This window comes from Rhinoderma darwinii, chromosome 2 (genome assembly GCF_050947455.1).
Source record: "Rhinoderma darwinii isolate aRhiDar2 chromosome 2, aRhiDar2.hap1, whole genome shotgun sequence".
Classification (NCBI taxonomy): Eukaryota; Metazoa; Chordata; class Amphibia; order Anura; family Rhinodermatidae; genus Rhinoderma; species Rhinoderma darwinii.
The window spans coordinates 407,393,512-407,681,869 of NC_134688.1; positions in this window are offsets into that span (position 1 = coordinate 407,393,512).

The following is a 288,358-nucleotide window of genomic DNA, read 5'->3' on the forward strand; positions in this document are numbered from 1 at the left end:
ACAACTTTCGGTCTGCAAAACCCTGATGTGCCTTTCAGCCTTGTTAGTGGTTCTGTGGAAAACAGCAGCAAAGACTGACACGTTTAGGTTACGTGCACACAGCGGAATTTGTACGTGGATTCCGCACCCAAACCGGCTTAAATTATGATATTCATTGTCGTCATTTAATTTTTCCACCGCGGATTAAAAAGAAGTGGCATGTCGGAAACCGTGAAACACGTCAGACAGAAACTGTGCCTGGTAGCCACAAGCGGAGTTGCAGCAGATGAAACTGCAAATCTGTGGCAGAAGTCCCAGAATCAGCCTTGGATTTTTGCAGTGGATTCTCAGCCAAATCTGCAGCAGAATTTTGAGACAGAAAAATCAGTCGCCTGAACATATGGTGGAAATGGGAAATAGTTTTGCCTTCCCTAACCAAGTATCTTTAAATACGTCATTCAACAAATCTGCAAAGTATGGAATGCTTTACCTGGATCCACGCATGGCTTCTTTGAGGTAGAAGTAGGCGTTTACTGGGAGTAGAAACATTTAAGGGTGGATTTATACGCGCAAGATTTTGTTGGCAAAATCAGTACCGTTCATCTGAATGGGCTTGTTTCTGCAGCAAACACATGGATTTCTGCAAGTTACATTCATAGGATCTGAACGGATTTTCAGTTCCAAAAATTTCTGCTTCAAAATCTATTGAATGTGAATCCACCCTGAGACCAGGATCACACACATACAGTTTTGGTGCAGTTTTTGGATCAGTTTTTGTTTTTTTAGCCAAATACAGAAGTGGACACAAAAGAAAGGAGATTAATTAGTCATTTCTTTATACTTTTTTTGGATCCACATTTGGCTTTGTCTAAAAACACAGAGCCAAAAACTGTCACAAAAACAGCATCACAACTGTGTGTGTTGTCCTGGTCTTACAAGAACAACTTCATGGTTAAAAAGGTTGAGGGTATGTTCACACGGCCTATATACGGACGTAAATCGGGCGTTTTTGCCCCGAAATACGCCCAAAAATAGCGCCTCAATAGCGCTGACAAACATCTGCCCATTGAAAGCAATGGGCAGACGTTTGTCTGTTCACACGAGGCGTATATTTACGCGCCGCTGTCAAAAACGGCGCGTAAATTGACGCCCGCGTAGAAGAAGTGACCTGTCACTTCTTTGGCCGTAATTGGAGCCGCTATTCATTGACTCCAATGAATAGCAGCGCTAATTACGGCCGTAATTGATGCGGCGTTCAAGCGCCTGCCGGTACGGCTGAAATTACGGGGATGTTTTCAGGCTGAAACATCCCCGTAATTTCAGCCGTTACGGACCCCCGCCGTGTGAACATACCCTGAGAATCACTGAAACTTCTCAGACTTGTGTGTGAATAAATTACCATCCTCCTATAGCTGCCATCTTCAAGAACAAATTAAAGACAAGCAATTGTGAGCACTACAGATGCTGTGATATTTCAACCTTGTGTATATGAAACCATAGAGCCACTATAATGGGATACTGCCATGCAATGCCTGTTTTTATGTCATGTGCTGCTCATTTCTCTATTTTTTGGGCATACAAAAAATAAAAATGAAGGGACATAAGATCAAGATATACGAACTGTAAATATTACTGCATTGCTATCATTAAATTAGCCTATTGACGTGTAAGCATCTTTTTGGCTTGGGAAATATACTGGATCATAGGCCAGACTTGGATCTTAGGATACAATTTGAGAAAGTGATAAATGGGCCTTGATTTAAATCATTCTTACAGTCCCTCCTGACTGAGAACTTTATTGCTGTTCTTTTCTTATATAACAATAGAAGTCAAGAAATCAAGAAATGGGTAACAGCAAAACAAGGTAAAATAATAAAGTTAAATATACTGTATAATATTATTGTGTATTTGCCTTTCAGAAATTCACATGCTATATGACTTATAAGCCACCATGCCCAATTTATTCCTTTGTTACTGAAACAGAAAGCTAATACTGACCATAGATATTACACACCTTTGTATAGATCTGCTGGCACCTTATTTTCCATGGGGACTATTAGTCATTACTCAAAATATTTTGGAATGGTTGTACTTGATAATGCAAGGCAATTCATTCCCAATGCATGTAAACAAATGTAATATCACTGAATGCGTGTATATACAAAAATGCCTGTAAATACGTATATCCAGGCCTCCTATATCACATGCATTGAATTATATAAACCTTTTAGTTACGTCTGTGCATACAGAAACTAAATCCAATATAAATTCATGCCACAATTTTAGACTGTAAAAGCCCCCTCCTGAAAATCTGATATGAGTTCTATGAAAACCTAAAGGTCAATTACAGCAGCGCCCAAATAAATACAGAGGATAAACTGGTCAGAGTTTTATCTCCTAATAGAGAATTATGAACATAAGCTTTGATATTTTTATTAATTTCTAGAGATTGCATCACCTATAATTGAGGGTTGGGACAAAGGTCTTAGCTGGGCCGATATCTGAATTTTGTGACATGTGTGACTCACATGCAATAGAAGTGTTTTCTTTGGTACAACCCTTTAAAGTGAAATAAGGGTTGGATCCTACAAAATATTGCTTACCTTGGTTTCCATTATGCACGGACTTCTGGTGGTTTTCTGGTCCGCTTCTGCAAGGAGTGGTGTCAATACTCTGTATAAATACTTTTTTTGCTGGTTTGGAGGAAAATTTTACTTAAAATTGGTAATACACAGACCTCTGAAGGTGTGTTGTGGTATCTGATACGAAGACATTGGCAGCAGATCCTTTAAATCCTGGAAGTTGCAAGATAAGGCCTCCATGGATTGGACTTGTTTTTCCAGCACATCCTTCAGATGCTCGATCATATTGAGATCTAGGGAATTTGGAAGCCAAGTTAACACAACGTGAACTCTTTGTCATGTACCTCAAATGTGTGGCAGGGCATATTATCCTGCTGAAAGAGATCACTGCCATGATGAAATGTATTTGGTCTACAACAATGTTTAGGTAGGTGGTATGTGTCAAACTCACATCCACATGAATGCCAAGACACAAGGTTTCCCAGCAGAACATCACACAGCCTCTGCCAGTTTGCCTTTTTCCCATAGTGCATCCTAGAGCTATCTCTTCCCAAGGTAAGCGATGCACCCGCACCTGGCTTTCCACATGATGTAAAAGAAAATGTGATTCATCAGACCAGACCACCTTCTTCCATTGCTCCATGGTCCAGATCTAATGATCATTTGTCTATCGCTGGTGCTTTTACAGTTGAAAGGGGTCAACATGGGCACTCTGACCAGTATGCAGCTACACAGCCCAAAACGCAGCATCACAATGCACTGTTTGTTCTGACACCTTTTTAACAAAGCTAACATTAACTTTTTCAGCAATTTGCGCTACAGTAGCTCTCCTGTCGGATCAGACGAGACGGGCTAGTCTTCCCTCCACACTTGCATCAATGAGCCTTGGACGCCCATGATGCTGTCGCCAGTTCACTGGTTGTCCTTCCTTGGAACACTAACCACTCCATACTGGGAACATTCACAACACTTGCCGTTTTGGAGATGCTCTGACCACGTCAGCTATCCATTACAAATTGGCCCTTGTCAAAATCACTCAGATTGTAAAACTTGCCAATTTTTCCTGATTTCAACACGACAACCTCAATAACTGATTGTTCACTTGCTGTCTAAGATATCTGTCAGTGGTTTTAAAGTTATAGCTGGTACTCACGCACACACAGCCGATTCTAGCTTTTCTGTTGCCTGAAGCGAAAATTGAAATGGCAACCACCAGTTCTTGATTGACATCCCCCTGGCTGTTCTACATCCCTACCACCCTCCTCCAATTTTTGCAGATGTGCCGTTGCCTTGTACTCCCCTGGCATGCACGATGCAGCGATGAAGTCGGGCAAAGTACACCTCGCTGCATGGTGCGTGCCCTTGGAGTACAATGCAATGGTGCATCCGAGAAATTTGGAGGAGACTGGTAGTGATGTAGAACAGCCAGAAGGATGTCAATCAAGCATGGAAAGGTGGGGTTGGAGTCAGGGCTGTGCGACTCTTCAGGATAGCAAAAACACATAAATATCGCCAAAGGCAAAAAGATTAGCCCTTGTTTCCCAGATATCTATTGAATGCTTACTAGTGTCACGGCATACAGCTTTATTACGGATAACTAGAAGCATACAAATGAGAATTAAAACCACAATGTGAACTGAAAAGTCTCCATACAGTGATACTATTGATATTCAATAGTCAGTACTGTCTGAGTGTAGTAAAACCACCCTCTCAGATGTCCGCACTGCCTATGTGAAATACCTAAGATTTGCGGCTGCAGTCCGCTTGAGTAGGGACTTAAATTTGTCAGAACACATGGCGGCGAACTCGGCTGAGTTTCCTATTTATGACCTCATTTCTGACGTCATTGGGACTAATGCTGCCAATAGCAATGATCCTCATAAGAACATCCCCTAAACGAAAAGATAATCAAGTACAACCAACATTCAACAAATAAGAGACTCGCTATCGGTCCTGTGGTGAAGATGATGGACAGCAAAATGCTCCAATCACATAGTGTTACTAACCGGCCAATAAAAAGATGGTCCTTGCGCCTGCGCACATGAAAGGAATAACACCAAATATACAAGTATGAAAAACAATTCACTGCACATGTCAGTGAGCTTTAAATCGAGAAGTACGATCGTCTTAGGAGTGTAACAGAGATATCCATCACAGGAGCGCCTTATAAAATAAAGAGAAAGTCACTGTGAGTATCGATGGATTTACATGACAAGGGACATATCAATATCCATCTCATGATAGAATATTTAACAATCTTTATTATAAGGTTATTGGAACTCAAATAGTCTGAGGATTTATCTTCGTAACAATACCAATATCTGCAATAGATTATAATATATAGATAGGGAAAGACTTCCTGTAGAAGTATTATTTAAAGTGTTATAGAGGATCAGAGAACCATCTCAAAATTGTTGAAACACCAGCAGTATATAGATAGATTTCAGGATAAGATATCAGTAATATTTTTATGTGCGACCGCAACCATATTAAAAATGTCTTTAAAGTTAAATCAGTATTACCAATATTTGAAAAGACAAATACGCCGTGACACTAGTAAGCATTCAATAGGTGTCTGGGAAACAAGGGCTAATCTTTTTGCCTTTGGCGATATCGATGTGTTTTTGTATGTACTTCAGCCCACCAAACACCTGGGTCTTCTTTTTGTTTTTTGTATCTTCAGGATAGCGGCACCGCCCCATGAACCTTTATAGAGTAATTAGCATACAGCGTGAGACCCTTTAAAAGTTGATTTTTTTAATTTTGCTGCATCTGAAAAACACATACAGGGGAATATTTAGAAATATTGTCAGGTCATGTATTACCGCATTGTGGTGGTTCTAGGGGTTTAAACTACCTGACAGGTCCCCGTTAAATATACAATTAATTGCAACAATTCCATCTGCCCTGCAATTTTGTTATTATAAATATATCCTATATAATTACAGCACCAGAAACAAGCTCTGACATATATACGGCACCAGATCAAAGCTCAGTACATAAACACAGTGCAAGAACCAAGATCAGAACATATATACAGTACCAGAACAAAGCTCAGTACATATATACAGCACCAGAACAAAGCTCAGTACATAAACACAGTGCAAGAACCAAGATCAGAACATATATACAGCACCGTAACAAAGCTCAATACATATATACAGCACCAGAACAAAGCTCAGTGCATATATACAGCACCAGAACAGAGCTCAGCACATGTATACAGCAACTGAACAAAGCTCAGTACATAAATACAGCACCAAAACCAAGCTCAGTACATATATACAGTACCAGCAGAAATACAGAGTATAGAGATAATTTGCAAATTATTATAAAACTACAGCTCCCTGCATGGCCCGAACAATGGTAAGGATATGCTGGGAGTTGCTGTTTCACAACAATTTAAATCATACCACCCATCATCTCGCTACAGATCATGCAGTGACTATAGTACTGATTAGAGGCAGAATAAACATTCACATCTGGTCCAGACCTCTATGATGACTTCTCCCGGCCACGGATCATTACTGCAGTTTTCTGTCCAGATGTCTTCAGCTTCTCACTATTCAAACATTTTCGCACCTATAAACGAAGATAAAATTCTCATGCCACACACTACGCCCTTAAATATTATAGCACCATACACTTCACCCTTGAATATAATTGCACCATACACTGTGTCCTTGATTATAATAGCACCATACACTGTGTCCCACACACACACACACACACACACACACACACACACACACAGTGCCCCCTGTAGATAGTGACCCATAGAGCCCCCTTTAGATAGTGCCCTCATAGAGCCCCTGTAGATAGTGCCACCCCATAGCGCACCCTGTAGATAGTGCCCCTCAGAGCCCCCTGTAGATAGTGCCCCTCAAAGAGCCTCCTGTAGATAGTGATCCTCATATAGCCCCATGTAGATAGGGCCCCCTATAGAGCCTCCTGTAGATACTACTCCCCATAGAGACCCCTGAAGATACTGCTCCCCATAGAGTCTCCTGTAGATACTGCTCCCTATAGATCCTCCTGTAGGTAGTAACCCCCATAGAGCCCCCCAGAGATAGTGCCGCCCATAGAGCCCCCCAGAGATAGTGCCCTAAATACGTAAATCACCCTGTAAATAGTGGCCCTCATAGATCCCCCTTTAGATAGTGCCCCACAAACAGCCCCCTGTAGATAGTGCCTCCCATGGAGCCTCCTGTAGATACTGCCCCCAGAGTCCCCAGTAGATAGTGCCCCGATAAAGCCCCCCTTCAGATAATGACACACACACTGTTAACTAAAAAAATAAATAAACTTTACATACTCAATCCCGTTCCCGTGCCGTCCCCTAGCAACGCAGGTCTGCTTTCTTCTGTTCCTTGCCCTGCCATTCAGCGCCTTTCAATGACACAGGCGGTGCAATGAAGTCATCGTGCTGCTTGCGTCATGGCAGGGTAGTAATATGCCCTGCGCACACAAACTTGCAAACGTACACACACACACACACACACACACACACACACACACACACACAGACACACCTTTTATTTACATTGCTACACCCAGAAAATTGTGTGGTCAGTTGATCCATGTAGTAGGAAATACATTTTTCATAGATGTACTTTTCCTATTTTATAACTATCTCATCTATATAAGAACTGTATATAAGAATATACAGTGCAGGACATTGCTTTTTCATGCATTTTATTAATGACATAATCCTATAATTGTGTATTTGCACTTGTTTATTATTGTCCCCCTTCAGGTACATCAGCTGTCACAAATATCACTGACAGCAAAATCCTAAATTCAATAATGGTGCGTCAAAACAAAAACATATCACTGAACTGCAACACATTGTTTAAAACGTAACCTTTAATGATAATCATATAATAAAGTTAAAAAGCAGTTTAATGAAAAATATTTACTATAGGTCCACTTCATACAAGAAATAAGTAACAAAGAAGTAGTGCAACAGTAAGTGGTACAGGAGTAAAGAATTGGGATATAAATATGAAACACTAACTCCCTTTCCCTAAGCCTGTTAACCCTATAGTGATTGACAGAGCAGCTGCACCAAAAAGGGCAACCCCGTACTGAAACCTATCCGTATTACATCTTGGAAATTCCCTATATTCACTAGTTCCAACGTGTTTCCCCATACAATACATGGTTCATCAGGGGACAATAGGACAATATGAGAGAACAAATAAATAATTGATTCAATATCAAAATGTGCCAATATAAGGCAATACAATACCAATAATACCAATAATAAAATAATGCAATACACTATAATGTTGGCTAGGCTTCCAATCGAGCCACTGACATGACCCGTGCACCGTTGATATATCAGACAAAACAGATAAAAACAAGGACATTTATGCAAAAACACCGAAAAAGGCCATACTTACAAATGGACACAGCCAGGTCAGAAAGGCTGATGAAGGCGAGTGAGCAGGTGCTTTAAATAATAATAGCCACTCCCACTGGTCTTGAGGGGAGTGGTATGTGGTGCATGGGATGTGTAGTAAGAAATAATAAATGAATAGTGTATGTGCAAGTGTAATAATGTAAGTGAAATATAGGGGGCAGTAATGAGTAAAGTGCCTAAAAAATAAATGAATAATGGGATGCAAGTGTGTGAAACATGGAGGGATAGTGTGTAAGTCATGAGGCGCAACGTGTCTAGCCAGGTAGAAGCCTATTTGTGACGCCTTGATAATTCATAGAGCGGGCTACCCTGCTTGCTAGGCCAAACAACAACACACCATGCTCTCCCAGCATCAAAGACCTGGCTGTGTCCAAAAGAAGCGAATATAAGTAATAATGAAAAATACATGGGGTATTAGTGATCATTTTGGCCAAAAGGACGCAAGCTCGCAATCCACGACAAGGATCCCCAGACTTGCGAGTCCCTAACTGGAGCGAAAAGCTCCTGATGTACAGACAAAACAGATAAAAACAAGGACATTTATGCAAAAACACCGAAAAAGGCCATACTTACAAATGGACACAGCCAGGTCAGAAAGGCTGATGAAGGCGAGTGAGCAGGTGCTTTAAATAATAATAGCCACTCCCACTGGTCTTGAGGGGAGTGGTATGTGGTGCATGGGATGTGTAGTAAGAAATAATAAATGAATAGTGTATGTGCAAGTGTAATAATGTAAGTGAAATATAGGGGGCAGTAATGAGTAAAGTGCCTAAAAAATAAATGAATAATGGGATGCAAGTGTGTGAAACATGGAGGGATAGTGTGTAAGTCATGAGGCGCAACGTGTCTAGCCAGGTAGAAGCCTATTTGTGACGCCTTGATAATTCATAGAGCGGGCTACCCTGCTTGCTAGGCCAAACAACAACACACCATGCTCTCCCAGCATCAAAGACCTGGCTGTGTCCAAAAGAAGCGAATATAAGTAATAATGAAAAATACATGGGGTATTAGTGATCATTTTGGCCAAAAGGACGCAAGCTCGCAATCCACGACAAGGATCCCCAGACTTGCGAGTCCCTAACTGGAGCGAAAAGCTCCTGATGTACAGACAAAACAGATAAAAACAAGGACATTTATGCAAAAACACCGAAAAAGGCCATACTTACAAATGGACACAGCCAGGTCAGAAAGGCTGATGAAGGCGAGTGAGCAGGTGCTTTAAATAATAATAGCCACTCCCACTGGTCTTGAGGGGAGTGGTATGTGGTGCATGGGATGTGTAGTAAGAAATAATAAATGAATAGTGTATGTGCAAGTGTAATAATGTAAGTGAAATATAGGGGGCAGTAATGAGTAAAGTGCCTAAAAAATAAATGAATAATGGGATGCAAGTGTGTGAAACATGGAGGGATAGTGTGTAAGTCATGAGGCGCAACGTGTCTAGCCAGGTAGAAGCCTATTTGTGACGCCTTGATAATTCATAGAGCGGGCTACCCTGCTTGCTAGGCCAAACAACAACACACCATGCTCTCCCAGCATCAAAGACCTGGCTGTGTCCAAAAGAAGCGAATATAAGTAATAATGAAAAATACATGGGGTATTAGTGATCATTTTGGCCAAAAGGACGCAAGCTCGCAATCCACGACAAGGATCCCCAGACTTGCGAGTCCCTAACTGGAGCGAAAAGCTCCTGATGTACAGACAAAACAGATAAAAACAAGGACATTTATGCAAAAACACCGAAAAAGGCCATACTTACAAATGGACACAGCCAGGTCAGAAAGGCTGATGAAGGCGAGTGAGCAGGTGCTTTAAATAATAATAGCCACTCCCACTGGTCTTGAGGGGAGTGGTATGTGGTGCATGGGATGTGTAGTAAGAAATAATAAATGAATAGTGTATGTGCAAGTGTAATAATGTAAGTGAAATATAGGGGGCAGTAATGAGTAAAGTGCCTAAAAAATAAATGAATAATGGGATGCAAGTGTGTGAAACATGGAGGGATAGTGTGTAAGTCATGAGGCGCAACGTGTCTAGCCAGGTAGAAGCCTATTTGTGACGCCTTGATAATTCATAGAGCGGGCTACCCTGCTTGCTAGGCCAAACAACAACACACCATGCTCTCCCAGCATCAAAGACCTGGCTGTGTCCAAAAGAAGCGAATATAAGTAATAATGAAAAATACATGGGGTATTAGTGATCATTTTGGCCAAAAGGACGCAAGCTCGCAATCCACGACAAGGATCCCCAGACTTGCGAGTCCCTAACTGGAGCGAAAAGCTCCTGATGTACAGACAAAACAGATAAAAACAAGGACATTTATGCAAAAACACCGAAAAAGGCCATACTTACAAATGGACACAGCCAGGTCAGAAAGGCTGATGAAGGCGAGTGAGCAGGTGCTTTAAATAATAATAGCCACTCCCACTGGTCTTGAGGGGAGTGGTATGTGGTGCATGGGATGTGTAGTAAGAAATAATAAATGAATAGTGTATGTGCAAGTGTAATAATGTAAGTGAAATATAGGGGGCAGTAATGAGTAAAGTGCCTAAAAAAATAAATGAATAATGGGATGCAAGTGTGTGAAACATGGAGGGATAGTGTGTAAGTCATGAGGCGCAACGTGTCTAGCCAGGTAGAAGCCTATTTGTGACGCCTTGATAATTCATAGAGCGGGCTACCCTGCTTGCTAGGCCAAACAACAACACACCATGCTCTCCCAGCATCAAAGACCTGGCTGTGTCCAAAAGAAGCGAATATAAGTAATAATGAAAAATACATGGGGTATTAGTGATCATTTTGGCCAAAAGGACGCAAGCTCGCAATCCACGACAAGGATCCCCAGACTTGCGAGTCCCTAACTGGAGCGAAAAGCTCCTGATGTACAGACAAAACAGATAAAAACAAGGACATTTATGCAAAAACACCGAAAAAGGCCATACTTACAAATGGACACAGCCAGGTCAGAAAGGCTGATGAAGGCGAGTGAGCAGGTGCTTTAAATAATAATAGCCACTCCCACTGGTCTTGAGGGGAGTGGTATGTGGTGCATGGGATGTGTAGTAAGAAATAATAAATGAATAGTGTATGTGCAAGTGTAATAATGTAAGTGAAATATAGGGGGCAGTAATGAGTAAAGTGCCTAAAAAATAAATGAATAATGGGATGCAAGTGTGTGAAACATGGAGGGATAGTGTGTAAGTCATGAGGCGCAACGTGTCTAGCCAGGTAGAAGCCTATTTGTGACGCCTTGATAATTCATAGAGCGGGCTACCCTGCTTGCTAGGCCAAACAACAACACACCATGCTCTCCCAGCATCAAAGACCTGGCTGTGTCCAAAAGAAGCGAATATAAGTAATAATGAAAAATACATGGGGTATTAGTGATCATTTTGGCCAAAAGGACGCAAGCTCGCAATCCACGACAAGGATCCCCAGACTTGCGAGTCCCTAACTGGAGCGAAAAGCTCCTGATGTACAGACAAAACAGATAAAAACAAGGACATTTATGCAAAAACACCGAAAAAGGCCATACTTACAAATGGACACAGCCAGGTCAGAAAGGCTGATGAAGGCGAGTGAGTAGGTGCTTTAAATAATAATAGCCACTCCCACTGGTCTTGAGGGGAGTGGTATGTGGTGCATGGGATGTGTAGTAAGAAATAATAAATGAATAGTGTATGTGCAAGTGTAATAATGTAAGTGAAATATAGGGGGCAGTAATGAGTAAAGTGCCTAAAAAATAAATGAATAATGGGATGCAAGTGTGTGAAACATGGAGGGATAGTGTGTAAGTCATGAGGCGCAACGTGTCTAGCCAGGTAGAAGCCTATTTGTGACGCCTTGATAATTCATAGAGCGGGCTACCCTGCTTGCTAGGCCAAACAACAACACACCATGCTCTCCCAGCATCAAAGACCTGGCTGTGTCCAAAAGAAGCGAATATAAGTAATAATGAAAAATACATGGGGTATTAGTGATCATTTTGGCCAAAAGGACGCAAGCTCGCAATCCACGACAAGGATCCCCAGACTTGCGAGTCCCTAACTGGAGCGAAAAGCTCCTGATGTACAGACAAAACAGATAAAAACAAGGACATTTATGCAAAAACACCGAAAAAGGCCATACTTACAAATGGACACAGCCAGGTCAGAAAGGCTGATGAAGGCGAGTGAGCAGGTGCTTTAAATAATAATAGCCACTCCCACTGGTCTTGAGGGGAGTGGTATGTGGTGCATGGGATGTGTAGTAAGAAATAATAAATGAATAGTGTATGTGCAAGTGTAATAATGTAAGTGAAATATAGGGGGCAGTAATGAGTAAAGTGCCTAAAAAATAAATGAATAATGGGATGCAAGTGTGTGAAACATGGAGGGATAGTGTGTAAGTCATGAGGCGCAACGTGTCTAGCCAGGTAGAAGCCTATTTGTGACGCCTTGATAATTCATAGAGCGGGCTACCCTGCTTGCTAGGCCAAACAACAACACACCATGCTCTCCCAGCATCAAAGACCTGGCTGTGTCCAAAAGAAGCGAATATAAGTAATAATGAAAAATACATGGGGTATTAGTGATCATTTTGGCCAAAAGGACGCAAGCTCGCAATCCACGACAAGGATCCCCAGACTTGCGAGTCCCTAACTGGAGCGAAAAGCTCCTGATGTACAGACAAAACAGATAAAAACAAGGACATTTATGCAAAAACACTGAAAAAGGCCATACTTACAAATGGACACAGCCAGGTCAGAAAGGCTGATGAAGGCGAGTGAGCAGGTGCTTTAAATAATAATAGCCACTCCCACTGGTCTTGAGGGGAGTGGTATGTGGTGCATGGGATGTGTAGTAAGAAATAATAAATGAATAGTGTATGTGCAAGTGTAATAATGTAAGTGAAATATAGGGGGCAGTAATGAGTAAAGTGCCTAAAAAATAAATGAATAATGGGATGCAAGTGTGTGAAACATGGAGGGATAGTGTGTAAGTCATGAGGCGCAACGTGTCTAGCCAGGTAGAAGCCTATTTGTGACGCCTTGATAATTCATAGAGCGGGCTACCCTGCTTGCTAGGCCAAACAACAACACACCATGCTCTCCCAGCATCAAAGACCTGGCTGTGTCCAAAAGAAGCGAATATAAGTAATAATGAAAAATACATGGGGTATTAGTGATCATTTTGGCCAAAAGGACGCAAGCTCGCAATCCACGACAAGGATCCCCAGACTTGCGAGTCCCTAACTGGAGCGAAAAGCTCCTGATGTACAGACAAAACAGATAAAAACAAGGACATTTATGCAAAAACACCGAAAAAGGCCATACTTACAAATGGACACAGCCAGGTCAGAAAGGCTGATGAAGGCGTCACCCATATATCAGCTGTCACCCATCTTTCCAAAATTTCAGTAACTGCTTCTCATGATTGCCTTAATTCGTACGGTGGAGAATGGCAAATGCGTTGCACAGAGACGTGACCATTCTACAGAGTGGAACAGCTGGATGACTCATACAGGCATTTAAATGCAATGTTTAGTTAAAGGACATCTCTTTCAATGTTCAGTAAAACACAGGTTTGAATCAAATGGATTTAATAGTGCTCCTGCACGAAGGGAAAATATATAAATTTAATTAAACGTTATATGATAAAATCTATCTATCTATCTATCTATCTATCTATCTATCTATCTATCTATCTATCTATCTATCTATCTATCTATCTATCTATCTATCTATCTATCTATCTATCTATCTATCTATCTATCTATCTATCTATCTATCTATCTATCTATCTATCTATCAACCAGAGCACAGAATTTAAGTTTTACTACAAAAAAACATAAAAGAGCAAAAAATAAAAAAGCAATAAAAATAATTATTGTCTTTCCTCTATAGTACAGGATTGTAAGTGTTACTGGAATGGTTCCGCTTCAAGGCCCCATGCACACGGCCGTGCCCGTAATCATGGCCCGCGATTGCGGGCACGGCCGGCCGCCAAATGCCACCTGTATTTTCGTGCCGTGCTCCCATACAAAGTATGGGAGCACGGCCCGCAAAATGCAAAAGAATGGACATGTTCCATAATTTTCTGAACATTTCTACGGCACGGATCCCAGCTGTAGTGATACGGAAAGGTGTCTGCGGCCAATAGAATTGAATGGGTACGTAATTGCGGACCGTATTACGGTCCGCAATTACGGATAATTTTTACGGTTGTGTACATGGGACCTTAGAAAAATATAATCGCACACACCAAGTGAATGCTGAACAAGATGTTTTACCGAACACCACTGTTATTACAGTGTCCCACAATCATATGGTTACTTCCTCTTTATGAGACACAGCAAGCTTAATAGTTACAACACTATACTGTAACTGTACTATAGTAATTAAACAGATAAACATTTGATCAGGTGCAGACTATAATGAGGGCAATCTGGGCAAGTGCCCACGGCCCTAGGCTGAAGCGTTGGGGCAATATCTACCGGGTGGCGCTATCTACAAGGGGAAATATCTATCTACACTGGACAATATGTACAGGGGGCATTATGACTGGCGCTATCTACATTGGGCATTGTGACTGGCACTATCTACATTGGGCATTGTGACTGGCACTATCTACAGGGGGCATTGTGACTGGCACTATCTACAGGGGGCAATGTGAGTGTGTGTGGTCTGTTACTTTACAGTGTTTGACACAATTTAAATAATGGGGACAGAGTATGGTGCTATTATATTCAGGGGCACAGTGTATAGTGTATTCAGGGGCACAGTTTGTGATACTATTATATTAAAGAGCATAGTGTGTGGCACCATGAGAATTTTATCTTCGTTTATAGGTGCAGAAATGTTGGAAAAGTGAGGAGTCGAAGAAATATGAGCCGCAAACTCTGCAGAAATGGGCCGTGTCCGGGAGAAGTCATCATAGGGTCTGGACCAGATGGAGAATAAAAGAGAAAAAAAACTAAAAAGAATCTGAGATGTCACCTGTGAGTTACTCAATGTAAATGTTTATTCTCCCTTTAACTAATCAGTACTATAGTCAATGTATGGTCTGCAGCGAGATGACGGATGGTAGCATTCTTTTTTGGAAACAACAACCCCAAGCATATGCTTACCATTGTTCAGGCTATACTGGGAGCTGTAGTTTTATGTCGCACAAACTTATATGGCAGGGGTTAAACTGAATTTGCAAATGATCTGTGTACTGAGTTTTATTTGTGCTGGTGTTGTATATATGTAATGAGCTTTGTTCTGGTGCTGTATATATGTACTGAGCTTTGTTCTGGTGCTGTATTTATGTACTGAGCTTGGTTTTGGTGCTGCATATATGTACTGAGCTTGGTTCTGGTGCTGTATTTATGTACCGAGCTTGGTTCTGGAACTGAATATATGCACTAAGCTTGGTTCTGGGGCTGTATTTATGTACTGAGTGGAGCGTCCATGGATCTGTGAGCGATGGTCCCCATGTCCTTCCTAGGAGATGCCAGCGCTCACTTCCGCTCCGGTTCGCTCGTGCCCGCTCTTAAAGGGCCAGCGCGCGCACATGAAGACAATCATCCTCATCAACTCACATGATTTCCTAGACTATAAGAAGGCTCCAGCCCTTCTGATCCTTGCCTGAGCATTGTTAGTATATCTCAAGTCTGTCTTGCAAATGGTGCCTTAGTGTTTCCCGTTCCAGTTGTTACCCGTGCCCTGTTACCTGTTCCTGTATCCCGTGCTGTGTTCTTTTTCCTGAGCCTACTAGTTGGAGTCGTGTCTACTGCAACTGCTGTTGTTCGCCACGTCCGGAGTCATCTGCCAGTGGGATTCGCCACATCTGGCGCAACCTGCGGCACCTGCTGTCATCCGCCACGTCTGGCGTTACCTGCTGCACCCACCTCCATCCGTGCCAGAGCTGCGGCCACTGTCTGGACTATCCAGGTACCCTTGTGCGGGATATTGCTGGGGTTGCCTGTTGTTTGGCCAGCTGCCTCCCTGCTACGGCGGTGCGGCCTAGTGGGTCCAGATACCCACATACCATGACACTGAGCTTGGTTCTGGTGTTGTATATATGTACTGAGCTTTGTTCTGGTGCTAAATTTATGTACTGAACTTGGTTCTGGGGCTGTATATTTATGTACTGAGCTTGGTTCTGGGACTATATATATATATATATATATATATATATATATATAAATATATATATACTAAGCTTTTTTCTGGTGCTGTATATATGTACTGAGTTTGGTTCTGCTGCTGTATTTATGTGCCGAGCTTTGTTCTGGTGCTGTATTTATGTACTGAACTTGGTTTTGGTGCTGTATATATGTACTGAGCTTTGCTCTGGTGCTGTCTTTATGTACTGAGGTTGGTTCTGGCACAGTATATATGTACTGAGCTTTGTTCTGGTGTTGTATATATGTACTGATGTTGGTTCTGGTGTTGTTGTATTTATGTATGAGCTTGGTTCTGGGGCTGTATTTATGTACTGAGCTTTGTTCTGGCACTGTATTTATGTACTGAGCTTGGTTCTGGCTGTTTTTATATGTACTGAGCTTGGTCCTGGCACTGTATTTATATACTGAGCTTTGTTCTGGCACTGTATATATGTACTGAGCTTGGTTCTGGGGCTGTAGATATTTACCTTATCGTAAAGTAAAATTAGATGTTAAATCTACTTTACTGTACTGTAAATATATAAATACAGTAAAAACTAAACCCAAAAACCATGGAGGAACCATAGTTTTTTTCCAATTCACCCATTATATGGCACTTTAAATGGTGCGAATAAATACAGGGTGAGGCATTTATATGGATACACCTAAATAAAATGGGAATGGTTGGTGATATTAACTTCCTGTTTGTGGCACATTAGTATATGGGAGGGGGGAAACTTTTCAAGCTGGGTGTTGATCATGGCGGCCATTTTGTATCCAACTTTAGTTTTTTCAATGGGAAGAGGGTCATGTGACACATCAAACTTATCGAGAATTTCACAAGAAAAACAATGGTGTGCTTGGTTTTAACGTTACTTTATTCTTTCATGAGTTATTTAAAAGTTTCTGACCACTTATAAAATGTGTTCAAAGTGCTGCCCATTGTGTTGGATTGTCAATGCAACCCTCTTCTCCCACTCTTCACACACTGATAGCAACACCGCAGAAAAAATGCTAGCACAGGCTTCCAGTATCCGTAGTTTCAGTTGCTGCACATCTCGTATCTTCACAGCATAGACAATTGCCTTGAGATGACCCCAAACTGGTCAGAAACTTGTAAATAACTCATGAAAGAATAAAGTAACGTTAAAACCAAGCACACCATTGTTTTTCTTGTTAAATTCTCGATAAGTTTGATGTGTCACATGACCCTCTTCCCATTGAAAAAACTAAAGTTGGATACAAAATGGCCGACTTCAAAATGGCCACCATTGTCAACACCCAGCTTGAAAAGTTTCCCCCCTCCCATATACTAATGTGCCACAAACAGGAAGTTAATATCACCAACCATTCCCATTTTATTTAGGTCTATCCATATAAATGGCCCACCCTGTACTACAATAATCCTTCACACACCACTCTATTGACGTAAAAATGACAAAGTTATGGCTCTAGGAAGGCGGCAAGTCAAAATGAAAAAACACAAAAAAATGGCTTGGACTTTAAGGGGTTAAACAACAGAGACTGGTTCTTTATATTTACGCACAGTAACAGTAGATTATTTTTTTCCGGAAACCACTAACAAATTAAAGCTCCGTCCTGACCTCTCAAAGTATTCAGCTTTTTCTCCTCTGCATGGCTCACTCTGCTTTTACAGGGAACTCAAAACTGTGCCAGATTGTGGCTGCCTAAACGGAAATCTGCAAATATACGGTACAGCATCTTCAGAGTTCAGGGGGGGGGGGCACACTGAACTGCCCGTGGCCTATGGTACCTATAATCCACCCCTGCATTTTGTCACCAAACTATTCCCTGTTGCAGGTCTCTGTTCATCTTCCAGAGTCCACACCCAGGCTGAGTTACTTCACCAAACCTTTTGCTTCTTTCACAGCATTCCTGCCTTTTTCTCAGACGTCCCTCTCATACTATTTGTTCCCTCTAGACTCCAATTTACATCTTCCGGCCTTAATCTTCGAGACCACTTGTTACCCAGTAGCTCCGACCCCACACTTCTAGGGTATATTTGTTACAGCAGACCGCCGTCCAATGTTTTATTAAACACGCCTGACAGGCACTTGTACCAGGTGGTCTGCAGACCCTTTTCAAATCTCCTCCCATACTTCCAGTCAATCTAGGATCTAAGTAGCCTATCCACTAGGGTCCTGACCTCAAGGGTCACATACCGCTACCTACTCCAATGACTATTACAGTTCTCCAGCCTTTCCAAGAACTACAATTACTGAGCCATGCTTCAGGCCTACAGGGCAACCACTCCCCCACTGTAGTGTTCTCCACAGGCCCACCAATCCAGAAATCTCTCTATTCCCATCAGGCCCCACTATAATCTTCCCCAGGGTTTGAGCACAGTACTGCTCATCCCCTTCCTGGTCCTCATACCCTGGGCTGAGTTTCACCACATCCCCAGCAGACTTACAAGAGGTTCCACTCCAGCTGGCAAATACTTTGTCACCGGCACCACTTCAGCGATGGCCCACTTGTACCCCGCCAGGCCACATTCCTTCACGTTAACTAATGATCGGCCTAACAGAAGTCATGCAAACCCCGAATACTCAGACAGCAAATTGTATGATATTAAGATATACATTTTATTTGATACATTTAAAATTTGCAGAACAGATAAAGATATAGAAACAACTCTGAGCCGATATACACTTCTAAATCAGAGCACTAAAAATTAGCAAAAGTATGGACAAATAAGATATGGACACAGTCTATATGGAGAATTTATACTTCACCCGTCTTACTGGATGACTACTTGCATATCTAAGTAATAAGATGTCTGTCCAACTTTTGGGAAGCTAAACATTATATTAAAGTTATTATTTAGTAAATCTATAATCTTTCCTGGGTGCTGTATACTCAACCACCTTGTATTAGAAAAATCCAAACTGATTCCAATGTAATTCTTATAGTGTAAAGAACTCCACTCTAGCTTGTTATACAGATAAATAAATAGTTTGTGTTGGTTCATCAAGTGACATGAGTAGTTTACTTTAGGTGGTACCCTTTTCTGACTTTGGCAGATATGATGTTAAGGATCTGCCAGGCACAGCTTCTGTATCTACGCCCATAGGTAATCAGTCTGCACCTGCTTCTATGTCTGTGAGACTGACTCCATCTTCCACCACTCAGGATGGCAGGCTTAGGAGTGGGAGAGCCTATCACAGCCTGGCCAGACGGAGCTAGCTCCCGCCCTCTGTCTATTTATACCTGCCTTTGCTGTTCCTCCTTGCTTGTGATTCTTCTCATTTTGTTTCCTTGCCCTGCTGCAGCTTCTTGAACTATTTGACCCTGCTTCATATTGACCCTGGCTTACTGACTACTCTCCTGCTCTGCGTTTGGTACCTCGTACACTCCTGGTTTGACTCGGCTTGTTCACTACTCTCCTGCTCTGCGTTTGGTACCTCGTACACTCCTGGTTTGACTCGGCTCGTTCACCACTCTTGTTGCTCACGGTGTTGCCGTGGGCAACTGCCCCTTTCCCCTTGCTTCTGTGTACCCTTGTCTGTTTGTCTGTCGTGCACTTATTGAGCGTAGGGACCGTCGCTCAGTTGTACCCCGTCGCCTAGGGCGGGTCGTTGCAAGTAGGCAGGGACTGAGTGGCGGGTAGATTAGGGCTCACTTGTCTGTTTCCTTACCCCCATCGTTACATATGACCTTAATTTAATTTAATCAATAAGCCCTGTACTGTTCTTACAAGACTGATCCGTAATGGAGGGCTTCTGTTGCACAGGACGTTACATGCAACAGCTGGCAGAAGGGCTGTTGGCACAATTAGGCACCAGGACTTTGGTGTCACTGCAACCTCTGCTGTCTTCTCCCTTTAAGCCACAATCAGATATGGCCTATTTGCTGTAAATTTAGCAAAGGGTGAGTCTTCAACATAATAAACATGTGCACCGATAGACAATTTACAGTAGAGAATACAGAAGCAGAATTGGGCTAAGCTGGATGACCTCATGATTGAGGGTCCATATGTTTCATTACAGATTTCCACGTGTCAGACTCCTTCCTACCTGTGTTTTTTTCTGCTTCTATCACTAGATATCAGATGCACCACACTGGGTCGTTGCATAGCAACAGTCTGAATCGGGCTTCAGTGACTTGCTATTTCTTCTTGAGACAATGGGGATAAATCTATGTCACTCATACAGCGACCAGAACTACCTTTATGATGTAATTCCATGGACTGTTCTACACACACTCTCTATTGGAAAGGGGCACAAACTCAATTCATATCACAAATACTGTTGATGATTAGACAGATTCCTCTCAGTTATAATGAAGAAGATAACAGTTCAGTTTCCCTGACTCTATACTGGGCCTCATTTATCGAAACTATCTAACTGTAAAACTGTATTAGTTTCCCATATCAACCAATCATAGCTTTCATTTTTTCAGAGCAGTTTAAAAAATGAAAGCTGAGCTTTGATTGGGTAACAAGTAAAGTTTTACTGTTAGTTTTGAAAAATGAGGTCAAATTGTCTTTCAGCTTATTTGTGAGAATACTGAGGGAATAAAAATCACCCTGTCCTCCCCAGCAGGCACAGATCGTCCTGGCTTCTCCTGCCTATCTGGTGTTGTACTGATGCATCATGGGATTGGTAGCATAGAACAGATAAAGAAAAAGCAGGATAAAATCTGAAAACCAAGATGGCATGTTACCTAAAGCAAACAGGAGACTGGACTGAAGACAGTAATTAAATATACGCTTTATACTACCTGACCATCACACCTATATGAGCTTGTTGGACATCCCATTCCAAAACCATGACTGTTAATATGGAGCTGGGCCTCCTTTTTGTGGCTATAACAGACCCCACTCTACTGTTCATGCTTTCCACAAGATTTTGGAGTGTGTATGTTGGAATTTGTGAATATTTAGCCAAAAGAGCATTTGTGAGGTTGCTAGGAAACCTTGAGTCCTGTCATTCAAGTGGATTTTACTTTGACTTGTACCACCTACCTAAACATTGTCGAAGACCAAGTCAGGGGCAGAATTATCGCCGGTTCGCCTGTACTGGTGGCCAAGAGTGTCGGGGCCTGCTCAGCTGCCCAAAACGCTGTGTGCACGGATCGGCACAGAGATCGGTACGGCCGTGCAGCAGAAGGAGGGGGCCCCCTTCCCTCCCTGTGCACTTTCGGCAACTCACAGATCGGGCCCCTTTCCTTCACATATGTTTTTGATGGCATCAATAACATATGTTAAGAAAGGGGGATCGATCTGTGAGTTGCCGAAAGTGCACAGGGTGGGAGGGGGGCCCCCTCCATCTGCCGCGCCGATCTATTAATTAGAAAACTTATTAGGAGGGGAGGGGCCTGGTGAGGTTTGCTCTGTCTCTGTCTGGTGGTCTTTGTCACCTTGTAACCAACGTCACTGTCAGATGCAGTGCAACATCTGACAGTGATACTCACTAGGTGACCAAGACCACCAGATAGAGCGCGCCGCACCTAGCAAGCAGCATCGCTATCTTAGGACCAGTTATTGATTCAGGATAGCGGTGCTGCTGAAATTAAGCCTAATACTGGTTGGCTGAGCCTTTCAGCCAATCAGTGTTAGGGTTCTTTTTGCTCCGCCCCTGGGCCTGCTGGTGCTTTTACTGTGTGGTGGGTGTGCTGAGCGTCGAGAAGGGGACTGACTGAAAATAAAAAGAACTAGGAGGTAGTGGTTGCTCCCCTGTCTGTGGAAAATGTTTGGAGTGGAGCTCAGTGGACAGTTAAAGTGGTTTGCACTACTTTAACATTTATGACATAGCCACAGGATATGCCATGAATGTCCGATAGATGCGGGTCCCACCCCTGGGACCTGCACCTGTCTCTAGAATGGGGCCCCCTAAACCCTGTTCTGCCTTTCTCGGCTCCTGCTGCTTCCCGGCCACTTCCTGATTAGATGGTCAGGAGTTACTAAATGTAACGGCCGCGGTCGCAGACCCCTTTCATCCTGCCGACGTCTTCCTCCCCGGAGATGTCAGCACATGCAGGCGTCCTGTATTGCTGGTCACTGGACTTTCTACAAATCTGGCAACAGACTCGGTCCTCTATTCTGCTGGCATTCGATCGCATGAAGCGAAAAGCGGATAGTAGATGTTAGGGATCTGCCAGGTACTACGTCCAGGTATACTCCTGGGATTAATCAATCCACACCTGAGGCCACACCTGTTCGACTGACATCGTCTCCCACCAACCAGGGTGGCAGGCTCAGGAGTGGGAGAGCCTATCGTGGCCTGGTCAGTCGGAGTTAGCTCCGCCCCCTGTCCTTTATTACCTGCCCTGTTCTCTTCCTCTTTGCTTGTAATTCTTCTGGATTCTTGGCCTCACTGCTGCTCGCTCCAGCCTGCTTCTGCCGTGCTTCTGCCTTGCTGCAGTTCCGCTTAACCTGCTCTGCTTTGCCCCTGGCTTGCTTCTGTCTCCGTGCCCACGTTGGTATACTCACTTCCTCCTGGTCCTGACTCCAATTCACGGCTCCGTTTCCTCGTGGTGTTCCGTGGCTACTGCCCCTTCCCTTGCGTGTTCGCTGTTTGTTCTCCCGTGCACTTAGACAGCGTAGGGACCGCCGCCCAGTTGTACCCCGTCGCCTAGGGCGGGTCGTTGCAAGTAGGTAGGGACAGGGCGGTGGGTAGATTAGGGCTCACTTTCCCATCACCTCCTTCCTGTCATTACCTAGGCTTGTAATTAGGTAATGACAGGAAGGAGGTGATGGGAAAGTGAGCCCTAATCTACCCACCGCCCTGTCCCTACCTACTTGCAACGACCCGCCCTAGGCGACGGGGTACAACTGGGCGGCGGTCCCTACGCTGTCTAAGTGCACGGGAGAACAAACAGGGAACACGCAAGGGAAGGGGCAGTAGCCACGGAACGCCATGAGGAACGGAGCGGTGAATGGGAGTCAGGACCAGGAGGAAGTGAGTATACCAACGTGGGCACGGAGACAGAAGCAAGCCAGGGGCAAAGCAGAGCAGGTTAAGCGGAACTGCAGCAAGGCAGAAGCACGGCAGAAGCAGGCTGGAGCGAGCAGCAGTGAGGCCAGGAATCCAGAAGAATTACAAGCAAAGAGGAAGAGAACAGGGCAGGTAATAAAGGACAGGGGGCGGAGCTAACTCAGACTGACCAGGCCACGATAGGCTCTCCCACTCCTGAGCCTGCCACCCTGGTTGGTGGGAGACGATGTCAGTCGAACAGGTGTGGCCTCAGGTGTGGATTGATTAATCCCAGGAGTATACCTGGACGTAGTACCTGGCAGATCCCTAACAGTAGAATAAGAGAGCCGCCTCAGTATCTTCCAGGTACCAAAGTCTGGCTGTCCTCAAGGAATATCCGTCTGAAGGTGCCTTCATACAAATTTGCTCCCAGGTTCCTCGGACCGTTTGAGATCATGCAAGAAATTAACCCTGTCTCTTATAAGCTTCGGCTGCCTCCTACCCTCAAAATCCCCATCTGCTTTCATGTGTCCCTCCTGAAACCCGCGGTGCTGAAGTAAAGGAGATCCTGGACTGCAAGAGGGTAGGAGGAAGGACTTTCTATTTAGAGGATTTGAGAGGGTTTGGTTCTGAGGAGAGGTCCTGGGAGCCAGAAGAAAATCTTAATGCCCCTACCCTCATTAAGAAATTCCTCTCTCGCACTGGACCCAAGAAGAGTGGGCGTAAGGGGGGGTACTGTAACGGCCGCGGTCGCAGACCCCTTTCATCCAGCCGACATCTTCCTCCCCGGAGATGCCAGGACATGCGGCCGTCCTGTCCTGCAGTGACTACTAGGGTGCGCGCGCGAGCTCATTCCCGGCCTTAAAGGGCTAGCGAGCGCACATGTTAAGAATAACTAATTACTCCCTGATCACCCTAGACTATAAAAAGGGCCCGCGCCCTTTCACTCCTTGCCTGAGCGTTTGTATTCCTCTGTTAGTCTTGCAAATGGTTAGTCGTATCCTGTTCCCTATGTTCCAGTGCCCTGCTAGCTTTATCTTGTATCCCGTGCTGTATTCGTTCCTGTGCCCTCTCTTGTGTTGGAGTCATGTTGTGCCATTTGCTACACCTGCTGCCTTACACCACTTCCGGTGTCATCTGCCACGCCTGGTACCTCCTGCCACGTTTTGCATCACCTGCGGTCAAAGTACCATCTGTTCCCAAGCCGCTGCTACTATCTGGACTATTACAGGTACCCTTGTGCTTGGACTTTGTATAGACTTGGTGCACTGTTGCTTGGCCAGCTGCTACCCTGCTACGGCGGTGCGGCCTAGTCGGTCCACATACCCACAGATCGTGAGATTATAACAGCAAAGCTTGCTGAACTACGCTGTTTCCGTAACACCCATAGAAGTGAATGGCAGTTACGGAAGTAGCGTGGCACGGCGAACTTTGCTGTTTTCGTAACTACCGACCGTTTAATCAGGAAGTGGCCAGAAAGCAGCGGGGGCTGACAAAGGCAGACCAGGGTTTAGGAGGCCTCGTTCTAGAGATAGGTGCAGGTCCCAGAGATGGGACCCGCATCTATCAGACGTTTATCCGTGATTCTGATTCTAGCATCAGCATGGACTGTGAATGCATCTTCAGGCAGTCTATTAGGCCATGCCTCTGGCACCCCGCCAATGAGTGATAGAGGGAGCCTGGTTTCTCCAATCAAAGCCGTTGCAGCGGGAGCCTGGCTGTCACAGTCGAGCTTCCTGCAGAAGCTGTGCCCACACAACCACCATCACGTATATACACGTCGGAATGCGGGAAGGTGACCCTTTCCATTATGTGCATCTACGTGATAATGCGGGAAGGGGTTAAAGGATCTGCGCCTATAGTCTTGGGGCCAGACAGAGGAGTAACTACCACAGGACGCCTCCAGAGGCTTTGAAGAGTCCATGTCTCGACGAGCCAGAGCTGTTTTGGTGGCATGTGGGGGACGTACATAATATTAGGCAGGTGGTTTTAATGTTATGGCTGATTGGTGTATATTTTTCTGTTTGTCAAATTTTCCACAATAAAAGCACTTTTTATTGAAAGAGAAAATTGTTTTAGTGTCACCACGTTCCGAGAGCACTTATTTATTTTTCCGTTTATGTAACTGCACCAGAGCTTGGTTATTGCGGGATGAATTTTAGTTTTTAATTTTGGGATACACACAACTTTTTGCTTAACTATTATTTATTCTTGGTCAGTGGGAGTTTGTTTTTGTTTTTTTCGGTTTTTATACATAAATAAATAAACATATTAATTTTACTGTATGTGTCGTTATAATTGCAGCCATACCTAATAGATATTGTTGTTTACAATTTTTATTACTTTTATAGACTAAAATATTTTTTATTGGGAAAAAGGGCTTATCATTTTTTATTTATAAACCTTAGTATACTTTTATCTAGTCCCACTAAGAGACCTGAACTTTTGATCCTCAGATAATTTCCATAATCATTGCAATACACCTGTATTTAAATGTCTGTATTATGTCTGTCAGTATGTATTATGCTTCAGAGGCCTTTATTAGGCCCACAGTTGCTACTAGGACTACTTTGATGACGGCTTTTTTTATTTTAAATAAAATGGTTAATGACGGTTGGGTGTTTTTTTTAAATTTCAATAAAATACACTACCGTTCAAAAGTTTAGGGTCACTTAGAAATTTCCTTATTTTTGCTAGAAAAGCACAGTTTTTTTCAATGAAGATAACATTAAATTAATCAGAAATACACTCTATACATTGTTAATGTGCTAAATGACTATTCTAGCTGCAAACGTCTAGTTTTTAATGCAATATCTACATAGGTGTATAGAGGCCCATTTCCAGCAACCATCAATCCAGTGTTCTAATGGTACATTGTGTTTGCTAACTATGGTAGAAGGCTAATGGATGATTAGAAAACACTTGAAAACCCTTGTGCAATTATGTTAGCACCGCTGTAAACAGTTTTGCTGTTTAGAGGAGCTATAAAACTGACCTTCCTTTGAGCTAGTTGAAAATTTGGAGCATTACATTTGTGGGTTCGATTAAACTCTCAAAATGGCTAGAAAAAGAGAGCTTTTATGTGAAACTCGACAGTCTATTCTTGTTCTTAGAAATGAGGGCTATTCCATGCGAGAAATTGCCAAGAAACTGAAGATTTCCTACAACGGTGTGTACTACTCCCTTCAGAGGACAGCACAAACAGGCTCTAACCAGAGTAGAAAGAGAAGTGGGAGGCCCCGATGCACAACTGAGCAACAAGACAAGTACATTAGAGTCTCTAGTTTGAGAAAAGACGCCTCACAGGTCCTCAACTGGCAGCTTCATTAAATAGTACCCGCAAAACGCCAGTGTCAACGTCTACAGTGAAGAGGCGACTCCGGGATGCTGGCCTTCAGGGCAGAGTGGCAAAGAAAAAGCCATATCTGAGACTGGCTAATAAAAGGAAAAGATTAATATGGGCAAAAGCACACAGACATTGGACAGAGGAAGATTGGAAAAAGTGTTATGGACAGACGAATCGAAGTTTGAGGTGTTTGGATCACACAGAAGAACATTTGTGAAACGCAGAACAACTGAAAAGATGCTGGAAGAGTGCCTGACGCCATCTGTCAAGCATGGTGGAGGTAATGTGATGGTCTGGGGTTGCTTTGGTGCTGGTAAAGTGGGAGATTTGTACAAGGTAAAAGGGATTTTGAATAAGGAAGGCTATCACTCCATTTTGCAACGCCATGCCATACCCTGTGGACAGCGCTTGATTGGAGCCAATTTCATCCTACAACAGGACAATGACCCAAAGCACACCTCCAAATTATGTAAGAACTATTTAGGGAAGAAGCAGGCAGCTGGTATTCTATCTGTAATGGAGTGGCCAGCGCAGTCACCAGATCTCAACCCCATAGAGCTGTTGTGGGAACAGTTTGACCGTATGGTACGCAAGAAGTGCCCATCAAGCCAATCCAACTTGTGGGAGGGGCTTCTGGAAGCATGGGGTGAAATTTCTCCCGATTAGCTCAGCAAATTAACAGCTAGAATGCCAAAGGTCTGCAATGCTGTAATTGCTGCAAATGGGGCATTCTTTGACGAAAGCAAAGTTTGAAGGAGAAAATTATTATTTGAAATAAAAATCATTATTTCTTACCTTGTCAATATCTTGACTATATTTTCTAGTCATTTTGCAACTCATTTGATAAATATAAGTGTGAGTTTTCATAGAAAACACAAAATTGTCTGGGTGACCCCAAACTTTTGAACGGTAGTGTATATTTTTACTATATCATGACCCCACATCGTTTTTTTTTATTTTAAATAGAATAAACGTGCGGTCGTTGTCCCCATTTTTCATAACTAGCCAGATACAACACAGCAGCAGCAGCCTAGCATTACCAGGGTGGGAAGGACAACTGCCCCAGTACCTGATGTACACTACAGATGGTCGCGTACTGGATCGTACCCAGCTCTTCCCAGTACCCCTGGTGGCGGTGGGTACTGGGGTAATAATGGGGGTTAGTGTTAGCCTCTGCATCGGCTAACACTAAGCCTCACCTTAGTAATGGACGCTGTCAATCAGCTAGCAGCTATTAATAAGGCAGTAGTAATAACGTTTTTAAAAAAAATTACAAGTACATAGAAAAAACATTTTATTGAAATGAAAAACCCACACATCCCTCATTAACCCTTTTATTGAGAATAAAAAAGCCGTCGTTGAAGTGGTCCTCGAATCCAACGTAGTCCAACAACCAAACCTGTAAAAAAACACAAACACACCAAAAAAACATAGTAACACATAAAAAGGCAAAACAATTATTATTTTTACCTTTCCTGTGTGCAGCGCTGGAGCCGCAATGTCAGCGAGCTGGGCCCTATATCTAATCCAATCATGTTTGATACTGTCTGCTGAGCCACTGTATCTAACCCTATCCATAGCTATAGGGTTGTAGTGCTATAGATATGCTGTCTTATATATATATATATATATATATATATATATATATATATACACACACACACACACACATACATATACACACATATACATACACACACACACACACATTTTGCCATCCGTGCTTTGCGTGGGTTTTCTCGCACCCAGTGACTTTAATGGGCGCGTAGGTGCGTGAAATACACCAATATAGGACATGCAGTGAGTTTCACGCAACGGACACTCGCTGAGTGAAAGCTCACGCATGTGTAAATAGCCCCATTGAAATCAATGGGGCCGTCTGCTATGCGTTGTTTCAACGCACAGCACACGGATGAGAATCACGCTCGTCTGAATGAGCTGAATGAGCCCTATGTCTATCATGTGTGATACGGTCTGCTGGGGCCATGTATCTAAGCCTATCATGTATGATACTGTCTGCTGAGACAATGCATCCAATTCTATCCAGTGGTGTAGCTATAGGAGCCTTAGTTTTATAGATATGCTATCTCCGATATGTATGTAAAAATGTGTTTATTTTTTTATTTTTTTAGGGGGGGGGGTGGTAAATATATGTCTCAGGGCTTGTGCCCCTGATCTTTTAAGACCCTAGCAACGCCCCTGCTGTCATCCAAACGATAAAATTATCACATTTTTCACTGACACAGTATTCCGTAAAAATAAAATGAAAACCAATGTCAAAGTTGTTGTTTCGTTCATCCTGCCTTCCTAAAAAGCATTCAAATAGTTGTATGTACCGAAAAATGGTATTAACGAAGATGTTAACTAATTCCGCACAAAAACAAGCCTTCAGACAGCATCATTAACGGAAAAATAAAACAGATATGGCTCTTTAAATATGGCAACACAAAAACAAGATTTTTTTTAAAATGCGTTTTTATTGTGCAAATGTAGTAAAGCATAAAAAAACCTAATATAAATTTGGGATCTCCGTAATCGTACCGCCCCGCAAAATAAAGTTAACATGTCATTTATATCACACGGTGAACGCTGTAAAAATGAAAACAAAAATAATTACAGAATTTACGTTTTAAAAAGTTTTTCAATACATTATATGTACTTAAAATTGGTGCCATTAATAATACAATTCATCCTGCCAAAATCAAACCCTCATATGGCTACGTCGATGGAAAAGGTAAAACATTATGGCTTTCGGAATACAGAGATGAGAAAACTATAAAAGTCGCCAATATCTCAAGTCTAACTTAGGCCGCTTTCTTAAGGGGTTAATTATTATAATTAAACATTTATATTTTGTAATATTGTAATGACATTGGAACACTTACTGTTAATATATAACAATATAACTCCAGTTACAATTTGATTTATTTCTCCTTTCCTACTGTGACATTACCATGAACAGAACTGATCAGAGATAATTGATCTTTAAGCGAGGCGCACTAACTGCATTCACTGACATTTTATTTTATGCACTGGTTGGTCCAAGGTATCAAAACAAGCAGCATTTAGTTCTAGCCAAGCCAGTTAGAAAATATTAATTACTTTAGACTATGCATTTTTCAGATATCAATGATCTATACAATCAGCTCCATCATAAGAAACTAGACACCTAACACAGGTTGTATGCACATAGAGATTTCTACAGTGTGTTGCTCACATGTGTCACGATCCGTGGGTATGTGGACCCACAAGGCCGTAACGCCATAGCGGAGTAGCAGCTGGCCAAACAACAGAATATACAGTCTATGCAAAGTCCTAGTACAAGAGTACCTGTAATGGTCCAGACAGTTGCAGAGGTTTGGTCACTGCAGGACAGGATGGCTGCATGTCCTGGCATCTCCGGGGAGGAAGATGTCGGCTGGATGAAAGGGGTCTGCGACCGCGGCCGTTACAGTACCCCCCCTTACGCCCCCTCTTCTTGGGTCCAGTGCGTGAGAGGAATATCTTAATGAGGGTAGGGGCATTAAGGTTCTCTTCTGGCTCCCAGGACCTCTCCTCAAGACCAAACCCTCTGCAATCCACTGAATAAAAACTTCTTCCTCCTACTTTCTCCTTTACTTTGAACACATCGAAAAAAACGCTGTGGGCAACTGCAGGACTAGGAGTTTTACTGTAGCAGTTCAGGACCACAGGTTAAGGAGGTTCACATGAAAGGAATTGGGGATTTTGAGGGTAGGAGGCAGCCGAAGCTTATAGGAGACACGGTTAATCTGTTGCAGGATCTCAAAAGGTCCGAGGAACCTGGGAGCAAATTTGTATGAGGGCACCTTCAGGCGAATATTCCTCGAGGATAGCCAGACTTTGGTAACTGAAAGAAACTGAGGTGGCTCTCTTCTTCATGTATATGCTTTTCGCTTCATGCAATCGACTGCCAGCAGAATAGAGGACTAGGTCTGCTGCCAGATTTGTAGAGAGTCCCCAAATGCAGAGTCAGCTGTGGGTACCTGAGATGTAGTCGGAACAGGAATTTGTGGATGTTGGCCGTAGACAATGTAGAACGGTATGGAAGCAGTGGACTCACTTGTGTGGTTGTTATGTGAGAACTCGGCCCATAGAAGAAGCTGTACCCAGTCATCATGTTGCATGGAGATGAAGTGATGAAGATAATTCTCCATGATTTGGTTAATCCTCTTAACTTGACCATTGGACTCTGGATGGTAGGCTGAAGAAAAGTCCAATTTCACATCCAGTAGTTTACAGAGGGCTCTTCAGAATTTTGAGGTGAACCGATCAGACATGATATGAAGTGGCAAGCCATGCAAGCGGAAGATGTTCAGAATAAAGACATTTTCCAGTCGAGGAGTAAAAGGTAGGCCGGCCGGCGGGATAAAATGTGCCATCTTCGAGAACCGGTCCACTACCACCCAGAAAGTATTGCATCCTGCTGAGGGAGGAAGATATGTGACAAAGTCCATTGCAATATGCTGCCAGGGAGCGTTGGGCACAGGCAGAGGTTGGAGCAGACCGGCAGGCTTGGAGTGAGCAACCTTGTTAGAAGCACAGACAGTGCAGGAAGAGACAATGTGCACAATATCTTTGGCCAGTGTGGGCCACCAGAAATGACGAGCTATCAGATCTCGAGTCTTACGAACACCCACGTGCCCAGCCAGTTTGGAGCTGTGCTCCCAGTGAAGGATTCTCCTCCTCCTCTTCACATTTTTGTCAGCGGGACGATAGTGGAGCTGAAACTGAAAAAAAAAGAATTACTCTATTGGGGATCGGGAGTTACTGGCCATCAAGTTGGCACTAGAGGAATGGAGACATCTGCTAGAGGACGTGGTTCATCCCATTCTGATATACACAGACCACAAGAATCTCACCTATCTCCAGTCGGTAATTCAATAGAGTAATTGCGCTCTGTGGGAGAGGAAAGTCTAGAATAATAGCCACATACTACGGCCTTTCCTTTGAAGCTTCTCTGGAACAGAAGTGCACATGCACCAACAGGGGAAGCGTCCACCTCCAACGAGAGCTGTCGAGACACGTCCGGATGATGGAAGATCGAGGCAGAAGTGAAGGTACTCTTAAGACTATTAAACGCTGATTCTGCCTCTGGAGTCCACACTTTGGGGTTCATTCCTTTCCTGTAAGGGTAGAGATGGGAGCCGTCAGAGACGAGAAGTTTGGGATAAACTGCCGGTAGAAGTTGGCGAATCCCAAAAAACGCTGTATGGACCGCAACCCCTGAGGACGTGGCCATTCCAGGACGGACTTTACTTTTTCAGGATGCATCTTGAGGCATTGGTTCGAGATGATGTAGCCCAAGAAGGGCAGGGAGTTTTTTCAAAAATGCACTTCTCCAGCTGGGCATACAAACGATTCTCCCTAAAAAGGAACAGAACTTGACGGACATGCCTTTGATGTGTCGTCAGATCTGGGGAGAAAATCAATATATTATCGAGATAGACCACTACACAGACATAGAGGACATCTCAGAAGATATAATTTGACACATTTCTGGAAGACCGCCGGAGCGTTACAGAGACCGAAGGGCATCACCAGGTATTCGTAGTGCCTATCTCGAGTGTTGAATGCCGTCTCCCACTCATCACCACGACGGATTCGTATCAGGTTGTAGGCCCCCCGCAGGTCCAGTTTAGAGAAGATCCTGGCTCCTCGTATTCAGTCAAATAATTCGGATATCAGCAGCAATGGGTATTTATTCTTGACCGTGATCTGGTTGAGACCACGGTAGTCAATGCAGGGTCGAAGAGATCCGTCTTTTTTTTTACGAAGAAGAACCCGGCCCTGGCCAGGGAGGAGGATTTTCGTATGAAACCCCTCTCGAGATTCTCCTTGACATAGGTTGACATGGACTGAGTCTCTGGCAAGGAGAGAGGATATACCCGACTGCGGGGAGGTGAAGCATTAGGAACCAGTTCAATTGGACTGTCGTACGCCCGGTGTGGGGGAAGCATCTCAGACTCCTTCTTGCTGAAGACAAACTGAGAAAAATGAGATGGCAATCCTGCCATTGACTGAGGCAGAGGAGGCTAGACAGGACGGATCTGTAACAGACAGCGGTGGAGTAATTTGGAGCCCCATTGGAGATCTTCTCCAGAATTCCATGAAGCCGGAGCCAAGGCAGAACAGGATTGATGGCTTTAGGCAAGAAGAGAAATGTAATTAGTTCCATGTGAAGGACTCCCACTTGGAGCTTCAGTGGCTTGGTCTCAGACACGTTCGGATCAGGCAGAGAAAGTCCGTTCACCGAGGCAACGGCCAGAGGCATCTCCAGAGGGACTTTGGGCAACTGGAGGTGATCCACTAAGTCTTGTTGGATAAAGTTTGCCGCAGAACCTGAGTCCAGGTAGGCAGAAACCCGGTGCGTCTTATCGCCGGACACTTTAGTCACGGGAATGGACAGTTTGGAAGTGAATTTTTTATTTAGCACTGTTCTGCCTAGGGTTGTCTCTCCAACCAATCCTAGGCACTGGAGTTTTTTGGCTTCTGGGGACACAAATGAACAAAATGGCCTCCGAGCCGGCAATACAGACAGAGTCCCGAAGTGCGTCTGCGTTGTTTCTCCTGGACTGACAGCTTGAGACGGTCCACTTGCATAGGTTCCTCTGGTGGAACAACTGATGGGAGCAGCAGGCGTTGCTGGAATGTAGGAGCCAGCCTAGGGAGTCTTCTGTTTCGTCAAACCTCTTGGGATCCTCATATTAATCCGGGTGGCCAGAAAAATGAGATAATCCAGGGTAGATGGCAGATCTTGAGCAGCAAGCTCGTCTTTAATATCGAAAGACAGTCCCTGCCAGAAGGTAGCCACCAAGGCCTCATTGTTCCAGGACAGCTCTGCCGCCAGGGTACGGAACCGAATTGCGTACTCGCCCACAAAGGTGTCTCCTCGGCAAAGGGTTTACAGAGATGCAGCTGCAGAATAGACTCTCCCAGGTTCCTCAAATACTGTGTGGAAAATCTGCAGGAAACACTTTAAATCATGGGTCACTGGTTGCTGACGTTCCCAGATGGGGTTTGCCCATGCCAGGGCCTTACCTATAAGGAGAGAGACTATGAAGGCGATCCTTGCATCATCGGACTGAAGTGGATCTGACATTGGTTTAGAAATCCCCTGCAGGTCCTCGCGTCTCCGTCGTAGCGAGGAGGTAGTGGCAGGGAGAATCAGGGATCGGTACTGCCTGGAAAGGTAGCAGGAGGAACAGCAGGAGCGGCAGGAGCAGGTTGCCATGAAGGCTGCAGCTTGCGTATCCTGCCGATGTGGAATGGCGATCACTGCCTGAAGGAGTTGGTCCTGTCGTGACCGGAGGTCTCACATATCAGCCTGTATGATGTACTATGTCATCAAGGTCTTGAGTTGACCAGCGGGCTCCATGGCCTGAGCCTACTGTCACAATCCGTGGGTATGTGGACTCACCAGGCCGTACCGCCGTAGCGGAGTAGCAGCTGGCCAAACAACAGTACACACAGTCTATGCAAAGTCCTAGTACAAGAGTACCTGTAATAGTCCAAACAGTAGAGGAGGCCTAGGCACAGATGGAACTTTACGGTAGATAACACCAAACGTGGCAGATGATACCAGGCGTGGCAGATGACACCAAACGTGGTGTATGACAGCAGGTGTGGCAGATGGCACAACATGAGTGTAACACTAGAAAGGGCACAGGAACAAACGCAGCACTGGATACAGGTAGCTGGGCACGGGGACACTGGGAACAGGATAAGACTAAGGGGACATTTGCAAGACAAACATGGGAATACATAACTATGCTCAGGCAAGGCGTGAAAGGGCAGAGCCTTTTTATAGTCCAGTGTGAACTGAGGATCATTAATTAATTAAATACATATGTGCGCGCTAGCCCTTTAAGGCTGGGAACGAGCGAACGCGCACCTTAGGGACCAGTGCAGAGCTGGGCGGATATAAGCGCTGGCATCTCCTAGGAGGGAGGCGCCGGCCGGGACATGGAAGTCTGCGCTCGGGGGGTGAGTGAGAGTGACGGTCCGCCGACGTTGCAACATGGCTATGCTGTAGATCCACCAGAATTGTTATCAATATACAGTAGTACCCAACCAGATAGCTTCAGAAGATAGTCCCAGGGATTAAAATATTCTTTAAATCTAGGGATTTCTATTTTACTGTATGTGGTCTAAACCAGTCAGATGATATACAGGATTAATAGTGACATGTAAAGTATATACAGATGTGTGAAGTAAATATATACAAAGTACTGTGCAAAAGTTTTAGGCAGTTGTAGAAAAATGCTGCAAAGTAAAAATGCTTTCAAAAATAGAAGTGTTAATAGTTTTTTTTTAATCAATAAACAATCACTGATGGTATTGCATGATAGATAAGTATCTGCCTATATTTCTCAGCATTGAGCACTCCATTAATCCTGACTATATCCCCAACTCCATTTGCTGAAATCCTGCCCCAGACTTGCAAGGAACCTCCACCATGTTTCAATGTTTCCTGCAGTCATTCATTATTGTACCGCTCTCCAGCCCCTCTGCAAACAAAATGGCTTCTGTTACAGCCAAATATTTACATTTTGACTCATCAGTCCAGAGCACCTGCTGCCATTTTTCTGCACCCCAGTTGCTATGTTTTCATGCATAGTTGAGTCACTTGGCCTTGCTTCCACATTGAAGTTATGGCTTTTTGACTGCAGTTCTTCCACGAAGACCACTTCTGGCCAGACTTTTCCGAACAGTAGATGGGTTTACCTGGGTCCCACTAGACATCTTCCGATTTCAAAGGGAAGAAAGCATTATGTGTCTTTGATTTGCTGCACTAGATTTCCTTGGTCGACCACAGCTTCTATGGTCCTTAACGTTGCCTGTTTCTTTGTGCTTTTTCAAACAGCACATCTTGAAACCCCAGTCTGTTTTGAAATCTTTGCCTGGGAGAGACTTTGCTAATGCAGCATAATTACCTTGTGTCTACTTGCTGTGCTCACTCTTCAGCTTTGAAGATCAGTCTTCTGCCGAACTGGCAAGGGGGCGTGTCACTGCTACGGACAGTGTAAGAGCTGGGGAGCGCTTGCACTGTCCGTAGCAGAGACACGCCACCTTGCCAGTTCGGCAGACAAACTACAAGACTGATCTTTCGCAAGAGCTGAAGAGATGAGAGCGCGCATGCGAGCTCTCCTCTCCACAGCTCTTACACTGTCCGTAGCAGTGACACGCCCCCTTGCCAGTTTGGCAGAAGACTGATCTTGAAAGCTGAAGAGTGAGAGTGTGCGCGCGCGCTCGCGCACACTCTCTCCTCTAACCTCGCGCTTGCTGTAACACTGTCCGTATCTGATTGGACAGTGTCACAGCCATAGTAACATGCCCCCTTGCCAGTACACGCCGCATTGACAGTCCAGGGGGTTATTTAAATATCGGGCACCAAATATAACGGCACCGATATCTAAATAACGGAGGAGGGTAGAATTTTTTTTAACGTGCCTCAGGGTTTGTGCAGCCCTGCCCATTACATGCTGTACTCAGCTGCACATGTATGGGGAGGTGAAAGGTTCTCTTTAAGCAAATTGTATAATAACGGCCATAGTGCCATTGAATATCTAGATTAGGTATGGCATAGCGCAGAGACTCCACGAGGAGGAAAGTCAGCATCTTGCCACGCAATTTGCTTGATGCCTAGGTTGAAAGGGCTTGGCAGTTCCTTATAGGACTGTACCCTGGAAGTTACAACCATAATAATGTGAAGAGGAGTGTCTCTCTTTCTCCATCTGTTCTGTGCAGGCAGACAGGAGATAGGTGTCTTCTCCACTTGACTACTCTCAAGACTACCGGAGACTTTGTTATTGAGCTCTGGCTGCTCTGATCATTGCTCGATATCTCTCCTGTCAATGAAGACATCTGTACTGATATATACCTATCAACCACCTGCGATCGTACACTGTCAGCCTTAACATGACCATGGGATTACAGAGCTCGCCCCATCTCGAACCCTTTTGCTTAACCTTCCCTCCATACTGTCCACCCCCTTTCTTGCTTCCAGGCCTTTTTTCCCTCCTCCCATGTCACTCTCCTATCCCCAGTGAGACACACGAGACAGTGGGTTGGAAAATTTCGGCCACAGCAGCCATTTTATTAACAAATTTACATGAACATAAAACATAACTTTATAAATAACATTACTAGGAAAGGGGAAGTCCTTGGAGCTCCAAAACTTTGGCGCCTAACTGCCCCCTGTATAGCTACTTACCCCCAGCCGTCTCCCTACAGGCTCAGAGGCACCTTTCTGCTCCGCAGTTGGCTTGCCAAGTATGTAAAACCACTCCCCGGGACACCACCCAGCAGGAGTCCAAAATACGCCCATATCCATGAGCAATTATGTATTTGTTAGGGACCATACCTCTCATGAATCCCCCACTTCAAATTACCACCAACTCCAAGGACCCCCCAATCCGCCACACGAGCATAAAAGCCCAAAGGTCAATGCCCACAGCATTCAGATGCACTCCATCACCTAGCCAATACTTCCCTTGGCCATCCTCGAAATCGTAGTGCCGCACAAAAAACCCCCCGTTTTTCACCACAAAGCTGGAAACCGCCCGATTAACTTTCACCCAGGCCTTGTTTAAGCGCTCTACCGAACGCGCATTTCGCCATACTCTCCGCGGCACAATTTCTGACCAAATCACCTTCACCCTCGGAAAACAGGACCAAAGCCGGAGAAGGTCGTACTTAACATTCCGAATTAGTTCTCTAAACGGACGAGTACCTAAGTCGTTTCCCCCCACATGAAGGACCAACAAATCAGGAACCCGATCCAACTGCGCATACCGATGGAAATCCGGCAAAACTCGACTCCACACCATGCCGCGCGTGCCCAGCCACCGTATCACCACCGACAACCTTTGGAACCCCAGTTGCCGCCCATCTGGCCGCACATCAGCCCTTAACGCCCGCCAGTGCACATATGAGTGCCCAAGAATCCACACCAGTGCGGGTGAACCATCTGAAATAGGAGAATAACAACGATGACACCAACCGGAAACAGCATGCTGAGACGGGATAAACAAATCACATAAAGTGGAGACGCACGTAGGACTTATACCTCCCAGAATCCCAACGACCTATGCGCTTCACCACATCAGGCCCCAAACCCCATGGCGCAGCCTCCGTGGCTGCCCCAATACGAAAGGAGTGTGGTGAATAAATACCCTTATCCAAACCCAACACCTCCAAACACCTACGGAAGACAGCTGTAAACTGGCATCTTGACAAGAAGGCACCATCCTTATGACATAACAGCGGCCCCCCCCTACACCCTCGTAGCGCGGCGTATCGCTCGTAGCATCTTACCGGGCACATCCCCGCCCTCGCCACAGCCCCCAGAACCAGCCGTTTACCTTTTCCACTTTGATCCGATTTCGACCGCCTTACCCAGAATTCCACTCTCCCCCCCCTCCTATTACATCTTCCGCTTGCAAACCCCCCGCCCTCTTTTTGCTAGGGGAAATTAACTCACCCACTCTTAAAGCTCCAAAAAACGCCCATGAAAAGGCCAACCGAAACAATGCTACCTCATAGCCCGAGAAACACACCCTACCCAATACTTCCCCTAACTGCTTTAGAAGCGCGAAAGAAACCGGGCGACGGTCGTCCGGCCGCCCCGCCCCCTTTTTCCGAAACTCCTTCAACGCCTGGACAATCAAGAAATCCTTAGTCACGTCCCCCAACCCCCTTTAAAACCAAAGGCCAAAGCTGACACGAAACGATTCACTTTAGACACCGACCAGCCTTCCACTGATACCCATCCCAAGAACCCCAGCAAAGCTACCACCTGTTCCTCCATCGACCCTACTTCGGGCGAACCTGCTAACCGCGACACCCAGTCCCTCCACGCCGCGTCGTACGCCAACCATGTACCAGGCGTTAGAGAGGACTTGATCAAACCTCCTGCTGCTCGCAAACCACGTCCCAAAGCTATCCCGGGAATGCGACCCCTTCCAGCTCCGCCTCCGGTGCCAACAGACGAAACCGCTCCCACTGTAGGCGAGAGAGAGAATCCGCGATGTCATTCTGTACCCCCGGAACGTGAACCGCAACAATCCACGCATTGAGAGACAAACAACGCAACACCAGACGCCGTAACAACCTCACCACCGGGGGGGAAGAAGCCGTTACATTATTGATTGCCAACACCACCCCCATATTATCACAGTGGAACCGCACCTTGCTATTACGAAAACGCTCCCCCCAAATCTCCACCGCCACCACAATCAGGAAGAGTTCCAGAAGTACAAGATTACGAACCAGTCCCAAAGATACCCATTCCTCCGGCCATTGCCCCACGCACCACTGGCCTTTACAATAAATACCGAAACCCACACTACCTGCAGCATCCGTAAACAATTCCCATCGCACATTATCCACCACCGGCGAGATCAGTAACGATTTCCCATTATACAAACTCAAAAACTCTCTCCATACTGCCAAGTCATCCCGATGCTCCCGTGTCAACCGCACAAAATGGTGTGGGGCTCTAACCCCCGACGTTGCTGCCGCCAACCTCCTGCAAAAAACTCTGCCCATGGGCATTATCCAACAAGCAAAATTAAGTTTCCCTAACAACGACTGCAAATCCCGCAGCTGAATCTTATGAAGCTGACCCGTCCTGCTCACTTCTAATCGCAGCACATCCAGCTTGTCCCTAGGAAGTCGACACTCCATCGCCACCGAATCCAGGGTAATGCCAAGAAAAACTATACAAGTACTGGGACCAACAGTCTTCTCCGGGGATAACGGAACCCCAAACCCCTGAGCGACCCACTGTATTGCCCCCAGCAAATTGGCGCACACCTCCGAACCCGCTGGGCCCACACACAGGAAGTCATCCAGATAATGTATGACCGACTCTAACCCTGCCACTTCACGGATTACCCACTCTAGGAACGAACTGAACGCCTCGAAGTACGCGCAAGACACCGGACAACCCATCGGGAGACACCGATCCATATAATAAGCCCCCTCCCAGTAACACCCCAACAGCCGCTGGCTGTCCGGATGAACCGGGAGAAGCCGGAAAGCCGATTCCACATCGGTCTTTGCCATAAGGGCCCCCGCCCCGTACCTTCGCACCCACTCAACCGCCGCGTCAAACTACGTATATACCACTGAGCACAGCTCAGGAGCAATGCCATCATTTACAGACAACCCCCGCGGATGCGACAAATGATGGATAAGCCGGAATTTATTTGGCTCCTTTTTTGGAACAACCCCTAACGGTGACACAACCATGTCCTGAACGGGCCGAAACGGGAACGGCCCCGCCATGCGCCCTAACCCCACCTCTTTACGCAACTTGTCAGACACTACCTCCGGATACTCCATTGCCGACTTTAAATTCCGTAGGGAAAGGGGGACCCCATGAACCGGGGAAGGGATCACAAAACCAAACTGAAAACCACGCAACAATAACTCGCCTTTCTCCCTATCCGGGAACCTATTTAGGTACGGCTCCATCTCTTCCCACCTCACCGGAGTCAGCCCCATGACCCCCACCACTTCCCCCTTTTCCTTTTTTGAAACACTTGGCGGACCCGTGCGAAGTCCCGCCGCAAGAGGAGCAAGAGTGCTTAAACTTACATCCCGCCCCAAACTTGCATTGACCGTCGTTAAACTGGCAGCACAAGCCCGCCTTTCCTCCTGTCCCTCCCCCCGATTGCCCCGATTGTCCTGAGGGGCCGGCAACCGCAGCCCCCCCCTTGAAAGGACTGCCCGAACTTAGCCGGGGCCATTACTTTTCTTTTCAACAAATTTTATTGAACATTTTTACATTTAGGTAAAAGACATATATCAAAAACAGATTAAAATAAAATTAAATATAAACCATTTCACTCAATGAATTATAATGTTGTTATAAAAAACAAAATGACAAGCATTCGTGAATGCAATGACAGTAAATGCAGGATCAATATATGAAAAGGAAACATCCTATACAACAAGAGACAGAGAAGGGGGGAATAGAAGGGTTGGGAAGAATATAGCGGAAAACTGGGATTGGTAAGGGGGGAGGAGCCGGTCAGAAATCTAGAATGAAAAGAAAAGTCACTGGACTTAATAAGCAGTGATCATATTGGCAGGTAAGTGAGGGTATGCGTAGCTAATCCAGGGCGACCAAAGCGACTCAAACCCGGCAACCCTATCTAGTAAGATTCCTGTGAGTTTTTCGTTCACAAACATCTGGTCCATTCTAGTTTTAACCCCTGCAAAAGTTACTGTATGTTTTTTCCAAGAGTGGGCTATAGTTATTTTTGCAGCCAAAAGGATATAAGAGAATAACCGAAATTGTGCGTTCGTAAGCTCTGGGGGTTTGTGATGGAGAAGGCCTATCTTCGGATCTCTTCTTATAATAATGCCAAACAGACTTTGGGCGAGACCAAATACCCTACTCCAGAATCGGATAAGCTTAGGGCAGGACCACCAAATATGGAGCATGTCACCGGGAGAGTGGCAACCACGAAAGCAAGAGGCAGGGTAGGTGGGAAAGGCACGTGCAAGTCTGCTAGGAACCAAATACCACCTCATCATGACTTTATAAGCCGATTCTAAAATATTTGTGTTAATGGAGCAGTGTGATACTATACTCCAGATATTATGCCAATCTGCTGGTTCGAGCGTCACCCCCAGATCCCGGTGCCATCTATCCACGTATGTGTGGGGAACAGGTGTGGGGTTGTTAAGGAGCCATTTATACAAGACTGATATGATCCCTTTAGTGTTAGGGTTGTTTTCGCAGATTCGCTCGAACTGTGAGTAAGAGTCTGAAGCAGTCTTGTTGTGGAGAAGAGAAGTAATCCAATTCTTAAGTTGTAGATATCGGAACACTTCGCCGTTGGGAATCTGCTGAGAGGTCTGAAGCTCACAAAACGAGAGAATCCGGGAATGGGTGGGCGTTAGAAGATGATGGACTCTGAGTATACCACTAGTCCACCACCATTTAAAGGCTTGGTAATTGTCTGCACCTGGGGAGAATAAAGGGTTATGCCACAGGGAAAGGAGGGGAAGATGCGGCGAGATCAATCTGCTAGAATATTTAACTGAGTCCCATACCGATAAAATGTGCATGAGTGGGGGTGATAGGTGGGAGGAGCGGAAAGAGGGAGGTAACCAGGGCACTGATTGGATCGGGGTTGGCGACATCTCCGGAATATCCAGGTACACCCATAGAGGCATATTTGCAGAAGCATGCAATTTAGTTAAGGGTGCTATCATAGCTGCATGGTAATATTTGGAGACATTCGGAACCCCCAGTCCCCCATCTGCCTTTGGTGAACAGAGGGTGGACCTGGATACTCTAGGGCGTGCTCCCTTCCAAATAAAAGATGAGATCCGATTCTGGATGAGGCGCAGAATGTGTGCTGGGACTTTGATTGGCAGGGTTTGAAACAAATAAAGAAGCTTTGGAAGGATGGTCATTTTGACTGCAGAAATACGGCCTATCCAAGATAAATAGGTGGATTGCCAGGATGTCATCAAAGATGTTATTGAGCGAATAAGGGAGGGGTAATTAGCGGAATACAGCTGCTCATAGGAGGGAGTCAACTGGATACCCAGGTAGTTCAATGAGTGTCCGGCCCACTGGAAGGGGAAATGGCTTTGTAGTGAGTGCAGGGTTTGTTGTGATAGATTAACATTTAAAGCGATAGATTTTGCGGGGTTTATAGTAAGTCCAGAAATAGCAGCGAAATCTGATAGAGTTTGCATTAAGTTAGGAAGGGAAATAAGGGGTTGGGAGAGCATGAGTAGCATATCATCTGCAAAGAGGGACAATTTATGTTGCACTCCCCCTAACTCCAGTCCCCTAATGTTCTGATTCTGGCGAATCATCATGGCTAGGGGTTCAAGTGCTAGGATAAATAGAATAGGGGATAGAGGGCATCCTTGTCTGGTGCCCCGTTCAATAGGAAAAGAAGCAGACTGGTAGCCCGCGTAACAGACTTTAGCAGTAGGGTTGGAGTAGAGGGCGTGCACCCATGACATAAAGTGGCTACCAAAACCCCACTTCCCCAAGGCAAAATCCATGTAAGACCAAGATACTGTATCGAAGGCTTTTTGAATGTCGAGCGAGAGAAGCATTGACGCCACATTTCTCTTGCGTGCTAGGTGAACCAAGGATATAACTCTCTTGGTACAGTCGCTTGTTTGTCTTCCAGGGACAAAGCCTGCTTGGTCTCCATGTATAATCCCGTCAAGGAAGCGGTTTACTCTACCCGCCAGGATTTTAGCTAAAATTTTTATGTCAGTGTTCAGGAGGGATATTGGCCTATAATTGGTAATTTGAAGAGCATCCTTTTGAGGTTTGGGGATCATTGCAATATGGGCTGTCAGGGTTGGTGTCCGAAGGGTTGTGCCAGTTCTGATAGTGTTAAAGAGTTGGGTCAAATATGGGCTTAGGAGCGGAGAAAGTTTTTTGTAATATAATGGGGAGAAACCGTCTGGGCCAGGAGATTTGGAAGGTTTTAATTCCTTGATAGCTGCCTGAACTTCAGTCTCAGATATCTCAGCTTCCAATGCTTCGAGATTAGAGGAGGTAATATCTGGAAAAACCAAATTAGCTAACAAGCCTTCAGCCTTCAAGGGATCAAAAGGTGGGGGGGATGAGTATAATTTGGAAAGGAAAGTTTGAAATTGGGAAACAATCTTATTAGGGTCTGCTGTTATTGTGCCGGAGGCTGTCCGCAATCTAATTGGTTCTTTTGGCGCAGCGGGAACTCGCAGCTGACGTGCTAAAAGTTTACCCGGTTTATTGCTTTGCGAGTAATAGCGCTGCTTGGACCATCGTAGCTTACGTTCAGCCTGTTCCGTCAATAAAAGGTCAAGCTCTAATCTGGTAGCCTCAACTGACGCTTTATTAGCATGCGAAGGCGTCTGTTTCCAAGCATTTTCTTTTTGTGCTAGTGTTTGGTATAAATCTGTTATCTTCTTTTCTCTGTTTTTTTTTTTAATAGACCCCAACCTAATGAGAGTCCCCCGCAGGGTGGCTTTATGGGCTTCCCATAGTATGATCGGCGAAGACGTGGAACCTACATTTAAGTTAAAGTATTCCTTAACCGCTTCTTCAATCTGTGCGAATGAGTCTTTGGATGTCAAAAGGGAGTCGTTTAGTCGCCAATTAAAGGATAGCCCCCGTGGGATTAGAGAAGAGAAGGAGACCTCAACCGGGTTGTGGTCAGACCAGGGTGTGCTAAGTATCTTTGCGGCGGAGCATAGTGGTAATGAACGCTGAGACGTGAATATGTGATCAATGCGACTAAAAGAGGAGTGGGGGTTGGAGTAAAACGTAAAATCTTTTGTATTGGGATGTAATTCCCTCCACAGGTCATGTAGATCGTGAGCCTGTAGCATGTCACTAAACATAGACGAGGAAGTTTGAGGTGTGGATGATGTCAGGGTCGGGGATTTATCTAAAGCTGGATTAATTACCAGGTTTGAGTCGCCCATGACCACTAGCAAGCCCTTTCGATTGGCATCTATCTGTTTAAATAAGTGAGAAAAAAACTCTGTTTGAAACTCATTTGGTCCGTAATATCCCACTAGGGTCACCTCTACATCAAATAGAGTACCGACCAGAATCACATATCGACCAGTAGGGTCAAGAATTTCCTTGTTACAAAGAAAAGGGAGATTCTTTCTGAAGGCAATAACTACCCCGCGTCGCTTTTCATGGGCATAAGAACAATGGAAAACAGGAAAGTGTGCACTAAGATGTTGTGGTTTGGAGGCAACAGAGAACCTGGTTTCCTGGAGGCAGACAATGTCCGCATGACAGGCTTTGTAGAAATGAAATGCCTTCGATCGTTTATGTGGCAAATTGAAGCCTTGGACATTATGAGAGATTATTTTCAAGGCAGAAGTAGCCATATGTATGATCTGATGATTTTATAATGAGTTCTGACCGGCAGGGGGAAAGGGAAAGAAGGGCTGGAAAGAGAGGGGAGGGAGAAACAGAATAGGTAAAAAGGGGTGTAGAGACAAATATGCATTTGGAAAACTGAAGAGGGAAATTCGTCCGAAAATCGACCGAAAAGGGTGGACAGTAGCACAGGGGATACTACTGATAGAGTTCGGGTTCGCCAACACCTGGGCACAAAGGTGTGGTAACGGCAATCTGTTGAGGTGAACCTAAACACCATGTCATGACATATAGGGGAAAGCAATGACAGAGAGGGGAAAACTAGCAAGGGAGTATGGGCCAGGGGGAGAGAACATTAATTTCCAGAACATTCTGCCCCAAGTAAGATGGCGGACCAGGCACGCCGAGTCGCGTTCAATCATATAACCAAAATTAAACATTGCCATCAATCAAGGCAACAATTACTTGGAATTATCTTGCCGGTTGACCTCCTGCAGGCCATACACACAGTGCCGCCTAAAGGCAAGGCAAAGTATGTCTAGCCGGCAGGACAGCAAAGCGACAACCACGTTAATAGAAAAAAAAAATAAAAAAATAAATGGTTAGTGCCAAGTTAATAAGCATTGCATCTAGTTAAACAGCAAACTTATTCCAGATACAGAATTTCCAGAACATTCTGCCCCAAGTAAGATGGCGGACCAGGCACGCCGAGTCGCGTTCAGTCATATAACCAAAATTAAACATAGCCATCAATCAAGGCAACAATTACTTGGAATTATCTTGCCGGTTGACCCCCTGCAGGCCATACACACAGTGCCGCCAAAAGGCAAGGCAAAGTATGTCTAGCCGGCAGGACAGCAAAACGACAACCACATTAATAGAAAAAATAAAAATAAATGGTTAGTGCCAAGTTAATAAACCTTGCATCTAGTTAAACAGCAAACTTATTCCAGATACAGCAAAACATGGCCTCCACTACCGCCCGCCACTCAGCAAATAGATCAGTCCCCGCCGCAAGAGAACCAATATACAGGGTGGAAACATGTTAAAAGTACTCATCCATCAGTCGGGGTCATCTCGGATATCATAAACGGATCCAGATCTCCCGGGTGGTCTGCGGGGGGGGACCTTGTTCCAAATAGGACGTAGCGGCGGCCCATCACGACGTTCCTGAGAAAGTTGACTTGATCGGGCGGCGTCTGTCGGTAGAAGCTGTAGGGTGACCAAAATTTGCCGAAGCTCATCTGCCGTGCTGGCCGAATAATATTTGTTGGCTAGAGAGAATTGGAGCTTGAAAGGATATCCCCATCGATATTTGATATGGCGGCTTTGTAGAACAGCCAGTAGGTTTCTCATATTTCGCCTTTTCTGTATAGTTATCGGAGAAAGGTCCGCAAATATTTGGTACTCGTGGCCCTGAAACTTTAGGGACGATGTGGCTCTAGCCTTTTGAGACAGGGTTTCTTTGGTGGCATAATAAGTGAGCTTCACCACTATGTCTCGTGGCTTGCCATCTTGTCGTTTAGGGCCTAGCGACCTATTAACCCGGTCCATCTCCAGCCTATCCACCGGGAGATCCGGTGCCAGCTCTTGGAATAGGGCCGTAATGGAGGAGTTAAGGTCCTCGTATGTCTCGGGCAGACCTCTTATCCGGAGATTCCCCCGTCGTGCACGGTTCTCGAAGTCCTCCAGGCGTAGCATCGTTGAATCCAGGTCTGCTCTCAGTGAATCAAATTCGGCATCGTGCGCATTCAAAACTTCAATGGTGTCGTCCATCTTAGTTTCCAAGACGTTTGTCCTGGCTCCCAGTTCACGTATCTCTTTGGTAAGATCTCTCGACAGCTTAGAAGCGGTGAGCTGCAATTCTTGCTGCAGGAGCTGTTTAAATTTCTGCAGCAAAGAAGCGTCCCTGGTGGTGAACTGGGGTTCAGGTATCTGCGAGCCGTCTTCTTGGGAGCCTGCAATAAGTTCAGGCGAGGCCTGTATATCGTCGTCCGAAACAGCCGACATGGCGGGCGAAGTTGCAGTCTCAGGCTGGGGGGCAGGGACGGAGGACTCCGGTTTCGAGTCCTTTCGGCCCACTGCGCTCTTCCGAACCATGAACAATCCGGGCAGAAGATCTTCCGGAGGAAGAAGAAGGGTAAAAGGGCGAGTGAATTCACCTCAAATGTTTGCTTTATATAGCTGTTGTGCCCAGGAGTCGCGGAGCTACCTCAGCATGCGGCCATCTTGGTTAGCAGCTCGCGAGCGCCCCCGGGGCCATTACTTTTAACCAAAGCCCAATGTCTTTATTATCCCATCTAATGTTGGGACGAACCGCTTTTCTCTGACGAAACTGTTCGTCATACCGCAGCCAAGTCTGACCCCCATACGACCGATGCGCCTCACCTATCGCATCCATATACCCGAAAAGGGCGGAACAATTTTCCGGCGCCTTTTCCCCTATAACACTGGCCAGAATGGCAAACGCCTGTAACCAATTCACAAACGTCTGCGGGATTAAACGATATTGACGCTTCTCCTCCTCCTCCTTTTTACTTTCCCACCTTTTACCTTTGTCTAAATTTAATTTTTCCAGAGGAAGAAGCGAGAAGATTTCTACGTACTCATCCCTCCAAATTATTTCTTTCACTTCGGTCTTCAAATGTGACCCCAACAACCCCTCAAAACAAACGTACACTTCGCCCTTAGCTTTATCATCTAACCTCACCCTATCCACATACTTATCCGTCTGAACCGCAACCGTCACTCCCCGACCTCCACCTTGGGGACCGTCCTCAGGGGTTGCACCGATTCTCCGCCCCCCCCGCTGCCGGGACCCACGCCGCAACCGGGGATGTAACAGGCAACCTACCCCCCTCACAACGCGCTAGCAACGCCTTTACACAGCCAAGCAATTCCTGAACATCTCCCCCCCCTAACAGTAGACATCAACCCACTATTTTCAACATTCCTAACTGCCTCCCCTTGGGAACCCTCCCCAATCCCTGGGGATCTAAATATCGCTGGAAATGTATGTAATGGTGATATTGACTCACCAGACTGCATGGGCGCTGAGTTCCCACCAGCCGGGGCGACGGGACCTCCACGACGACCATCCTCCATCGGCACACCTCCGTTTTCACCCGCCTCCGGACATCTGGGGCCTGAAGCCGCGCCGCAGGCTCTGCAGCTGTATGCACCGTCCTGGACCTCAGAAGTATCGCATGACGTCAGGGGCCGTTCCGGCCTCCGCTCTCCCTCCACCGCTGCCCCCTCCCTCCGTCTCTGCAGCACCACCGATTGTGGCCTGCGTGACCGTCCGGGGACATCATCCTGCTGACAGGCGGGCCGCCCGACTGGTGCATCGCCAGATCGGCCCGCCGCAAATCCACGTGGTGCTGACCTGGAGACGGGAGACTGTCCCTCTGACCTGGGACCCTGCCCTCCACTCTCCGGAGGGCCCGACCGGCGACCGTGATTCCTCCCGGACCGGGACCTCCACCCCGCCGCGACCGCCGGAGGGGGGATGTCATCACCTCTGGCGCTGCCTGCGTCCCGGCCGCACTTGTACCCGCTGCCTCCTCCAGCCCTGCCGACAACTCCGGCACTGATGCCGCTGGACCCGTCCTCCCGAGCTCCTCCTCAAGCCAGGCCATGCCCCGTTCCGCCACAGCCTGCCGCACTTGCTCCATCAGGGCCTGCATCATGCCTCAGGTCAGTACAAGGTCTAAACTGTTTTCCTGGGGCGTGAATGGTGCGAACCTGTCCCTCACCCTTCCTATATGCCCTCTGTTAACCTCGCCCCCTTCTCCTCCACCTTCCTCCCCCTCCTCCATTTGAACTTTTCACCTCATTCCTTCTCTCCTGCAACCCTGGTCATGTCTGCCTCCCCCAATCACTTCCTGATGTGTCCGGCTGTTTCTTTCTGCTTTGTCTGAATATGATTCCTATTAACATATACTCCTCTTCTGTTATCCCAATCGGTCCTCTGGGCAGCTGTAGCTTGTGAAGACTATTCAGCATATTGGAATCTGGTTAATCCTTTCCAAAAAGACCATATCTTCTTGAAGGGATTAAGGGTGCAGGATAGATGATCCGTTTGACTCTGCATCCCAGGGGCTTCACCTCCTGGGCTGTGACATAAAGTCGAACAAATTCATAAATATACAGTAGAAGTATAATTTAAAAATGGGAGAACTAGAAAACACGTAGGAGTCGCCAATAGCAACCATTTAGATTCCGCCTCTCCTTTTATAGAGATACGCTAAAAAATAAAAGCAGAAACCGGATTGGTTGTTATGGATAAATCCACTTTTTTTTTTTTACTAGTCTTGATAAATATCCCCAAATGCTGCTTTAATGTTAAAGCTGTTATCCAGGTTTCTAAAATTGATGTCCTATTCATAGACCATTGGCCATTAATATTAGATCGACGGGGGTCCGACTCCTGGCACCTCCTCGATCAGCTGTTTGAAGAGGCTGCGGCATTCATACGAGCGCTGCAGCCACTTCATTGTTTACATGGTTCTCTTCCTCGTTCGTACTTGCACGCGCCATTACATTTGTAGGGGGTGTGCAAGGTATTCCACCACCATCACATTCACTTGAATCTAATATTAGGGCATATATAGACCTTCAATTTTAGAAACCTGGATAACCCCTTTAAGCATTAAAGACTTCCCTCTAAAGTGAAACTCTGGGTATGGATGGCGTAACAAGCAATCATGGGGCCCAATGGTAAAATTGTACTTATGTGTTCTACAATGGCTGAAGATCAAAATAGATATAAATGGTATAAAATGATGTTCTCATAAGAATACTGGCCAGATATTGCATCATCTTTTGGAACAAGCAGCATAAATTAGTATAATGTTTATAAACAATGTCTCATGATACCTTTATCTCTTAATCTTGCCAAATAATATTATATAATGTAGAGATAGTGCAGGGCAATAGAAGACACCTTGGTCAGGCCACAAGAGCAAAAGAGCTTTCTTCTATTGTCTCAATATGGCTGCCAGGAGTGGTAAGAAAATATTGTAAATGTAAAAACAAGCGTCAATCACGATGACAGCACATGACCTCATAGGGCAAATTACCTGCACCAATTGTGATGTAATGACCACACACTGAAACCTCTTGTGTCCCTTGAGTTTGATAGCTTGAACAGGAGGTCCTGGTAGGTACCGTAGATATGCCTTTATTCACTCCCAAAAATCTGCACAAAAAATTCTATGTGTGAACTCATCTTTAAAGGTAGACTCTATATTTGGTCAGTTTTGCCCATAATATTGAAAAATGCATAACACTTCTCCATTATCATTATCATTGGAATCGTCCCCTCTACAAGTGGGAGTGATCAATAAATACTTTGCAAAGCTATAGGAATTCACATTCCCTTTTGCTGCCCAGTTGGTGCCATTCAAAGCTGCTGTTAGAAGAACACTGATAAAAAACAGGCCACCATAAATGGCACCCTACTCTTCCACTTGTAATTTGCTCTAACAGATTAGTAAAGGATGCATAGATATATGTTTGGTTATTCTTTGATATTTTTGTGTAATACGTTGTCTTGGATGGAAGCATTGAGGGATGCTTTCATTATACTATTGGAAAGCAGGAGCTAGTACTAAAGGCTTGGCACAGGCAAGAAAGATTACAAGCCCCCAACTGTACTTTACATTACATTTATGCTTTAACACTGAGCACTATACTTGTTACCTTTCCAGTATAGATATTTCCCATTTTAAGTCTGAAATTAATGACAGTGCATGCTGGAACTGCCGCATGTATCTTTGTAGAGTTTCTCCCTCTCCCTCATCTTCAAAGATTTTATAAATTGTATTCAATTGAATTAGTTCACAAAATGTATAGAGAAGGCAGGAATATTTTATACACACCGTCTAAAACCTAGCATAGGAACAAACATCAGATGAAGCGCCCCCTACCTGCAACACACAGCGCTTTGAATAATAGACAATTATTTGATAAAATCACCACAGGTTAGGAGAGCATATAAAACAGATTAGATATAGCCACAAAACAGTACAGCGAATGTAAAAGACATGACAAACATTTCAATTCGTCTATAATTTGCCAAAAGATCAGTAAATACTGGATAAATGGGCTGATGTGGTTAAATGTTACGCTAATACCATGTATATAACCTTAAGGTAGTGTAATACATAGTCTAATACATAGCAATAGTTTATATTTCACATTGTATTTGTTGCATCTAAACAAATGTGCTTGTAAAGGATGAGCCATACAATACTTTTATTACATCTATAAATCTGCTTGAGTAACACATTGTCAGCAATGTGGCCATTCAGGGGCGTAACTAGGAAAGACTGGGCCCCATAGCAAACTTTTGACTGGGGCCCCCCTCCCCTGGGTGCCACACAACCCCCCCCCTTGTAGATAGTGCCTTTATTACAGCCCCCCCTGTAGATAACGCCATACAGCCCCTCTGTAGATAACGCCATACAGCCCCCCCTGTAGACTGTATGGCGTTATCTACAGGGGGGACTGTATGGCGTTATCTACAGAGGGGGACTGTATGGCGTTATCTACAGGGGGGACTGTGTGGCGTTATCTACAGGGGGGACAGTGTGGCGTTATCTACAGGGGGGACTGTATGGCGTTACCTACAGGGGGGGCGCTGTGTGGCATTCCCTACAGGGGGGGCTGTGTGGCATTATCTACAGGGGGGACAGTGTGGCGTTATCTACAGGGGGGACTGTGTGGCGTTATCTACAGGGGGGACTGTGTGGCGTTATCTACAGGGGGGACTGCAGGGAACACCATACAGCGCCCCCCCTGCAGGGAACGCCATTCAGCACCCCCCCTGCAGGGAACGCCATACAGCCCCCCCCTGCAGGGAACGCCATACAGCCCCCCCTGCAGGGAACGCCATACAGCCCCCCTGCAGGGAACGCCATACAGCGCCCGCTGTAGGGAACGCCATACAGCCCCCCCTGCAGGGAACGCCATACAGCCCCCCCTGCAGGGAACGCCATACAGTGCGCCCCCCTGTAGGGAACGCCATACAGCCCCCCCTGCAGGGAACGCCATACAGCGCCCCCCCCCCTGTAGGGAACGCCATACAGCCCCCCCCCCAAAAAAAATCGACCTACAAATAACATGCATCCCCTATCCACAGGATAGGGGATACACGTGTGATCGCTGGCAGCGATAAGGAGAACGGGGGACTGAAAGTCCCCTGAAGTTCTCCATGACTAACCTCTGACTTCCGGCGTCTGTGTCGGCAACTCAATAAAAATTAAAGGAGCGCTGGTCACGCATGCGCACAAGCGTGACCGGTGCTCCATTCATTTGTACGGAGCTGCCGACACAGACCCCGGAATTCCGAGGTTTGTGATGGAGAACTTCAGGGGACTTTCAGTCCCCCGTTCTCCCTATCGCTGCCTATCCTGTGGATAGGGGATACATGTATTTTGTTTAATGGCAGAGCGGGGAGATACCTCCCTGCTCTGCCGTAGTGTTCAGTGGCGTCCCACTGTAGCAGCCATAGCGGCTGCTAGCGGAGCCTGCGGCCATGGTGGGGGCCCGTGCCGGCGGGCGACACGGGCCCCCTCATGCCGCGGGCCCCGTAGCAGTCACTACGGCTGCTACGGCGGTAGTTACGCCACTGTGGCCATTCATGCATTTCCCTATTTTGACCTCCAGCCGCTGCAGATTCGGATAAATGTCCTGGCATAGCTGGAGGCAGTATCTGTTCAGTCTTCTGTCGCTCCGGTGAAGCATCTGTGGTAGAAAGTGACGTCACAGCGTGATCTTGCGATTCCAGCTGAGATCACACTGGTCCGTGAATCAAGCTGGGCTAGAATGAATAGAAGTGTATGATGCTGATTGGTCAGCGTCATACACTTTTCTATACAACGCCACTTGGTGGATAGAAAAAAACACCCAGTTGGGCATTTAGAAAAAATTAGCAGAAATCGAAAAATTTTCATAATTTGGTCAATAATATACGTTTTTTTTAAAACAAACAAACAAACAAACAAACAAACAAACAAACTAAAAATACAGTAGTTATCTACATCAAATCGCCTATTAGATTAGGTAGGAGATAGGGAAGTTAAAGAGGCTCTGTCACCAGTTTATGCATTGCTGTGGATCAAGCTGGGCTGGAATGAAGAGAAGTGTATGACTGATTGGTCAGCTTCATACACTTCTCTTTACAACGCCCACTTGGTAAAAAGTAAAAAAAACGCCCAGTTGGGCATTAAGAAACTAATTAGCATAAATCTAAAATTGTTCATAACTTACTCCAAAATTATAGTTTTTGAAAATAAAAACCACTGTTATCTACATTACAGCGCCTATCAGATTAGGTAGGAGATAGGGCACTTATAAACTGGTGACAGAGATTCTTTAACCCCTTCAGGGCCAGACCCATTTTTTCAAATCTGACGTGTCAATTTATGTGGTAATAATTTCGGAATGCTTTTATCTATCCAATCGATTATGAGATTGTTTTCTCATGACATATTGTACTTTATGGCAGTGAAAAAATTTGGTCGATAAATTCATAGCTTATTTGTGAAAAACCCCAAAATTTATGGAAAATTTGAAGAAATTATGATTTTTCTAATTTTAAATGTATCTGCTTGTAAAACAGATAGTTATACCACACAAAATAGTTACTAATTAACATTTCCCACATGTCTACTTTATGTTTGCATCATTAGCAGCAATTTCTCACATTTCTAAGAAAATTTCAAAAGGCTATTTTTTTCAGGGACGAGTTCAGTTCTGAAGTCGTTTTGAGGTCCCTATATATTAGAAACCCCCATAAAACACCCCATTTTGAAAACGGCACCCCTCAAAGTATTCAAAACAGCATTTAGAATGTGTTTCAACCCTTTAGGGGTTTTACAGGAATTGAAGGAACGTAGAGGTGAAATTTTCAAATTTCATTTTTTTTTTACAATATTAATTTGTAATACATTTTTTTCTGTAACACAGAAGGTTTTACCCAAGAAACGCATCTCAATATTTATTGCCCAGATTCTACAGTTTTTAGAAATATCCCACTAGTGTGCTAATGGACTGAAGCACAGGCCTCAGAAGCACAATAGCATCTAGTGTAAAAAGCACCACAACATTTGTAAAGCAATTTCTACCGATTATGGAAATACCCCATATGTGGTAATAAACTGCTGTTTGGACCCACGGCAGTGCTCAGAAGGGAAGGAGCGCCATTTGGATTTTGGAGCGCTGATTTGACTGAAATGGTTTTCGGTGCCTTGTCTCGTTTGCAACACACTGGAGTGACCTAAACAGTGGAAACCCCCCAAAAGTAACCCCATTTTGGAAACTATACCTCTCAAGGAATTTTTCTAGTGGTATAGTTAGCATTTTGACCCCACAGGTTTTTTTCTGAATTTATTGGAATTAGTTTGTGAAGATGAAAATATACTTTTTTTTCTGAAAAAATAGAATTTTCTAATTTTTATAAGGACTAAAGGAGAAAATGCACCTCAACGTTCGTAAAGCAATTTCTCCTGATTATGTCTATACCCCATATGTGGTAATAAACGGCTGTTTGGACCCACGGCAGAGCTCAGAAGGGACGGAGCACCATTTGGATTTTACAGCTCAGATTTTGCTGAATTGGTTTCTGGGGGCCATGTCGCATTTACAGAGCCCCTGAAGTACCAGTATAGTAGAAATTCCCCAGGTGTGTTCCCATTTTGGAGACTATACCCCTCAAAGAATTAAATTAGAGGTGTAGTTAGCATTTTGATCCCTTAGGTGTTTTATAGATTTTATTAGAATTGGGTCGTGAAAATGTTGTTTTTTTTTTCTTCCAATAACATGTAGATTTAGCTCATAATTTTTAATTTCCACAAGGAATACAGGAGAAAAGACACCCCAAAATGTGTTACACAATTTCTCCAGAGTAGGGAAATACCCCATATGTGGTTGTAAACTGCTATTTTGACACACGGCAAGGGTCTAAACGGAAAAAGCGCAATTTAGTTTTTGGAGTGGAAATTTTACAAAATTTGTTTTTGGCGCCATGTTGCATTGCGCTGAGGTACCAGAACAGTGAAAACCCCCGAGAAGTGACCCCATTTGGGAAACTACACACCTCAAGGAATTCATCTAGAAGTGTAGTGAGCATTTTGACATTTGCAGAAATGAGTGCACAGTGGATGTTGCAGATTGAAAATTGCCATTTATACACAGTTATGCTATTTCAGTGCCCAATGTGTTGTGCCCAGCTTGTACCACTGGAGACACAAACCCCATAAATTGTTAAGCGGTTCTACAGAGTACAGTAATACCCCATATGTGGTCATAAACTGCTGTTTGGGCACACTGCCAGGCCCAGAAGGAGCACCATTTGGCTTTTGGAGCGCAGATTTTGCTTGGTAGTAGTCTTGTTTAGTGTTTTACTGGTGTTTCAGTTTATAATGTGGGGGCTGTGCGGAGTACATCAGGGTATATGTAAGCTGGGCGGAGTGTATCAGGGTATATGTAAGCTGGGCGGAGTACATCAGGGTATATGTAATATGTGTGGGTACATCAGTATATGTAAGCTGGGCGGAGTACATCAGGTTATAATAGGATGATGTAATAATGTGGTAAATTAATAATAAAATTAATTATCCATGGATAGTGACATGCACAGGCCGGATTTTTGGGTGCAGGAGTCGCACTTCCAAAGGGTGTCCGTGGTATTGTACAAAATATCCGCACTCCAGCATAGTCTAATCTTTGACTTCACTATCCCCATATGTAGCAGAGACCTCAAAATGTCATAGTTTCCGCTGCATTTACAGGATCTATCAGTGGGAGCTGCAAATGATGACGTGGGGTTTTAGGTGAAGAACTGCTGCACATATGAATTAGTCTGGGCCGTCGTTTTGCATTATTGCGTTCCAAGTGTCATAACTTTTTATTTTTCCGTTGACGAGCTATGTGAGTGCTTGATTTTCATGGTATGAGCTGTCGTTTTTATTAGTATCATTTTGGGGTACATGTGATAATTTGTTCAGCTTTTATTCAATTTTTTGTGAGGTGAGGAGACCAAAAAACAGAAATTCTCTCGTTGTTTTTTTTAAAATACATTTTTACCGGCGTTCTCTGTGCAGTATAAACAACATGTTTACTTTATTCTGCGGTTCGATACGATTATGGCAATACCACATTTATATAGTTTTTATGTTTTACTACATTTACACAATAAAAACACTTTTTTCTAAATAAAATGTTTTAGTGTCACCATATCCTGAGAGCCATAACTTTTTTATTTTTTGTTGACGGAGCTGTGTTAGGGCTTGTTTTTTTGCGTGACAAACTGTAGTTTTTAATGATATCATGTTTGGGTACGTGCGACTTTTTGATCACTTTTTATTCACTTTTTTTGGAAACAACGTGACGAAAAAAGGAAATTCTGCCATAGTTTTTTATTGTATTTTTGTTACGGTGTTTACCGTGCGGGATAAATAATATGATATTTTTTTAGGTCACGCCGATACGAACGCGGCGATACCTATTATGTCTAGTTTTTGCCTTTTTTTCTAGTTATAAAGGGCTTGATCAGGGAAACAAGGCAATTATTGGTTTTATTACGTAAAACTTTTATTTATTTATTTATCTAAAACTTTTTTTTCACTTTTTATTTTACACTTACTAGGGGACATGAAGATCTGATCTTCTGATTCCCTGTACAATACACTGCACTACTTGTGTATGTACTTGTGTAGTGCAGTGTATTATAACTGTCATTTTACAACTGACAGTTGAGCCTATTACGTCCTGCCTCGGGCAGGACCTAATAGGCTTCCGTACCTGGCAACCAGGAAGCCGTTGCTAGGCTTCCTGGTTGCCATTGCAACTATCAGCACCCTACGATTTTTCCCGGGGGGCCAACTGGGTACAGAGGGAGCCCCCTTCATCTGTGTCAATCACTTAAATGCCTCTGTCGCTATTGACAGCGGCATTTGAGGGGTTAAACGGCGGCGATCGGAGAGAACTGTGATCGCCGCCGTTGCAGCGGGATGTCAGCTGTATACTATAGTCGACACCCGCTGAAGATGAAGCGCGCACAGCTCCTGTGCCCTCTTCATCCTCAGGGCGTTACTGTACGCTCATTTGCGGGAACGACCTGCTAAAAAGGACGTACAGTAATGCCCATTTGCGGGAAGGGGTTAAAAACTGGTGTCAGAGCCTCTTTAAGACATTTTACTAGAAACAGTAATATAATGTGTGGTTAACTTCTTGCAAGAAATTAAAAAGCTCTTATTTGGTGGCAAAACATAAAAAAATATATACAATATACTTCCCTATCCAATACCTCTCTTTCCCCCACTATCAGTGTCTTCTGTCCCCCAGGATTAACCAATACCTGTTTATCATTTTTGTAGGACGCTGTCTGGCCTTGTGATATTGGGAGACAATGGGGATTCAGCATTTTGTGTCATGCAGTCCATCTGATCTAATAGCATAGGTCTGACCAATAGGTTGCTGGTCAGGGTGGTGCACTACAAGTAACCTTATTTCTGTGTGCAATTCTGAGGGTATGTTCACACGCAGAGTCAAAATACGGAGCTGTTTTCAAGGGAAAACAGCCCCTGATTTTCAGACGTTTTTTGAGCAACTCGCGTATTTCGCGCCGTTTTTTAAGTCCGTTTTTGGAGCTGTTTTCAATAGTCTATGAGAAAACGGCTCCAAAAACGTCCCAAGAAGTGTCCTGCACTTCTTTTGATGAGCCGTCATTTTACGCGCCGTATTTTGACAGCGACGCGTAAAATGACAGCTCGTCTGCACAGAACATCGTAAGACGCATTGCAAGCAATGGGCAGATGTTTGCCGACGTAATGGAGCTGTCTTTTCAGGCGTAATTCGAGGCGTAAAACGCCTCCATTACGTCTGAAAAGAGGTCGTGTGCACATATCCTAATACTAAGCAGCCACCCGCTCCTGAATTGTAGGTGTATGAGTGGATGTTTTTCAGTATTTTGCACCTGTGTGACCTACCCCATATAACATTGAGGCTTGTCTGCCTCCTGGAATTTTAACCTGCCCTTGTATCAGTATGTTCTTTTTTCAGTGATATGTTGTATGTGAGTGACAGATAAGAACCTAAGCTTAAGAAGAAGACATAAAAGAGAACGTTTGACCTCCCGTATGCAAGAGATACTAGTGGAAGGATATTAATGCTACATAGATGTCTGAGAAAATGTGAAGTGATTCTCAAACAATATAAAAGTTTTAACCCCTATCCGCACGAGTAAGTAACTGTATGTCGTTGCGGGAGGTTACTTCCCGCACGAGGACGTACAGTTACTGAGTTTTTTCCGGTGCACACTGTCGGCGACAGTGTGGACCGGTAACCGGGAGGTCAGCTGTCGCCGACAACTGACACTCCACTCTTGCCGGCCAGCGGTCCTTTGCTGCTGATTTCAGCGAATTAACCCCTTAAATTCGGCGATCGGTTGCAATCGCCGAATTTTAGGGGTTTCTAGCATATCGGAAGACCCCGGTCCAAAATCGCGGGGTTTGCCGATAGTTAGTATGGCAAACCGAAGCCAAACAATGGCTTCCGGATCTGCCATGGACGGAAGCCCATGAGGACCAACCTTCGGCTGGTCCTGATAGGCTTCCTCTCAGAGTGACAGGAAGTCACTGTGTCGTTCCTGATGCACACTGTCGGCGACAAGGTGTGCACCGGGAACTGGGAGATCAGCTGTCACCGACAGGTGACACTCCAGTGTTGCCGATCAGCGGCTCATCGCCGCTGATTTAGGCAATTAACCCGTTACATGCGGGGCTCGATTGCGATCTCCGCATGTAGGGGGTTTGTAGCACATCAGCAGCGCCCATGCAATCGTGGGGGCTGCTGATGCTTGTGATGGCATCCGGAGGCCAGGCAACGGCCTCCAGGTCTGCCATGTATGGAAGCCTATGAGGACCAGCCTCTGGCTGATCCTCGTAGACTAACTGTCAGAGTGACTGTGACGTCACACTGACAGTTGGAATACGTTACACTACCTAGGTAGTGTAATGTATTCTAGCAGCGATCAGAGCTGCAGGTCAAAAAACTAAAGTGTTTAAAGTAAAAAAGAAAGTTAATAAACAAAAAAATAAAGTGTAAAAAGTAAAAAAAAAGTTAATAAAAATGTTTTATAAAAGTGAAAAAATATAAGTTTTTGTTTTCCTATAATAAGTTATTTATTATAGGGAAAAAATGAAACCGTACACGTACACGTATTTAGTATCACCGTGTTCGTAACGCCCCAAACTATGAAACTATAATGTTAATTTTTCCGCACGGTGAACGCCGCAAACAAAATAAATGTAAAACTATGTCAGCATCTCTATTTTTTGGTCACCACCCCATCCAAGATATAGAATAAAAAGTGATCAAAAGTCCCATTTACCCCAAAATAGTACCAATAAAAACTACAACATGTCCCGCAAAAAACAAGACCTCCCACAGCTTTTTTGACAAAAAAATAAAAAAGTTACGGCTCAGAATATGGTGTTTCAAAAAATAAATTATTTTATAGAAACGTAATTTTATTGTGCAAACGCTGCAAAACTAAAAAAAAACTATACACATATGGTATCGCTGTAATCGTACCGACCCACAGAATACAGAATTAAGTAAAATTTAATTTATTGCGCACGGTGAACGCTGTAAGAAATAAAGAATTTAAAGCGCCAAAATCGATGTTTTTTGGTCACCTTAGCTCTAAAAAAGATCCTGTGGGGTCAAAATGCTCACTATAACCCTAGAAAAATTCCTTGAGGGGTGTAGATTCCAAAATGGGGTCACTTTTGGGTGGGTTTCTACTGTTTTGGTCACTCTGGGTCGTTGCAAACCCGACATGGCACTGAAAACCAATCCAGCAAAATCTGCGCTCCAAAATCCAAAAGGCGCCCCTTCCCTCCTAAGCCCTGCTGTGGGTCCAAACATCAGTTTATGACCACATATGGGGTATTGCCGTAATCGGGAGAAATTGCTTTATAAATGTTGGGGTGCTTTTTCTCCTTTATTCCTTGTAAAAATGAAAAAATTCTGTTTCCACAGAAAAAAAGGTGTTTTTCATCTTCACAGGCTAATTCCACTAAATTATGCAAAAAAACTGTGGGGTGAAAATGCTAACTATACCTCTAGAAAAATGCCTTGAGGGGTGTAGTTTCCAAGATGGGGGTCACTTTTGGTGGGTTTCGACTGTTTAGGTACCACAAGACCTCTTCAAACCTGACATGGTGCCTAAAATATATTCCTAAAAAAGGAGGCCCCAAAATCCACTAGGTGCTCCTTTGCTTCTGAGGCCTGTGTTTCAGTCCATTAGGACACTAGGGCCACATGTGGGATATTTCTAAAATCTGCAGAATCAAGGCAATAAATATTGAGTTGCGTTTCCCTGGTAAAACCTCCAGATTTTCTTTTATTACAAATGAATTTCTGCAAAAAAAATTAAATTTGTAAATTTCACTTCTACTTTGCCTTAATTCCTGTGAAACGCCTAAAGGGTTAAAATACTTTCTGAATGCTGTTTTGAATAGCTTGAGGGGTGCAGTTTTCAAAATGGGGTGATTTATGGGGACTTTCTAATATATAAGACTCTCAAAGGGCCTATTGAAATTTTCTTGAAAATCAGAGAAATTGCTGCTAAAGTTCTAAGCCTTGTAAAGTTCTAGAAAAATAAAAGGACGTAAAAAAAAACGATGCAAATATAAAGTAGACATATGGGGAATGTTAACTAGTAACTATTTTGTGTGGTATTACTATCTGTTTTACAAGCAAATACATTTAAATTTAGAAAAATGCAAATTTTTGCAAATTTTTGCTAAAATGTGACGTTTTTCACAAATAAATATTACATTTATCGACCAAATTTTTTCACTAACATAAAGTACAATATGTCATGAGAAAACAATCTCAGAATCGCTTGGATAGGTAAAAGTATTCCAGAGTTATTACCACATAAAGTGACACATGTCAGATTTGAAAAAATCATCTGTGTCCACAAGGCCAAAACAGGCTGTGTCCTAAAGGGGTTAATATGTGTCAGAAGAAGTGATGCTTTTACTTATATTTTTATCTAGGGGTCAGAGCTCCATTCTCCTGCCTGAACTGCTAACTAGAAGAAATATTGTGGTCGAGTGTGCATGTTCATTGCTATAGGAAAAACGAAGAGCTTTTAAGGAGTGCCTGCGAAAACTAACATACATTAAATTTATTTCACACCCTTATTAATACACAGCGAGGGAAAGCCTAACCTCATTGTACTTCTGGAACTAGGACATGCCTGCCCCCGGCTATCCACCTTTCACTCTGGCCAAGTACATCTAATTTGGCTGTCCACCTTCAAGGTCCTCACATGAAAGCACCCCCTAAGCAGCCCTTGGTCCTCCGACTGACCTTTGTGACTTGGGAATCTTCTGTACAGCTTGTTAACCCCCCACATGCAAGGTCCCCAACCATGTAAGGCTTCGTTCACATCTGCGTCAGGGCTCCGTTCCAACATTCCGTCTGAGCTTTCCGTCGGAACGGAGCCCTGACTGACACAAACGGAAACCATAGGTTTCCGTTTCCATCACCATTGATTTCAATGGTGACGGTTCCGGTGCCAATGGTTTCCGTTTGTCTCCGATGTGTAAGGGATACCGTAGTCGACAAAGGGCGGGTCCTTAAGGCAAGTGAAGCCAGGAGAAAAGAGTGTTAAGTAAATGCCTATTTTTTTAAATGTTTAATCTTTGGCCTGATCTAGCACTCCGATGCTGGGAGGTTCCAAGCTTGGGAAGGTCTATTCAAATGTGTGCCATGGGGTCCAGCACTCTCTACGCCCCTGACAGCATCTCTGCCGATTACATTTTTTACACTGAAATTTTAATTTTTCCTTTCAGCAATTGATAGTAAATTAATACAAATATCAGTAACATTTATTTGGTTGTAACTTCAGTAAAGTATTTGACAATAACTTTGTTAGATTTTGTAATACAGGGATTTTCCCTCATAAAGAGTTTTACAAAATGGCAATGTGACTAATGGGACAAAAATTGACCAATTTGTAATATTTTGGCGGACCCCAGTGGCTAGAACGCCACCATTCACAGTTTTATTACATATTGTATTGTCAATTTTAATATTCACTTTTGTAGAAAAAAATATTTAAAGGGAACCTGTCACCAGCATTTCACCTATTAAACTTTACATATCCCTCACTGGCCGCTGCTATCAAAAGTTCACTGCTGTTATCCCCTCTGCTAAACTCCTCCTCCTGTAAATAACGGTCTGCAAAAATTTTGCGCTTTTTATCGTAATAATCCAGTGTCCCTTTGTGCGCACACACCAGAAGAGGTCATCAATTCACAAGCGCAGGATTTTGTGTGCTGGGGGAAGGCGAGGAGCTGTCAATCAAAAGTAAGGAGGCGGGGTGAACTCGGAAAGACTGGAGGAATGAAGATTTGACTCTTTTCAAATGAAGATTTGACTCTTTTCAAACAAAGATTTGACTTTTCTGCTCATTAGCATACAGTGTGGGAACACTAAAAAACTGAATACTAAAGCTACAGAGCCGACTAAGAAGACAATTATAGGTTATATAGAAATTGTTTTTCACCCACTACCACCTGGTATTGCTGGTTTAATAGGTGAAATGCTGGTGACATGTTCCCTTTAAATAACACAACCTATACGGCACTCAAAGTATTAAAGGTTGGGATTTTGATTGCGTCTGCAATTTTGCGAGTATTTTAGTTTTGCTCTGCAACCCCTTTAGTTATGTCACGGCGTATATTATATAAATAGTTTTTGTAATCGCTCATTTAAAATGTTATATATTATTATTATTATTATTATTATTATTATTATAGAATATTGTTTTACAACTAATATACAATATAATAATGATAGGATATGCATGTTCTGTAAAAAAAAAATAATATATGTATTTATTTCTTCTTGCCACAAGATGGCAGCACAAGTATTGATCTTGGCAAAGCGCAAGCTTCCAATAACTTTACCATTATGCCTCTTGCAACTTTACTTACAGATTATAGTATCGGATCTTGTTTATTGTTATAGCATTGCTCCCATGGATAGCCGGATTTTAAAAAGGCTCTGTCACCACATTATAAGTGGCCTATATTGTACATGATGTGATCGGCGCTGTAATGTAGATTACAGCAATGTTTTTTATTTAGAAAAACGATCATTTTCGACTGAGTTATGACCTATATTATCTTTATGCTAATGAGTTTCTCAATGGACAACTGGGTGTGTTTTAATATATGGCCAAGTGGGCGTTGTACAGAGGAGTGTATGACGCTGACCAATCAGTGACCAATCAGCGTCATACACTTCTTTCCATATATCGCTATGTGCAGCCACATAAACACACTATAACGCTACTCATGTGTCATGACTATGAATATACATTACCTCCAGCCAGGACGTGATGTGTATTCATTCACCTGACCACTTCTGTAGCGTCTCTGTGATATACAGCACAGCACAACGAGATCTCGCTGTGAATGACAGATCACAGCGTAATCTCGCGAGACTACGCCTGCTATGCTGTAAATCACAGAGACGCTACAGAAGTATGTAGCACAGTGTCGTGCTACATACAGGGTAACATGAATAATTATCTTCTGAAAAATAATTTTTTTTTAAAAACAACTAATTGTCATAAACAAAATCAAAGTTTGTTTATTGTCATTAATAAAATCCAACACAATTTAGAATGAGCAGAATATAAAATAGATAGAGAATTAAAAGATGGCTGAGATATTATTGCTCTGGGTAATAACAGGTCTTAAAGAGGCTCTGTCATGACGTCCTGGCTGGGGGTAATGTATATTCATTGTCAGGACACTGCAGTAGCGTTATAGTGTGTTTATGTGACTGCACATAGCGATATAGCTATATCGCTATTTGCAGTGTAAATGAATGAAGAGAAGTGTATGACGCTGATTGGTCACTGATTGGTCAGCGTCATACACTCCTCTGTACAACGCCCACTTGGTCAAAAAGTAAAACACGCCCAGTTGTCCATTGAGAAACTCATTGGCATAAAGCTAATATAGGTCATAACTCCGTAAAATATTATCGTTTTTCTAAATAAAAAACACTGCTGTAATCTACATTACAGCGCCGATCACATCATGTACAAGATAGGGCACTTATAATGTGGTGACAGAGGCTCTTTAAGACCTGTTATTACCCAGAGCAATAATATCTCAGCCATCTTTTAATTCTCTATCTATTTTATATTCTGCTCATTCTAAATTGTGTTGGATTTTATTAATGACAATAAACAAACTTTGATTTTGTTTATGACAATTAGTTGTTTTTAAAAAATATATATTTTTCAGAAGATAATTATTCATGTTACCCTGTATGTAGCACAACACTGTGTAGATATTGGAATTATAAGCAAAGGAATCCCAAGATTGAGACTAATTACCAATATAATCTATTAAAAGGATATTTTTAATAGAATTAATTAGGGAACCTGCTATAATTTGGTTGCATTTGAATAAATTTAGGGTGTGCAGAAGAAGCTGTCACAACCAGCCCGAGTCCCTCAGATGGCCCCAAGGTCCACCAACCATAGAGGCAAGCTGTGCTATAAATGGGATGTAATGGGTGGGGGGACCAGGTATACAATGGCGGATCATCATAGGGCGTTTTTGGTGGCCGCTTGGGGCCTGAGGCTCCCGGGGGGCCCATGGCCGTCCAAAGTACAATGTAGTTTTGTTGTGTTTTTGCCACGAATCGCTGCAAAAGCCGCGACGAAACGGCATTGTATATGTCCTGCAAAAGGACCTTTAGACATAAGGTCACATGACCCCATCTCTGAAGTTCTTACTACTGTTTAGAGACCTGCTGGTCACATGACCGCAGGTCCATGAGCAGCAGCAAAATCCCACAGAGAAGACTGAGGTGAGCTGCTATGTAAGTATAAGGGATGGATTTGTTTAAGAGGTCTGTATTTGGGGCGGAGCCTGACCGCTGAACGTGATGGAAGCATAAGACAGTGCTCCTCACAAGCCGGCTCAGATCCAGAACGAATAAGAGGCACATTTATACTAAAAATGGTGAAGACGGGAAAGGACAAACTCAGGGACACATTGAGCACCCCGGGAGCGCAAAAACAGCAAGCTGACCTGGATAAATTCCTGCAGAAACGGGATTTGCAAACGGCGGCTGGAGTTTCCAAAATGGCGCCGTATCCTGCATCTGAGGACTCAGATGCTGACAGCATGTGCGGAGCTGCTGCAGCGATCTCAGACACAGGAGGAATAACTAAATCGTTCCTGAAGAAAACCCTACAACAAGCCATAATGCCGGTTATGAAGGAGATCACAGAATTCAGGTCAGATTTTAAGCGTATGGGGCACAGATTAGAAGTGCTTGAATCGGCATTATCAGACACAGTTAACCATGCAGACTCAGTGGGACACAAGCTGCAAGTTCAGGAGTCGCAAATGAACAGGGCACTGACTATGATTGAGGACATGGAGAATAGAAGCCGTAGGAAAAATATCAGGCTGAAAGGCCTGGCTGAATCGTACGCAGCTGAGGCATTACCTGCAATTGCGCGGCAAATATTTGCAGACTTGCTGGGAGAAGAGAGGGCGGAAAAGGTGGTGATCGAACGGATCCATAGGGCCCTTAGACCTAAGCCTAAGCCGACAGAAACACCAAGAGATGTCATCTGTGGTCTGCTAAGCTACGTGGATACGGCAGCTATATTAACGGCTAACAGAGAACAGCAAAGGGTTACATTTGAAGGCTCTACACTACAGCTATATCAAGATATAGCGGCATCTACACTGGCAAAGAGGCGCATCATGAGACCATTGCTGGCGAAACTCCGGGAAATTAATTTACCTTACATATGGCTTTTTCCCTTCGGGTTGGCGATCATCAAGGAGGGGAAGAGGATCTTGATCCATACTCCGAACGATCTAGAAGAAGTATGGGAAAGATTGGGTATACGCCCGGTTCCGATACAGAACTGGTTACCAGCTCAGACCGACATCACGCTACCAGACCTGCCAAAGATGGAACCTTGGTCTGTGTACTCCAAACACAGAACGCCACGCGGAAAGAAGCAAAGGGCAGAAGTCATGGAGGAGGATGTACCTTGAACTGTCCAGTCTTGTTCGTGAGCTATGCTGTTTTTGTTTCAATTATTGATGTCTCTAACTGCTAATCTTAAAATTCTACTGTTTGGAATGTTTTATAGGGTACATTATTGTGACTAATAGATAATATGATAATTTGAGGTTTTTGGCTATGTGGATAGGGGCCTACGTGTTTTACGGTACTAGATGATGTAAATCACATGGGTGAAGAGGATATGTAGACCTCTATATATATACTATGATAAGGAGCTACCCAGAATAACACCTTGAAGCAGCTAGGCCACCTGATACATACGATATGCAACTCCAGCTAGTGGAATATAGTTAGGTATGTGGTTTAGTACTTATGTTCTGAGATAATACTACTTGGACAAAAGAGCCAAGTATGTTAATGGTTAATATATCATCTCAGAAGTAATGTGGGTAGTGACCGGCAGTTATTCACATAAGACAGACATTCTATGATAAGTGCCTGCAAGGGAAGGTTATTTCCTTCCAATGCTATTGTTATAGATAATATGCTATTTTTTACTATTTGATCTCTCTTAAAGTGAGAATAAACTATGGATCTGAGCCTGGCCTCGGCTCAGGAATTTTTCCCTCCCCTATCCCCGTATGCAACGATGCTATGGTGATAGAAGTAGGTGGGTAGTGGGATTTCTACTACACCTATTAGGTGGTGTTTTGTATATGCAGCCCAGTTGGCCATATATGAGTGGAAGTTACATAGTGCCTGGACACTTATTGTTTGTTTGTATGTCTGTTTTGTGGTATGTCTTCCTCCCCCTCTTTCCTTTTGTCCTGCTCCTACCCTGTCGATTGTTTTTATCTACCCAAATATATGCCAAACAATACCTTAGCAAACTGAATAGCTTAATACATACTCTACAAAAATGGCGACAATAAAGCTAGCGACTTATAACACTAATGGGCTGAACTCGCCTCAGAAAAGGAACCAGATAATAACGCTGTTAAAAAGGGAGCAAGTATCTGTAGCCTTTATACAGGAAACACATTTTAAGGCTGAAAAAATACCTAAATTACCTACTAACTATTTTTCTTCATGGTTCCATAGCTGCAGTTCGGGCTCTGCAGTTCGGGGAGTCTCCATAGCGCTACATAGAGACCTACCGTTTGTACTCCTGGCGAGGCACGATGCGAAGGATGGCAGAGCTTTATTTATCAAAGGTAAATTGGGGGCACTCACATGCACCTTAGCGAATGTGTATGTTCCCAACAAATCTCAGGTTCCATGGTTACTTCACACTTTGGAAGAATTGAGAGCTTTTGCAGAAGGCCCTATTATTATTGGGGGAGATCTAAATTTAACTATTAATCCAGAGCTAGACTCTTCAACACAAAAGTCAACCATCCCACAGATTGGTAGACGGAAGCTTTTAAATAAGTTACAAGAATTTAACTTACATGACTCATGGAGAATTCTGCATACTACACAAAAAGATTATACTTTTTTTTCTCACCCTCACCGTTCCCATCAGAGACTGGATTACCTGCTTATACATGCACATTTTATATCATCACTGGAGTCGGCCAGTATTGGACAGATTACGGTCTCAGATCATGCACCAACGTTTATCACGTTGAAGGTAGCTGAGCTATCTCCTAGAGAGTGGACATGGAGGCTAAATGAAGCCCTATTGGATTTACCGGATTTGTCCAAGACATTGACCGAGTCATTACAAACCTACTTTGAAATTAATGCCACAGACGATGTGTCGGGCACTATAGTATGGGAAGCGCATAAGACATACATCAGGGGCATATTAATCTCACTAGGAACTAAAGTAAAGAGAGAGAGGGAGAAAGGAATATTATTGTTGCTATCGCAAATTGCAGAGACGGAAAAGATACACAAAAATACCCCAACCAAAAAGTTACAATTGGAATTGCAAATTCTTCGGAATAATTTAAAAGATTCCTTGAACAAAAAGCTGGCAGCTAATATGGTGCACTATCACCAGAAGTTATACGCGCACGGAGATAAGGGGGGAAAGTTAATGACGGCACTGATCAAAAAGAAAAAAGAAAAGGCCTTTATTCATAGGATTAAAACATCAGAAGGAAATACATACACGAATACTGAGGACATTGCAGGAGTTTTTAGTGAATACTACTCGAGTTTATACAATATCCCGGCCCCTTCCTTGAACTCAGATATCTCCAGATCTACGCAGATTGAAGATTTTTTGAGGCCATTAACACTACCTACAATCTCGGCCGCAGATGCGGAGGAACTTATGACTCCGGTTACTTTGGCGGAGGTGTCAAAAGTGTTATATTCATTTCCCTCAGGGAAGAGCCCAGGGCCAGACGGGCTAACTATCAAATATTATAAAAAATTTAAAGATATATTATTACCTCCTTTGGTCAAAGCTTATAATGAGTTGCTAAGAGGAAATAAATTAACGGCACAGTCACTTGAAGCGTATATCACGATACTGCCTAAGGAAGGAAAAGACCCCCTCTTATGTTCTAGCTATAGGCCTATATCTCTTTTAAACCTGGACCTTAAAATATGGGCTAAATTACTCTCCACGCGAGTAAGAAAGTTCCTAAATACTTTAGTGCATTTGGATCAGAAAGGTTTTGTGCCAGGTAGGGAGGGTAGACATAACTCCATTCGCCTGATGAATTGCATACAGAAAGCGCACGATTCAAAAACACCCCTGGTGCTCATAGGTACAGATGCAGAGAAGGCATTTGATAGAGTGGCATGGGACTTTATGACAGCTACACTAGCTAAATTTGGATTCCCAGAACCATTTATCAAAGCGATCTTTACGCTATATAGCAAGCCATCGGCGAAGATACGGGTGAATGGGGTTCTGTCTCCCTCCTTCTCAATTGGGAATGGTACAAGACAGGGATGCCCCCTCTCACCGTCTTTATTCATTCTGACCCTGGAGACTCTTTTGCAGGCCTTGAGGCAGGATACACGAATTGAGGGCTTAAATATAAACTCAAAAATGCACTTGGTTCACGCATTTGCTGATGATATGCTACTTACCATCACAAATCCAGAGAGCGCTATCCCAGTTATTTTGGAAACCTTTCACAGCTATGGAATGGTGTCTAATTTCAAACTATACTAAGTCGGAAATTCTTAATGTAACCCTATCGCAGAGACAGGTGAGGGGATTGGCTTCAGCTTCTGAATTCCAATGACCCTCGGAATCTGTGAAATACTTAGGTATTCAACTACCCGCAGATCTAAATGCACTATACAAATTAAATTATCAACCGCTCCTTCGGAAGATAAAAGAACTTCTTTCTGCCTATAATATTCCATACATATCGTGGATGGGCAGAAGGAATCTGCTACAGACCTATATCCTACCTGTGGTGCTTTACATTATGAATATGGTTCCAATTCTCTTACCAAGAACTTTCTTCAGGACAGTACAACAAATGTTTTCAAAATATTTGTGGAAACAAAGAAGGCCGCGGATATCATACCGCAATCTCACAAGGAGCAAACGTCAAGGAGGAATGGGACTTCCAGATATAGAGGGTTACTACAAAGCTATACATCTACAAAGATGGTTAGATCTGGCAGCAGAGTCGGAGGAGCAGGGAGGGCTATCTAGGGACGCAGTAGGCGGAGTAGATAATCCATTAGGAGTTCTTTGGGTGCCGAGCCAACAATACATAGGAGCTATGAGGAATCCTTTAATGAAAGGCACTTTGGCGGTCTGGGCTAAGGTGGGCTTGACAGAGAAGGTGTTGCCTCAACCGTCACCAATACTTCCAGTAGCGGCATTACCTAAACTTCTTAAATTGGGGAACGGATATAGCTCAGACCTATGGAAATGTTTTGCAGGAATTCAGATTAGAGACTTTATGTTAGACAATAGAGTACCTACAGCAGAGGAGATCCAGTCTATGATGCATGGTGAGGCTTTGAAGCTTAATTTTCTTCAGATCCATCACATACAAATGGCATGTACTAAATTTTTAAAAGATCACAAGACAACTAGAGAGCTCACATGGTTTGAGAAGCTTCTAGCTACTCATAGAGGGAATAAACATAAAATGTCTAAGATCTATTACCAACTTTCAGCAATGGAGGGGAGGGATTTGCCATCCTTCATAGCATCGTGGGAAGCGGAGCTCGGACTGCGGCTGTCGGATCAGGAGAGGAATATGGTAATGTGCAACTCACATGGATTCTCTAGGTGTGTAAAACTACAGGAGAACCATTATAAATTGCTCACCAGATGGTACAAAACTCCGCAAAATCTTTATCGTATGGGTTTTGCCCCAGATGCTCTATGCTGGAGATGTAAGTCACAGGAGGGATCTTTGTCACATATCTGGTGGACTTGCCTTCAGGTTAGATCATTTTGGTCACAAATAGAAAGAAACATTAACTTGATATGTAATACAGATGTAGCTCTGTCGTTAGAGAACATAGCGTTGGGGCTCCCTTCAAATTCTATGACTATGTCCAAAAAGTACTTACATACGCATTTGTTAGCGGCAGCAAAAATGTTAATTCCTTTGTACTGGCTACAACCTACTGCTCCTTCTGTAAGTCAATGGATAGACAAAGTTAATCAAATATGTCGCATGGAAGAACTTTCTAACAGAGTGGAAGATACTTACGAGAAGTTTGTGAAAATATGGTCTCCTTGGTTGCAACATAGAGATGATCTAATGAGAACAATTTCCTAAGTTTATGATTTTTTTATTTTTTTTATTGTGAGGTATTGCTGTAATCCTATCCACATCCTCACCCATAACTATCCCCTTGTACTACCCTTCCCTACCGTTCCATTCTGTCTTTCCTCATGTTACCCAAAAATCATATGTTATGTGGTCTTAACCGAAATTACTACAGTCGTATGGATTTATCACTAAAGATATGTGAAATGTGTTAATACATTGAGTAAATCGAAACACATCGTTGATGTTTTTTAGAAATTCATGTTAGCCATGTGTTAGATACAAGTGGATGCCATTGCTCACATTAGAAAAGTATTTTTTCTTTCTTCTTTTTATTTACCTTTTCCTTTCGTCTAGCACATGTTAAATAAGTCCAACTGAATGACAATAATCCAATGTTTTTGCATGACACAGGTAACTGTAGTGTCAGTTTTGTATTGTAATTTGTACTTTTATACTAATAAAAACAGATTTGATAAAAAAAAAAAAAAAAGAGGTCTGTATTTATTGGGTCTTGTGTGGGGACTGTATTTAGGGGGTCTGGTTTGGGGACTGTATTTAGGGGGTCTGGTTTGGGGACTGGATTTAAGGGGTCTTGTCTGTATTTAGGAAGTTTTGTGTCTGTATTAGTTTAAGGGGTCTGGGGTCTGTATCAGTTTAAGGGGTTTAGGGTCTGTATATTTAGTGGTCTGTGTTAGTTTAAGGGGTCTGTATTTAGGTGGTCTGAGGTCTGTATCAGTTTATGGGGTTTAGGGTCTGTATATTTAGGGGTCTGTTAGTTTAAGGGGTCTGGGGTCTGTATTTAGGGGGTCTGTATTAGTTTGACATCTGGGGTCTGTATTAGTTTATGGGACCTATTTAGGGGACCTGTTCTAGGGTCTATATTACTTTAGGGGTCTGGTCTGGGGTCTGTATTAGTTTAGGGGGTCTGGTCTGGGGTCTGTATTTAGGGGGTCTGTTTTAGTTTGAGTTCTGGGGTTTGTATTTAGGGGGTCTGTATTAGTTTATGGGGTCTGTATTTAGGGGGCCTGGTCTAGGGTCTGTATTAGTTTAGGGGTCTTTATTTAGGGGTCTGCATTAGTTTAGGGGGTCTGGTATCTGTATTAAGGGAGTCAGGTTTTGGTTCATTATTAGTGTAGAGGGTTGGGTCTGTATTTAGGGGTCCTATCTGAGGTATTTATTTAGGGTGCTTGTTCTGGGGTCTGTATTTGTTTAGGGGGATCTGGTCTGGGGACTGTTTAGAAGGTCTGGGTCTGTATGCATTCTATGATCTAGTCTGGGGTCCAAATTTATTAGTCTGAGTAAAAGGAGTTGTCCGGGCACATCGATAGGTCATCAGTATAAAAAACGATCTGTGTCCGGACAACCCCTTTAATGTATGGTCCTGGGCCTTGGTGTCTAAATTTATGTGTTTCTATAGAGGCTGGAAATGGATGCAGAAGTGATGGGCAAAGATGTCTCATCAGGAGAAGTCACCATAATGGTCTGCGTCAGATGGAGAAGAAAAGAGAACGACTCCCATCAGAGAAGACATCACCTGTGAGTCACTGGATCTATAGGGGATTCTGACATGTCTGTTGTAGGAAATCCTTGTATTCTACATATGTTTGTGTACCCAGGACTAATAGACAAATGCATGTTACCATTCCCATTGTCAAAAGGAAGTGTGATACTGTCCGCGATGGTTGGAGACTGTCAGTATGTAGGAACACAGCCCTTTGACAAGGGGAATCGTAACACCCATTTGTCAATGCTTGCACAAAAAGGTGGTGTTCACTATAGACACGGCAGAGCGGCGGTGGGGATGGGGGGCCCAAGTTTGGGGAACAGCCCAGGGCCTATTGTCTACTTAATCCGCCACTACAGGTATACATTTACATCAGGACACAGAAGTTACGCATCTGCGAGGCAGTAATAAATCAAGATTTTTTTCCGCTGAAAGACAATCAAGACAGCACCTCTTCATCTACGTTTCCACAAGTACAGATGGCATAATTTCAGAGTTACAGCTTATATTTTAGCCCTCTGTCTGTTTATCCATCTGAGCCCCTTGGCTGTTGGATAAATACACAGAGACATACAATGCATTTGTTAAGAATCCTGCTTACTGTTGATGGTCACATGCAGACTCTATAATGAAGCCATACGTCCCCTGCTGGTATGTCGCACTATATCAGTTTCCCAATTGCACTAAGTCATTAGCCTCCTTTACCAGTCAGTCACTGTAAGGCCGGGTTCCCATGGGACGGATACGCTGCGTAAAAACCACACAGCGAATCCGACCTGGAACCCGCAGTACATTCCGTCCGAAAAACGCACCACATTTTGGTGCGTTTTTTCGGACGGAATTTCCGCTGCGGAGAGCAGAGGTAAGAACCACTTATACTTACACAAGTCGTTGTTATGGTGACGCGTCCCTCCTGTGTAATCCGGTCCAGCCTCCTTGGATTACTCTGGAGCCTATGTGACCGCTGCAGCCTGTTATTGGCTTCAGCGGTGGTCACATGGGCTGCAACATCATCCCAGGAGACTGGACCTCTGACGTCATCCAGGCTGGCCTCCTGGGATGACGTATCATCCCATGTGACCGTCGCTACAACCTGTGATTGGCTGCAGCGGTCAAATGGGAGGCAATGTCATCCCAGGATGCCGGACTACAGGAAGAAGGAGGGCGTTCTGGGTAGGTAAGATTTTTTTTCCGTAGTTGCGATTTTTGCGGCGTAATTGCTGAGAACACCCCACAAAAGTCTTAACACTTGGATTTCTGTTGCGGGTTTTGCATTCCCATTGAATTCAATGGAGAAAACCTGCAATGGAAAATCAACAAAAATGCAGCATAGATTGACAAGCTGCGGAATTCCGCGCCGCAGGTCAATTTATTAACGTCTAAGCTCAGTTTTTTCCGCAGCGCGGGCATGAGACTTTCTACATCTCATTGACTTTGCTGCTACTGCAAATGCTGCTGAATTTCCGCACAGAATTCCGTTACATGAAAATAGTGAAAATTATAAATGATTCCTTATTTATGTATGACCTAGTATGTTTTCAAGAAATGTATGGGCATTTTATTTCAATCTACCCCAATTATTTCTTGCAGTAAAAGTGGTTGACTGACAAAGCTGGTAGGGATCATTGTCGTGTAGAGCAGTGACGCTCATGCAGGAGGAGTTCTTCTGGCTGTTACTGGGTAGTCTAGGCAGAGAGATGCAGCTCAGCTGGTCGCCACACACTCATGTACGGCTTGTATAAGATGTGTGACAGGCTGCTGCACTATCACGGTGGCTGCAGGCTTTCCTCCTCAGAGAGACAAGCGGCGGTGACTAATAATATAGAAATGATTTCAGCCCCTGCAGAGAAACGACTATTAACATCCATGAGTCACAGCTTTGAAGATACAGCGGAGGGAAATGAGAGAGAATAAGGGAGGGAGAAGGGGTATAGGTAGAGACAAAGGATAAAGAAACGGTAGGGAAAACAAGGCAATAGTGATGGTGAAAAATGACAGGATAGAAGGACAGAATGAATTGAGGTGGAGAGAAAGAGCGTTAACAATTAGCAAGGAATAGGACAACCATATGTAGTTGTACAGCTCACATCAGAACTACATGAATAGCATGCTTTATCAGTTATTGATAGGCAGAGCGTACTAAAGCATGCTTTCATTTAACTCACTAGTTAATTTCAAGATTTATACTATATACAGGGCTGGACTAGGACTTAAAATCAGTGCTGACATTTTTAAGCACACAGGCCCACCGCAGGCCATATGCAGCCGCCAGTTGGGCTGGAGTACATGGGACGACCTTTCAGCTATACAAGACATGGGGAGATTTATTAAAACAGCTCTTCCACGAGAATAATGAATATGCTCATTATTCTAGAGGATTTTTTTTGTGGAGCGGAAAAAAATTCAAGCAGACTTATTTCCGCTGCAGGTGAATGGGGTATAAAATAGCCCATTCACTTGTAATGGATGCAGAATGTTAGTGGAATTGAAAGGGATTTAGGTGTGGAATCACGGACTTAGTCCTAATCAAATCCTGATTGCGTGATCATGGCCTAATACTGACTGCAAATTATACCATTAGTCAATGCTAAAATATCACCATACTATAACTAAATAGTATGATTTCAACTTTATATTCAGCCATATACACACACACACACACACACACACACACACACACACATGCTGGACTCATGACGCACAGATGCAACCTACAAGCTGGACACATGCAGCATTCGTGCCACTTACACTTAGGACACATGCGCACGCACACCACTCACACCACTCACACCTAGGACACATGCGCACACACACACCACTCACACTTATGACTCATTCGCATCGCACATAACTCACACTTATGACTCATGCGCACGCACACCACGCACACCTAAAGACACATGCGCAAACACACCACTTACACCATGAACACATCCCCCACTCACACCTAGGACATATGTTGCACATGCACCACTCACACCTAGGATATATCCTCCACTCTCTCCACTCACACCTAAGACATATGCTGCATGTTGTCCACCCACACCAAGGACACATGGTGAAGACGTGCTACTCACACCTGGCACAGACACACTAGACACATACCACTCACACACTAGACACGTACCACACACTAGACACTTCCCGCCCACATTACTTGCACTAGACACATACCGCACACACCACACAAATGCTAAACACATACCTCACATAACACTTACACACTAGACCTATACCACACATGCCAGTCACACTCACATTGAAAACAACATGCACACAAATGCCACTAATACATTAGAAGAAGACACAAAACTCACACAAATTGCATATTTCACTCATACGATTGACATACACTGTTAACACTACATCAACCAGTCACACTACAAAAATCAATCCAACACTTCACTCACATTGCAATATTTACCTGCTTTCTTTCGTAGACTGCTGATTCTTTGGCACTGGCATGCAGGATGCTGGAAGTCCATAGGCATCTATACCTGATATGCCCCCTCCACCACTAAGCCCAGTCCATAGGCCCACGAAGCCATGCCCCTTTTACAAAGCTCCTCCCTTCTGTGGCTCAAATTAACCATAACCTGATGCATACCCTTTTAACCCTATAGCTCTTCATTGCAGAGTACACAGCAATAAATCTCAGAAAGATGTGTTTTTAAACACCAGGAGGCAGCAGTTATTGTAATGTTGGTGCTTGTGTTCACCGCTGTCTGTAGGGACGAATTCTAGCTTTTCTGCTGCCTGAGGCAAAAATAGAATGGTGCCCCACCAGATTTTGCTTGACATCCCCCTGACTGTTCTACATCACTACCAGCCTCCTCCATTGCCTTGTACTCCCCTGGCATGCGCGGTGCAGCGATGAAGCTAGGCGGAGTACACCTCGCTGCATTGTGCGTGCCAATGGAGTACAAGGCAACGGCGCATCCGAGAAAGTTGTAGGGGACTGGTAGTGATGTAGAACAGCCACGAGGATGTCAATCAAGCATGGAACGGTAAGTTTGGAGTCAAGACTGTGTGACTCTTCAGGAAAGCATCATTGCCCCATGATCCTTTATAGAGTGATTAGCATAGCACTCCTCCAACTCTTGCAGATGCGCCGCTGCCTAGTACTGGCATGTGCGGTGCAGCCGGGCAGTGTACAAGTCGCTGCACGGTGTGTCCCCAAGTAGTACAAGGCAATGGCACATCCGAGAAAATTGGAGGAGACTGGTAGTGATGTATAACAGCTAGAGGGTTGTCAATCAAGCATGGTAGGTTGGGTTTGGAGGCAGGACTATGTGACTCTTCAGGATAGCGGCACAGCCCCATGACCCTTTAATGAGTAATTAGCATATAGTGTGCGCCGGTTTAAAAGTTGATTTTATCGATTTTTCTGCATCTGAAAGAAAACATACAGGGGAATGTTTGGAAATATTGTCAGCTCATGTATTACTGCATGGTGGCGGTTCAAAGGGTTAAAACTGCCTGACAGCTTCCTATTAAATATACAATGCATTGAAAACAATTCCATCTGCCCTGTAATTTTGGTATTAGAAATATATTCTATATAATTACAGCTCCAAAACCAAGCTCTGTCATATACGGCTCCAGAACCAAGCTCAATACATATATATAGCTCCAAAACCAAGCTCATTACAAATATACAGTACCAGAACAAAGCTCAGTACATATATACAGCACCAGAACAAAGCTCAGTGCATAAATACAGCACCAGAACAAAGCTCAGTACATATAAACATCACCAGAACTAAGCTCAGTACATATATATAGCACCAGAACAAAGCTTAGCACATAAATACAACATCAGAACCAAGCTTAACACATAAATACAGCACCAGCACAAATATAGCTCAATTTATTGCAACCCCTGTCGTATAGGTTTGTACGGCATAAAACTACAGCTCCAAACATGGACCGAACAAAGGTAAGGATATGCTGGGAGTTGCTGTTTCACAAAAAAAAAAAATCATACCACCCATCATCTCGCTGCAGATCATACAGTGACTACAGTACTGATTAGAGGCAGAATAAACTTTTATATTAAGTGACTCACCGGTGACTATCACGGATTCTAGTTCTTTTTCTCTTTTCTTCTCCATCCGGTCCAGGTCTCTATAAAGACGTCTCCCGGCCACAGCCCATTTCTGCAGTTTGCCGCTCAGGTGTCTTCAGCTTCTCACTATTCAAACATTTCTGCACCTATAAACAAAGATGAAATTCTCATGGTGCCACACACTGTACCCCTAAATATGATAGTTCCATACACGGCACCTCCAGTTATAATAGCACCATACACTGTGTCCCTGATTATAATAGCATCATACACTGAGTCCCTGATTATAATAGCACCATACACTGTGTCCCTGATTATAATACCAATATACATTGTGTCCCGCACACACACACACACACACACACACACACACACACACACACACACACACACACACACACACACACACACACACACACACACACACACAGTGCTCCCCATAGATAGTGCCCCCATAGGGCCCCCTGTATATAGTGCCACACATATAGCCCCCCCTGTAGGTGGTGCCCCACATATAGCCCCCTGTATATGGCATCCCACATATAGCCCCTCTGTAGATAGTGACTCACATATACCCCCACATGTGCCCCACATATAGCCCTCCATGTAGATAGAGTCCCACATATAGCCTCTATTAAATGGAAGAAGTTAATAGCATGTGGTTCTGCGACCCCAAAACGCAAATGCAAAATAAAAATAAAAACTTTATTAACATATAAATATGCAACAATTATTAAAAGATTGTCCAATGCAGATCAGTGTAATTTTAAGTGCAGAAGACCCCCTTATACTGCACTAGTAAAGGGCAAAATTAACCTATAGAAATGTTTAATTCTACCAGAGCTAGAGACAGTGGTCACCGCCAATGTCTACGTCCACTTCTTATGATTGTCCTTCGATTGTTCTTACTATATTAGTACTATAGGGAATGGCAACTAAATAAGACACGGTAAATGTCGCTATCAATATGACCCCTAAATAGTATTGGGAGTTGCCTGCAGTGATAAAGGCCAAGGGGCTGGAGGTTCCCTGATCAGGAGAACTAAGCCAGCAGGGTCACCATTGAATGACTGTGTGTAGGACTAGAATAGGAGGTGCCGTTGTAGCGACACACTCCACATCAATTGCAAGGCAGTGAACCTCAATATACCCCCTCTCACCTGCACCGCTTATCGCAGCGGAGGAAGTGACAGGCGGCAGGACTATTGAGCTCCGGAGCTTGTCTCACTGACGTGAGCCGCTCATGTGACAGTGAGCTACTCGTAGCGTGTAACTGATTGTGTTGCTCTGTCAGTGATGTTTAATCACCTGACAGTGAGCGCCGCCAAGTTACTTCTCACTCGCCCCGCTGAAGCAAATAGCGGAGGTGGCAAGGGAGCACTATGCAGGGGGGTGAGCAAGGAAGGATGTTGATTGCTGGCTCTGTAGATTACTAGATAGACCCTAACATGTGGAACATTAAAACTAAACACCCGACGCAAGTTTTGCCGGCATTTACGGCTTCTTCTAGGGGTGGTGACCGCCAGTTTGACAGCCCTTAAGTAACTCAATTTGTGATTGACAGCCTCAAGGGCCAATATGGCTATTATTGCCAAATTCCAATGTTTCAGTGTATGAAAACAAGGACAGTTTGTTACAATGCCATGTAAAGGGTTCAATATTGAAGCCACTAATCACAAATACAGTGAAGTATCTTTGAGTTCACTGTTTATAAATCAAGCAAGAATAATAATATGAGCATAGGGAATATAATGTAATAAATATAGACAAAAATATTTATGATCAATTGGTGAAAAAAGGGGAAAAGAGAAGATTCCTAAAATACCAATACATAATGGTATCCATTTTAACATTGAGCTTAATGCGGTCCAGATATATCTATGTCTAAATGGTTAGACTTAGTTTCAGAAAAGGCAAGCATACAGGTGGTGAATCCTGAAACAGACATTCACTATCATCTGTACATTGTGTCCCTGCTGTTATCAATTGTCAATGACTAATAGATCCTGATCTACAGGGACAGGGCCAAAATAATTTATAGGAGATAATTTGATATTATAAATGAGGTATATCAACTGGTAAATTCTTTTACAGGAAGCAGCCAAAATTAAAGCTCTCATTGAGACCATGGGGATTGATGGAATTCATCTGGAAGATCCATTGACACTCCCTCTTCAGGAGGGCTTAATCCAAGTTTCCTCCCCTAATGCCCAATTTTAGTTGGCAAATTACCCAGCCTCCCAGACTTGTCCAATCCAAGCCATGGCTTCGTTTTTGTAATGTCTGGCAATCTGAGTCGGAGTGAAAGGCTTGTTTTGGGCCTGGCATTCTCTCTCATTCTTATCATAGTTTGTAATGGAGCGGATATGCTCTCTAATTCTAATCTTCATTTCCCTTGTGGTTTTACCCACATATCTAAGGCCACATGGGCAGTCAAGGCAATAAATTACCGCCTCAGATGTACATCTAATATGCTCCCTAATAGTGTATGTCTTGCCAAAGCCGTTTGAGAACACCTTGGTGGTTCTGAGGATCTTACAGGCCTTACATAACTTACATGGGAAAAATCCTGGGGTAGAAATAGTTGACCTGATGTTTGCGCTGGAAAAATGACTAGAAACAAGAAGATTAGAAATGCTCCTTCCTTTGCGATACCCCGATGGAACCTTGCCACCCAAGATTTTATTGAGATCCAAGTCTGTGTTCAAAACATGCCAATGTTTATTCATGATGTCTAGCATTTTGTTCCAATCATCATGGTAGTCTGTGATAAATCTTGGTTGGCAAGGAGAGTCTGTGTTCTTTTTCTTTGGGGTTAAGAGATCCTCCATGTTAGTTCTGATGGCTATATTGTCTGCCTTTTTAATGCTCTTATTTGAATAGTTTCTCATCTGTAGTCTTGATTTAAGTTCTGCAGCTCTTTGTTTAAAGATCGAGAATGGGGAGCAATTACGTCTTAAACATAGGAATTCCCCTTTGGGGATCTCCTTTATAGTATTAAACTAATGTGCACTCTCAGCATCCAACAGACTATTGGTGGAAGTCTTTACTACACAGATCGGTATTGAGCTCTCCTTTTATATTCCGATATATTCTGATGTCCAGAAAAGGTATTGAATTATGATCAAAATCTAATGTCAGTTTGTGATTGAAGTCATTATTATTAAGCAGGAAGATGAAATCCTGTGGGTTGGAAAGAGTACCACTCCAAACCACTAGAATGTCATCTATATAACGCCTCCAAAGACTGACATGGTCGGTGAAATTCCTCATCTGGTCATTGAACACCTGTCACGGGCTGTGGGTATGTGGACCCACTGGGCCGCACCGCCGTAGCGGGGAGGCAGCTGGCCAAACAACAGAGCACCCCAGCTATACAAAGTCCCGCACCAGGGTACCTGAATAGTCCAGACAGTGGCCGAGGCTTTGGCACGGATGGAGGTGGGTGCAGCAGGTTACGCCAGACGTGGCAGATGACCGCTGGTGCAGCACGTTGCGCCAGACGTGGCAGATCACACTGGACGTGAAAGATGGCACTGGACCTGGCAGATGACACAGGATGTGGCAAACAACAGAAGGTGCAGTAGACACGACTCCAACACTAGTAGGCACATGAACAAGAACACAGCACGGGATACAGGAACAGGTAACATGGCATGGGTAACAACTGGAACAGGAAACACTAAGGGACCATTTTCAAAACAGACTTGGGATACACTAACAACGCTCAGGCAAGGGTCAGAAGGGCAGGGCCTTTCTTATAGTTCAGAAAATCATTGTAGTTGATAATGATGATTGTCCACATGTGCACGCGCTGGCCCTTTTTTTTTAACATTCTTTTTTATTTGCCTTTTATCAGATTTTTTTTTTTAACATCAAGTCAAAACAACACAGAAAAACAAATAAACATTTGCCATAATGTATCGACTTTACAATAAGAAATCAGGTAGTATGACATTACAGAGAAACAGTTACAGATGCTGCAGTTCATTACAAGCAATGCCATTCCACCTTGGTTTGTCCAAAACATTACAAACCTGGGTCGCAGCCCGAGGTTACTTGTTTCCACCAACCTAAAAGACCTTAGAAGCTGTGAACTCAGACATGACCCTTACTTAACAGATTACATCTCAAGCCAGTTCCCCAGCCGTCCCACATACCAGAAAGCCCCTTTTTAGGCATCCTGGTTATACCCATCAATCCCCCCCTGAAATATCTAAAGCTCTCAAGGAACCACTAAGGTGCTCTGTCGCGTACCATGCTGTATGTCTAAACGAAGACATCAGCTCCTCTATCTCTTGGCTATTAAATTGAGTAAGAATAAATATTTTCCAATTGTCAAAAGAGTGAGCTGTTGCCTTGTCTTTACGTCTTTCCGTGTCAAGGTGGTGTATATTCAAGAGCTTTCTCAGCTGTACAACTACCTCCATTACTGTTGGAACTGCCCTATTCAACCAATTTTGTAATAAGCACCTCTTTGCTACCAAGAGAATAATATGTATAATGGAAGGCACCCGACCAGAATGCAGTGTCCTCCCCCTCCGGTGGCCTCACCTGGTGGAATAATAAGCATTGTGGTGACATTGGCAAAGACGCTGCCCAAAATGTTGTTGCAAACCTACATACTTCCGCTCAAAATTCTTGGGTAGCCGGACATACCCAGATACCATGGTACAGATCAGATTTGGACAGTTGGCATTTGGGACATGCAGTTATCCTATCGGGATTAGAGGCAGGAACCGGGATATTGAAGCCATAAATAGCATTATGCATCAATTTAAAATATGACTCCCTCCATCTTTCATTTATGATCTCCTTACGTATTATCTTCCACCCTTTTAGTATAACTTCAGCTATGTCCGAATCGCCTGTCACTTTCTCCCATGTTTTATAACAATCTATCGGATTCTGCTCAATGACTCTATTTCTAATAATGTTATAGAGTGACGATATCGTGACTTTTTCCATTCTAGGGCCTAGAATTTCATCAAAGGTATGTGTAAGAGCTTCCTTGTGCAGCGAGTGCAACCTTTCCTTGCCATGATCTGCATTATGGGAAAATTATGCTTATCCCACAGGTTATATCTCTCTTTAATTTCTAACATCGCAAGCCATCTAGGATGTTCAGGGTGCATGAGGTGGTGTGCCAGCAGAATATTTTTTTCCCTCCATTCCCTTAAAAGGACATTATGTTTCCCCTGCGGAAATTCTGGATGATCCCATAGCGGCATCCTCTTTGACAATAAAAACAAGACTTCAAATAATTTTCTCCAAATCTTCCATGTTACAATGGTATCTCTGAGCACAATTTAGTGTTTCACATAAATATCTGGTATGCAGTAATGTCAATGGGTGCCATGGTGCCGCCAATTGTTGTTCCAGTTCCGAATTTGAGAATTGGCTAGTACCATTTATCCAATCCATCAAGTGAAGAAACAGACACTCTTCCTTCCGGTACATGAGTTTACATAGAGCAATTCTGGGGCGTTTCCCACTCCAAATAAAGCACGAGAAAGCAGTATGGAATCTTTTAATATCTGCGTGCTTCAGCAAGATTGCCAAAGTTTGTAAGGGGTAAAGGAGCTTCGGGAAGCTCATCATTTTCACTAAATGACATCTCCCCAAAAATGTGAGCGGGGGGGGGGGGAGGGGGGTGATGCCACTTTGTAGCTCTTGTGAGATCTTGGATATTAATGGGTTATAATTCAGCGTATATAAGGTGTCCGGCGTACTCCCAATTTTAATTCCCAAGTATGTGATATGATGAGTAGCTGACTGGATCGGAACTCCCAATCCAGACCAGTAATCATTTGAATGTGTACGATCTAATTCCAACAGTTCACTCTTTGAGACATTTATTTTATATCCCGAAAACTTTCCGAACTCAGTAATTCTATCCAGCAGACCTCTTAATTGCCCTTCAGGATTTGACATGAAAAGTAGGATATCGTCCGCAAACAAAGTAAGTCGTATCTCCTGCCCCCCTACTTGAATTGCCTGAAAAACATTTCCCCCTCCAAATATCTAGCTAGTGGTTCTAGGGCCACATCAAAGAGTAAGGGAGACAATGGACATCCCTTTCTTGTACCCTTTTCCAATATAAATGCTTCCGATATAAAGCCAGGAGTGTGTATCCTAGCTTTCGGGGAGTCATAAAGGCCCCCTAATAGCGTCCTAATATTTCCCATAATGTTCATTTTGTCCATCACCATCTGCCACTGCACGTTATAAAATACCTTTTCTGCATCAAGCGTCAGTAAAGCCGGAGACTCTCCTGACTGAGGACGCTAAAACCGTTAAGACCTTACGTAAATTTGCTACTGCCGATCTCCCTTTTATAAATCCTACCTGTGACGACCCAATAAAATTAGGCATCAGGATTGCCAGCTTCTCTGCCATAATTTTTGTAAGTATTTTGAGATCTTGGTCTATAAGCGATATGGGCCGATATGATCCTGGATTCAATAGATCTTTCCCCGGTTTGGGCAAGACTTTTATGTAAGCAACATTAGTCCCTGCCGGCACTGAGCCAGATTGCAGTACCCCATTGTAGTATTCCACCAATGTAGGTAGAATTTTGTCTACCATCACCTTGTAATAATCCCCCGTGAACCCATCCGGACCCGGGGACTTGCCATTTTGTAAATGCTTTACAACCCCACTAACTTCCTTCAGCGAAATATCTCTATTGAGGTAATCCATCTGATCCTGTGTCTGAATCTCTCTCTCTATATAGCTCCTTGTAAAAGTCACATAAAATTGAATTTATCTCTCATGGCCCCCTCTGAATTATCCCCTCCCTATCTTTTATAGCTAAAATCTGAGAGAAAGGAAACCCCCCCTTTGCCAATCTTGCCAGAAGTTTCCCCGACTATTGCCATAGCGATCCGTTTCAAAATGTACTCTATGTATTCTTTCCTTCATGTCCAACCACAACTCATATGTTTTCCTTGCTGCATTCCATTTCATCCTATCTGAATCTAAATGAGAGGACAAATAGTTGGTGAACGTAGATCTAAGTTGTGCGCTAGCCTCCGCATAATGTCTAGTCACCTTCTTCCTATATGTGCTCACATATGCTATCAATCTACCTCTCATAACCACTTTATCAGTAGCCCAATATAATGCCGACGTCTCCCTATGTGACTCGTTGTCACGAGCAAACTCCATCCACCACCCCTTCATAGTTTCCACAAAGGTCTCGTCCTTGAGCAAAAAGGATGGAAATCTCCATAGAAAGTCGCTACCCCTCGGGTGAGTATCTATGATGGAGTTTGCTATCGGGGCATGATCTGAAGTAAGTATGTCTCCTATCTCCGAATCTACCACCCTTCCCCGCAATCTGGGCTGTACAAAATAAATAATCAATGCGTGACCAGGAGAGGTGGACATGTGAGAAATGAGTATATTCTCTACTATCCGGATGAGTTTCTCTCCAAACATCTCTGAGATTTGCTAATTCTAAAAATAACAGCAGGACCGTATCCTATGTTCTCTGGGAAATCCCGTCTCTTACTGTTCTTTGTCTATCCTCCTCCACATGTAACACGGAATTAAAATCGCCACCCACTATTTTGGTAGGCTGGGAATCCTGCTGTAGTGTCAGACCTAAGTTTTGATAAAACACCTTATTATACCCATTGGGGCCATATACATTATACAAGCTATAGATTTCCCCACTGACCTCAGCCTGAACTCGTATCCACCTACCCTCTGAGTCCGTTTCTTGGAAGAGAAGTTTGTATGCAAAATTTCTATGGAATAAAATTAGAACCCCTGCTTTACCATCTGTCGCCGGGGATCCGCAGACACATCCCACCCATAATTTTTTCATGCGGTCAACGTCTGTAATAGCCAAGTGGGTCTCTTCCGAAGAAAAACCACATCTGGCTTTAATCGCTTCAGGTGCCTCAGAATCTTAATCCTTTTATTGGGGGATTTAAGTCCCTTTACATTCCATGAAATAACTTTCATAAAGGATGAATTGTAAGAGATAGGTACCAACTGAATTAAAACCAGTCCAATGACTAGACAGGCCAGCAAGAATGGTAGTATAACGATGGGCGTGTCTGCAAGATCCCCAAGACAATACAAAAGAATTAAGATCATAATACCAGAATTAACAAAAGAACTTGAAAAAACATCACCCTGTGTGGGCTTACACATTAAGGAATGTAATCAACAGATCAATTCTTATACACCCCCTCTAGTGCTTGGACTTCACTTTTTTCCTGCATGGAAAGAAGAGCTCCTCCCCACCCCCCTAAATATCACATCTGAAGTACAACCATGCAAGTAAATGAAATGAATTGACCGACAACCATCTTTCCCCCTCCTAGTATTACCATCCCGAAAGTCCCCATAAAGCACTCTGAGGGTTCAACCCCCTTACCCGACCATCATGTATATTGCTGATCCAAGTCAGTCCGGGCCCTTAGCTACCCGAGAAGGACGCGGTGATCGTCGGTCTCTAGGTCCCGAATCCGAAAGCAATCCTTCTTTGCGACTCCCTACTTCACCCTCCTCTCCGCCACCTTCTCGTCATCTGGTAATTGAAGATCCAGTTTGATTTACGTCTCTAGCATGATGTAAAGCCAGAGCCACTTCTGCTTCCTCCGGGGAGGTAAATTATTTAGAGCGACCATCCCGACCGAAAATCCGCAAAGTAGCTGGGTATTGCAGTTGGAAGCGCTGTTGTTGATGATATAATGTGGAGCAAATATTGCTAAATGCCCTCCGCTGTTTCGCCACTTCGGCTGAGTAGTCTTCAAAAAGGAGAAGTTTAAAACCTTTTATTTCCAACGGATGCGATTTTTTCCGATAAGCTCGCAGTAGGTACACCTTGTCATTGAAATCCAGCAGTTTCATAATGACTTGTCTGGGCCGTTGTTGACGCTGTGCATTGTCCTCACCCCCTCTAACCTGGGGATCTGGCCCCATACGATGGGCCCTTTCCACCCGGCAAAAGAAATTCAGTCCCAATGCCTTAGGCAGATATTTCTCAAAAATCTCTTGCCGTTCAGAAGATTTCAATTTTTCAGGTAAGCACACCATTCTGAGGTTGTTCCGGCGGGATCTGTTCTCTAGGTCTTCCATCTTATCTCCCAATCATTTATTTTCCACTAATGATTTCCGAAGAGTAGAATGTATGGTTGTATTTTCATCTTCCAGCAAAGCAATTCTCTGTTCCAATTCCCCTAATTGCATACCTTGCTGAGCGACTTCATTTTGGAGTCTGTTAAAGGAGGCCTGAATCGTGGTCTCCAGAGTCCTTTGAATATCTGGAGCTATGCGCAGAGCCACTTCAATGTTTTTTTTATAATCAATCAAGGTAGGTCCCTCTTGAGACAAACCTCTCTCCTCCATATCCATCTCCAAGCGGTATCAGAAATGTGTGGTCCCGTTGTAGCTGGTACTTCCTCTGTTATTGCAGCTTTGTTGCCAATAGGAGACACTTTTTGCCCGCTGCGAAGTAGGTACTGATCCATAAAAGCTTTCCTCTCCTTGACCCACCGGTCTAAGCGTAGTGCAGTTGAGAGCAAATCAGCCCAATATAGTGAAAGTTAAAACTTCTCAGGCACAGCACAGACCTCGTGGTTCGCCGATGTAATGGCGTCCAACCGGAAGTGAAGCTCTCCCACGTGGTCCACACAGTCTTGGCTGCATACCTCTGAGGAATCGTGGGTTCCCCCTCCACCGACCTTGCAGGTAGTAGAAATGTTACCTCTGTCCGTCAGTCGTCTATCTCCGCCACTTTATGCAAGACCCGGAACCTCTCTTTGTGCTATGTCCGCCCGCAGTGCCTCGCTGCTATGATCGTCGGTTCTCCGGCTTCTCCTACCGATCTGACAGGTAGTATCCATTTGTACCGTCATATCCCCCAGCTTCTTTTGCAGGTCTGTGCTGCTTATAGTGGCTGTTTTGGCAGGTTTGTCCGGTGCGAGGACGGAGCTCTCCCGCCCTGCGACTCTACATGCAGGCGCCGGAACCGCAAGTCGCGCTGGCCCTTTAAGACCAGGCACGAGCGTGCACGCACACCCTACGGGACACAGCAGACCGGAGCAGAAGGGAGCGATGGTGTCTCCTAGGGAGGAGATGCGAGCTAGCGCTCACTGATCCATGGCTGCGGGCGTCGGGAGGTAAGTAAACCCGACAGCCCGCAACCATGGACACTACAGTATCCCCCCTCTTACGCCCCCTCTTCTTGGTGCCAGAGCGACAGAGGAATTTCTTAATGAGAGCAGGGGCACTGAGGTTCTCTTCCGGCTCTCAGGACCTCTACTCAGGACCAAACCCTCTCCAGTCCACCAAATAGAAAGTCTTTCCCCCTACCCTTTTTCAGTCCAGGATCTCCCTCACCTCAAACACATCAGAAGAACCGCTGACAGCAACTGTGAAACTGGAAGTCTTACTGTAGCGGTTCAAGACCATTGGCTTCAGGAGGGACACATGAAAGGAGTTGGGGATTCTGAGGGTAGGAGGAAGCCGCAGCTTATAGGAGACAGGGTTTATCTGTTGGAAAATCTCAAAAGGGCCGAGGAACCTGGGAGCAAACTTGTATGAAGGCACCTTAAATGGATGTTACGTGAGGACAGCCAGACTTTGGTACCTAGAAGATACTGAGGCGGCTCTCTTCTTTTTGTTTCTGCTTTTCGCTTCATGCGATCGACTGCCAGCAAAATAGAGGATCGGGTCTGTTTCCAGATTTGCAGAAAGTCCCCAAATACAGAGTCAGCAGCGGGTACCTGAGATGTAATCAACAGAGGAAGAGGGACTCTAGGATGTTGACTGTACACAATGTAAAACGATGTGGAAGTGGTGGACTCACTTGTGGTGTTGTTATACGAGAACTCTGCCCATGAAAGAACCTGTACCCAGTTATTATGCTGCAAGGAGATGAAGTGGCGGAGATAATTCTCCATGATCTGGTTGTTCATCTCGACTTGCCCATTAGACTGGGGGTGATAGGCTGAGGAAAAGTCCAATCTCACATCCAGGAGTTTACAGAGGGCTCTCTAATATTTTGAGGTAAATTGAACCCCCCGATCGTACACAATGTGAAGGGGCAAGCCATGCAAGTGGAAGATGTGCTGAATGAAGAAACTCACCAGTTGGGGAGCAGAAGGTAGGGCGGTCAGCGAGATAAAATGTGCAATCTTCGAGAACCAGTCCACCACTACCCACACAGTGTTGCATCCTGCCAAGGGAGGAAGATCTGTGACAAAGTCCATTGCTGTAGTGAGTAACCTTGTTAGAAGCACACACCGTGCAGGAAGAGGCAAAGTCCACAATATCTTTGGGTTGCATGGGACACCAGAAGTGACGAGCAATCAGGTCTCGGGTCTTACGAACACCAGCGGGCCCAGCCAGTTTAGAGCTGTGTCCCCAGCGGAGAATTCTTCTCCTGTCTGCCAACCGAACAAAAGTCCTCCCCGGAGGGATGTCACTAACCTGCAAAGGATTGGCAGTGACAATGCAGGACGGGTCTATGATACTTTTAAGGGACTCCACCGTTTCATCGGTCTCAAATGACCTGGACAGGGCATAGGCCCTCACATTCTTATCAGCGGGACGGTAGTGGAGCACAAATTGGAAATGGGTGAAGAACAGCGACCACCTGGCTTGACGGGGATTTAGTCGTTGAGCGGACTGAAGATAAGTGAGGTTCTTGTGGTCAGTGTAGATCAGGATGGAGTGAGCTGCGTCCTCTAGAAGATGTCTCCATTCCTCCAGAGCCAATTTGATGGCCAGTAGCTCCCGATCCCCAATAGAGTAATTGCGCTCTATCGAGGCTGAAGTGAAGGCTTTCTTGAGGCTAATAAATACGGATTCTGCCTCTGGAGTCCACACCTTGGCGTTCACACCCTTCTTGGTAAGGGTAGAGATGGGAGCTGTCAGTGATGAGAAGTTTGGGATAAACTGCCGGTAGAATTTGGCGAATCCCAGGAAACGCTGTATGGCCCTCAGGCCTTGAGGACGTGGCCATTCCAGGACAGCTTTTACTTTCTCAGGATCCATATTGAGACCTTGATCCGAGATGATGTAGCCCAGGAAGGGCAGGGAATTATTTTCTAAGACGCACTTCTCCAGCTTGGCATATAAACGATTCTCCCTTAAACGCAGTAGAACTTGATGGATATGCCTCCGATGAGTCGTTGGATCTGGGGTGAAAATCAAAATGTCATCGAGATAAACTACAACACAGACATAGAGGAGATCTCGAAAGATATCATTGACAAATTCCTGGAAGACCGCGGGAGTGTTACAAAGTCCGAATGGCATCACCAGGTATTCGTAGTGCCTGTCTCGAGTGTTGAACGCCGTCTTCCACTCGTCCCCTTGACGGGTTCGGACCAAATTATAAGCCCCACGCAAGTCTAGTTTTGAAAAAATTCTGGCTCCTCATATATGGTCAAACAGTTCGGATATAAGTGGCAACGGGTATTTGGTCTTGACTGTGATCTGGTTGAGACCACAGTAGTCAATGCAGGGTCGAAGTGATCCGTTTTTTTTTAACGGAGAAGAACCCAGTCCCGGCCAGCGAGGAAGACTTACGTATGAAACCCCTCTCCAAATTCTCCTTGATATAGGCCAACATGGATAGAGACTCTAGCAAGGAGAGAGGATATACCCGTCCACGGGGGAGAGAGGCATTAGGAAGCATTTCAATGGGGCAGTCATAAGTCCGATGTGGAGGCAGCGTCTCAGCCTCCCTCTTGCGGAAGACATCTGAGCGAAATGAGGAGGCAGTCCCGCCAATGACTGAGGCAGAGAAGGCTGGACAGGATGGATCTGCAACAGACGACCGAGGCACTTGGAGCCCCATCTCTCCAGAATTCCAGTCCAGGACTGGGGCATGCAGTCGAAGTCACGGCAGGCCCAGCAGAACAGGATTGATGGCCTTGGGCAAAACAAGAAATTAAATTAGTTCAGAATGAAGGGCTCCAACCTGGAGCTTCAACAGCTAGATATGATCGTATCAGGCAGAGGCAGTCCATTCACCGAGGCAACAGCCACAGGTGTCTCCAGAGGAACTGTGGGCAACTGGAGATGATCCACTAGCTCCTTTTGAATGAAGTTTGCCGCGGACCCGGAGTCCAGATAGGCAGAAACCCGATGCGTCCTCTTGCCGGATACTATGGTCACAGGAATAGTTAACTTGGAACCAAATGCTTTATTTGGTACCGTTCCACCTAGGGTTGTCTCTCCAACCAATCCTAGGCACTGGGGTCTCTCTGGCCTCTGGGGACACAAACGCACAATATGGCATCCGAGGCCGCAATACAGACAAAGTCCCGAAGTGCGTCTGCGTTGTCTCTCCTGGGTAGACAATTTGGCTCGGTTCATCTGCACAGGATCCTCTGCTGGGAAGGAGGATAGTAAGGATTGCCGGAAAGTAGAATCCAGCCTAGGAAGTTCTAACTCCCGGAGAACCTCGTGGGAACGCTCCCGGATCCTCATGTCAACCCGGGTGGCAAGTAGGATGAGATTCGTCCAGGGTAGATGGCAGATCGCTAGTGGCCAGCTCGTCTTTAATCCCAGAAGACAGTCCCTGCCAGAATATGGCCACCAAAACTTTGTTGTTCCAAGTTAATTCAGCAGCCAGGGTACGGAACTGGATGGAATACTCGCCCATGGAGTTGTCTCCCTGGTGTACTGTCAGCAGGGATGCAGCAGCTGAAGAAACTTTCCCAGGTTCCTAAAAAATGGAGCGGAAAGTCCGTATGAAGCACTGCAAGTCATGGGACTCTGGTCCATGATGTTTCCACAGAGGATTTGCCCATGCCAGAGCTTTGCCAGTAAGGAGAGAGATGATGAAGGCGATCCTGACGTCATCAGAAGAGAAGGCTGGCATGTAGTCTGAAGTAGATCTGGCACTGATTCAGAAATCCCCTGCAGGTCCTCTTGTCTCCGTCATAACGAGGACATAGCGGCAAGAAGCACAGGGGATCGGCACTGGTACTGACAGGAAATGTAGCAGGAGAAACAGCAAAAATGGGTGCGGTGACGACTGTGGTTGGAGCAACCAGCCAATGAGCAATGGCGTTCACCGACAGGAGGAGTTGGTCTTGCTGTGACTGGAGGTCTTGCATCTCAGCCAGCATGGCTTGTGTCGTCAAAGTCTCAGGTTGACCAGCGGGGTCCATGGCCTAAGTGTACTGTCACTTGCTGTGGGTATGTGGACCCACTAGGCCGCACCACCGTAGCGGGAGGCTGCTGGTCAAACAACAGATCACCCCAGCAATACAAAGTCCCACACTAGGGTACCTGAATGTCCAGGCAGTAGCCGAGGCTTTGGCACGGATGCAGGTGGGTGCAGAAGGTTACGCCAGACGTGGCAGATGACCGCTGGTGCAACAAGTTGCGCCAGACATGGCGGATCACACTAGACGTGAAAGATGGCACTGGACCTGGCAGATGACACAGGATATAGCAGACGACACAGGACGTGGCAAACAAGAGTAGGTGCAGTAGACACGACTCCAACACGAGTAGGCACAGGAACAAGAACACAGCACGGGATACAGGAACAGGTAACAGGGCACGGGTAACAACTGGAACAGGAAACACTAAGGGACCATTTGCAAGACAGACTTGGGATACACTAACAACGCTCAGGCAAGGATCAGAAGGGCAGGGCCCTCCTTATAGTCCAGGAAATCATTGTAGTCGATAATGATGATTGTCCAAATGTGCGTGCTGGCCCTTTAAGACAGAGCAAGAGCATGCGCACACACCCTATGGGACACAGCGGACCAGAGCGGAAGTGAGCGCTGGTGTGTCCTAAGAAGGAGATGCGAGCCAGCACTCACTGATCCATGGCTACGGGCGTTGGGACGTGAGTAAACCTGTGGACGCTACAACAACATGACTTTTTCCCACCATGTTAAATAGATGTTGGCAAAAGTTGGAGCAAATGCCGCACCCATGGCAGTTCCACACATTTGTAAGAAATATCGACTGTCAAAAAGAAAATAGTTGCATGTCAAAATTAATCTTAGAGCTCGAAGGACAAAGTTTTTTCAAACCGGGTTATAGTTTCTATCTGTAGTGAGGAAAAAATCCACTGATGCACATCCTCTAGCATGATCAATGCTAGTGTAAAGACTTTAGATAGTGCCCCACATATAGCCCCCTGTAGATAGCTCCCCACAAATAGCGCCCCCTGTATATAGTGCCTCACATATAGCCCCCCCAGTAGATGGTGCCCCACAAATAGCCCCAACTGTATATAATGTCCCACATATAGACTTCCCTGTAGATTGTGCCCAAACATATAGCTCCCCCTGTATATAGTGCCCCACATATAGCCCCCCTTAGTGTCCCACATATAGCCTCCTTTGTAGACTGTGCCCCACATATACCCTCCGCTTTAGATAGTGTCACACTTATAGCTCCCCCCCTGTAGATAATGCTACTCACACTTTTAAGTGAAGAAAAAAACAACTTTACATACTCACCCTGATCCCATTCCCACGCCGTCCTGTGTCAATGCAGGCCTACTCTCTTCTGAGCAGGTCTGCTGGGGCTGAACTACGGCGCTGATTGGCAGGGCAGAATCAATTAGCGCCTTTCCACAATGGAAGCGGTGCGATGACGTCATCGCGCCGCTAGCATAGTTGAAAGGTGCTGATTGGCGGGGCAAGTCATTCTGCCCTGCCAATCAGCGTCATTGTAAGGTAGGTACAATTAGTGCAAGAGGGGGTGGCGGCAGCTGGTTTCAGTGTCGCCGCCGCCCCCTCAGAGAGGCAGCAGGCCACCGACACTGTCCGGCACTGATTGTTTAGGAAGCCAGCAGGCGGCCCACTGTTCACTGGCACATCTGCCAGATGGATGTATATGTATATATGGAGATTATAGAAACGATTTCTGATGTAGTTAATGAAATAAAAATGATTAATTTCTAGTAATACTATCAAGGTAGAGACAAATTGAAGAAAGGCAAGAGCTATTCTGGGGTAGAAAGAAAATACAGATAGACTATTAACGAGCCAATAAACTCTTTATCATGATCATTTAAAGCGACATGTATCTTACCTGGTGCCCTTCTCTGGAACGATCCTGCCGCTGTTCCGGTCCCCCATTGTCATCTTTCCAAACAGTCTGAGACTTCCCTATGTCGAGCATTCTAAGTCTGAGACACTCCACTGCCCACAAATGGACCAGGGCCGATGACATCATCGGCGCTCTGAGTCATGAGCGATTTGAGTCATTGGCGCTGGCCTGTTGGAGGGCAATGGAGAGGGAGGTGTGTCTCAGACTTTCCAAGAGCACTCTACATAAAGAAGTCTCAGACTACGTTCGCCATTTTGGAAAGGTGACATTGGGGGACCGGAACGCTGGAAGGATCTTTCAGGAGGAGGGCACCAGGTGCAATTACTATACATTTGCAATGTATAGTCAAATTTGTACTATTGACTGGAGGTTCGGTTTAAAGGAGCTATTTTTAAGACCTATCCTTTGAATATATTACAGAAAGTTGGCATTTGCTAATTGAAATAACCACAGCAGCAATTTTGTGGAACTGTCTGATTGTGTAGTTATGCTAGATGAGAGGAAATATAGACATCTCCAAAACGTTCTAGAATTTTGCAAAGACACCTACAAAGTACAAATACACTTGTCTTTTGCACTCTAATACAAAATCTGTGACTCGGCCCCCAACTATGACACATCATTTATAGTTTTGCTCTCTTCATATGTGGAAGAGGGAACGTTTTGTGTCCCCTCGGACTCAAGGGCCTGGGTGTAAGTGCAAGCTCTGCCACATCTATAGTTACACGCCTAGGTTATATCTAAGGTAAGGTGGTACCGCTATTGTTTATCAGAACTACTGTCTTACTGCTACTGCTACTGTATGACAAGGAACCCTTATGGCCATTCTTATCTAATACAGAAACTATTTCATATCTTGCTCCTTTTGGCGCTAGGACAGAGTAGGATGCTAGTGAAAATTCTGTGCTTTTTCTACCCTTGGATAATGGGATGTGAAATAGTATCATTAAAAATGCTGCTTTAAAGTGCTGATCCAAAGTAAGGCCAGTATAAATCTAGCTTAGCTGTATAGAGCACGGATCTATAGCTTCCAGAATAAATAAAGCACAGTGTTAATACAAAGATAAATGAGGCCCCGGTTGACACAGGCCATGAATTGGCAGCGCCAGGACTTCCGCTCTGTGACTGTAAAGCATGTCTGTTCATTTACAAACTCCTAGGCAGTGTTGCCATGGAGAAGATTACGTTGTATTTATTCAAAGAGATCAGTAAGCCGCCAGAAGCAGACCTCTCTTTGGGATTCCTAGAGAGTCACGAACTAGATAGTAAGTCTTCTTTAAAGGTTTGAATTTTTATGCTACAGGCATCACAAAGTGTATATGGATAGCAGCGTATAAAATAATCATACCCATTAATTGAATATTTTACGTCTCTATGTTTGGGTTTCACCTTTTTTGCGTACTAATTATTTCTAAGAACTGTTATAATATATTTAGCTGTTGCTTTTCATGTCTACTGTGAAATGTTAATTAAAATAATTTTGCAATATATAGAATGGTAGGTTTATGGTTACCTAGGTAAACTTTAGTCATTGCTCATTTACTCATAGGTTTCTTTATCAAGTGCTTAGTTCTGTGCATATTAATATGGGAATAAATAAGAAGGGCTGCAAAATAACTCACTACATAGAGGGACAGGGAAGTAGCACTATCTTTGCCTACATAATTGACAGGAAGGTACTACTTTATGTGCCAACATCATTGACAGGGAGAGGTAGGGAGGAAATACAGTGGATATAAAAAGTCTACACACCCCTGTTAAAATGCGAGGTTTTTGTCATGTCAAAAAATCAGTACAAGATGTATAATTTCAGAACTTTTTCCACCTTTAACCCCTTAAAGAGGCTCTGTCACCAGATTTTGCAACCCCTATCTGCTATTGCAGCAGATCGGCGCTGCAATGTAGATTACAGTAACGTTTTTATTTTTAAAAAACGAGCATTTTTGGCCAAGTTATGACCATTTTCGTATTTATGCAAATGAGGCTTGCAAAAGTACAACTGGGCGTGTTGAAAAGTAAAAGTACAACTGGGCGTGTATTATGTGTGTTACATCTGGGCGTGTTTACTACTTTTACTAGCTGGGCGTTGTGTATAGAAGTATCATCCACTTCTCTTCAGAACGCCCAGCTTCTGTTGTACTTTTACTTTTCAACACGCCCAGTTGTACTTTTGCAAGCCACATTTGCATAAATACGAAAATGGTCATAACTTGGCCAAAAATGCTCGTTTTTTTAAAATAAAAACGTTACTGTAATCTACATTGCAGCGCCGATCTGCTGCAATAGCAGATAGGGGTTGCAAAATCTGGTGACAGAGCCTCTTTAAAGACGCAGCCTAATTTTGGCCTTAAGGCTCAGAGCTCATTTTTCAAATCTGACATATTTCAATTTATGTAGTAATAACTTCGGAATACTTATACCTATCCAAGCGATTCTGAGATTGTTTTCTCTTGAGACATTGGACTTTATGATAGTGGTCAAATTTGGTCAATATATTCAGTGTTTATTTGTGAAAAATAGCAACATGTAGAGACATTTTTTTAAAAATTGCATTTTTCTGAATTTAAATGTATCTGCTTGTAAGATAGATGGTTATACCACCTAAAATAGTTACTAGTTCACATTTCCCATATGTCTACTATATGTTGGCATCATTTTTTAAACATGCTTTTATTTTTCTAGGACGTTACAAGGCCTAGAACATAAGCAGCAATTTCTCATATTTAGAATAAAACATTTTTTTAGGTACCAGTTCAGTTCTGAAGTGGATTTGAGGGGCCTATGAATTAGAAACCCACATAAAACACCCCATTTTAGAAACTAGACCCCTCAAAGTATTCAAAACAGCATTTAGAAAGTGTATTAACCCTTTAGGTGTTTCACAGGAACTTAAAGCACAGTAGAGGTGAAATTTACAAATTATTATTTTTTGTCAGAAAAGCATTTTTATTCCATTTTTTTTCTGTAAAATAGATGGGTTTACCAGAGAAACCCAACTCAATACTTATTGCCCAGATTCTGCAGATTTTAGAAATATCCCACATTTGGCCCTAGTGTGGTAATGGACTGAAGCACAGGCCTCCGTAGCAAAGGAGCACCTAGTGGATTTTGAAGCCTCCTTTTTATTAGGCACCATGTCCGGAATGAAGAGGTCTTGTGGTGCCAAAACAGTGGAAACCTTCCAAAAGTGACCCTATTTGGCAAACTACACCACTGAAGGAACTTATCGAGGGTTATAGTGGGCATTTAGACCCCACAGTTTTTTTGCTGCATTTTGTGGAATTTGGCTGTGCAATTGAAAATCACATTTTTCCCATAAAAGGTAAAAATTTTAAAATTTTGACAAGGAATAAAGGAGAAAAAGCACCCCAACATTTGTAAAGCAATTTCTCCCGACGGCAATACCCCATATGTGGTCATAAACTGCTGGTTGGACAAACGGCAGGGCTCAGAAAGGCAGGAGTGCTATTTGACATGTAGATTTTGCTGGATTGGTTTCTGGGCGCCATGTTGCATTTGCAGAGTTTCTGAAGTACCAGTACAGGGTAAGTGACCACATTTTAGAAACTAGACCCCTTGAGGAATTCATTGTAGTTTTCATGGGTTGCATGCCACTTCTTGATCAGTTTTTATTCTATTTTTTAAGAGGCGTGGTGACTAAAAAACTGCAGTTCTACTATTGTTTTTTATTAAAAAATGTTACAGCGTTCACCGTGCACTATAAATGACAATTCACTTTATTCTGCGTGGCGATACGATTATGGCGATACTATATGTTTATAGTTGTTTTATGACTTATCGCATTTTGCACAATAAAATACTTTTTATAAAAAATAATTTACTTATTGTGTTGCCATATTCTAAGAGCCATAACTTTTTTATTTTTACATCAAGAAAGCAGTGTGAGGGCTTGTTTTTTGTGTAACGAACTGCGGTTTTCAATCAGTACCATTTTTAGGTACATGTGACTTTTTGATCTCTTTCTTATTCCATTTTTTGGGAGGTGAAGTGACCAAAAAATTGTGACTTTGGTATGGTTTATTATTATTTTCTTTTATTGCGTTCACCGCGCGGGATAAATAACAAAATACTTTTGTAGTTCAGGCCGTTACGGATGCGGCAATACCAATTATGTACAGTTTATTTGTTTCTTTTTTTATTTTATAAGGGAAAAAGGGGGAGTTTTACTTTTATTACTTTTAAACTTTTTATACTTACACAACTTTTTTTGACTTTTTTGTTTTGTCCCACTAGGGGACTTGAAGGCAGAGGGCCCTGATCGCAATTCTAATACACTGCACTACATGCGTAGTGCAGTGTATGAGAGCTGTTAGCTATTCGCTGACAGGAAGCATAGTGGGTCCTGACTTTGTTGGGACCCACTAGGCTTCCGGGGATGGCATAGCTGGAGGCCATTGTTAGGCCTCCGGTTGCCATATCAAACAAGCGTGACGATGGTAGTATAACCCCTAAGAAGCCGCGATCGCTATTGAACGCGGCTTCTAAGGGGTTAATCAGCGGGGACATCCGCGATTGGTCCCCGCTGAAGGAGCTACGGCAACTGCTGTACAAGATAGCAATTGTCACAGCTCCTGTATGTGCCGGGAGGACAGCCGAAATAGCCGATCCTCCCATGACGTACTATTAGGTCATGGAGCGCGAACGATGCACATACCATGACCTAATAGTACGTCAAGGAGTGGGAAGGGGTTAATGTCACATATAATCCATACAATTGTATTGAAAAACAAACTGAATTCTTTTAGGGTGGAAATATAAAAATAAAGAACAAAAATAATGTGTTTGCATAAATATGCACACCCTTAAACTAATACTTTGTTGAATTACCATTTGACTTTATGACATCATTCAGTCTTTTTGGGTATTAGTCTATCAGAATGGCACATCTTGACTTGGCAATTGTTGCCCACTCTTGCTTGCAAAAGCGCTCCAAATCTGTCCGATTGCGAGGGCATCTCCTGTGTACAGTCCTCTTCAGGTCAACCCACAGATTTTCAATGGGATTGAGGTCTGGGCTCTGGCTGGGCCATTCCAAAACTTTGATCTTCTTCTGGTGAAGCCATTCTTTTGTTGATTTGGAGGTATGCTTTGGGTCGTTGTCGTGCTGAAAGGTGAAATTCCTCTTCATCTTCTTAGCAGAGGCCTGCAGGTTTTGTGCCAATATTGCCTGATATTAGGAACTGTTCATAATTCCCTCCACCTTGACTAAAGCCCCAGTTCCAGCTGCAGAAAACTGCCCCAAAGCATAATGCTGCCTCCACCATGCATTACTGTGGTTATGTTGATCTTTTGGTGATGTGCAGTTTTGGCTTTGCGTCAAACATACCTTTTGGAATTATGGCAGAAAGTTCAACCTTGGTCTCATCAAACCATAACACGTTTTCCTACATGCTTTTGGCAGACTTGATGTAGGTCTTTGCAAAACATAGCCGGGCTTGGATTTTTTTTCTTTGTTAAAAAAGGCTTCCATCTTGCCACCCTACCCCACAGCCCAGTAATATGAAGAATATGGGAGATTGTTGTCACATGCACTACACAACCAGTACCTGGCAGAAAGTCCTGCAGCTCTTTTAATGTTACTGTAGGCCTCTTGGTAGCCTCCCGGACCAATTTTAATATTGTCTTTTCATCAAGTTTTGAGGAACGTCCAGTTCTTGGTAATGTCACTGTTGTGCCAAATGTAATCCGCTTCTTGATGACCGTCTTCACTGTGTTCCTTGGTATATCTAATGCCTTGGAAATTCTTTGGTGCCCTTCTCCTGACTGATGCCTTTCAACAATCAGATCCCTTTGATGTGTTGTAAGCTCTTTACGGACCATGGCTTTTGCTGTCACATGCAACAAAGCAAATGTCAGGAAAATCCTAATAGAACAGCTAAACTTTATATGGGGTTACTCAGAATCACTTTAAATAATCGCAGCTGTGTACTGACTACTATTTAACATGAGTTTAAATGTGATTGGCTAATTTTGAACACAACCATATCCCCAATTATAAGAGGATGTTCACACTTATGCAACCACACTATTGTAGTTTTGTTATTTTTATGGAATTGGACAGATTATGGGTCACATTAAAAAGGGTGGCAAAAGTTCAGAAATTATTCATCTTGGACTGATTTTTTGACATGACAAAAACCTGGCATTTTAACAGGGGTGTGTAGACTTTTTATATCCACTGTAGTACTATATTGCCTTTCTTTGATACAAATAGCTGTCTGTGTAAGGTTAAACTTAATGGACATATTTGTTTATTTTACCCTATGTAATAGCTTGTGTATGGTATAGATAACACAAACACACACAGTGGAACAGATTTCTAAATGCATTTAGACCGGTTTCTGTGCCATGCTGATGAATTTGATACGTACTGAGAAATAGAGAAATAGAGGTTGCACAAGTATTAATATATATGTGTAGAAGATCGCCCCATCACATAAGTGTCATTATCCAAAATATAACTCCATATTGTTGCATTTCATTTATCAGTTTCTGTCTTACTTCTAGTGCACCAAGTTTAAAAGCAGCAGCATATTACTAGATATACTAGGTCACTGAGTTGCCTCGTAAATAGAAAAGGCTTTGAGCTGGTTGGCATTATGTGAGTTGTTTTTTTTAAATTACAACACATATTGAATGCTTGTGTCACTAGAGATGAATGTAGTTGAAAGATAACTGTATCTTTGTAAAGTAATCACTTATAAATATTTTAATTTAAGCATGGAGGTGAGGGTTACATCCAAAATTGTTGTTGCCCTAAGCATTGTATGACAATAAACGGTAAAGTAGCTATTGTACCTCCAACATGGTTCTCTCCTGTTACCTATAAGTGTTTGTTGCATTATTATGGTAAAAGGCACCAGTACTTCTACTGTATGGTGAGAGACACTGACAGTAGAGATCTGGTGAAATTACTTAGCCGGTACCAGGGGCGTTGCTAGGATCTTAAAAGACCAGGGGCATAAAACCCAAGACATGTTTACCCCCTTCACCTGAAAAAAAAAGCAAAAAGTTATATATACACAGTGGAGTCACATTATTATGACCACCAGCTAATCTCCAGAGTAACCGCCGTGCAGCACGGACAGCAGCTAGACCGGCTGGGAGTGACTCAATAAGGTGCTGGTAGGTTGTCTCAGGTATCTGGAGCCATGCTGACTGCAGTGCATCCCACATTTGCTGGAGGGTGCATGGGGGGGGGGGGCGGGATCCATAGAGCAAACAAGACAATCGAGGTGGTCCCACAGAGGCTGAATTGGGTTCAAGTCAGATGAATTAGGGGGCAAGGGAAGGACTTGGAAGTCTTGGTCGTGCTCTTCCAACCACTGTCAGACATTTCTAGCCGTGTGACATGTCGCATTGTCTTGCTGGAAGATTCCATCTGCCCCAGGGAAGACAAACAGCATTTATGGGTTGATGTGATCTGCAAAGATGGATTCATACACAAATCGGTTCAGAGTTCCTTCCACATGGATGAGTGGGCCCAGAGAATGCCATGAATATTCCCCAGACAATAACGCTGCCGCCACCAGCTTGTGTTCTTCCAGCAATGGTTGCAGGGTGTTTGTTCTCTGATGTTTCTCGCCTGACACGCCAACGTCCATCCGTTCGATGAAGCAGAAAACACGACTCATCGCAGAGGCAACCCTTTGCCAATCATCGGTGGTATAATTCCGATACTGCTGTGCAAATTGAAGCCTTGTTTTTTTCTGATGCACCTTTGTTAGAATAGGAGCAGTGAGCAACCGTCTGTTTCAGATCCCCATACGCAGTAGGATTCGCTGAACTGTTGTTTTAGACACACGTCTGGCAGACCCCTGGTTGATTTTCACGGTGAGCTGCTCCACTGTAGCGTGTCGGTCAGCCCTCACGCACCTTCGTAGCTGACGTTCATCTCTCACATCAATGGCATGTGGTGCGCTGCAGTTTGCACATGTCCACTCACGATACACTTTCACCACAGCAGAACACGAACAGTTCATGAACTGCGTTGCTTAAGAAATACAGCTACCCTTGTTCCGAAAAGCCAATAATCATCCCTTTTTGCAACTCTGATAAATCGCCCCTTTTACCCATGGCAAAAACGAGTGATATGTGTTCAGACAGCCTATCGCACACCTTATATACCCACCAAACCAGCCCACGACACATCACTTCCTTCATGGGCTATGCGCTGCTGATGTCGAAAGTAGGAGGTGGTCATAATAATGTGACTCGACTTTGTATATATATCGGAGACAGCATATCTATAACACTACGACCCCTATAGCTTCACCACTGGATAGAATTGGATACATTGTCTCAGCAGACAGTAAGACATGATAGGCTAAGATACAGGGCCCCAGCAGTCAGTATCACACATAATAGTCTTAGATACAGGGCCCCAGCTATCCGTATCATACATGATAGGCTTAGACACATAGCACATAGCCCCAGCAGACAATACCATGCATAATAGGCTTAGATACAGGGTCCCGGCAGAAAGTATACTTGTACTTACCCTCAAGGGCAAATTTGGCATTTCTGGGGCCCCATAGTTATGTCTGGGGGCTCTAATTAACCCCTTCCCGCTATTGTGCTTGACTGTACATCCAGATTCAAAGTGAGTTCCCGCACAAGGGCATACAGTCACGCCCTGTAGATAAGGCCGGCACAGGAGCTGTGCGCGCTTCATCTTCAGCGGCTGTCAGCTGTCATACACAGCTGACATCCCGCTGCAAAGGAGGTGATGGCAGTTACCGCCGATCTACCTCATTTAACCCCTTCAATGTGGCTGTCAATGGCTCCCTCTGTACCCCCCGCGCGATGGATCGTGGGTGGTGATGGTTGCTATGGCAACCAGGAAGCTGTAGCTTGGCTTCCTGGTTGGCCAGGTACGGAAGCCTATTAGGTCCTGCCCGAGGCAGGACCTAATACGCTAACTGTCAGATGAAGAATGACAGTTACAATACACTGCACTACATAAGTAGTGCAGTGTATTGTACCGGGGATCAGAAGACCAGATCTTCAAGTCCTCAGGTAAGTGTAAAAAAAAAGTAAAATAGTTAAAAAAAAAGTTAAAGAAAAATAAATAAATAAAAGTTTTAACTAATAAAAACAACAATCGCCCTGTTTCCCTGATCAACTCCTTTATTATTAGAAAAAAAATGAAAACATGAAAAAAAATATATACATAATAGGTATTGCCGCGTTCAGAACGGCCTAATTTATAAAAATATCACATTACATTGCACCGTAAAAAATGTTCATAAAAAACAATGACAGCATTTTATTTTTTGGTCATCTTGTCTCAAAAAAATTGTAATAAAAAGTGATCAAAAAGTTGCAAATAACGTAAAATGGTACCAATGAAAACTACTGTTCGTCACGCATAAAATAAGCTCTCCCGCAGCGATATCAACGATAAAAATAAATGTTATGGCTGTCAGAAATTGCGACACTAAACATGATTTTTTTAGAAAAGAGTATTTTTATTGAAAAATCGCATGTACCCCAAAATAGAACCAATAAAAATTACAGCTCGTTCCACAAAAAACAAGCCCTCACACAGCTCCGTCAATGGAAAAATAACACGTTATGACTCTCAAAACGCAATGATGCAAAATGATGCTAAATGATGGCCCAGACTAATTGTTTAGGTCCAGTAGAATTTCACTAAATACCCCACATCATCATTTGCTGGACCCTACAGGTGGACCCTGTTGATGCAGCGGAGATGAGGATACTTTAGGGCCTTGTGCTGCTTATAGGGCTAGTGAAGAAGTCAAACATTAGGCAGGGGCGTAGCTAGGGGGGGGGCAGGCGGGGCATGTGCCCCGGGCTCAGCTTAGAGGGGGCACCAGCGCCACCTCCTCCTGCACTATAATTGTACCTGTGTCTATAAGACACAGGTACAATTAGAAGCAATGAATGGCCGGGTACGTTCCGTGCCCGGTTATTCAGCACTTTTGCACCAGTGAAGCGACTGGTACCTTTTGTACCAGTGAAGCTTCCGTCGATGAAAGGCGCTGATTGACAGGGAAAGTCATCCTGCCCAGCCAATCAGCGCCTTTCAAAGACGCTGCGTTCAACCCCCAGGAGACCTGCGCAGAAGAGAGCAGGTCTCCACGGCTGCCGGCGTGGGAGCGGGATTAAGGTGAGTTTAAATAGTTTTTTTTTTTTTTTATTGTAATAAAAGTGTGTGGCATTATCTACAAGGGGGACTTTATCCATGGGGGGGACTTTATCTATGGGGGGACTTTATCTAAGGGGGGACTTTATCTAAGGGGGGGACTTTATCTACGGAGAGGGACTTTATCTACGGAGGGGGGACTTTGTCTGCACGGGGGGACTTTGTCTGCACGGGGGGGCCTTTATCTACGGGGGGACGACTTTGTCTACATGGGGGGGCCTTTATCTACGGGGGGACTTTATCTACGGGGGACTTTATCTACGGGGGGACTTTATCTACGGAGGGGGGACTTTGTCTACACGGGGGGCCTTTATCTATGGGGGGGACCTTTATCTACCCCTATAGTGCTCCACAGAAAGCACACCCCTGTATATAGCCCCCCTGTACATATAGTCCACCCCTGTATATAGTGCTCCACAGATAGCCCACCCCTGTATATAGTATATACAGGGGTGGGCTATCTGTGGAGCACTATATACAGGGGTGGGCTATCTAGTGGAGCACTATATACAGGGGTGGACTATATGTACAGGGGGGCTATATACAGGGGTGGGCTATCTGTGAAACACTATATACAGGGGTGGACTATATGTGGAGCACTATATACAGGGGTGGAGCTATATTTATAGGGGGGCTACATACAGGGGTGGGCTATCTGTGGAGCACTATATACAGGGGTGGGCTATATCTACAGGGGGGCTATATAAAGGGTTGGGCTATATGTGTAGCACTATATACAGGGCTGGGCTATGACTACAGGGGGCTATATACAGGGTGGGCTATCTGTAGAGCACTATAGGGGGAGTTATTTGTGGGACACTATATACAGGGGTGGGCTATATGGGGGCACTATCTACAGGGGTCTCTATGGCAGACACTATCTACAGGGGGCACAGTGTGTGTGTGTGGGACACGGTGTATGGTGCTATTATAATTAGAGGTGCAGTGTATGGCGCTATTATATTTAGGGGCGTAGTGTGTGGTATAATGAGAACTTTATATTTATTTATAGGTGTAGAAATGTTGGAAAAGTGAGAAGCTGAAGACAAGCGGCAAACTGCAGAAATGGGCTGTGACCGGGAGAAGCCACCATATGGACTAGAGGTCTGGACCAGATGGAGAAAAAGAGCTAGAATCTGAGACGTCACCGGTGAGTCACTTAATGTAAAAGTTTATTCTGCCTCCAATCAGTAATGTAGTCACTGTATGATCTGTATGATCTGCAGCGAGATGATGGTGGTATGATTATGATAGGATTTATTTTTTGTGAAACAGCAACTCCCAGCATATCCTTATCATTGTTCCGGCCATGCTGGGAGCTGTAGTTTTACGCCGTACAAACCTGTACAGCAGGGGTTGCACTAAATTGAGCTGTATTTGTGCTGGGGCAGTATATATGTATTGAGCTTGGTTCTGGGGCTGTATATATGTGCTGAGCTTGGTTCTGGGGCTGTATTTATGTACTGAGCTTGGTTCTGGTGTTGTGTATAGAACCATATTGCTTGTAAAATGTACAAATGTTTTTATGCTCGCGTTACATAAAAAGAAATGTTGAAAAGAAATGACACGCCATTGGTACTCAAAACAAACACGGTGTGGGGGAAGAAGATGTCGGGAAAGAGGTTGGGGGCGCCAAACTGAATCTTTGCCCCGGGTGCTGGAGAACCTAGCTACGCCTCTGGATTAGGCAATACTGGTGCGCAGATATTTTGTATAATATCCAATAAACCCGGCCTGTGTATAAAGGATAGGTTCAAAGCGTGCCACACCAATCCATGGATTATTCATTCACCCCATTATTACATCATCCTAACATGCCCTGATGCACTCCACACAGCTTACATATACCCTGATGTACTCCGCCCAGCTTACATATACCCTGATGCACTCCGCCCAGTTTACATATGCCATGATGTACTCCGCCCAGCTTACATATGCCCCCACATTATAAGCTGAAATACCAGTAAGACACCAAGCAAAATCTGCACTTCAAAAGGCAAATGGTGGTCCAACTGAGCCTGGCAGTGTGCCCAAACGGCAATTTATGACCACATATGTGGTTTTACTGTAATTTGGAGAACCCACTTAACAATTTACGGGATGTGTTTCTACGGTGGTACAAGCTGGGCACAACACATTGGGCACTGAAATGGCATATCTGGAAAACGGCAATTTTCAATCTGCAACATCTATTGTTTACTAATTTTTGAAAAACACTTGTGCGGTCAAAATGCTCACTACACTTCTAGATGAATTCCTTGAGGGATCTAGTTTCCAAAACTGGGTACCACTGTACTGATACTATAGCTCAATACAACATGGTGTCAAAAAACGAATCTTGTAAAATCTCCACTCCAAATACTAAATGGCGCTCCTTCCATTTAGAGCCTTGCTGTGTGTCCAAATAGCAGTTTATGACCACGTGTGGGGTATTGCCTTACTCTGAAAAAGTTGCTTTACAAATGTTATGGTGCTTTTTCTCCTTTATTTGTTGAAAAAAATGAAAATTTTTGAACTAACGCTATGTCTTATTGGAAAATAATGTCATTTTTCATTTTCACTGCCCATTTCTAATAAAATCTATGAGACACCTGTGGGGTCAAAATGCTCACTATCCCCTAGATGAATTCCTCAATAGGTGTAGTTTGCCAAATGGAGTCACTTTTGGGTAGTTTCCACTGTACTGGTACCTAAGGGGCTTTGCAAAAGCGACATGGTGTCAAGAAACCAATCCAGCAAAATCTGTGCTCCAAAAGCCAAATGGCGCTCCTTCCCTTCTGAGCCCTAATGTTTATTCATACAGTAGTTTATTACCACATATGGGGTATTTCCGTACTCTGGAGAAGTTGCTTTACAAATGTTACAGTGCTTTTTATCCTTTATTTGATGGGAAAATGAAACATTTTGACCTAAAGCTACGTCTTAGTGGAAAAAAATTAAATTTTTCATTTTTACTGCCCAATTGTAATGAAATCTATGAAACACCTGGGGGTCAAAATGCTCACTACACCCCTAGTTGAATTCCCCTAGAGGTGTAGTTTCCCAAATGGAGTCACTTTTTGGGGGTTTCCACTGTAATGGTACCTTAGGAGCTTTACAAATGCGACATGGCGCCAAGAAATCAATCCAACAAAATTTGTACTCCAAAAGCTAAATGGCGTGCCTTCCCTTCTGAGTCCTGCCGCTTGCCCAAACAGTAGTTTATGACCACATGTTGGGTATTTCCATACTCTTGAGAAGTTGCTTTACAAATGTTGGGGTGCTTTTCCTCATTTATGTGTTGAAAAAATTAAAAATTCTGAGGTAAAGCTACATCTTATTGGAAAATAATCACATTTTTCATTTTCACTGCCCAATTCTAATGAAATCTATTAAATACCTGTGTGGTCAAAATGCTCACTACACCCCTAGTTGAATTCCTCTAGGGATGTAGTTTCCCAAATGGAGTCACTTTTGGGGCGTTTCCTTTTTTTTTTGCACCACAATACCTCTTCTAACCTGACATGGTGCCTGAAATATAATTTAAGAAAAGGAAGGTCGAAAAATCCACTAGGTGCTCCTTTGCATCTGGGGCCATTGTTTCAGGCCCGTAGCCCACTAGGGCCACATGTGGGATATTTCTAAAAACTGCAGAATCGGCGCAATAAATAATCAGTTGTGTTTCTCTGGTAAAAAACATTCAGTATTCCAGGAAAAATGGATTAAAATAGAATTTCTGCAAAAAAAATTACATTTGCAAATTTCCCTTCCACTTTGCTTTAATTACTGTGAAACGCATAAAGGGTTAAGAAACTTTCTAAATGCTGTTTTGAATACTTTAAGGGGTGCCGTTTTTAAAATGGGGTGATTTGTGGGGGTTCCTAATATATAAGGCTCTCAAAGCTACTTCAGGTCTGAACTGTTCCCTAAAAAATAGCCTTTTGAAATTTTCTTGAAAATGTGAGAAATTGCTGCTAAACTTAAAAGCCTTGTAACGTCCTAGAAAAATAAAAGGATGTTCAAAAAATTATGCAAACATAAAGTAGACAAATGACAAATGTTAGTACCACAGTCTTTCCTATAGATAGTGCCACACCCCCCCTTATAAACAGTGCTACACCCACCTAATGTAGATAGTGACAGACAGCCCCCTGAAGATAGTGCCACACACAGCCACCTATAGATAGTGCCACACAGCTCCCTGTAGATAGTGCCATGCAGCCCCCTGTAGATAGTGCTACACAGCCCCCTGTGGATAGTATCACACCCCCTGTAGATAATACCACACACCGAACATGTCGATAGTGCCTCACAGCCCCCTGGTAGATAGTGCCACACCCGCTGTAGGTAGTGCCACACACTTCATGTAGACAGTGTCACACATAGCGTCCTGTAGATGCCACAACCCCTGCAGATAGTGCCACACACCCTTGTGGACAGTGCCCCATACACCCCCTTGTACATAGTGCTACACACTCCCTTGTAGACAGTGCCCCTTGTAGATAGTGCCACACCCCTATTATAGATAGTGCCACACCGCCCCCTGTAGATAGTGCCATCCTTGTAGATAGTGGCACACCCCCCACCCTGTAGTGTCTGGGTGTCCCCAAACAAATAAAAAAACGTATACTCACCTTCCCCCGTTCCTGCCATAAACGGAGCTCCAAAGCCTCCTCAGCCCTGCAGTCTATGACACGCCGAGACGGGTCCCTTGTGTAGGCAGGTGCGATAAAGTGACGTTATCGCGTTGGCCTGCGCAGGGATCCTGTCCTATAGGCTGCAGGCTTAATGTTGCCTGTCGCCTAGTGAATGGCAGAACAAGGAGCTGATAGTTCCCTGCTCTGCCATAGTATTCAATTGTGACAAAATGATAGTTTTTTTTACCGCTCAGACGGTTGTAGATGTAAAGTCTGAAGTGTCCATCAAGGGTATGACCTTCCCCCAGCTAGCATGCAGAAAGAACGATCCAAATTTCTACTGGTGTGTATATCTCGCTGGTACTTGTGGTTCCACACAGAAATGAAACTGCAGAAATAAAACTGCTTGCTGTGTATAGCCTCGTACTTGATGTTCTAAATCTCCAACAAGGGAGAAAAATGAGATAGTGCACTACCTTTTGGAAACTACAAATTCCACGAGTTTATTCCATACTTACAAAAATAGACCCCTGGACGAAGGCGTTCCTCGCCGAAACGCGCGTCGGGTGTGATGCCAGACAACAGTGTGTTATAATATGGGTAAGCTGCTCCCACTCAACTGCATGTGCCCCGACCACAAACAAGGGGTTAGCAGAACGTCTTCTATCTGCCTGAGTCTTTTGTATGCTCTGGGACGCCTCTAGGTTCTTCTGAACCTGGGCCCAGACTGTGCACAGTTCCTGATGAACGACATCTACCTCGGGATTGTTGGAACTACCAGGTGAAACAGAGGAGAACTGTGGATTAAACCCAAAATTACAGAAAAAGGGGGAGGCCCCTGACGAGTTACTGACCCGGTTATTAAGGGAAAATCGGCGAGGGGAATGAATGAGACCCAATCATGTTGACAATCAGAGATAAAACACCTTAAATATTGTTCTAGAGACTGATTAGTCCTCTCCGTTTGGCCATTAGTTTCAGGATGGAAAGCCGAGGGGAAGGACAGATCAATCTCCAACTTTTTACAGAAGGCTCTCCAAAACAATGAAACAAATTGTACCCCTCTGTCAGAAACAATATTGACAGGAACCCCATGGAGACGCAGGATGTGTTTGATAAACAAGGTAGCTAACGTCTTAGCATTGGGTAGTTTCTTGAGGGGCACAAAGTGGCACATCTTACTGAAGCGGTCTACTACAACCCACACCACCGACTTGCCTTGAGATGGAGGCAAATCGGTGATAAAATCCATGGAGATATGGGTCCAAGGTCTCTGGGGAATGGGCAAAGAACATAGTAAGCCCGCTGGTCGGGTCCTGGGAGTCTTGGACCTAGCACAAACCTCACAAGCGGCGACGTAGGCCTTAACGTCTTTAAGCAACCCAGGCCACCAGTAGTTTCTGGCAATGAGGTGCTTGGTACCCAGGATGCCTGGATGGCCAGATAGTGCAGAGTCATGATTTTCCCTAAGTACCCTTAGCCGGAGTTGCAGGGGAACAAACAGCTTGTTCTCAGGAAGGTTCCAGGGAGCTGAACCTTGATCAGCCGCAATTTCGGAGAATAAATCAGAATCAATAGAGGAAATGATTATACCTGGAGGCAAAACACAAGCAGGATCCTCCTCCGAAGGAGGGCTGGCCATGAACCTACGCGACAGTGCGTCAGCCTTAATATTTTTAGACCCAGCCCTATAGGTGACCAAAAAGTTGAATCTGGTAAAAAATAACGCCCATCGAGCTTGTCTCGGGTTTAGCCTCCGGGCAGATTCTAAGAAAACTAGATTCTTGTGGTCGGTAAGGACCGTTACCTGGTGCCTAGCCCCCTCCAGGAAGTGGCGCCACTCTTCAAATGCCCATTTAATGGCTAAGAGTTCGCGGTTGCCAATATCATAGTTACTCTCAGTGGGCGAAATCTTCCTGGAGAAGTAGGCACAGGGACGGAGATGGGTGAGGGACCTGGTACCCTGGGACAAGACAGCACCCACTCCCACCTCGGAAGGGGTCAACCTCCACGATGAATGGCTCCATTTGGTTGCGCTGAACCAGCACTGGGGCCGAGATAAAGCACTTCTTAAGGACCTCAAAAGCCTGGACAGCTTCAGGAGGCCAGTGGAGGAGATCAGCACCTTTGCGAGTGAGATCCGTAAGAGGCTTAGCGATGACCGAGAAGTTAACAATAAATCTCCTGTAATAATTAGCGAATCCCAGGAAGCACTGTAACGCCTTCAGGGAGGCAGGTTGGACCCATTCCGCCACAGCCTGGACCTTGGCGGGGTCCATGCGGAATTCATGAGGAGTGAGGATTTGACCCAAAAATGGTATCTCTTGCACCCCAAACACACATTTTTCGGTCTTAGCAAACAGTTTGTTTTCCTGAAGGACCTGGAGCACCTTCCTGACATGCTCAATGTGGGAGGACAAGTCCTTGGAAAACACAAGTATGTCATCAAGGTACACTACAAGAAATAACCCCAGATAGTCTCTTAAAATCTCATTTATGAAATTCTGGAAGACCGCGGGAGCATTACACAACCCAAAGGGCATGACGAGGTATTCGAAATGACCTTCGGGCGTGTTAAACGCAGTCTTCCACTCATCCCCCTCTTTGATGCGGATAAGGTTATAAGCCCCCAGTAGATCAAACTTAGAGAACCATTGGGCCCCCTGAACCTGATTGAAGAGATCAGGAATCAAAGGAAGGGGGTACTGGTTCCTTACAGTGAACTTATTCAAGTTCCGGTAGTCGATGCACGGCCTAAGACCACCATCCTTTTTCCCTACGAAGAAGAAGCCAGCACCTACCGGAGAAGTAGAGGGGCGAATGTAACCCTTGGCCAGGCACTCCTGGATATACTCTCTCATGGCTTCACGTTCAGGACAAGAGAGATTGAATATCCTACCCTTAGGGAGCTTAGCTCCTGGTACCAAATCGATTGCGCAATCGTATTCTCTATGAGGAGGTAACACTTCGGAGGCCTCTTTAGAGAAAACATCAGCGAAGTCCTGAACAAACTCAGGTAGAGTGTTCACCTCCTCAGGGAGAGAAATAGAATTAACAGAAAAACATGACGTCATGCATTCATTACCCCATTTGGTAAGATCCCCAGTATTCCAGTTAAACGTGGGACTATGCAACTGCAACCAGGGAAGGCCTAAAACAAAATCGGACGATAATCCCTGCATCACCAGTACAGAGCACTGCTCCAAATGCATGGAGCCAACAAGGAGTTCAAAAACAGGGGTATGCTGTGTAAAATAACCATTAGCAAGAGGAGTGGAATCGATACCCACCACCGGGACAGGTTTAGGCAAATTAATCAATGGCATAGCTAGAGACATAGCAAATTCCACAGACATAATATTAGCAGAAGACCCTGAATCCACGAAGGCACTGCCGGTAGCAGACCTACCACCAAAAGAGACCTGAAAGGGAAGCAAGATTTTATTAGGTTTCATCTTTATGGGAAATACCTGTGTGCCCAAGTGACCTCCCCGATGATCACTTAGGCGCGGAAGTTCTTCCGGCTGCTTATTCTTACGCCCAGGACAGTTGTTCACTTGATGCTTGTCATCCCCACAGTAGAAGCAGAGACCATTCTTCCTGTGGAACTTTCTACGTTGTTGGGGGGAGACGGAGGCCCCGAGTTGAATAGGTTCATCCGAGTTTTCCGTGGAAGAATGAAGTAACGGAACCTCGGGAGCCATCATGGGGGAGTCAGAGGAGAAGGCACAAAAACGTTCAAGTCGTCGTTCCCTGAGACGTCGGTCAAGTCGTACTGCTAAAGCCATAACCTGATCTAGGGAGTCAGCAGAGGGATAGCTAACTAGCAGGTCTCTCAGGGCGTTCGACAGACCCAATCTAAACTGGCACGTCAAGGCAGGGTCATTCCACCGAGAAGCTACACACCACTTCCTAAAGTCAGAACAATACTCCTCTACAGGTCTCTTACCCTGACGTAAGGTCACCAGCTGACTCTCAGCAAAGGCAGTCTTGTCAGTCTCGTCATAAATGAGCCCGAGAGCAGAAAAGAAAAGATCAACGGAGGAAAGTTCAGGGGCGTCAGGAGCCAAGGAGAAGGCCCATTCTTGGGGCCCGTCCTGGAGCAGGGACATAATTATACCCACCCGCTGGCTCTCAGAACCTGAGGAGTGGGGCTTTAAGCGAAAATAGAGTCTACAACTCTCCCGAAAGGAGAAAAAAGTCTTCCGGTCCCCTGAGAACCGGTCAGGCAACTTGAGGTGGGGTTCAAGAGGTGAGGTGGGGGGCACTACCAGGGAAGCATCACGCAGATTGTCCCTCTAAGCCAGGGCCTGGACCTATAGGGAGAGGCCCTGCATCTGCTGAGCCAGGGTCTCAAGGGGTTCCATAGATGAGTCAGGGACAAGGGAGACTAGGTATATGGGCCTGTGATTATGTAATGACAGGGTAGGGAGACAGACAGGTGAGCCCTAATCTACCCGCCACTCAGTCCCTGCCTACTTGCAACGACCCGTCCTAAGCGACGGGGTACAACTGGGCGACGGTCCCTACGCTCAGTAAGTGCAAGACAGACAAAACAGACAGGGGTACACAGAAGCTAGGGAAACGGGGCAGTTGCCCACGGAACACCGTGAGCAACAAGAGTGGTGAACGAGCCGAGTCAAACCAGGAGAGAGCGAGGTACAAAACGCTGAGCAGGAGAGTGGTCTGAAAGCCAAGGTCAATAACAAGCAGAGGATCAGTAGTACAAGCAGCAGCAGCAAGCCAGGAAACAAGCATAGAAGAATCACAGGCAAAGGAGGAACAGGAAAGGCAGGTATAAATAGACAGTGGGCGGGAACTAGCTCCGTCTGGCTAGGCTGTGATAGGCTCTCCCACTCCTAAGCCTGCCATCCTGAGTGGTGGAAGATGGAGTCAGTCTCACAGACATAGGAGCAGGTGCAGACTGATTGCCCACGGGCGTCGACACAGAACCTGTGTCTGGCAAATCCTTTACACACAGAGTAATCTCCCAATTTAGCAGCGCAAAATACTCAAATACTACATCAGCAGGGAGTAAGACATTTCAGATAGCTGTTGGCCGAACGATTGTTCGGCCCACTATTATTTCTCCAGACACCCCATGCGCATGCATGCTATTAGGGCGTAATGGTCCGCCCGTTTGCACAAACGGGTCAAGATATGACTTGAGGACTGGATTGTTTTATAGCTTGTAACTGGTACGCAGAACTTTTGTAAACCATCTATGACATACTAGTGTAAGAGGTGGTCCCGAATCAATCACAGAATTAATCACAGATTGTTGCAGCTTAATTAAAGTAGATTCTCAGGTATGTATTTATATTGTGTATTTGGAATAATGTAATTGTTTTACCTGACTATTAGTTGTAATAATTCCCCCCCCCCCCCCCCGGGAACGTATATCTTTGTCGGGAAATTAGAGAACCTGTTGTTAACAATTTGAATCCCATTCCTGGTGACCACCACCACAGTCTCAGTCCAAGTCCTTTCTACAAAATGGTTCTGTCTCTTTAAGGACCACTCAACTAATGCCCCATGCATACGACTGTGCTCGTAATCACGATTCGTGATTATGGGCATGGCCGGCTGCGGGTAGTCATCAGCATTTGCGGACCGTGCTCCTATTCTAAAGTATGGGAGCACGGTCCGTAAAATAAAAAAATAGGACATGTCCTATTTTTTACGGAAGGTTTCTACGGCACGGAAACCGTCCCGAAAATATACAGGAAGGTGTCCATTGGCCATAGAAATTAATGGGTCCATAATTACGGACTAAATCTACGGTCGTGTGCATCATGTAACAGCATTATAGCATCAGCAACTCCACACAGGTTAGCTATAAATTGCAGCAAACAGTGCAATACATCCATTTTCTCTTTACTCAGGAGGAGCTGTACTCCATTGATATTTGTTATGGTACCTATTGCCTACAGTCCGTCCACTTTGCACACTCAGAGGAATAGGCCCCTGCCCCCTTCAGTAGGCCTCAGGGCAACCAGAATCTCTCTCAGTCCTATTACGACCCAACTCAGTCCACTTTTCCTGAAGCAATGGCTCCCAAAGTCTCTGAGGTACTGCTCACTGGTCTAGCGGAACGTCTCACGGTGCCTACACACAGTCTATTGCACAGCACCACACAGGCTCCCACAGTCTGCACCTCTCAGTCACTCCCACACGGTCACTATCCCCAAGCCCGCTGGCTTGTCTCTCCACGCTTTCAGGTTTTGCCTCTCGCTCACCGGCCATATCCTTCAGCGCTGCACGCAGGCCTCATGCCCAGCACACATGCAACAGGACTTCCAGGCACCACACATGATGCCACACACACTTTGCACTTCCTGCCATGTCTCCCTCATATAGCCCTTTTTGTGTGGCAATGCCATCTAGTGGTGATAGTTAATAGTGCAATATAAACTCAGAATCAATGAACAACCAATAACAAGAGTATTTACTCCCCCCCCCCCAACACTTCCTTGCTTGCCCAGCTCTATTGTTAGACCAACTCTGTAGTTGCCAAATATATATGAAAAGAGAGAGGAGGGGGGGGGGGAGGGGTATGATAAGAAGAAAACAGCTCCATGGTATATGCATAGCACAGTTGAATATCAGAACAGGGATAACAGCCTAGGCTGTGGTTGGTATCTCTCCTATGTCATCATGTTGCTATATTATCCCTGTTCTGATATGCACCTGTGCTAAGCATATACCATGCAGCTGTTTACTTGTTATCAGTAGGGGTGGTGAGCACGCGTATATATGGGAAAACTTCTGTTCCCTAACACATATGTATTTGAATTATCTGTATATCATCCCAGTCCTACCACCTTTCCTTATGGCCAATGCCTTCTCCAATTTTTATCCTAATTGCATGTTCTTACTGAGGTATTTGTACCATAATTCATGGAAGTTGTTTATTATTTATATATACATTTCTGTCCTGTGTATTTATCGAGGATATAAATGGCTACAGACAGTTATTTAAAAAATATCTCTCACTGGCAATGACATATTGCACATTCTTAAGCTGATTTTCTGAGCTTGCTTAGATTTCAGCACTATCCCTTTAAACGGTGAAGCCTGGGGATTGGCTCTGCACCGATATTCAGCAAGCGGAAAGCTGCACCATAGCAGGTGTGAGTAGGAGGAGTGGGAGGAAGGAGGAGGAGGAGAGCAGAGAGAAGCTACACACAGATGTCCCAGGGTTCTCTCACTATGTCTGCCTTTTCGCTTATCCATACTTGCTCTCTTCCCCCTGCCTTCCCTGCCATGCAGCATATTCATAGTACGTGATGCAGGCTGTGTAAGCAGGTCTGTATGCTTGAGATATGACTGTTGTCAGGCAGATATGAAATATGTGTGGACGTGAGTAGGTGTGGCTGCAGGGGGGACAGACGCTGAATGGGGGAAAAAAACCTTTAGATTTTCAGAAATGTCAGGGTGGAATTGAGAATTCAGTCGTCAGTGTCCTTAAAGATTGTTCAGCTGGGGAGAGACCCCACAAGCATATACAAGACTATGGAATTATTCTGAGCACACAAAAGGTACAGATGTCTTGTCCATGGTCATTTCATGACCCAATGACTTATGAAGGGTTAACCCTCTTCTCTATGCACTAAAAAAATGCTTCATGGATGATAATTATTAGTAAAATCACAAAAACATTTTCTCTTCCCTGCCCATAGGTTATTAGACGCTTGACTTGAATAATGTAACACATATTCTATCAACAATTGCTTTTACTTCCTTTGTGTACATGAAAAGTGTCACTTCCAACAAGCGAATGCATGTTCACTCTCTACATGGAGATAGTGTGAATATTACGCTATTAGTACAAGGCAATTCGAGTTACAGAGTTGCAAGAGTAATGAGAAAGTGCTTCTTTGAAAAGAGTCTGTAAGATGCCCAGAAAGGGTTAAAGGGGCATGTCACAGACCTGGGGTTTGATGGTGCTGAACACTGCTTCTTTAGTCCTTCTGAAGGGGACAAACAGGCATCGCCTGTTTCAGGAGGAGACAATGCAATATTTGAAAAGATTGTAGAAGTGGCATTCAGCAACCCCAATATCCAGTCCAGAGAGCTGGGGTTTTGGAAATGTATACGGCTCTAAAGTATTAAATATCTGTAAGTAAATACTGGTAATGACCATAAAATCACAATTCTGGAGCATCTATTCTTATTCTGCATTGTGACATTCTTCTGTTATTCCTCCTAGAAATTTATGAATAAACTGACAACTGGGGGTTATTGTACCGCTTATCAAAAGGGCATGCCCCAACACAGTCTGAGACTGTGAGCACTGATTGGACAGTGTCAGACTGTGTAGGGACACACCCCCAACTAGTAATACCCAGTTGTCAATTAATTCATAAATTTGTTGGAGGAATTACAGAGTGACTGTACAATGTAGAGTTCTGAGAAAAGATGCCCCAGAATCGTTGTTTTATAGGCATTTACTAAAACACACATCAAGAGAGCCGACAGATTCTCTTTAATGTATCAGCAAATAAAACATATTTAATGTATGTACAGATATTTTATCGTTTTCAAGACCTCTACTTGCAGGCATTCGATGGGTACCTTTTGGCCAGGTTCCCACCGGTTGGATACGATGAATAAAACTATGCAGCGTATCCGACCTAGAACCCACAGCACATTCCGTCTGAAAAATTGCACCACATTGTAATGCAGTTTTTCAGGCGTAATTTCCACTCCAGGAAGCAGCGCTAGGAAAAAAACAAAAAAACTTTCATGCTTAGCCCGGTCGTAGTCATAGCTTCGCGTCCCTCCATTGACGTGCAGTCCGGCCTCCCGAGTTGACGTTACAGCCCATGTGACCGCTGCAGCCTGTGATTGACTGTAGCAGTCACATGGGATGAAATATCATTCCAGGAGGCTGGCCTGGAAGAAGAACAGAAGATAGCGTCGCTATGACAACACCTGGGTGATGAGTATAAGGATTTTATACAAAATGCAGAACAGTTCCTGGTTTAGCGGACACTTGACGGCAACAGTTCCTGGTTTAGCGGACACTTGACGGCTCACTTGCATAAGGTGCGTGGGAGATTAAAACTCCTTTTTACCAGTTATGCAAGAACTAATATCGGCAATGTAGATACGTTTACACTGCTTTCCACGTTAGCTAGCAAGCGGTATTAGCGGTTTGATGGGGGGATAAAAAGTGCTGACAGACGAGGCACCTCTATTTGATGAGAGTGGAAAATGTTTTAGTATTCTTGCATCACAACAATTACAAGTGCAAGCAGTTTGGGTAATAGTGAGGGCGGCTGTGGAGAAATCAGAATTTATAACTCAGCACTGTTTACATATTATGATTTGGTTAATAAAATATATGTGGGAATTGCCGATACTACAATTTTTTATTAAAAGCAAATATTTACATTTCGTATTAAAGGGGACCTGTCGCCTCCCCTGACATGTCTGTTTTAGTAAATAATTGTATTTTTCTTGAACTAACAATTCTAGAGCAGCTTTACTTAGAACTCTGCATTGTGCTGTTTATTATTCCTTCTAGGAAATTATGAATAAATTGACAACTGGGTGTTACCAATTGCGGGTGTGACTGATAATGACAATGTCCAATCAGTGCTGACATTTCCAGACTGTGTAAGAACACGCCCCTTTGACAAGGGGAATCGTGACACCCAGTTCTCAATTTATTCAAATATTGCCAGGAGGAATAACACAGAAACTTTTATTTCATGAGGGATGCAAGTGTATACTAAAATAGACATGCCCGGAGAGTTGACAGGTCCTCTTTAAAGGGGTTGTCCCAACAGGACAAAATTACTCCCGCGGTCAGCTAAGAATGCCATGGAAAGCTGTGAGCATAGAAAACGTAGTGTTACATAGTAGTCATTCAATTAAGTAATCCAAAGTGAAGGATGCTTTTCCTAGCGGCTCTACACTCTGGCTAATAGATGGGGGATGAATTAGAAGGGGGTGCCTGAATAGGGCGTATGGAAAGGGGTTACTCTGTTGGGACAACATTTTTATGGGTCACTGATGCTGTGAAACATAACAGATTGAAACTGAGCTTGGTAGAACTACTGCTAAAACCAAACCTAAATAATATCCTAAGGCTATGTTCACACAGAGTTTTTTTGACACGGAAACCGCGCCGCAAAACTCGTCAAAAATGGCCCGAAAATGCCTCCTATTGAGTTCAATAGGAGGCGTCTTTCTCCCGCGAGCGGTAAAACCGTCTCGCAGGAGAAAGAAGGGACATGCCCTATCTTCGGCCGTTTACACCTCTGACCCCCCATTGACATCAATGGGAGGCAGAGAAAGCGTATTTCAATGGCCGCGGGCGAAAAACGCCGCGAAAATCGGCGTGCAGGGAGAGGAAAATCTGCCTCAAACTTCCAAACGGAATTTTGAGGCAGAATTTCCACCTGCAAAAAAACTCTGTGTGAACATAGCCTTAAGTTGCTCCAATTACATCATGTTTTTACAACATCTATGGGCCTCATTTAACAGAGAAATTGGACGTGTTCCTCATAGCAACCAATAAGTGCTCAACTTTTCTTAAACTGCTCTGAAAAAATGAAAGCTGAGCTCTGATTGGTTGCTACGGACGTCAAGACCTGTTAGTATTTCAGACAGTTGTGATAAATGAGACACAATCGATCATCATGTTACAACACCTGTAAACATCTTCTAACGTCACTGAGATCAATGGGATTATAATGCCTCATGAGATTGACTCTTAAAAATTCCAGTGATGGAAACCAAAAAGTCATGGTACTCACTAGAGCTCCATAGCCTGTTTATTCTAGTGATCATATGGGTCTCGGTCCATAGATCCTTTCATAAAACATAACAATTGTGTTACATTCTTTGTCTCTATGACAGATGCACATGCTCTTGATGAGTCTTGTATAACTCAAAATGTCTCAATCACCACAACTCAATCTGCTCATCACTTTAATCATGTACTGGACCTTTTCGGACCAATAGATACTTTTATTTCAACGCATTAAAATTTTATGTTATCCCTGGAAGGAGCAGATCCTAAAGGCTGCAGCTTCAAAAATAAAACGACAATTCCAAAAGAGATGTAAAATTATAACACAACATTCGGTATTGGGTAATCTTAATCCATTGTAAATAAAAAAATAATAAATTATTCTTGAAAGATTAACGAAGACAACCTGCAACGAAATAAATGGATACAATCATAGAAATCATGAGTGTGTCACTGCAAAGACAGAAGACCCCAACAGAAGTCAGGACATTGTTGAGGAACATTAGTCATATGGTCTTCAAGAGTAGAAATCAGCATGACAGCCAATAATAATAATAATAATAATAATAATAATAATAATAATAACAATGATACTAATAATAATAATAATTATTATTATTATTATTTTTCTTATTATTATAATATCTCCCCTTTGAGCTTATTTAATTAAATTCTATACTTTTATGACCTGATTACCTGTTTTTCCTCACCCTTTTTTTGTAATTCAGTACTCACAGTAAGGCCTCATTTACACGAGCGTATTATACGCGCGTGCGACGCGCGTGCTTTTCACGCGTGTCGTACGCACCTATAATAGTCTATGGGGCTGTTTAGACGATGCGTGAATTTTGCGCTGCGTGAGTGCGTTGCGTAAAACTCACGACATGTTCTATATTCTTGCGTTTTTCACGCAACACGCACCCATTGACTTCAATGGGTGCGTGAAAACAACGCATGCCACACTGACGGTCCTGCGTTGCATGCGCGAAAATCACGCAAGAGCTGTCAAAAGGATGAATGTAAACAGAAAAGCACCACGTGCTTTTCTGGTTACAAACATCCAAACGGAGTGTCAAATTAGAGATGAGCGCACCGAACTTCACCGGGTTCGGCCGAACTCGTTTTAACCGAACCCGGCAAAAAATGTTCGGGTACGCGACGTCAGGAGACAGTCACTGCCCACGGTGCTCAAAGACTTAAACTGTGTCAGCACCATGGACAGTGACTTTCGATCACAATATACATATACGTGTAAAAAAAAACAGAAGTTCTGACTTACCGATAAGTCCCGGCTCCTTCCTCCAGTCCGACCTCCCGGGATGACAATTCAGGCCAAGTGACAGCTGCAGCCAATCACAGGCCAAGCACAGGCTGCAGCCAATCACAGGCTGCAGCGGTCTCATGGCCTGCCGCGTCATCCTGGGAGGTGGGGCCGGATGACAAGAGAGGGACGCGTCACCAAGGCAACGGCCGGGAGACCGGACTGGAGGAAGCAGGCAGTTCATGGTAAGTGTGAACGTCTTTTTTTATTCACAGGTTGGTGTATATTGTGATCGGCATTCACTGTCGAGGGTGCTGAAAGAGTTACTGCCGATCAGTTAGCTCTTTCAGCACCTTGGACAGTGACGGGCGTCGACTACCTCATCTCTATGATGGCGGCTGCGCGAAAATCACGCAGCCGCGCATCATACACGGATGACACACGGAGCTGTCAATTGCCTTTTGCGCACGCAAAACGCAGCGTTTTTTTGCGCGCGCAAAACGCACACGCTCGTGTAAATGAGGCCTAAAACTTTTTTAGTTAGGCAGAATGCTGTCTTATACAGATCATAGTCCCAACTTAGGGAAGAAATATAATACCAAAACTGAGTGCCCATGATTTCTTTATTAATACATATTAATATTTTAAATTTTTATATGACTAGTAATTTATGCCTTGTTCACATATGCGTTGGAGGCTCCTTAGGGGCCTCCATCGCATATCTGTCTGAGAATACCGTAAATAATAGCGCAGCATGATGCGCTATTGTTTACTGTAAAATCTGGAAAAATGACAACATCATGACACCCTGACGGAAACCCGATGGAAACTAATAAAGTTAATTGGTTCCGTTGGCCGCTGGAGCCTCCGGTTTTTCCGTTGTTCTGCTCTTCTGACGAAGCAGAATAACAAAAAGAGCAAGGCAGGTGTGAACCCAGCCTCATTCATTCTTTGCACAAAGATTGTAAAATTTGTGCACTCCAGAAGCATTTTTTAATACTTTTTTTTTTGCATATGTATACTGACACATGCATGTTTGCTATTCAGATCTTAGAAGTTTGATATTTTCGATTACACATCCAGTTAGCAAACAACCCCTTCCTTTCTACTGCTCCCACAAACAATAGAGGTAAAACACCTAAAAACACCCTACTCCAGCGCTGAAAACCCTCAGACCTACCTACAAAGCGCTGGAGTGGAAATGTTATTAACTGTAAAAGGTGAGTATGGTGGATCAATAGAAGAGTGTGCAAATCCTTTGTGGTTACCTTCCCTGGTCAGGCACTACCTTTAAAGGGGTTATCCAACATCTAAACATTTTTAAAAAATAGCTGTAAGTGTATTAAAACAAAAAAATAATCTGTATTCATCTCTTCTTTCCCCCGGCGATCCATCGCTGATGCTCCGCGGTCCTCCCGGTTTTTGTTTAAAGAGCACAGCCCATGATCGCTGCAGCCAATAAGAGGCCTCAGCGGTCAAGTGCCATAAGTGTGGCATCATGGCTCCCATCGCTGAGCACTCTGAAATTTCACTAAGGAATACTTAACAAAAATAGACAAAAAGGGCAAGGTTTGTCCATATACTCTATTAGTATATATGGATGTCATAAAGGTGGGTCCCCTGCTGCTGCTCTGGTGGACTCAACGAAGTATTACATAGTCAACCATTCATTTTATTAGCTGAGGTGTAATACTACAGGGTGGGCCATTTATATGGATACACTTAAATAAAATGGGAATGGTTGGTGATATTAACTTCCTGTTTGTGGCACATTAATATATGGGAGGGGGCAAACTTTTCAAGCTGGGTGTTGACCATGGCGGCCATTTTGAAGGCAGCCATTTTGTATCCAACTTTACTTTAGTTTTTTCAATGGGAAGAGGGTCATGTGACACATCAAACTTATCGAGAATTTCACAAGAAAAACAATGGTGTGCTTGGTTTTAACATTACTTTATTCTTTCATGAGTTATTTACAAGTTTCTGACCACTTATAAAATGTGTTCAAAGTGCTGCCCATTGTTTTGGCTTGTCAATGCAACCCTCTTCTCCCACTCTTCACACACTGATAGCAACACCGCAGAAGAAATGCTAGCACAGGCTTCCAGTATCCGTAGTTTCAGTTGCTGCACATCTCGTATCTTCACAGCATAGACAATTGCCTTCAGATGACCCCAAAGATAAAAGTCTAAGGTGGTCAGATCGGGAGACCTAGGGGGCCATTCAACTGGCCCACGACGACCAATCCACTTTCCAGGAAACTGTTCATCTAGGAATGCTCGGACCTGACACCCATAATGTGGTGGTGCACCATCTTTCTGGAAAAACTCAGGGAAAGTGCCAGCTTCAGTGCATAAAGAGGGAAACACATCATCATGTAGCAATTTCAGATATCCCGTGGCCTTGAGGTTTCCATTGATGAAGAATGGCCCCACTATCTTTGTACCCCATATACCACACCATACCATCAATTTTTGTGTTCCAACAGTCTTGGAGGGATCTATCCAATGTGGGTTAGTGTCAGACCAATAGCAGTGGTTTTATTTGTTAACTTCACCATTCACATAAAAGTTTGCCTCATCACTGAACAAAATGTTCTGTGTAAACTGAGGGTTCTGTTCAAATTTTTGTTTTGCCCATTCTGCAAATTCAGTGCGCCGATCTAGGTCATCCTCGTTGAGATGCTGCAGCAGCTGGAGTTTGTAAGGGTGCCATTTGTGAGTAGCTAATATCCGCCGAAGGGATGTTCGACTGATGCCACTCTCCAGTGACATGCGGCGAGTGCTACGCTGTGGGCTCTTGCTGAATGAAGCTAGGACAGCCACTGATGTTTCTTCATTAGTGACAGTTTTCATGCATCCACATTTGGGCAAATCCAACACTGAACCAGTTTCACGAAACTTGGCAAGCAGTTTGCAAACTGTAGCATGGGAGATGGGTGGTCTCGTAGGGTGTCTTGCATTGAAATCTGCTGCAATGACCCGGGTACTGCGTTCACCAGACATCAACACAATTTCTATCCGCTCCTCACGTATTAACCTCTGTGACATGTCAATGGCTGTAAACAAAGAGAAGCTTGTAAATAACTCATGAAAGAATAAAGTAACGTTAAAACCAAGCACACCATTGTTTTTCTTGTGAAATTCTCGATAAGTTTGATGTGTCACATGACCCTCTTCCCATTGAAAAAACTAAAGTAAAGTTGGATACAAAATGGCTGACTTCAAAATGGCCGCCATGGTCAACACCCAGTTTGAAAAGTTTCCCCCCTCCCATATACTAATGTGCCACAAACAGGAAGTTAATATCACCAACTATTCCCATTTTATTTAGGTGTATCCATATAAATGGCCCACCCTGTACATTTTTCCTGCAGTGTCCACTGCTGCAATGAGCCAGGAACAGTAGGCAATGTTGAATTTAAGGAGTTGTACAAAATTTTAAAAAACATAGCTGCTTTCTTATAAAAGCAGTGTGACACCTGTCCACATATCGTGTGTGGTATTGCAGCTCCGTCCCATTTACTTCAATGGTGCTAAATGCTGCAATACCACACACAAGCCATGGACAGGTGTGGCTATTTCTGGAGGAATTTTTTTTTCATTTTACAGGACAAACCCTTCAAAAGCTGTCCTTATAGAAGCAGCACAGTCTTACTATGATGAACCCCATCGTCTGGAAGAAATATGTAATTAAACTGTAAACTGAATTAAAACCCATTCATTCTGGGTGAAATATCCTTATTATGAAAATATCAATAATACAATAAAAAAATTTCAATAATGAAACATTTACTACCTTAGTAATAACTCATTACCTGCTAAGTTATTACTAGTGGTTCATTTTATAGGAAGATGCTTAGTAACCTGCATTACAGATGGATCACACACACTGCTGATGGTTATAAACCTACAGGCATTTGTTTCTTGTGCTCAAACTAACTCCTCAACACATTTTAGGCTTCGTTCACATCTGTGCCAGGGTCCCGTTCTGACGTTCCATCGGAGCTTTCCGTCGGAACGGGACCCTGACAGACACAATGGTGATTTCAATTGTTAGGGATCTGCCAGGTACTACGTCTAGGTATACTCCTGGGATTAATCAATCCACACCTGAGGCCAGACCTGTTAGACTGACACCGTCTCCCACCAACCAGGGTGGCAGGCTCAGGAGTGGGAGAGCCTATCGCGGCCTGGTCAGTCGAAGTTAGCTCCGCCCCCTGTCCTTTATTACCTGCCGTGTTCTCTTCCTCAGTGCTTGTAATTCTTCTGGATTCCTGGCCCCACTGCTGCTTGCTCCAGCCTGCTTCTGCCGTGCTTCTGCCTTGCTGCAGTTCCGCTTAACCTGCTTCGCTTGCTTCTTTCTCCGTGCTCACGTTGGTATACTCCACTTCATCCTGGTCCTGACTATTCATTCATCGCTCCGTTTCCTCGCGGCGTTCCGTGGGCTACTGCCCCTTCCCTTGCGTGTTCCCTGTTTGTTCTCCCGTGCACTTAGACAGCATAGGGACCGCCGCCCAGTTGTACCCCGTCGCCTAGGGCGGGTCGTTGCAAGTAGGCAGGGACAGGGCGGTGGGTCGATTAGGGCTCACTTTCCCTTCACCTCCTTCCGGCCATTACATCAATGGTGACGGATGCGGTGCCAATGGTTTCCGTTTGTCTTCGTTGTTCAAGGGTTCCGTCGACTACTATATATAGGTGTATTTTGAACTCATGGGTGTAATGAAGTCTATAGCATCCCCCATAGAGGCCACAGAAAAAGTAACCTGTAATAAGAAAAACAACATAAGATCTAGAACTTTAGCGTATAAACATATGATGATGAACATCTTGAACCAGGTACAAAGAAGAGCAAGGGTAGGCAACCTTTTTTTTATGGCATGCCGATATATATTTTTTTTATTAAAGATGAAGTACTCAGTGTGCCACGTAAACATAAAAATCATATAAGACCACGTATGTGACATAAATTAATTAATCAGTTAATTAATTTTACATCTCAGTGTAACCCTTTTTCCAAACTTTCTTTGCAAAGATGATTCACCTGTGGTGCATGCAAGGCTACTGAACACCAACTGGGGGAAGTCACATAGGAGAGACCGCGGCTACTGAACACCAGCTTGGGGGTGCTGCACACAGGAGAGAGAGTGACTACTGAACACCAGCTTAGGGGGGGGGGTTGCACATAGAACAGACCGCGGAAACTGTACACCAGATTTGGGGGTGCACATAGGAGAGAGAGAGCTGTAAATTTTTGCTAACTTTTTATTTTAGAGAGCGATTACTGAACTCCATCCTTGTGGCGCTGATCACTAGGAGAGAGCAGTGCTTCATTATGCGATTGGTGATGCTGAACACCAGTAGAGAGAGCAGTGCTGCATTGTGTGCTTGCCAAGTTTTCAACAGCAACAAACACAATGACACACTACTTTCTCTCCCTGTGTTCAGAGCCCAGCACACAACAGTGCTGGACACCAGGAGAGGGAAGTGTGCCAGCAAACCATGCTCCACGTGCTGGCTGTGGCACTGGTGCCACAGGTTGCTGACCCCTGTACTAGAGTAAGGCATTCTGGAACTATGTGTCCCAGATAATTGAAGCGATTCCTACACAAATGTGGAATATATCTTTACCCAATCCTAACTATTAAAGTGTGCTTCTATTCTATACTGAACCATTGAAAGTGCATTTTAGCTGAACAACATATAGTGTCAGACTGGTGGATAAAGTGCTACTATGTATATTTATTTTGCAGCCAAATGAAAAAAGTGCTCAACTTTCAGTAACTGCTTCTAAGTGGTGTAAAACATGAGAGAGCTCCCTCATTCACAGTATTCCAGGCTTCAAAAACGGAGTCATCAAAGTTTATTCATCAAACCTTTTCATTCTCAATGATTCTGGGTCCATGAACATTTCCTCTTTTCTTTACTCACTCACTCACTCACTCACTCACTCACTCACTCACTCACTCACTCACTCACTCACTCACTCACTCACTCACTCACTCACCCACATCGCTCTACTACCTTTAAAATGAAATCTCTGCCCATTTCCAACCTTCGGAATAGAGTGAACAGTAAAACCATCTCTGCATTTACCTCTGCTTTATGCTACTTTTTACATTTGTTGGGATGAGACGAAATCCTCACATTTATGACCCCGACATTAATATCAGTTGTTAACTGCAAAATTCTTGAGACTTTCTTCTTACATCAAATGTTATTGCTATGTGTTCTGCAGACGCAAGCCATAGACTTAGACTTGGGGTTGTATTTTTGCTTTATCAGTTGTACTATATATAATATGTAGGCATATACTGGAACTAAACTATAGATCAGCAAAATTAACCAGTGCCAAAGAATGAGATGTATTATGTACAGTGTTTAGGAATCCAGAAAAGAAATAGTTTAAATCTTGATACAATAAAAGCATCCCTCAAACTGCATATATACGGGAATAGTAGCAGTGTGTTCAGCTCAACTATGTTGGGATTCATTGGAGAGTCATCATGAGGAAGCCATACATTTACAGGGAATATATGAGGATACTATAGGGGGTTTCTGCATCTACATAGTGGACATTGGTCTCAGATAAGCACTGCTAGAACTACATGTGTTCTTCCTTCTGTGGTAATCTGTCCTCATGAGATCAGTCAAGAAAGGGTTACCATATGGTATACATTTTAATATCTTCTTACCACAATACAATAGGCCAAAATGCTTTAAAAACAATGGTGAATGACAGTGGGGGGAACAGGGGTATAGAGGGCTGAAATAATAAATATACTAAGTGCAGCCTTTCCCTAACTATCAGACATTCAGTATGATCTTCTTTGAATGGTACCTAATGCTATAAAGCTTTAGAAGTAAGCGAGATAATTGCTTAGATCAATGGTGGGTAACTGGTGGCCTGCCCTCTGTGCCCCCTGGCTCCCCTATTTCATCTGTATGTGCAAAGTACAAAGCTCTTAACATGCACACTACTGTCCTGCGTACATACACTACTCTGCTTTGTGCCATAAATGTTTGATAAGTGAAGTCCAACAGCTGGGAGCCCCATCAATTGTAGCCCCCCTCTCATTTACATTTATTAGAGTAAATAAGCAATACAAAAACAACTGATTGTATTTACACTGCTGTTCCCATGTCTCTCCTAGACTATAATGGAGAGTGACCTCGCATGTGCAACCAATTCTCTGCTTGCAATAGCGGACACTGGAAATTGATTGTAAAGTGCTACCCTCAGGTGGAATCAAGCGCCACATCTGACACCCCCTTAAAATTAAAGTGTAACTAAACTTTTATAAAACTTTTGACATGTCTTCTGCTTTCCTCAGTAAGCCGAACGACCAGTGTGAAAGTCTACGTCTGTACACCGATATCCGAGGAAAGCCGAGCAGAGCAAATCAGAAACGAAGTGGCACAACGCTTCTGCTGATCTCAGCACTCGAACCCCCACTGATTAAAACTTCTGATGTGAAAAGTTTTATGAAGATTTAGTTACACTTTAAACTGATGCTGAATTCTCTTGCAGGCATGTGTAATAAAAACAACCATTTAATGGTGAACAATTGTGCTGTTAAAGTGCTCAGAACCAAGTATCAGCAATTATTATGGAGCAGTTTATAAGTCTAGCTATTGTCCTTGCCTGTAGGAATTTTATATCCATATTAACATTTTTCAGTGTGTTTTTCACTCTAAGTGATAAAATTAAGGCAAGGATAGACATTATTAAAAATGACCTTTCAGTTCGCCTAAAATGTTTGTTTTTTAAAAAAATAAAAAATTTAAATCCCAAAATTAGAACAATTCTGAAGCATCTTTTCTTAGAACTCAGCAACGTACCGTTCCTCTGTTATTTTTCCTAGAAAGTTTATGAATAAATTGACAACTCGATGTTACCAGTTGTGGTACACAGTTTGACATTTTCCAATCAGAACCGTCCAGCCAGACTGTGTAGGGACACACCCCTTTGACAAGGGGAATAGTAACACCCAGTTGTCAGTTTATTCATAAATATCCAGGAGGAATAACAGAAGGACGGCACAATGTAGAGTTCTAAGATAAGGTTCTTCAGCATTGTTATTTAATGGGGAATACAAGTATTTACTTAAATGTGTTAGGAAAGGTGACAGGTCCTGTTTAAACTGCTAGAAGACATGTGTGTTAAATTATGTATGCCTTAATAATGTTCTTTTATGTTCATTATGATCCTATACACAAAGGTTCTCCTGAGCTTACAGACACTTTATTAATACCATGTTTTCTCATATTTTACACAGCCCCCATATTAGTTGTACATACGTTTCTAACCATCTTCAGTGACTTCTGAAGAATGATTGTGCGAAGGTGTACATGCAGTCCAGACCTGAAGTGACATCCCTGACCCTTTGAGTAATTTATTTAAAATAAAATACAGGTACAAAGCATAAAACAAGAGCATCTATAGGACAATGATAAAGTATTCATCTAGTGTGTGCTAAGAACTTCTACATACAGCCCTCATATCTAGAGTTTGGAGGGCTGTATACTGTGCCTGTGACCCAACTGGAAAGAATATTTGGGATGTGTGTCATGAGCCCTGTCTATCAGGGGCTCGATATCAAACAACATTTTTCTAAAAAATGCTCCTGGTAATGCTGGTTGGCAGAGAACAGCTGATGTACAGACAGCAGTTTACAATACTCTTCCCAAATATCCTGTTTAGCTGGATGCCAAAAACTTTGCGGGGAAAAAAAAAGTGTGATGCTCTTTCTTCCCGCGTTTCCGTCTCTGATCTCCTATTGACATCAATGGGAGGCAGAGAAAGCGGTTTTCACTACGTTTCTTGCTTGCAGTGCTCAATAGATCAATGGTGAAAAACGCCGCAAAAAACTGTGTGTAAACTAGGCCTGTGGCCCTGAGTTTTTTGCAGGCAGAAAAATCTGCCTCAAAATTCCATCTGGAATTCTGAAGCAGATTGTGACCTACCTGCACGCCATTTGCCTTGTTTTTCACGGCATTTCACGGCCATGGACATTAATGCTTTCTCTGCCTCCCATTGATGTCAATGGGAGGTCAGAGAACAAAGACGGAAACGCCAGAAGAAAGGGCATGTCGCTTCTTTTTCCCGCAAGTGTTCTATTCCGCTCGTGGGAAAAAAAAGCCTCCGACTACCTTTAAAATCAATAGAAAGTTTTTTGCCGTGGTTTTTGCCGTGGTTTCCGTGGTGAAAATCGCGGCAAAAAACTAGACAAAAAAGTAAAATGAGCTTTGTCCCCTGTGTGGAGGTGACAATATTTAACTCCAACAGAACTTCTGAACCCAGATATATTGCAAGACAGCCCTTTGAACATTTTTGTTAGAATAAAAAATTTGGCATCAAATCATTATTTCGAGCGGTATGTTTTGAGACTGCTAATCCTTTAGTGAATAACAAGTTCTCTTTGAATGATACTCTGATATGAAAACTTAGTTCCCAGATCTTCTTCCTTATCCTCCCACCTTGCTTTTAATTCTTAGCTATTCTTATCTGTCCTCAGAGCCAGTCAGTTGAATGCGTAGAGCTCACAAGGCTTGGAATTCATTGGATGAACCAAAAATGTCTGCTTACACTGATACATCACTACCAATGTTTCAGGAAGTTATCACATTAGTTAATGTGTGAGATTGATCATTTCACAACTTTAATACTAATTTACATACAGCATGTTACACAAGGAATTCCTTGATTTGGTTAATTATTTTAGCCATTTGTATATGACTTATAAAATAAAAACATACTATTTCTGTTATATTTTTTATTTGTAATGATATTATTTTATTTTTTTTAGCTTTTAAATTATTGGACTTTTTTCCACTTGGCATTTTTTTTTCATTGTATGGGACAATGCTTGCAAGGTTTTCCCAGCCCTCCCCATTCTCTTGCATCTTTAGCCTTGGTCTACCATTTTTACTGTGTGTATCGCCCATATGTCTGTCCTTCATTGGGTGCCATATTGACTAGTAATGTTAAGTTCTGTGGCCTTTCCGCACTTGAGACAGCAACACAGTTCAAATTTGCCAGGTGGACGGGAGCAACATCTTTTCGAAGTTTATATGATTTTCCTCCAGTTGCCTTAAAACTTTTTCAATCTACAGGATGATTCAAAGTCTCCAAACTGAGGAAATAGTGGGCTTCATAAACGGAATCATCAAATGTTAACCTTCAAACTATAAAATATTGGGCCTTCAGGTACCTGGATAGGTTGCTAATCTCCCATAAAGAGTCTTCCAATTTTTACTTGCGGATCCAAGGATAAGATACAAAACATGAATCACAGAGGGGTATGTATTGGAAATGCAATTACACGTATAACCAAAAAAAATGTTAAAGGGGTTGTCTAGTTTTAACAAATTATTGTTATTTTTTTTAACTATAAGTTATACAATTTTCAAATATACTTTCTGCATTAATTTCTCGGGTTTTCAAGCTCTCTACTCGTTGTTATTTAGTAGTTACATTCATTATTTACAGCTAGTGGATACAATTTTTGTCCATGGTCATTTGATGGACACACAGGTGCTGGGATCATTAGAAGACAGAGCTCACATACACATACTGGAACTATAATGAGCCATGCACCTGTTTTTCCATCACATGACCATAGACAGTATTTTATCCACTGGAAGCAGATATATTAAAAACCGTGAGAGATTAACAGAGAAGTAAATTGGAAAATTGTCTAACTTAGCAATCGCCTTTCCGCCCGGGTGCTTCTTCACTCAGTGCTGTCGCTACCGCTGTAGCAGCCATAGTGGCTGCTAGCGGCGACATCGGGCATTAGGGTGGTGGCGTTGCTAGCAGCCGCTGCGGCTGCTACAGCGGTAGCGACGGCACTATAGCAGAGCAGGGAGGTATCTCCCTGCTCTGCAATCTACTAGCGCCACTGTAGCTCCCTGAAGGAGCGGAATCCCCGTGTGGCCAGGGATTCTGCTCCTGGAGCACTCCGCTTGATCTCTCTGTCCATATATGAACAGTGACATCATGGCAAACTCCTGAAGCAGAATCCCCGTCCACAGTGTTGCAGATGCTGTGACTTGGGATTCCACTCCAGGAGAAGCCAATGACGTCACTATCCATAAATGGACACAGACGACAGGAGCTTCTCCTGGAGTGGAATCCCCGGTCACAGCGTCGGCAACGCTGTGAACGGGGATTCAGCTTCAGGAGTTTACCCTGATGTCACTGTCAATATATGGACAGGGAAATCAAGTGGAGTGCTCCAGGAGTGGAATCCCCGGCCACACTGGGATTCCGCTCCTTCAGGGAGCCACAGTGGCACTAGTAGATTGCAGAGCAGGGAGGTACCTCCCTGCTCTGCTATAGTGCCATCGCTACCGCTGTAGCAGCCGCAGCGGTGGCTAGCGACGCCACCTCCCTCATGCCTGGTGTCGCCGCTAGCAGCCGCTTTGGCTGCTACAGCGGTAGTGACGGCACTAAGTTAAGAAGCGCCCGGGCAGAAAGATGACTGCTGAGTCGCCGGGCCTGGGCGCTTCTGAAACAAGCAGGGGAAGGGAGCCAGCGCAGTGGTGCTATCTACAGGAAGGGGGGTGCTATCTACAAGGGGGCTGTGGGCATTGTAGCACTAGCTACAAGGGGGCTGTGGGCTTTGTGGCACTACCTGCAAGGGGGCTGTGGGTTGTGTGGCACTACCAACAAGGGGGCTGTGGGCTGTGCGGCACTACCAACAAGAGGGCTGTGTGGCACTCTGTACCAGGGGGCAGGGTGGCACTCTGTACCAGGGGGCTGTGTGGCACTCCCTACCAGGGGGCTGTGTGGCACTCTCTACAGGGAACTGTGTGGCACTCTCTACAGGAGAGTGTGTGGCGCTCTCTACAGGGGCCTGTGTGGCGCTCTCTACAAGGGGGCTGTGTGGCGCTATCTACAAGGGGGCTGTGTGGTGCTATCTACAAGGGGGCTGTGTGGTGCTATCTACAAGGGGGCTGTGTGGCGCTATCTACAAGGGGCTGTGTGGCACTACCTACAGAGGGAATCTGTGAGTGGTGGGCTGATGGTCATTTTACTGTGAGTGGGGAGCTGATGGTAATTTTACTGTGAGTGGCAGGCTATCTACAAGGGGGCTGTGGGCTTGTGGCACTACCTACAAGGGGGCTGTGGGCTTTGTGGCACTACCCGCAAGGGGGCTGTGGGCTGTGTGCCACTACCAACAAGGGGGCTGTGGGCTGTGTGGCACTACCTACCAGGGGGCTGTGTGGCACTCCCTACCAGGGGGCTGTGTGGCACTCCCTACCAGGTGGCTGTGCGGCACTCCCTACAAGGTGGCTGTGTGGCACTCCCTACAAGGGGGGCTGTGTGGCACTTCCTACCAGGGGACTGTGTGGCACTCCCTACCATGGGGCTGTGTGGCACTCCCTATCAGGGGCTGTGTGGCACTCCCTACCAGGGGGCTGTGTGGCACTCCCTACCAGGGGGCTGTGTGGCACTCTCTACAGGGGGGTTTGTGGCACTCTCTACAGGAGGCTGTGTGGCGCTCTCTACAAGGGGGCTGTGTGGCGCTCTCTACAAGGGGGCTGTGTGGCACTATCTACAAGGGGGCGGTGTGGCGCTATCTACAAGGGGGCTGTGTGGCGCTACCTACAAGGGAGTTGTGTGGCACTACCTACAAGAGGCTGTGTGGCGCTACCTACAGGGGACTGTGTGGCGCTACCTACAAGGGGGCTGTGTGGCGCTACCTACAAGGGAGTTGTGTAGCACTACCTACAAGAGGCTGTGTGGCGCTACCTACAGGGGGCTGTGTGGCGCTACCTACAAGGGGCTGTGTGGCACTACCTACAAGGGGAATCTGTGAGTGGTGGGCTGATGGTCATTTTACTGTGAGTGGCGGGCTGATGGTCATTTTACTGTGAGTGGGGGGCAGATGGTCTTCAAGTGGTTTCCGCCTCTGACTTCCAATTGAAATTAATAGGCGGCAGAAAATACCTGCGGCGCTGGTTTGGAGCTTTTTTTGCCTGCGTCTCCTGCATTAGCTTCAACGGCTTAAGAAGAAACGCAAAAAAAATGTCAAACAACACAGTCAATACAAAATCTGCTCCAAAATTCCTGAAGGAATTTTGAGCCAGATTTTTTTTGCCTTACAAAAAACATGTGTGAACTACGGGTGTAGTGCTTGCTTTTAACCATTTTTTTTTCTCGAAACAATTCTTGGTAAGGGTGCCCGTAGTAAATTTTATTTTTCCAGTGCTGCCTTGAGTCCAAAAAGGTTGGGAAACTCTGTAGTAGGCTACAGGATCACGCCGGCCTACGCAAGGATCCCGTCATGGAGCAGCTCAGTTCGTTGTGGGAACAGAGCCTAGGTGAGTACAATTTTTGTTTTTGTTTGGGGGCACTGTCTACAAGGGGAAGGTGGGGGACTGTATGGCACTGTCTACAAGGGGGAGATGGGGGGGGGGCTGTAGGGCACGATCTACAAGGAGGAGTTGGGGGATTATGGCACTTTCTTCAGGGAGGCTGGCTGTATGGCAAAATCTACAGGGGGGGCACTATACTGTGTGGGGGCCACTAAGCGGACATTATACTGTGTAAGGGTACTAAAGGGGGCATAATTTTGTGGGCACAATTAGAGGACAAAATACTGTGTCCTTGAAGGGGTTGTAATATATTATATTATTAAATATTATTTTAATACTGTATGGGGGCACCAAAGGGGCATTATCATATTTTTATGGGGCATTTTTTTTTAATGATGGGGTGGGGCGCCGAAAGATCATTTCGCACGGGGCGCCATCTATCCTAAGGCCAGCCCTGGGTGCGGGTCACAGAGGTGGGACCCGCATCTATCGGACATTAATGGTATATCCTGTGGATATGTCATAAATGTCCCTTATGGACAAACACCTTAAATTCCTTTTGGTGACTTCCTTAAGAAGAACACCTGGTCTATGCATATTTTTATATTGGTTACAGCATACACATTGCAGGTAAACCACTGTCCCACACTTCTACATATGCTTATAGAATGCCTATAATAGGCCCCCTTTGATTATTGGACAGTTGTATAAAATCAAGCATACAGCCATGAAATCATTAGATGCCACCTTTCTAGTTAATCAAAATTTTGCTACAGATTTTGAAACAGTAACATTTAGGAGTTGCAACATCTTAGCTGTAAATGGTAGGCCACCCAACGGCAACCTGCAAGTACTGAAGCCTCTAACAGTTAAAATGTGACCGCACGTGACCGTAAATTTGCATGATTTAAGTTTATATATAGAATTATGCTTTATAAAATTTTGTGATAACTATAAATGCAAAACATTACTTATCTTGTACTAATCCTGATTTACAGCCTATATTTTAGACCAGAGCTGCATTCACAATTCTGTTGGCTGTCAATAGAAACAGCCGAGAAGCTTGTTGACAGACGACACACCTAACATCTTAGCTGAGCTCCTATAATGCACTGGGACAGTTGTTCCTACATCATATTACTGTACAGTGCCTAGTGTAAAGACAACGCTTCCCAGAATGCAAATCACCAGCATTGAACCAGCAAGGAGTGCTGGGAGATTTCTGCTCTTATGCAGGCTATAACTCAGGATCAATAATGCAATGTATTTACAAAATGAGTCTACTTTTTATGCAGATCATTTCTATATGCAAACTGTAAAATTGTGTCTGAAGGTAAACATACACTTTAAGGCAATGAGATGCAGAATGGTTAATCTGGTCAAGTGCACATGCAATTTCAACTTTAACCACTGGACCCCAGGTACTCAACTGACCCCTTCACTGTTCACCGCAGAGATCGTAAAATTAACTATTTCTCTGCCCTAGGCCACCAGGGGTCATGACGTTTATCCATTCACTGCCCTAGACCACCAGGGATACAGAAATTAATCCCTTCACTGCCCTAGAACACTAGGAATATTTTCATTAATCCTTTCACTGGTCTAGACCAGCAAGTATACTGTCATTAACACTTTCACTGCCCTAGACCGCCAAGGGTGCTGACACTAACCCTTTTACTGCAATAGTCCACCAGGGATGCTGGTGTTAACATCTTCACTACCATAGACAACCAGGCATGCAGACTGTAACCCCTTCCCCCCCAGCTGCTGTACCAGAGATGAATCATCTTTGCAAAGACAGTCAGGGGCAAGTATTACACTGAAATGTAAAATTAATTAACTGATTAATTGCTTTATGTCACATACGTGGTCTTATAGGACTTTCATGTTTGCGTGGTACACTGAGTACTTCATCATTGATTTTTTTTATGTGACACGACATACAAAAAAGGTTGCCTACCCCTGCACTAGGGGGAGATCAGTGCATACAGACTTTTACAGCTTCCATTGAGTTCAATACAAGGTGTATAAATCCAGATGAAGTGAGCTCTCCCTGGTGGCCACTACAGAATTGTGTTTAATACATGGAACTCTATGTATAAAAAGTGCAGCTCCGATCCCATATTCTGAAATTATTTGACAGAGCTCTTAGTGGGGGTAGAGCTCATTCTAGATTTTGCTATAGAGCTCTATTCCTGTTTATGTCCCTGACTTTTCAGATCAGGTACCAGATATGCTTCCATGACATGAGTTTTTACTTTTCTGGAAATATAGATCTACTAGGTCTTGTTGCAGAATGTGCTGTTTAGTCTCTGCTAATGAGAAAACTATTTGTGGTAGTATTAGGCACAGCTGAATTCCAGAACTATTCAGAATAGAGAGCCATATGGAGACAGCAGTGCCTGTATGTTGTCAGTCAGCCGGGGACAGTTTTCTTTTCCCCCAAACACCAAGTGATTATAATGGACTGTGTAGGAAGAAGCAGTATAGAGCTCAGCCTGAGGGACTGCTCATCACTTTCTACGGGTCCACTGAGAGTGACCCACTCTCCTCTACACGTCATATCCAACATTAATGACAGTATGTGTCTGCACATAGCACATCACTTCTCATGTACTCCGGATCCCTAATGTAAGACATACACAAACATGAATCTTCAGTATGTTAACAGCATGGACCCAGTGGTATATGGTTATAGATGTCCTATGCTGACACACATGCTATGCCCTATTAAAATGAATGATCCAAGATGATAGCATCATATTTTCAAGGTGTGCTTTTTTTTTTTGTATATGATCTCAGTAAAGATCCTTTATCTCCAATTTTAACCCTTTACATTTTATTTACTTAAATATCTGGCTTCCAAAAACTCCAGCGAAGTTCTAATGCATACAGCTTTTTCTTTCAGGACTCTCCACCCCCCACCAACTCTACTAAATCATCCTCCCTCTTTCACCTCCTGATGCCTCCCTCATTTGAACACCAACAACTTGCACACCCAACGATCCCAGGCTGCATTATACTGCAATATGCAGGAGGTGGGTGACTCTGCTTAAACCTTATAACATTGAACTCATCCTACTCTGTATGTATGCCCTTCCTCCACATGCCCCTCACCTGTCATATCTTGTCATCCATGCCCTCACCTCTGTGTTGTTTTTGGTCTTGTACATAGATTCTTCTCCATCTCACCCTGTACCCCCTGATTTGGGGTACTTCTTCCTCCCTTATAGAGTATGCACAGTCTCCTATAGTCATAGCTCATGTATATATGCCTGTATATTTAGCATGATCACTTTGACTGCTCCTCTCTTGGCATTATTGGAGGGAGACACCAAATCTGGCAGCAAATTCTTCTTGACTAAACAGGATCTTTATTTTTGGAGTGGCTATAATTGTCAGCAGGATATTCTGGTGACTTAACCCTTTCTATGACCCTGTCCCGGGCAGGACAGTGACTTTAGGTGCATCATTTCTTTCCACGCCCCTGATCACCTTTAATGTTACTCTTCTTCTGGCAATCCTTCTTCCGCTGCCCTCTCCCCCTCTTCTCTCCCTCTCTCTTTCCCCCTCTCTCCAGAGCCTGCTCCCTGCTGATATAAATAGTAACATCTTCCCATTTCCTACATGGTGTCCGGATGACGTCGGAGACACGTAAATGTGTAGGTGCTGCTTGTGAATGAATGAGGAGCCTCGTTTGCTAGTACTACAGGCTGTGTATAAAAGCAGAGCGGGGCACTGACTGTATGGAGCTCGGAGTTGGGGCAGGGGAGATGCTGGGAGCTGTCCAGTGCTGAAACTGACTGACGATCATGACACGGATCCCGCGCAGGTAAGTTCTGATCCGCATCCTTCTTACCCCTAGAAGGGCTATTTATTACGGGGTGGTAAGATTAGACATGTAAAGTAGTTTAGACTAGTGCGCCTTGTATTGGAAGAATTACGGTAGATCCAGTAACACGTGCGGAGCTGCTCAGATCAAACTGCAACTAGAATCCCGCAGTTCCTTCTCTGTGCGTTCCCCTATGTGTCCCAATACTTCCCCATTTTTAGTGGACTTTTCCTAAACTGTTACCTTTATAAGAACCTTAAAGTCTGTACTCATGTAAGCCCGTACTTATAATGAAAATTTACCTAAATTACTATTTCCCTTTTTTTTATTTTTTTTAGCATATTCTCTCGGGATCTAGTTCCTAAGATCTTATAAAACGTAAGCCGATCTTAAAGCATTGAGAACAGTGTTGTATGTGTCAGTACATTGGCTATTTTATTAGATAGATAGATAGATAGATAGATAGATAGATAGATAGATAGATAGATAGATAGATAGATAGATAGATAGATAGATAGATAGATAGATAGATAGATAGACAGATTATTCTACATAATAATGGGAACATTTTCAGATATGATATGAATACCAGAAAATGTTCCCATTGTTATGTAGAATAATCCGTCTATCTATCTATCTATCTATCTATCTATCTATCTATCTATCTATCTATCTATCTATCTATCTATCTATCTATCTATCTATCTATCTATCTATCTATCTATCTATCTATCTATCTATCTATCATCTATCTATCTATCTATCTATCTATCTATCTATCTATCTATCTATCTATCTATCTATCTATCTATCTATCTATCTATCTATCTATCTATCTATCTATCTATCATCTATCCATCTATCTAAACACACATTTTTAAAAGCTACAATTATCCATATATCTGCAATAGCCAGATGTCTTAATTTACCCTTACATTCTGCATCAGCATTTATGTTCTATTAATGTTAGCCTGTAAGCAGCATACTGTGTTATTCAGAAGGGTGGCTATTTCTAATGCCAATTGCATATGCCCAGTGCTCAGCAATCAGTGCCCCCACACGCTGGCTTGCAGAGTGCACAGAATAACAATCAGAGCTCCAATGCAAACCCATCACCCCACAATCTGCACCAGTACTCTGTACCCTTATCACAGTCACCCACTCACTGGATCATTTTGTTCTCTTGAATTCCACCCACTTCTGATCCACGCATTATTTTTCTTGCTCCTCTGTCTGTGTACCCACTCTATTGCCATCCTGAAATCCTGAGCTAAACCACTTATACTTCCCATGCACTATATTTTTGTATATATATCTCAGACTGAAGCATTGAAGTGTAAAGTTGTCTTGTGCCTGTGCATGCATGCTGGCAGTATGTAGGCATATGGGCATCTACCCGGTGACTAACCCAGTTGTTTTTGCCTCTCTGCTGCTGTTGCTGTGTTGGATGTGTATGGTGGGAGGTCTTTCTGTGTGACTCATAATACAGCAGATCCATTCCACTCTCATTCCTCCCAATTCATCTTTCTGCCCCCTCCCTCCAGTGTTCCCTCTCCTTCTCATGCCAGTCATTTCTCTCCCCATTTGTTTGCACTTTCCCATTCAGATCGCAGCTCTTCTCCTCCCTATAGATTTCTTCTCTGACGTGTTTGTGGGGATGAGAAATTCATCTCTGCGTCAATGCAGCCCTTCCATTCACCTGCTGCAACCTGTTCTTAAAGGGGCAGGCAGCTTCACATTATTCCTGATCCCTCTCTCATACACCCTTCACGGTCTGTAAGTAACAACCATTGCACTGTGTGTGTATGTTAAACACCAGTTTCAACAATTGTTGTCACTACAGGTTTCTATAGTGTCCCAGGATATCTGCATTGCTGGAAAAATCAGTTTAAGTTCTATTTTTAACATGTCTAGAGATACAGCACTGCAGTTAGAGCAATGTAAGTGATCAATGTAGAAGTAGTAAGGTATCTCTTAAAATCTTCATTATTTGGTGTTATACATATAGGCACTGTGAAGATACAAACCTATAATCTATAGATAATGTGCTATAATTATCAATGGAACCTATTTTAGAAATACAAATGAAATTCTCCCAATGGGATGATTATTCTTTACTGAATATCTATAGTGTCCCTTGCTAATTTATTTTACTATCGTAAAGTTAGATACTGAAGCAAGAAAGTAAGCAATGTATCTTCAGTAACAGCTTTATCTTTAGCTGTATCTTTAGTGCTTCTTTATTTTTTTCCTGTACAGAGGATAGGCATCCATATAGAATGAAGGATGGAACTTATGTGCAACACTGTGCTTAAATAGAGGTGTAAGGTAAATGTTAGGAGTTCAAGACCACAGTATATGTGACTACATTTCTCTGGAAGGCTCCCACGCTCATCTAAGTCATATCTACTGCAGAGCCAGTGCTCTATCCACCCACGTTCTGCCCATGTGAACGCCTCCTTGCTGTTGTCATGCGCTTTATCCAGGAGGCTGGAGGTTCCCCTGCACCAGTGATGCTGCTCATTCATCGGTCATTGCATCGGCACCTTGGCTCTAGACTGCTTACTGTGAAACTGTGCTATAGGAACAGTAACAGTCTACAGTCATGGCTACTGACGTATGACTGTCACTTCTCTGCCACGGCCCCTGGGGGCGTAAAATCAGCAATGCCAATGGATCAGACTATGACAATTCAGAATGACAATTGTAATTTGATCTGGAAATTGTACACACTGAAAATGACTGTAGTCTGTATAAATCAAAATGTAAATAGCAGGGAGCTAATAAATAAAGTAACATCAAAGAGTATTAGACTAGAGAGAAATGGCCATAGTGCTAAATATACGTGCAATAGCTAAACAGCTGTGAAGGTGTTCACAATAGCTGAGAGTAAGTATAATAATGCTATACTGTCCATGGTGCTGAATATGAGTGCTAGGGGTGAAGAGCTGTGATGGTGTTTTTTTTTTGGGGGGGGGGGGGATGTTCATGAGAGTATAGCAATGCTATACTGTCCATGGTGCTGAATATGGGTGTAAGAGGCAAACAGCTGTGTAGGTGTTATTGAAGGTTATGTTCACAAGAGTTGAGAGTATAGTAGTGCTATACTGTCCATGGTGCTGAATATGAGTACTAGGGGTAAAGAGCTGTCAAGGTGTTATTTGAGGGTATGTTCACAAGAATTGAGAGTATAGTAGTGCTTTACTGTCCATGGTGCTGAAAATGAGTGCTAGGGGTAAAGAGCTGTGAAGGTGTTATTGGAGGGTATTTTGACAAGAGCTAAGAGTATAGTAATGCTATATTGTCTATGGTGCTAAATATGAGTGCTAGGGGTAAAGAGCTGTAAATATGTTATTGGAGGGTATGTTTACAAGAGTTGAGAGTATAGTAATGCTATACTGTCCATGGTGCTGAATATGAGTGCTGGTGGTAAAGAGCTGTAAAGATTTTTATTGGAGGGTATGTTTACAAGAGTTGAGAGTATAGTAATGCTATACTGTCCATGATGCTGAATATGGAAAGGGGCAAACAGCTGTGTAGGTGTTATTGGAGGGTATGTTCACAAGAGCTGACAGTATGTAAGAGGCAAACAGCTGTGCAAGTGTTATTGAAGGGTATGGTCACAAGAGTTGAGAGTATAGTAGTGCTATACTGTCCATGGTGCTGAATATGAGTACTAGGGGTAAAGAGCTGTCAAGGTGTTATTGGAGGGTATGTTGACAAGAGCTAAGAGTCTAGTAATGCTATATTGTTTATGGTGCTGAATATGAGTGCTAGGGGTAAAGAGCTGTAAAGATGTTATTGGAGGGTATGTTTACAAGAGTTGAGAGTATAGTAATGCTATACTGTCCATGGTGCTGAATATGAGTGCTGGTGGTAAAGAGCTGTAAAGATTTTTATTGGAGGGTATGTTTACCAGAGTTGAGAGTATAGTAATGCTATACTGTCCATGATGCTGAATATGGAAAGGGGCAAACAGCTGTGTAGGTGTTATTGGAGGGTATGTTCACAAGAGCTGACAGTATAGTTGTGTTATATTGTCTATGGTGCTGAATATAACTGCTAGGGGTAAAGAGCTGTAAAGATGCTATTGGAGGGTATGTTCACAAGAGCTTAAAGTGTACAAATGCTATACTGTCTATGATGCTGAATTTTGTATAGAATCACTGAATCATTAATGTATTACTAGATAGTATGCTGTCAGTTACTGTCATTACAACTGTAGAGAGTTCTCCATGGGGCTGAAACCTAATGCAGCACAAACATAATTTGGCAATCTATTCCTAATCCCTTAGTTATATGTCAGAGACAAGTTGCACAATGTTTTTTAAATAATCTATTCAGTTTACAATCTAAGTACCATTTATTTGGCTTGTAGATATTGGACTGTATGTTTTCAGATTGTGGGTGGTAGTGTAGTGTATTGGTTGAGAATGAAATTTAGGACCAAATGGCACCATGTTGTCCATTGAGTATTGATAAGGATGATCATTTCATAGGAATTTCTTCTCTTGGAGGTATTTGATAAATTACAGTTTATAAAATGACATTTATAACTGCAAGTAATCTAAATATTTTGTGTTCTTTGTAATAAAAATGTATCAGAGCTGAGTTTGTCATTTAGTGTAACAGATTATTATATCATGTTGTGTTATCTCTGGTTTTATATAGGATTGCATGTAAAGTTTATACAGCTATCAGCCAGTTTTTACAATGCACACAAATCAAGCCCCAAAAAGTAAAATGACATGTTCAACTCTTCTCCATCTGTACAGATGTATCGATCTTTAACTTGACTTCTACTGTGTTAAACACATAGTGGCAAGAAACTTTAACTTGACTTTTTTAATGGTTTTGAATGGCTTAAGTGATAAGCTATCACGCTGCAGCAAGTTATCAGTCAAGATGAGGATTACTACATCTGCATATTGGTGGCAATAAATGACTGTGCAGACATTCACCTTTATCACAATGAAAGTACTTGAGAATAGGTTGTGATCACGAGTGAGGAATTTATTTTTATTCTGTTTGGCATAGCTACTGCCTCTAAGTTTATTTCACACACAGACATCTGTCAAACATCTTAATTTCTGATAGCAGTAAAGGTCATTACTTACATCGTGCAATTTACAAATTACTCCCACAATTTACCTTTGATATTCTTTCTATCACCTATTATAATAATGGAATCACATATCTTAATTATTATTTTAATATTATGCTTTATCAATTATTTTTTCTTACCATTGTTGTCTGGCTTAGAAAAGTCTAGTAGTGAATTCTGAGTTAATGGAGAGGGTCCCCCAATCAGGACCTAATCAATTAGCCATAGTGGAATATTGCTACAAATAGCATCTCTTGCTCTTGAGGACCTTGTATGTCCATACATTACACATACAGTCTATAGATTTCAATGGGAACTGTGTAATTCCTCATCTCCCCTGTGGTGGTGCTGCAGGGGAGATGAACACTTATTGCTGGATTTCCATAACAGATTACAGCTAATTGAGTCCCAATAGTAGGTAACCTTGGGATCAGCCTATCGTGGGGACATCGATCTAATAAAAAGGGAGTGTCCAAAGCTGACACCCTTTAAGTGGTTTTCAATTAAAAGACAAATTAAAACATATAACTTTTTTGAAGGTGAGCCATCCGTGGTTAGTCAGGTAAAAGTTCATAAAAACGTAGCAATCTAGTTATGATATAATTTGTATTGAAAGCACATTTCTATAGTTATATAATAAATTGGGTACATCAATTCAGTGATAGTGTCACTGGGAGAAGATTAAAGCCTAACGCACACGACCGTGATTTTTTGGCCTTGTGCTATCGGCAATTTTGCGGGTAGTACATGGAGTCAATTATTTATATGGCTCCATGCACACGACCGTGATATTCACGGATCCATGAGGGGGCCGCAAGTCCGGACCGCAAAAATTCAGGACATTTAATTTTATTGTTCGTATTTGCGGATCATGGGAGTTGGGACACACTGGTGACATCAATTCCAGCCTTCCTTTTTTTTTTGCGGATCGGTGAATACTGATGACACACGGATGCACTACTGAAGGTATTTTGTGGACAAATGGACTGAAAATATTCGTTGTTTTGCGGACTGCAAAAAACCACAGTCGTGTGCATTAGACCATAGAAAGAAGTAGTAATAAAATAATCAGCTTGTGATCCGCATCACGTTCCTTGACTTACAAGAGATCAGATTTCACCCTTTTAAGTACCAAATGTAGCGATTTTCTAATGCTTTAAAGAGAATCTTTCACCTGCCCATACATGTGCTGCTGAGTGGACAATGTAATAGACAGTGCTGCACAAACCTTGTCACAGTTTAAAAAAAAATTTCGTCATGGGGTCGTTACTTCTCGCTCTGACACTATCCAATCTGTTACTCCCACCGCCATGGAATAGAAGACGAGGAGAAGAAGATCTACTCACATTCAGGTTTATATAGATCTTCTTCTCCTCGTCTGCTGTTCTGTGGCGGCGGAGTATCGTTGAAAGATGTGCACGCGAACGGGCAAGCGTGAGGGCACGCGCGAGCACGCTCTCTGCAGAACGTCTCCATTTAGCTCATTGTAAGACTTTGTGCTTCATTTTTATAATGCTGTAGGCCTGCCGTCATACATATACCACAACTGAGTCTTAGAATTCATGAAAAAGGAAAGCTCTATTCCTTACTATTATATAATCCAGAGAAATATGACAAATATGACAAATATCTATTAATTATTTAGCAGTGTTTTTAAGTGTAATGATGGCTTGATGGTCATGTCTGTCTATGCCGAAAATAATTCAGCCATTATTTACCCCTAAATGGGCATTTTTAGCCTATTAGGGCATTTGCCCCCACAGTAGTCAGCTGGTCGCCAATATTAAATTGGTCTTTACTTAGACAATTCCATTTAGTTTTCTCTTTACTGTGAAAATTTCTTGATAATTGATTTTAGGTTATTAGATGCAATTTCTTTATTATGTTACATGTGTATATTTGAAGATAGGATACAAGCCTTCTATACAAAATTGATGAGGAAATGTAAGATAAAATAGTGATAGACTGTCCCTTTTCGTGTTAATTTTTGATTCTAACATACAAGGTTAAATCCTCCTGATATTATGTGAACACTTTAAATAGGGCATTTCAGAAGGCATCAGTTCCATGCTACATGTTTTCTATTAGATAAAATGAAGGAAACAGATGGGACATATGGATGGGAGGGGAAAACTTCCCAAGCATGAATGTAATGACAGAAGGCAATAAAAAGTGAAAAGACAACACATCAGGCATAGAGTATACCACCAACATTACATAACAAGTAAAAGTAATAGACAGATATTCCAAATAGATTTATCATATAAATTAAAAATAATAAAAAAACTATTATTGGAAAGATGTTACAAACACTAATATATATATATATATATATATGTGTGTGTGTATATATATATATATATATATACCTATATATATATATATATATATATATATATATATATATATATATATATATATTTATATAGACTTCATATAGACACTGAATTATAAGTACAGGAGGGATAATAACATTTGAGACTGTCCACCTAATACTCAAGGACATAACTACCAGGGTAGTAGACCAAACTCCACTCAAAGAGGAGTACTAGTTAGTGATAACTGCGTTTATATCGCAGGAAAGCGGGAGGAATCTGGATAATAGAAGAGAAGGGGGAAAGGTTGTAGATACTGGAACAGAGAGGCCAAGAAAGGGAGAAAGATAAGAACTTTCTAATAATAACATTTCTAAACTAACATGCCACTGATGCCTTTCCAAGTGATGGAAACTAACTGCTATCACTATATCACTACATATCACTAAAAAGGCCATACTCACTCATACGAGGGCAGGTTAAAGTACCAGTGCCCATTCAGATTCAGAGAAGCCACAAAGTTGTAGGAGGGAAGTCGCACAGATACAATAAACTGCTGAACAACAACTCACACATCTATTATTTAGTAGACGGGTGGATGTTTAGTATTATTATTGTATGCAGATAAGGTTTTTATAAGGTGCCAGTCACATAGTTACATGTAGTCTACCATACTGGATGCAGCCAATTGGTCATGGCCATATTATTAGATGTATTGTAATTCACCCACAGTCTACAATACATTGTGTATTTGAACTAATATTGAGTCTACCCACTATAATATTGCAATTTTTAGCCTTTATTACTGTCTTCTACATTCACTGTTATCTGGGTAACAAGAAAACTTTAAACCTAAAGTGTAGACAAACCCTTAATGATCCATATATTAAAGGGTTATTTTCAGCACACAATGTGATGGCAAAACCCTAGGAAATGTTATCACTTTGTGATCATTGGGAATCTGACTGTCAGGTCCCTTATGATCCTGTGATTCAAGCAGTGCCCATCGCCACCCACTGTAGAGGGTACTGCTACACATCTCCATTCAAGTGAATGGGCACATGCTGTGGTTCCCTGCACAGCTGATGGTCAGGACCGTTGTGAAGGGAAAAAGTGAGAAGGTCGCAGTGCTAAACCAATACTGCGGCCCCTTCAATATAAGCAAGAAAAAGGTAATAAAAAACAATAAGGTATAAGAGTAAGGTACACACTAATACAATTAATTAATAGGGCTTATCAAATAAAAATTATATCAAATTAATCAGAAATCTCACTCAATTGCAATCTTAATATAAGTTTATGAACTCTCATTACAGATTTTGTGGCCAGAATAGCAATGTCTTTATTAGGAAACAGTAATACTATATATTACACACAGATAAGACCTAATAAATAGCATACCATGCCATTACTTTTGGGCCTAATGGTAAAATGAACACTACTCCTTGGAATCATAATATGTTTAATGTTCCTGCCAATCTGAATATGTAATGATTTCCTAAAAACCAAGAAGATTTTATTTATAAGGTTAATAATAAGAAGTTTGGAGTACAATGTTGTTTGACTTTGAATGCACAGTGATAAGTTAAAGGCCAAAATATTTCCAGCTACATACTGTATATCCAAGCTTTTGGAGTGAATGTCCACCTTTGAACATCATGCTGTTTTTTAATCTAAATAGGTCCACATCCATTGCTGATGTATTACTTAAAGAGGCTCTGTCACCAGATTTTGCAACCCCTATCTCCTATTGCAGCAGATCGGCGCTGCAATGTAGATTACAGTAACGTTTTTTGTTTTTTTTAAAACGAGCATTTTTGGCCAAGTTATGACCATTTTTATATTTATGCAAATGAGGCTTTCTAAAGTACAACTGGGCGTGTTTAACGTTAAAGTACAACTGGGCGTGTATTGTGTATGTACATCGGGGCGTTTTTACTTCTTTTACTAGCTGGGCGTTGTGACTAGAAGTGTATGATGCTGACGAATCGGCATCATCCAATTCTCTTCACAACGCCCAGCTTCTGGCAGTGCACAGACACACAGCGTGTTCTCCAGAGATCATGCTGTGACGTCACTCACTTCCTGCCCCAGGTGCTGCATCGTGTCGGACGAGCGAGGACACATCGGCACCAGAGGCTACAGTTGATTCTGCAGCAGCATCAGCGTTTGCAGGTAAGTAGCTACATCGACTTACCTGAAAACGCCGATGCTACTGCAGAATCAAATGTAGCCTCTGGTGCCGATGTGTCCTCGCTCGTCCGACACGATGCAGGACCTGGGGAAGTGACGTCACAGCGTGATCTCTCGAGAACACGCTGTGTGTCTGTGCACTGCCAGAAGCTGGGCGTTGTGAAGAGAAGTGGATGATGCTGATTCGTCAGCATCATACACTTCTATTCACAACGCCCAGCTAGTAAAACAAGTAAAAACGCCCAGATGTACATACACAATACACGCCCAGTTGTACTTTAACGTTAAACACGCCCAGTTGTACTTTAGAAAGCCTCATTTGCATAAATATAAAAATGGTCATAACTTGGCCAAAAATGCTCGTTTTTTTAAAAAAAAAACGTAACTCTTATCTACATTGCAGCGCCGATCTGCTGCAATACGAGATAGGAGTTGCAAAATCTGGTGACAGAGCCTCTTTAATATACATTTACAGCAGTCTGTGCCCTATTTTTGTGGCACAGAGATCCAAATCCATTGCAAACACATATTGTTATTTATTAACACTCGCGTTTCAGATGCCAGTCTTAATCTAAGGAGCAATGGTGTGAGAATATTAAAAGGCGCTATGAGCTGTAGTAGATTTGCTCTATAATTTAAGCCAGTTTCTGTTATAAATTCTAGTAAATGTGTTGGACGACAGAACGCCACACTCCTTCTACTAAGCCCCGCTGGGTGTTAACAAGGCCCTTGTCAAAGGGGTTTTTATCTACACAGTCTCACTGTGTCAGCACTGATTGAACATTGTCAGTCTGTATAGGCACCCCTCTCCACCAATAAAGTAACACCAGTTGTCAATTTTTTTTAATAATCTCAATTTTAATTATTTTTCACCAAGTACAAAAAGAAAAACATTACAATAACAAGTAAGCAGGAGATCCTCTCGGGAAGTAACAAGCAATACCAATATAAACCATATTGATCGCATAATGAATTACAAAAAATAATACAGATAGGAGAACAATGAAAGTGCCAAGCATATATACATTATGAACAAAGAAAAATTGTCTTCACTTTGAAATATAAAACTTCTCAAGAGGCTCCCAGTATAAGAAGGACAAGACTTATAGAAGAAATAGAAAAAAGGGGGAAGAGAAGGGGGGGGGGGGTTTGAGGGAAAAATAATAATTATATATTTAAATAAAATTAGTTCTCAGGAGCCCACGTTTTAATTATTTAAGAGGGTCGGGTATCATGGAGAGTAAAACAATTTGTGGAGAAGGGACAATGGTATTACCCCCAATGTGTGAAAAGACATGGAAAACCTTATCCCATAAGCAACGTACAAGGGGGCAACCCCACCAAATGGGCACTAGACCCAACTTCAGTACTACAGCGCCAACACTCCTCACCCAGTTGTCAATTTATTCATAAAATTCTAGGGGGAATAACAGAGGAACGGCACAACGTAGATTTCTAAGAAAAGATGCTCCAGAATTGTTATTTCATGGGGAATATCATTATTTACTAAAACAGACATGTTAGGAGAGGTGACAGATCCTCTTTAAAGTAGATCTGTCAGATCCTTAGGCTGCCCTGTCTGATGGCAGCATAAAATAGTGACAAACATGTTGATTTTAGCGGGCTGTCACTTATTCATTAATGTGCAGTAGTTGTGAGAACTAACATGTTATACCTGTAGTGCGAGGCAGTTCTGCAGTCAAAAAGTCCTATTCATGCAACCCCCTCCCACTCCTCACCGCTGAATTACAAATTTCTCCCTATTACTGTGCATAGGGAGAATTCTGTCAATCAGTGGCTGGAGCCTGAGGGGTGAAAAAGTATAATGAATATGATTGGACTTCTTGCCTGCAAGGCTGGCCGCACGCTGCAAAGACAGCATAAGAGAACATATAAGTTCTCACAAACTACTGCACATTAACCAATAAGTAAAAGATTGCTGAAATCAGCATGTCTGTCACTACTTTATGCTGCCCCAAGACAGTGCAATATAAGGAGCTGACAGATCTGCTTTAATAAAGCAGTATGCAGTAAACGCCTAAGCTCCCCCTAGTGGTGGCTGTAGGGATTCAGAATGTCATCAGTTAGGTCTATGTTTATTCAGTGAATTTGGTGCCCTATATCAGAAAAAGGAAGCTCTGACCATTATAAAAATATATTAATAAATTAATCAGCACAGAATGCGGGACCTAAAAACGACATAATGATGAAAGTTGGAGATTCACTTTGAAGGAAACCTGTTACATTAAATGTGCTGTTCAATCTGCAGGCAGCATATTATAGAGCAGGAGGAGCTGGACAGATTGATATATAATTTTGAGTGAAAAATGCAGTATAACTTCTAATTTGATGATGTAAGTTGCAGCGCATTCATGGCTTAGGAGTCCAGTGGGCGGTCCTACTCAGTCAATCACTGGGTAAGACTGCCCACTAATGAACAGATTGATTTAAATGAGTAAAATGAATGTTATACTGATTATTTTCTGACAAAACTATATACTAATCTTTTTAGATCCTCCTGCTTTACAGCATGCTGCTTGCATACAGGACACAATGTTCCACGTAACAGGTTCCCTTTAAGGTATTATTCTTGACATGAAAAGACATTGCAAGGTTAAAAATATTTCTGCCTTTTCTAAAGAAACTTGGCATGCTTAACTCTACTGTAGCATTACAAAGTCATTTATCATTCGGTTCTATTGACATCCTTATGATCTGGCCCAAGACACTTTTATGAAACCATAAATCAGCTGAATGCTTATTTTCTTAGTTATTTTAATATATAAATCATTTACCATAATTGTATATGTTGTGTACCTTTTTTTTTTTTTAAATTATACTAGAGAGTTGTGGCATTTTTAAATACATTGTGGATATGATAGTCATATAAAAACAAAATGTGGATAATTTGCATAGACAAATATATATATATATATATATATATATATATATATATATATATATATATATATATATATACACAAATATAAGTGCTCCCGAAATTCCTAGTAACAGGTGCCTACCTATCAGCCAGATTCGCTGTTTCCAGGGCAACCGTGGCTTTAGATTGTTACTGTCGCTCTGCATTTGGTAACAGTCTACAGCCATGGTCGCTCGGGCAAGACGCAGGCAGCAAGGTTGTCAAATAGAGGTCAAGAGTCAAGACAAGTTCAACATCTTTTTGGTGCAGACTTGGTGGTATGCAAAGAGAAAAGGTAAGACTCAGGTAAGTAATATTCTCAGATAATATTAGCACATTATCCGCAAATCAGGAAAAATCCCATCCTGGAATGTACAGTGATCTATGATGTTTTTGTTTTTTTGCAGAAAAAGTAAAACCTTTTTGTATTCTTTTTCTGACACTGGACAAGCTGATGTTAAAAGTAGTCAGTCATGACTGGTTTCCAGAGGATCAATCTGAGCCCTTTATCTTCTTCCACCCTTCTCATAAGGGTATGTTCACACGCTGAGTCCAAAACCTCTGAAAATACGGAGCTGTTTTCAAGGGAAAACAGCTCCTGATTTTCAGATGTTTTTTTAAGCCACTTGCGATATTCGCAGCGTTTTTTGCAGCGTTTTTTACGGCCGTTTTTGGAGCTGTTTTCAATAGAATCTATAAAAAACAGCTCCAAAAACGTCCCAAGAAGTGACCTGCACTTCTTTTTGAAAAACGGCCGCGTAAGGGTATGTTCACACGCACTGTTTTCAGACGTAATTCGGGCGTTTTTATGCATCAAGTTACGCCTGAAAAAACTACTCCATTACGCCTACAAACATCTGCTGATTGCTTGCAATGGGATTTATGGTGTTCTGTTCCCACGAGGTGTTATTTTACACGTCGCTGTCAAAATACGGCACGTAAAAAGACACCCGCATAAAAAAAAGAAGTGCATGTCACTTCTCGGGACGTTTCTGCAGCCGTTTTTCATTGACTCACAAAACAGCTCCAATAACGTCCGTAAAATACACAGCGAAAAATGCGAGTTGCTACAAAAACATCTGAAAATCAGGAGCTGTTTTCATTGAGTTCAATGAAGAACAGCTCAAATTACGTCTGAAAGAAGTGTCCTGCACTTCTTTTGACGAGGCTGTATTTTTACGCGTCGTCGTTTGACAGCTGTCAAACGACGACGCGTAAATGACAGGTTGTCTGCACAGTACGTCGGCAAACCCATTCAAATGAATGGGCAGATGTTTGCCGACGTATTATAGCCCTATTTTGAGACGTAAAACGAGGCACGCCTCGTTTACGTCTGAAAATAGGTTGTGTGAACCCAGCCAAATAATCACATGCAAAAACTGAGCAGTAAAATTTGTGGCTTTTTTTCGTCACTCGCAAAATTTGGAAAGTGACAAGAAAAGTTAACATGATCTCCAAAGGAGATGTAGTTTAGGCCAGTTTTATTAGAATAGGTGGAAATGGTGCGAATTTTGGTGCAAATTTACACCTGCTCATGGCTGACATTGATTTAATTTGCTGACTGTCAGACAAGTAAAAATCCTGAAAATGTATTCATAGATCTCAGCCTTTTAATAAATTTTGGTGGAGTCATTTAAACTACCTTTATTACTTGGACTGGCATAAAAAAAAACGCAATTTTTAGCAAATGTGGGCCATTATTTTTACATTTCAATCCAGGTGTGGATCTCTTAGGGCCCAAAGCATGGGTATCAGAATGCAACCCACCATTATTTTTCCCTGAAGCTCAGCATGTCGGATGGAAAATCATTAATTTATTTCTCCTATGTTACCCTCCCTTCCTCAGCAATGCCTTGTATTTTTAGGTATTACCGTATATTTACTGCCCATTTTCATTGACCCTCATCCTCTCCATTTATGTGCATATGTAACATTAAAAACACCTGCCAAATATTTTGTAGGACCCCCTCGTGCCACCAAATGAGCTCTGACGCGTTGAGGCATGGACTCTGGAGGTGTCGTGTGGTATCTGGCACCAAGATGTTAGTAGCAGATCTTTTAAGTACTGTAAGTTGTAAGGTGGGGTCTCCATGGATCGGACTTGTTTTTTTCACAGAATTGTAAGGTACATTGATCACTTTGTCATGTACCTCACACCATTACTGAACAATATTTGCAGAGTGGCAGAGCACATTATCCTGCTGAAAGAAGCCACTGCCATTAGGCAATACCTTTGCCATGAAGGAGTGTACTTGATCTGCCACAATGTTTAGGTAGATGGTACCTGTCAAAGTAACATCCACATAAATGCCAGGACCCAAGGTTTCTCTGCAGAACATTGGCCAGAGCATTACATTCTGCTGGCTGCTGTTTTTTCCATAGTGCATCTCATAGTGCATCCCGGTGCACACGCACCCAGCATGGTCACTGACCAGTCCGCGGCTACACAGCCCTATACACAGCAAGCTGCTATGCACTTTATGTTCTGACACCTTTTTCTCATAGCCAGCATTAACTTTTTAACAATTTGTGCTACAGTAGCTTTCCTGTGGGATTGGACCAGATGTGCTGGCCTTTGCGCCCCACGTGCATTAGTGAGCCTTGGGTGCCCATGCCCTGGTGCCGGTTCACCGGTAGTCCTTATTTAAACCATTTTTGGTAGGTACTAACGACTTTATATTGGGAACACCCTACAGGACCTGGAGTTTTGGAGATGCTCTAGCGTGGTCGTCTAGCCATTACTCTAGACCACTTTTTCTGCCTCCAACATGTGGACTTCAGGAAGTAAGTGTTCACTTGCCATCTAATATATGCCACCGCATGACAGGTTCCATTGTAACGAGATAATGAATGTTATACACTTCACCTGTGAGTGGTTTTCATGTTATGGATGAACAGTAAATATATAAATAAATATTAAAAGAAAAATGAAATACGTAGGAGAAGTGACAGTACCAGGACTTCAGAATAGATAAGAAGGTGTTTGTTTAATCACCACAAAAGTGAGTGATTGTTTCTCAAGATTCTGATGTGAACCAAAACGTCGCTCACTTTTGTGGTGATTAAACCAACACCTTCTTATCTATTCTGAAGTCCTGGTACTGTTACTTCTCCTATGTTTTTCGTTATACATTTCAAGTCAAGGAGCTGATTCATCCCTTGCGGAAACGTGCACATAGTCTGATTTACAGATTTATGGAAGCGCTGTGTTCATCCTCTTGGTATATATATATATATATATATAAGAAACAAACATATAATAGGAGCAGCACTGTGCAAAAAACCAAAAACAGCTGGTGCTAAGCTTCAAATAACAGGGAGTGACGTTCTCCCAATAAGGTATATGGAAAAAATCGAGCAAAGAAGCAGCACTCAATAGCAAAAAATGAAATTTATTCACCCAACACAGCAACGTTTCACTTCCTCCATGGAAGCATTTTCAAGCAATTAGTGAAAAGCACACACAGGTGTATATATAGGGAGCACAAAGCTCAATTAACAAATCATCTAAATAGCAGCAATTATACACTTCATATTGAAAAAAATACCCCGTGTAACAGTGTAACAAAATATTATATATATGTGTACAAGAGTCAAACATTGACAAATGGTATGAAGAACTTTAAAATTCCAACGAGTGTCATACGTGCCTATAAAATAGTGTAATGCATTAATTGCATATTGATTAATAATCACATTATAATACACTATAGCTGGCACTCACCAATCTGGAGAAACAAGGACATCCTGAACAGAACATGTGTGGAATTAAAATTTCCGGCGTTACAAACACCGAACTGCACATGCCCCAACTCTATCTGTCCATTGGGTAAGGCTATCACATGTGATCTGACTCGCCGTGACGATGCACAGCGACGCAACAGCTGACATGATTACATCACTAGCAGAGGCCCATCAAATCGCACAGTCGTGTTAGGGTCAATGCAACATAATACGCCATGTTTGTTAAGGGCAAATATGCCAGAACTACAGTTTACAGGGTGGAGATACCACTAAAATACCTCTAATGAAGTCGTGAATAACACATTCCGCTAGTCAAGAAGGAGTGTATGAAAACTGTGTATAAGATGCACAGTGGTAGGTTTTGCTCAATTGGAATACCTTATGTCCCAAGAGACAAGAGAACGCCCGCTCGCATAGCGTGCAGAACTCAAGTCCCACGAAGAAATACTCAACCAATGCGATGATCTATCATCAACACAGAGGCGCGTAGTATTACTCCTATTAAGGGATCTCTGGAAAATGAGCAAAAACCTGTACCTTCGAATCAGAACTCCCCCGTTGCGGAGCTATCATTCACGGCTCAAAACGTATATATATAAAAAGAGTCAATAAGCAACCCAAATGATACTGAACAAACATAGATGGCAGATGTCGTGGAGCTGTGCAAAATCAACAACATTATTGCAGTTCACATAGATAAAGAAAAATCTAAATAAAAATTTAAATGAAATTTTTTTATTCAATAACACTCTCCTATGACAGAAAAAAAGAGGCCACATGTGTACAGAATTCCTTGTTCCAGTTGGCAAGTGTCTTCCAATATCAATATCGAGACTTCAATCTATAAAAAAGATGCTGAACGGTTCATTGGGAGATGGGACTTTCCTTGGAATTCCAGCAAAGGTTGACATCAAACGCTGTTTTGAATATGAGTCCAGGAGGTATATCAATTTGAGATTGCATTTGTCTATTTTGGGTGAATACTATAGACATCAGATCATTCCACGGGGATTACGGTCACACCTGCAACCTAATCTCTTTCCAAATAACCTGGACTTTTGCACTAGTCTGGAGGGTTTATCCAACAAGTATGCCCTGGATGTAATTTTATTGAATATTGAATTTCTTCAGAAAGAGATTGAGAGCTGCAGTTCTAAAAAAGCGGAATTGGAAGAAAAACTACATACACTCATGGACGGGGACGAGTTTTCTGCCTATCATGATAAATTTCTTGCCATTCTACAAAAATTTCAAAGAGAACAGGAAGAAGTAAAACGTCATAAATGGTTCCGAGACAGAGATGATTATGCTACAGGCAGAGTATACAACTGGAAAAAAGACCAACAGCCACAACAGAAGAAACCCACTTGGAGGGACACGAAAGGAAAGTACCCAAGGAATAGGAACTCTCCTACACATGATTTTTTAGGGGAAGAGACACATACACCGGAAACAAACAACACCGGACCAGGAGAGGGGGCAGAAGGTACAACAGAAGATTCAAAAACAAGGAATGTGAAACATCTGAGATCAACAGCACAACTGAAGAAAAAGTATCCTCTGACCACCAATTAGTGGTAAATATCTCTAGCCATGTTTTATCCACAGATGAATTGTCGGTTTTATGTAAGGGGCTATCATTTTGCCCCATTAAAAATATGGACTGGCTGCAGCTTGACATTGACCTGAATAATTTTTTCAGGTCGGTGAGAAACAAGACATGGTATTCCCAACAGCCTGATCCTGTGAGTAATGTTAATACAGAACCTGATTATGAATTATGTTTAAAACGTTGGGGTTTGTTTAATAAAAGCAGTTCACAGCCGCCAACTTGTATACAGGTGGTTGAAACGTTTATCTCCTCCGTCCTGAAGGATGTTGTAGATTTTAAACGTGAATGTCGCTCTGGGCTATCTTTGCACACTCCGTACAATCTATCTGTTAGAGAAAAAGTGGCACTTGAGGGGTTGATCCATAACGGTGACCTCATCATCAAACCTGCCGACAAAGGGGGTGCGGTCGTTGTTATGGACCGATCCCTTTATTTACAGGAAGTTTATAGACAGTTGAATGACACAGCTGTATATAGGAGTATTTCGATAGATCCTATGAAAGATATTCAGAAACGAATAAGAGTGTTGGTTGACAATGCCGTTGCAAATGATATGATAGACAGGGATCTGTATACCTTTTTAACACCTGCATATCCGATAACTCCTATACTGTACTGTCTGCCCAAAATACATAAAAGTATTGTCAACCCCCCAGGGAGACCCATAGTCTCAGGCAGGGAATCGCTTCTTAGCCCCCCTGCCATTTTCCTTGATAAGGTTTTGAGAAATTTTGCCATATCTGCTAGATCTTATATTAGGGATACGGCGGATTTTCTGAGCAGAATTAGAGATATTGAGATTCCTAATGGGGCTTTGCTGGTCTCATTTGATGTGACCAGCTTGTACACTTCCATCACCCATACGAGGGGTATGATGAGTGTGAGCAAAGCACTTGATGGAACTGAATTTTCCTGTGAGTGCAAAGAGTTTTTGATGGGCTTGCTGGATATAGTACTTACCTGTAATCACTTTCTGTTCAATGATGAATATTTTATGCAACTTCGTGGAATGGCTATGGGGTCCAATGTGGCCCCTACGTATGCCAATATTGTCATGGCTGACATGGAGGAGACGTCGATCTATGTATCCCACCACTTCACTTCGGTACTTGGGTGGTGGCGATACATAGATGACGTCTTCCTCATTTGGACAGGGGACCTGCTTGGTTTGAACAGTTTTTTTGAGCATTTAAACTTGATAGACTCCGACATTCAATTCACTATGGTTGTTTCTGATAGTCAGGTCCAATTCCTTGATACCTTGGTATGCATACAAAATAATAAACTTGTAACTGATTTATTTGTTAAAGACACGGACTGCAACAATCTACTCAGCTTTGACAGTCATCACCCTAAGGGGATGATCAAATCCCTACCGTATAGTCAGCTATTGAGGGTTAAACGGATTGTTGATGATCCCATTAGTTTAGACCATAAACTCAATACGATGGTTAGGAAGTTCATAGACAGAGGATACCCAGAGCGTCTTCTTAAGACACATCTGGAAAGAGTTAAACGAGTGGATAGGGCCCAACTAGGGCAGGATAGGAAGAGGATTCAGCAGAAAATGGATAGACTCCCTATGGTTTCCACATTCAGTGTATGCAGTCCTAATGTGGCAAATATTATCAGAAAACATTGGGGAATTCTGAGTAACTACTATGATAAAGTGATAGAATTTCAATCCCCTCCTTTATTTTCATACAGAAGACCCCGCAATTTAAGGGACAGATTGGTCGTGACGGATGTCAGTACAAGGAATGTTCAGGGCAGAGGTAGACAACAGGACTCGACACGGAACGGTTGTTTTCCCTGCCTGTCCTGTGATAGTTGTGCGATTATTCTCAAAGGCAGTTCTTTTTTGCATCCTACTACCGGTAGAGCTTATAAGATTACCTCCTACTATACATGCAGAAGTGACTATGTTATTTATGTTCTTCAATGTCCTTGTAATTTGATTTATGTGGGGGAGACCACAACTGAATGTAGACTGAGATTAAACAATCATAAGTCTAGCATACGTACAAAGAAGGTAGAACTCCCTGTAGCGAGACATTTTGTGGAAATGGGTCATAGTATACAACAACTTAGATTTTGCATCATTGATAGGGTTCCCCCCCTCAAACGGGGAGGGAATAGGGAATTGATCCTTAAACAACGGGAGGTTCAGTGGATCAATAGACTAAATTCCCTCTACCCTAACGGTCTCAATATTGATTACCCCTTGAATGTATTCAAATAAGTATTTTATTACATCTAGGACATTGTGGTCCAGATGGTTTTGAGAGGTCATTCTCTTCATGTACAGCCTTTAGATTTGGCCTCTGCGGCGTTCCTTGGGGATTCCTTTGCCTAATGATATCTGTTCATGAGCCCTTCACTACTCTAGATATTGTCTGATGTATAGGAATAGGAAAGCTATTATACTGTAATTTTTAATATACCTCTTCTTTCTTCTTCTTCTTCTTTTTTATAGATTGAAGTCTCGATATTGATATTGGAAGACACTTGCCAACTGGAACAAGGAATTCTGTACACATGTGGCCTCTTTTTTTCTGTCATAGGAGAGTGTTATTGAATAAAAAAATTTCATTTAAATTTTTATTTAGATTTTTCTTTATCTATGTGAACTGCAATAATGTTGTTGATTTTGCACAGCTCCACGACATCTGCCATCTATGTTTGTTCAGTATCATTTGGGTTGCTTATTGACTCTTTTTATATATATATACACGTTTTGAGCCGTGAATGATAGCTCCGCAACGGGGGAGTTCTGATTCGAAGGTACAGGTTTTTGCTCATTTTCCAGAGATCCCTTAATAGGAGTAATACTTCGCGCCTCTGTGTTGATGATAGATCATCGCATTGGTTGAGTATTTCTTCGTGGGACTTGAGTTCTGCACGCTATGCGAGCGGGCGTTCTCTTGTCTCTTGGGACATAAGGTATTCCAATTGAGCAAAACCTACCACTGTGCATCTTATACACAGTTTTCATACACTCCTTCTTGACTAGCGGAATGTGTTATTCACGACTTCATTAGAGGTATTTTAGTGGTATCTCCACCCTGTAAACTGTAGTTCTGGCATATTTGCCCTTAACAAACATGGCGTATTATGTTGCATTGACCCTAACACGACTGTGCGATTTGATGGGCCTCTGCTAGTGATGTAATCATGTCAGCTGTTGCGTCGCTGTGCATCGTCACGGCGAGTCAGATCACATGTGATAGCCTTACCCAATGGACAGATAGAGTTGGGGCATGTGCAGTTCGGTGTTTGTAACGCCGGAAATTTTAATTCCACACATGTTCTGTTCAGGATGTCCTTGTTTCTCCAGATTGGTGAGTGCCAGCTATAGTGTATTATAATGTGATTATTAATCAATATGCAATTAATGCATTACACTATTTTATAGGCACGTATGACACTCGTTGGAATTTTAAAGTTCTTCATACCATTTGTCAATGTTTGACTCTTGTACACATATATATAATATTTTGTTACACTGTTACACGGGGTATTTTTTTCAATATGAAGTGTATAATTGCTGCTATTTAGATGATTTGTTAATTGAGCTTTGTGCTCCCTATATATACCTGTGTGTGCTTTTCACTAATTGCTTGAAAATGCTTCCATGGAGGAAGTGAAACGTTGCTGTGTTGGGTGAATAAATTTCATTTTTTGCTATTGAGTGCTGCTTCTTTGCTCGATTTTTTCCATATATATATATATATATATATATATATATATATATATATATATATATATTGCTGCTTGACACTCACGCTATGCAATTAGCCACTTCCACCTTTAGTTCATAGTTCAATCATGTTTTAGTTCCTTAGGTCTACTTTGAAAGAAGCTCAATTTTAAAAAAGGAAAATAAATGTTCGTGTAGGCCCCCCGTTGGTGCCTACGACAGGGGTCACAAAATTCCCCTCCACCCCTCTCATACTTTGCCAACTTTCTACATGTACTACATCAGACATTTTTCTTCGGATAGTTTAGGGGTCAATGGCAGCATACCTTTAATATTACTTGGGGTCTAGAGGGGCTTAGCAGATATAACTAGTATGTCTGATGGTCTGTGGCAGTGCTTCTCAAACTGTTAGGTGCCCCCCAATTGTTGGTGAGGCATTTCTGGGGAGGCAGTTTCACATTAGTGATAATACAAATGTGTCCTTCCTTACCTTTTGTCTTATCTCACAATATCCTGAGATGTGTAGCGCGAGATGACCAGCTTTAAAAAACAAAACATGATTTGCCGATACTCTGCCATGAGATATCTATGCTTTACGTATGTGTTTATGTATGGCCACCCACTGCAGCCTGTGAAGGGTTTTTCTATCATGTCGCGATATTGTATTTAAATGGTTTCATAAGAAATTGGAGTCCTAAACCAGGTTCAAGCAAAGGTAAGGGTGGACACATCTGTAAGCTGTAGAGTCTTTTCTCTGGCTGCATTTTAATGTTTTTCTGGGTTCATGAGACAAATGAAAGCGAAGTCGAATGCGCTGTTGATTCCGCCAAAAAAATCTGAAACCTTACAGAACGGAGACAAACGGTAAAAATTAGCAACCAAAGAATTACCATTGAAATCAATGGTAATGCAAACGGCAGCTATGGTTTCTGTTTGTCTTTCCGTTGATGGATTCCTTCGACGAAAAGGTCTGACGGAATCCATCAACGGAAATCGAACGCAGATGTGAACACACCCTAAATTGAGATCTTTTTTTTCATTTTGGCATGGACTTTGGCCAATGATGAAGCCCAGGCTAAGAAGCCCTGGTGTAGGGTGATGAAGAGGTTATTACGGATATCCATTATCCATGGTGGTCTGGGATGGTTTTGGGTTGATATCTAATGCCCAAGGAAGACTGGGGTAGTTTAGTATTATATTATTATATATTAGGATGGTGAAAGGGTTAATGGTAGTGGTCTAGTTTTGGAAAGTAAATTTTATTTAATCTAGTTCGGTCCAGAATTCCCTTAACACAACCATCCAGTTAAAATATAAAATTCTGTCTGCTTCAAGCTGCCAATTGAGAGAGCTCACAGCTCATATTAAAGAGGCTCTGTCACCAGATTTTGCAACCCCTATCTGCTATTGCAGCAGATAGGCACTGCAATGTAGATTACAGTAACGTTTTTATTTTTAAAAAACGAGCATTTTTGGCCAAGTTATGACCATTTTTGTATTTATGCAAATGAGGCTTGCAAAAGTCCAAGTGGGCGTGTTTAAAGTAAAAGTCCAAGTGGGCGTGTATTATGTGCGTACATCGGGGCGTTTTTACTACTTTTACTAGCTGGGCGTTCTGACGAGAAGTATCATCCACTTCTCTTCAGAACGCCCAGCTTCTGGCAGTGCAGACACAGCGTGTTCTCGAGAGATCACGCTGTGACGTCACTCACAGGTCCTGCATCGTGTCGGACGAGCGAGGACACATCGGCACCAGAGGCTACAGTTGATTCTGCAGCAGCATCAGCGTTTGCAGGTAAGTAGCTACATCGACTTACCTGCAAACGCTGATGCTGCTGCAGAATCAACTGTAGCCTCTGGTGCCGATGTGTCCTCGCTCGTCCGACACGATGCAGGACCTGGGGCAGGAAGTGAGTGACGACACAGCGTGATCTCTCGAGAACACGCTGTGTGTCTGCATTGCCAGAAGCTGGGCGTTCTGAAGAGAAGTGGATGATACTTCTCGTCAGAACGCCCAGCTAGTAAAAGTAGTAAAAACGCCCCGATGTACGCACATAATACACGCCCACTTGTACTTTTACTTTAAACACGCCCACTTGGACTTTTGCAAGCCTCATTTGCATAAATACAAAAATGGTCATAACTTGGCCAAAAATGCTCGTTTTTTAAAAATAAAAACGTTACTGTAATCTACATTGCAGCGCCGATCTGCTGCAATAGCAGATAGGGGTTGCAAAATCTGGTGACAGAGCCTCTTTAAGCTCAATAATAAATCATTATACAGTGAGCTCCCCCTTGTGGCAACAGAAATAATTTTTTATTTAACTCATTGATTTCTGCCAAACTGCTTAGAGGGGGAGGTTCTGGGTGCTTAGAACCCTCCCCCCCCCTTTCCTCTCCAGAAGTTTGCCAGTGAAACCCCATAGGCTAATAAGAAGTTGCAGGGATTGAGAACTATTTTCAGCTCTAGTGTTACAAAACATTTATTGTCCGGTACTTTGGTGTGATTCATTAGCCCTTCGCTAACATGTAGGTACCTTATAACCTTGCATATGGTATCTGCCATGAAACAGTTATGATGTCTTGTTTTCCATTAAATCCAGGCATAGCAAGCACACTTTGTTTTGTTCCTGTAAATGTCAAACGTGCCATTAATAACAGAGCTTTGCCTGTATTTTATGTTGTGTAAAATGTGAATGTATTTAAATGCCTCTTTCTCTCAGGCAGCTAATAATCCTTTTTTGCTCTTGGCTGGAATTTTAAATTGCCATCAAAAGTTACAATTTACATGTCCACTGCCTTTAAGTTTGAGATTTAACTGTTGTAAAAAAAAAAAAGTAAATATGCAAATTAATGCAAAACATCCAATTGTACATTTCGGCCCGGAACACAGATATGTTGACTTGGTTTCTTTCTGACACTAAGTGGTAATAATTATGAATATCTTTATGATGGCGTAGTATATAAAGAAGTTGGGTTATATTTGCCACTGGCCTTTCCACTTTCTTTTGGTAGTCAAGTACTGGCTTTTAGACTGATTTGTAAGCTAGTATGTTTAATGTAAAGCATTGAAAACTTTTGAACATTTTCATTTAGAGTGAAGCTCTAAATGAGGTTTGTTGAAATGTGGAAACATCTCAACAAAGTGTGTCCACTTTTTGTTTTATCTTTTATATAATATATGAAAGAAAGTATGTAGGGGCATTATAGCTGCCTTCTTTCCAAGGTATGTCAACACGCTGGTTTATCTGCTTACATTTATGCCTCGTTTTTCTTATTTGGGTGACTTAAGGCTATGTACACCATTGAAATCGTTTTTTTGTTTTTGTTTTTTTTTTAAATAAAAATGTCTCTCAGTGTGATTGGTGCAACTTTCAAAATACTTTTTATGAAAAAAACTTTTTTACTTTTTGAGATACAGCTGCTTTGTATTCTGTATACAGAACAGCTGTATCTTGCACTGAATCCTGTATCCGAAAGGGTCCGTGGGACTGACGGGTTCAGTGAAAGCAGGTTCTGCATGTCTCTGACACGCAGGATCGAGATGCTATCGTTCACATGTATGTTTATAACTTACATGTGAACGATTACAGGTGGATCCTGCGTGTCAGAGACATTCAGAACCCGCTTTCACTGAACTCGTCAGTCCCGTGAACCTGACGGATTCCGGTTCTTAGCGCACGATACAGCTGCTCTGTATACAGGATACAAAGCAGTTTTATCTCAAAAAGTAAAAATAATTTTTAATAAAAAGTTTTTTGAAAGTTGCACCATTCACACTGATAGACATTTTTATTAATAACTAAAAAAAAGTACCCGGAGCTGCCCGGGTATAACATGTCGGTCTGTCTGTTTGTGTGTTCATTGGATTTGTTTCATTGGTTTATGGGGAAATAGCTTGTAGCCCTATATACCCCAACAGTTACACACTGTTTATTTCAACTTCTTAAATACCTAACAGCTGAACTGGTAGGAATGGAGTCATAAGACTGTGACAGAGCAGTTTTATTACCAGTTGGCCATAGACTATGGTTGGATCATAATTAGAAACAGCATAATGCATGAAAGCCCACTCATTAGCACGCTGAACATGATGCGCTCTATCAGCTTGCTGACTGCCCTGGGTTTGGGCAAAAGTCTCTGTGCTTCTGAGAACCAGCTGTCTGATCTGTTGCTGAGAAATCCCAAGTTTGCTGAGGAGTTTCAGCAGCTCGAGTAGCAGTATGACACATTTGATCAGCTTGCAGTTGGGCAAGAGGAGTCTCTGCAAGTAGTAATGCAGCTTTCCTCCTGACCATCAGTAATCTGATTGGTTGCTATGGGAACCGCTTACCTGTACCTTCCCATCTAGGATTAATTTGTAAAGTGCACTACCTGCTACTGCCAGATAAAAACATATTTACTATAAAAGCGAATGTCTGTATTCACTTTTATAGTATTGGATCGTGATCATGTGATAATGGCTGATAATGGCTGATAACAGTGAACAACAGCAAGGTCAGGACATTTACGAAAACCATCCTGAACACCCAATGTACCTATGTGCCAAATTTGGGGTCAAATAGTTCAGGTGTTTGGATGCCTATAGAGGACGACAAACAGACATTCTCTATAATGGCTAATAGCAGAGAACAACGGTAAGTTTGAGACATTTACAAAAACCATCCCAGACACCGGATGTACCTATGTGCCAAATTTGGGGTCAAATGGTTCAGGCATTTGGATGCCTGTAGAGGACAGACATTGACTTTTATAATATAGAATAGAAGAGCTCCCCCGGCTTCACACTGGTCTATTTGTTTATTGTTTGTGTGTGTGGTTAAAAACTTCATTTCCTACTGATATGATGCCAACATATCCAATAAAGTCCAAGTGCAAGGTTCCTTTTTGGAGGCATGACTGGTCTGAAAGAGGTTCAATTTATGAGAGTGCTTAAATCCACGGGCTTGGTTCTGTTGAGAGATTTCCGTAGCTCGGGCAGCAGCCATGCTATTTGTTACAGGAGTCTTTCGTCTAAGTGCAGGGTTCCCTTTTGGAGGCATGACTGGTATGAAAGGGTTTCAATTTATGAGAATGCTGAAATCCAGTATAGGTGCAGTTCATTTACGGCGAGTAACACGTTGAGTAAAGAAAAATGGCTTGGTTGTTATGGAAACCTGGTCTAAAACTGTGTGTATGTGAGTGAGGCTAAGAGTTAAGGACTTGCGAGCTTCTATTGGCTAATACAGGTCATCTGATGTGATATGGAGGAAAGCCCTTGATGTGGAAGCCAGTGGTGCCATATGTGCTTTTGTGAATATGTCGAGAACGGTAGGTCGCTGAAACCTGGTCTAAACCTTTGCAAGCGCGTGATTTACTTATGTGCCAAATTTGGTGCAGATTGGTCGTTTGGCCGTGCATAAAAAACATACAGCATACAGCTGAAATGAATTTATATATATAGAGAGAGTGAGAGAGAGAGAGAGAGAGAGAGATAAAGAGAGATAAAGAAAACAACGATTTCAAAGGTGTACATAGCCTTTATGTTATATTGTTTGGTCCATTTGTGTGGTAGAAATGCCCCATAAAATGTTTAATGATGCCATTTTCATTACTCTCTTTCTGACATTCTTTTGACAGATTTTACATCAATTAAATATATTTTGACATTAAACCGTGTTCATCACATTTTCACCAAAATCTATTTTCTTTTTTAATCTGATCTATTAGTTTATGTTCAAAGCGAGTGTGGATCATACAGTTGAGGAATACATAAAAAAAAAAAGAAGGCATACTACGTTTTGGCATATGTTTGCCCCATGCAAACCTACGAGAACATTACAATATATGTTGGTGTACAAAAATGTATAAGTCAAATGCACAGTAAAAATGTGATAGGCCCTCATCATATTGACTTGGCATGTTTATACCTTCCTGCCACATCAGAATACTCCTTCACTTGGCACATAAAAGTTCCAGTATAACTATAATTGGTACAAAACTGTTCACATGTTACGAAGAGGCAGATCTGACTTTAGTGCAGTCCACTCTGCAGTTCACGACTTTCTTGCACATGCCTGATTTTCATCCCGGGCCTATATTACGCATGCAATGAGGGACAAGAAAACTGTGAGCACCTGTATATTGAAGACTGTAAATTAGTTTTTGTATCTGTCTCCCATCTCTAAAATTTCACCCTGGGGTCAATGGCAGCTCAAATTGCTGGGTTCCTTGTACTCGGTTGTCACTGCCCCTGGCAATGACAGGATTTGCAGTGTTTGGGGGGGGGGCATCTAAGGAACCTTTCTTTTTTTCAATTTAACAATTGGCAAATATTGTGACATGGTCTTTTTTGAAATAATCAGAGGATATAAAATCTTATTACAATGCATTGGTCTGCATTATGTTCAAACTGTACATGAAATTCAGATTGTATTGTTTCCTCTTAGCGATATTGTCTGGCTTTATTGCATTCCACACACTGCCAATGGGTTAATCACTGTGTGTGGCATTGTATGAAGCCTTGTGGCAAAACGTTTTTTGTGTATCATAGGCCTAAGGCCTCGTTCACATCTGCGTTGGAGGCTCAGTTAGGTGCCTCAGTCGCAGATCTGGCCCAGATTACCAGAGACAATAGCTTACCATTCTGCGTTATTGTCTTCAGAAAAATTACGCACACCCAGACGGAAAGGCGATGGAACCCATTAAAGTCAACGGGCTCCGTCGGCGGTGTCCATTGTGCAATGGAACCGTTGCTTCTGTTATTCCCTTGTTCTGCTCCTCTGACGGAGCAGAACAACGGAACACACCTACGCAGGTGTGAACATAGCCTTACAGAGACTAATGAATGGTTGTAGTACAAAAATGATAATATACTAAGAAACAATGCATCCTTTTTCCTACATCTTACGTATCATGCATTTATACAAGCATTTGTAGATGGATGTTTACAATATAAGCTCTTGCAGATGGTTATTGGAGGTTTCAGGATGTATCAGCAGGTGCGTATATTATTATATAGTTTGGCTACTGCAGAATATACAATTTGTAAATCTGGAAGTCGGACACAATGTGATCATGGAGGGGGTTTCATTTTCAGCAGATGGGCTTAGAGCTTCACATTGTATACCCATTGTCATAATTTGTAGCGATGGCTCCATGCTGCTAGACTTGTTACTTTCCTACAAGTGGGCAGTATATCCCAATGGAAACAAATAGAAATAGAGCCAATAGAGGTTTCTACATCAGAATTATTAAGACGGATGTAGGAAGCATCCAGTCATAACAAGTTATTGGAACCGACTCAGCCTTACAGGTGATTTTCTCTGAGGAATGGAATCAGAACAGAGCTATTTTCCAGCACTAGAACATCAGATGGCAGAAGAAAAATCTTCTCAAAAATGAAGGTAAATTATAAGTTTTATTTCACATTTACTTCCAAATGCCAATTGATTAATAATACAGTACATTGTGCTGGTAATATTTGCCTGGTCTATTCTTTTTCCAAGCCACGATGGAATTCATAGTTCCACAACATTGTTTAGCAATGCAACATATGTATGGCACCAGATAAGGACCTCACACGTTCTCATTGTTCGCTCCAATCCACCACCTCTTTCAATTACCTGGGATGCTGGAATATGATCAGCACAGCCGTGGTCACCCTGATTTATAATTGTAGGTTGCTCTGAATCGTGAATAGTGGCAATTTCCACCAGTGTTGGGAACTGTTCTTCCTAACCCGTGGCATTCTGACTGTGATACATGGCAGAAGGTATCCGTAGGTATTCCTCCGGTGGGGGCTGACATCCACATTAAAGAAAATCTGCCACCTCTCCTGTCATGTCTATTTTAGTAAATGTATTCCACTTAATATAACAAATCTGGAATATATTTTCTTAGAACTCTGTGCTATTCCTCTGTTATTCCTCCTAGACATTTATGAATAAATTGACAACTGGGTGTTACCAGTTCCCTTGTCAACGGGGCGTGTCCCTACACAGTCTCATTCTGTCAGCATGGATTGGACATTGTCAGACACACCCCCAACTGGTAAGGCCTTATTCACACGAACGTGTTTTACGTCTGTGATACGTGCGTGAAAATCATGCGCGTCGCACAGACATATGTTAGTAAATGGGGCCGTTCAGACAGTCCGTGATTTTCACGCAGAGTATGTCCGCTTTGTAAAACTCATGACATGTCCTATACTTGGCCGTTTTTCGTGCATCACACATCCCACTGAAGTCAATGGATGTGTGATAATCGCGCACGGCACACGTAAATAAATTGACACAGATGTTTCCTTTTTGGGAGGGCATTTTGTGCCTTTTAACTGTCATGGCATGAGCCTTCTGGAAGACTTTGGCATTTTTGGTGCACCCATAGTGACAAATATACTTCCTATGGGAGCACTAGTGGAGAAAAGAGGCAGCAGGATTTCAACTCACTCCTCCTCTTTTCGTAGCACATTACAGACTCAATTGAATATTTTTTTTTTACTTATTTATTAGGAAGTCAACGTCTATTGCATTAAACTTACTTTTATTTTATTTTTTTTGCTGCATTTTTCTAATCTCCTGATTCTGATGTCTGTTTTTCAATGCTGTAGTTACTGTGACTGGGTTTATGCCTGAAGGGGCATGACTCAGAAATTCAAAGAACACCGAAGATAGAAGTCATCCACCAACCCTTCAGGTCCGGCCCTAAACATAACACAGTGCATACGTTTTTCCTGTTCGTTTAATATGGATGAAGTGCGCACAGCGTAAAACGTCTGTCATCTGTATCAGTGGATTGTGTCTACCATGTTGCTTATTTTGAGGTAGGAAATAATAGACTCATTTTATACCTTTAGTGGGTGACGAAACTTATAGAATATACAGTGACGTACCCTTAGGTCACTATGGGCCTTACATATGCCAAGAGTGTCCTTCCAGTCCTACACTTTTTGTAACCAGTTTTTCCAAGAACATAAATTGTGATAATCTAACCTGTATTCTCACAGAATAACTTTTTATGTTTTTCTGGGAATTTTTATTCAAAGAAAGCAGAGGGAAAAAACATGGTGAGAAAAAATAGAGCAGCATATTACTCTAGTCTAGCAAAAAGATATCTGATGGAAAAGAGATAACGGAAGTGTGGCTCTGTTTACACTAGTGTCATGGCTTCCATTTTATGGTATCAATGATAGATATGATCCATGATCCATTATGCTCTAGTGCAGGGGTGGGCAAACTTTTTGACTCGCGGGCCACAATGGGTTCTAAAATTTGACAGAGGGGCCGGGCCAGGAGCATTTGGAGGGAGTGTTTGGGCCGGATATACTAAAGCATTAAATGTAGTGTGTGCAAACCTCATAGCACAGTAAGAACACTACAACCCAATTTATTAACTGTCTTTCAAATGTGAAAAATAGCCCTTATCAGTTAATAAATTTGTCTCAAGGAATATGCAAGATATGGCATTTAAATACTATTTCGCAGATACTGGGAGGAGGAAATGTAAATAGATTAAAATAACATACGCACTGTGATTTATCAAGAAAAAAGTTCTGTTGACTCTGTAAATTAGCTGCCAACCTCTGAGCAGTAGCCGCCCGTTCTTGTGTTGACTGCTTGCTAGCATAGTTTGCATGCTTCGTGGCAAAGTGACGGCTGATATTGTACTCTTTGAAAACCGAAGGGCTTAATGGTGACGTGAAACGAAGTGAAAATTAAAGTGAAATAAAGAGAAATACGCGCCACATTAACCCCTTAATGACCGGGCCATTTTGCACGTTAATGACCAAGGATTATTTTTTGTTTTTCCACGGTCGCATTCCAAGAGTCGTAACTTTTTTTTTATTATGTCGACATAGCCGTATAAGGGCTTGTTTTTTGCGGGACGAGTTGTATTTTGTAATTGCACCATTTTTAGATGCTTACAATATATTGATTAACTTTTATTAACTTTATTTTAGGAGAGAATTGAAAATAAGCAGCTATTCCAGCATTAATTTTCACGTTATAAATTTATGCCCTTTACTATGCAGCATAAATAACATGTTACCTTTATTCTACGGGTCGGCACGATTACGAGGATACCAAATATGTAAAGGTTTTATATGTTTTCCTATGTTTGCACAATAAAAACCCTTTTAGAAAAAAATTACTTGTTTTTGCATCGCCGCGTTCCAAGAGCCGTCATTTTTTTATTTTTCCGTCGATGTGACCGTATGTGGGCTTGATTTTTGCGGGCCAATGCGTAGTTTTCATTAGTACTATTTTGGGGTACATAGGACTTATAGATTAACTTTTATTTTATTTTTTATGGGGGGAATGGGAGAAAAGAGAGAATTTTGCCGTTGTTTTTTGCGGGTTTTTTGGACGCCGTACATCCGGCGGTTTCATTAATGTGTTCATTTTATTGGTCAAGTTGTTATGATCGCGGGGATACCATATATGTGTATGTGTTATTTGTTTTGACACTTTTACTGAATAAAACCACTTTTTGGGCAAAAAAAGTAGTTTTATTTGATTTTGACTGTAATTATTTTATTTTTTTTCAACAAACTTTATTTAACTGATTGACATTTTTTTTTTAAGTCCCACCAGGGGACTTCACTATGCGATGTGCCGATCGCATATATAATGCTTTGGTATACTTAGTATACCAAAGCATTATTGCCTGTCAGTGTAAAACTGACAGGCAACCTGTTAGGTCATGCCTCCGGCATTGCCAAACAGGCAGTTGCGGAAGACAGACCTGGGGGTCTTTGTTAGACCCCCGGCTGTCATGGAAACCCGACGGCGACCCGCGATTTGTTTGCGGGGGCGCCGATCGGGTGACAGAGGGAGCTCCCTCCCTCTGTCAAACACATTAGATGCCGCTGTCACTATTGACAGCGGCATTTAATGGGTTAAACTGCCGGAATCGGAGCGCGCTTTGATTCCGGCAGTTGCAGCAGGAGCCAGGCTGTGTATAACAGCCGTGCTCCTGCCGCTGATCGCGTGGGTACACTGGCAGTACCCGCGCCATCACAGGACGGATATATCCGTCCTCCTGCGCGAACTAGCAGCTGCTGAGGACGGATATATCCGTCCTTCGGCGTTAAGGAGTTAACAACGGTCAATGTGTTTTGAGTGCGCCATCTATTGGGAAAACGTGGGCATTGCAGGGAAAGGGGAAAAAAAAGGAGGTTTTTACTATGATTTGGACAAGTTCGGCGGGCCGGATTAAAAAGCCTAACGGGCCGTATGTGGCCCGCGGGCCGTAGTTTGCCCATGTCTGCTCTAGTGTAACCCCTTATGATCCAATTATTTTTCTTCCATTGACATATAATGAATTTTGTTGCTTCTCTTTACTACATAACAGATGAAACATGATAATAGTGTGATCAGAGCTTTAATTAATGCCAAAGACCCACAATTTGTAACCAATATTTTAACAGTTCTCATCAGTTTTCATTGTCATAATCCGCTATTTTATCATATAGGTCAATGGGGGTCGGATTGAAAACTGACAATAAAAATGAAACTAACATGTCAATATTTCAACAGTTGTTCAGTCAGTTTCATGGCAAAAAGAGTTAACCCAACCTAAGAAACAATAAACACAAAAAAAATAAGACCGAGTATTAGTAGTAATACAAATAAAATAAAATTTTATGAAATGCACTACAACACATTATCAATTAACTTGTTAGGGTCCAGATTTTCAGCCATTTAGTTTAATTCACATTTTGGAGACCAAACTGAGAAGAATATTCTTTTTAAAATTTGAGTCATAAAGGAAGTCTATATGACATAGTAACATGTTCAGATATTACTGGAATGACTGACTCTTTCTGACATGTCAGCCTTGGAGATGATCCACAAAACTCAGCTTTTTGCAATGGGTTTCCCCTGTCCCTCTGAGCAATAAAAGGATATGTGCTGGTTCTCACATCCAACAGCACATAATCTCTTACTGTTCAGGGATACAAGAGCCTCAAGTTCGTCTTCTTTCAACGTTCTCCTTTCATGAGTAAAAATGGACCATGGTGCATGAACTGAAAATAAAGGGGGAATTTATCATATTACAGTGTATAAAAGTATATAAAATATAGTAAAGTAGTGAAACTATATCTGTAATATTTGCAGTCGTAATATTATATTATTATATCATGATCTTTTATTCCATAGCTGCTTCCTTTCAAATAAAATACTACTTTTAATTTCTATGTAAAGGGATTGTCCAATCGTAAAGCTTAAAGAGCATTTGCCATTGTTTTTAATATTTTCAAGATTATACTACAATATTTAATCTTTGGAATATTTAGATAATTTATGTCTCTCACTGTGCTCTATTTTGCCATGTTTTAGTGCTGGAAAGGAGCAGAACGCATAATAAATATACATGAGCAGCCATTTTGAATTAAAGGGATTGTCCCAGATTATAAAAAAGGGTCTTGCCACTCTATTGGCCGTGTATGGTATTGTAGCTCAACCCCCTTCACTTAAATCGTGATGAAGCCTATGGATAATTATGGCATTAGATCTGTGTCACGGTGCGGGGTGTGGACCCACTGGGCCGTACCGTGTATTGGATAGGCAGCTGGCCAACCAGGTACAATGCAATGTCTATAGTTCAGAAAGGGTACCTGTGGCAATGTAGACAGTAGCGGTGATTCAGGCTTAAGATAAGGCTCCGGCAGCAGACAGACACCCGGTGGGTGTAACATAGCAGATGCAGCGGAAGACACAGCTCAACTTCAACTCTAGACGGCACAGAGGCATGGTAGCACAGGATACAGGGTACAGGCAGCAGGAACGGGTAACACTGGGAACTGGAAGACACTGGGAGACCATTTGCAAGACAAACTTTAGCTATACAACAACGCTCAGGCAAAGATCGAGAGGGCAGAGCCCTTTTTATAGTCCAGCAGCATTCTGGACTGATTGCAGATTAGCTGCAATTGTGCCCGCACTGGCCCTTTAAAGACGTGCACGCGTGGGCGCGTGCGCCCTGCGGGAAACAGTCTCTGAAGCAGGAAGTGAGTGCCGGCGTCTCCCAGGAGGGAGATGCCGCCGAGAACTCACATGTCCATGGCCGCGGCCATCAGGAAGTAAGTCAGAACGAAGGGCCGCGGTCATAGAGGTTACAGTATCCCCCCTCTTACGCCCCCTCTTCTTGGGACCAGAGCGGGAGAGAAACTTCTTCACGAGGATAGGAGCATTGATGTTCTCCTCCGGCTCCCAAGACCTCTCTTCTGGACCATATCCCCTCCAATCCACTTTCTTGGTGGCCAGGATCTGCCTTACTTCGAAAGTCCCTGACGAGCCGCCAGGAGCCACTGCAGAACTAGGAGTCCTGGAGTAGTGGTTCAGAACCACGGGCTTCAGCAGGGAGACATGGAAGGGATCTTGAGGGTATTAGGCAGCCGAAGCTTGTAAGACACAGGGTTAATTTGTAGCAGAATCTCGAAGGGTCCGAGGAACCTGGGAGCAAATTTGCAAGACAGCACCCTCAGCTGGATATTCCTGGAAGACAGCCAGACCTTCGTACCTGGAAGAAACTGGGGAGGCTCTCGTCTTCAAGTGTCTGCCTTTCTCTTCATGCGGTCCACCACCAGCAGAAAAGAAGATCGGGTCTGTTGCCACATCTGCAGAAAATCCCTGAAGGTAGAGGCACCTGGAATATAATAGAGACAGGAATAGGTATTCGAGGATGTTGGCCGTAGACTATGAAGAACAGACTGGAGGTGGTGGACTCACTGGTATGGTTATTATAGGAGAACTTAGCCCACGGGAGCAGCTGCACCCAGTCATCATGCCGCCTGGAGACAAAGTGCCGCAGATAGTTCTCCATAATCTGGTTAACCCTCTTGACTTGGCCATTGGACTGAGGATGGTAGGCAGAGGAAAAGTCCAACTTAACACCGAGGAGACCGCAGAGTGCTCTCCAGAACTTTGAGGTGAACTGGACCCCTCGATCCGAGACAATATGCAGAGGCAAGCCGTGCAGACGGAAGATGGTTTGACGAAAAAGATCGGCCAGTCGAGCAGCAGAAGGCAGGCCAGTCAGGGGAACAAAATGAGCCATTTTGGAAAATTGATCCACCACCACCCAGATCACACTGCACCAGCAGAGAGAGGCAGATCCATGACGAAGTCCATTGCAATATGTTGCCAGGGGGCATCGGGCATCGGGCACCGGCAGTGGTTGAAGCAGACCAGCTGGTCTGGAGTGGGCAACTTTATTTGCTGCACATACCGTACAGGAGGAGACAAAGTCCATTACGTCTTTGGCAGCGTGGGCCACCAGAACTGATGGGTAATAAGGTCTCGGGTCTTACGGGCACCCGCATGACCTGCCAGCTTGGAACTGTGACACCAACGAAGGATACTTCCTCTGTCTGCCAGACGTACAAAAGTTCTTCCTGGAGGAATGTCTCTAACTTGCAGAGGATTGACCGAAAAGATGCAGGAAGGATCAATAATATTCTGTGGGGACTCCACAGTGTCCTCTGTTTCAAATGACCTAGACAAGGCATCGGCCCTCACATTCTTGTCGGTAGTGGAGTTCGAACCGGAACCGAGCAAAGAACAATGACCACCTGGCTTGACAAGGATTCAGCCGCTGAGCCGTCTGAAGATAGGTCAGGTTCTTGTGGTCCGTGAAGACCAGGATTGGATGAGCTGCGCCTTCTAGTAGGTGTCTCCACTCCTGCAGGGCCAGCTTGATGGCCAGTAACTCACGATCCCCAATCGAGTAGTAGTGCTCTGCGGGAGAAAACAGCTTGGAATAGTAGCCACATTTAAGGTTTTAAATGCGGCTTCTGCCTCTGGAGTCCACTCCTTGGCATTCATGCCCTTTTTGGTGAGGGTAGAGATGGGAGCCGTCAATGAAGAGAAGTTGGAAATGAACAGCCGGTAGAAGTTGGTGAATCCCAGGAAGCATTGTATAGAACTTAAGCCTTGGAGGCGGGGCCATTCCAGAACAGTCTTTACCTTCTCAGGGTCCATTTTGAGGCCCTGATCGGAGATGATGTAGCACAGGACGGGTGGAGATATTTTTTCAAACATGCACTTCTCCAGCTTGGCATAAAGATGATTCTCCCTTAATCGAAGCAACACCGGGCGGACATGACTGATGAGTTACAGGATCTGGGAAAAAAAAATCAAGATGTCATCGAGATACACCACAACACAGACATAGAGGAGATCACGAAAAATGTCATTGACAAATTCTTGAAACACTGCGGGAGCGTTGCACAGGCCGAAGGGCATGACCAGATATTTGTATTGCCCATCACGTATATTAAATGCAGGTTTCCACTCGTCACCCTGATGAATCCAGATTAAATTGTATGCCCCTCGCAGGTCTAGTTTAGAAAAAAAAATTACCCCCCATATGCGATCAAGCAGTTCCGAAATCAAAGGCAATGGGTACCTGTTCTTCACCGTGATCTGGTTGAGGCCTCGGTAGTCAATGCAGGGTCGGAGGGATCCGTCTTTCTTTTTGACAAAGAAAAACCCGGCTCCGGCCATGGATGAGGATTTACGTATGAAGCCCCCCTCAAGATTCTCCTTAATGTAGGCCGACATAGACTGGGTTTCGGGTAAGGAGAGAGGATATACTCTACCACGAGGAGGGGACGAATCAGGAACCAAGTCGATAAAACAATCATACGCTCGATGTGGTGGCAACGTCTCTGCTTCCTTCGTGTCTAAGACGTCTGAGAACAGAGAGTAACAAGGAGGCAATGACTGATGCAGAGGAGATTGAGGTGGATGAATATGCCCCAGACAGCGGTTGAGACACTTGGGACCCCACTGGAGAACTTCACCGGAGTTCCAATCCAGGACAGGGGCGTGTAGACAGAGCCAAGGCAAACCCAGTAGCATGGGGTTGACGGCCTTGGGCAGGACAAACAAGGAGATAAGCTCAGAGTGAAGGGCTCCCACTTGAAGCCTCAACGGCTTGGTCACAGACAAAATTGGGTCAGGCAGCAGCAGTACATCTACCGAGGCAACGATCAACTGCCTTTCCAGCAGAACAGTGGGCAACTGAAGAAGATCCACAAGGTCTTTGCAGATGAAATTGGCTGCAGAGCCAGAGTCCAGGTAGGCAGAGACCGGATGGGGCCTCTCACCAGCGACGATGGTCACAGGAATGAACAGTTTGGAGGAGAGTTCTCTATTAAATGCTGTATCGTTCAGGGTTGTCTCTCCAACCAAACCTAGGTGTCTGGGTTTTTTGGCTTCTGGGGATACAGACACACAACATGGCCAGCAAGGCCGCAATACAGGCAGAGTCCAGAGGTGCGCCTGCGCTGCTTCTCCTGGACTGACAGTTTAATACGGTCTACCTGCATAGGAACCTCGGGTGGAGCAGCAAAAGCGGGCAAGAGGGGTTGCTGGAAGTTGGGCACCAGTCTAGGAAGCCATCTCTCTTGTCGAACCTCTTGAGATCTTTCCTTGAGCCTTATATCCACTTGAGAAGCTAGTAGAATCAGGTTGTCCAAGGTAGATGGTAGATCCCGAGCAGCAAGTTCGTCCTTTATCTCAGGTGATAGGCCATGCCAGAAGGAAGCTACCAACGCCTCATTGTTCCAAGATTGTTCTCCTGCCAGGGTCCGGAACTGGATGGTGTACTCTTCCATGGAGGCGTCTCCCTGGCGAAGGTTCAACATAGCAGTGGCTGCCGACGAGATTCGTCCAGGCTCCTCAAACACGTACAAAATAACTGCACGAACCCCTGGAAGTCTTGGGTCTCGGGTCCCTGACGTTCTCAGATTGGCTCCGTCTGAAGGAAATTCTCTGGTGTGCAGGGTCAAGTGGATATGACACTGGTTAAGAAATCCCCTGTGCGCGCTAGCGTCTCCATGGAAACGAGGTGGCAGTGGCAGCGAAAAACGAGGATCAGAACCGGAGCTGCCAGGAGGTGTAGCAAGAGGTTCAATCGCAGGAACTTGAACAGGAACAGAGAATGAAGCAGCTAGCGCCCCAAGGTGCTGGGCCATGGAATCTACAAGAAGTTGATCCTGTCATGCTTGCAGATCCTGCATTTCCGCCTGCATGGCTTGGGAGGGTGACAGACCTTTGAATTGACCAGTGGGGTCCATGGCCTGAGCGTACTGTCACTGTGCAGGGTGTGGACCCACTGGGTCGTACCGCGTAGCGGATAGGCAGCTGGCCAACCAGGTACAATACAATGTCTATAGTCCAGAAAGGATAGCTGTGGCAATGTAGATAGTAGCGGTGATTCAGGCTTAAGATAAGACTCCGGCAGCAGACAGACTCCAGGTGGGTGTAACACAGCAGATGCAGCGGAAGACACAGCTCAACTTCAACTCTAGACGGCACAGAGGCACGGTAGCATAGGATACAGGGTATAGGCAGGAGGAACGGGTAACACTGGGAACTGGAAAACACTCGGAGACCATTTGCAAGACAAACTTTAGGTATACAACAATGCTCAGGCAAAGATCGAGAGGGCAGAGCCCTTTTTATAGTCCAGCAGCATTCTGGACTGATTGCACATTAGCTGCAATTGTGCATGCACTGGCCCTTTAAGGCCGTGCGGGCGCGCGCGCCCTGCGGGAAACAGTCTCTGAAGCAGGAAGTGAGTAACGGCGTCTCCCAGGAGGGAGATGCTGCCGAGAACTCACATGTCCATGGCCGCGGCCGTCAGAAGGTAAGTCAGAACGATGGGCCGCGGCCACAGATGGTACAATCTGGAAAGAAAAGGATCATTTTAAAATATGCAGATGAGATTCAGGAGGTCTGCAATGTTAGCCCAAACATAGCATAAAATATGTTTATTATATCATTCTATAATGATTGGTCAAAGACGTAGAAAAGCAGTATTTTTGTCACAGCGTTATAATGGATAATGGAATTTTATGGACTTCGGTAAACCGGTTTGTGTTTCAAAACCTCAGTACTTTCAATATCTCTGCTTGCTTATCAATTAAATAAAATAACATTGTAAAAAGTTGTGAGCTCAGGGATTAGCCTCGGGTGTGGAGCCTGTATGACAGCTTTCAGGCTCTTCCGTATAGAGATATTCCTCCCTAGAAGCAATGATTCTAAAGGAAAACAGCTCCATACATATGGAAACCGATGGAGCATGCCAAATCGGATTCATCTGTAGGCACAGTAGAGGCCCTACAGTATGTACCTCTATGGCAGCCCTATTATGGCTCCATACAAAACAGAGCATAAGCCCTGAAATTGAGGAATTGAAACACAAAGTATATTAGAAAGTGGCATTATTTTACATAATATAAGGATAAAGTGTTATTTACATAAGGCTGTACAATTATGGGCAAATGTATCATAGAGGCAACACATGCAAGTGGTATGAGACATAAGAGGGCAGGGGACCTCAGCTCAGGTTAGACCAATACCAGCTCAACGTACTTTTCTCCATAAACACCATTCTTTACTACAAGGCGTAGGAAGGGGAAGCAAGAGCCAGGACACTGCGGTCTTAAGGTAGAGGAAATAGTGTGATTGTATTAGCCATCCCCAGAAGAAGATTTTTGGTATGGTGCCTACTCCCCTGTGTATACATTGGTGGGTAAAAAACCAACAGATTCAGTGTGTAAATTCTGGTCTCTACATTATGGTTATTCCTCCAGTTCACATGAATTAAAAGCCTAATTTTCATCTTTATGAAAAATCAGACTTCCGTTATTAATTCCAATCAAAACAGAAACAAACAGCACTGAGGCCTCATGCACACAACCATAGTCTTTATCCGCAATTACGGATCAGTAATTGCGGATAAAATACTGACACATTCATTTCTATTGGCCACATACACCTTCCCGTATATTTACGGGTGTGTGTCCGGGCCATAGAAATGAGCCACAAACATTAGGACATGTCCTATTTTTCGCATTTATGGACCGTGCTCCTATACTTATTACTGTGAGCGCGGTCTGTAATTGTGAATGACACTCCGCGGTCCGTTCGGGCAGTATTTACTGACCGTAAATACTGCACAAGTCGTGTGCATTAGGCCAAACTAAGATATAAAAAGTGACTGGACATTTTTGTTTTAAATTTAGTATTTACATTTTATTTATTTATTTTGTATAGTCTATCATTAGTTTATGGCAAGATATAAATCGATTTGATGACTAAAACATGGATTGCAGCTCATTTCCAAATTATTTTAACAAAGTAAAGTAGTACTTGTTGTCTTGGCTCTCCGCCAGGTCCTCTCAGATTGCAGCAGAGGGTTAAAAGTGTGTGGACTGGCTACGATCTCTGCAAATTATTACATTTGAGCTGATAACGCCAGGTCAAGAGCAAACTGCTGAAAAAGCGAACATCATTTCCATAATGCTACACAACAGTGATTCTCCCTTGTTTGTGCCAAGGTCGTTTTTATAAATATATATACACACACGCACACACACGCACACGCACACACACACGCACACGCACACACACACACACACACACACACACACACACAGACACACACACAGACACACACGCACACACACGCGCACACACACACACACACACACACACACACACACACACACACACACACACAGACACACACACAGACACACACACACACACACACACACTCCACGCTATATCTGTGTGTGTGAGTGTGTGTGTGTGTGTGTGTGTGTGTGTGTGTGTGTGTGTGTCAGAGTAGCCTGGGTTTCATACAGATGTAGCAGAGTTGATTCTTAGAATATTGGCACAAATCATGATGATTTTAACACAGGACTTCAGGTAAACCTACTACATTATGCTAATTTGAGTATTTGAGATTCATAATTGTGAGTGAAAAAAAGAGATAAAAAGCCGCGTTTACCCACATGGCTGGGGGTGAACTAACTGATTTCATGTGGCAATGTGCGGATACTTGAACATCTGTACCTGCATAGGAAATGTACTAATGTAGGAATATAGCATGTGCATGTAGTTTATCTACGCCTGTGCAAGCAAAATATGCCAAAGGTAAATTTCCCCTGGGGGGCCGCAGTAAACCCCAGTGTGCCTCTCCTCCGCCATGTCACATTCATAGGGTCCAGGAAGCTGAGATATGCAGATTTATATGGCAGCTTCCTAATACTACAGTTCAGGTGGTCAGTGGGGATTTAGTAAATAGTTGGGGATTTAGTGATTAGTTTTGACTCTTTAACCCACTATTTTGTAAATCACTTAAGGAAATGATCCCCCACTCTCCAGTGTGAGGAAGCTGTCACATAAATTCTCATATGTTAGCTTTAAGTACCCTTGTGAATGTGACATGGGGGTTAGGAGACGGCGGTAGAGATAACTGCTGTCACACTTGAATTTTTAAGTTTTAAGAGAAGTTAAGTTGAATCAGTTTTATGACTTAATAACAACCTATCAGAAAACATCACATATAAGGCAAACACTCACTGCTGTATTGTCATAAGAGACCTGGCATGGTACAGATATTATCTTCTGGACCCTTCTATGTGGCCCAAGTAGCAATTGGAGAAAAGTAGTCATAGTAAAGTATGGAAATAGAAATAAAAGCTCAGGAAAAGTGGTTTGAGACATGTTTACTTGGAACAAACGCAACTGTTTTTAGAAATACAACTCTCAGCATGCTCTGCCAGTCAAAGGTTTGGATACATTCCAGTCTGGATTTGTAGTGCCAGTATCTGGAGAGATATAGTCTCCATATCTGACCTACAATATGATCTCTATGTTACCTGGAGAGATGAATGATGGACATGTGAGCTCCAGTTGTCCTGTTCTTCTGTACAACCTGTGGCTTTTTCCCAGTTCTTCTGTAGATTAAAAAAAACAAAGATCTCATGAATGTCTTAATGCTACAATCTTCCGTTTTTAATGGTACATCAAATAGGTACAAACAGGAACTGAATCAGCAGCAAGGCCAAAGTTCTGTGTTGTGTTCTTACTGAAGAAACGACATCTGGATACAAACTGGGATAAATCTCTGGCTCCCTCTAGACTAGTTCAATCTGCTAAAAACCACATTAACAGCCAACAATCGCTTGCCCAGGGCTCTGCGTTATGGAACGCTCAGCTCTATTGTAGGGATTTGATGTCCACTCATTGTTATCCAGTCCCGTCCCTGTTGCCCCCTTTCTGTAGTTGTCAGGTACCACCACAGAGCCCCTCCTAATTCACTTCTCAGCTGAGAGCTTCTAGGGCTTCCTGATTTAGAGAAGAGGCTGCACAGGCTCAGTCTGTGGATAAAAAAAATATACGCCCCAATATCCCTTTGTCAACAAGGTTGCACAATTCACCCTGTTGTGAAATAGCGAAATAAAAAATAAATTCCATAGAAGAGGAGTCAGAAGCATAGATTTCAAGAATAAAAGCTGTCCAGGAAGTTTCTGGGATCTATTTGCACTTATGAAAACCATGTGTAGCAGAGCTGTGCCAAGGGACAGAGTGATTTTTCTGCCATCTGGCAGAGGTTCTCCTCACCCCACCTCTTTCTTTAGCTGCACTACCTCTGAGAGTCCCATTGATGAAGAGCAGGAAGTTAGACAGTTAACCCAGTCTATCCCCGAGGCTCTTGTTATGGTTCATACCAGGGTTATGTTTTAGGTTCATCCTTTGTCATATATCACTATGTTCTAGAACACAGCTATTTGTTTAACCTCTTCTTAGCCAGAGACTTCCTGGCTTTATAAATACACAACAAACTGCCTAGCATGTTTTTCAAATGGTAAAATTGTGTATTGCACTTTAGTGTGAGGCCTTTACTTCATTAAAGGGGGGGTAATGCAAAAAAAAAAAAAAAAATAAAAAATCCCACAAAAAAAGGATACATTGCTACTCTGTGATGAATAGAAAGCATATTTATGTATGGATTTAGGTATCTGGTATTTACAGAGAAAGCACATATACATTTGCAAGAAAAAGAAAGTAAACCATTTGGAATTGCCTGGATTTCTGCATTTCTTACTAATAAAATGTGGTCTGATTATTATCTAAGACACAATTGTAGACAAAAACAATCTAACTAATCTAATATCACACATACAGTTATACTATTCATGTCTTTTATTGAGCACATTGAGTAAACATCCACAGTGCAGGGAGAAAAAGTAAGTGAACCTTGCTCTCATTGAGCTTGGTAAACTAATGACTGGAGCCGGAGTTCCAGGGTGAATACCTCTGTGGCAGATGTCAGCATGTTGTTCACCTGGAAGCTCGAATTAGGGATCTGGAGGAGCAAAATGCAACACTGAGGGCGATTGACAATCTTGAGCGGAGCATGCTGCTCACTGAGCACGCAGTTAGTGGAGGGTGAAGACACGGGTCAGCAGGACCAGGCAAGTAGCTGGGATAATATAGTTAGGGGCAGTAGAAAGCGGTCAAAGAAAAGGCCAATCCTGTTTCTATTATTCCAAGTGATGATGCGAGGGTGTCGGTCTCAAAAATGGCAGCCCTAGTGGATACCGATCTCCCTAACAGCCGGAAGATCAGCCCAGCTAGTAGTCGGCGGGATGGTAATGCAGGTAAGGCAAGACAATTAGTAGTTGTGGGGGATTCTATATTCAGGAAGACGGAGAGAATAACTTGTCACCAAGACCGCCTCACCCGAAAGGTTTACTGTTTCCCTGATGCCAGGGTTCGGCATGTAGTGGAACGGGTGGATAAATTACTGGGAGGGGCTGGTGATGATCCGGCTGTCGTGGTCCATATGGGAACCAACGACAAAATACATGGTGGGTGGAGGAGCCTTAAGAATAATTTTAAAGAACTAAGCTACAAGCTGAAGGGAAGGACCTCCAAGGTTGTGTTCTCAGGAATACTGCCTGTGCCATACGCATCGCAGGAAAGACACCTCAGGGAGTTAAATGCATGGCTGAAGTCTTGGTGTAGAGAAGAAGGCTTCAGGTTCCTAGAGCACTGGCCTCACTTTTCATTGGGGTACAAACTTTATTTCTGCAGATGATTTGCACCTGAAAGAAAGGGGCTCCGCTGTGCTAGGGGAGAGAATGCTAGCAGTATTTATCCCGTTCCTGCTGCAGCCACTTTTGACCTTCCTGACAGGTCTGATATGTGTCAATTTATGTGGTAATAACTGTGGAATGCTTTAACCTATCCAAGCGATTCTAAGATTGTTTTCTCGTGACACATTGTACTTTTAGTTAGTGGTAAAATGTGGTCCATACATTCAGTATTTAATTGGGAAAAATACAAAAATGTTGTGAAAAATCTAAATGTATCTGCTTGTAAGGCTGGGTTCACACGAGCACATTAACGTCCGTAATGGACGGACGTATTTCGGCCGGAAGTCCCGGACCGAACTCAGTGCAGGGAGTCCCTGCCTCTCTGCAGGACAACTGTCCCGTACTGTAATCATGTTTTCAGTACGGGACAGTAGTTCCACGGAGAGGCAGGGACTCCTAGCGTCGTACATAACTACGATGCTAGGAGCCCGGCTCCCTGCACTGAGTTCGGTCCGGGACTTCCGGCCGAAATACGTCCGTCCATTACGAACGTTATTGTGCTCGTGTGAACCCAGCCTAAAACCACACAAAATAGGTGTTAATTAAAATTTCCCATATGTCTACTTTATATTGGCGTCATTTTTTGAAAATCCTTTTATTTTTCTAGGACATTACAAAGCTTAGAACTTTAGCAGAAATTTCTCACATTTTAAACAAAATTTCAAAAGGCTTTTTTTACAGGGACCAGTTCAGTTGTGAACTGGCTTTGAGGGGTCTCCAATACAAACCCCATAAGTCACCCCATTTTAAAAACTGCACCCCTCAAAGTATTCAAAACAGCATTTAGAAAGTCTTAACCCTTTAGGTGTTTCACAAGAATTAAAGCAATGCAGAGGTGAAATGTACAAATTAAAAAATTTTTGCAGAAATTCATGTTTAATCAATTTTTTCTGTAACACAGAAGGTTTCACCAGAGAAACGCAACTCAATATTTATTGCCCAGATTCTGCAGTTTTTAGAAATATCCCACATGTGGCCCTTGTGTGCTAATGGTCTGAAATACAGGCCTCAAAAGCAAAGGAGCACCTAGTGAATTTTGGGGCCTTCTTTTTATTAGAATATATTTTAGGCACCATGTTGGGTTTGAAGATGTCTTGTGATGATAAAACAAAGGAAACACCCCACAAAAGACCCCATTTCGGAAACTACACCAGGAATTGATCTAGGGTTTAGTGAGCATTTTGGCCCCACAGGTGTTTTATAGATTTTATTAGAATTTGGGCATGAAAATTAAACATTTAATTTTTTGTAGTTTTAGCTAAAAAAAAAAAACAACAATGTCCACAAGAAATAAAAAAGAAAAAGCCCCTTAATATTTGTATAGCAACGACCCTGGAGTACGGAAATACCCCATACTTGGGCATAAACTACTGTTTGGGCACACGGCAGGGCTCAGAAAAGAAAGAGCGCCATTTGGCTTTTGGAGTACAGACTTTGCTGGATTGGTTTCTTGGCACCATGTCCCATTTGCAAAGCCCATGTGGGACTAAAAGAGTGTAAACTACTCAAAAGAGACTCCATTTACGAAACTACACCCTTTGAGGAATTAATCTAGGGGTGTAGTAAGTATTTTTACCCCACAGGTGTTTCATAGATTGTATTAGAATTGGGCAGTGAAAATAAAAAAAATCCTCTTTCTTCAAAAAGACGTAGTTTTAACTCAAATTTGTTAATTTTCTCAACAAATAAAGGAAAAAAAAGAACTCCAACATTTGTAAAGCAACTTCTCTGGAGTACGAAAATACCCCATATGTGGTCATAAACTGGTGTTTTGGTACACGACAAGGCTGCCATTTGGTTTTTGGAGCGCAGATTTTGCTGCATTTGTTTCTCGGCACCAAGCGCCTAATGTATAAGTAAAGTGTAAACTACCCAAAAAGTGACTCCAGTTACGAAACTACACCCATTTAGGAATTCAACTAGAGGTGTAGTGAGCATTTTGACCCCACAGGTGTTTCATCGATTGTATTAGAATTGGGCAGTGAAAATAAAAATTAAATTTTCCTCCAATAAGACTTAGCTTTAGCTTTAGTTCAAAACGTTTCATTTTCTCAACAAATAAAGGAAAAAAAGCACCCCAACATTTGTAAAGCAATTTCTCCCGAGTACGGCAATACCCCATATGTGGTCATAAAGTGCTGTTTGGGCACACAGTAGGGCTCAGAAGGGAAGGAACGCCATTTAGCTATTGGAGTGGGGATTTTACAAGTGCAGATTTTTCTGGATTGGTTTCTGGATTTGGTTCCGTTAATTATTTGCTTTCTATACATTGAATAACATACTCTCACTCTGGCAGACCCGTCTGTCCATGTATTACATGGACCGCCAATCATTTGACAGGTATACGCCATGTATACGGCATTTTGGGGCACTGCAGCAGAAATGTATGGCCAGCCGAAGCCTGCCCCGCCGATAAAAGCTGATCGCCAGTTAAATTTGAAAAGAATGTGTCTTCATGAGACAACCCCTATACTTTTCCATACATAAAGTACCTTGTATTTTGTAATTAGCTGCAATGATATTGTTATAACTATGTTTTCCACTAAATATGCTTAGCAAAGAGATATAAAGCATATTACAAGCTCATTAAAAAAATCAATGAAGATGAGGAGTAATAACTTATCAAATGATAACAATGTTACATGGCACATTCAATAAGCAGCAGAGTAAACTGACTTATATCTCTCATCTACTATAAACTCATCTTAAAATATTAAACCCAGGATTAGCCACACAACATTTATTATTATCCACAATGTGTACTAATGACGTTAAAGTAATGCAATTATTATAACTTTTCTGCATGGTGTGCATGTCTCATGTGAACTGTCACCTGCAGGTGTGTATGTATTTGTAGTGTACAGAGTGAATACTAGAAGTAGACAATATTTTCCCAGTAATAGTATTCCCGTTTGTTTTCCTACAGCAGTGGTTTGGGGTTTGCCATCGGGATGTCTCTCAGGATTTTATCCTGAACAGTCTGTTTTCTTTTCCACATACTGTGTAAAACATCTGAAAAAGTAATTTCAACAGAGACACAAAATAAATCTTCAAATGGAAATCTGTGATAAAAAACTACCAGAACATTTTAATGCATGTTTGAGTTTGTGTTTTTTTTTGTACAATGTTGAGCGTGACAGCCATGGGACAGTGGCCCTTTAAATAAAGCAAACTAAGATGCCTATAAAGGGTTAAAACAGTGGATTAAGAGCAAAAATATTTTGCAGCGCTAATTGAAGGAGAGCTGCTGACCGACAAGTGGAGAGTAAAGTGGAACATAAAAATAAAAACAGTCTCCACACGTCCGTTTTTTAGCGTAAACAATAGCGTAGTCAACTGAAAAAACACAAACCTTAAGGAACAGAAACAAATGGAAACTAATAGCAACGGAAGCATTACCATTGAAATCAATGGTAATGCAACTGGAAGCTATGGTTTCCATTTGACTTTCCGTTCATCGGTCCCTCCGACGGAAGGGTCGAATGCAGCCCTTGAACGGAAGCCCCGACGCTGATGTGGACACAGCCTTAGTAAATTATTTGCCCTCAGTTTATGAAAAGGTTATTAAAAAATGACAATCAATATGGTTGCACTTCCTGTTGTTACTGTTGTATGGCTGCTACGACGTCCACAATCTTTGGCAAACCTAATACCAGGCTTGTCCTTCATATTTTGTCTGCTGCGAAGGGTCTCATTCTGGAAACAACCTGTACCGGCCTCTAGGATGGACTTGTACACTCGCATAAAAGACCTATGGTCCGTGGAATATCTGACAGCCCTCATTCGTATTAACGACCTCTATTTTATTTATTTCACCGGCACTCTTAGGCTGGGTTCACACGACCATGTTACGTCCGTAATGTACGGAACATATTTCGGCCGGAAGACCCGGACCGAACACAGTGCAGGGAGCCGGGCTCCTAGCATCATAGTGATGTACGATGCTAGGAGTCCCTGCCTCGCTGCAGGACAACTGTCCCGTACTGTAATCATGATTACAGTACGGGACAGTAGTTCCACGCAGAGGCAGGGACTCCTAGCATCGTACAGTCAAATAGCAATAGAAACAATAGCAAAAAAGGATGAATCTTGATCTGCAGGTGAGGTGTGGAAGCTAAAAGGCCGTCAGGACCAACGTTATCTAGGTGCACAGGTTGCCACCAGCCTTGCGGAGAAGGGTCGCAGCTGGATCCAGCAGGGCCGCGTCTGAAGATAGAAGCAGAAAAAAAGGCGTCTAGTTTCTGGAACCGAGCGAGGTACGTAACATCATGCAGTTTTTGCTATATTTTTCGGATGAAAATTTAGCAAAATATTTCTAGAACGAAATCTAGGGAAAATTGAGTCACTGTACTGCAACACATTTTTTTTACCAAAATTATGACTTCTGATTTACCAATATATGGGCAATTTTACATTTTGGGTGGAAATGTTTTTTAAGGCCATGGAAGAGTGGTTACTCAAAAATTCAAATATTTTGGTGTTAACCCCTTAAAATCAATGACTATATTTTATTTTGAATCCCTAATATTATTTATCGTTATACTGTATATAAACATACATTCACTAAAATTAACTAGAATTTGCAACATAAAAATAAAAACAGACTCTATATGGGTTTTGCTATCAAAATAGAAGCTGCATGCAAAATATAAGAACTTGTCAAAAGTATCAATGTCTTCATATTTTAAAGCCAGAATCCTAAATCCTAATGGTTATGTTTTAGTATCAGGTAGCTGATGGACAGACAGAGATACACACCCTACTTCCCATTCAGAGTACACGGCGTGCTTCAGATCTTAATATACATGTTTGACTTCCTCAAAGCTGGGATTATATCCAAACTCCAACGCATGGACTGACTCCAGGACTATGGGGCTGTACTTTGAAGCTGAAAGAAGTAGACCTTGGACTTGTGTTGCTACGTTACTGCCTTTAAAAATTCTCTGTATTTTAACCCATAAGTTGCCAGAGGGTACTAACGGTCAGGCAAACATCTTGGCAGCCAAGAAGTTAAGAGCCCCATGTTTCTTCTGTCGGAAGCTTTCGAGATGTCACATCAGTTATTTTTGCCATCTGCCAGCATTTGGCTGAGTGTCTGAATGATTCAGAACATTTAAAGCAGTTCCCGGTGCTGCGCTGTGTGGGTTTCCATGGAAAAAATCCATTAAAAACAAGGCAGAGTGAGTCACAGAGGACTGGCAATAGAAAGGTTTCACATTAAAGAGGCAGTTTTTGTATATAGGCAGAATGTTTTCTTCTTTATCTCGTTGTATTGTGTAATTGTACTGAGTCTCTTTTCACATACACTCAGTTCATTAATGTATTATATAATATTGATAACAAACACAATACAGTGCTGTCAATTCTATCTGATAAGGACAAACAAACTTTTAAGCACAATATATAGAATCCTGAAATTGCATTTCATAAAATATTTTATTTAGGGTATGTTCAGTCAAAACAGATTTCTTGCAGAAATTTCTGTGACTGTCCCATTTATATGAATGGGGTTTTCAGAAATTGTTGTACCTGCTGCAAAAACAACCCCATTCAGATCTATGCAATGCATTTTCAGTCAGAAATTTCTGCAACAGGTCTGCTGATTGTGAACGTACACTTAGATTGCTTGCTCTAACCATAGCCTTCAGCTCTACTGCATTAGGTGTTAACATTTATTTCCACACTATTTCTTATAAGAGTTTCAATAAGGCCCTGTTCACACAGAGCTTTTTGCCGCGGAAACCGCCACAAAAAACGGCCAAAAAAAACACTCACGGGAAAAAGAAGCCCTATCTTGAGGCGTTTACCGCCTCAAAAACCCCCTTTGAAATCAATGGGAGACTGTAAAAACGCTGCAGCGTTTTTTACGCGTTTTTTTTTACGCATTTTATGGTAAAAACCGCTTGCGTTTTTTTCCTTTGCTTGTTGAAGAAATAGTTGCAAAGATGCAGCAAAAAAATGCCTGTGGAGAAAAAACACTTAAAAAAAAAACGTAGCTGATTTTTCCAGGCAGAATTTTCTGCCTGGAAAATACTCTGTGTGAACGGGGTCTAACATTTCAGTCTTCAATGAAAAAATATAAAAAAAGAACAAAAGACTCAGCTCAGCCAACATAGTCCTTTTAGATCAGATCAACTAAATATTCCTCCTCCATGTAAAAAAAACAACAACAAAAATACAATGCATACAAAAAATTAACCAGCAGAGTGAAGAAACTCAGTCTGTGGCACCTAGTGGATCCTTTCATTCTGCTCATTTTACCTGAAAGAGAATCTCAATCTTTTATCATCATTCCATTTTTAGATAAAAAAATCTGTGTTTATTGATTCATAATATATCTTTATAGCAGTCAGAGCTCCATTTTTCTGTTACAGAGCTCTAAATCCTTAGCTATAGATTTAAAACATAAGGTTTTTCTTCCAGCAGCCACGACTAGAGGGAGCTTACTGCATACTGTTTTATTATTGAGTTCAATGCTGTAGGCTCCCTCTAGTGGTGGTTGCAGTTAGCAAGAATGCTATGTTTCCAATCCTAAATCTGTTCAGGGTATTTTGTGTACTGTATCAGAAAAACAGAGCTCCGGCCACAATAAAGATACAAATGCTGAAAAAAATTTGTTAAGATAAAAAAATAAAATAGGGATATTCACTTTGAGCTGGATATCCTCCTCTTGCCTGCCCCTTCATATAAACAGTAACAAAATGTTAATACATGTGTACGTTTTCACCGGAGAAGTGGTTGCTGTAAACTGCAATTGGTTTGGCGCTGGCTAGACTGGGGTGCGAAGTCAAAGGAATTTCCCCGTTCTTTACCCTTTACCCCTGCAAAGAGGTATGGACTTCCTAGGTTGCGGTCCCCAGAATAGTCACTGAATTGTGACGGGTGTGCTGTAGCGGATAACTTGTAGCAGAGTCAGCAACTTAGCAAGGATGGATTAATAGTCAGGATTTATGAAGGCAGAGGATGAGACAGAACCAGGGCTGGCAACAACAGCCACAATCCTTGGGGGGGCCCATTCGGCCGTCATGGCTCCTCCAGGAACGGAAATCCCTGACCAGAGCGTTGCTGGCGCTGTTGCCAGTGATTTCGCTCCTATATGAAGCCCCTGTCTAAGAGCGGAGTCCCCCTCTGTGTTGCCGGCTCCCTGGCCAGAGATTCCACTCCCCAAAGGGGCCCCAATGACGCTATCTACCGGGACGGGGTGTAACGCTATCTACAAGGGGGCCTAACTTCTATATGGGGGCATAAATCCGGCCTAACTCCTATATGCTTATCTTCCATTTTACTACTGCTGTGAGTTCCTCCACAAAGGGGCCCACAGTCCATGTTGTCCAAGGGCCCACATACACCTGGTGCTGGCCCTGGACAGAACCATAGTCAGCAGTTAGACCAGGAGTTGATAGCAGGAGTAGAACCACAGGAACCATGCATGCACAAAATCCAATGAGCAGAACAGGGGCGTAATCCAGGAACAAGGTCAAGGTTAGGGTCAGAGTCATGGACAGTCAAATAGCAATAGAAACAATAGCCAAAAAAGGATGAATCTTGATCTGCAGGTGAGGTGTGGAAGCTAAAAGGCCGTCAGGACCAACGTTATCTAGGTGCACAGGTCGCCACCAGCCTTGCGGAGAAGGGTCGCAGCTGGATCCAGCAGGGCCGTGTCTGAAGATAAGAGCAGAAAAAAAGGCAGCTAGTTTCTGGAACCGAGCGAGGTACGTAACATCATGCAGTTTTTGCTGTATTTTTAGGATAAAAATTTAGCAAAATGTTTCTAGAACGAAATCTAGGGAAAATTGAGTCACTGTACTGCAACACATTTTTTTTACATGTGTCTGTATTTTTCTCCATTGAGGTTATCGCTGAACATACTGCATAAACTGCACATATTTTCTATGACTGATATGTTAGGAATACTTAAAGGGATCCTGTCATCAACATCTTACCTGTTAAACTCGCCTGACCCCTCAATGGCCGCAGCTGTGCAGAGTTCATTCCTGTTCTCTTCTTTCCTGAAGTCCTCCTCTGTCGGTAAATGTAGTCGTTTAAACTCTTCCCGCCTTTTATGGTAATTAGTTTTCCCTCTGGGACGCAGCTTCTTAACCCCGCCCACCACCGGCACCTGTCCGGCCCTGACTGGCTAAGTAGCTGTCAATCGAAAAGAAGGAGGCGGAGTCTCTGAGATGCTGGAGGAATGAAAATCTGACTCTTTTCAGATGAAGATTTGACTCTTTTCTGCTCATTTGCATACGGCGTGGGACCACTGAAAAACGGAATACTAAAGCTACAGAGCTTACTTAGAACATGTTTATAGCTTAGATGACAATGATTTTTCACCCACTTTCACCAGGTATTGCTGGCTTTATAGCTAAAATGCTGGTGACAGGTTCCCTTTAAAGGGGTTTTTCACTTTGGACAATCCCCACTAGTTAAGAGGGTCTCTTGACGAAAAAAGCTGATCACACAGTGTTCCACTGCTGGGACTCCCAGCGTTCATCTGTAATCTAGGGGGAGACCTGGAAATAGTGCCCATTCACGTTAATGGGTTGTCTGTGTAATGCAGGACAGGTCTTTCGGAAGGAGAGAAGCTCTTTGTAGCTGCTCTCCACTGATAAAGATCCTGTGGACCCCCTTCTAAATCGTTTTTGTGTTGTTTTTTTTTTAAATAAAAATGTGTATCAGTGTGCTTTGTGTAACTTTCTAAATACTTTTTAATAAAAATTATTTTAACTTTTTGAGATACAGCTGCTTCATATCCTGTATACAGAGCAGCTGTATCTAGCGCTGTAATCTTTATCTGTCAGGTCAGCGGCACTGATTGGTTCAGTGTCAGCAGGTCGATCGAGCTGTTACTGATCACATATAAGTTCACAACTTAGATATGATCGATAACAGGTGGATCCACGCAGGACCCGCTGTCACTGAACCCGACAGTGCCGCGGACCTGACGGGTACAGGATTCAGCAAACAATACAGCTGCTCTGCTTACAGGATACAAAGCAGCTGTATCTCAAAAAGTAAAAATAATTTTTAATAAAAATTTATTTGAAAGTTGCACCAAATACACTGACATCTTTATTTAAAAAAATAAAAATCACTTTCAAAAGGTTCGCAAAGCCTTTAACATAGCAGTGGCTCGCATCAATAAATTCATGATTTATGAGAAGCTCAAAGGCTATGTAAACCTTCCAAAGGCATTTTTTTTTTAAAATAAAAATGTCAGTCAGTGTGTTTGGTGCAACATTATAAATAGTTTTTATTAAAAATTATTTTTACATTTTGAGATACAGCTGCTCTGTATTCTCTATGCAGAGCAGCTGTATCGTTCAATGCAGGATCCACCTGTTATCCATCACGTCTACGTTCATAACTTAGATGTGATAGTTTACAGGTGGATCCCCACTGACACTGAACTCATCAGGTCCATGGGACTGACGGATCCAAGTCATAGCGAACGATACAGCTGCTCTGTATAGAGAATACAGAGCAGCTGTATCTCAAAAAGTTACAATCATTTTTAATAAAAACTATTTATAAAGTTGCACTAATCACTTAAATTATTTAAAAAAAAAAAAAAAAGCCTAAATGTACATAGCCTTTAATGCTATATTTTCTAACTCCACGGAACATTTCATGAAGGTCTGGCAACCATGGATTTTCTCCTCAGATGCTCTAAGTATGGGCTATTACCTTATGGTTTCATTGTAACCATTGTCATGTAGACCTATACTATAGAAATTTGAATCGTACTTCACTTGTTTTTCTCTGTATCACTAAAAACGGACTATCTTTATTTCCCTTCCTTAGTTTGCTGGTACATGTAACATGACCATTCCGTCTGCGTTCTTATTATGACGATGTATAATATGTTTGTTTTCATCAATAAATACATTTGAAATTAAAATAATTTGCACTCAATTCTATATTAATGGTGTTGTTTTTTTTACAAATCTATACATTAAAAATACATCCAAATTGAACCAAATAAAAGAGGGTAATTCACCACTTTGAATGTCACTTTATTATATCAGCACTGATATCTAGTAAGAACAGAATATAAGTATCCACTCATAAATAACACATAATAAATGATGACACATTTAGCACACAATAAAATGTCCTTAGCGACAAAGTTCCAGTTGCTGAATTTCTACAGAAAAAAAATGTTGAGATTCAGTTCTAGCAATATTTTAAAATGGGTCTAAGTGATTCACCATACTGAAGGTCTCTATAGCAATGCATGGGTTACATTCGCCTTTAGACTCTGAGTCATTGTGAAGAGCCGATACCTAAATATAAACCCTCATTTGTGTTTTTCCAATTGATCAAAGTGTATTTTCACCTTGGCACACATTGTTGACTCCTGCACGTGATGAGGGATCTGAAGTGGTAGTTGGCATGTGATGTGTAGACTGTACCCAGTAAATGCTTGTGTGCGTCTGGGACACTGACTGCATTCTTACCCAGTTACATCCTTTCCTGTTTACACAGTTAAGGCAGAGGGAGAGGACTTTCCCAGGAACAGACTCAGCAACGCCTGCACCCTACTCATACACTTTGCTTTCTTTATCTTTCTGTCCTATTTTCTAATGATATTCACATTAAATGGGATAAAAGCTGTATACCAGTCGATGACTATGTCAAAACTTTAAAAAACAGAAGAGAAAAACCACACAGAATAAATCTTAAAAAAAAATCTTACAAAAAACAAGCCTATGGGTATTTGTGAATGACATAAATGACAATTCCTTAAAGGTATTGTTTTGTTTAGAAAACAAATTTCTAAATACCATAAAGGGAATTCAAAATGAATAGAGAGGGTTTTGTCCATTATGCAGAATGGAAATTAGCTACAAAAGAGTGTCTCTCACTCCATCCACAGGATATGCCATACATGTCTGATAGACGCAGGTCCTACCTCCATCACCCGAACGGGGCCCCAGACCCCATCCGGCCCAGTGAGGTGGTATTTGTCCACCGCATTCAAGCGTAAAATCAGTGGACATGAGGACAGGATTTCTAGAAACAGCCGAGCTCGCTGAGCTACATTGCTTCCATAACTCCCATACAGGTCAATAGGAGCTGCGGAAATAGCGTAACACAGAGAGCAAAGTCGTTTCCGTAACTTGGGAGCCCTGTGCTTTAAGACCTAGATGGGAGTAATAGTAACAATAGAGTTTATCACATGGGAGGAATAGTGGTAATAGCGAAGTGACAGCAGCAGCAGCAGAAGCAGCAGCAGCACAGAAGACATACAGAGTGCCTTATACCGTCTATACATAGAAAGAGGATGATGCAGATGAACAGCAGCTTCTATGTATAATGTAACCTGTGTATGTGTCATTGGAGAAGCATACACCATTCAGCCATGGCATAAAAACCATCTACCTAATATTGTGTAGGTCCCTCTCTGAAGTTGTCTGTAATGTCCGTGGCTGCGAGCCGTCAGCTCCAATCTCCTCCTGACAGCCGCAGCCACGAGTCGGCGAGCGCTGGCCCCAGCCTCCTCCTCAGGAGACGCCAGCGCTCGCGTCCACTCACCTCAGCCGGATCCCGTAGTGTGCGCGAGTGTGAAGGGGCAGCGCGCGCTCTTAAAGGGGCAGTGCGCGGACCGAACTTCTGATGAACTTGAACCCGTGAGTACCCTGGACTATAACAGGGCTCCAGTCCCCTACTTCTATGCCTGAGCGCTGTTGATGTTTTCTAAGTTTGTCTATGTGATGGCCTCCTAGTGTTTTCCTGTTCCTGTTGCTGTTACCTGCATTCCATACTATCCTGGTCGAGCATTGTGCTGTGCCAAAATCATGTCGTGCTGTATACCACGTCTGACCTGCTTCACCTCACCTGACGTCTACCTGCTGCCTAGTCCCAGCCGAGCCTGCCCTGCTGCTGTCCGAGCTGCCACAGGTACCTATACAAACTATAGACATTCACCTGCGCCTTTTTGGCCAGCTGCCATACGGCCTTGGCGGTATGGCCCAGTGGGTCCAAAGACCCTTCGTGACGATTCAAGACTATGAAGATGTCTGAAGAGATGCGGGTGGATATGCTAGTCTCCGGTCTCGACAGGACCAACTCCTCTAGGCGTTGAACATTCTTGCCCGTCGGCAGGAAGCACAAGCTGCCGTTCCTCCTACTACACCTCCTGGCAGTGTTGATCCTCAGACTACACCTCTTGGCAGTGTTGACCTGCGTGTTTCTTTGCCACTTCCTGACTGCTATGATGGAGAGGCAATACCTGTCGTGGAGTTCTGAATCAGTGCCAGATCCACTTCAGCCTGTATAACAGGACATTTTCGTCTGATGGCGCAAGGGTCGCTTTCATCATCGCTCTCCTCACTGGCAAGGCTCTTGCATGGGCAAACCCTATCTGGGAGAGACAGGGACCAGAGACCCGTGTCTTCCAAGCCTTCCTCCGGACTTTTCGTTTGGTATTTGAGGAGCCTGGTCGGGTCTCATCTGCAGCGGCTTCTTTGATTAACCTACGCCAAGGAGACACCTCCATGAGTGAGTACGCCATCCACTTCTGCACCCGGGCGGGAGAGCTGTTATGGAACAATGAGGCCCTGGTGGCTGCATTGTGGCATGGACTGGCTCCTAAACTTAAGGACGAACTTGCCACTCGGGATCTGCTGTCTGCCCTGGATGACCTCATCCTTCTGTCCGCCCTGATTTATATACGGATCCGAGAACGCCTCCAAGAGGTTCGACGAGAGGGAGTCCTTCCCAGTCTGGCTCCTACTTTGCAGCAACCCCTGCTGTCCTTAGCTGTCAATCCTCCTAAGCACTCTCTGACAATGGACCAGTGTAAGTTATCCACCCAGGAGAGACAACGCAGACGCACTTCTGGACTCTGTCTTTATTGCGGCCTCGGTGACCATCTTGTGTGCCTGTGTCCCCAAAGATCCCAAAGCCTAGGGTTGCTAGGAGGGACAACCTTCGGTAAGAATGGACTTCTGTCTAAATTGTCCATACCTGTGACCATATTGTCCGGTGAGAGAACACATCAGGTCTCTGCGTATCTGGACTCTGGATCCGCTGCTAATTTCATCCGTAGAGACCTGGTGGACCTTCGGCAATTACCCACCACCTCTCTGGAGAGCTCGTTGACAGTTGCTTCAGTAAATGGACTACCTCTGCCAGACCCAGTTATAGCTGTGACCAAGCCGCTAAGGCTCCAAGTAGGGGCTCTTCACTCCGAACTTCTGGCGTTCTATGTCCTATCCAAAGCTGTTAACCCTGTGTTGCTGGGCCTGCCTTGGCTCTTACTGCATGCCCCAGTCCTGGACTGGAATTCTGGAGAGGTTCTCCAGTGGGGCCCTGAGTGTCAAAGCCGTTGCCTGGTGCAGATTAGTTCGGTTCAGCCTTCTCTGCCTCGGTCATTGGCAGGATTGCCGAGTCATTATGCTGCATTTTCGGACGACTTCAGCAAGAGGGAGGCGGAGACATTGCCTACACATCGGATGACTGCCCTATTGAACTGATTCCTGGTGCATCCCTTCCCCGTGGTAGCGTATATCCTCTCTCCTTGCCAGAAACTCTGTCCATGTCTGCCTATGTGAAAGAGAACTTGGAGAAGGGCTTCATACGAAAGTCTTCCTCCCCGGCAGGACCCGGGTTCTTCTTTGTCAAAAAGAAAGATGGCTCTCTTCGTCCTTGTATCGACGACCGAGGTCTCAACCAGATCACGGTGAAGAATAAATATCTGTTGCCACTGATCTCTGAACTGTTTGATCGTATACGTGGTGCCAAAATTTTTTCTAAACTAGACCTGCGTGGGGCTTACAACCTAGTCCGGATTTGCCAGGGTGATGAATGGAAGACTGCATTTAACACCCGTGATGGATACTATGAGTATCTAGTAATGCCCTTCAGCCTGTGTAATGCTCCCGCGGTCTTCCAGGAGTTTGTTAATGACATTTTCCATGATCTCCCCTATGTTGTAGTCTACCTTGATGACATCTTGATTTTTTTCTCCAGATCCTATGACGCATCAGAGACATGTCCGTCAAGTTCTGCTACGGTTAAGGGAGAATCGTCTGTATGCCAAGCTGGAGAAGTGCGTGTTTGAGAACTACCTACGCCACTTCATCTCCAAGCAGCATGATGACTGGGTGCAGTTGCTCCCATGGGCTGAATTCTCCTACAATAATCACAATGGCGAGTCTACAAGGAATACACCGTTCTTCATTGTCTATGGCCAGCACCCTGGAATTCCTCTCCCGGTGCCCGAGACTTCCAAGGTATCAGAGGCTGACTCCGCTTTTAGAGACTTCATGCAGATCTGGCAGCAGACTCGATCCTCCATCCTAGTGGCAGTCGACCGCATAAAATGGAAGGCTGACACAAGGAGAAGAGAACCTCCTCAGTTTCTTCCTGGCACAAAGGTCTGGCTGTCTTCTAGGAATATCCAACTATGGGTGCCATCGTGCAAATTTGCTCCCAGGTTCCTCAGACCATCCGAGATCCTGCAGAAGATCAACTCTGTCGCCTACAAGCTTTGGCTGCCTCCTACCCTCAGGATCCCCAATTCCTTCCATGTCTCCCTCCTGAAACCGGTGGTTCTGAACCGCTATACCAAGACTCCTAGCCCTTCGGACACCTTTGAGGTTAAGGAGATCTTGGACACCAAGAAAGTGAGAGGAAAAACATTTTATTTGGTGGATTGGAGGGGGTTTGGTCCTGAGGAGAGGTCCTGGGAGCCAGAGGAGAACCTCAATGCCCCTACTCTTCTGAAAAAGTTTCTCTCTCACTCTGGTCCCAAGAAGAGGGGGCGTAAAAGGGGGGATACTGTAATGTCCGTGGCTGCGGGCCGTCACCTCCAATCTCACCCTGACAGCCGCAGCCACGAGTCGGCGTGTGCTGGCCCCAGCCTCCTCCTCAGGAGACGCCAGCGCTCGCGTCCACTCACCTCAGCCGGATCCCGCAGGGTGTGCGCGTATGCTCGTGTCCGCTCTTAAAGGGGTAGCGCGCGCACAGGACTTCTGATGGACTTGAACCCATGAGTACTCTGGACTATAAGAGGGCTCCAGTCCCCTGCATCTATGCCTGAGCATTGTTGATGTTTCCTAAGTTTGTCTATGTGATGGCCTCCTAGTGTTTTCCTGTTCCTGTTCCCTGCATTCCATACTATCCTGGTCGAGCACTGTGCTGTGGCAAAGTCGTGTCGTGCTGTATACCACGTCTGACCTGCTTCACCTCACCTGAAGTCTATTTGCTGCCTAGTCCCAGCCGAGCCTGCCCTGCTGCTTTTCGAGCTGCCACAGGTACCTATACGAACTAAAGACATGGACCCGCGCCCAATTGGCCAGCTGCCATACCACCAAGGCGGTACGGCCCAGTGGGTCCAAAGACCCTTTGTGGCAATGTCCTGTGGTATCTGGCACCAAGACGTTAACAGCAGATCCTTTGAGTCCTAGTTGTTGTGAGGTGGAACCTCCATGGATCGGACTTGTTTTTCCAGCACATCCCACAGATGCTCAATCAGATTGAAATGTGGGGAATTTGGAGGCCACGTCAATACCTTGAACTCTATCATGTTCCTTACACCACTCCTGAACAATTTTTGCAGTGTGGCGCATTATCCTGCTGAAAGTGGCCACTGCAATTAGGGAATACCATTGTCATAAAGGGATGTACTCAGCCTTCAAAAATGTTTAGGTAAGTGGTATGTCTCAAAGTAAAATCCACATGAATGCCAGGACCCAAGGTTCCCCAGCAGAAAAATGCCCAGAGAATTACACTGCCTCCGCTGGCTTGTCTTCTTCCCATAGTGCATCTTAGTCCCATTTCTATCTCAGACAAGCGATACACATGCACCCGGCTGTACACACGATGCAAAAGAAAATATGAATTATCAACCTAGTTCATCGCCTTCCATTGCTCTATGGCCCAGTTCTAATGTTCTTGTGCCCTTTATAGGCGCTTTTGGTGGTGGGCAGCGGTCAGCATGGGCACTTTGACTGGTCTGTGCCTACGCAGCCTCAAACATAGCGAGCTGCGACACTTGCAACCTGCTGAACTTACATACATTTCTGCCAGTGTCTCTATCATGGCTGATGTCTAACATGGCTTACGCATAGTACATAGAATATAGATACTTGACATGCCAGTACAATAAACAAATACACAGAAGTGTGCAAACTCTGGACCTATAATCAAGCCATGGCTTCCAGATCTGTAGAAACTGAGTATGCTTATGATCCTGCCAGCTGGTCAACTCCTCAAGACTGCAAATCTGATGAACCTTATCTAGCCATTGTGTTTTAGACGGAGGAGAAGTCTGTATCCAGTGAAGCGGGATTAAGTATTTGGCTGCCGCTAATAAATGGATAGCTAAATGCGCTTTAGAAGGTCTAAATTCCTGCGAAGGTAATGCTAAAGCGATCAATTCTATAGAAAAGGAAATACTATAATCGCAAATCTTATTAATCTCCTGGCACACATCTTTGCAGTAATCCGTGACCAGCGGACAGGACCACCATATGTGAGACAATGTTCCTATAGACCCCTGACATCTCCAACACAATTTAGAATCAGACAAACCAAGATGAAACATACGTTTCGGCGTCTTGTACCACCTTGTAAGCAATTTGTAATGTCTTTCTTGTAGTTTAATACACCTGGAGAACCCATGTGAACATCACAGAATCCATATTTGCTCTTGCTCAGTAAACTTCCCATTTAGCTCCATTTCCCAGGACAAAATAAAAGAGGGAGTTGAAGGTGAACTGCCACTAATCAGCATAGAATACAATTTGGATAGTTTGCGTTTCGTCACTGATTTGGCAAGAAGTAACCTTTCAATGTCCACTAGATCCCTGATCCCTTTTTGAGAGGAGAGGAACGTAGCACAAACATGATGGACATGAGCCATTTGCATGAAATTCAAAGTATTAGGTAACACCAGAGATCGAAGCCTGTCATGGGAAGGAACCTTATTATCCTCTAACATATCTGCAATAGTCACATGACCGAAAAGATTCCATATGTCCCCCGGTGGAGTATTCATATATATAATAGTGTAACGTATCAAAGAAGCAGGCATTATTGGTGAAGAAGTCAGGGAAGTGTGAACTGAATGCCTATAGGAGCTCCAAACCGACAACGTGCCTTTTAAAAGAAGATTCTTAATGGATTTTAGAGCCTTCTGATCAGGTAGCCACAATAAGCGCAAGGATTCTTTCCCCAAAGCCAATGTCTCCACAGACGTGCACCAATGCAATTCCCCTGGCGAAATTAAGTCAAACCATCTCTGAAGATGAATGGCCCTATAGTACATCTCCACATCCGGCAGCCCTAATCCTCCACCATCCCTCTTCTGTGATAACATTTTAAAGGATAAGCGTGGCCTACGCTGATTCCACAAAAAGGACGAAGAAAGGCGCTTCACTATGATAAATAAACTTTTTGGAAGGTGAATGGGGACCATGGACATCACATATAAAATAATCGGCAATATGTATGTCTGTAAGAGGTTCTTCCTTCCCATCCAGGACATAAAGGGTATATGGTAGGCTGTAAGTTGCGTCGATAATTTTTTCAAAAGCGGTTGATAATTTAGTTTATAAAGATCCTGTGGCTGACTAGCCATTTGAACCCCTAGATATGTAATGGAGTGAGGTGGCCAGGAGAAGGGAGAGTTGTTTTGTAAGCCTTGTGCAACAGTAGGGGACAATGAGACGTTAAGTATTTCAGACTTGCTATAGTTAATTTTGAAGTTAGAGACACTCCCATATTCTTCAAAAATATCTTGGAGTCAAGGCACAGCCTGTTGGGGGTTAGTGACCATTAGAAGAATATCATCTGCAAAGGCGGCCACCAAATGTGTATGTCCCCCTATCCGCTGACCTGTAATTTGTGAATCAGACCTAATCTTTTGTAGGAGCGTCTCCAAGGTCAAAACAAAAAGAGTGGGAGACCATGGGCAACCCTGTCTAGTTCCATTCGCTATGGAGAAGGAGGGGGGACAGAACGCCATTAACCCTTGATGGCTCAGTATATAACGAGAATATTTCTGTTATAAAGTGCTGCGGAAAAAGAAACTTGTCTAATACTAGTTTCATGAAATCCCAAGCAACTCTATCGAAAGGCTGCGATACCTTTTTATCACAACCAGCATTACCCTTTTCAGCAATTTGTTATACAGTAGCTGTTCCGTGATATCGGACCAGACGGGCTAGAATTCGCCCCCCTCGCGCATCAAGCTAGACCACCCATGACTCTGTCACCTGTCACCGCTTGGACCACTTTAAGTAGGTACTGTACTAAGTACTGCATACTGGGAACACCCGACAAAGAACTGCCGTTTTGGAGATGCTCTGATCCAATCGTCTAGCCATCACATCTGGCCCTTGTCAAAGTCGCTCAGATCTTTACACATGCCTATTTTTCCAGCTTCCAATGCATCAACTTCAAGAACTGACTGATCACTTGCTGCCTAATATACCAAGTACCACCCCTTGAAAGGCACCATTGGAACAAGTTAATTAGTGTTATTCACTTCACCTGTCAGTGGTTTTAATGTTATTGCTGATTGGTGAATATGGAAGCCACTGGTGTAGTGACAAAAACAGCTGTATTGAGCTACATATATGATTCTAAAGATAATCAGAAGTGGAGATATGTTAAATAAAGTAAAGATTATGGAGGGCAGACATTACACTCACTAATGCCATTGAAGTCATCAGCCTCTTCCCAGCCTGAAATGGCAGCTTACAAGCAATAATAAATTAGGTAAATTGCATTCAAAAGGAAAGCAGGTCCTGTCAGCTTTTCTTCTGTTTTAGTAAAAATTGGTATACCTTCTGAAACTACAATTCTGTAAAATATTTTTTTAGAACTTTGTGTTATGCAATTCCTCTGTTATTCCTCCTTGAAATATATGAATACATTGAAAAATGAGTATTGCTATTCCCTTTGTCAGTAGGGTGAGTGCCTACACTATCAGCACTGGTTGAACAGTATCAGAGTGTGCAGGGACATTTCCCATCGACAAGGAGAATGGTAAAACCCAGCTAATTTATCCATTTCCCGGAGGAATAGCAGGAATGGCATAATGCAAAGTTCAAAAAAATAGTGCTCTTTTTTTTTCCATGTCAGGAGACCTGTCTTTAAAAACAATAATCAGTATATTAAAAAAAACATATAAAACTCAATCATTGTGTAATGTACAACTTTATATACGCTGTTTCTCAATTACTCACCTTTTCACGATCTCTGCTTGCGCTCAGTCAGGGTCGCACCGTCCATGAGGCGCAGATACAATTAAATGGATCACTAGCACTGGCAAAGCAAGGAACATTAGTTGATTGCACTGCCATGCAGTGCCTTTCAATGACCCAAGCGGCGCAAAGACATCATCGCGCCGCTTGCATTATTGAAAGCGCTAAATAGCAGGGCAAGTTCCCTGCCCTGCCATTCAGCGCTTTTCAATGACACATGTATCGCGATGACATCATTGCATCGCTTGGCTCGGAGAGACCAGGCCTGCGTTGCTAGAGGACTGCACGGGAACAGGATCAGGTGATAATGTAAAGTTTATTTTTATTTTTCAGTTAACAGTGTGAGTGGTATTATCTACAGGGGACTCTATCTACAGGGGGCCCTATATACGGGGGTCTGTATGTGGGGTACTATCTACAGCAGGATCTATGGGGGTCACTATCTCCAGGGGGCACTATCTCCAGGGGGGCTCTATGGAGAGCACTGTCTAAAAGGGGCTCTATAAGGGGCACTATCTACAGGGGCTCTATGAAGGGCACTATCTACAGGGTGCTCTATGAGGGGCACTATCTACAAGGGGGTTCTGTGGGGGGCATTATCTACTGGGGCTCTATGGGGGGCACTATCTACAGGGGACTTTACATCACTACCTGTCTCCTCCAACTTTTCTCGGATTGCCTTGTACTCTATGGGCACACACCGTGCAGCGAGGTGTACCCTTGCCCAACTTCAACGCTGCACCACGCATGCCAGGGGAGTTAAACACATCAGCAGCATAAAGCTTTCTCCTTTGCTACAGTGTGTCAGTGTAGTCTGGAGTTCAAATGGTTTACCTCAGAGGAGGAATGCCCAGCATGGATACAATTGTAGCAAATTAGAGCTTATCAGATAGAAGTATTAGATATGTATGGGTTTTTAGCCTCTGGATGTAAACAAAAATGTTCCCATGGTTTGACAGCTAGAAACGATCTTGACAATCGTAAGGAATTGAAACACAAAGGGGAGAATTTATTAAGACTGGCATTTCATACATCAGTCTAAATCTAAAGAGCACTGGAGCAAGATGGGCCTAATTTATTAAGAGGCGCACGTCTCTTAATAGGTTAGGCACATCCCTGGCCGTCCTTGCGACAGAAAATAAATCTATGCGCGCTACAAGCTGGTGTAGCTTTCCACTATAATTTTCGCCAGACTATGTAAAACTGCAAAAAGTCGTAAATGATTGTTGAAATATGACATGCCAGATTAAGGCACAACGAATAAATTAAGGGCTAGCAGCAGTAAGACATGACACTCAATAATCAAAAAATTAAATTCATTATGACATTACTTGATCTGGTTCTTACTAAAAATTATTTTAGAATTGATAATGAATTTTTTCTTCAGCTACAAGGCACCTCGATGGGCTCATCTGCAGCTCCAGGGTATTTGAATCTTCTCATTTTTACGCCCCCGGACGAAGGCTTTTTGGGTGAAACGCGCGTCGGGTGTGACGCGAGACAGCAGGATAATATACCATGGGTAAGGTATTAACATCAAGTTACATGCACCTTCTCACATAATCATGTGGGTGGGATAGGTACTTTAATGCACTCATGCTTACAACTGTTTACTTGACCTGGGACCTTACACATAATTTAGAGTAATGAACATTTCTCTAAGTCTTTCTTGGTGTTACTTACCTGTGTATCATACTCTTTAACATACACATTGCCATTTTTCCTGTTATGTATATCTGTCTGGCTTCCATTTGTTCCACACTGTGGCAGTCATCTCTGATTTTAATATGTGAGTTTTTCATGTTTTATGTTTTGTATCAATAAAAATGATCCTTTTATCAGCTATAGCTTTGTGTTGACTCCATTTTTTAGGTTTTTGTTCTTCATATTTATGATTGTCCATATAAAAAACATATTGGCATATGGTTGCGTTATGTGGATGACGTTTTTCTCCTTTGGAATGATAATATTGGTAGTTTAAAAGAATTTGTTTCATATATTAATAGCTGTCATACATTAATTGAATTTTCATTAGAATATAGTTTGAATAAAATGAATTATCTAGATATTGAAATCATTAAAAATTAAAATAATACATCTTATTAAAAACACCATAAATAAATATTGGGACATGCTGAAATATGATCCAAAATATGGTTCCTTGTTCCGCGACAGACCAAAATTTGTTTACAGAAAGGGCAAGTCCATAGCTAACGAACTTATTCGTGTTGATATTCGTAAAAAATTATCTTCCAAACAAACTTTCCTAAATACTCCAAAAAGAGGTACATATCTATGCCTGTCATGCCCTAAATGCAGCTCCATCATGAAAGGAGATCATTTTAACCATTCGACTAAAGGGTACAAAATCTACCACAAAGGTTATTTTAACTGTAACCTCAAAGATGTCATTTATATGCTCAAATGCCCTTGTGGAATGGTCTACATCGGTCAGACGACGCGTCTAATTAAGACGCGCATTAACGAGCACCGTTTAGAAATTAAAAATTCCGGAGAAAAAACGAAAGAACAAGTCATCAAATTAGATAATACATATAAAAGGAAACATGGTGAGACAACCGTAGCCAAACATTTTTTTTTACTTAAAACACAAGGTATTTGAATTAAAATGGTGTATCCTTGAAGAGATTACAGGTAGTGATAGTGAATACATGAAAACTAAGTTATTACAAAAAGAAGTCTTCTGGATTCATACATTACATAGTGTCAATCCAGCAGGAATGAATGAAATATGTAACTTTGATATCTTTCTATAGATAAATTAATCACAAAAAAGATTAATGCTATAAGTACTTTGAAATTGAAATTTTAGTATTTTAACCATATATGGAACGTATTCACGTTTATATATAGCTATCAAGTTGTCATAATGGCTCAATTGCATCCATTCATTTAGAGGAGGATAACTTTATCAGTGAAATATTTCAAAAAATAATATCGACATAGAATTACGTAGCATGGCGATAATCAAAATAGCTTGGTTTTTTGCCAAAAATATATTCATTACCTCTAAATGACGTGTAGTATATTTTAATCGCATTTATCAAATCATTTTTCACCAAATTATTTTTTATACTCACATTTCATTGATATTGGTCGATCCAGCTTCACTATTTAAGCCCACACCGGATGTAACCGAACACGCTTGAGAAAGGGGAGGATCCCTGAAACGTTGCACCTGGCGTAGTCTAACGCCGCACTTCTTCCTCCACATCGGTCTCTGCAGATGTCCATCAGACTCCATCAGAAGCCTGGTTAAACCAACATCTCACCGGCCTGATTGAACGATCTGAGGACGTCTTCATACGGGGTGAATACTATTTTACCCCAAAAAAATTTGCACCATTTTATGAGTGACTTGTATAATTGCAACATTTATACAAATAATACATATATTTTTCCATAACTTAAAGGTTGTGGTTTCATTTATTCGTTGTGCCTAAATCTGACATTTTTGACCATTATTGGGATTGTGAAGCATCTCAAACGGCACACCACACCCCTATGAACTACAAGGTCTATCTGATTATTTAAATAAGGGGAATTGTGCAAATACCCTCTCTTTTATTATTATATAGAGTGAGTAGTGGGAACCACAAAGGTGTACACCACCGGTATTGAGCAAATTGTATTTTGGGGAAAGGTAGAGATGGATAAGGATTGTGCCATGTGCCTTTATGGTGTAGGATAGGGGGTCATCTGCACTGTAATTTAATTTGACCTACATTGGATACTTTTTAAAAAATTTTAATACAATTTGTTAATAAAAGTTTATTATTTTCACCATTTTCAATTTTCCAAGGAACCACAATCCTTATCCATCTCTACCTTTCCCCGAAATAAAACTATCTGATTATTTGCATACTGAAATATGACATGCACCATAATTTGCGACTTTTTAGCACCATGATACAGGCATACAGCCCCAAAGTTTGCTAAAGTTTATCAAAAGTTGCAGAACTTTCCATGACACAATGATTAAACTGGAAATCCCCACAAAAGATAATTTTATTTTACAATCTCTTTAAGAATTGGTTTGTTTAGCTATCAACGCTGGTGGATAAAGAAAAAAAACAAAACAATGACACGTTTTTGCTTTTTTTCAAATTTCCTTTAAAAATATGAAGAAAAATAAACCAGCTTTAAACAATAAAAGTGAAATGAAGTCATGAAAGTAGTAATTTTCCAAATGACTGGCACAAGTTCCTATTAAATCCAGTCCCACCCATATAAACAGTTCTCCAGATGGAGAAAATTCCCAATCTCTCCGCCTAGACAGTCAATAGTATTATGGCATGCAATCATGGCATACAGCAGTAGGTTTATCATAATCTATAACGCACACTGTCCGTAGATAGCGTACAGCTTTCACAGACACAGAACCTTGTAAAAGTATTCAACCCTGTAAAAAGCCAGTCGATTTTTCTGGATTGCAAATAACTATTTAATTTTTTTGCAGGCCAGTATGCTCGTACAGTAAAATGTCAAACTCACAATTTCATTATTTTTTTTTTATAAATAAAATTTCAAAAAATGACAAGCGAGTGGAACTTCTTAACATGTGGTGGGCCAGCCATTGAGAAATGCCTTAATGGAACGAGTTGAAGGTGACGGGAATTGAAGAGAATGTATGTAAAATTTAAATTATAATTTAAAACAATAGGGATTGGTAGAGAAAGCGGGCAGGGACACAGAGGGCAGTTAAATAAGTTATTGTTCTCCCAAAAGCTATCATGCTGACCATTAGAGTCTGAGGGGATGGGGCCTCATTCTAAAACAGGGCAAAAAGAGAGCTTGTCCGGCCCTTGCTACTGGGAGTTTGAATGCCCCTCAGCTCTTCTTCTCTATATATTGGATTAAACCATCTTGTAAAGGGAGAGAGTACAATTATAGATTGGTAATAGGGAATTGCTGTTCATGCAATTACGTTATATATTAGTGTAGGTTTTCCAAAAGGTAACCTACACTTTAAAGTTTTATTGTTAAACAATTCCTATCGGCTCAACTCCTTTCTCCTCTTTTTGAGTGTGATAAAAGTCTTCTGCTTGTCTTACACAACTCTAGAAACATGAACTCAATTAACTGACGGTAAATACCTCTAACTTCAGCAGGAAATAGAGAAGCAGAATATTATCACAAAAAAATATATTTATGTTGGCAGGCAGATCACATCCCTTCTGTATAAAAGGAATGCATGTTATCTTCCAGTAATGAACATGAAAAATAATTTTATTTCTGATACAAGAAATATCTGCACCCACAAGTGTAAAAAACAAGTTAAAGCTCTGCCATCACAGCTGCTTTACAAATATATCAGGTAATTGCATAAATGACAATTCCTTAACATAATATTATCATATTTGTGAATTTGTAACGACCGCCGCTCTCTCCGACTGCCATATACTTACCTCTCCATGGCATCCTCTGGCTCCTGGCTGCCACTGCATCCCTCCATCACTCCTCACTGGTCGTGCTCCCATCGCCGCTGCTCTCCTCCTGCACTTCCTAGTGTGCGCACGCGATGACCCTCCTACTCTTAAAGGGCCAGTGCGTGCCTAATTATCCACCTAGCTTGTCCAGGGCATAACGGGATTCTCCCTGATTTAATCAATGCCTAAGTTATTTAGTTCCTCCTAGATTTCTAGTGATATCCTGCTGATTGTCTGTTTGGAATTCCTATTTTTGACTCTGCTTGTACCTTTAACTATCCTTTTACTGGCTGCAGCCTGCCCTGACCTCTTGCTAGTTACCTGTGAGTGCCTACCGCCTGCCCTGATATTTGCTATACCTGACCCTGCATACTGTCTGACGATTTTAGTACTACGCCTATTTACATTGCCCGTCCCCAAGTGAGTCTACTCCAGAGGTAGTGACCTGGAGTTTCCCAGCAGCGAAATTCAGAGCCCAGTATGGGAGTTAAAGGGTGAATACATGGGTTCCCCGTAGACTCTGGTCCCTGGTTTATCCTCTGCAGGCCCCATGACAGTCTCATTATCCATGAGCCCCATGACAGAATTGCATAAAAAAACAGAAAGTAAGTATGCAAGGAAATTAAAGGGGTTGTCAAATCTTCTGTAAATTAGGCTTAATGAGAAGTTCTGCAACTTTCTTATATACTTTGTTTCTATTCCGCCGGATTTCCGTCTGCTCTGTGTTGTTTACATTCAGATACCGAAAACCCTCCTGACTAGAGATCTTAAAAAAAATATGAAATAAAAAAAACCACAAAGTAAATTAGCATGTTATATAACTTTTATTGATATGATTATGATTTATTCATGCCCTACAGGTGGCATCAGCAGAAAATACATTCTGTGACCTTGCAGGACTGTCACAATGTGCTGCTCTATGTGACGTACATTCACTAGAAACAGTGCATATGTACTGCTGATGGTGCCTGCAAATCAGTCGTAGGGAATTTAATTGTCCTACAGGAATGGTGATAGTTTAACACTATAATATGGGATTACTTGAAATGCAGTTTTATCATTTAATGGGGAATGTTGCTCTAAACCAGAGATTTGCTTTAATATCTAATGTAATGTCCGTAGTCGCTGACCACAAACTCCTCCCATCCTGTTGACGCCATTCTCTCCGGAGATGTCTGCACATGCGGCCGTCCTGTTCCGCAGCCACCACTAGGGTGTGCTCGCGAGCTCAGTCCAGCCTTAAGAAGCCAGAGCGCATACATGTGTGAGATTGAGCTGATTGCTCCCAGATCACCCTGGACTATAAGAAGGGCTCTGCCCCTTCCTGAATTGCCTGAGCTTTGTTGTCGTTAACCTATGTTCGTCTATGCAAATGGTCTCCTAAATGTCTTCAAGTTCCCAGTGTTCCCCGTTCCTGCTACCTGTATCCCGTGTTATCCTGGTCTAAGTGTCATGAAGTATTGGAGTCGTGCTGCGCTGAGTCTACGACTGCTCCGCTACACCGAGCCTGGTGCCTGCCTACTGCCAAAGTCCCATCTGAGCCTGTCCGCTACTGCCTGAGAGTTACCACAGGTAGACCTACTGAACTATAGACTTTCAACTGTGTCCTGTTGGCTAGCTGCCATACCGTCAAGGCGGTACGGTTCATTGGGTCCACGTACCCCACGTGACACCTCATGAAAACTTTTTCAATAACATGGCGCAAATTGCACTATATTCTGCTGCAAATGGTGAATAAATATGTTGCATAGCAGTTTAGACACTATTTTGTAGTAAAATGTACCATAAAATAAGCAAAATACATAAAAAATGTGTGTTTATACAGGGAATTTGGGACTAAAAAAAAAAGCCTCAAACACTATAACAATATATTAATGAATTTTGGATCTAATAGGTGCAAAAAGATGGCGGACCTGGGGGCCTTCATTAGGCCCCCAGGCAGCCATAGCAACCATCGCCCCCCCACCCCCGCGATTGCATTACGGGGGGCGCGATGAGCTGTTAGAGGTGGTCACCCCCCTCTTTCTAACGATTTAAATGCTGCGGACGCTATTTTTTTGGGTCATTGTCCATCTGTACTGTGAAGCGACGTCCAATCAACCTTGCTGCATTTGGTTGAATCTGAACAGAAAGTATATCCCTGAACATTTCAGAATTCACCCGGCTGCTTCTGTCCTCAGTCACATCATCAATAAACACTAGTGACCCAGTGCCTTTGGCAGCCATGCATGCCCATACCATCACACTGCCTCCACCATGTTCTACAGAGGGTGTGGTGTGCTTTGGATCATGAGCCGTTCCAAGTCTTCTCCATACTTTCTTCTCCCATCATTCTGGTACAGGTTACTTCGTTGCATGCTGTTCAGGAACTGGGCGGCTTCTTTAGATGTTGTTTGGAAGAGTCTAATCTGGTCTTTCTATTTTTGAGGCTGATTAATGGTTTGCACCTTGTGGTGAACCCTCTGTATTTGTTCTCATGAAGTCTTCTCTTAATGGTAGATTTAGATACTGATCCACCTACTTCCAGGAGAGTGTTCTTCACTTTGGAAGATGTTGTGAAGGGGTTTTTCTTCACCATGGAAAGGATCCTGCAATCATCCACCACTGTTGTCTTCCGTGGACGTCCAGGCCTTTTGGAATTCACGAGATCACCAGTGCGTTTTTATTTTTCAAGAGTGTACCAAACTGTTGATTTGGCCCCTCTTAACATTTGTACTCTCCCTCTCTCTGATGGATTTCTTCATTTTCTTTTCAGCCTAACGATGGTCTGTTTCACTTGCATTGAGAGCCCGTTTGACCTCATGTTGTGGGTTCACAGCAACAGCTTCCAAATGCAAATGCCACACCTGGAATCAACTCAAGACATTTTACCTGCTTAATTGATGATGGATTAACGAGGGAATAGCCCCTGCAGCCCATTAAATAGTTTTTGAGATAATTGTCCAATTACCTTTGATCCCTTGAAAAAGAGGCAGCTGCATATTAAAGAGCTATAATTCCTAAACCTTTCCTGAAATTAGGATGTGAATACCCTCAAATTAAAGCTGAAAGTCTGCACTTTAAGTCCATATTGATTATATAACTGTATATTCAATATGTTTTGGTAAATGGCTAAAATGACAAAACTTGTGTCACAGTCCAAATAATTCTGGACCTAACTGTATATTCAGGGAGCATAACATTTCCATATAAAACCATTTATGTACACTCATAAATGATTTTCACACTCACAGTTTTGTGTGCCATGAAAAGTGTATTAGATCTAGTACATTTAGAGGTTATACAGCAGCTTTTAGATATTTTGGCACAATTTTTGTTCCATAAAGTCCAGCAATGACCAGCTTGTCTGTTTTGCAGATAAATTCTTATACATTTTCTAAATACTGCAATCTTAGGGCAGATTCAGACGAACGTTGCGTTTTTGCGCGCGCAAACAACGCTGCGTTTTGCGCGCGCAAAAACCATTTGACAGCTGCGTGTGTCATCCGTGTATGATGCGCGGCTGCATGATTTTCGCGCAGCCGCCATCATAGAGATGAGGCTAGTCGACGCCCGTCACTGTCCAAGGTGCTGAAAGAGCTAACTGATCGGCAGTAACTCTTTCAGCACCCTCGACAGTGAATGCCGAACACAATATCGAGAAACCTGTTAAAAAAAAAGAAAAAGTTCGTACTTACCGAGAACTTCCCTCCCGGCCGTTGCCTTGGTGACGCGTCCTTGGTGACACGCCTCTCTTGACATCGGGCCCCACCTCCCTGGATGACGCGGCAGTCCATATGACCGCTGCAGCCTGTGCTTGGCCTGTGATTGGCTGGAGCTGTCACTTGGACTGAATTGTCATCCCGGGAGGTCAGACTGGAGGAAGAAGCCGGGAGTTATCGGTAAGTCAGAACTTCGTTTTTTTTTACAGGCTCATGTTTATTGGGATCGGTAGTCACTGTCCATGGTGCTGAAACAGTTTAACTCTTTCAGCACCCTGGACAGTGACTATCTCCTGACGTCGCGTACCGGAATTTTTTTTGCCGGGTTCGGCCAAAACGAGTTCGGCCGAACCCGGTGAAGTTCGGTTCGATTGTCCGGGTTCGCTCATCTCAAAGACACTCCATTTGGATGTTTGGAAACAGAAAAGCACGTGGTGCTTTTCTGTTTACATTCATCCTTTTGACAGCTGGTGCGCTGTTTCAGTCGGTTCGCACAGAAGTGCTTCCGTGCGACCTGTGTGGTTTTCACGCACCCATTGACTTCAATGGGTGCGTGATGCGGAGATATTGAACCTGTCGCGTTTTGTACGCAGCGAACAAACGCTGCGCACAAATCACGCACTGTTTGAACTGCCCCATTGACTTCTATAGGGCTGTGCGTGGCGCGCGAAAAATACGCGGCCTGCACGCACGAAAATCACGCTCGTGTGAATCCCCCCTTATAGATATATTATTATTATTATTATTATTATTATTATTCAATGTGAAGGTTATCTGTCATCATTCTTGATTATTCTTGGGTGAAACTATGTAAATGATACATTAAAAGGGAAACTAAAGTCCAGACTAGTAAACTAAAAGAGCAGCACTAGAGTACTGTTAGGGATCTGCCAGGTACTACATCTAGGTATACTCCTGGGATTAATCAATCCACACCTGAGGCCAGACCTGTTCGACTGACACCATCTCCCACCAACCAGGGTGGCAGGCTCAGGAGTGGGAGAGCCTATCGCGGCCTGGTCAGTCGGAGTTAGCTCCGCCCCCTGTCCTTTATTACCTGCTGTGTTCTCCTCCTCAGTGCTTGTAATTCTTTTGGATTCCTGGCCCCACTGCTGCTTGCTCCAGCCTGCTTCTGCCGTGCTTCTGCCTTGCTGCTGTTCTGCTTAACCCGCTTTGCTTTGCCTCCAGCTTGCTTCCTCCTCCGTGCTCACTTGGGTATACTCCACTTCATCCTGGTCCTGACAACTCATTCACCGCTCCGTTTCCTCGTGGCGTTCCGTGGGCTACTGCCCCTTCCCTTGCGTGTTCCCTGTTTGTTCTCCCGTGCACTTAGACAGCGTAGGGACCGCCGCCCAGTTGTACCCCGTCGCCTAGGGCGGGTCGTTGCAAGTAGGCAGGGACAGGGCGGTGGGTAGATTAGGGCTCACTTTCCCTTCACCTCCTTCCTGCCGTTACATAATTACAAGCCCATTACCTAGTCTACCATTTCCCCTACATTGACGCTATCATGGACCCCCTTGAGACCCTGACCCAGCAGATGCAGGGCCTCTCCCTACAGGTCCAGGCCCTGGCCCAGAGGGTCAACCAGGGTGACGCTGCCGTAGTAGTTCCCCTCACCTCACCTCTAGAACCCGACCTCAAGTTACCTGACCGGTTCTCAGGGGACCGTAAGACGTTTCTCTCCTTCCGGGAGAGTTGCAGACTGTATTTCCGCCTTAAACCCCACTCCTCAGGTTCCGAGAACCAGCGGGTGGGTATCATCATATCCCGACTCCAGGAAGGGCCCCAAGAGTGGGCCTTCTCCTTGGCTCCTGACGCCCCTGAACTTTCCTCTGTTGATCGCTTTTTCTCTGCCCTCGGACTCATTTACGACGAGACTGACAGGACTGCTTTAGCCGAGAGTCAGCTGGTGACCTTACGTCAGGGTAGGAGACCGGTGGAGGAATACTGTTCTGATTTTAGAAAGTGGTGCGTAGCTTCTCGGTGGAACGATCCGGCCCTAAGGTGCCAGTTTAGGTTAGGATTATCTGACGCCCTGAAGGATCTGCTGGTTAGTTACCCCTCTTCTGACTCCCTTGACCAGGTTATGGCCCTAGCAGTACGACTTGACCGACGTCTCAGGGAACGTCAGCTTGAACGCTTCAATGTGCTCCCCTCTGACCTTTCTGCGATTCCCCCCGAGGTCCCGTCTCCTCGCCCCTCCACGGAGGACTCGGAGGTACCTATGCAACTCGGGGCCTCCATGTCCCCTCGACAACGTAGGGAGTTTCGCAGAATGAATGGTCTCTGCTTCTACTGTGGGGACGACAAGCATCTTCTGAACACCTGTCCCAGGCGCAAGAATAAAAAGCCGGAAAACTTCCGCGCCTAAGTGATCATCGGGGAGGTCACTTGGGCGCACAGGTATTTCCCGTTAATGTGAAACGCAATAAAATTTTGCTTCCCTTTCAGGTCTCATTTGCTGGCCGGTCTGCCACTGGCAGTGCTTTCGTGGATTCTGGCTCATCTGCTAATATCATGTCTGTGGAATTTGCTATGTCTCTAAAAATGCCTTTTATTGATTTACCTTATCCTATCCCTGTAGTAGGTATCGACTCAACTCCCCTTGCTAATGGTTATTTTACTCAGCATACTCCTGTTTTTGAACTCCTGGTTGGCTCCATGCATTTGGAGCAGTGCTCTGTACTGGTGATGCAGGGATTATCGTCTGATCTGGTATTAGGTCTTCCCTGGTTGCAGTTGCATAATCCCACGTTTGATTGGAATACTGGGGATCTCACCAAATGGGGTAGTGAATGTCTTATGTCATGTCTTTCTGTTAACTCTATTTCTCCCCGGGAGGAGGTAAACACGCTTACTGAGTTTGTTCAGGACTTCGCCGATGTGTTTTCTAAGGAGGCCTCCGAGGTGTTGCCCCCCCATAGAGATTACGATTGCGCCATCGATTTGGTGCCTGGTGCCAAGCTTCCTAAGGGTAGGATATTTAATCTTTCATGTCCTGAACGTGAAGCTATGAGGGTGTATATCCAAGAATGCCTGGCCAAGGGTTTCATTCGCCCCTCGACTTCTCCTGTAGGTGCTGGCTTCTTCTTCGTGGGGAAGAAGGATGGTGGTCTTAGGCCGTGCATTGATTATCGTAACCTGAATAAGGTCACCGTAAGGAACCAGTACCCACTTCCTTTGATTCCGGATCTTTTTAATCAGGTTCAGGGAGCCCAATGGTTTTCTAAGTTCGATCTACGGGGGGCATATAACGTTATCCGCATCAAAGAGGGGGATGAGTGGAAAACTGCGTTCAACACACCCGAGGGTCATTTCGAATACCTGGTCATGCCCTTTGGGTTGTGTAATGCTCCTGCTGTCTTCCAGAATTTTATTAATGAAATCCTGAGAGATTACCTGGGTAATTTTCTTGTTGTGTACCTTGATGACATACTGGTGTTTTCCAAGGACTGGTCCTCCCACGTGGAGCATGTCAGGACGGTGCTCCAGGTCCTTCGGGAGAATAATCTGTTTGCTAAGACTGAAAAATGTGTCTTTGGGGTACAGGAGATACCATTTTTAGGGCAAATCCTCACTCCTCATGAATTCCGCATGGACCCTGCCAAGGTTCAGGCTGTGGCGGAATGGGTCCAACCTGCCTCCCTTAAGGCGTTACAGTGTTTTTTAGGGTTCGCCAACTATTACAGGAGATTTATTGCCAACTTCTCGGTCGTCGCTAAGCCTCTTACGGACCTTACTCGCAAGGGTGCTGATGTCCTCCATTGGCCCCCTGAGGCCGTCCAGGCCTTTGAGACCCTCAAGAAGTGCTTTATCTCGGCCCCCGTGCTGATTCAGCCCAACCAAGAGGAGCCATTTATTGTGGAGGTTGACGCATCCGAGGTGGGAGTGGGGGCCGTCTTGTCCCAGGGTACCAGCTCCCTCACCCATCTCCGCCCCTGTGCTTACTTCTCTAGGAAGTTTTCGCCAACGGAGAGTAACTATGATATTGGCAACCGCGAACTTCTAGCCATTAAATGGGCTTTTGAAGAGTGGCGACACTTCCTGGAGGGGGCCAGACACCAGGTAACGGTCCTTACAGATCACAAGAATCTGGTTTTCCTAGAATCGGCCCGGAGGCTTAATCCTAGACAAGCTCGGTGGGCACTATTCTTTACCAGATTTAATTTCTTGGTTACCTATAGGGCTGGGTCCAAGAATATTAAGGCTGATGCCCTGTCACGTAGTTTCATGGCCAATCCTCCTTCCGAGAAGGATCCTGCTTGTATTTTACCCCCTGGTATAATCGTTTCTGCCACGGATTCTGATTTAGCTTCTGATATCGCGGCTGATCAGGGTGCAGCTCCCGGGAACGTCCCTGGGGACAAACTGTTTGTTCCCCTGCAATACCGGCTAAGGGTACTCAGGGAAAACCATGACTCCGCTCTATCTGGTCATCCTGGCATCTTGGGCACCAAACACCTCATTACCAGAAACTATTGGTGGCCTGGGTTGCCTAAAGACGTTAGGGCTTACGTCGCCGCTTGTGAGGTTTGCGCTAGGTCCAAAACCCCTAGGTCCCGACCTGCGGGCCTACTACGTTCCTTGCCCATTCCCCAGAGACCTTGGACCCATATCTCCATGGATTTTATCACCGATTTGCCTCCATCTCAGGGCAAGTCGGTGGTGTGGGTGGTAGTAGACCGCTTCAGCAAGATGTGCCACTTTGTGCCCCTTAAGAAGCTACCTAACGCCAAGACGTTAGCTTCTTTGTTTGTGAAACACATCCTGCGTCTCCATGGGGCCCCAGTCAATATCGTTTCTGACAGAGGGGTACAATTTGTTTCCTTATTTTGGAGAGCCTTTTGTAAAAAGTTGGAGATTGATCTGTCCTTCTCCTCCGCCTTCCATCCCGAAACTAATGGCCAAACGGAGAGGACTAACCAGTCCCTGGAACAATATTTAAGGTGTTTCATCTCTGACTGTCAATTCGATTGGGTCTCATTCCTTCCCCTTGCTGAATTTTCCCTGAATAACCGGGTCAGTAACTCGTCAGGGGTCTCCCCGTTTTTCTGTAATTTCGGGTTTAACCCAAGGTTCTCCTCCGTTTCCCCTGGTTGTTCCAATAATCCTGAGGTAGAGGATGTTCATCGGGAACTGTGCACTGTCTGGGCCCAGGTTCAGAAGAACCTAGAGGTGTCCCAAAGCGCACAAAAGATTCAGGCGGATAGTAGACGTTCTGCTAACCCCCGGTTTGTCGTCGGGGATTTGGTCTGGTTGTCGTCCAGGAACTTGCGCCTTAAGGTCCCGTCCAGGAAGTTTGCTCCCCGATTTATTGGGCCTTATAAGATCATTGAAGTCCTCAACCCTGTATCCTTCCGTCTGGAGCTGCCCCCATCCTTTCGCATACATGACGTCTTCCATGCCTCCCTCCTTAAACGCTGCTCCCCGTCCTGGTCCCCCTCGAGGAAACCTCCTGTTCCCGTTCTCACCCCTGAGGGGGTGGAATTCGAGGTGGCCAAGATTATTGACAGTAGGATGGTCCAGGGCTCCCTCCAGTACCTGGTCCATTGGAGAGGGTACGGGCCGGAGGAGAGGACTTGGGTACCTGCCCGTGATGTTCACGCTGGGGTATTGATCAGGAGGTTCCACCTTCTCTTCCCTACTAAACCGGGTCCTCTTAGTAAGGGTCCGGTGGCCCCTCATAAAAGGGGGAGTACTGTTAGGGATCTGCCAGGTACTACATCTAGGTATACTCCTGGGATTAATCAATCCACACCTGAGGCCAGACCTGTTCGACTGACACCATCTCCCACCAACCAGGGTGGCAGGCTCAGGAGTGGGAGAGCCTATCGCGGCCTGGTCAGTCGGAGTTAGCTCCGCCCCCTGTCCTTTATTACCTGCTGTGTTCTCCTCCTCAGTGCTTGTAATTCTTTTGGATTCCTGGCCCCACTGCTGCTTGCTCCAGCCTGCTTCTGCCGTGCTTCTGCCTTGCTGCTGTTCTGCTTAACCCGCTTTGCTTTGCCTCCGGCTTGCTTCCTCCTCCGTGCTCACTTGGGTATACTCCACTTCATCCTGGTCCTGACAACTCATTCACCGCTCCGTTTCCTCGTGGCGTTCCGTGGGCTACTGCCCCTTCCCTTGCGTGTTCCCTGTTTGTTCTCCCGTGCACTTAGACAGCGTAGGGACCGCCGCCCAGTTGTACCCCGTCGCCTAGGGCGGGTCGTTGCAAGTAGGCAGGGACAGGGCGGTGGGTAGATTAGGGCTCACTTTCCCTTCACCTCCTTCCTGCCATTACAAGTACATGCTCAGGCCATGTTGCCATCTGCATCAAAGGCTCCGTTCAGAGTCTCCATAGCAGATTCCATTGTCTTTGCCGGACAAAAAAGCGCAGCATGCAGAGATATTTTGGCAGAGACCATGACGGAAATCCGATGGAACCCATTAAATTCAATGGGTTCTGTCAGGCGCTGTTGGTTTCCATCATGCGACGAATGCAGTGCTTCCAGTATTCTGGTTGTTCTGCTGCTATGGCAAAGCAGAACAACGGAACCTGGTACGTAGATGTGAACACAGCCTTACACTGCTGATCTTGTGAGATGCAGTGACCTGCTTATTTATGTGATTGTGTTAGTATGGACAGGGCTTTTCTGAATAAAAAAAATAACATTATACAAACCAGGCAGGCATCAGAGCGGGTATGCAGTAATTTTTTCGATTTTCATCATAAATAGAAGTGCATTCTCTAAGCGTCAATGGGTTTGGCACTGGCTAAACTGTGGTGCAGAGTGTAAGGAAACTCTGCCTTATTCACCTATACCCCCGCAAAGAGGGTATGATCTTTTTAGGTCAGAGTCCCAGGTTGTGGTAAGCAAAACAGTCACTAATTGGAGGGGGTTGCGCTGTAGCAGAATCAGGAATGCAGTCAGGGGTTGTCAACGGATTAGTCAGAACGTAGCAAACCAGAGACAGAACTGTATGCAGGAGTCGGGCCAGGAGTCGATACCATGAGTAGAACCACAGAAATCAAGTGACAAATCCAAAGTGAAAGACAGATGCATATTCCAGGAACAAGGCCAAGGTCAGCATCAGGATAAGTGGCAGTGACAGTCACATAGCAATAGGAACAGGAAAACAAAGGGTGTAACCTTGATCTGCAGGCAAGATGTGAAGGCTGTAGTCCCCTTTACATAGGCAACCAGGACCTGTGTCTTGCAGTAGTGGCAGTTGTCCCAGCAATCCGATCCTGCCAGCCATGCAGAGGAGGAAGGCCACTTTTAGATCCAGCAAGGCCGCCGCTGGACTATAGCATAAGAGAAGGCATCCGGTTGCCTAACCGGATGCGGCTGTCAGCTGGAGCCACAGCTGCTTGGAGAGATGCACTGCTTGCCCCAGGCGAGTTGCGTAACAGTAATAACATCAGTGCTCTGTAGCTATAGCCAATAGCTTCCAAACACTGACAGAGGGGGGTGGGGTTTTGGCAACTTCTTTTGCTGCAGATTAATAAGAAAAGGTTAACCATGGTATGTTAATTGCCCCCTTTTCCCTAGGTCCATTTTTACAAAATAATAATTTTAGATCGGAATTTCCCTACAAAGTAAATCCAATTGTCAGAACACTTTATAACAGCTTTTTCTTTACTTTGGCATAAGTAAAACAACACGTAGGAGTTCTGTTTGTCTATGCACATTCTACATGACAAAATATGATGTGCCAAATTATTAACAGAAAACTTAAAGACTGGTTTCAATTGATAAAGTACATTTTGAGAACTCTACTATTTGCCATTACCAAGTATAATTTTATTAGCGAAATCAATCTATTTGCAAACTATCCTCTGAATCTACAGCAGGAAACGTACAGGTAAATTAAAGGGTAACTAAACGTTTGACAAACTTCTGGCATGTCATAGTGACATGTCAGAAGTTTTGATTGAAGGGGGTCCGAGCACTGAGACCCCCACCAAACGCTAAAACGAAGCGGCAGAAGTGCTCGTGTGAGCGCTCAGCAGCTTCGTTTCTGTTCGGCATTTTACGGAAAGCCGATGTATCGGAGTATGGGCTCATAGACTTTCTATTGAGCCCATACTCAGATACATTGATTTCCGGAAAAAGCCGAACAGACATGAAGCGGCTGAGTGCTCTCAAGAGCGCTTCTGCGGCTTTGTTTTAGCGATTGGTGGGGGTCTCAGTGCTCGGACCCCCACCAATCAAAACTTCTGACATGTCACTATGACATGTCAGAAGTTTGTCAAATGATTAGTTACCCTTTAAATGCCAGGCAGCTTTTTAAATTTGGGAACGGCCCCAAGAAAAACACTGAAATTCCCTGCATCTGCCCATCTCTGTTCTGTTGCTTTTGCAAGCAGGACTAATTAAATGAATACACGTATAACTGGGTATTGCATATATGTCCCAACCACTGGCTGTGCGGGGAGCTACAGCACAGCCCTCTTTGCTTAAATAGAACTGTGATACAGTTCCCTGCAGAGCGGGTGGCCAGTAGTGCTGCTGTGCAGGAAAAGATAGTGAAGGGGCCCATCTCAAGATCAGTGGAGGTCACAGCAGTCAGAACCTTAATACAACCTGCAAATTGTTTGTAGCTGTAATATGGCACTCAAAAGAAGTCTAAGGGCCCATAACGTACCTTCAAATTCAGTGGCGGATTAAGTAGACCATAGGCCCTGGGCTGTTACCCAAACATGGGGCCCCCCTTGTCCACCGCCGCCCTGCTTGCTGTAACTATTCTTAACAATACCTTTTTGTGCAAGTATTAAAAAATGGGTGTTACGATTCCCCTTGTCAAAAATCTGTGTCTCTACATACCGACAATCTCCAACCATCGCTGACAGTATCACATCCTCCAGACAAGGGGGATGGTAACACCCATTTGTCTATCAGTCCTGGACTGCACAAAGACTTTTTGGGAAATACAAGGATTTCTAATAATAAACATGTCAGGAGAGGTGACAGATTCTCTGTAAATCCAATGACTCACAGGTGACATCTTCTCAGATTCTAGTAGTTTTTTTTTCTCCATCCAGTCCAGATCTCAAGACGACTTCTCCCGGTTATGATCCATTTTCTGCAGAATTTGCCACTCAGATGTTTTTGGCTCCTCACTTTTCCAATATTTCCACACCTATTAACGAAGATAAAATTCACATGGTGCCACACACTGTGCCTCTAAATATAATAACCATACACTGCGCCCCTGAATATAATTGTATCAAACACTGTGAAGTAAAGCACCACATACAAAGTGCACCCTGTAGATATCACCAAACACAGACCCCCGTGTAGATAGCATCAACCCCCCTGGTAGTTAGCATCACAAAAACCCGCCCTGTAGAAAGTATCACACACACAGCATCCCTGTAAAGAGTATTACACACACAGCCCCCCAGTAGAGAGTATCACACACACACACACACACGCACAGTCCCCTGTAAATAGTACCACACAGCCCCACAATAGATAGCGCCATACAGCCACCTGTAGATAGTGTGACACTTCCTGTAGTTAGCGCCACACACCCCCCTGTAGATAGCACCCCCGTAAATAGCACCACCCCCTTGTAGATAGCGCCACACACCCTCTGTAGATAGCACCACCCAACCCCCTGTAGATAGCGCCACCCCCCTGTAGATAGCACCACCCCCTTGTAGCTAGCCATACACAGCCCCCTGTAGAAAGCGCCACACCCCCTCCCCATAGATGCAGCACACAGCCCCCTGTAGAAAGCGCCATACAGCCCCCCTGTAGATAGAGCAGGCACGGCCCCCCTCTAGAATGCACCCCCCCCTGTAGTTAGTGCCACACTTACCTGTCCCTGTTCCAGCTCCATCCTCTTCCCAAACGATGCATGCCTGGTCTCTTCTGACCGGGCCTCATCCTGCATAGCAACGCAAGCGGTGCAATAGCATAATCATGCCAGCTAATTAACAAAATAAGGCCGAATGGCTTGGAAGGGAATGGATGGGGACGCAGATACAGTTGAGTCCAGGGGCCTTCAGTTATATCATGGGGCCCCCCGGGAACCTCGGATGGCTGCCCAAAATGGACCTATGGGGATCCGCCCCTGTTCAAATTGCTCCAATTTCATACTGAGCTAGTGCCATGTTCCACTGCATGGCATATTTAGAAGGTATTAGAAGCATTGCAGTGTGTGTAGTATGTAGTACAGAGCCATAGGGACTCCATGTGCCACTTTACAGGATCCATGTACTTCAGGCTTAAAGGCAAAAATGTTACCTGTATATCATGGAAGTATCACATGTGCACGGTGCACTCAAAACTGCAAAAAGGAATGACTATATTAATGAGTTGGATATTTAGTCTATGTATTTGCAACATCCACAGAATTAATGTGAATTTTTTTTTAATAAGTGGGTTTTTATTTTCATGGGGCCAGACAAGCAAAACTATGGAGAATATGTTGAACATTCCATAAAGGTGTATATGTGTCAAGGTCTAGAAGCAGATTCTGAGTCCAGTGGCTGAAACAATCTGGATGGAGGGTGATAATAGCAAGAGTAGACAAGTAACACTCCAAGTTCGGTACACAGATAAGCGGCAACAGTTTGTAGAGTAAGGCAGAGATGTGGTCAGGAAACAATCCAAGTTTTGTAGACAAATAAGCAGCAGTAGTTTGTAGAGTAAGGCTGAGATGTGGTCAGGAAACAAGCCACGTTCTGTACACAAATAAGCAGCAACGGTTTGTAGAGTAAGGAAGCAATGAACTAGACTAGAGGCAGAAGTTCAATAGCCTGGCAAGGAGAAAGTGCAAGAGCCAGGCTTAAATAGGAATCCAAAAAAGTGAGACTAATTAGGTAACCAAGGTAAGGAATCTGAAGGGTCAAGAATGAAGGGAACCTAGATAAAAGATTCAGCATTAGAACTGTCCGCCAACAGCAGTAGCTCAATGAGAAGAGCTTCTGCCTGGGCATTAGGAGTTTCTGGGTACAGACCCTGACAATATGTGTAATTATTCAGTAATACTTTTTTTTTTAATAGTTCATCTTTGTACAGAGATATCCACTACTTACAGTGTTCAAATCCCTGAATATAACTAAATGGAAGATATCAGTGAATATTTAATGATTAACAAAACCGATAAAAACACAGGGACATATACAAAAAACCGAAAAAGGCCATACTTACAAATGGACACAGCCAGGCCAGAAATGCTGATGAAAGGGCGAGCAGGTGCTTTAAATAATAATAGCCACTCCCACTAGTCTTGAGGGGAGTGGTGTGTGGTGCATGGGATGTGTAGTAAGAAATAATAAATGAATAGTGTGTGTGCAAGTGTAATACTATAAGTGAAATATAGGGGGCAGTAATAAATGAAGTGCCTCAATAGAAATAAATGGATAATGGGGTGCAAGTGAGTGAAACATGGAGGGATAGTGTGTACGTCATGAGGCACAACGTGTATAGCCAGGTAGAAGCCTATTTGTGACGCCTTGATAATTCATAGAGCGGGCTACCCTGCTTGCTATGCCAAACAACAACACACCATGCTCTCCCAGCATCAAAGACCCGGCTGTGTCCAAGAGAAGCGAATATACATAATAATGAAAAATACCTGGGGTATTGGTAATCATTTTGGCCAAAAGGACGCAAGCTCGCAATCCACGACAAGGATCCCCAGACTTGCGAGTCCCTAAATCCTAAACTGGAACAGAACGTTCCTGATGCACAAACAGAACCGATAAAAACACAGGGACATATACAAAAAAACGAAAAAGGCCATACTTACAAATGGACACAGCCAGGCCAGAAATGCTGATGAAAGGGCGAGCAGGTGCTTTAAATAATAATAGCCACTCCCACTAGTCTTGAGGGGAGTGGTGTGTGGTGCATGGGATGTGTAGTAAGAAATAATAAATGAATAGTGTGTGTGCAAGTGTAATACTATAAGTGAAATATAGGGGGCAGTAATAAATGAAGTGCCTCAATAGAAATAAATGGATAAAAGGGGTGCAAGTGAGTGAAACATGGAGGGATAGTGTGTACGTCATGAGGCACAACGTGTATAGCCAGGTAGAAGCCTATTTGTGACGCCTTGATAATTCATAGAGCGGGCTACCCTGCTTGCTATGCCAAACAACAACACACCATGCTCTCCCAGCATCAAAGACCCGGCTGTGTCCAAGAGAAGCGAATATACATAATAATGAAAAATACCTGGGGTATTGGTAATCATTTTGGCCAAAAGGACGCAAGCTCGCAATCCACGACAAGGATCCCCAGACTTGCGAGTCCCTAAATCCTAAACTGGAACAGAACGTTCCTGATGCACAAACAGAACCGATAAAAACACAGGGACATATACAAAAAACCGAAAAAGGCCATACTTACAAATGGACACAGCCAGGCCAGAAATGCTGATGAAAGGGCGAGCAGGTGCTTTAAATAATAATAGCCACTCCCACTAGTCTTGAGGGGAGTGGTGTGTGGTGCATGGGATGTGTAGTAAGAAATAATAAATGAATAGTGTGTGTGCAAGTGTAATACTATAAGTGAAATATAGGGGGCAGTAATAAATGAAGTGCCTCAATAGAAATAAATGGATAATGGGGTGCAAGTGAGTGAAACATGGAGGGATAGTGTGTACGTCATGAGGCACAACGTGTATAGCCAGGTAGAAGCCTATTTGTGACGCCTTGATAATTCATAGAGCGGGCTACCCTGCTTGCTATGCCAAACAACAACACACCATGCTCTCCCAGCATCAAAGACCCGGCTGTGTCCAAGAGAAGCGAATAAACATAATAATGAAAAATACCTGGGGTATTGGTAATCATTTTGGCCAAAAGGACGCAAGCTCGCAATCCACGACAAGGATCCCCAGACTTGCGAGTCCCTAAATCCTAAACTGGAACAGAACGTTCCTGATGCACAAACAGAACCGATAAAAACACAGGGACATATACAAAAAACCGAAAAAGGCCATACTTACAAATGGACACAGCCAGGCCAGAAATGCTGATGAAAGGGCGAGCAGGTGCTTTAAATAATAATAGCCACTCCCACTAGTCTTGAGGGGAGTGGTGTGTGGTGCATGGGATGTGTAGTAAGAAATAATAAATGAATAGTGTGTGTGCAAGTGTAATACTATAAGTGAAATATAGGGGGCAGTAATAAATGAAGTGCCTCAATTGAAATAAATGGATAATGGGGTGCAAGTGAGTGAAACATGGAGGGATAGTGTGTACGTCATGAGGCACAACGTGTATAGCCAGGTAGAAGCCTATTTGTGACGCCTTGATAATTCATAGAGCGGGCTACCCTGCTTGCTATGCCAAACAACAACACACCATGCTCTCCCAGCATCAAAGACCCGGCTGTGTCCAAGAGAAGCGAATATACATAATAATGAAAAATACCTGGGGTATTGGTAATCATTTTGGCCAAAAGGACGCAAGCTCGCAATCCACGACAAGGATCCCCAGACTTGCGAGTCCCTAAATCCTAAACTGGAACAGAACGTTCCTGATGCACAAACAGAACCGATAAAAACACAGGGACATATACAAAAAACCGAAAAAGGCCATACTTACAAATGGACACAGCCAGGCCAGAAATGCTGATGAAAGGGCGAGCAGGTGCTTTAAATAATAATAGCCACTCCCACTAGTCTTGAGGGGAGTGGTGTGTGGTGCATGGGATGTGTAGTAAGAAATAATAAATGAATAGTGTGTGTGCAAGTGTAATACTATAAGTGAAATATAGGGGGCAGTAATAAATGAAGTGCCTCAATAGAAATAAATGGATAATGGGGTGCAAGTGAGTGAAACATGGAGGGATAGTGTGTACGTCATGAGGCACAACGTGACTAGCCAGGTAGAAGCCTATTTGTGACGCCTTGATAATTCATAGAGCGGGCTACCCTGCTTGCTATGCCAAACAACAACACACCATGCTCTCCCAGCATCAAAGACCCGGCTGTGTCCAAGAGAAGCGAATATACATAATAATGAAAAATACCTGGGGTATTGGTAATCATTTTTCGGTTTTTTGTATATGTCCCTGTGTTTTTATCGGTTCTGTTTGTGCATCAGGAACGTTCTGTTCCAGTTTAGGATTTAGGGACTCGCAAGTCTGGGGATCCTTGTCGTGGATTGCGAGCTTGCGTCCTTTTGGCCAAAATGATTACCAATACCCCAGGTATTTTTCATTATTATGTATATTCGCTTCTCTTGGACACAGCCGGGTCTTTGATGCTGGGAGAGCATGGTGTGTTGTTGTTTGGCATAGCAAGCAGGGTAGCCCGCTCTATGAATTATCAAGGCGTCACAAATAGGCTTCTACCTGGCTATACACGTTGTGCCTCATGACGTACACACTATCCCTCCATGTTTCACTCACTTGCACCCCATTATCCATTTATTTCTATTGAGGCACTTCATTTATTACTGCCCCCTATATTTCACTTATAGTATTACACTTGCACACACACTATTCATTTATTATTTCTTACTACACATCCCATGCACCACACACCACTCCCCTCAAGACTAGTGGGAGTGGCTATTATTATTTAAAGCACCTGCTCGCCCTTTCATCAGCATTTCTGGCCTGGCTGTGTCCATTTGTAAATATTTAATGATTTACTGAAAAATACTTATTGTATTAAAAGAAACGTAATTTAGAACCTATATGTGGTCTAAATGCAGACTCTTATACCATTGCCAAGTTTCTCACATGATGAATTAAAACCAACATGAAATCAGAAGTGAACATTCTTAATGTATTTAATCTATAACCTCTGGGCTGCGATTATATGTGAATAAAAGTAGTTCATCTGGAAGGTTACAGTTATACCTTTAATCAAATGTTGAGCTACCTGTCCTTGACCACATTGTATTGTGCTCAACCGTGGGAGTAAAAATAAAATGGTTATTAGGTGGCTCAGAAACTTACATGAATGCAAAGGTTAAAGAGGCTCTGTCCCCACATTATAAGTGCCCTATCTCTTACATAATGAGATCGGTACTATAATGTAGATAACAACAGTGATTTTTATTTCGAAAAACGATCTATTTTCACCAAGTTATGACCTATTTTAGCTTTATGCTAATGACTTTCTTAATAGACAACTGGGCGTGTTTTTACTTTTGACCAAGTGGGCGTTGTGGAGAGAAGTGTATGACGCTAACCAATCAGCGCCTTAAGTTTCATTTTAATGAACATTATACTAAGAAGAATTATCGTTAAAGGGGTTGTACAGGTTCAGAAAAGTATGTCTACTTTCTTCCTGAAACAGAACCACACCTGTCCATGGATTGAAGTCTGAGATGCAATACCACACACAAACTGTTGACAGGTGTGGCACTGTTTTTGAAAGAAAGCAGCTATGTTTTTCTAACCCTGTACAACCCCTTTAATTATCTAATATCCTCCCAATATCGAAAGGGCTACCTTTTAAAGGTCAAAAGTGATTCTGCCGACGGGGTAGAGCAGCCATAGTAGTATTATACATCGCCAGGGCACAACTCGATACCTTAGGGCATTTGCTACTGGGAGCTGTATCTTACTGTCAGGACTGAGTACCTTAGATACTATTGATCACTAGAGGTTATGCCCTGTATAGACAACTGGACTCTGTATAGATGACTGTGCCATTAGACCACCATCCATGAGGCAAAGTGAGAAAATTTCCATTTCTAGTTTGCGGATGGGGAGGGGGGTGACCTTTCAGTTGTAATATCAGGCAGCCAGCAAGCAGAAGCACCCATGGACTTTGTGTCAAGGACTAGGCATTGAATATATCACTGATCAATAGAACCTAAGCACCATACATAATTAGTTTTCACACACAAAAAGGAGTGTGGTTTTTGGGGCATGAGTGTGATTTGCCACTCAAAGATTTTTATACTTTTCAAATCTAAGTACAGAGGCTTAAATATCATGGGAGTCAGTCTTGCCAGCCATGGCAATGGCCCATCATTTCACACCATACTGTAGGTACCTCCAGGATATAAAATATATGTGGTAAAATAATGACGTGTTGCCATGGCTAGCAAAAAAGACTACATAATAGAGAATTGAAATCTGAATAAATCCTGTAGGTTTTTTTGCCACCAACTTGTGTTTGGTTCCCTTCTGCTCTGCCATTTCTGTGCCAATCCCACTTATGACCTAGCCCTGACTGCTTATGTTCTTAGGGCTGGGTGATCTTGGCAAAGTAAGAGTATCTAACCCAGACAAAAAGTAATCTGACTGTGCATTAGGCAAAATTACCAGCACTTGCTATTGCCAGTAAAAAATTATTACCGGCACTAGGCTTCTCATGTTAATACCGACTGGGCCAGTGATTTACCGGCCTGTTGGCCATCCTATATAATACAAGGTACCAGGTACTGATTAGGGGACTCGTCAAGGGGTCTCATGTATAAATACCCGTCTCAGATAAAAAGCAGTATTATTGCTTAGAAACCAATCAGATTGAAACTTTTCTTTTCTAAACTGCATTTAAAAGTTATTTTCCTTTTTAGACATTTATAGCATAACCACGGTATATGCCATAAATGTCCGATAGATGCGGGTCCCAGCTCTGCATGTGCGCGGTTCTCTCTTTTGATTCCTATGGGAGTTACGGGAATAGCCGAGCCCACTTTTATGTTGGGACCCGCATCTAACAGACATTTATGCCATTTCCCATGGATATGCCATAAATGTCTAAGGTGGGAACGCTTTCTCTGCAGCATTTTTTGGTACAGGAGGCCCCCTGGCCTATAGTTCACCAAATACATATAGTTAACTAAAATAATCTTCACAGTTGGCAAGGCTGCCATTTTTAGTGTAAGGAGCTGTGTGTGTGTTAGTGACCCTCACACTGGCGTAGCTATAGGGGTCGCAGCGGTCGCAATTGCCCACGGCCCCCCGCACCACATCAATAAAAAGTTACTATAGTAACTCGGGCCGCGGGCCCCTGTTACTATAGTAACATACTTTACTTACCTTCCTGGTTCCGGATCACAGCGGAGGTCCTGACGTCAAGCGCTGTGCGCAGCGCATGACGTCACAGCGCTATGCGCCGCGCACAGCATCGAAGACAGAACTCCCGCCGCGGCCAAAGAGGAAGGTAAGGTTAGCCCTGACTGGCGGTATCCGACTCCCGAGACCCGCCAATCAGCTGTTTTGAAGGGGCCGCAGCACTCGTACGAGAGCTGCTCCCCTTCATTCCTGTCACTTCATTCCGGTCACACTGTGAATCCGTGTCGGCGATTCACAGTGTGAGCGAGTAGTGAAATGAAGGGGAAGCAGCTCTCGTACGAGTGCTGCGGCCCCTTCAAAACAGCTGATTTGCAGGTCCCGAGAGACACATCAGCTATTGATGGCCTATCCTGAGGATAGGCCATCAATGTTTAGGGACTGTACAACCCCTAAGCCTACGATGTAGCAGGCTTAGGGGGCCCATGAGACAGGATCACAGATTGTGTGATCCTGTCTGCTGGGCCCTGTATCTAAGCCAATCACATGGTAGGCTTAGATACATGGCCCATGTGTGATCCTGTCTGCTGGGCCCTGTATCTAAGCCAATCACATGGTAGGCTTAGATACATGGCCCATGTGTGATCCTGTCTGATGGGCCCTGTATATAAGCCTACCACACTGTAGGTTTAGATACAGGGCCCCAGCACACAGTAATCTTATACTGTATAAGATTACTGTCTGCTGGACCCTGTATCTAAGCCTACATTGTGGTAGGCTTAGATACAGGGTCCCACAGACAGTATCACACATGGGCCCTGTATCTAAGCCTAACACACGTGTTACTAATCATTTTTTGTGTGTTTTCTTACAGGTTCGGTCGTTGGACTACGTCGGATTCCAGGACTACTTCGATGACAGCTTTTTTTTTATTATCAATAAAATGGTTAATGAGGGCTGTGTGGGTTTTTTTTTTATTTCAATCAAATATTTTTTCTATGTCTTTGTGTTTTTTTTAAACTGTATTACTACCGCCTTAGTAATGGCCGCCGGCTGATTGACAGTATCGATTGCTAAGGCGGGGCTTAGTGTTAGCCGATGCAGAGGCTAACACTAACCCCCTTTATTACCCCGGTACCCACCGCCACCAGGGGTGCTGGGAAGAGCCGGGTACCATCCAGTACCCGACCATCTGTAGTGATGGTCGGCCACTGGGGTGGCCGCAGGCTGGTATTATCAGGAGGGGAAAGGCCAAAAACAGTGGCCCTTCCTACCCTGGTGATTCTAGGCTGCTGCTGCTGCTGCTTTATTGTATCTGGCTGGTTATGAAAAATGGGGGGGACCCCACGTCATTTAAAAAAAAATAAAATAAAAAATAATTGGAAAGAAAGATGTGGGGTCCCCCCTAATTTTCATAACCAGCCAGATACAACACAGCAGCAGCAGGCAGCATTACCAGGGTGGTAGGTGCCACTGTTTTTGGCCTTCCCCAGCCTAATACTACCAGCCTGCGGCCACCCCGGTGCCTGCCCGTCACTACAGATGGTCGGGTACTGGTTTGTACCCGGCTCTTCCCAGTACTCCTGGTGGCGGTGGGTACCGGGGTAATAATGGGGGTTAGTGTTGGCCTCAGCACCGGCTAACATTAAGCCTCGCCTTAGTAATGGAGGTTGTCAATCAGCCAGCGGCCATTACTAAGGCGGTGATAATAAAGTTTAAAAAGATACAAGCACATAGAAAAAATATTTTATTGAAATAAAAAAACACAACCCTCATTAACCATTTTATTGAGAATAAAAAAAAAACCGTCATTGAAGTCCTCGAATCCGAAGTCCAACAACCGAACCTGTAAAAAAACACAAACACACAAAAATAATCAGTAACACATAAAGAAGCAAAATTATTATTCTTACCTATCCTGGGTCCAGCGCTGGAGATGCAATGTCAGCGAGCTGGGCCCTGTATCTAATCCAATCATGTGTGATACTGTCTTCTGAGTCCTGTATCTAATCCTATCATGTGTGATACTGTCTGCTGAGTCCTGTATCTAATCCTATCATGTGTGATACTGTCTGCTGAGCCACTGTATCTAATCCTATCATGTGTGATACTGTCTGCTGAGCTGTGTATCTAATCCAATCATGTGTGATACTGTCTGCTGGGCCCTGTATCTAATCGTATCTTGTGTGATACTGTCTGCTGGGCCCTCTATCTAATCCGATCATGTGTGATACTGTCTGCTGAGCCACTGTATCTAATCCTATCATGTGTGATACTGCCTTCTGAGCCACTGTATCTAATCCTATCATGTGTGGTACTGTCTGCTGAGCCACTGTATCTAATCCTATCATGCGTGATACTGCCTTCTGAGCCACTGTATCTAATCCTATCATGTGTGGTACTGTCTGCTGAGCCACTGTATCTAATCCTATCATGTGTGGTACTGTCTGCTGAGCCACTGTATCTAATCCTATCATGTGTGATACTGTCTGCTGGGCCACTGTATCTAATCCTATCATGTGTGATACTGCCTTCTGAGCCACTGTATCTAATCCTATCATGTGTGATACTGTCTGCTGAGCCACTGTATCTAATCCTATCCATAGTTTATAGGGTCGTAGTGCTATAGATATGCTATGCTGTCTCATATACACAATTTTTTTGGGGCGGACACATATGTATTGGGGCTATTTCCCTGACATTTTAAGCCCTGAGGGTATGTTCACACGGCAGCGTCCGTTACGGCTGAGATTACGGATCTGTTTTCAGGAGAAAACAGCACCGTAATTTCAGCCGTAATGGCATGTGCAGGCGTCTTTCGCTGCGTCCATTACAGACGTAATTGGAGCTGTTTTTCTATGGAGTCCATGGAAAACGGCTCCATTTACGTTTGAAGAAGTGACAGGCACTTCTTTTATGCGGGCGTCTTTTTTACGCGCTGCCTTTTGACAGTGGCGCGTAAAAAAAATGACCGTCGGCACAGAACTTCGTAAGACCCATTCAAATGAACGGGCAGATGTTTGCCAACGCTTTTGAGCCGCATTTTCGGACGTAATTCAATGCTAAAACGCCCGAATTACGTCCGTAAATAGGGTGTGTGAACCCAGCCTTAGTGACGCCCCCGGCTGCTAGTGCTGCATTGTTGGGTCACTTAGGAGACCCAGCGATGCAGCTGAAAGCTGCGGACCGTCGGCCATGAGAAGTTTGCGGGGGGGGCCCAGTAAGAATTTTTGCATCGGGGCCCATGAGCCTTTAGCTACGCCCCTGGACCCTCATCATATTTAGCAACTCACCGTTGACCCAGTTGTCTCAGTTTATCAAGGAAATATATGATTTCCATCTATACACAATGCAGTACAGCTCTAAGCATTATTACTGTATATAACATATAAATCACATATGGATGAGGTTACATCTGAGCACTAAAACCACAGAATTGGTGTATGTTTTTCCTGCCAGTTATTAATAGAAATATCATTATTAAAATCTCTCAGCAGTCCTGGCGTTGTTCAGGCCTCAAGAAATATACCACCTCATTTTTTTTCCTAAGTGGTTGGTCTGGCAACTCTTCCAAACCAACAAAAGATGGGGTGCGGCTGGGATATATGTGGTGTCCTGTTGCTTCCAGCAGATACATGTGGCCAGTTGCATGTGGTAGGTTTATGTAACAGAGTAGGGTCCAACATCTGAAAAGAAACAGAATAATAAGGGGGAAAAGTGGTTACATTCCAACATGAACGAAATATCTGGTCTCAAGATGTTTTATGTGATTGTATTATGTAAGCCAGTGGTTTTAATGACAGCTGTGAGGGTCCAACCCTGATACAGTCACAATGAAGGGATTTGTGCAAACATTTTTCAGAATCTGTTTCTCAGCTTGTACAATAAAACTTCTACATTTGTTTGTTACGAATCCGATGTCTTATTTTTCTTTCCATGCAGTTACAGTATGTCCCAAGCTTCAGCTATAATGAATCTAAGTAGAAGCTATTGTAGTTACTTTCTACTGTACTACACATCCCAGCATTCCTTTTTCAACTTGTTTAAAAAAAAAACAAAAAAAACTTGTATACCTAAACAGAACTATCACAGAAGCAGTGACAGAATGATAATTATAGTTATAAAGCGCATATTTATTACCACTATTACAGTAGGCGTTTAATATACCAACAATGTGTTTAAGGGGTTGTCACATGTAGATCCCCTGTCTACGTGCCCTATTGTCCATATGACCCATTAGGGCAGGGCCGCCATCAGGAATTTCAGGGCCCCCTACAGCTAAATTTTCTGGGCCCCCCTACCGTGGCACCGCCTGTTAACGGTACTCCGTCCAGCACCATATCATGGTACCCAGGGCCGCCATCAGGGGGGGTATTATGGGTACTGATGTGAGAGGCCCGGCCAAACCTAATTGAAAGGGGGGCCCGGCAACTGCCGCGACTTGCCTTTGGTAGAAAAAAAAAACAGGCCCCTGCAATGGGGCTTGTTTTTTTCACCAAAAGAATGTCGTGAGCTGCGGGCCCCCCTTTCAATTAGGTTTGGCCGGGCCTCTCACATCAGTACCCATAATACCCCCCCTGATGGCGGCCCTGGGTAGCATGGGGGTCGTCATGGGGGCCGTCAAACACTGCCGCCCGTGCGACCGATCGCGCGCACCCGCAAACTCACGCGCATGCGCACCCGAGAACTGCGCACCGAATTTTGAGGCAGATTTTGACCTGCCCAAACTATCTTCCCGCGTTTTTTGCCCGCGGCGATTGAGGACAGCTGACAAAAAACGCAGGGAAAAATGCATTTTCTGCCTCCCATTGATTTCGATGGCAGGTCAGAGGCGGAACCGCGGCAAGAAAGGACGTGCTGCTTTTTCTTTTTTCCGCGACTGGCTCCCATTGATTTCAGATTAAATCAATGGGAGGCGGTTTTGGAAGTTCTTTGGTGCTGATTCTGACGCAGTGTCCGAGTCAATATCAAGGCCCAAAAACTCTGTGAACTGGGCCTTATTGTTAGGGCTTATTCAGATGAACGTGTAATACATCCGTGCAACGTGCGTGATTTTCACGCGCCTCGCACGGACCTATGTTACTCTATGGGGCCGTGCCGACTGTCAGTGAGTTTCATGCAGCGTGTGTCCGCTGCGTAAAACTCACGACATGTCCTATATTTGTGCATTGTTCACGCATCACGCACCCATTGAAGTCAATGGGTGCGTGAAAATCACGCCCAGCACTTCCGCAGCAGTATAAACTATGAATGAAAACAGAAAAGCACCACGTGCCACAAACATACAAACAGAGTGTCATAATGATGGCGGCTGCGCGAAAATCACGCAGCCACGCATCATACGCTGCTGACACACGGAGCTGTTATGGACCTTTTGCATGCGCAAAACGCCACGCAAAAAGCACACGCTCGTGTAAATCCGGCCTTAGGGTAGGAACACACTAGGCATGAACACTGCGGATTTTATGCAACACATTTTATTGTGGAAAATCCGCAGCGTATTACAGTCGCAGCAGAGTGAAAATCACTGACAGTCTGCACGGCCCCATAGAGTAACATAGGTCCGTGCGAGGCGCGTGAAAATCACGCGCGTTGCACGGATGTATTACACGTTCGTCTGAATAAGCCCTAACAATAAGGCCCAGTTCACAGAGTTTTTGGGCCTTGATATTGACTCGGACACTGCGTCAGAATCAGCACCAAAAAACTTCCAAAACCGCCTCCCATTGATTTAATCTGAAATCAATGGGAGCCAGTCGCGGAAAAAAGGAAAAGCAGCACGTCCTTTCTTGCCGCGGTTCCGCCTCTAACCTCCCATCGAAATCAATGGGAGGCAGAAAATTCATTTTTCGCGGCGTTTTTTGTCAGCTGTCCTCAATCGCAGCGGGCAAAAAACGCAGCAAAAAACGCGGCAAGATAGTGTGGGCAGGTCAAAATCTGCCTCAAAATTCTTTAAGGAATTTTGAGGCAGATTTTTTCGGCCTGCAAAATACTCTGTGTGAACAGGGCCATACATAAACAGCACTTTGAGACACTTTACTCACCGTGTCAGAAGAGCTGCTCCCACTCCAGTCCTCTTCAGGCAATGTCTTCGGTCCAGATGTCGTCCTTGACCTCCAGGCTCCAGAAAATGGCGGGGATCGTAGAACTCCTGCCGCCGCGCAACAACTAGACTCCTCCCCCTCTCCTTACGCAGCTACGCTCTGGAGAAGGAGGACGAGGCGGAGTCGGACGAGGAGGACGACGAGGAGTCGGACGAGGAGGCGGAGGACGAGGAGGCGGAGTCGGAGGCCGGCCAGCAGGTAAGTAAACTGTGCGCCGCTGTCCCTGTGTGGCTGTCCTTCCCCGTAGATCGGACTTGTGTTGCGGGCGCACCGCCTCCCTCTCGGCGGCGCGCCTGGTCGTTCGCGCGTGGGCGCGGTCATGCGCGCGCGGGTGCGAGCTTGCGGTCGTTCGCGCGCGCAAGCGGTGTTTCGCGGCGGTGATGAGAGGGGGGCCCGCAGCTCACGGCGGTGTTTCACGACATTGTTTTGGTGAAAAGAACAGGCCCCATTGCAGGGGCCTGTTTTTTTCTACCAAAGGCAAGTCGCGGCAGTTGCCGGGCCCCCCTTTCAATTAAGTTTGGCCGTGCCCCCTACACTAGTACCCCTAATACCCCCCTGATGGCGGCCCTGTGTAGCGCGAATCACGCGCGTCACCCGGAAGTGCTTCCGTGTGCCGTGCACGATTTGCACGCACCCAATGACTTCAATGGGTGTGTGCTGCGCGAAACACGGGCAAGTATATGACATGTCGTGAGTTTTACACAGCGCACACACGCTGCGTGAAATTCACTGACAGTCTGAACGGCCCCATTCACTAACATAAGTCCGTGCGACGTAATAAGTATCACGGACATATAACCCGTTCGTGTGAATAAGGCCTTATATTGTCATTTGTAGTGAATTTTCAGTGCACAATCCGCACCAAAAATAGGAGGCAAGTAAGTGGCTTATTCAGATGTCCATGTTCGGTCTGTGATATAAGGACCGTGTATCGGCCATATTTCCCGGACCGACCACAGTTCAGGGAGCCGGGTTTCTAGCATCACAGTTATCTATGATCATAGTCCCTCCCTTCCCGTGGGAATACTGTCCCCGGTCCCGTACTGAAAGCATCATTACAGTATGGGACAGTATTCCCGCAGAGAGGCAGGGACTCCCAGCAACACTGATAACTATGATGCTAGGAGTCCGGCACCATGAATTGTGGTCAGCCTGTGAGATACAGCCGATACACGCTCCGTATGTCACGGACCGAATGCGGCCGTCTGAATAAGGCCTTAGTCTAGTTACACAGTGCGGTGAAATCCCATTTTTTTGCCAAAATTTTAGTAAAAAAAAAAACGTGACTTGACCGCACTGTGAGAATATAGCCTAACAGCACTTTTCATGTTTTGTATCTTTTTTTATGCAATTTTTGTAATTGCGGCACAAATTACGCGGTTTTGCAGCGATTTTTATATAATCGCGGCAAAAAAGCGCTAGGAAAACGAAAAAATACCAAAAAACTTTTTAACCAACTTTATACAATCTACAAATGGGGTCAGGGGGATGGGAATCAGAATGGATAGGGGAACATACTCACCAGCCTGCATGTCCTGTCGGCAATGTAGAGGAGCTGGGGGGACGGGATCTCCACACGCAGCTTCAGCACATGCTGCATCTTCCCCTCCAGTGAAGCTACAACAGGTATACAGGGGCTGCCACGAGTGTTGCTAGGGGAGTGTCGCTAGGGGGGTGTCGCTAGGGGGGTGCCGCGGGCGTTGCGAGGGGGGCCCGTGAGCGTTGCGAGGGGGGGCCCGTGAGCGTTGCGAGGGGGGGGGCAACAGTCCGAGGGGGGGGCGCGACGGCAGCCCGGCGGGCCCCTTTTACTTCATCCATGTGGCCGGGCCCCTGACGGGAGTACCAGTAATACCCCCCTGATGGCGGCCCTGCATTAGGGCATATGGGCATCATACAAGCGGTCTTACCTGTACCTGTTATTTTCTGTCTGAATGTAACATTAATGCATATTCTGCTTGCTTACATACTGCTGATAGGATTCCAGGATTATTTTGTGCTCACAGTTGTTTTCTACAAGCTTTGCAGCAGCCCGATCGCCTGGAAGTGCTTCTTTCCATTCACTCTATTGCAGGGGGGGGGGGGTGTATTCTGATTTTGATGCTTGCCAGCACTATACAAGTGCTGCACCTTCTTTCCCTTAATCCCTATCCTCCATTGGTCAGTGAGAAGTCTTCTGGTACGAAACTCCTACTCTACCCCCCTTTTGGCAGCAGCACGTACAGGGCACGTAAACATCAAATATGGCACAAAAGTGCGCCAAAATGTCCGGTAAATCGTCAATATTGTGCCAGCATATATTGAAACGTGGTCAGAAGCAATAGAGCAGTACATAGTGAAGAGGATGTTTGTTACAGCAGGGGGCGTAACTGATGCCTGCAAGGACCCGCCACCACTTCCTGTAATCCATCACGGTGTCTCTGCTGATAGAGACGGTTTAGTCTTGACAACAGGCAGTGGAAGGCAAGGTAGACAGAAGGGAGACACCTAGCGTCTGGTACTTTATAGGGATTTTTCAGGCAGTAAACAACATTTTTTGGTAGATTTATGTCCTCTGGATAGGGGATAAATGTTAGATTGCTGGAGTACGACCGCTGGGAACCCCACCAATTACTGGAATAATTGACCCCGATCCCCTGTCTAATTCAGCTGCACAACTGTGGCATGGAGGAGTTTGAATGGAGCGGGGCTCGGCTGTTTCCGTCACTCCCGTAGAGTTAAAAAAGACCTTGTATGAGTATCGCTGGAATGATGAAGGGAGCCGGAGGAGGAGCGGTGAGGTGAGTATGTGTGTTTTTTATTTTATGGGTGATGTGGGGGGAATGTATGGCACATGGCCGCGTTCGTTGCGCCACGTTTGTGGTACACGGCTCAGCAGAAAGATGCGACACATTGATAAAAAGGTTTTTGCCTCTTCATAAATGTGTGAGGGTATGTTCACACGGCCTATTTTCAGCCGTTTTTCGGGCTGTAAATGCTCCAAAAAACAGCTTAAAATACCGGGGCTGAACGCCATCAAACATCTGCCCATTAAGTTCAATGGGAAAAACGGCGTTCCGTTCCCACAGGGCGTTTTTAAAAACGGCTGCGTAAAAAACGCCTCGTAAAAAGAAGTGCATGTCCCTTCTTAAGCCGTTTTTGGAGCTGTTCTTCATTGACTCAATAGAAAAACAGCTCCAAAAACAGCCGTAAAAAACGCAGCAAAAAACGATAGTTGCTTAAAAAACTTCTGAAAATCAGGGGCTGTTTTCTCTTGAAAACAGATCCATATTTTAAGGACGTTTTTCGTTTGCCGTGTTCAGTGGCGGATTAAGTAGACCATAGGCCCTGGGCTGTTACACAAACTTGGGCCCCCCCTTCCCCACCACTTCTCTGCCGTGTCTATAGTGAACACCACCTTTCTGTGTGAGCATTGACAAATGGTTGTTATGATTCCCCTTGTCAAAGGGCTTTGCCCCTACATACTGACAGTCTCCAACCATCGCTGACACTATCACACTGTGTAGGGACATTTCCTCTTGACAATGGGAATGGTAACACACGTTTGTCTATTAGTCTTGGGTACACAGAGATATGTAGAATACAAGAGACATGTCTGGAGAGTGGATAGATCCTCTATAGACCCAGTGACTCACAAGTGATGTCTTCTCTGATGGGAGCTGTTTTCTTTTCTTCTTCATCTGACGCAGACCATTATGGCGACTTCTCCTGATGAGACATCTTTGCCCATCACTTCTGCAGCCATTTCCAGCCTCTATAGAAACACACAAATTTAGACACCAAGGCCCAAGCCCATACACTAAAGGAGTTGTCCGGGCACGGAATGTTTTTTATACTGATGACCTATCGATGTGCCCAGACACCCCCTTTTACGCAGACTAATAAATTTGGACACCAGACTAGATCATAGAATATATACAGACCCAGACTTTCTAAACTATTGCAGTCCCCAGACCAGACCCCCCTAAACAAATACGGACCCCAGAACAAGCACCCTAAATAAATACAGACCTCAGACCAGACCCCTAAGTACAGACCCCAGACCTGATCCCCCAAACTAATAATGACTCCAGACCTGACTCCCTTAATACAGACCCAAGACAAGAACCCCTAAACTAATACAGACCCTAAATAAAGACCCCTAAACTAATACAGACCCCTAAATACAGTTCCCATAAACTAATACAGACCCCAGACCCGACTGCCTAAATACAGACACCAGACCTCAAACTAATACAGACCCCCTAAATACAGAACCCAGACCTGACCCCTACACTAATAATGACCCCAGATCTGACTCCCTTAAGTAATACAGATCCCAGACCAGACCCCCTATTCTAATACAGACCCCTAAATACGGACCCCTAAATAAAGACCCCTAAACTAATACAGACCCTAGAACAGGCCCCCTAAATAGACCCTATAAACTATGACAGACCCCAGACCAGACCCCCTAAATACAGACCCCTAAATAAAGACCCCTAAACTAATACAGACCCTAGAACAGGCCCCCTAAATAGACCCTATAAACTAATACAGACCCCAGAACAGACCCCCTAAATACAGACCCCAGACCTCAAACTAATACAGACCCCCTAAATACCGACCCCAGACCCCTTAAACTAACACAGACCCCTAAATATAGAGCCTAAACCCCTTAAACTGATACAGACCCCAGACCAGACCCTAATACAGACACCAAATCTCTTAAATGCAGTCCCCAAACCAGGCCCCCTAAATACAGACCCCCACACCAGACCCTCTAAATACAGTCCCCTTAAACAAATCCATCCCCTTATACTTACATAGCAGCTCTCTTCAGTCTTCTCTGTGGAATTTTGCTGCTGCTGCTCAAGGTCCTGCGGTCATGTGACCAGCAGGTCTCTAAGCAGTAGTAAGAACTTCAGAGATAAGGTCATGTGACCTTATGTCCAAAGGTCCTTTTGCAGGACATACATAATGCAGTTTGCGGCAAAATCGCAACAAAACTACAATGTACTTTGGGCGGCCATGGGCCTCTCGGGAGCCCCGGGCGGCCGCCAAACACGCCCTATGATAATCTGCCATTGGCCATGTGAACATAGCCTCAGAGTTTACACCAACTCTTTATTCTATCGAGCAACAGCTGCAGTCTACATGAGTGAATTGAGTTGCATGCATCCTCTAGACTGCCGCTGTAGTTGAATAGTTAAAATTTGCGCTACAAAAAGTCTCAATGTAGCCCCAGCCTTTTTCTTGAGATCCCAGAGGTCGCGCTGCAATCAATCTTTCTGTGTAATTGGGTAAATACTAGGACATGTGTCTTCATTAATTTAACACTAGGATGCAAGAAATTTGATTACATAGCAAAAATCACCTTCCTTTTCCATGCTTTTCTAATTCTGCAAGTAACATTTTTATGCATATGTATATCCAATTAGTAAAAATAATTTGCAGTAATGGTGTCGGTGTCATGAGATTTCATGGCCTTTTATATATTCTGTAAGTTCTTTGTAGGTAGTGATACGGTGTAATGAATCAACTTGGGAGTTACGAAGTGACAGGAGCAATATGTAAACATCCAAGACAGGAAACCTTGCAATTTGTACTTTTCTTTCATCATACCAGGGACTATTTCAAACTAGTATATGTATATACACTACCGTTCAAAAGTTTGGGGTCACCCAGACAATTTTGTGTTTTCCATGAAAACTCACACTTATATTTATCAAATTAGTTGCAAAATGACTAGAAAATATAGTCAAGACATTGACAAGGTTAGAAATAATGATTTTTATTTGAAATAATAATTTTCTCCTTCAAACTTTGCTTTCGTCAAAGAATGCTCCATTTGCAGCAATTACAGCATTGCAGACCTTTGGCATTCTAGCTGTTAATTTGCTGTGGTAATCGGGAGAAATTTCACCCCATGCTTCCAGAAGGCCCTCCCACAAGTTGGATTGGCTTGATGGACACTTCTTGCGTACCATACGGTCAAGCTGCTCCCACAACAGCTCTATGGGGTTGAGATCTGGTGACTGCGCTGGCCACTCCATAACAGATAGAATATCAGCTGCCTGCTTCTTCCCTAAATAGTTCTTGCATAATTTGGAGGTGTGCTTTGGGTCATTGTCCTGTTGTAGGATGAAATTGGCTCCAATCAAGCGCTATCCACAGGGTATGGCATGGCGTTGCAAAATGGAGTGATAGCCTTCCTTATTCAAAATCCCTTTTACCTTGTACAAATCTCCCACTTTACCAGCACCAAAGCAACCCCAGACCATCACATTACCTCCACCATGCTTGACAGATGGCGTCAGGCACTCTTCCAGCATCTTTTCAGTTGTTCTGCGTCTCACAAATGTTCTTCTGTGTGATCCAAACACCTCAAACTTCGATTCGTCTGTCCATAACACTTTTTTCCAATCTTCCTCTGTCCAATGTCTGTGTGATTTTGGCCATATTAATCTTTTCCTTTTATTAACCAGTCTCAGATATGGCTTTTTCTTTGCCACTCTGCCCTGAAGGCCAGCATCCCGGAGTCGCCTCTTCACTGTAGACGTTAACACTGGCGTTTTGCGGGTACTATTTAATGAAGCTGCCAGTTGAGGACCTGTGAGGCGTCTATTTCTCAAACTAGAGACTCTAATGTACTTGTCTTGTTGCTCAGTTGTGCAGCGGGGCCTCCCACTTCTCTTTCTACTCTGGTTAGAGCCTGTGTGTGCTGTCCTCTGAAGGGAGTAGTACACACCGTTGTAGGAAATCTTCAGTTTCTTGGCAATTTCTCGCATGGAATAGCCTTCATTTCTAAGAACAAGAAAGCTCTCTTTTTCTAGCCATTTTAAGAGTTTAATCGATCCCACAAATGTAATGCTCCAGATTCTCAACTAGCTCAAAGGAAGGTCAGTTTTATAGCTCCTCCAAACAGCAAAACTGTTTACAGCGGTGCTAACATAATTGCACAAGGGTTTTCAAGTGTTTTCTAATCATCCATTAGCCTTCTAACACAGTTAGCAAACACAATGTACCATTAGAACACTGGAGTGATGGTTGCTGGAAACGGGCCTCTATACACCTATGTAGATATTGCATTAAAAACCAGACGTTTGCAGCTAGAATAGTCATTTAGCACATTAACAATGTATAGAGTGTATTTCTGATCAATTTAATGTTATCTTCATTGAAAAAAACTGTGCTTTTCTTTCAAAAATAAGGAAATTTCTAAGTGACCCTAAACTTTTGAACGGTAGTGTATATAATCTCAAAACGTTGTTTCTCTTTAATGCAATACAGACATTATGCTATGGCTGCATCAATAAATTCTCAATGCACATACAGCACTTCATTTTTACGGATGGCTAGGACTAGATTATGATTAAAGGAGGCCCATGGGTAAAAAATAAGTGTGGATCACCTTCTCCTAAATTGTCATAAGGTTAAGCTGGCTGTACAAATTAGATAATTGCTGGCATATACTGCCAATGCCAACAGGATTTACCTACGATGGGAATGTGTTTGGGGGAAGCCTGTTGGGAGAAATAAGGATTGGGCATGTTGTATTTTAATATGACTGATCTCTCGTCCCCTGGGATATATGCTTACAATATTTAAGAATTCCTATGTCTTGCTTCTGAGAGTCTCTGAGAAGCGCTTGAGGTAATTAGAAGTGAAGGCCTCTAGGAGATGGAGGCCCCTGGACAATTGCCTATATTGCCCTCCCCATAACCCGGTCCTGGCAGTGGCACAATCAAGCCAAATAGTAACACCAAGGATTTATATAAAAAATTAGGTTAATGAAATTGATATAGGTATACAGTAAGTATATAGCAGATTAAGAAGGCTCCAAAGTACTGGCCTAGGAAAAGCTTATCTCATGAGGGTAAAGCTTCTAGGCTAGTGCTTGTAAGTCTGCATACATATTCAGGTTAAAGCCATGCATACCTTACCACATACTATAATATCACTATACAGTAGTTTCAGAGTGTACAAGAACTCGGCACTCAGGTATGCGGTGAAACAATTTGTAATTCTTTATTTATGCAATCCACGTATCAATACGTATTTATAAAAGTTTTCGGCCACATCAGGCCTTCCTCAGATAATGCTATACAAAACAGAAAAAATTGAATAATATAATATCGTCATGTCACATTATGATATATAAGAACAAAAAAATCAGCGTTTACTCAAAATTATAATTATCTCCATAGACTAATAATTAGTTACTAATAATTACACCTCTTGCGGTAGGGCATTTCATAGTTTGACTACTCTAACTGTAAAGAACCCTTTCCTATATTGATGTCTCAAACTTCTTTCTTCCACTCGCAATAAATGTCCCCTGGTCCTTTGTAGACTCCTATGTGCTAGTTCTTTGTATTGACCACACATATACTTACTTATACATGGGTAACGTCCTGTGTCGCTGACCACGAACTCCTCCCATCCAGTCAACGCCCTTCTCTCCAGAGATGTCTGCACATATGGCCGTCCTGTTCCACAGTGACCACCAGGGTGCACTCGCGAGCTCAGTCCAGACTAAAGCCAAAGCGCATGCATGTTGGAGATTGAGCCGATTGCTCCCAGAGCACCCTGGGCTATAAGAAGGTCCTAGCCCCATCCTCCCATGCTTGAGGGTTGTTTGTCATATCCTAGTTTGTCTAGCAAATGGTCCCCTTGTGTTTTCCAGTTCCGGTGTTCCCTGTTCCTGTATCCTGTAACCCGTGCTATCCTGTTCTAGTGCCGTGCTGTGCTCTAGTCGTGCTGTCCTATACCTACGCCTGTCCTGCTGCTCCAAGCCTGGCATCTACCCGCTGCCTAGTCCCAGCCGAGCCTGCCTTGCTACTGTCCGAGCTGCCACAGGTATCTTATACGAACTGTGACCTGCACCCTGTTGGCCAGCTGCCATACCGCCAAGGCGGTACGGCCCAGTGGGTCCACGAACCCAACGTGACAGTACGCTCAGGCCATGGACCTCGCTGGTCGATCCAAGACCATGACGACGTCACAAGAGATGCGGGCGGATATGCTAGACCTCCGGTCTCGACAGGACCAACTCCTCCAGGCCTTGAACATTCTCGCACGTCGGCAGAAGGCACGAGCTGCCGTTCCTCTTATTACACCTCCTGGCAGTACTGTTCCTCAGACTACACCTCCTGGCAGTGTTGATGCTCGTTTTTCTTTGCCACTTCCTGACCGATATGATGGAGACGCAAGTACCTGTCGTGGATTTTTGAACCAGTGCCAGATCCACTTCAGCCTGTATTCAAGGGCATTTTCGTCTGATGGCGCAAGGGTCGCTTTCATCACCTCTCTTCTTACTGGCAAGGCCCTTGCATGGGCGAACCCTATCTGGGAGAGACAAGGACCAGAAACCCGTGACTTCTAAGGGTTCCTCCGGACACTTCGCACAGTGTTTGAGGAGCCTGGACTCATTCACCTCTGCTGCGGCTTCCTTGCTGAACCTACGCCAAGGAGACATCTCTCTGGGCGAGTACGCCATCCACTTCCACACCCTGGTGGGAAAACAGTTGTGGAACAATGTGGCCCTGGTGGCTACATTCTGGCATGGACTGTCTCCTAAGATTAAGGACGAACTTGCTGCTAGAGATCTCCCGTCTACCCTAGATGACCTCATCCTCCTTGCTGCCCGGATTGATAGAAGGCTCCAAGAACGGCTCCAAGAGGTTTGTCGGGAGGGAGGCCTTCCTAGTCTGGCACCTACCCTGTAGCAACCCCTGCCGTCCTCAGATACCGATCCTCCTCAGGAGTCAGTGAGGATGGACCAATGTAAGCTATCTACCCAGGAGAGACAAAGCAGACGCACTTCGGGACTCTGTCTTTATTGCGGCCTCGGAGGCCATCTTGTGCGTCTGTGTCCCCAAAAGCCCCAAAGCCTAGGGTTGGTAGGAAAGACAACCTTGGGTAAAGAAGGACTCCCGTCTAAGTTGTCCATACCCATGACCATAGTGTCCGGTGAGAAAACGCATCAGGTCTCTGCATATCTGGACTCTGGATCCGCTGCTAATTTCATTTGTAGAGACCTGGTGGACCTTCTCCAATTACCCACTACCCCTCTGGAGAGACCATTGATGGTTGCATCAGTAAATGGACTACCTCTGCCAGACTCAGTTATAGCTGTGACCAAGCCGCTGAGGCTCCAAATAGGGGCTCTCCACTCCGAACTTCTACCGTTCTGTCCTGTCCAAGGCCGTTAACCCTGTGCTGCTGGGTCTACCTTGGCTCCGACTACATGCTCCAGTCCTGGACTGGAACTCTAGAGAGGTTCTCCAGTGGGGCCCAGAGTGTCACAGCCGATGCCTGGTACAGATTAATTTGGTCCAGCCTCCTTTGCCTCGATCATTGGCAGAATTGACTGGTCATTATGCTGCATTTTCGGACGTGTTCAACAAAAGGGAGGCAAAGACACTGCCCCCACACCGGGTGTATGACTGTCCTATCGAGCTGAATCCTGGTGCATCCCTTCCCCGTGGTAGGATATATCCTCTCTCCTTGCCAGAGACTCTGTCCATGTCCACCTATGTTAAGGAGAACTTGAAGAGGGGCTTCATACGGAAGTCCTCCTCCCCGGCAGGAGCCGGGTTCTTCTTCGTCAAAAAAAAGGATGGCTCCCTGCATCCTTGTATTGACTACCAAGGTCTCAACCAAATCACGGTGAAGAAGAAATATCCATTGCCGCTGATCTCTGAATTATTTGATCGTATACGTGGTGCCAAATTTTTTCCAAACTAGACCTGCGTGGGGCTTACAACCTAATCCGGATACGCCAGGGTTATGAATGGAAGACTGCATTGAACACCCGTGATGGACACTATGAGTATCTAGTAATGCCCTTTGGCCTGTGTAATGCTCCTGCGGCCTTCCAGGAGTTTGTTAATTACATTTTCCGTGACCTCCTCTAGGTTTGATTTTTGGTCTATCTTGATGACATCTTGATTTTTTCTCCAGATCCTGTGACTCATCAGAGACATGTCCGTCAGGTTTTGCTGCGGTTAAGAGAGAATTGTCTGTACGCTAAGTTGGAGAAGTGTGTGTTTGAAAAGGAGGCTCTGCCCTTCCTCGGCTACATTGTCTCGAATAGAGGTCTCAAGATGGTGCGGCTTGAGGGCCATAAAGCGCTTTCTGGGATTCACCAATTTTTACGGACAGTTTATTCCAAACTTCTCACTGACATCTCCTATCTCTGACCTCACTAAGAAGGGCATGAACGCCAAGGTGTGGACTCCTGAGGCAGAGTCTGCATTCAATAGCCTGACGAGTGCCTTTAGGTCAGCTTCTATCCTCCATCATTCCGAGATTTCTCTACAGTTCTCGCTGGAGGTGGACGCATCCTCTGTCGGTGCTGGAGCACTCCTGTTCCAGAGAGATTCCAAGGGCAAGTCTATGATATGTGGATATTTCTGTAAGCTCTTCTCTTCCACAGAATGCAACTACTCGATTGGGGATCGGGAGTTACTGGCCATCAAGTTGGCCCTGGAGGATTGGAGACATCTACTAGAGGGTGCAACTCATCCCATCCTGATTTGTACGGACCACAAGAACCTCACCTATCTCCAGACGGCTGAATCCTCGTCAGGCCAGGTGGTCGCTGTTCTTTACCAGATTCCAGTTTGAGCTCCATTATCGCCCGGCCGACAAGAATGTGAGGGATGATTCCTTGTCCAAGTCTTTCGAGACAGAGGACACCATGGAGATGCCACAGAACATTATTGATCCGTCTTGCATTGTCTCTGTCAATCCCCTGCAAGTTGGGGACATTCCTCCAGGGAGGACTTTTGTGCGCCTGGCTGACCGAGGGAGAATCCTCCGCTGGGGACACTCCTGTAGACTGGCAGGTCATGCGGGGACCCGTAAGACCCAGGATCTGATTGCCCGTCATTTCTGGTGGCCCACGCTGTCCAAGGACATTTTGGACTTTGTTTCGTCCTGCTCAGTGTGTGCAGCTAACAAGGTCGCTCACTCCAGACCTGCTGGCCTGCTCCAGTGATTGCCTGTGCCCGATGCTCCCTGGCAGCATATAGCTATGGACTTTATTACTGACCTGCCTCTCTCTGCTGGATGCAGTGCTGTCTGGGTGGTGGTGGATCGATTTTCGAAGATGGCCCACTTCGTTCCTCTGACCGGTCTTCCTTCTGCTCCTCTACTGGCCAAGCTGTTCATCCAACACATCTTCCGCCTGCACGGCTTGCCACAGCATATTGTGTCTGATCGGGGGTTCAGTTCACCTCGAAGTTCTGAAGAGCCCTTTGCGGACTCCTAGGTGTAAAGTTGGACTTTTCCTCGGCCTACCATCATCAGTCCAATGGTTAGGTCGAGAGGATCAATCAGATCTTGGAGAACTACTTACGCCACTTCATCTCCAATCAGCATGATGACTGGGTGCAGTTTCATCCATGGGCTGAATTCTCATACAACAATCACACCAGCGAGTCCGCACAGAAGACACTGTTCTTCATTGTCTATGGCCAACAACCACGAATTCCTCTCCCAGTGCCTGATATGTCCAAGGTACCAGCTGCTGACACGGCTTTTAGGGACTTTCTGCAGACTCGATCCTCCATCCTGCTGGCGGTCGCATGAAATAGAAGGCGGACACAAGGAGAAGAGAACCTCCTCAGTTTCTTCTTGGCACAAAGGTCTGGCTGTCCTCCAGGAATATTCGACTGAGGGTGCCATCGTGCAAATTTGCTCCCAGGTTCCTGGGACCCTTCGAGATCCTACAACAGATCAACCCTGTCACCTACAAGCTTCGGCTGCCTCTTACCCTCAAGATCCCCAACTCCTTCCATGTCTCCATCCTGAAGCCGGTGGTTCTGAACCGCTTTACCAAGACTCCTAGCCCTGCGGTTGCCTCCAGCAGTCTTTCTGACACCTTCGAGTTTAAGGAGATCCTGGACATTAAAAAAGTAAGAGGAAGAACCTTTTATTTAGAGGATTGGAAGGGGTTTTGTCCAGAAGAGAGGTCCTGGGAGCCAGAAGAGAATCTCAATGCTCCTACCCTCATTAAGAGGTTTCTCTCATTCTGGTCCCAAGAGGAGGGGCGTAAGAGGGGGGATACTGTAACGTTCATGGTCGCTGACCACAAACTCCTTCCATCCAGTCGACGCGCTTCTCTCCAGAGATTTTTCACATACGGCCGTCCTGTTCCACAGTGACCACCAGGGTGCACTCGAGAGCTCAGTCCAGACTGAAGCCAAAGCGCACGCATGTGGGAGATTGAGCTCCCAGAGCACCCTGGTCTATAAGAAGGTCCCAGCCCCATCCTCCCATGCCTGAGCGTTGTTTGTCATATCCTAATTTGTCTAGCAAATGGTCTCCTAGTGTTTTCCAGTTCCAGTGTTCCGTGTTCCTGTATCCTGTATCCCGTGCTATCCTGTTCTAGTGCCGTGCTGTGCTGTAGTCGTGCTGTGCTGTACCTACGCCTGTCCTGCTGCTCCACGCCTGACGTCTACACGCTGCCTAGTCCCAGCTGAGGCTGCCTTGCTACTGTCCGAGCTGCCACAGGTACCTTATACGAACTGTGACCTGCACCCTGATGGCCAGCTGCCATACCACCAAGGCGGTACGGCCCAGTGGGTCCTCGAATCCAACGTGACAACATGTTAATGCGTCTTTTTTCCAAGCTGAACAAGCCCAATTTCTCAAGCTCTTCATTATAAGCGACACCACCTTTGAACCCTCTCCATTTCTGCTATATCCTTTTTACAATGTGGAGCCCAAAACTGAATTTCATATTCAAGATGTGGCCTTACAAGGGGTTTATATAGGGGTAATATGACATTAGAATCACAGGTTTTATCTCTCTTGTTATACAGCCTAAAATCCAGTTTGCTGCTTGACATTGAGTGCTGCTGCTTAGCTTATTTGTAACCAGAATACCCAGGTCCTTCTCTTGTTCCGTTATCCCCAGTTTTATTTCATTTAATGTATATGAATTAATGCTATTATTGCTTCCTAGGTGCATTACTTTACATTTATCAACATTAAATTTCATCTGCCATGTTTTTGCCCATGATGCCAGCTTATCTAGTTCTTTCTTTAATATTTTATAGTCGAGCTGAGTTTTAAGTATCCTACAAAGTTTTGCTAACAATCCCATCCACAAGGTCATTAATAAAGAGATTAAAATGAATTGGCCCTAACACCGATCCTCGTGGTACCCCACTACTGACTTCAGCCCATTTTGAGTAAGTACCATTTATAATGACTCTTTGTTTTCTGTCCCTTAACCAATTCTTCACCCACTTGCATACATGGTCCCCCAGTCTCTGCCTTTGTAGCTTCAGAACAAGACTTTTGTGCGGATTATCAAATGTTTTGCAAAATCCAAATATATCACATCAGTCGCATGACCAACATCCAGATTTGCACTTACCTCCACATAGAAACCGAGGATGTTAGTTAGACACGACCGGTTTTTCATGAATCCATGCTGGTTATCAGTTATTAGACTTTTCTCCGCTATATACTGTTGCAGTTCATCTCTTAGAATACCCTCAAATATTTTACATACCACCGATGTCAAACTTACTGTTACTCGGTTCCAACCTTCTTACCCTTCTTAAATATTGGTACATCATCAGACGTCCTCCAATCCTGTGGCACTGATCCTGTTACAATAGAGTCTAAGAAGATGAGATACAATGGTCTGTCCATTACTCAGCTCAATTTCCTTAATATCCGTGGATGAATGCCATCTGGGCCAGGGGCTCTATCAATATTTAATTTGCTCAGTTGCTGCTGTACTTCCTCCTGTGTTAAGCAGGTAATATTGGATGGGGAATCTTTATTAATGTCCCCCTGAATATCTTGCACTGGGAGTTTATCAGTAAACACAGAGGAAAAGTATGTGTTCAATTTCAGCCCTCGCTTTATCCTCTATAATTATACTCCCATGGTCCATCTTTAACCTGTTAGTGACCGCCAAAACGCCTTTTCACGGCAGCCACTAACAGGCTTTATTCTGATGCATACGCCTTTCATGGCGATGAGTCGGAATAAATAAACAGTGCCGGGAGCAGTTAAATCTCCCTGTAGACCTGCTCGAACGGGCGAGATCGATATCAGTATTGATTTAGCTTGTTTAACCCTTCAGATGCGGCGCTCAATAGCGAGCACCACATCTGAGTGGTTTGGGAAATAGGGAGGGGGCTCCCTCTCTCACCCTACCGGCATCCTGCGATAATATTGCAGCAAGCCGGTGTCTTCTTTGGCAGCCGGGCTTGTAGTAAAGGCCCCCAGGTATGCCTTTAGTTAATGCCTGCTAGGCCATGCCTCTGTACTATATGTACAGATCCACCGATCACACGGTAAAAGTTTTAAAAACCGTTCCGGGACAGGTTACTATTGTCGTCGTCCCCCCTGCCCCATGTCCCATGTGACCGGCAATGGACCAATAGCAGCGGTCCATTGACGGCGATTGCAGTGATCGGTAGGTTCAGACCCACCAATCACAGTGCGTTTTTACCCAGAATGGGTAAAAAACTACCGGACACAGCCTCTGATCTCTTTGTTATTGAAGAGAAGTTGGAGAGATCAGAGCCTGTGTCATGTTGTGTGCCAGTCAAAAAGTGAAAGAAAGAGAATAAACCCTAATTTTCAGTTCCCTCTGTACCCAGTGTGTGACCCCACCACCTCCAAGTGTATAATGGAGGTTTTGTTTTTTTCAGTTTTTTTTTCCATCAGGCTGGGTTCACACGAGCACATTAACGTCCGTAATGGACGGACGTATTTCGGCCTGAAGTCCCGGACCGAACTCAGTGCAGGGAGCCGGGCTCCTAGCATCATAGTTATGTACAACGCTAGGAGTCCCTGCCTCTCCGTGGAACTACTGTCCCGTACTGAAAACATGATTACAGTACGGGACAGTTGTCCTGCAGAGAGGCAGGGACTCCTAGCATCGTACATAACTATGATTCTAGGAGCCCGGCTCTCTGCACTGAGTTCGGTCCGGGACTTCCGGCCGAAATACGTCCGTCCATTACGGACGTTAATGTGCTCGTGTGAACCCAGCCTCATAATTAACAAAAAAGAATAATTAGATTTAGTTGTTAGGTAGTTATCTAGATCGTCTACGTCAATTAGTTGCGTCAGTTGTCAGTGTCAATCCGTCGTGTCAGTTCATTAGCGCCAGTCCATTGTGTCAGTTGTCAGTATCCATCCGTAGTGTCCGTCGTGTCACTTGTCAGTTAGTCAGCATCAATCCATCACTGTCAGTTGTGTCACTTGTCAGTTAGTCTGCGTCAGTGTCAGTTAGTAAGAGTCAGTAAGTGTTACCCAAAAAACTGTGTTTGTCAGTGTTAGTGTTTAGTGTTTTTTACGTGAATTTTTTTTAAAAACCCCAAAAAACTTAGCGTGTTAGCGTTAGTTCGTGTTTTATGTGAAAAAATAAATAAAAATCTTTGTTATACAGATAATGATGGATACATCCGGACAACTGTTTGTTACAGTTCACGGAGCTGCGTTTTTATATACGGTACATATATATACACACAAATTTATAAAATGGCAGCGAGACATTACACAGTTGAAAAGGCATATGCCATGATTGCGTCTGATACAGACTTAGGCCTGATTTACACGAGCGTGTGGGTTTTGCGCATGCAAAAAACGCTGCATTTTGCGTGCGCAAAATGCACTTAACAGCTGCGTGTGTAATCAGTGTATGATGCGCGGCTGCGTGATTTTCGCGCAGCCGCCATGATTATGACACTCCATTTGGATGTTTGTAAGCAGAAAAGCTTTTCTGTTTACATTCAGAGTTTGACAGCTGTTGTTGCGAATCACGCAGTTCGCACGGAAGTGCTTCCGTGTGACCTGCGTGGTTTTCACGCACCCATTGACTTCAATGGGTGTGTGATGCACGCAAAACAGCGAAATATAGAACATGTCGTGAGTTTTACGCAGTGGACTCACGCTGCGCAAAACTCACGGACTGTCTGCATGCCCCCATAGACTAATATAGGTGCATACGACACGCGTGTGAAGCACGCGCGTCGGATGCGCGTATATTACGCTCGTGTAAATGATGCCTTAGTGAGTAGTGAGGAACCAGAGTTCTTTCTGTCGTCCTCCTTCTCCTCCGTCCTCTCACCCTGAAATTGCTGTTCTGCCTGACCCTGATACTGCCAGCAATGGTTGGTCACCCCAACCAATTACACCCCCAAATTCCAGAACTTACTACTGCGGCAAGAAGTCACGTGCAGATGGAAGGGCTGCCCGTAATCGACTTTTTCAAATTGTTCTTTAAAGACAATTTGATAAAGCTTATGGTGGACCAAACCAACATTTATGCCCACCAATTTATTTCCGAACACTCCAGCTCCTTTTATGCGCAGCCCAATCGTTAGTAGCCAACGAATTGTGCAGAAATGCAAAAATATTGGCGGTTAGTACTCAACATGGGTCTCACTAAAAAGCCCAAAGTGAGATCCTACTGGTTCACGGACATTTTATATCATTGTCCGTTTTACTGCAATACTATGACCAGAACCCGTTTTGAGGCCCTTCATAAATTTTTGCACTTTAATGACAACTCCCAATGCCCCCCCAGGATGACCCCAATTCCAACAGACTTTTTAAAGTTAGGCCTCTCGTTAATATTTTCTCCCAAAATTTTTCAGACATCTACACCCCCAACAAAGAAATTTCAATTGACGACCCCTGGTGCACTTCAAGGGCAGGCTGAAGTTTCGACCTATATTTGCCCAATAAGCGTACCAGGTACAGGATCAATCTCTACAAGCTGTGTGAATCTGAGACTGGATACACACACTCTTTTCCTTCTATGAGGGGAAGGATCATCCTGCATAACGACCAGTGGGAAAATAGATCAGGGGTACAACATGTACTTGGACAACTGGTACACAAGTACACAAGTGTACACCTGTTCAAATGTCTAAAAGACAAAAAAACTGTGGCGTGTGGGGCAGTCCGAAAAAACAGAAGAAAGATGTCTGCATGATGACATTTATACAGGAGACCAGAGGCACCGCTGTCCCCATTCCTGAAGCCTGTGTGCATTCAGGAATATACTAAATTCATGGGGGGGTTGACCTGAATGATCAGGTTTTAAAACCGTTTACTGCCATGTGAAAAAGTTAAATCTGGTACAAGAAATTGGCAGTGTACCTTGTCCAGATGGCACTATACAATTTATTTTAAATTTACAGAAAAGTTAGTGTCGCGTTGAGTGCGTGGACCCACTGGGCTGTACCGCCTTAACAATATGGCAGCTGGCCAACAGAACACAGGTCAAAGTCTATGGTTCAAATAGGTGTACCTGTGGTAGCGTCAGACAGTAGCAAGACAGGCTCGGAAATGGACAGACTAGTGGTGAATATCTCGTCTGTGGAACTCTCTAGCTCTGAGCTTGATTTGCTTAATAGAGGTCTTTCCTTTAGCCCGCAAGGGCATGTTGATTGGTTTCAATGTGAAGAAGGAGGGGAAATCTATATCATGTGATACAAGTAAATTTAGATTTTGTGATTTTGAATTATCTGTATCGAGTACATTTCAGCCGCCGCCTGTCAATAAGGCTGTTGAGACATATATTCAGCTGGTGAAAGATAAGATACAGAAATTGAAAGAATCGATGGGTAGTCCTTTGATAAAAGCTAATCCCACTAAAGCAGAAATTGATGCCCATGATTCACTTGCTGGTGCACATGACCTTACGATCAAACCCGCTAACAAAGGGGGTGCGGTCGTGGTCATGGACACCAGCGACTACATCGAGGAGGCCATTAGGCAACTGGGGGATGTACAGGTGTATAAAAAACTCGATTATGATCCAAAATTTGACATCATGAGAAAAATTTAAATTTTTGCGGATAATGCATACGCATTGGATCTGATCGACATCAAATTATATGAATATTTACGTGTTGAATACCCTAGGACACCTGTCCTATATTTACTTCCTAAGATCCACAAAAGTATGGTTAAACCGCCCGGTAGACCTATTGTCTCGGGTATTGGATCATTGTTTACACCACTTGCTACATTTCTTGACCAGTTGCTTCATAAAGGAGCAATAAATACCAGGTTGTATGTCCAGGACACAACCCAGTTCATTCATAAATTGAAAGATATTGAGGTCTCTGATGAGTGCTTTTTGGTATGAGAAGGGGATGTTGGCGGTTATTGAATTGCTGCAACATTGGACCCTTGATAATGAACAAAAATAATTTGTAGTGGCATTGTTGGAAATTATACTGCAGTGCAATTATTTCCTTTTTCAGGATACTTTTTACATTCAGTGCAGAGGCACAGCTATGGGGTCCAATGTCGAACTAACATACGCCAACATTTTCATGGCATTCTTTGAGGAGAAGTTTGTGTACCCATCCAGCTTCTTCCAACATGTGGGGGACTGGATGAGGTACATAGACGATATTTTCTTTGTGTGGTATGACAGTGAGATACAGTTATTAAAATTTCAGGAAGAGATCAATGGCCATTTCCCTGAACTCCAGTTTACCTTGATATATTAACGGGATAATATACAATTTCTGGATACAACTGTGACTAAGAAGAACAATTGTCTTATTACGGATTTATATATCAAACCTACCGACTGTAACAATTTGTTACATTATAGCAGTTGTCATCCCCGTGCCACGGTTGAGTCCCTTCCATTCAGCCAACTCCTTAGGATTAAGAGAATTGTCTCAGAGGATAATGTTGTGGAGGACAGACTTGGTAACATGTGTAAGAAATTTCTTAGGCGAGGTTACCCTAGTTCCGTGGTAGAAAGAGCGACCCATAAGGTCAAGAACTATAAACGTTGTGACCTGTTTGTGAAAAACTCTTCTAAGAAGAGGCTTCAGAGAATTCCATTTGTGTCGACATATTCCCCGACTAGTAAGAAAATCTCTAAAATTCTTAGAGACTATTGGCCTATTCTCAGTCATACTTTTCCTGGGAATATGGAATTCCAAGAACCTCCAATTATGTCCTTCCGTAGACCACCTAATTTGAGGGATCGTCTGGTGCGCGCGGACATTGGTTCTTTAACCAAAACGAAACCTCAGAAAAAGTTTTTTTTTCCCTGCCTTGGATGTTGTAATTGCACCAGTATGGTGCGGGGGAACACCATGGTACATCCAAGGACAGGGAAAACGTATAGGATCAAACAGTCGTATACATGTCTCTCCAAATTTATTATTTATGTTACACAATGTCCATGTGGACTTTTGTATGTGGGAGAAACCACGCAGGAGTGTAAAACACGCATTAACCAACACATATATACTATTAGGAGTAAAAAGGTTGATCTACCAATACCTGCACATTTTATTACGTTTGGACACAATATTTCGCAGTTGCGTTTTAGAATTATAGATGGGGTTGCCCCTATGAGAAGAGGAGGAGATAGAGAAAAGATCCTCAAAAAATTAGAACTCAAATGGATCTATGAATTGGATACCCTTGAGCCTAAGGGACTTAATAGGGAGTTCAGGACTACGGGTATGTGTTAGGAGTGTGTCTGTGAATATGGTCCTTGACACACCGTCATCATTAGTAGGGTTGTGATATAGTGCCTGGCTATTAGCCATGTGACTACGATATTTACGAATAATTTTTAATGTTTTATTGTTTTTCTTTTTCTCTTTTTAGGTTTCTCTATGCCATTTACACCACATGGGGATTCGTTTTTAGAATTGACTTTTGAACTTTTCGGTGAAGAACGCTTATGGGAATCCTGATCAGTCTTTGGGATCATTGCTTGAGCCTATACTCTCTGCCTGTCTTGTCATAAAAATATTTTTGGATGGCTGTATTTGTCATCATGTATTACCAATATGGTATTGTTTTTCGTAGGTGTTGAAGAGCTACATGTATGATTCTGTACGTTTTATATTGACAAGACACGCGGGGTAATTTCCTATTTGTGGTTCATATGCTACTTGCTAATGGCCTTTTGTCATTATGACATATAATTCTCTATTGATTGGGCTACGATTTCTTAGTCCGCTCTAAAGCGTATGCGCATGCGCGGTACGGAGTGAGACCGCGATGCGTATCCATGGTAACGGCTGACGCCGGACATTGAAGGAATAGGTATTTCATGTTATGTGCATTGAGAATACTGGACATGTACGAGGCAAGACTGGTCCCAATAGACTGTTACACAGGTATTACACCAGCGATCTATAGATATATTTTTGATTCTGATAATGTGGGGACATTTTGTATTATGGGAGGATTTATGTATGAGGGAATTTTACTGTTGTTGATATTGCACATGTTCAGGAAGTGATGTCACACCACAGGTGTTATATAAAGCGTGAACTATTGTACTATCACTATGCTTGACAAAGACCCTATTGGGGTTGAAACGTTGCAGTTTTTTTATGCTTGGTGAATAAACCTTCACTTGTTTGGGTATCTGAGTGCTGCAGTCTCTCTTCTTACTATTGTAGTGCGGTTATATCACTATCCTCATTATCCCTGTAGTGGGACTTCACTGTGTGCAATTTCACTTTGCACTGACATCATTAACTCAGGCATAAGTGGGGTCAGGATTGCAGCATCCACCAGAGTGCAACACAGGTCGGTCTGTTTTGTGATTGACGCTTGTACTTTAACAAGAGTTCTTACAATAAATATAAATAGATATTCTAGTGTTCTGCAATGTACTTACAAATAATCCAACTCACCTTGTGTTGTGTTGGTTGCTGTAGAACTGAAACGAAAAAAATAGTTCTGTCACCTGGAGAAAAGAGTGTATGAATGTATGGGGGATGCAATTTGTAATATTTGCCTTGGGTCCCTAAATGCTTTACCCCGTCTTTGCAAAAAAAAACAAAAAAAAACGATAACACCCCTCTCGTCTGGGGCAATAAAATTCTCTCTGAATACATAGATTACATTGATGGTACTATTGTTTGTGGTCTTTCACTGTAGCTGTATCATTTTACATATCAACTGTTTCCTGACTGGGGGAAAGTCAGGAAACCTAAAATTGCTATGGAGCCTCCAACAATCTTAATGTACAGCCTATAGCACCTTATGGGATTTTTACTAAATCATATATTTACTATACTTTAAAACTCACATTACAGAAAATCTCTCCATGATTTTATGATTTTAGGTAAATGCACTTTTGACTATTGGCCTTTGCTTACTGCCAGATGTGTATGTCAGATTTTGAATTAACATAATATTACTCAAATGTTATTGTGTACAACTCTGCACTCATATATATGGCTCATATGTACGAGACAGCCACCAACTACTGAATTCACCCTTTCAAATGCCAACCCTTTTAATAAGAAAATGTATTATATGATTGGCATATTGAATGTATAGTTTATGCGTGGTCTGCAGTGCAAGCGATTTATCTAAAACTGTACATGAAGAACCCGCTGCTTTATAACATTATACTCTCACAATCAATGCAATGAAATTGTTATTCTATACTAAATGGTTACCTAGCATCACTGTAGAGAATGTGCTGTGTCTCGGCCATTCAATAGTCATAGAATTCTAGTATCTTTTTAAAGTGTTTTTTTATATTGTGACCTTTCATAAAGACCTACACAAAGCAAAACAGAAAACTAACATTCAAGGGCTGAGATAAAATGAGGTGAAACATTTCAACAGAACTTTTACAACTAACTTTTTTGTATTATTATAACTACAAGCAGCGCTGGCATGTTTACCAATGTGTTATTTGTTCTTTAAAAAGGTTGTCGTTTTACATATTAGAAATGTACTTAGGTGATCTAAAAAGACAAGGCCATCTAATAAAGGATATAAATAGTCAGCTATATGTTGCCATAATATTAACCCAATTAATAAATATAAATCTTTATTAACCCCTTCAGGACACAGCCTGTTTTGGCCTTGTGGACATAGCCGATTTTTTCAAATCTGACATGTCACTTTATGTCTTTATGTGGTAATAACGTGGAAATGCTTTTACCTATCCAAGCGATTCTGAGATTGTTTTCTCATGACATATTGTACTTTATGTTAGTGGAAAATTTGGATGATAAATTCTGTATTTATTTGTGAAAAACACCAAAATTTAGAGGAAGTTTGGAAAACTTGAATTTTTCTAAATTTAAATGTATCTGTTTGTAAAACAGATAGGAATAGCAAACATAAAAGATACTAGTTCACATATCCCATATGTCTACTTTACGTTGGCATCATTTATTGAACATCCTTTTATTTTTCTAGGACATTACAAGGCTTAGAACTTTTTATTTTTTTTAAAGTAACATTTTATTGAAACACATGAGGATGTCAACATAGGCACCACAGAGAAGAGAAGCATAGCATATACATAAATGCAATGGTGTAAGCACCTATACATAGATATACAGCATTTTATAATAATAACATAAAGCAAACAAATACATAACAAAACAGATTTCCATTGATTCACAGAATGGTAAATTAAATGCATCCTAGAAAGAATATTCAGTAAAGGAGCAGGCATATCACAGGAGACACTACACCAGCAGCAATATGTTTTAGGATGTATGTGGATTGGCTATCCAGGGTTGCCAGATTTTTACAAACTTATCCGGGCAACCACGCGCTTCGTAAGTAAGTTTGTATAGAGGGAGAGTGGAATTAACCAGTGCAGCCCACGCTCGTAGCGTAGGGAGCTTAGGGTGCTTCCAGTTCAGAAGAATAATCTTATATGCATAAAACAATAACAACATCATAAGGGATCTTGTAGCAACATTGTGAATAAGGTCTTCCTTCAGAAGGAGTAAGCAGACTTTAGGGTCCAATATACGAGGAAGTCCGATTTTAGACTCGAGAAACTCCAGGACCTCAGCCCAAATGTCAGATATGACCGAACACTTCCAAAACATGTGAAGGAAGGAGCCATCCCCCATCCAGCACCAGGGGCAAGTAAGAGAAGAGAGCTTCCCCATTCTAAACAGCTTAGACAGGGTGTAGTAAATTTGGTGGAAGAACTTAACTTGAATAAGCCGATCCCTTGCATATATCAATGGACCAGTTAGGGCACCCAGGGGTTCCGCATGATCTTCATTAGAAACAGAGGGTAGGATCTGGGACCATCTATCTAAAGCTCTGTCAGTTTTATTGGTAGAGACCTGTAACAAATGTTTGCAGAGTGTAGATAGCAGCTTGGTCAGTGTCTCCTGCGTTACCCAGTCCTCCACCGGGGATGTGCACAATCTGAGATCATAACCCGCAAACTGCGACCAAAGGGCATGTCTAAGCTAGAAGTATCGGAGTTTCAAATGATGGTATCTTATGCTTAGTATGGAGTTGCGTAAAATCGACAATCTTATTTTCTATCACCACATCCTCCAAAGTCTGTACTCCCAAATTCTGCCCACGTAGAGGGATTTGAGAGCCTTCGAATATGTGTCAGGAGTGGTTTATACCAAAGAGGGACACTTCCTCAGTTCGAAAAAATAGCTTCAAGGTAGTCCGCATCGGTATTGTGGCGAGATATCCTGGTGGAGGTGCCTGTCAGAATAAAGAGCTGACCAGGGCCTTATATGACCCCAGTAGGGTAGCCTCAAGATCCGTAGATGGGTTTTATATGCCTAGGAGTAAACCACCACCAGACATATACTAGTTGACTAGCCAAAAAATAGAGGTATAAGTTTGGTAAAGCTAGACTCCCCTGCTCAGCAGGCAGTTGGAGTGTACTAAGGGCAATACGAGGGGTTCCATCTGCCCAAATAAAGGACCTAAGATCCTTGTCCACGCTCGAATAAAATGAAAGAGGCAACCACGCGTGCACCCTAGTGGTCACTGCAGGGCAGGCAGGATGGCCGCATGTGCTGGCATCTCTTGGGAGGAAGACATCTGCAGGATGAGAGGGGTCTGCGGTCTGCAACCGCGGCCATTACATATGGCAGTTGAATTTGACACTCGCTATGGGTCGTGAATATAAGAGACATACCTATTTGAAAAAGCGGTCTCCAAGCCCAAATCTTCTCAATATTGACCATAGGTATGGCCATTCTACCGAGTCAAAGGCTTTCTCTAGGTCCAGAACAGCTACAACCCGGGAGCCAAGGTGGTTAGAGGCAGAAGAGAGATTAGTAAAAAAAAACTCTCCGCAAATTAATATCCGTTGGTTTTTCCTGGCATAAAACCAGATTGGTCTAGATGAACTACATGAGATATCACCTTCTGCAACCGCACAGCTAGTATTTTGGCTAGGATTTTAACATCACAATTGAGAAGGGAGATGGGTCTGTAGGATTCACAATTACTCAGATCTTTACAGGGCTTGGGGATCAGCACTATAAGGGCCTGAAGAAAAAAGAAATTAGATATCCAATTACCCAAGAGATTTTGTAGTCCAAATGCCACACGGTGCCATCTTAGTAATTAAAACTGAAAACAAAAAACTATCCAGGATATATGAAGCACTCATATGGGTATGAAATAAAAATATGATTTATTTATTAAATAGTAAAAAGGGAAAGTCAATTTGCAGACCAATTCCCATGAAAGAATACCAAAAAATTATATAAAGAAAACACAATTAAAAAAGCTACCTGGCCAGGAGGAATATTATATAGAACACAAGGAAACATTGGTATTACAAATAATAACAATTCATGAGGCTGTAACCAGTGAATACAATAACCGGACAAGATATGGAAACAAAGTCGCATAAATTAAGGAAGTCCCCCGTTATGTACGGTTGAATGATAGTGTAATCACTAAAAATAAATTGTATCATCATATCCAATGAAAACATATGCAATGCATAGGTAAGAAATACATATACCACCCTTTTAGAACCAGAAGGACGTAAGCACACTGAACCTGTCAGTCATGTTTGAGGGTTAAATGAGTAAAGGAGCCAAGTTACAGCCAGCAAGCAGGAATTGAAAATAAACGTATAGGTAATCCAGATTAGATTGAATATACTCATCTGGTTATGAGATCATCAGTCCCGAGTCCATCTGTTAACACTCTCAAAACTTGCTGTGACTACGTGAAGATATCGATCTTCAATAGGGTTTCCTGACCCATAGCAGGGCTCCCAGTTGTTTAAGGAGAAAATCTCCCTCCTCACTTCAACTCCATAACGAAGTGGATCAACTCCGGTACTCAAGATATTGGTGTGTGGGATTGTAATTACCGCATGCATGCAGGTCCGGTCCCTCAAAGTATGGAACCACGGGTTAATACCCTTCAAGTAATGGTACCTTGTTCTTTGTAGTATCAAAAGATCTTTTTCCCTCAGGTTCAAAGGCAGAGTGTATATCGTGAGGGCCGGTAGTAGCTTGGTTTGTGGCATGGCACTACAAGCAGCCACGTCGGAAGTAAACGGTGTGATGACGTCTCTCACCACCGTGCAACAGTCTAACGCGTTTCATCCCAGCTGGGACTTCATCAGAGACAGACAAACATGTTCACAGAAGTACCTATATTTATATCATAGGCATTAAGGGTACGTTACCTGTGTCAAATATTCCAATTAGTTATTTACCAAAAAATATTAGGATTATGTAAGCATTAAGCTAAATTGAAATAGGTGTACAATACACAAACCTTATTAGAGAAAAAAAACACACAATCATTATCAAAAAGGGATAGTTATATAATTGTTTGGTAATAAAATGTGACCAAAACTATTATTTAACATATAAGGCACATTATAGTCCTCATTTATTTGCACATAAATTTAGATAACAATACAAAAATTGTGATCCATAGATGGAGGCATCACTCTCCCAGAGAAAGAGTAAAAAATAATAATAATTGAAAGAAAAAATAATAAAAAGAAAAGAAAAGAACAATGAAAGAAAAATAAATAAAATGAAAAAAAGAAAGAAACAAAAGAAAGGGAATTATATCGAGATACAAATTTTGTATATATCTGAACATGGTTGATAAGGGCCTCTCTCATAGATGGAGGGAGCATCACCTCCCACACAGGGACTGAAACAGACCAAAAAGTCACAGAGCAATCAATTCCACATGTAACTTATACCATTCAATGGGGAGCCCATCCAACCCCGGCGTTTTCCTATTCGGGAAAGATCTAATGGCCACTGTAACTTCCTCCAAGTTTAGTTCAGAATCTAAAGAAGCAGTATCCTCCTCATCCAGAACAATGAAGTCAATGGTATTGAGATATTCCTCCAGTCTAGGCATAGAGTACGTCACTTTGGACGAGTAAAGCTCAGCATAAAATTGGGCGAATGTTTGATTAATGGCCAAAGGATCTGTCACCAGCAGACCCATAGGGGACATGATCTCCACTATAGGATTCGCTACCGTGTCTTCTCTAGCCAGATAGAAATCTACTCATATTTGCATAACGTTAAACTGTTTTCCCTTAGTCCTAGCAGCAGCACAATAATGGGGTATCTCTGCCCTTGTGAGCTAGTAGGACAGATGGAATTTTTAATTTCCTGATCGTCCTTGGCAGCACAACACATATGGGTTTTAGTCCCCTAGGTACAATTAAGCAGAGACAGGTTAATTAGCAATAAGCATTAAGCAATTAAGGACTTCCCCTATAAGTATTTACCGGTAACCGGGCCCCAGCGTATTTTTTATCTCTCTCTAGGATCAGTTCGGAGACGGTTCCCTATCCCACTGAGGAAAAGATTTGTTCCGGGCTGTATACAGGGCTGCGTCTCTGTCCCTCAGTCACAAAGGTGTACAAAGATGGCGGACATCTTCTTGGTACAAGGCGATGGGGCACCTTACCTTGTCCTGGTAACGGTAGCAGGGGAGGAGGACCCCCTGTTGGAGCACCCCCTGTTTGTCTAGATCCGAGGTGGATTTCCGGACCAACCACCCCCTCTCTCCCGATACCCAGAAGTGCTGCTCGGCGTTACAGGGGCATGGATGGGGGCGGAAGTGATGTCAGCAAGATCCCGTCCCCCGGAATGTGATGCACTGACGCAGCGGGCTCATAATGCCGGCGTCTCTTTTGAAAAATTTCACGCTCTGCCTCTGGACAGCCCTCTGCTTGCTAAGGTCAGTATGGCTGTTTACATTGATGGGTCCTGATGTGTCTCGATGCTGATGGCTATGCACATTTCCTACCATGCGTTTGTTTCTGCCTCTTCTCTAGATGTCTGCCAGAATAGAAGGTAGGAAAAGGACCCACAAATCCAGGCACAGGCTTTGCAGGGAATGCCTCCAGCCTCTGCCTGATGACACTGTATCAGATCTGTGTGTATCATGCTCCACCCCAGTTGCCTGCCCTCCCAGGGAGGATTCTAGGGGATTTATGCAATGGTTCAAACAACAGTTGTCTGTAGTTTTTAAAGATGTCAAATCATCACACCATGATAAAAGGGCCAGACGCTCTTCCTCTCCACCTCCTCAATACCAGGAGGATTCATCCTCAGCAGGAGGTTTAGATTCAGAGGTGGACTCTGACTCCCCAGACTCTGACGACCCCGAGGAATGTTTTATCCTGAGTAAGGATAAGCTCCATGATCTCCTCAGAGCGGTGAAGGATACATTGGAGACGGGAAAAGAGGTTGAGCATAAACCTAAAAAGATGGAAAAAAGGACGGAAAAATCCAAGTGCGCAGCCGTGTAGGAAAGAAGTTTTAATTGTACATAAAACCATGGTTGCATCTCATGTCCCGAATTGTCCTTTAGTAGAGAAAAATTCACCCGACTTGGGGCCAGAATATTTTTGATAGTTCTAGCCCTTTTGAACGGAATTATCGGTTTGAGAGGTAGAAATTTTTGAAGGAAAGGATCAGTTTGGAGTACATGCCAATGTCTGTTAAGTATGTCTCCTATTCTTTTATATGATGTACTGTACTGTGTAATAAAATTGAATCCAACATTTTTAATCATATTCGCATGTTCTTGGGGTCCTTTTCTAGTTTTTTGGTCATTAATGGTACGTTGTGGTAAACAATCCTCTTGGGAAATATTTTTGAAAAAGACAGTGAACTTCAACCATCGTAAATTAAATTTTATTGTGATAGCATGGAATTCATTCTTAAAAATAATGTTTTTTCTTTTGACAACAATATATACCATCAAGTAAAGGGTACTACGATGGGTACTAGGGTAGCACCTAGTTACACCAATATTTTTATGGGCGCATTTGAGGACCAATTTATATGGAAACACCCTTGGGCTATGAATCATATTCTCCTATATAAAAGATATATAGATGACCTGATTTTTGTATGGAATGGCAATATGACAAGTGCGAACAATTTTTGTAATTCACTCGATGAGAATCAATGGGGTATCAACTTCACATTTAATATTCAAGAAAAAGAAATTGATTATCTTGACCTGACAATCACCTTTTCAGGAGATAATTTTATAACAGGTACTCATTTAAAAAAAGTAGACACCAATAGCTACTTAAATTTTAACAGTGGTCACCATCCAAAATGGCTTAAAAATATCCCTCATAGCCAGTATAAGAGAATTAGAAAAAACTGTACTCTTAAATGTGATTTTAAAAAACAGAGTCAAATATTATATAAACGGTTTAAGGATAAAGGCTATACAAATACACTTCTAACTGATACCTACAAAAAGACTCTAATACTGTCCCAAGAGGATTGTCTACCACAATGTACCATTAATGACCAAAAAACTAGAAAAGGACCCCAAGAACATGCGAATATGATTAAAAATTTTGGATTCAATTTTATTACACAGTACAGTACATCATATAAAAGAATAGGAGACATACTTAACAGATATTGGCATGTACTCCAAACTGATCCTCTCCTTCAAAAAATTCTACCTCTCAAACCGACAATTACGTTCAAAAGGGCTAGAACTATCAAAAATATTCTGGCCCCAAGTCGGGTGAATTTTTCTGTACTCAAGGGCAATTCGGGACATGAGATGCAACCATGGTTTTATGTATAATTAAAACTTATTTCCTACAAGGCTGCGCCCTTCGATTTTTCCGTCCTTTTTTCCCTTTTTCTACCTACTGGATTCGCATAGCGGAGTTTGTTCCAAAACCTCCGGATTGGAAATTGGGATGCAACCGGCTTTTACAAGGGCAATTTGGATACATATTTTTGGATGTTATGCTCCCAGTATAACACTATCAGGTCAGCACAATTGACTATCTTTTTCTTCCCCGTGATTACACACGTTCATGCACGATGTGCACTTTGTTTTTATCTTTCTCCATAGCGTGATAAACCTAAAAAGGACAGACTGTTCTACTTTCCCATTACCAAGGGGAAAATTTCTTCCCAGCCATCCTGTCCTCACGGAATGGATGAAACGGGATTGGGATAAGCCTGAGAGGAAGTCTGAACTGGGCTCTCAGTTTAAAAACCTCTACAGGCTGGATAAAGCTGGCTCCAAAGAATGGGAGAATGTATCAAAACTGGATTTGCCAGTGCTTAAATTGGCAAAGAAAGCCAGTTTTTTCCCATCTGATGAATTAGCCCTGCTGAAAGACCCTATGGACAACAAAGCGGATTCCCTTCTGAAGAAGGTGTATACCTCAGCAGTGCGCTTGTGCAAAGCCTCCTTGTCAGTACCGGTGGCTAGGGCACTCCGGTCTGGCTAAGCCACCTATCAAAGTATCTAGAGGATGGAGTCCCAAGGGCAGAAATTCTCCAGTCCCTCCCAGTAATGAAGTCAGCTTCGGAGTTCCTCTCCGACTCCCAGCTGGATAACATAAAATGTGCATCTAGGGCTCTGTCCCTGTCGAATGCGGCCAGGAGGGCTCATTGGCTTAAATTATGGTCAGGGGATAATCTCTCCAGAAATAATTTTTCTGGCTTCCCTTTCCAGTCAGAATCACTGTTTGGTCCCCAACTAACTGATATCTTGAATTCCTTAGGGGAAAGCAAAGGGGTTAGTTTTCCTGAACCTAAAAGGAAGGATACCTGTCGTTACTTTCGGGATCAGAGAAGAAGGTCCCCAATGTCCAATAGAAGGTTTCTAGACTGTCAGCGCACGCTTAAAACGAAGCAGGAAAACCCTTCCTCCTTTCGGAAGAAAAATCCTGGTCAAAACCCAAACAGTTTATGACGCCGAACCAATCCTACAAATAGGAGCAAGGCTTCAGAGATTCTCCTCTCGGTGGTCGGTGACATCATCCGACGACTGGGTGACGACGACCATCAGGAGAGGATACTCGTTGGAGTTCAGAAATCTCCCCCCAGACCACTTTGTCCTCAACAGGCATCACAATCCGATAGTCCATCAGCTTCTACAGGTCTTTCTCCAGAAAGCAGCCCTGGAAGATGTTCCAGTCTCAGAAAGAGGGCAAGGAATTTACTCCAGTGTGTTCCCCGTGCCCAAATCAGACTGCAGTTGGAGACTGGTAATAGACCTGACCTTCCTCAATCAGTATCTGGTGAGGAGAACGTTCAAGATGGAGACTATCCAGTCGGTGATGAACCTTCTGGAAAGGAACGATGTTATGGCAACAATCGACCTTACGGATGCATACTTGCATGTCCCTATTCTGGTCGCGCACAAAAAGTTCCTCCGTCTAGGGGTCCAGACGCAGGGTGGAATACAGCACTTCCAGTTTACCTGCCTACCCTTCGGGATTTCGTCGGCACCCCGTGCGTTCACGAAAAATGTGGTGGTCCTATCAGCAGTGCTGAGGCTGAAAGGGATATGTGTGGTCCCTTACTTGGATGACTGGCTAATAAAAGTGCCATCAAAATCCCTTCCCCAAGAGCATCTCCAAACCACATTGGAGTTTCTTCACTTTCACGGGTTCCTGGTGTACTTCAGAAAGTCACAGCTCTCCCCATCACAGAATCTGAAATTCTTAGGATTCATGGTGAATTCCCGGTCAATGACAGTCAAGTTTTCTCCGGAGAGGATTTCTGCAATTTTGGGTTCAATAGAATGCCTTATTTGCCATCCGAATATATCGGTTCGAGGGGCCATGAAAATCCTAGGTCTAATGACCTCATCCATAGATGCGGTCCCCTGGGCCAAAGCCCACATGAGATCATTGCAGCTCAACTTCCTCAGATCCTGGGACAAAAATCTGGATGCTCTCTTCAAGGTCTCCAACTTCACCCTTCAAGACCTCAACTTGTGGTTCTGGACACTCTCCGGTCCGGCAAATCCCTGGTTCCCCCACCACAGAAAGTCCTGACTATGGATGCCTCCTGCTGGGGATGGGGTGCCCATGTAGATCACCTATCGGTTCAAAACAGATGGAGTCAGAAGGACGTGTCACTATCCTCCAACATGAAGGAACTCAGAGCAGTGAGATTATCGCTAATGCCCTTCCAGTCTCATCTGGGAAATACCCAGATCCTGGTCCAGTCGGACAACCTACCTACTCTTTTCTATATAAACAAGCAAGGAGGAACGAGGAGTGCCTCAATGTCGGCCGAATGCAGACGACTTATGAATTGGGCAGAACAACATTCGATGGCACGTGATGGCATCGGAAGAGAACAACAAAGTCCTCAGCTTCTGTTCTCTACCACTCCCGCCATGCAGTAGCATTGGACGGCCTCTCTGTCAGTCAGTTGGAGAGAAAAATTAATCTACATCTTTCCTCCCCCCCATAATACCCAGAGTATTGCCTGGAGACCATAGGCAGCACAAGCTTCCCCCCCAGGCAGATCTTATGGCTATTACTTCGTAAAAATACGTTGGGGCCCGGTTAATGGTACATACTTATAGGGGAAGTCCTTAATTGCTTAATGCTTATTGCTAATGAACCTGTCTCTGCTTAATTGTACCTAGGGGACTAAAACCCATATGTGTTGTGCTGCCTACGGACTCCAGGAAATAAACATTTCGGTGAGTAAATTTTCGTTTTAATCAAACTAATCAACTAGAGTCCCCTCCCTACATAAGGACATCTAGCCCCTCCTACCCTGTGGAATCTGATGTATGTATCCACTGATGACAATTCTTGAAGTTCCCCTGTTCTGACAGATGTTATGGTTAGGGGCGGACACCCCTCATGTGCAAACCGTTCTGATGCACAAGAGCCCAGTATAATATAATTGAGGGACCGAAACCGTGCTCACAGTTACTGGTGAACCGTTGGAATGACACAACCTAGTGTGCCATGGTAAACCATTGGAGAGTATGGGGTCCCACATACCCCACCGCCTACACGGAGCTCTCCACCGCCTTTGTACACCCTTGATTATGACCAGAAGGAAATAACCTCTTAGGATAGCTAATTATGTGGGACCTCTTCCCGAGGTTCAGAGGTAGTTGATCATAAACTTCTTAGGACTAATGCAAAGTCTCCTTTTGCAATAGGTCTGAGGATAACAGGTCTCATTTAGCAGACCGTTTCAGGAAGGGCTCTTGTAACAAGGATCTTACCCAAAATGCGGCCTGGACTAGACATTGGATCTTCCAGGTCGATAGACTCAGTCCTTTCCTGAATCCTTTCTGCTGGAAGTGTAGGAAGTTGATAAGCCGAGGGTTGCAACTATCCACTCCTTAAATGTAATATAAAGTTGAAACAATTAATTTGCCCCTTGTGTAAGTCTTCTTGGTAGTTCCAGACCTGGACTGTGGGCAGGTCTTCATGAATTGATTGGAGAGCCCTTTAGCTTCTAAAGGGGCTGGTCAACCTTCAGTCTGTCAGGTTGAATGTCTTCAGGTCCTGGCACAGTTGAGTGCCCTGAAACACCAAGTTCTGCACTGGGGAAGTCTCCAGTAACACCCTCGTCTCATCCTTATGAGGTGGTAATACAATGACCTCTGTGGCCAGAATGGTATGATGGCTTTTACTGTGGCCTGGTCTTGACGGATTCTCATCAATACCCTGGGCATCAAGGAAACCGGAGCGAAAACGTAGGCCAGCCTGAACCTCCTAGGCATGGACAGGGCATTCACTTCCAAGAGATTATCACCCTGACAAAGGGAGAGAATGTTTCCACCTTGGTGCTGAACCTTTTGGCCAGGAGATCGATCTCTGGCACTTTCCATATCCTGGTGATCTGCTTGAAGATCTCTAGATTCATAGACATTTCTCCCGGACTGTTAGCCATCGACTCAGCCGGAACCTTGCACTGTTACAGCAGAGGGTAGGTAGATTCAACTCTGTCCATATCAACATCATTCCCACCTTCCTGAGAAGGGGTCCTGATCGGCTACTACGCTGCCTCTTTGAGTTCCTTTAGGATCAAGGACATAGATCTCTAGAGGGGACTCTTTGAGGCCCAGTCTGTCTACCACTCTAGGAGTATTACCAATCTAGTTGGGATGCATCTGTAATCAACAAGATCCAATTCTCTGGACAAGGCACCTCACGTCCCTAAGATGTTTCCACATCTGATCGATTCATGAGTTTGGAATAACAGGGTGCAGCTATTGTTCAACCACTCTGGGTTGTATTACCTTTTGGTTCTGGATCTCTCTCTGGAGGAGTCGTTAGTGTCCTAAGGCCCAAAGAACTGCCTCTGCAGCTGCTGACATGAACATAAGCCCCTCCGCTGCCAATATTCTTTCCTGACAAGCAGGCGGAAGGGAGAATATCTCCTGGGAATTTATGACAAAGCCTAAGAACGTCCTTGTTCTTGCTGGACCAATGTCTGTCTTTCCCAATGTATTAACCAACAGCGTTGGAACTACTGAACTGTAGTTTGAAGGTGGTGCATCAAATGAATCGTCCAGGTATGGAAGCACAGGTTTCCCCTGTGTTCCTACAGGCAGCAATGGCAGTCACCACCTTAGAAAAGGTATGAGGAACCGAAGAGATCCTGAAGAAAACAGCTGTGAATTGCAGGGAGCTTGACACTACCTCATATATACACAGCTGTACGTTGCAATTTTTCCCGCTTCTCAGAAAATCTCTGTATGAAGGCATGCATCCTTCAAGACTAGGGAGGCCATGACATCTCATTTCCATGGATGTAATTGTCTCCTATTTGACTTTTCTTCTTCCTGGAGAATAGGAGGTTGATACCATTCCTTCTAGGAATTGTAGAAAGGAGACATCCAGGATGACCTGATGTAAAGGAGCAGTACGGAATATGCTTCCAGAGGAAGTGTATTCAATAGCCGGACTGCCTGATCTTCAACCGTAGGAAGGGTTATAACTTACCAGCTTCAGAAGAGAGTTGGAGGCACCCCCCACAGGAAGGGATCCAGTGTCAGAGTTTAGTCCTTCTGGTGTCAGAAGTGGAATCGGAATCACCGCCTCCAGGGGGAAATGCGACTTAACGCAGAGCCCTAGGCTGCTCTGTCATCCTGATTGACTTTGTTAAGGGCTATGGAGCTTCTTAATTCCCTTCTAGGGAAAATTGGTCTGCCTCGGTATTGACTTCTGTGATGTCAGAGGGAGTTTCACGTTGAACTACCTGAACAGACTGCGGTAATGATTCTACCTTCTTTTTAGAGAAGCTCTCTAAACCTTTAGTCAGCTCGGACCCTAAGGGTCTATTGACTCATACTTTAACTCACAGATGCTGTACTTGGAAGCATTAACCGCGACTCAAGAGAGTGTACGCGAGTGGTGGATAGGGTCATAGCCAGTCTGACAACCTTATCTGTTGGGACAGTATCACCCAGGTAGTCAGGGGTCGAATTGATTAAATCATTACATGTAAGTCTGGCATTTATATCACCTTGGATATGTTAGAATCCAATTTTGGTGAGCCCTGGAGATTTCCAGTAGTCAATGGAACGAGGCACGGATTGCCAGCCAGCTCTCCCACGCTGGTACTTGTGAGGATTTAAGCTGAGCAACTTCTGTGATCTGATCAGAGCAGGAACCTACATCCTAGCCCGCCATATTTAGCTTAGCTCTAGGATAGGTCTTTTTTACTTTGTTAAAAATAAAGTCTTTGACTGTCAGGAAATGCTGGGAGTTGTAGTTTCACAACAGCTGGAGTGCAAAAGCTTGCTATGCACTTCTGCGGTCCCTAATGAATTGCGCTACTGGCCCTGTGCAACAGAATAGGCCCTCACTTGGAGATTTGACCTGACTCAGCAGGTACAATAGCGTGGACGGTTTTGGCGATAGCCATATAATCTTGCAGGAGGACCTCACTGCTTAAAGAGGCTCTGTCACCACATTATAAGTGCCCTATCTTGTACATAATGTGATCGGCGCTGTAATGTAGATTACAGCAGTGTTTTTTATTTAGAAAAACAATCATTTCTGACGGAGTTATGACCTATATTAGATTTATGCTAATGACTTTCTTAATGGACAACTGGGCGTGTTTTACTTTTTGACCAAGTGGGCGTTGTGGAGAGAAGTGTATGACGCTGACCAATCAGTAACCAATCAGCGTCATACACTTCTTCCCATTCATTTACACAGCACATAGTGATCTAGCTAGATCACTATGTGCAGCCACATACACACACATTAACGTTATGCAAGTGTCCTGACAGTGAATAGAGATCACTACCAGCCAGGAGGTGATGTCTATTCAGAATCCTGACACTTCGGTAACGTTTGTGTGAGATTTACAGCAAGGCAAGCGTAATCTCGCGAGATTACGCTGTAAACTGTCATTTAAAACGAGATTACGCTTGCCTTGCTGTAAATCTCACACAAACATTACCGAAGTGTCAGGATTCTGAATAGGGCCTGTTCACATCAGCGTTGACTTTCCATTCCGGGGTTCCGTCGGAGGTTTCCATCGGGTGAACCTCGCAACGGAAAGTCAAACTGAAATCACAGCTTCCGTTTCAGTCACCATTGATGTCACCATTCCGGCAGGTTTCCGTTTTAATGACGGAATCAATAGCGGAGTCGACTGCACTATTGATTCCGTCGGAAAAACAGAAACCTGCCGGAATGGTGACGAACGGAAACTGTGGTTTCAGTTTGACTTTCCGATTCGGGGTTCACCCGACGGAAACCTCAGAACCCCGGAACGGAAAGCCAACGCTGATGTGAACAGGCCCTAAGGCGTCTTTCACACTAGCAGTTCTATATGTTTACCCCTCTTCCACCAGATGAAGAGAGGATAGATACATTAAACGGAAAGCAACGGTTCCGTTAGAATTACCATTGCTTTCAATGGTAATTCTTTTGTATCAGTTGCTTTTCGTTTGTCTCCGTTCGCTAGGTTTCCATTTTTTTTAAACGGAAAGTTCTGCAGAACTTTTATTTCCGTTCAAGAGAACGGAAACCTAGCGAATGGAGACAAACGGAAAGCAACTGATACAAAAGAATTACCATTACATTCAATGGTACCGTTGCTTTCCGTGTAACGTAACGATCCTCTCTTCATCTGACAGAAGAGAGATAAACGTATATTAATGCTAGTGTGAACTTAGCCTAATACAATTAAGATATTAATATTTTTTTTTTTAAAAAACAACCCTGCTGGGCTTTGAACCAGCGACCTTCCTAACGTAAGGCAGATAAGCTGACCACTATTCTATAGAAGCTGTCATATCCAATGCCTGCGAAACAGTAGTAGTTGAGGGTTTATTCAATAACAACAGGCACTATCTCAGTTTATCCTGCCAGCAACGTCTGTCTGCTGCGTGTGGGTGGTGACTGGTCAGAGACTCACAGTCGAACTGGCTGCTGCGTGCAGTGTGCACTGGGAGGGACTGTGAGACTCACCAGTCACAGCCCCGCTTGTAGCTTTCCCATGATAATTAAGCACAGGAAAGCTACAAGCACTGCTGTGACTAGTGAGTTGGACAGTCAATCCAACCCCACCCGCACCCCCCTGCCTGGTCTCTAGACATGAGGTCAGGACCAGGTGACTCACACGTTACTGGTCCCGGCCCCGACCCAATGACGGTCCGTGTGTCTCTGACTGAGGTCACCCCAGTCAGAGACAGTTGGCAACCCTGCTCCCCGGACACAACGCTACTTTAAGCGCTGAGCTCGGGGAAGCCATTGACAGTACTGTCCATATTTGGACAGTGACGTCAGTGGCTAATCCTTGAGCGGAATTCCCGTTGCCGACTGTGGCCGGGGATTCCGCTCATAAATGGACAGTACCGTCAAGGGCTTCCCCGAGCACAGCGATTAAAGTAGCACTGTGCCCGGGGACCACTCGGCGAGCGGAGGAGCTCCCGCTGCTCCTCCGCTATGAACTAATTCTGAAGCAGGGAGCTGATGGTTCCCTGCTTCAGAATTAGTTAGACAGCGGGACATACCCCCGGCCGCCCGGGACAGCAAGACGCCACCCAGAATCCGGGACTGTCCCGCTGAATCCGGGACGGTTGGGAGGTATGACTAAATGCATACATAAACAAACGGAAGAGGATTGATCTTCATACTAAACTTTCTCAAAGACTCTTATCTGAAAAACGCTGAACTCTCCGGGCACTTCCGCCTTCAGCTTGCTAGACGGAGGAAAAAGCTTAAGGTGCATTTTTTGTAACAACAGCTAAACCCTAAATAGCAGGTTGCAGCATCAGTCTCCAGAATGAATAGGGTTAAACACCCTAAGTACATCTCCAGGGAATGTCAGAAGTTCAGCATAACAAGTGAAAACAGTAACACAATACAAACAAGCAGTGCAAACCCATCTATCCAAGTCCAAAGGACATAAAAAAACACAGGTTAGGAGGGGCTGGATGTCCTTATGTAGGGAGGAGACTCTAGTTGATTAGTTTGATTAAATTAAAAATTCCATCTGTCCTACTAGTTCACAGGGACAGAGATACCCCATTATTGTGCTGCTGCAGGACGTAAGGGAAGAACCAGTTTTGTCTCCCTGCTCAAAATATCTCTGTTGGGTGTATAATTTTTTTCTTTCTGGTTAGTTGAGTTAAAATAAAACTATATTCGTGTTGTTTAGCAGAGAATTCAAGGAAGTCAGATGCGCTCCTGGAAGTAATATAAGTTATCTCCGCAACAGCCAACTCTATCTCAAGGTTAACTCGCTGCATCGCAGCACCTCTTCTATGCGAGGAGACAGCCCGTATAACTACTCCCCTTGTATATGCTTTGAAAGCATCACAGACTAAACCACAGTCTGCTGTCAGCAATACTATACCAAAAGCCTGGCAGCTCCATTTCAAGGAATGTCAGAACCTTCTTACAGGAGAGCCACAAAGGACTCCGTCTCCAAATTTTACGTTTGGCCACTTCAGGGAACCCATAAGTGACCTGCAGGTGAGACTGATCCGAAATACCCCTAGGAAGATAGTCGGCCGTAACTACAAAGACAAGAGCAGCCATATTCCCAAATGCAAGATCAATACGTGAAAAAGGTCTGTGGGCTGGGGAGTGACAGTAGTAAGCTCTAGACAGGGAGTGTCGCATGCGCCATATTTCAGTTAAGTAATATGTATCTGCCCACGTAGGCAAAGGGGAAGCACCACTCGTCCCCATTCCAAGCCTATCCAACCCCGGACAAAGGAAGAGATTGAAATCACCAAGGAGTAGGAGGGGTGCAGGGCCGAGGCCCGTCACCATTGCCATCACCTCATGTAGGAGCTGAACAGAAGCTGGAGGAGGATTATAAATATTCACAACAATGAACGGGGTAAAATGTATCTGGCAAAACAAAACAATGATTATACCCCTAGGGTCAGTTCTCACAGAGGTAGTTACACATTGCAAAGATTTGTGGACCAGAAAGAGACCCCACAAGAATAGCTGGAGAAGGAGGCATGATACCCATGCTTAATCCAGGGTTTATGCAGAGCCTTCAATCTGGAGCCCATTAAGTGGGTCACCTGGATGAGTATTATATGTGGAGATAAAATTAAAGACCAGTGACCTTTTGAGCTGGTCATCGAGGCCCCTGACATTCTAGGAAATAACTTTAAGATATTGCAAAGTCTCCATCAGGTCTATCAAAAAAATGGGATAAATTTAGAGCATAAATCGAGATAGTGGGAAAATAAGGCTCCCAGAAAGAATTATTCCCTTCAGCTGACTGGCGGGTCAAATCACCGATCCACACATAGTTATGCATCACATTCACCTGGTCAAAAAAAAATGGAAAGCTATAACAAAGAAAACCCACCAAACCCACCCTACCCATCCCTCCAAACATGAGATAGGCTTCATTCCCAAATGCAGTAACGCACCTGCTCAAGGTAAAGTCAAAACTGGAATTAGAAGATACAAGTTAAACGGTTATGTGAAAATGGGGGTAATCCCCCTCCCTGAGAATAATCATATATTCAACAAATAGAAGAAATAAACACAATGTAACACAAATGGAGTTTCATCCTTTGACAGAAAAATAAAGGAAACTACTTTATTTTTCTCTCAAATGATGAGACTCCATCTGTGTTACATTAGACAGCTGGGTTCCCCAGTGCGGCAGGAGGTCGGAGAGAAAAATCTTCAGTCCCTCACGACAGCAGGTAACACAGGCACAGGAATCATCCAAAGAGAGAGTCCGCGGTGTGGAGCAAAGGCAGCACCCACCGATTTCTCCATTTTATCAGTAATTTTGAACTCCTTGCAGACGCCATTACTGGTAGAACCCAGAGCAGCTATTTACGGCAGTACAGATATAATATTCAGGCTAGTGCACCAGGAGTATAAATTCGGCTCCACCACACTTTTGGTTCTGACTCTAAGCCGGGAATCCGCTCCGGAGAGTAAGCCCCGACCTCGTATTTCCACCGAATGGCGTCAGCAGGGCCTTAGAAGGTAGGAGCACCTCAGGGGGTCACCTCCATGTGCATCCCCAGGTGATAACCAGCGACTGGAGAGAGGATGGCAGACGATTACACCAGGCGCTGGCGGAGCTCTCCTCCGGCAAGTCTGCTCCCGCCAGCGTCCAGGACATGCCCCCAAGGCTTAGAACTTTAGCAGAAATGTTTCACATTTTCAAGAAAATGTCCAAAACCTATTTTCTTAGAGACTAGTTCAGTTGTGAAGTGGCTTTGAGGGCCTTATATATTAGAACCCCCCCCCCCCCCATAAGTCAACCAATTTTAAAAAAACGCCACCCCTTAAAGTATTAAAAACAGTATTTAGAAAGTTTCTTAACCCTTTAGGTCTTTCACAGGGACTAAAGCAAAGTGGAGGTGAAATTTACAAATTTCATTATTTATTTATTTTTTTAGAAAATCCATTTTAATCCATTTTTTTTCTGTAACACAGAAGGCTTTATCAGAGATTAAACATTTATTGCCTAGATTCTGCAGTTTTTAGAAATATCCCACATGTGGCCCTAGTGTGCTAATGGACTGAAACACTGGCCTCAAAAGCAAAGGTGCACCTAGTGGATTTTGGGGCCTCCTTTGCATTAGAATTTATTTCAGGCACCATGCCTGGTTTGAGACACCATTTGATAAACGACACCGCTTAAAGAATTATATAGCGGTATAGTGAGCATTTTGAGCCCACAGGTTTTGTTGAATTTAGTGGAATTAGACCATGAAAATCGAAATTTTTTTCCAATAAAACTTAGAAATTATCAATTTTTACAAGGAATAAGGGAGAAAAAGCACCCCGATATTTGGAAAGCAATTTCTCCCGATTACGGCAATACCCCATATGTGGTAATAAACTGCTGCTTTGACACACGGCAGGACTCAGAAGGGAAGAAGCACCATTTGGCCTTTGGAGCTTAAGTTTTGCTGGATATAGTTTTCTGGCCAAAACAGTGGAAACACCCCAAAAGTGACCTCATTTGGGAAACTACAGCCCTCAAGGAATTTGTCGAGGAGTATAATGGGCATTTTGATCCCACAGGAGTTTTGCTGAATTTAATGGAATTAGGCTGTGAAAATGAAAATCTAAGTTTTTTTCTAATAAAATTTAGTTTTAGCCCAGATTTTTTCATTTTCACAGTAGCTCAAGGATAAAAAGTACCCCAACATCTGTATAGCAAACTCTTCTGAGCACGGCAATACCCAATGTGTGGTAATAAACTGCTGTGTGGACACACGGCGGGGCTTAGAAGGGAAGGAGCGTTATTTGGCTTTTGGAGCTCAAATTTAGCTGGAATGGTTTTTGGGTGTCATCTCGCATTTGCAAAGTCCCTAAGGGACCAAAACCATGGAAACGCCCCAAAAGTGACCCCATTTCAGAAGCTACACCCCTTAAGGAATCTATCTAGGGGTATAGTGAGAATTTGGACCACACAGGTCTTTTGCAGAATTTATTAGAATTAGGCCTTGAAAATTAATATCAACATTTTTTCCACTAAAATGTTGCATTTTTTCATTTTCACAAGGGATAAAAGAGAAAAAGCACCCCAACATTTGTAAAGCAATTTCTCCAGAGTACAGAAATACCTCATATCTGGTCATAAACTGTTTGGACACATGGCAGTGCTGAATTGATTTTTGGGCACCATGTCGCATTTGCAAAACCCCTGAGGTACCAAAGTACAGTGGAAGCACCCAAGAAGTGACCCCATTTTGGAAACTACACCCCTCAAGGCATTCATCATTTGCCTGACATATGACAGGGTAAAGAAGTTAAGAGAAACATATGCGTATTTGAGGTCTATTTTGGTGATTTTCACAGCATTGGCCCACAACTGCAGGACTCTGAGGTCAAATAGCAAAACAAACCCCCAAGTGGTGACCCCTATTTTGGAAACTAGACCCCTTAAGGCATTTTAAGTGGTGAGCATTTTGATCCCACAGGTGACTTTTTCATTAGAAGTTAATTAACGATTTCAGGACAGCCATTTTTTTCTCTCTCATTTTTGTTTTTCACTCCCCGCCTTCCAAGAGCCATAACTTTTTTATTTTTACGTCAATAGTGGTGTGTGGGCTTATTTTTTGTGGGAGGAGTTGTCGTTTCTATTGGAATCATTCAAAGTACCATATACTGTACGGGGAAACTGAAAACAAATTCTTTGCGGGCTGAAATGGGAAAAAGCGGAGATTCCTCCATTGTTTCTAGGGTTTCGTTTTCACGGCTTTCATCCTGCGGTAAAAACGACAACTTATCTTTATTCTGCGGCTCAATACAAATATGGGGATACCACATTTATATTTTTTATTATTATAATATACATGTTCAAAGAAAAAACTATTGGTTAAAAAAAACAAATAGTTTTGTTTCACCACATTCTGAGAGCGATAGTTTTTTATATTTTGGTTGATTGAGTGGTGTTAGGGCTTATTTTTGCGGGATGAGCTGTAGTTTTTATTGGTACAGTTTTTTAGTACATACAAATTTTGTATCACTTTTTATTAAATTTATAAAAAAAAAACGGCGTTCACCGTGAGTTATATAATGGTATATTGTAATAGTTCAGACTTTTACGGGCTCAGCGATACCAATTTTGTTCATTATTTACATTTCTTTAGAGGAAAAATGGGAAAAGTCGTTTTTTTTAACTTTTAATATATTAACTTTTTCACTACAAATTACTAACTTTATTTGACACATTTTATTAGTCCCCCTAAGTGGTACAATACACTGCAATAATACATTTTTTATGTCACCATATTCTGAGAGCCATAACCTTTTTATTTTTCAGTCAAAAAAGCTATGTAAGGGCTAGTATTTTTGCGGGGCGGGTTGTAGATTTGTTGGTACTATTTTGGGGTATATGCAACCTTTTGATCACTTTTTATTCTATGTTTTGGGAGGGATGGTGACCAAAAAAATAGCGATTCTGGCATTGTTCCTTATTTTTTTTGCGGTGTTCACCGTGCGGTAAAAATAACATTATAGTTTTATTGTTTGGGTTGTTACGAATTCGGTGATACCAAATATGTGTACTTTTTTTAAACGTTTTCATTTTACACTTTTCTAGAAAAAATAAATGTTTGCTCCACTAGGGGACTTGAAGACCCGCAGCACTGATATCTGATATAATACATTACACAACCTACATAGTGTAATGTATTAGTGCTGTCAGTGTGACACGGACAGCAAACCTAACAGGACCTGCCAGAGGCAGGTCCTCATAGGCTTCCGTACATGGTAGAACCAGAGGTTATTGTGAGGTCTCCGGTTGCCATGCCAGCCATCAAAAACCCCCGCGTTGTGGGGGGTGACGAACTGCTACAAACACCTTAAATGCGATGATCGCTGTGGACAGCCGCATTTAAGGGGTCAATTTGCAGAAATCACCAGAATTGGACCACTGACTGGTGTTAGGGGAGTGTCAGCTGTTGGGGAGAGCTGATCCCCCGGTTCCCGGACACTGTCCGTTAGGACAGTGTGAACGGGGAACGGTCCAGTAACTGTACGTCCTGGTGCGGGAAATAACCTCACGCCAGGACGTACAGTAGCGTCCTGGTCCGGGTTAAAAGGGTTGTATCATAATTGCTGCGGGACTTACTTGTCTAACCTCCAGCAATCAATTGTATTCGTCGGGGGAAGCCCTGTCTGGCCTTATATTTAATCTGCAGCAGAATTACACACAATATTTGAATGGCCGTCCTTCTATTATATAGACAGGCTTTTTCTGCCAGAGCAAAAGCTACTAGTATTTCGCTTCGTGAGCGGCTCTCCACCCTGTCTCATAGACAGGGCCGGCCTCAGGGGTATGTGACCTGTACAGTCAAACAGGGCGCATCAGTTGCACCTGCTGACAGGGGTGCCGCACATGGCAAACATCTTAATATTATTGTATAGTCGTATTATTCAGACATTGTATAGCACTTATTAGATTATGTGGCATATCTCCCGATATCCAGTGTCGTCGTGTATTTGGCAGCTCTGAACACAAGGAGAGAGAGCGGAGCTCTCATTATGCGCTTGTCGGCGCTGATCACCAGGCGAGAGAGCGGTGCTGTATTGTTTCTGTCACTGCTGAACACTTGCCAAACACACACTGCTACCTCTCCTGGTGATCAATGCCGCAAAGACGGAGTTCAGTAGCTGCTCTGTAAAAGAAAAAGTTGGCAGCTCCCTCTCCTATGTGCACCTCTCTAAGCTGGTGTTCAGTAGCAGTGGTCTCGCCTATATGCACTACCCCCAAGCTGGTGTTCAGTAGCCGCGGTCTCTCCTACGTGCACCCCCAGGCTGGTAATCTGTAGTCGCTCTCTCTCCTGTGTGCAGCGCTCCCAAGCTTGTATTCAGTAGCTGTGGTCTCTCCTGTGTGAATTTACCCCTAGCTAGTGTTTAAAGACCATAGTCTATACTACGTGCAACCCCCCTCCCCCAAAACTGGTGTTCTGTAGCCTTGTGGGAACCACAGGTGAATCATCTTTGCAAAGAAAGTCAGGAACAAGGGTCACACTGAAATGTAAGTTAAATTAACTGATAATTTGTTTTATGTCACATATATGGAAACACTGAGTACTTCATTATTTTATTTTTATTGGCACGCCTTACAAAAAAGGTGGCCTACTCCTGGTCTAGTGCTTATAATTAGATCCTGTTTGCTATGGTTATTTGTGCACTGTATGATAGTACACCGTATAGGCAGGCGTCAACAGAAGGTACCTGTCACGTAGGGTTCGTGGACCTACTGGGCCGTACCGCCTTGGCGGTATGGCAGCTGGCAAACAGTGCGCAGGTCAAACTGGTGTTCTGTAGCCTTGTGGGAACCACAGGTGAATCATCTTTGCAAAGAAAGTCAGGAACAAGGGTCACACTGAAATGTAAGTTAAATTAACTGATAATTTGTTTTATGTCACATATATGGAAACACTGAGTACTTCATTATTTTATTTTTATTGGCACGCCTTACAAAAAAGGTGACCTACTCCTGGTCTAGTGCTTATAATTAGATCCTGTTTGCTATGGTTATTTGTGCACTGTATGATAGTACACTGTATAGACAGGCGTCAACAGAAGGTACCTGTCACGTAGGGTTCGTGGACCTACTGGGCCGTACCGCCTTGGCGGTATGGCAGCTGGCAAACAGTGCGCAGGTCACAGTCTATAGTTCGTATAGGGTACCTGTGGTAGCTCGGCCAGTAGCAAGACAGGCTCGGCTTGTACTAGGCAGCAGGTAGACGTCAGGCGTGGAGTAGCCGGACAGGCGTAGAATACAGCACAGCACTTGTCCAGGATAGCACGGGATACAGGAAACAGGATACAGGGAACACTGGGAACTGGAAAACACTAGGAAACAATTTGCAAGACAAACTTAGGGTATGACAACAACGTTCAGGCAGCGAAGCAAGGGACTGGTCCCTTCTTGCAGTCCAGGGCACTCATGGGATGATTATACCCTACTGGACCCAGCCGAGGTGAGTGGAAGTGAGTGCTGGCGTCTCCTGAGGAGGAGACTGGGGCCAGCGCTCGCAGAACCATGGCTGCGGCCATCAGGAGGTGAGTGAACCTGACAGCCCGCAGCCACGGACATGACAGTATCCCCCCACTAACGCCCCCTCTACTTGGGGCCAGAGCGAGAGAGAAACTTTTTCAGAAGAGTAGGAGCATTGAGGTTCTCCTCTGGCTCCCAGGACCTCTCTTCAGGACCAAACCCCCTCCAATCCACCAAATAAAAAGTCTTTCCTCTCACTCTCTTGGTGTCCAAGATCTCCTTGACCTCGAATGTGTCTGAAGGGCCGCTGGAGGCAACCGCAGGTCTAGGAGTCTTGGTAAAGCGGTTCAGAACCACTGGTTTCAGGAGAGAGACATGGAAGGAGTTGGGGATCCTGAGGGTAGGAGGCAGCCGAAGCTTGTAGGCGACAGGGTTGATCTGCCGCAGGATCTCGAAGGGTCCAAGGAACCTGGGAGCAAATTTGTACGATGGCACCCTCAGTCGAATATTCCTGGAGGACAGCCAGACCTTTGTGCCAGGAAGAAACTGAGGAGGTTCTCTTCTCCATGTGTCTGCCCTCCGTTTCATGCGGTCGACCGCCAGCAGGATGGAGGATCGAGTCTGCTGCCAGATGTGCAGAAAGTCCCTAAAAGCCGTGTCAGCAGTTGGTACCTCAGACGTATCAGGCACCGGGAGAGGAATTCGTGGGTGTTGGCCATAGACCATAAAGAACGGTGTCTTCTGTGTGGACTCGCTGGTGTGATTATTGTAGGAGAATTCAGCCCACGGGAGCAACTGCACCCAGTCATCATGCTGCTTGGAGATGAAGTGGCGTAAGTAGTTCTCCAAGATCTGATTGATCCTCTCGACCTGACCGTTGGACTGAGGATGGTAGGCCGAGGAAAAGTCCAACTTTACACCTAGGAGTCCGCAGAGGGCTCTCCAGAACTTCAAGGTGAACTGAACCCCCCGATCAGACACAATATGCTGCGGCAAGTCGTGCAGGCGGAAGATGTGTTGGATGAACAACTTGGCAAGTTGAAGAGCAGAAGGAAGACCGGTCAGAGGAACAAAGTGGGCCATCTTCGAAAATCGGTCCACCACCACCCAGACAGTACTGAATCTAGCAGGGAGAGGCAGGTCCATGATAAAGTCCATAGCTATATGCTGCCAGGGGGCATCGGGCACAGGCAATGGCTGGAGCAGGCCAGCAGGTCTGCAGTGAGCGACCTTGTTAGCTGCACATACTGATTCACATCACATTTGTGCTATTTGCCAAGCCTATACGATTTTTATAAAAACGTGGACCATTGAAAACGTATACAAATGTGTACGATTCTCTGTTTAAGAATGTTTTTTTATAGCCTGTACGTTTAGAGTATACTCATACGTCTGTATATGTTTCTGTTCTTTTTTTTTTACCTAAAAAAATGTATACTTTTTTTTTATTTTTTTTAAAGTGAACACTGATAGAAACAAAAAAAACTGATAAATTTACTGTATGTAACGGATACAAACATAGCATTACGTTTGCATACGTTGTCCATTGAGATCAATGCTAAAAAAACAACATTGCGTATACCTTTATTTGAAGTACAAAATAGCATAGCAGACTACGCTTTTCAGTACTTTAAAAATATAGTATCCCAACGTAAACCATGATAAACATAGACTCAAGAATGCTATTTTGGTCTTTCACCTACTATAGTCTAAGTATACGCCGACCTATACGTTTCAATACTTTTTTAGGGTATGTTCACACGAGGTCATTACGTCCGTAATTGACGCATGTATTTTGGCCGCAAGTACCGGACCAAACACAGTGCAAGGAGCCGGGCTCCTAGCATCATAGTTATGTACGATGCTAGGAGTCCCTGCCTCTCCTTGGAACTACTGTCCCGTACTGAAAACATGATTACAGTATGGGACAGTTGTCCGGCAGCGAGGCAGGGACTCCCAGCATCGTACATAACTATGATGCTAGGAGCCCGGCTCCCTGCACTGTGTTTGGTCCGGTACTTGCGGCCGAAATACGTCCGTCAATTACGGACGTAATGACCTCGTGTGAACATACCCTTAGTGTTTGAAAACATATACGCTCGGCAGTTAGCACAAACGCAATGTAAATGGGGCCTTAGGCCAATTATGCACGGTAATGTAGTAATTCATCTAACACCTACATATCACTTCATAATTAGGCACTTCCATCACAGAATTGAGCATAGAATTAAAAAAAAAATTTTAATGTTTTTTAATTTGTATTTTTTTTTAAATTTAAGAGCATAGAAAGTCAAAATGTACATGTAGAAAACTATAGAAGGAGGAAAATTTATATTTTTTAAAAGTAGCAATTTTCCTTGCCGTCTTTTACTTAAATTATTTAAATTACAAAGGAATTAATAAATCAAATAGAACTTGCTGTATATGGCTGTAAACCACTAGGTGGCAGCATCTGACAAGCAAAGAAAAATGTTTCCTAAAGGCTATGTACACCTATGAATGGAACATTTTTTTTTTTTTAGAATTTAATAAATCAATGTGTTTTGTGTTTTAAATCATTTTTCTAATTGACTTTTATTAATAAATGCCTTTTTACGATACAGCTACTATGTATCCTGTATACATAGAAGCTGTATCATTCTCTCAGCCGATTCCATCAGATCATCTGAACTGACGGCTCGGCTGAGTGTGGGTCCTGCATGTGTTTGACACACAGAATACAGAATACAGTACATAACTATGATGCTAGGAGCCCGGCTCCCTGCACTGTGTTTGGTCCGGTACTTGCGGCCGAAATCATGAAATTATGAAAATCATTTGACTTCCAAGATCAGTTTAAATGATTTGTAATTAATGTGATATATTCATAAGCTGTTGATGTACCACCTGACATCTGTTGTTGTCACATTTGCAATTAAAGATTTTAAAGAGCAATTAAAACCACTAATTTACATTAATAGACATATTAATGGCTGTATATTAATTCATAATTCAATCTCACCTTGTCACGGATATAGTAGTCAGCGCACGGATCCTCGTGTCGGCACACGCAACGGGAAATGGCAAAAAGAGAGAGTTGGAACCAGCGGCCCTGGGCTGTTAACCAAACTTGGGCTCCCCTTCTCCACTAGTTCTCAACTAGCACTATTGTTAACACTACCTTTTTGTGCAGGCATTAACAAATGGGTGTTACGATTCCCCTTGTCAAAGGGCTGTGTCCCTACATACTGACAGCAGGGCCGGCCTTAGGGGTGTGCGATCTGTTCCTTTGCATAGGGCGCATCACTCCAGCAGGTGGAAGGGGCTGCGCTGGCTCCCTTCCCCTGCTTGTTTCAGAAGCGCCCGGGCCCGGCGACTCTTCACTGAGTGGCATCGCTGCCGCTGTAGCAACCATAGCGGCTGCTAGCAGCGACAACGGGCATGAGAGCGCCGGTGCCGGGCCCCACCATGGGCGGAGACGCCGCTAGCACAGTGGTATCGATGCCACTATAGCAGAGGAGGGAGGTATCTCCCTGCTCTGCTATCTACTAGCGCCACTGTAGCTCCCTGTAGGAGCGGAATTCCCGTGTGGCCGGGGATTCTGCTCCTGGGCTGAGAGCTTGATGTCTCTGTCCATATATGGACAGTGACATCAGGGGAAACTCCTGAAGCGGAATCCCCGTCCACGACGTTGCCGACTCTATGACCGGGGACTCCACTCCAGGATAAGCCAGTGACGTCACTGTCCATAAATGGACACAAGGGCTTCTCCTGGAGTGGAATCCCCGGTCACAGCATCGGCAACGGCGTGGATGGGGATTCCGCTTCAGGAGTTGTCCCTGATGTCACTGTCACTGACCTCAAGATAAGTTCTCCAGGAACGGAATCCCCGGCCACAGGGGGATTCCGCTCCTTTAGGGAGCTACAGTGGCGCTATCTACAGGAAGGAGGGGTGCTATCTACAAGGTGGCTGTGGGTTGTGTGGCACTACCTTCAAGGGGGCTGTGTGGCACTACCTACAAGGGGGCTGTGTGGCACTACCTTCAAGGGGGCTGTGTGGCACTACCTTCAAGGGGGCTGTGTGGCACTGCCTTCAAGGGGGCTGTGTGGCACTGCCTTCAAGGGGGCTGTGTAGCACTGCCTTCAAGGGGGCTGTGCGGCACTGCCTTCAAGAGGGCTGTGTGGCACTGCCTACAAGGGGGATATGTGGCACTATCTACCAGGGTGCTGTGTGGCACTACCTAACAGAGTGCTGTGTGGCACTACCTACAGGGGGCTGTGTGGCACTACCTACAGGGGGCTGTGTGGCACTATCTACAGGGGGCTGTGTGGCACTATTAACAAGGGGCTGTGTGGCGCTATCTACAGGGGGCTGTGGCGCTATATACAAGGGGTCTGTGTGGCACTATATACAAGGGGTCTGTGTGGCACTATCTACAAGGAGGCTGTGTGGCACTATCTACAAGGGGGCTGTGTGGCACCATCTACAAGGGGGCTGTGTCGGTCGTTTGGTGCTTTTTTGCCAGCGGTTTTTGCATTAGCTTCAGCGGCTTAAAAAAACGCTAAAAAAAAAAAAGGTCCAACAATCCTGAAGGAATTTTGAGGCAATTTCTTTTGCCTTACAAAAAAACACTGTGTGAACATACCCTACGACTGTACTGCTTGTTTTTAGCCGTTTTCCGTCTCTTAACAATTTTTGGTAGGTGTGCCCTGAGGAAATTTTATGTTTCCAGTGGTGCCTCGAGTCCGAAAAGGTTGGGAAACTCTGTACCAGGCTACAGGATCATGTCGGCCTACACAAAGATCCTGTCGTGGAGCAGCTCAGTTCGTCGTGGGAACGGGGCATAGGTGAGTTAATTTTTTTGGTTTTGGGGGCTCTGTGTACAAGGTGGAGGTGGGGGGCTGTATGGCACGATCTACAAGGAGGATGTGGGGGATGATGGCACTGTCTAAAGGGAGGCTGTATGGCACAATCTACATGGGGGCACTATCTACAAGGAGGGGGTGTGCGTGGCAGCCAGGAGAGGGGGCATTATACTGTGTGGGGGCCACTAAGTGGACATTATACTGTGTAGGGGTACTAAAGGGGCAATATACTGTGTGTGGCACTTAGGGGGCATAATACTGTGTGGGCACAATTAGAGGACAAAATATTGTGTCCTTGAAGGGGTTATAATATATTATTATTATTATACTGTATGAGGGGCACTAAAGGGGCATTATACTGTGTGTGGGGCACTGTATAGGGCATTATTGTGTGGGGGGCTTTATACTTTTTTATGGGGCATTTTTTTATGATGGGGTGGGGCGATGAAAGATAATTTCGCACAGGGCGCCATCTATCCTAAGGCCGGCCCTGACTGACAGTATCAGACTGTGCAGCGACACATCCTCCTGACTGCACAAAGACTTTTAGTGAAATACAAGCATTTCCTATAATAAACATGTCAGGAGAGGTGACAACGATTCTCTATGAATCCAGGGACTCACAGGTGACATCTTCTCAGATTCTAGTAGTTTTTTTCCCTCTTTTCTTCTCCATCCAGTCTAGACTTCATGACGAATTCTACCGGCCATTACACATTTCTGCAGAATTTGCCACTCAGATGTCTTCAGCTCCTCACATCTATAAACAATGCTATAATGATGGTGCCACACACAGCGCCCCTGAATAAAATAGTAATAAACACTGTGCCCCTGAATATAATTGCGTCAAACACTGTAAAGTATAGATAACACCACACACACCCCTGTAGATAGAGTCACACCACCCGTAAATAGTGCCACACACATCTCCCTGTAGATAGCATCACACACAACCCCAGCTCTAGATAGCCTCACACACAGCCCTCCTATAGATTGCACCACACAGAGCCCCTGTAGATAGCGCCACACACAGACCCATGTAGATAGCGCCCTTCTTGTATATACTGCCACACAGCCCCCCTAAATAGTGCCACAGCCCCCTTGTATATAGTGCCAAACAGCCTCCCCCTAAATAGTAGCACATAGCCCCCCCTTGTATACAGTGCCACACAGCCTCCCCCCTAAATAGTAGCACATAGCCCCCCCTTGTATATAGTGACACACAGCTCCCCCCACCCCTTTGCTATAGTGCCACACAGCACTTTCCTTTGGGGCCTTATCTTTGTGTATAGTGTTGCTATCCTGCCTTATCTCGGCTTCCATTAATACAATAGAGCGGTTATTAACTTGTCCACCTTCTACTGATAATGAGATGATTCTCCTTATTCCTGTCCATTTTTCTGCCAAGGAATAGCAGCAATAAAAACATAAAGCCTTTAAAAACTTGTGTCTTTAGGCCCATTCACACGGGCTAATTATCGGGCAAATGAGTATTTATGTAAATGCTCGTTCCCGATCATTGTCCTGTGTAAACAGGGCAACGAATAAACGATGAACGAGCAAAGGCTCGTTCATTGGCCGATTGTATCGTTTTTGCTACAAGAAATATTATCGTTATCGGCCGCACATCTCCCTGTGTAAATAGGGAAATATGCTGTCGACATGATAGAAATGTGTGAGGACGAGCGATCGCATGAAAATTATCGCTCTTCCCCCATTCATTACTGCTTATAGCTCCTTTGTGAAAGTACCAAACGAGCACCGATCATCGAGCTGATCGACGCCAGTTTACACGGTCCATGTAAATGGACCCTTACATGAGTTACAGAATACCAATTTAAAAAAAATGGCCCTCAGAATGTATCGAATCAGGAGAAACAGGTGCTGAAGAAACTTAGGGGTAATGCTGACATTTTAATAAAACTGGCGGACAAAGGGGGGGGGGGGATAGCGGTGATATTTTCCAGTGATATAGGGAAATTACATGTGTGGAAAAAGGCAATATAGGCAAAACTCGAGTTGCGCTGTTTGCAGGTGGATTTTGAAAATTGCAAAAAAAATTTTTTATTGGGAGTAGAAATAAATCCCACTAAGGTTTCGTTCATGCAGTCTGGACGTTGTTGCACTTTGTCCGTTTGTTACTATTGCTCGCCAATATAGTGATTTCAAAGGATATAGGATCTCAGTGGTGTGGAATGGTATTTCAGACTGCACTTATAGTCATCTAACGCTAGAACAAGCGAGGAGGCGATCAGCTATAAATCCTTTTCCTCTTCTGGATCTACCGTACTAGAGCTCAACTATTTCATTTTTATTATTTGTGACTATCAAGAAATTGTATCCTTTCTTGTAACTACTGCTGCTCTCGGTCGGATTAGTGGGCAGATAACCTATTTCATATTGCGCTCCTCATCCTGTGCCTGTATATACAGCAAAGATGACAAGAGAACTACAGAGAACAGGAGTCAGGACATATCTTTTTGTGACTGCTCCAGTGGCCAGTGTAAAAACTAATATTTCAAGATTTTTTTTTTATTATTGGTCATACAAAAAATAACTCCCAAAAGACAAAAACATTTGTATCAGAAAAACCTAATTTAAGTGATGTCTTTTTTGTTGATACATTTCCTTTAATTAGTTTGTCCTACCGCCAGCAGATGTCAGCGTTGTAAAGAAAGAATATCAGACATAATAAAGAACAACAACATCAGGGCAAAACACTAAAGATAACCAAGCACTTATTTCTAATGGAATAGAAGTCAAAGCATATTCTTCTTCATAGAATATTGTATTTGATATATCGCATTGCAATGATTCCTTTAGTGTTCAGTCAGGATATAACATATATACAGTACCAGTCAATAGTTTGGACACACCTGACTGAATATCGGTCTCTCCGGATTTAGACAGTTTGATCCAAAGGCTTACGGCTTAAATGCTTGAAATATTTTTGGGGGACAAATATAAATATTGTAGTTGATGCCTATGTATGAATAAATTGTACATATCGGAAGTATAATGTTGAAAACTTCCATTTCCTTTTAACCCCTTCCCGCCACAGCCATTTTTCAGATTATCATTTTTTCCACCCCATCTTCCAAAAGCCATAACTTCTTTATTTTTCCATCGATATAGCCGTATGAGGGATTGATTTTTGCGGGACGAGTTGTAGTTTTTCATGGCAGAATTTATTGTACCATATAATGTACTGGGAAATGGGAAACAAATTCTTTGTGAGGTGGAAAATGGAAAAAACTGCGATTCCTCCATTGTTTATATGGCGTTCACCGTGCAATTAAAATGACATGTTAACTTTATTCTGCAGGTCAATACGATTACGGCTATTCCACATTTATATACTTTTTTTTTATATTTTAGTACTTTTACATGAAAAAAAATCTAATTGTAAAAAATAAATTGTATTTTGTGTCGCCAGATAGAGCCATCACTTATTTTTTCCGTAGTTGAGCAGTAAGAGGGCTTTTTTTTTGCAGGACGATTTGTCGTTTTTAATGGTACCATTTTGGGGTACACAAAGTTTTTTTTATCACTTTTTATTCAATTTTTTGTGGGAGATGAGGTGACCAATAAATAGCGATTCTGTTTATATATATTTTTGACATCATTTACCGTGCATGTTAACTAGTGTTAAATTATAAAAGATCAGACTGTTATAGACGCGGTGATACCGCTTATGTTTATTTATGACATTTTTTTTACAATGCTTTAGGAGGAAAATTGGAAAAACATTTTTTGTACATAAGAAAAGCCCTTTAACAGGTTTTTACTGGTCCCCATAGGAGGCTTGAACAAGCGATCATTGGATCATTTGCATTATATACTGCAATACTAATGTATTGCAGTGTATCGTGTTTCTGTCCGGCTCCTATTAAGCACCCAGGATGCCATGCCAACCAGTGGCACCCCGCAATCGCGTTGTGGGGGAGGGCAATAAGCTCTCTAACGCTTTAGGTGACGTATATGTCGGTAAGGAATTCAATTTTAGTGACATTTAGAGGTGTACAATGTTACATTTTCATTATTTGCCATTTTTAGGGAATACACAATAAGGCCCTATGCACACGACTGTGCCCGTAATCACGGTCCGTAAAATAAAAAATAAATGTCCTATTTTTTATGGGAGGTTCCTATGGCAAGGACACCTACCTGTAAATTTACGGAATGGGTCTGTAATTACGGTCCGCAATTACGGACGATATTACGGTCGTGTGCATGGGGCCTCAGTCTGTGTCTTCTAAACTTAATTTTGTCGCATGTCTTTTCCTTGTTCACACCTAATGCCAATAAGCAGAGTCAACAAGGTAGGGTGGGACTTAAAAGGCCCTATTTGTATTTTTCCATTCGTAGAAGTCCACAACAGCTTAACTAAACAAATCATTACTCAAATGCAGGTCAGTCAATACAGAAAATTGCAAGTTTCTTCAAGAGAAGTGGCAAAAAACGTTAAAAAGGCTCTGTCACCAGATTTTGCAACTCCTATCTGCTATTGCAGCAGATCGGCGCTGCAATGTAGATTACAGTAACGTTTTTATTTTTTAAAAACGAGCATTTTTGGCCAAGTTATGACCATTTTTGTAGTTATGCAAATGAGGCTTGCAAAAGTCCAAGTGGGTGTGTTTAAAAGTAAAAGTCCAAGTGGGTGTGTATTATGTGCGTACATCGGGGCGTTTTTAATACTTTCACTAGCTGGGCGTTCTGATGAGAACACAACCAATATGGAGGACAACCTGAATTCCCCTTAAGTTGTATCCATAAGTGATGTCGTATAAACGAGGAAAAGAGGGGCGTACAGTAGTGCCTATGACTATAGATAACAGGTAGCTATGACTCCTGAAATATCTAGAACAAAAACCTAAAAGATGGAGTCA